Source organism: Myiozetetes cayanensis, unplaced genomic scaffold (genome assembly GCF_022539395.1).
Source record: "Myiozetetes cayanensis isolate MyiCay16 unplaced genomic scaffold, myiCay2020 scf21, whole genome shotgun sequence".
NCBI classification, from domain to species: Eukaryota; Metazoa; Chordata; class Aves; order Passeriformes; family Tyrannidae; genus Myiozetetes; species Myiozetetes cayanensis.
The window spans coordinates 5,456,206-5,738,441 of NW_026087423.1; the positions used below are offsets into that span (position 1 = coordinate 5,456,206).

The 282,236-nt window shown below is 47.1% G+C and overlaps 11 protein-coding genes across 17 annotated transcripts; 2 read left to right on the top strand and 9 right to left on the bottom strand.

Annotated features, from left to right (window-relative positions):
- Positions 1-8,626: 8,626 nt before the first annotated feature.
- LOC126641734 (carbonic anhydrase 15-like) lies at positions 8,627-15,659 on the bottom strand. The gene is made up of 8 exons (XM_050318747.1): positions 15,419-15,659; positions 13,827-13,862; positions 11,641-11,811; positions 11,273-11,433; positions 10,507-10,599; positions 10,133-10,199; positions 9,766-9,932; positions 8,627-9,120 (listed from the first exon to the last, which is right to left on the bottom strand). Exons 1-8 carry the CDS (start codon positions 15,483-15,485, stop codon positions 8,902-8,904), a joined length of 981 nt encoding a protein of 326 aa, XP_050174704.1. The 5' UTR covers positions 15,486-15,659; the 3' UTR covers positions 8,627-8,901.
- Positions 15,660-19,366: 3,707 nt separating this feature from the next.
- Positions 19,367-66,492, bottom strand: DGCR2 (DiGeorge syndrome critical region gene 2). 2 transcript variants are annotated; one of them, XM_050318145.1, is made up of 10 exons: positions 66,244-66,492; positions 45,796-45,918; positions 37,344-37,471; positions 35,569-35,786; positions 34,545-34,621; positions 32,489-32,665; positions 30,942-31,145; positions 25,887-26,039; positions 25,197-25,433; positions 19,367-24,404 (listed from the first exon to the last, which is right to left on the bottom strand). In XM_050318145.1, the coding sequence occupies exons 1-10, from the start codon at positions 66,320-66,322 to the stop codon at positions 24,163-24,165; spliced, it is 1,638 nt and encodes a 545-aa protein (XP_050174102.1). In that variant the 5' UTR covers positions 66,323-66,492; the 3' UTR covers positions 19,367-24,162. The 2 variants fall into 2 exon arrangements, with proteins under 2 accessions (XP_050174102.1, XP_050174103.1); XM_050318146.1 differs by having other exon boundaries at positions 35,569-35,779; positions 37,346-37,471; positions 66,244-66,486.
- A 2,944-nt stretch (positions 66,493-69,436) lies between these two features.
- Positions 69,437-79,402, bottom strand: ESS2 (ess-2 splicing factor homolog). The gene is made up of 10 exons (XM_050318147.1): positions 79,221-79,402; positions 78,793-78,961; positions 78,112-78,207; positions 77,364-77,530; positions 75,980-76,097; positions 75,168-75,301; positions 74,919-75,021; positions 73,481-73,590; positions 72,467-72,582; positions 69,437-71,893 (listed from the first exon to the last, which is right to left on the bottom strand). The coding sequence occupies exons 1-10, from the start codon at positions 79,365-79,367 to the stop codon at positions 71,608-71,610; spliced, it is 1,446 nt and encodes a 481-aa protein (XP_050174104.1). The 5' UTR covers positions 79,368-79,402; the 3' UTR covers positions 69,437-71,607.
- Positions 79,403-80,391: 989 nt separating this feature from the next.
- Positions 80,392-85,806, bottom strand: GSC2 (goosecoid homeobox 2). The gene is made up of 4 exons (XM_050318149.1): positions 85,239-85,806; positions 82,099-82,647; positions 81,154-81,401; positions 80,392-80,605 (listed from the first exon to the last, which is right to left on the bottom strand). The coding sequence occupies exons 2-4, from the start codon at positions 82,403-82,405 to the stop codon at positions 80,501-80,503; spliced, it is 660 nt and encodes a 219-aa protein (XP_050174106.1). The 5' UTR covers positions 82,406-82,647; positions 85,239-85,806; the 3' UTR covers positions 80,392-80,500.
- A 533-nt stretch (positions 85,807-86,339) lies between these two features.
- On the top strand, positions 86,340-100,799 carry LOC126641620 (thyroid adenoma-associated protein homolog). The gene is given in 32 exon segments (XM_050318525.1): positions 86,340-86,456; positions 87,049-87,226; positions 87,430-87,516; positions 87,798-87,825; positions 88,162-88,310; positions 88,503-88,625; positions 88,862-88,988; positions 89,170-89,211; positions 89,214-89,320; positions 89,839-89,923; positions 90,219-90,355; positions 90,764-90,961; positions 91,336-92,032; positions 92,129-92,281; positions 92,376-92,485; positions 92,619-92,779; positions 92,974-93,140; positions 93,414-93,599; positions 94,082-94,233; positions 94,621-94,764; positions 95,051-95,155; positions 95,349-95,549; positions 95,816-95,966; positions 96,085-96,319; positions 96,462-96,701; positions 96,819-97,044; positions 97,165-97,371; positions 97,556-97,794; positions 98,002-98,184; positions 98,645-98,911; positions 98,995-99,200; positions 99,317-100,799. Coding segments are annotated over 32 exon segments (5,667 nt in total). The 5' UTR covers positions 86,340-86,352; the 3' UTR covers positions 99,589-100,799.
- Positions 100,800-100,863: 64 nt separating this feature from the next.
- LOC126641621 (somatomedin-B and thrombospondin type-1 domain-containing protein-like) lies at positions 100,864-103,713 on the bottom strand. The gene is given in 7 exon segments (XM_050318526.1): positions 100,864-100,965; positions 101,054-101,174; positions 101,526-101,699; positions 102,126-102,216; positions 102,335-102,358; positions 102,361-102,516; positions 103,232-103,713. Coding segments are annotated over 6 exon segments (759 nt in total). The 5' UTR covers positions 103,440-103,713; the 3' UTR covers positions 100,864-100,965; positions 101,054-101,068.
- Positions 103,714-103,847: 134 nt separating this feature from the next.
- On the bottom strand, positions 103,848-118,242 carry SLC25A1 (solute carrier family 25 member 1). Of its 2 annotated transcripts, XM_050318522.1 has the most exons (9): positions 118,089-118,242; positions 107,630-107,737; positions 107,395-107,494; positions 107,026-107,164; positions 106,457-106,541; positions 106,194-106,298; positions 105,680-105,795; positions 105,297-105,370; positions 103,848-105,203 (listed from the first exon to the last, which is right to left on the bottom strand). In XM_050318522.1, exons 1-9 carry the CDS (start codon positions 118,177-118,179, stop codon positions 105,089-105,091), a joined length of 933 nt encoding a protein of 310 aa, XP_050174479.1. In that variant the 5' UTR covers positions 118,180-118,242; the 3' UTR covers positions 103,848-105,088. The 2 variants fall into 2 exon arrangements, with proteins under 2 accessions (XP_050174479.1, XP_050174480.1); XM_050318523.1 differs by lacking the exons at positions 107,395-107,494; positions 118,089-118,242.
- Positions 118,243-124,563: 6,321 nt separating this feature from the next.
- CLTCL1 (clathrin heavy chain like 1) lies at positions 124,564-159,123 on the bottom strand. 4 transcript variants are annotated; one of them, XM_050318427.1, is made up of 34 exons: positions 158,944-159,123; positions 150,902-151,109; positions 146,565-146,833; positions 146,133-146,294; positions 145,147-145,260; positions 143,799-143,972; positions 143,368-143,565; positions 142,826-143,026; positions 142,550-142,702; positions 141,815-141,937; positions 140,962-141,099; positions 140,597-140,761; positions 140,045-140,225; positions 139,516-139,679; positions 138,631-138,756; positions 138,180-138,322; positions 137,371-137,605; positions 136,244-136,366; positions 135,684-135,829; positions 135,112-135,295; positions 134,739-134,931; positions 134,098-134,255; positions 133,838-134,002; positions 133,370-133,477; positions 132,885-133,052; positions 132,652-132,801; positions 131,647-131,778; positions 131,203-131,313; positions 130,479-130,649; positions 129,506-129,727; positions 128,794-128,814; positions 126,928-127,007; positions 126,429-126,517; positions 124,564-125,910 (listed from the first exon to the last, which is right to left on the bottom strand). In XM_050318427.1, exons 1-34 carry the CDS (start codon positions 158,983-158,985, stop codon positions 125,795-125,797), a joined length of 5,133 nt encoding a protein of 1,710 aa, XP_050174384.1. In that variant the 5' UTR covers positions 158,986-159,123; the 3' UTR covers positions 124,564-125,794. The 4 variants fall into 4 exon arrangements, with proteins under 4 accessions (XP_050174384.1, XP_050174380.1, XP_050174381.1 ...); XM_050318423.1 differs by lacking the exon at positions 126,429-126,517 and having other exon boundaries at positions 126,932-127,007; positions 158,944-159,119; XM_050318424.1 differs by lacking the exons at positions 126,429-126,517; positions 128,794-128,814 and having other exon boundaries at positions 126,932-127,007; positions 158,944-159,116.
- Positions 159,124-171,457: 12,334 nt separating this feature from the next.
- On the bottom strand, positions 171,458-180,664 carry SNAP29 (synaptosome associated protein 29). Its single transcript, XM_050318656.1, has 5 exons — positions 180,359-180,664; positions 178,731-178,927; positions 177,914-177,999; positions 176,745-176,852; positions 171,458-175,620 (listed from the first exon to the last, which is right to left on the bottom strand). Exons 1-5 carry the CDS (start codon positions 180,569-180,571, stop codon positions 175,463-175,465), a joined length of 762 nt encoding a protein of 253 aa, XP_050174613.1. The 5' UTR covers positions 180,572-180,664; the 3' UTR covers positions 171,458-175,462.
- A 308-nt stretch (positions 180,665-180,972) lies between these two features.
- Positions 180,973-235,910, top strand: PI4KA (phosphatidylinositol 4-kinase alpha). 2 transcript variants are annotated; one of them, XM_050318584.1, is made up of 55 exons: positions 180,973-181,191; positions 183,320-183,436; positions 184,659-184,752; positions 185,418-185,506; positions 185,973-186,045; positions 186,362-186,621; positions 187,309-187,375; positions 189,308-189,456; positions 190,012-190,077; positions 191,067-191,163; positions 191,552-191,743; positions 192,459-192,559; positions 193,280-193,409; positions 194,143-194,275; positions 194,593-194,688; positions 195,077-195,260; positions 195,918-196,021; positions 196,647-196,815; positions 198,997-199,047; positions 211,445-211,553; positions 212,081-212,217; positions 212,705-212,838; positions 213,559-213,641; positions 213,915-213,985; positions 214,103-214,227; positions 214,654-214,735; positions 215,356-215,439; positions 215,796-215,885; positions 216,634-216,753; positions 217,935-218,027; positions 218,389-218,545; positions 218,817-218,944; positions 220,157-220,315; positions 220,565-220,716; positions 221,265-221,372; positions 222,090-222,217; positions 222,298-222,417; positions 223,061-223,140; positions 223,282-223,475; positions 224,196-224,286; positions 224,474-224,641; positions 225,181-225,234; positions 225,994-226,114; positions 226,411-226,540; positions 227,977-228,047; positions 228,809-228,881; positions 229,045-229,115; positions 229,669-229,778; positions 230,380-230,484; positions 230,948-231,073; positions 231,350-231,470; positions 232,138-232,297; positions 233,249-233,338; positions 234,196-234,279; positions 235,213-235,910. In XM_050318584.1, the coding sequence occupies exons 1-55, from the start codon at positions 180,973-180,975 to the stop codon at positions 235,262-235,264; spliced, it is 6,372 nt and encodes a 2,123-aa protein (XP_050174541.1). In that variant the 3' UTR covers positions 235,265-235,910. The 2 variants fall into 2 exon arrangements, with proteins under 2 accessions (XP_050174541.1, XP_050174542.1); XM_050318585.1 differs by having other exon boundaries at positions 181,062-181,191; positions 194,146-194,275.
- SERPIND1 (serpin family D member 1) lies at positions 201,299-210,121 on the bottom strand. Its single transcript, XM_050318592.1, has 5 exons — positions 209,972-210,121; positions 207,226-208,097; positions 203,288-203,561; positions 202,192-202,336; positions 201,299-201,801 (listed from the first exon to the last, which is right to left on the bottom strand). Exons 2-5 carry the CDS (start codon positions 208,079-208,081, stop codon positions 201,610-201,612), a joined length of 1,467 nt encoding a protein of 488 aa, XP_050174549.1. The 5' UTR covers positions 208,082-208,097; positions 209,972-210,121; the 3' UTR covers positions 201,299-201,609.
- Positions 235,911-282,236: the final 46,326 nt, after the last annotated feature.

Below are 282,236 nucleotides of genomic sequence, written 5' to 3' on the forward strand. Positions count from 1 at the left end.
AACAGTCTGTCCCTTGCACCCTATGCCACAGTAACATGGGTTCCTGCATGCCATGCACCCTTTCCCCAGCCCAGCCCTGGGGAAGTTTTCCTGTGGTCCTGCAGCACATTGAGGGGTTGACGGCCATGCTAACGCTGAGAGTGCCGGTGCTCTGCTGCTGTCACCCCATCAGAGCAGCTAGGAGATACCCCAGGGACAGCTGGTGGGAGTGCCCAGCCACGTTGTGTGCAATTGTCACCAGCCTCTTCGGAAAGAGGGGATGGCCCCACCACATCCTCCTCCCCAAGCTGTGCCAGTGCCATACCTCACCCCACCAGGTTTTGGGTGGGCACATGCCCCTGCAGGTGCCTTCTGAGGACACAAAATCATAGAACAGTAAAATAGTTTGAGTTGGAAGGGACCTTAAAAAATCATCCAGTCCAACCCCCTGGAATGAGCAGGGACATCCTCAACCAGATCAGGTTGCTCAGGGACCCCTTCCATCCTGACTTTGAACGTTTCCAGGGATGGGACATCCATAGGTTCCTTGGACAATCTGTGACAGCACCTTACCCCTCTCACAATAATTCATCTGGCCTAAATCAATCCTTCTTTAATAAGAAACATTACCCCTTGTCCTATTGTATCAGAGCCTGATAAAAAGTCTGTTCCCATCTTTCTTATAAGTTCCCTTCAACTACTACTGGAAAGCTGCTAAAAAGTCTTCCTGGAGCCTTCTCTCTCCAGGCTGAACAGTTCCAACTCTCTCAGCCTTTCCTCACAGCAGAAGTGTTCCAGTACTCTTGAGGTCTTTGTGGTCTCCTCTGGATCAGCCCAAGCAGGTCCATGTCCTTTTTATGCAGGGGTCTCCAGAGCTGGATGAAGTACTCCAGGTGGGGTCTCACCAAAGCGATGTACAGGGACAGAATGCCCCTCCTTGACCTGCTGCCCACACTGCTTTTGGTGCAACCCAGGGCACAGTTGGCTTTCTGAGCTACAGGTGCACATTACCAGGTCATGTCCAGCTTTTTATCCACCAAGACCCCCAAATTAATGAGGCTTTATCCTGACTTTATCCTCCTCCCCAGACAGGCAAGGGAGAGTTTGTCATGGCACAGTCCCTTATGTATGGTAAAACCCCCTCCCCATCACCCTGCACAGGGGACTGGGCTGATGGAGGCAGTCACAGTGTCCCTTCCCATGTGTAGGGTGACAGGTTCAGGGTTCTACCAGGAATTCTTATCACTACAGAGCAAACCAATGCTCAGGCCTCATGACAGACCCCTGGCTCCAAGGAAGGAGTCAGCAGCAGGATGCTCAGCCTGCATCAGAGCCAGGGAAAGGAAGGAAGGGTGGATGATGGAGGGATCTGTCCCACTGTGTTTCAAGATAAGTTTCTTTAAGATAGTTTCCTGAGCAGGCAGAGCTCACAGGGGCAGACAGCTGGCAGCCTTGCTCCTGAGGGCTGATGGGCTGTGGCAGCAGGTCCTGGAGGTGAGGGTGGCCATCCACATCCAACCATCCCAACTTGCTGCAGGGGAATGTGGACCCAGAGATGGCAGCAGCTCCTCAACCCTGCTGCTCAGCCCCTTCCCACTCTCAAGCTGGATTATTCCCTAGCAACCCCTTGACTGCAGCATCTCATCCCCAGCCTTGTGGTGCTGCCAGGGCTTTCACCTAGGAGAGTGACTGCCTGGGGTTCTGCCCGCCAGAAATGCCCCAAGGACCAAGACCTATAAGGAAGTACACTCGCTTCTTTTCCACTGGAAGGTTCAAGCCTCAGTAATTATGATCCCAGCAGTTGGTAAATCAGACCCTTAGCTGTGGCTGAGGTTGGAGTGAATGGCAGGCAACACAGGAGCCTCCATCTCAGCCATGCTGCCAGGTTTTATCCTGAGAAATGCCACAATTTTTGAGGCGGGGGGACTCTGGAAGGAGAGGGTGGCCAGGCAATGCATTCCACAGGGCTTGAAATACATCTTGACATTCCATGGGTAAAGCCCATTCCTTGATCGCAGGACACGGGCCCCAGTTTTCTGTGGGCTCAGTTTGGAGCAGGTCCCTCTGGACCATGAGCCAGGCTCTAGCTTTGGCTCAGGTCTGGGCAGGCAGAGCACAGGCACGTCTCTGATTCCAGGGGCAGGAAACCTCACTAATTATTGATTAAAAGATTTTGCTAAATCTTTTCCGTAAGCAACAACTGGTAAGGAAAAACCTGATGAATTATAGATCAGTGGCCCTGGCCCCCCCTGGGCTCCCATCCTCCCCCGCTGCCCACAGCTTGGCAGATTCACAGACACAGTTTTACCCATAACAAGCCTTCAACAGGGCTGGAGAGCCTCTACTGGGAATCAGAGATGGATGTGGGTCCTGATCCATCTTCTGGACGGGAGGGAAGCAATGCCTGGGAAGAACAATCTGGCCCCACTCTCACAGCCACCCTCATTGGGGTTTCCTTGTCAGCAAATGTGCTGAGCAGAACCAAAACCTCCCTCCTCTCCCCAGTTGCAGCTCCTGCTCTCACTCTGCCAGCTCCTACACTGAAATTTCAACAGTCATTTATTTTCTTGTTTTCCCAGCTTGCCAGTAATTTTAAAATGAGGGAAACCTAATTTAGTAAATGAGATGTTTGGGGAAGGTTTTAATTAGCTGCAGAGAGAGGCAGGGGGTCCTGCACTTGGTGAGAGCTGTGCTCCCAGGCTGAGGCTCCCTGGTGAGGGCTTAGCAAGGATTTCCAGGGGGGGTGTTTAATAAACCCTGGGAGTTTAAACACCTTGGACTTGGAGGTGTCCCACAGCCAAGACCAGAGGCAGGGATGCAGAGATGAAGGCAAAAGAGTGTGAGACCACAGGAGTTCTTGCAACCCTCACTCCAAACCACTGCCCCCAGCCTTGAGGGTAAAGCTCTGCTTTGGTCCCCAGATGGTCCCTCTCCATGGGACGACCTCTGGCCAGCTTTGTTGCCCCAAAACCAAATCTGGTTTGCTTTTTTCATTGCACATCGCTGGGTGATTTCCCCAGGCCAGGCAAGCCCCGTTGTCTCGTGCCAGGGGGAGGTGGTGTCCCTGTGAGGACGTGGCAGGATCAGAGTGAGTGCATCTGGAGCTGATGAAACACCTCGCCTGGAGAGACCTGGGCGACGTGGCAGAGCCAGAGGGGACAGGTTCCTGCCCCCCCTGCAGCTGCGGCCCCACAAACAGCCAAGATCCTGAAGGCAGCAGGGCTGAAACTCAAAAGCAAGAGCAGGGGCCAAGAATAGCTATAGCCCAGCCAAGAATAGCTCCTGGGGGGAGCAGGGCAGAGCCAAACCTGCTGGGGGGGCCGTGGGAGGACAGCACAGTCCCCTCACTTTGGTCCTGCAGTTGTGCCAAGCTCCATGGCCTCTGCCCTGCCTGAGCTGGGGGTGCAGCCCCCAAGTACCTGAAGGGGCAGCTGGTGGTTCCTGCACCCATCCTGACATTTCCCCCACTCACGTAGCTGCCTTCTCTGAAAGACTTGGGGAAAAGCTGTTCAGAGCCCAGGCTGTGCCACGCCAGCACTGCCCCCCCTGCTATTTCCCCCAAAGCCAGCCCCAGCATGCAGCTGTGTGGCTGTGGGGCATCCCCTGGCTAAATTTACCCCTCACCCACTGCAGTCCCCAATCAGAAATTTGAAAGGGTGCCCAAAAAAGGGAAGTAAAACTGTCTCCAGTGGGTGCTGACGTGTGAAGACAAGTGAGCACCACACCCTGAGTTGGCTCAGACTAAGATGGTGACCAGCTCTTGCCTCTGCCTTGCCAGGCTGTCACTTTGCAAAGCCATCACCTTGTGGGGCCATCAGTCCCTGAGGTGGGGGAGAGATCTTGGGCTGGCCTGATGCTGCCCAAAATGGGCAGGGTGGGTGGTGGTGGTGGTGAAGCAGTTGGATCGTGGATCCACTGAGGGCCACTACCAAGGCTAGTGGGACTCTGCCATGGCAGGGTGTGTGTCCCCAGCCTGGATGACCTGTCCTGTCCCATGAAGGGTCTCTGGCAGAGCCCCCAGTGGGATCTTGCCTGACGAGGTGGCCCCTGTCCCAGTGCTGCACAATGTCCCAGCTGCTGCACATGCTCACACATATATGTGCACACACACCCACCCACATACACCCTCCAGTGATCCCAGTACATCCAGGCCCACCAGGCTGGGCACCACTGACCCCTCACCTGTGGGGTTTGGGGCCAGGGGAGACACTGACACTGCTCAGATCATACCCTAGTCACCCTGGGCCACCACCACAGGGGGACCAACCTAAGGCTTCCTACTGCTACTCTGCTGCCAGGTCACCCTGAATCCTCTCTCATTAACGGAATTAAACTAATTAGTCCCTGCCTGCTGCCAGGCAGCCCTTTCACTGGGCTCATCCCTCAGTCCAACCTTCTGAAGGGTACAGGGGCAGCCTGCGGGCTCACAAAATATGGGGCACATTTCCTCAAGTCTGAGAAACATAATACAGGTTACAAATTAATAAAACATAGATTATACATTAAATAAAATACAATAGATAAATGGCAAAATATTAGTTATGAAAAAATACTATCAAACACCTCTGGGCAACCCCAAGTCAAACATCCAGCTGGAGACAGCCAGAGAGCCCAAGGCCAAGTTTTATCACCCTGCAATTGAAAGAGAATTAAAAGAAATAAATAAATGTTTGAGGCTGGTGTGGTCGAAAACACGACCTGAGCATTCAAGCCCATTTGTGAAAACAAGAGCAACCATTTGCATAGCTGTGTCAAAACAGCAACTGACACCACATGCAGCTGGCAGGAAGACACCTTGCTGGGGGTTATTTAACAGTGTATGAAACCCTGCCACAGCCTGGGATAGAGCCCAGTAAACAGCCCTGAAGATAAATGCCCAGGCTTGTAAACAGGTTGTAAACAAGCTGAACTAACTCAAAGATAAACACCTGTCTGCTACTTCAAAATATTTATCATCTCAGGATTATTGCGGTAATAAAATACAACTTCCAGCAGAGCCTCAGTCTGGTCTGGGGACCCAGCAAACCCTTTTTTTCTCTCATATTTAGAGTAAACAGCTGCTGATCCCCCAGACAGGTGTGCTAATGGAGAAAGATTTGATCGCAGGGCTGGTGCTGCCTGTCTGGAGAAATGTGGTCATTGAATTGTAGCCCTTGTTAGGACTCCCAGGGCAGATTTTTTAGCTTAATGTTAAGAAATTTCTAGGCTAGGGGATGTTGATGGTATGGTGACAGCAAGGTTGTGGCAGTGGTGGCTGAGGGGTGTGGTAGGGGTGGCCACCGTGGTCTTGCTAGGCCCTCAGGAGGGAGCACAAGGGTTTGACTCACCCAGTTATAGGGAGGATTTTAAGCCAAATTTGCTTTCTCCCCCCTTCACATCCAGGGTGGGCAGTACCTGCTTTTGCAGGCAGCGTGGGGGGGACTGGAGGGGAATGTAGGGTGCACCCTGAGGCTGGACCTTGCACCCTACAGATATGGTGCTTAGGGACACGACTTAGTGGTGGATCTGGCAGTGCTAGCTGAAGGTTGGAGTCGATGATCTTTGAGGGCTTTTCCAACCATAACAATCTTATGATTCTACCCTGGCAGTGACCCCCTCACCAGCAGCTCCTCACCCCGCACACACACCACCAGAGCCACAGCCCTTTCCCCTTCCTCTGCAGCCACTGCAGGGAAGAAGAACATCGGGTTTAGAAATTTCTGCCATGTTTTGGGCTGGCTGTGGGTGGGCAGGGGGTGCTGATATGCATCATGGCCCCTCAGCTGAAGTGGCGCGCTCCCGGGCAGCTGTTCTGACCGCAGCCCCAAAGCGCGGGAACGGGCTGTGCTAAAATTACAGCCCGCCAAAACCAAGAGCCCGCTTCGGCCAAACACCAGCTGGGAGCCAGGAATAGCCCTGGCCTCTCCACGCTCTGCTGCCTCGGCACAAACTTTCCAGCACGTGGCACCTCGAGGGTCGCTGCCTGGGCCGTGAGGCTGGCAGGGCGGGAGCGGGGAAAAGCCATTTTTCAGCCCCATTTAGCAATGGCTGCATTTGCACATTCCTCTCCCAGGTAGCCAGGGAAGCCCAGCATTCCCAGTAGAGGCACAGCACTCCCCAGATTTGGGGTCCCAGCAGGGCTGCCCAGTGTGTGCTGAGACTCTGGTGTCGAACCACACAGACGGTCTCTGCTGCCAGATCCTACCTGGTGCCTCTGCAGTCCTCTGCTGGGGACACCACAGGATAGGTCCCCCAGGGAATGTGGATGGGATGTCTGTTCCTAGGGCTGTCAGTGCCTGTGGAGAACCACAGCCTGGACCCTCCATGGTCCCCCTTGGCAGGCAGCTGGTCCCACCATCTGGGTGCCCCTCACACCCTGGTCTGGTACTGGAGTGGGCTGGGGGTCTGTAGCCATGTGGGGCTCACTGGGGCAAACTGGGCCCCTTCTTTCACCAGCTGGGGCTGGGATCACCCTGGGCTGGGGTGCATGGTTCATGGGGTTCATGGGGCAGCTGCCCTGTGGGCTGTGAGTGCACGGGGCTGGGACTGGGCCGTGCACTAGGGAATAGTGGGAATGGACAGACATGAGAGCACAGACAGAATGGAGGACACAGGAACCAGGGGGGACAAGGGCCACAGGGGGACATGATGGGACATAGGGGAAACAGAGGGCACAGTGGAGGGGATGGGAGGGCACAGGGAATGTGGGCACAGTGAGAACAGAGGCGTGAGGACAGAAACACAGTGGCATGGGGACATGGGGGACAGTGGCATAAGGCCATGGGGGCCAGTGGCACAGGGGACATGAGGGTCAGGTGCATGGAGACACAAGGAATAGTGATACAAGGACACAAGGAACAGTAGCAAGGGAATGTGAGGCACAAGGGTATGAGGTGACATGAGACATGGGTGACAGAGACAGGGAGGCAGTGACACGAGGACATGAGGACATGAGCAACAGGGGCATGGGGGACAGGAGTATGAGGACACGAGGGGACAATGCCATGAGGATAATGGCACAAGGACACAGGCATCGGGACACAGGACACGGGCAGAGGGACACAAGGACATGGGCACAGGGACACAGGACACGGGCACAGGGACACAGAACACGGGCAGAGGGACACAGAACACGGGCAGAGGGACACAAGGACATGGGCACGGACACAGGACATGGGCAGAGGGACACAGGAAAAGGGCACGGGGACACAGGACACGGGCACAGGGACACAAGGACATGGGCACAGGGACACAGGACACGGGCAGAGGGACACAGGACACAGGACACAGGCACAGGGACACAAGGACATGGGCACAGGGACACAGGACACGGGCAGAGGGACACAGGACACAGGACACGGGCACAGGGACACAGGACACGGGCACAGGGACACAAGACAAGGGCACAGGGACACAGGACACAGGACTCGGGCACAGGGACACAGGACAAGGGCACAGGGACACAGGACTCGGGCACAGGACAAGGGCACAGGGACACAGGACACAGGCACAGGGACACAGGACACAGGACACAGGACTCGGGCACAGGGACACAGGACAAGGGCACAGGGACACAGGACTCGGGCACAGGACTCGGGCACAGGGACACAGGGACACAGGACACGGGCACAGGGACACAGGACTCGGGCACAGGGACACATCGGTGGCAGTGGCGGGGACGCGGCCGGGAGCCGAGCGCCCCCTGGCGGCTGCCGCGGCGCATCAGGTGTCTCTCCGTGCGCGTTCTCGCGGCGCCCCCGCGTGTCTTGCATGTCCGTGTGTCCTGCATGTCCGTGTGTCCTGCATGTCCGTGTGTCCCGCGTGTCCTGCATGTCCCCTGTGTCCTGCATGTCCCCTGTGTCCCGCGTGTCCTGCACGTCCCGTGTATTCCTTGTGTTCCATGTGTCCCATGAGCCCCGTATGTCCTGTGTGTCCTGTGTGTCCCGTGGCACGGCGTACACGGAGCTCCAGCCCTGAGCTCTGAGGGATCACAGAGCCCCAGAACCCCGGAGTGGGGATCAGGGGGTCTAAGATTGGCCCCCTTCACCCACGAAGAGCCTCCTCCATCACAGGCTTCACCTCTGAAGCCTCACAGGGAGATTCTCAGGACCCCTGTGCCCACGGGTGCTGCAGTGGTTCCCTCCAGAAATGATGAAAAACTTCAGCCTGCCCCTCTCTGCTCCCAGATAACGGCCTGTGCTCTTCACCCATAATTCACGAGGAGACGGGAACATGCCTGGAGCTCCAGCACATTAATTATGAACCACCCCACTCACCCAGCTCTGCCCCAGTAGCACCAGCAACTGCAGCTATTCCTGCCAGCACAAAATGAGCTCTGTGGAAAGATCCCTGCTCCCTGCACTAGGGCACTGCAGGTGCTGTGTTCCCAGTGACAACCCCATCCCTCCAGCAGCCAGCCCCAACCCTAGGGATAGTGACAGGGCAGTGTCTGCAGCACAGGGACTGCACGGACCCTGAGCCAGGATTTGGCCCTGAGGATTTATTGCACAGGAAGGAGGGGGAGGATGGGGAATTTCATGCCCACCATGCAGGGGATGGCATCCCTGAGTGCCACCCGGACACAGTTCCCCGACTCCCTCCCCACTGACCCTACAACCCCGTGCCAAGCACCTGCCCCAGCAATACCGAAGGAACACAGAGCCAAAGATGCAGCAACTGGCAAGGACCTTGGCTTTATTCCAGCCCCTACAGTGTCACCCTCCCAGCTGTTCCCACCATCCAGCTACAGAGTGGTTCCACACTTGCAGAGATCCACCTCTGCAGAGACCCAAGTTCACAAAATCTTTACGCAGTCAAGGTCTCGACATGCTTTTTGTTGTTTTTTTTTTTTCACATTTTCCCTGAACCAGATACATCACCTCCTCATTTCCACTGCAGCAGGGTGATGCTCTTGTGGAGATTGGTGACAGGCTGGACCAGACCCTACGGGACTGGTGAGAAAAGGCTGAGCAGGGCCAGGAGGAGCAGAGATGAAAGGAGCTCGTGGTGGCCCCCATGCAGGGACCCACCACTGGCCGTGGCCCCCCGGGAAGCAAAGACCTTCCGGCTGCGGAGGGGTTGTGGTGGGCGGAAGTTGTTGATCATTTTTAGGAGCCTGGATCCGTCAGGTGGGAAGTGGAGGGTGCTGACAAATGCCTGCAGCTGCACAAGGGGAGAGGCAGGGTGGGCAGCTGCTTCACAAGGCACCCCAACCCCCTGCCCACTCTCAGCCCCCTTCATACTGCTCTGCTGCTGATGGCACAGGACCCACGGCATGTCCCTCACCTGTGGACATCCTCCCATCACCCCCCACTGCTCTCCTAAAGCCAGACTTGTAGGTCCTTACAAAGATCAGGTCTTGAGTTTTAAAGGATCTAATTGTGTTTTGGTGCCAGTACCAAACACTTAAACAGTGGCTGGCCCATGACTCCCTCAAGGACAGACACCTATTAAGATTCTTGGGCAGCAGAGGAGAACTTCATCCATCCATCCATTCATCCATGCATGAATGCATCCATCCATCCACCCACCCACCTCCTTGGAGCCTCTACTGAGCTTCAGTAGATTCTCTTTCTGAATACCAAGGCTGGGCAGGAGAGCACTAGGAATGGGATTTCTTCCCACTGGTTGGTGGCCACATCTCCATTACTTAACCCTCATAAAACTAATTAATTGCCGAGTCACCAGGAGTATTATTATAGAGGTGACTCTGTGCTCTTGCTCAAGGGTCAGGAAGTGGAAGGAGAGGGGCCACGCAGGGGGCTCGGCCTTTCAGGTGCTGGAGCGTGGAGCTGTGCATGCCAATACCTGCTCCCGGCCGATCTCCACCGGCTCCTCAAAGACAGTCCAGACGACGACCTCGCTGCAGTCGGGGGTGGTGAGGGAGCCCTGGTAGCGGTAGTACCCGGAGAGCCGGCCGGCACGCGGCAGCAGTGTGCTCAGGCGGAAGGTGGAGGCCAAATCCACCGAGTCCCCTGTGGGGCAAGACATGGGCACTCAGCCTGTCCCGTGCCAGGGATGTGGTGGGGACAGTGGGACCACCTCCATTAGTTTCCCTTCAGCCAGACGGACCCACAGACTGGCAGGCCCCCCCACCCAACCTGTTGGGCTGCAACCCTGCTCTCCCACACCAGGGTCTCTCCTTTCTGCCCTACCCCATCAGGATGTGACTCACCAGCACGGGAGACGTTCCTCAGCCCCACCACGATGGTGTTGTAGTTGGTGTTAGGGGTTTCAGAGACCTGTAGATGGGGAGAATAAGCATCTAAGGCAGGCAGGGCAGAGTTGTGTCATCCAGAGTTGTGTCTTGCTGAGCACCCGCAGGCAGAGCTTCACCCCACATTGTTGCAGAACAGTAGGAAAGGGTTCCCAGCCTGGGCGTGCCCCCGGCACCTTTCCCCACTGAGGTTCCCCAGCACCTCCTGGCTGAGATTCAGCCTTCCTGCCCCTTCTTGCTCCCACAGGGCACCTGCACAATGCTCCCCCAGCTGCACCACCAATACCCTGTTTCTGGGGGGTCCCTGTTGCCAGCAGCCCCTGCAAACCCACCTGGTAGAAGAAGCCGAGGACAGCCAGCCCGTTGGGATGCCCCTTGGCCTCTGCCAGCGTCCGGTATTTGACATTCATGTGGACGACGTGTAGCTGAGGAAAGCACAGAGGAGCCAATCGTGGACAACTGCCCCTGCCCAACACCCAGGCAGCAAGACCCTCTCTTATTGATCCTTTCTGGCCAGCCTGGGGTGACCAGACACTGAGTCAACTACTCCCCGAAAAGCCCTCCTGGTCCCGCTGGCGCATTTGTGGGATGGCTGCTTGGAGGATCAAAGCACCCCAGTGAAGCAATCATCCTTTGAAGGGTGTGCAAAACGGGGCCAGCAGTCCCAGGGTGCTCACCAGCCACAAAACATAAATTCTACTTTCCTCTGGCAGATAATGAATATTTTAGAGGTGCAGAGCCTCTTTCACCCTGAAGGATCCCAATGTGCTTGGCACAGCACGCTCCCACATGCTCCCGCTTGCATTCACTAACTCAGTGTGTGGTCCTGGCAGGGCACTGAGCCCCCTAAACGCTGCTGAGTGCCTTGGATGAGGCAGCTCGGCCCACGCATGGTAAAGAAACACCTCGAGTCTCACATCAACTGCTTTTTCACCACCCAGGTGCCTCTGTAGGAGCACAGCTGAACCCACCAGCGCAGCGTCACAAGAGCCCTGTCACCGGCTGCATGGCAGCCTTGGGATGCCCCAGCACCACCCCTTCCCACCACACCAAGGACTTGGGCCACCCCAAGCGTGATGGGGACTTTTTCTCACCTACCTCCATGGGGAGCTGGCGCCCGTCGAGGGTGTGCTCAGAGCCATTCCCAGCGGGACTGCCCCAGTGGAAGTGGAGCTGGAGTGCACGGTATGTGCCGGGGAGGCCCCCGCCGCTGATGGTGATGTGCTCAGAGGCCGACTCGCTCGCCAGGCTCAGCATCACTGCAAGGGCAGTAGCACAGGGTGAGGAGGGGGCTTTGAATGGGGGACATCTGGTACGTCTGGGCTCTTCCTCCAGCACTAACACAAACGGGGCAGGAGCCACAACACAAGAGCAGGAGCACCCGGGAGTGGCAGCAGAGCCAAGCCCAGGGTGGGATGGTGACGAGGGAGGCAGGACAGGGGAAGGTGCCCAGCTTCAGCACGCACCTGTGTGCCCGTTGTTTGTCAGCCTCCACTTGCCGGGGGGAGCCTGGTCGTAGCCCTCAAAGAGGATGTCCCCGAGGCCACTGTCCCGCTGGAGCCGGCGCCTGTCGATGTTCACAGGGGACTGCTTGTTGCCGCCGCATGTGGCTTTCAGCTCCTTCCAGTGGCTGGGCCCTGCAGAGGAGGAGCAGGGACACCACGGGCAGCCACAGAGCCACTGCCACCGCCAGGGGGGACACAAGGCCACGTGTGGCTGTGTCCCCAGCCAGCCCTGCTGTCCCTGCCAGCCCAGTAGTTCTCGCTTGCATCCCGTGGGAGCTGCTCTCTTGCCCAGCAAAGCTTCCTCCCTGTTGATGAGCAGGGGTTTATTGCAGCCTCATCCATAATTCAGCAGGATTTCCTCGAGGGGCCGGGGATTATATTTAGCAGCGTCCCTCCCTCCACACTGCCGCCAGTGAAGGGCGGGCTTTTCTCCCAAACCCCTTCTGCCCGTCCCTGAGTTTTAGCACACCTTAGCCTACCCATGCTTGTTCTCTCCAGCTGTGACAGGTGACAGCGCACCCTGGCCACATAACTCATCCTGGGGTGAATCCTACACAGGGTCCTGTGTGACCACACGATATCCATCAGCAGCTCCTGGGGTAGGGGGTCACAATGGCAGGAGCTGTGTGAGGACATGGCAGCACTGGCAGCCAGCTGGACCCATGGCAAACCTACAGTGCTGCCTGGGGGGCTGTGAGCTGACATCCCTGCAACTGTCACCATGGCCAGACCACACACTTCATATATGTAGCTTGTCCCCATCGCCCCAGCATCACCTCTTCTTGCAACACTTGTTGCATCCACAGCTGTGGGATGTAGTCAACCACCCTACTGGTCACTGCTCCAGTGTGGCTGCCGTGACACCTCACTCCTTCTTCACCTGGTGCAGCCCAGGCTGCAGATGCTCTGGGTAGAGGTGTCAGCACTGGGCACTGCCGGTACCTGGGCTCAGTCCTGGCCAGGTAACAGGAGCTCCCTCAGCATCATCAGCCCTGTCCACTCAGAGTACCTCCAGTCCCAGGGGAGCTCAGTGCATCCCTCTGCAGACACTGCTGGCTCTGCTCTGGCACACATTATGGCTGGGTAACCTTTGGCTGCAGGCAGGGTTTGGGGAACTGTTCCCCCAGCAGTGCCCCATGGTTCAGCTCTGACGTTTACCTTCCTCTTCAGCAGACAAAACCACAGATACTTGTGGACTGAATCCACCTCCTACCCCCTTGGGCTCAGCCCTGTCCCTTTGTGTTCTCCTCTGATTACTCCAGGCAACTTTTTGCCTGGAAGCCCTGGCAGCCACAGCCTGGCTGTGCCAGCGTCCCACCAACTTTTTGGCATGGAGGGTTGCTGAGTGGCCCCACCAACTACCTGGTGTGTTCATTAAGGAGTCATTCCACTTGGGCACACAGCCGGCTGCAGGCACACAGCCGGCTCCACGCTGCCCAAGCCGCTTCCCACCGGTCCCTCTCCCCTGCCAAAACCTGCCCTCGCCACCCTGACAACATTAAACTGGGAAAGACCAATCCTTGGTCCAGTAGGGATGAGTGGAGCCCAGCGATCCATACTCATGAGCCACGGGGCATGTAAACCCAAGAGCTATAAAACAGTTGGGCCGTAACAGCTGATTAAATGCTTGATGATCTTTAATTAACCTCTTACAAGCTATTTGCATGTTTTGAGACAAAGTGCCCCAAGGCATACTTCTCTCCCCAGCCAGACAGGTAGGCCTGCTGCCTCCCCAAAGGGAGCTGTCCCTTCTCCAGTTGGGCCCCTGAGCCTGCCAAGACCCTTGCTGCCTGTGTTGCGCTGGGGTTTTTAATGGCATATTTTAAATCCAGGATTTAATTTGTTTCAGGTGAAGGGGGGAAAGCTGGTGCTGCCAGAGGAGCACCCAGACCTGGTTGGGGTCAAGGGTGGGGCCAAGTCACTCCGAGGGGCTCAGGTGTTTGTCAAGTCTCTACACCAGCATCCTCCAAAGTGAAGCTTCTCTAACCATTCCCACTTTGGAGGGATATGGGGGGATTTGCCCTTTTCCATGCCATGCTTCCCTCTGCAACCTCACTGATGCTGCCCAGGGTGCCCTTGGCCAGGCACTGTGGGGTCCAAGCCCTGCACAACCCCAACACCCCCCTCCCACATTTGGCACCACTTACCGCACTGGGGGTCCTGTGAGTCGTAACACCACTGCCCTGCAGGCGAAAGGAGAGCTCAGGGCAGGTGATGGAGACAGGCACCCCTTCCCAAACCCACACACGGCTGTGCCCAGCCCCCCAACAGTGAGGACATCCCTCACTGCAGCCTGGGGTCCCGCCGACACTTGTGTTCATCCCAGTTATTTTTGGCTGGTGTTTTCACACCCTCCCTGCCTCCCCCAGCCGCTCCACAGGGAAACCTCCCTCAGAATCACTGCTCCAAGGCAGCCAAGCCTCGCTGCTCGCTGTGCTCCTTCCCCAGCTCCTGTGGAGCCGTCCCCCCCTACCCATCCTAGCAAGGCAGCCCCTCACCCCACAGCAGATGCCTTGCAGCCCTCCCGCAGCCGTGGGTGAGCGGGAGCCGAGGGGGCTGTGGCAGCCCTCCCTGGTGCTCCCCGTGGCTCCCGCGGGGGGGCTGGCAGCAGCAGGCAGTTGCTGGGGGCTGCAGCAGGCAGGCAGTGGGCAGGCCTGTGCCCACGCTGTGGGGGTGACGGTTTGTCCCATCACTCAGGGGCCCCTCAACCAGAGCTGCCGAACTCACACCAGCTGCCCATGCTCGGGGGGCTGTGGGACCACCCATGTGCTGGCAAGTGCTGGCACGGTAGACGCAGGGATACCAAGGGGATGCTGAGAAAGCTGGAGCCCTGTTCCTGCTCTGCTGCCTGCACATCTGCTCAGGACCATCAGCTCTGCAATGGGAGCTGGGGACTGCACCCCTTCCCTCCTCAGCTCCCCATCCTGCTTCTGGCAACCAGGACCAACCTGGGGCTGCCCAGGGCCAGCCTACACAAACAGTCCCGCTGATGGCCGAGGGGCCATGCCAGCGGGCCGGCTGCAGGGGAGCCGAGCCATGCTCCTGTGCCAGCCACTGCCGCTTGAACCAGCAGGACAAAGGCAGCCCTGCCTGCCTCCACCTGTGCTGCTCATGGCCCCAGCCGGTAGCACTGCATCCAAATTCTCACTACAGTGATACAAGAGACACCAGCCCCAGAGGAGAACTGGGAGCAGGACAGGGCAGGAATCTCAGGGTCCAGGGGGAAGCCGAACTCCTGGAAAATCCTCATACCTGCACGCACCAGCCCTCGAGCATCCTCTGGCAGGAGCCAAGGTAGTGCTGGCCACCCCCAGCCTGGCCCGGATGCAGGTGAGCACCCAGAGCCTCGGCCCGGGATGTCAGTGCCCATTCACTCGCAGCTTTCGTCCTCATTGGTGTTTCCCCAAAGTGCAGGTCTATGGGGTGGGTGGGCTGAGCCCAAGACCCCAGTGGCCCAAGAGGACCCTGGCCCGGCCAGCACAGAACCCAGGGCGGGCTGAGACCTCCCGAGCCCAGCGGTGCACAGGGACATCCAGCAGCGGGGAGGAGGGTGGTGGGAGCGCTGGAGAGGGATCCTGGGCCAGACCAGGTCCCCCAGTCCCTGTATCCAACCGCCCCAGCCCGCATCATCCCACAGCGTGTGGGAAGGGAATGGAATAAGCGGTGCCCCTGCGGGCCCCCCAGCCCCACGCCTCCCGCCGCGGGACCCCCGGCCCCGCTGCCCCGGGGCGCAGCTCACCTCCCGCGGCCGCTCGCACGACGAGGGGCAGAGTCAGGAAAGTTATGCCGAGCCCGGTGGGGCCCATGGCGGCGGGGGGCAGCGGGGGGATCCCCGCACTGCCCTGTCCCGTCCCTCCGCAGTGCGCCCGGCGGGGCCGGTGCTGGGCTGTGCGGGCGGCAGCGCTGGCAGCGCCCGCAGCCCGGGAGATGCTCGGCTCCAGCCTGGGCTCTGCTCTTACATATTCATCACCCGGGCTGAGTTTTTAACTCCTCGGCTGCTAGGAGGGAGCGGGGATAGCCCGGCCCCCGGCCAGCCCCTCGCGCCCGCCGGGTCCCTGCCCGCGGTGACAGGGACAGGGACAGGCGGGGAGCAGGGGCTGGCGGATCCCACTGATGCAGGGCTGGCCGCCTCTCTCCCTGCTGAGGGGGTGCCCCGCTGTACCATCCCGCTCTGTATCCCCAAAGCTGGAGTTCAGCAGCATCCCCGCTGCGCCCCATCCCACCCCCGCAGTATGTAGGACTAGAGATGAGTTTCAGGGGACTGCCAGTAGGCAGAAGGGGCTGGGGGCACCAGCTCTGCCCCACCCCCTGCCCAATTCTTGCAGACACATGCTGTGGGACATACCCTCGCCCCCAGCTTTGGCAACTCCCCAGCAAGCAGCGGGTCCTGCATTTCCCACGCCTGAGCTTGGTGGCTCCCACCTGATGAGGGGCAGGTGGTGCCATGGGGACCCACAGATCAAACCCAGCTCAGCCCTGCAGACAGAGGCTCCTGCCTGGGCAAAGCCCGGTGAGCAAAGCCCAGCGAGCACCTCCTCGGTGCCCAGGCGGCCTCCACAGCCACACTACAGGGGACCCTCAGCCCCTGGGCTCACCAAGGAGCCGCACTCTGGTGGGGAAGGATTCAGCCCTTTCCTCTCAGTGGGCACAGCTGCAGTGACTCAGGCTCTCACAGCCAAGGCTGGCCAGGGCAGGGGGGCAGCACTGGGGCACAATCCTTATGTACCCAGTGCAGGCCTCCTGTGCTGGTGGAGGCAGCTGTTCAGCTCCTCATCACGGAGTGAGCACATGCCGTTCCCATTGCACCTGTCCATGCAGGTCCCACGGGAGCCAGGATCTCACCTAGGGCGCTGTGCTCTCTCAGCAGGCAGGTAGGAAGGGGGTGAGAACACAGGAGCATGGTGTTGTCACATTCTCCTAAAATATCTGTGCCATCCTCAGGCAGCAGTGGAAAGGAGGCCACGGGACCCAGGCTGCAGCGCCCCTCACCGGCACTTGGCCCTGGCCGGGAGCTCTGTCGAGCCAGTGCCAGGATGAACAAACCCAGCAGCAGCGCGAGGGCAGCAGGAACAGCCTCCTGCTGCCGGCTTGGCCGGGGATGGGCTCCGGCTCAGCAGAACTGCCTGGCTGCCATGTGCTACAAGGGGCTCATCCTCAGTAAGGGTTCTTAGGGGCGCTCCTGTGACCCCAGGCACTTCCAGCCCCAGGCAGGTGCCTGGGCAGCACCAAGCTGCATCTGGTCCCCAGTGTGGGGTGCAGAGGAGGGCAGCAGCACAGCTCTCCCCCGAGCTCTGGATCTGTGCCACAGCTGACACTTGGCCCCCGCTCCGGGGATGAGGTATTCTGCACCAGGTCTGCAGCCTGCTGCCCATTACTGCCAGGAAAGAGAGGAGCTGCTCTGGCACCTGTGAGACCGAAACCTCCATTGGAGACCTAAGCCTGCCAAGTGGCACCTCTTCCTCCCACCCACAATAGGACAGGCTGTATTGCCAGGCAGTGAAGGAGAAGCCCAAGACCCTTAGGGTCGGGAGCTGATGAGACTCCCCCACACCCCATAGCTATTGCTCCCCAGGACACTCTTTTAGGATTTCAGGCCTCTCTGGCGGTGATTTCTAGCAAAAAGGGTAGGAGCAGAGTGGGGCTCAGCACAGCCCCGACGAGAGGCAGGAGTGGAGCGAGGGAGCAAAGGAGTCTGCAAGGCATGTGCAAAGGCGGTGGCAGCACGGAGGTGCTGAGCCACACCCCGCTCCCGCCCATCCCCTCTGCCCTGCTCCTCAGAGTGCACCGCTGGCTGCCGGCACCCGTGCTAGGCAGGAGCAACCTCCAGTTTCTATAGGAACCAGATCAAACCTGGAAATTGCCGACCTTGCTGATGTGTTGGTGGTCGTGCTGAGCTCGCGGCTGATCCTGCAGCTCTGTGTTGTCCTCACAGGGAGACACCACGTCCATCAGACTGCCACCACGGAGCCAGGCGAGATCCCTGCAGACACGCGTAGTCACAGCACCAAGGGCAAGAGCCACGGCAGGGGAAAAAATACCACTAAGATACAAAAATAGTTCCTTAAGCTGCAGCCATCGATCAGTCATGGGCACGGTGCCACTGTGCTGGGAACCCCCACCACGTGCACCGTCAGCAGCCCTGCGCCAGCACACAGCGGAGGTGCCAAGAACAGCTCCGGGAGGTAAATCCTACACATCCGCCTGGGAGCCTGGCCGGGGACCCGGGCTGACAGGGACAGTGGCAAGACAAAGACTTGAGCTGCCAGAGCGGGGTTCACATCGCCCACCAATGGACGCACAAAAGGTTGTGGGTATTCAGAGAGGCAAGCAGGTAAAGTTCATGGGAAATAAATACTCCAGCCACTTTGATTTTCCGTAAGGATCTTTGATCCCCATAACAAGCTGCTGCTAGCCCAGGCAGCAAGCCGGGAGCAGGGCAGGGAGCGCAGCAGCAGCAGGCACAAAGGAGGCACTGTGGCCGGCAGATGCGCGCTGGCCACACGCCGCTGCACAGCCCCTTCATTCATCCCACGCTCCCACCGCCGCCGGGGTCAGCGACATCTCCCACCCCACGGCCTGGCACCCCCGGGGGCACTGCCAGCACACGGCCCCTCGCGTGTCTGACACGCTCCCCAGGCCCTGGCGCTCTCCCAGGGGCTGAGGGCCCCGGACACGCCGTGCTGAGCACAGCTGCTCATCACCCTCCCAGGAAAACGCATTTTAAGCTGCCAGGAGTTTACAGCAGGAGGCTGCCCAGCAGTGCCCTACCACAGCAGCCGAGGGTCAACACTGACAGGGCAGCCCCCCCCGCCACGTGTGTCCCCAGGGAGTGGTGGGGAGCCCCGAGAGCCGTGGCCATGCTCCAGGCTGCTCCCTGTGGGAGCTGTCCTATCCTCAGGCAACGAGGGGCAAGAGGGAAGGGCAAGTTGTATCTGCACAGGATCTTCCAGCAAAGGCAGAGCCCCACGGGGTCCCTGCCAGACTGAGCCCCTTCCAAGCGCTCGTGACATCAGGCAGCTGCTGTGGAGAGATGTTTGTTGCCCCCAGACCAGCAGCGAAGGAAGGGATGCATCCCATCGCCTTCAGCTAACCCAGCATCCCGTGGGGATGGAGCTCTGGAGCTGTTCAGGTCCAGCAGCGACGGCTGCGGTGGCAGCTGCCCTCTGCAGGCACAGGAAAGGGGGAGCGGAGCCCTGCCCGGCCCCCGCAGCGACGATGACACTGCCCTGGATGGCTTTCAGCACTGAACGCATCCTGCGGCCCCGAGAGGAGCAGGAGACGGCCCCGCAGGCTGCGGGGACTTGTTCCACAGCGGTCACAGCAATCACTGCGTGCCCAGCAGCTCGTGGAAAACAGGGAGCTGGGGGTCCGGACCACCCCCTCCATCCAGCACAACCACCTGCCCCGGGACTCAGAACCTTCCCCCGGGTTTCAGGAGGGCAGCAGGAATATACTGCACTTCACCTTTTTGGGTACAACCCCAAGACTTTCCCAAAATTACACTAATACAGGTAAATCCCATTGGAATTCCTGTAACAGGGACTTTGGCAGACTCCCTGCTCCAATGTTAAATGCATCTATCGATCTTCTGCAAGATCACAGCTCAGAACGTGATTTAACAAAACCTTCCTTCGCAACTCTGGGGAACCACATCGATGCAGAAATCAGGAGACATGGGAACAGGGCATTTCTCTTACAGAACACAATTTATTTGGCATTTGGATGAAATGTTTCTCACAGCATCTTGAAGAAAAAAAAAAAAAAGAAAAAAAATAGATTAGTGCCAACCCCAAAGAAGTTAAAACAAAAAAAAAGTGTCACAGGGACTCAATTATTATAGTATCAAATTTAAATTCTACATGGTATTTCACAGAATATCAAAATCTTTTATACACTGCCACAGTTAAGTCCAGTCACAAACCAACTACACAGGAGAAGCCTGCAAGTGCAGCGCTGGCTAAAACGATTTTCCAGAGGAAGGTAAAAAGCAGTGTCTCGTCCTCTCGCAGCCTCCCAGGCACCCTCAGCCCAACACGCAGGGTGTGGCACAGCGAGGCCCCTCTGCTGGCATCGACTCCGACCCACTCAGCACTCAAGGTGCACATACCGGAAAATTAAAGCTATGTGGTACCGCAGCAGGCAGGTAACGCTGACTGTTGTCAGGGGAAGCGCCTATTCCAAAGAAACACTTATTTCATTTGGGACTGGGGAACACTGGAAGCAAATGCATCTACCTTGATTCACCTCTTACACTCAACTGCTGTAATTTCAGGGTTCAGCTCCCAACTTAAAAGGGAAATTTAAAAGAAATTTCTGTGCACGTTCCTTAGCTAGGGAGAAAAAAAGGCATTTCAGCAACTGAAGAGATGCAGGTTAGGGATTGTACGAGGCAACATTAAAACATCAGTGCTTTGCCATTGAGAAGTCACATCCGAAAGATAAAAACATCTTCAAAAATAGCTTCAAATTTGTTTAACATGAGATGGGAAAAGAATGGTAATAATTACTGGCCACAAAACCCCACTTTCTTCCCAAGTGAAACTTGGGAGACACATGAACAGGCCATCACTCCACAACACCTGTGGAGGCAGGCAAAGCATTGCCCCACTACAAGATTCAGACTTCAGGAAAAAATATCCACCTACTTCATTCTTCTTCTAGATCAGCATCCTGCTGTGCATGGATAAAGGAACAGTCTGAGGCTCAAACTAAACAGGACTGAACATCACACAGATAAATTTTTTTGCACACTGGAATGACAGTGTTGATCTAGCACAGAACAGGACCCTCCACCCCTCTAACATTTAAACCCTACAACTCACCTAGTACAGAATCAGGGGCTGCTGTGTCAGTGTATGGGGCATCGATGACAAACCAGAGTGTCTGGGGTTGCTCTTAAGGAACAGTAGAGACCTCATATGGCACCGCAGTACATCAAAAGGAGGGGGGAATCTGAGGAGCAGCTTTGTCCGAGGCCACAATGGGAGGTGTGAGCCCTGCACGGAGCCGAGTGCTGGGACTCCACAACCACTGCGGTCAAGGACATCCCGAGATAAACACAATCCTGGCCCACACACTCTGCTGGGAACCATGTGGCAATGCCATCTCCCTGCTGCGTCTGGAGGGATGTTTAGGATGCATCAGCAGTTTAGAAAAACATCCAGAGATATGAACAGGGGCGGGAGGGAAAAAAAAAAAAATCAATGCACAAAGTAACTCCAAAGATCTCATCAATCTAATGGCAATCAAAACAGAAAGGTTTTCCTCGGGCAAGCATCAATCCTCTGTAACTGGTGCTCAGGACAAACTGCCTCCCAGTCACCTTGCCAAGGGCAAGGAAGGTTTGCTGAGGAGTCCACTGCTGTTACGGAAACTTAACTCTTCCCCAGTTGGTCCAGAAGTCTGAGTAGTTGGGACGTTTTCTGCTACAAAGGCTCTTACTCCAAGAGAAAGTACTCAATGTGAAAAAGCTACATAAAAAAGGAAAAAAATGACAATTTTATTGCCAAATTAGAAGCTCACCGAGAGGTAAACGAGTTGTTATTTAGTGAGCTGCTCCATTCAAGGCAGAATTTCCTTTGTTTACAGTTAAGATGAAGAAGGATGGGGGAAAATAGAGAAAATAGCAGTCTACTGCCAATATACAAGTGGGAAAGGCTCAGAAGCAATGGGGAAAATATCACAATGAGGCTTCTACAAAGAAGCCTCCATTTGGAATAGCTACAACCAGGAGACACCATGAAGTTGCCAGTTGTAACAGAGCTTATTTGCAAATAAAATTCACCACAGAACCAAAAGTAAAATAAAAAAAAAATGTTGAACAGATTCCTGCAGTGTTAGAAGTGTGAGGTAAGGTTATCTGTTCACCTCAGCCACGAAACACAGCTTCAGAGACCAAGCCCAAAGGCCTTTTGTTATTGCGCTAGGATACTACAAAGAACAAATATTCCACCTGGCTTCAAAAGAAATCGGAAACTTTCTATTTTGCACTGCTAACAAAATACTTTTCGGGAACAGATTGTAGTAGCATAGACTTTGCATCCTACTTAAGTGTACACTATCCCAACCTGCCCTACAACAGAGTGTAGCCAGCTTGAGAGAAGTATTAACCCTAGAGCCTAGTTTCTATCTCAGTGCTCAGCTTCACCCAGCGGGACGCAGCACAAAGGTTACTGTCTACAGTATGTATAGAGAGAGATATATATATATATATCACCACCCAGAAACACACACACCCACACACGCATTCGTACCTATAAAACTAAAGGAAAATCAGTACATACAATGTATAAAACGTATGAATGTGCTCAAAAACGCACAAAACCCGCTTTATTTTCATACTTCAGAAATGCTCGATAATTTGTACGCATGGTTCTGACTACTGCTACCCATCCACTTCATTAGACCAGGGCTTGGAACTCAGAGGAGGAGGGGACGGCAGGAGATCCCACGGGGTGGAGAAGTGCTCCTCTCGTTTCGTACCAGTGCTGCTGGAGCCAGTCAAACCGGAGCGCGGGACGCGGGCGTGGAGCGGCTTCCTGGCAGTGCTTCCTCCCACCCGTGTGCCAGCAGCGCACCCAGGGCTGTGATTCACGCTCTCCGACGGAGCCGGGGTTGTTAGCGAGTGTCTGAGTGTCAAAGACACCAGACACCATCTCAGTAATGAAACCCACAGTTTTCTGTGCAAAAGGAGTTGAATTGTCAAGACCAATCCCCAAGTACAGTATAAGCCTATAGGCAAGACAGGGAATAGAAAGTAGCAGCATATTCCATGGGGAAAGAGTCAGCTGCACTGGGAAACCGCAACAGTGGGTTAGGATTTGTCATACAAGTATGACTTCTCATCATTACTAGAAAAATAGATCACATACACACCCCCATGCAGTGTTTTGTTCCTGTCCCTCTAGGCTTGTACCCTTCATAAGGTAACAGGAGACCATTTACAGGGGGAATTCTTTACAAATTCCTTAAAATTCATCTCAACTGCTGACTGTTACAGTAAGTCAAGGAGAAGCAGAGGCAAGGGGAGGATGGGAGAAAAGGGTAAATTATTTGTACACTGAAATCCAAACTTAAATTTAAAATCACCTGTAAAGATTATTTTGCACTCGTTATCAAAACCAACAGTGCTTGACTTTGGGTTTCGTGAGGGAGTGAATGAATCTTTGCTATCCGTAAATTAACTTAGTTTAGAGAGTTCAATACAAGGGGGAAATTTAAGATGACATATCAGACTGAAGCAAACTGCTTTATTGATTTAAGTACACTAACCTCATTATAAACCCTCGTGGGACCTGGATAAATGGTTTGGGGGGCACGGGGGAAATCTCTAGAACAGGGTTGGCAATTTATGGGTCTCAGATAAGGAATAAATGTCCAATTAGAATTAAACATCATGTATAGTACATGTTGATCACCATTTTTCAGTGGTAGTTGTAGAACTGCAAAGAAGTGAAATGGAGAGGAGGGAACACACATGCTAAAAATATAGCATGCACTAAGAAAAGCAAGAACAATGATCTTTTATCCAGGCCAGCCTTGTGCACTTGTTCACTGTAAAGGAATTAACCTAGAAAGAAGAATACCTCAATCTTCCTTATGGGATTATAACAAACAGGGGCTTCATACAGTGAACTCAGGCTGCATCAAAGTTAATTGCTCCCCATCCCTTCCCTAAAGTACTACCCAGCACATGTGAGGGACATCTAACACACCAAAGGGATATCACACAGACCCAGTTTGCTTCATGGGCCAGAAGTTTACCCAACAATGAGATTTTGCAGGTACCAGCAACAAATAATTGTAATTGCAAATCCCAATTTTCTTAGTACCCACTCATCACATATTGCGTAGACCGTTCACCCTCCCGTCCCTACGGTGTTCTGAAACAGCAATGCAGGTGAAAACCCATGTGTGTTTTACACACTGCAACTCTTGGTGCCCTGTGTTTTAGTTGCTCAGGGCGCCCACTCTGCAAAACAGGACCCCAGCCCCTTCCCCTGCAGTTCTGTCCTCTCTTGAGCAGTCGCTTGAACAGTGACTGCCCCCACCCTCCTTTTCCATTGTCTGTTCCCTGGATCCTGTGGTATCCAGCCAAATCCAAGCAGTTTTCTTCTGATGTAGATTTTGATTCCTCTCAGGTTAAGAAAAAAGAAAAAAAAAAATCAACAAAAAAAAACCAAAAACCAAACTACCCATACTTTTCACCTCCTTAGAAGTCAAAGGAATTTTCTGCTCTCTTTTCCATAGCCAATGGAAAAAAAAAAAGAGCAGTTATACAATCCATATTTACAGGACCAATTGATTAGTGAATGAATAACGACAGCCAAAAAAACCGAGAGGCACGATCCTAAACTAGAACATAAAAGTAGTGTCTGAAAAACAAAGTGGAGATTCCTTCTGAAGTTCAAACCACGGATTAGTGTTTGTCTGTGCAAACAGTTGCTAAAACTCTCTCTGACCAGTGACGGGCGTTTCGCTCCTCTATACAATGGTGTTGAGGGAACAGTGGCTGTGACGGCTGCCCGTAAGAGTTTCTGCCGCTGTGTTCTCATTTAGTGGGGTGTCAGGAGGGACAAGAAAGGTGCTGCTGTCAGCAGAGTCTTCCAGCTCCACTGGAGAAGGACCAACTGAGGGAGGAAGCGACCCCTCTGTAAGCTGTGGGGATACATCACAGTTTCCTAGTGATGGAGGACTGCTTTGCACAGTCTGAGAGAGAACTCCATCTGCAAAGGACAGAAAACAAGCAGAATCAGAACGTGAAGTACAACATTTCACACTCCCAAATAGATTTACGATCTGTATTTCTGGAAGCTCTGAGTTTTTCCTGGTTTTGCGCTAATGCACAACAAGATGAGACTGCAAAAGAGGAAGACTGTGTAGCAAAAATAAAACTTCAACATATAAATAAGATGCTTGCACTAATCAGGCTCACTTATCTTGTGAAATATGCCGCTATAAAATCCCAAATTGGAATGATTTCTACAGTATGTGAATATCACAGCTGCAAAACTGAAGAGCACTGGGTGAATCATTAGAAAGTGGTATTTTTGGTCAATTTTTGGGGGATGTGGGTGGGGGAAGCAGGGAGGAGAGAAGACGTTGGATATATTTTGTTCAAAATCTCTTGTGCTTGACATTTGTTCTAGTTCTTAATACTAATCTCTACAGACCCATCTTCAAAACACCACAAATTGTATCAGCATGGTGGAAAAAAGAAAACTAACCAGGTTACCCATCCAGGGTAAGGCCTGAAAATGGGTAAGGTCTAAGAGGTAAACTGCTTGCAGATTGGATTCCTCTTTTAATTTAGGTGATCCAAAGAACCTTTGTGAAGAACCAAACTTAATGATACATTTTAACAGAGGACTTTTCCATCGCAAAAATCGGAGACTTTATCTCAAGTGTATTTTCCCATTACAATTGCTGAAACACATGATTATAGCTTAAAAAAGAAAAACCTATCCTCTAACCAAAATGAAGGAGTGGAAGAAAAGAGAAATGGATTGCCTGCATACCTGGAGTGGAACAGAGAATGCTGTCTGGATTGACAGAAGCCTCATAAGGAGGAGGTGGGTCATCTGGATGTTGAATATCTGGATACTTGTAAGCCGTGTAGGGTGGAGGTGGGTCGTGGAAATGAAATGCTCCACCTTCCCCGTCGTCTGAAAGATGCAGTGGAGTAAGGCCAGTTCCAAAACCATCGGGACCGTAATCGAAGCCAGGCATCCTGCGGCCCAAGTTAAAATGGTGCACTGTTTCAAGAGAAGGAAAAGGAGTCAGTGACTTTATCTCGTGCTTTCCTCTTCAGTTTAAGTCAGATCTCAACACCTTTTTCCACTTTTCACACCCGAGGAACTCATATCTCTCGAAGACCTAAAAAAGTCTACATAACCCATACAAGTCAACTTGCTGCAGTTAACAACCATACCAGGCCCACCTGCTCCCAGCCTGTTTGTCCTGCATCACCTCTAAATCTGACTGTAACCTCTTCAAACTACGGACACCACTCACACAGAAGATATTTCAGACTTGGACCACACACAAATAAAAAAAATATTTTTCCATTATCCACTAAAAAAGTTCAAGTTTGAAGACCCTACCAAGACACACACACAGAGGCACAGCCAAGCAAGACCAGGACATCTCTCACCTTTACATACACCAAGCTGTCAGTAATGAGCACGAGGCACAAGGCTGGTACTCACAGTTTGCCCCAATCAAGGACTCTATGCGCTCTCTCCGCCTCTGGCGCAGCCGGTGCACCATGAAAAGCAGCAGAGAGAGGATGAGGAAGGAGGAGATGCAGCTCACGATCAGACGCATTCCCCCGGCCATGGAGTCAAACAAACTGTTGCCATCTGTTATATAAAACATATGAAAGCAGTCTGTTATTTTTGTTCAAGACTCATTTTCCTTGATGATCTTCTGTCAGTAGTGGAGAGATAAATGTAGAGTGGGGATTCATTAGCCTGGTTTAACACTTCTCCGTATTTCAAATATATAAGAAAATCATGAATCATCAGGTAATTTATCTTTTTACTGCAAGAAGATATAAAAGTTTCTAAGAATATCTTCCTCAGCAAAAGGGACAGAATGTTGAAGGTTTCAGGTCTCTGAAAATGGGAAAAAGGAGAGGTTAATGGCATTTTGCACATCTATTTTGTTGCCCTGGCATGGCTGATGAAGTTATACTGAAGAGGAAAGCAAGCCTGAAAGCTTTGGGAAAGGTTTGAGAACTGGTAGATAGACACATTACATGACTTCTGGACACGTTAACATTTCCAACAACAAAATCTCTAAACATTGCCATTATCACCAAGATGTGCTCACCTAAGTACCACATGTTATTGGTACATTGTTTAGCACCACGAAGGGATAGAAACTATAAATACCTTCCAAAAGTGAATCATTGTGATAATCATCTTTCAGAAACTGAAGAGATGAGGGTGAATGGGAATTAAATCTTTTCCTAAAGTCATACTGAAAGCAAGCGGAAAAACAAGAAACAGACCCAAGAGCTTAGAACCTGGAGAGCTCTATCCCACTGCTAAGCAGATTCACACTTGGAAGGCTGTTGTGAGCAAATTACCACTGTTCTCCCAGTACCAGGCACGAGAGGAATGAATTTTTCACAGTTCAACTAATCACACTTGGCTGTGCTTAAGTAGCACATGCACACACAGTCTACACAAAGAAGAATGAGCTAAAGAGGACTATGCTGTGTTCTTCGCTCCAACTTATCATTCAAGGTTCTCAATGAGAAATGCACCCAGGTTTGGTGTGGGTAAGAAACAGATGAGGTGGCTGCACTACCTGGTCATCTACTGCTGCAGGGGACACAAGCACTGCAGGTATGACCCCTCCTCCCAGTCACTGCAGTGTCACCACACTTCCCAGAGGAACCAGCCAGATCCAGACCCAGACCACCTCTCCTTGCCCGCACCCACTCCAGCTGCAAGAGCTCCCTCCGTACTTCCCATTTCACTAAGAGCAGGTAAGTTTTATCAAAGATTCCTTAAAAAAGAAGGCTAAAAGCCTCACAGAAGTTCTAAGTGCTGGCGTGCTAGTAACAGAAAAATCCACCTAATGCACCATAGATGCAGTACAAGGCTACCAGGTTGTTATTATGTTATGCATTCTTGGCAACAGGAAATTAATATAATAGTGCACTACACATAGAACTCGAACATTGCACCCTCTCAAATCCGGCTGTGCAGTACAAAAGCCTGTGTGCTGTCAAACCTTTTAGCAGCTATGGCTGTTAGAGCTTCAGCCGAGGCAGTCACACATCTACCAACCAAGACACCCTCCTGAACACCAGACCTGCCCTTGTTCCTCCTCCATCTTACAGCAATGCTGGCTTTGTGATCCTCATTAATTATTTAAGGCTGTTAATAGCACTGAAGTGACTTCAGTAAGATATACTCATAGGTGTAGAGGCCAGAGAAGCTGGCTTTGGTCACAGGATGGACTGTAGTGGTGCATCCCCCACTCCCAGGCTGTGATCTGAGAAATGCTCATCAGGCCTCAGCCTTGACAAATTGCACTTAGACTAAGCCACTCTTGAGCTTATCAGAAACACTGCCTGTTCCCAGGAACTAACAGGTGTCTAACAACACCTGTTTTTTAATGAACAGCCTCAGAAACTTGTTTGTCTTGCCAGAACAACAACCCAAATGGAATAATATTTTTGTTACTGAACCTTCAAAGAAAGTTTCCAACTCAGACTGTGGCCAGGATGGAAAACTACTCTGACTAAAGCCCACCCTCTAAAGACCCTATAAAGAGTGGTACAAAGTGAGATCCTTTAGAGCTCTCGATTCCCATACGATAAGGGGCTAATGTGTATGTCTCAGACAACGATAACTGGATGGCTGTGGAGCCAACCAAGGACTGTTAGTAATAACAGACAGGAATTGTTGGTAATCACCAAGGACTATTGCTATTAACATGCTGTGAGAAAGAACAGGATTTGGCTGGAGAAGAGGGGAAGATGGAAATAGGGCAGCACTTCTCTGAGAAAAAGAGCCACAACACAGCACAGTGCTGGATTGATGTTGAAACCAGGATCAACATCCCCTCAGCTGGATCAACGCTGGAACCAGGCCTGGTGATCTTTTTCTCTCTCTTTTCTTTCTTTAGTTTCTCTTTTTCCTCTCTTTCTTTTTCTTTCTTTCTTCGATTCATCTCTCCCTCTTTAATTCCTCTCTTCCCTTTCACCCTACTCCTTTATCCAAACCCTCCTGCTGGGTGTTTATAAAGTAGGACAGGGACTAACACACCAACTTCCCTGCCAAGTGTAGTTTACTAATCAAACTTTCTGACTGTTTGTGGACCCTCTGACTTTTATCATTCCTTTTGATCAAATGCTCAGCATTTACAAGTCTTAGGTGCTCCCTTCCCCTCAGGGGTGGGTTGTAACACTTAGGCAAGCCTGACTTCCATATTTCTTTAGACCAGCTACGACTGCAATTCTTGGATCTTCTAGCACATCATGGGCCTCCATCACACTGCTCCTAATGTTCAACAACAACAAAAAGACAAAGACCCACCTTGTACAAAACAAGATCCAGATCATCACAGAGATTTCCAACCCAAAAAAAATGCAAGTAGATTATTTCAGAAAAGCTGTTTCTACACTCAGTATAGTATTAGTACCCTCTAACTGTACCAGTTGAGTCACTAGAATAGCTTCTGCACACCAGCTCTTTCCAAATATTTTATTTCTTCTATTACCTTTTCACAAATAAGAGTTGCAGGTCTGTCTAAACAAGAACCACAAAAGAAAAATTATTTTCCACCACATCCGTGGAGCATCAATAGACAGACAACCTCAGTTTCAGCATTAGTATATAAAAGATATTCCTCTGCTATTTATCTTCCACTAAATGAAGAGAAGCATCTTTCAGGAGAGTATAGCTGTGATTGCTCAGCTTACTCCTACCACTGGAAAAAAACTCCCCTACTACCAAGTCCTTGAGTAATATTCGTTATCCAATTGTAATCGTTGCTCACCCACTCACACTGCGAGAGCTGATTACCTGCCAACCCAACAGCAGGATTTATTTCCCCCTGGTCTCTCCTTCGGTGATTAATTTACTTAACGTTGATCAGTAAACTGTTTCTTTCCTTTGCAACAGAGCTTAGGGAAGATATATGAAAGAACTGGATGGAGATAAATAGATTCTGATTAAAGAAAGTAATTCATTAATTTTTGTTATCTGGAATAGTCATTTATAAACACCCAGAAGGAAAACTGAAGTGTTCCCTTTAAAAATTTCAGTCTTTATCAGTAGCTGAAGTAACTTCATTATGAAGGAAGTTGGAAGACTGCTTGATAATTCTTCTCTCAAAAACTAAGTTACTAAAAAAACCACCAGAACACTTCAAGCAAGAGTATAATGAAATAGTCTCATTTAGCATCAGTACAGAAGGAAGAGCTTAAGGATGAGAAAGGATGTGGTAAAACACACTCTTCAAATCAGTATTCATCAATAGTTAAGACCCACTGGAATAAGCAAGGATTAAAGAACACGGCACGAGGTTATCCCAGGTCATCTTATCCTGTGTGCTGGATGATGCTTTGCTGACACTGTTCCTGAAGATATAAAAAGTGAAGCCTAAGTCTTTAGCTCAGCTGATAGGAGTGGGAGGAAGATTCCTGCTTTTTCCCCCACTCTTTCACCGACCGACCTGCAACACAAGCTATGAACATCTGCTAAGCTTAACCCTCAGAACAAACATGAATGACACAAGGAGGAGCCAGTGGCCTTTAATGATTAACTGTTCTAGTTAAGACCAAGCAGAGAGACCGCAAATGTGGAAGTCAATAAGCAAATCTGGAATTTGTAACGGACTGAAACAGAAGTTCCTGACGGGAACAGTTGACCTTCTGTGATTTCCACAGGAATTCAGAACAATGGTTTCTTAGCACACTCAGATAAGATTATATTCTTTTAAACTACCAAAAAATAACGGTATCACAGAACAACTGAAGTTGAAAGGAACATCCTGAGATCAATTAGAGTAGCATCAGCTAGAGCAGGTTGCCCAGGACAGAGTTCAGTCAGGCACTGAATACCCCACAGATGGAGATTCCACAAGCAATCTGCTCCAGTATTTGACCACCCCCACAGCAAATTCCAAGGAAGCCATGTTTCTTTTTTCAAGTCTCTTCACAGAAAAATAACCCCTCAAAAACCCACACCACTAAATGGTGACTGACAAACAACTCAAAGTCAACTGAAGACTTTACTGATCCAAAACAAGAAGCTGCACTGATATGCCAAATCCAATAAGCAGGGCTGTACGTCCTGATGATTGTTCAAACTTACACAGTTTAAAAACTCTGCTTCTCCCATGATCCCTGCATGCAAACTTCCACACACATAAATGCTCACAATCAGAAAAAGTTGTTTAATTAGTGCTCAAGAGAAAAGTGCTTCCTTTGCATGACAACTAAGCATGACAAAGGAATTGTGTAAGATGCTGTACTAATAACCCACAGTACTATCAATCTCCATACTGAAAATAAGCTACTGTTTTTCCTTTCTAAGTAGCATCAAGGATAAATTTTTACCAGCCACAGCCTGAAGCAATTCCCTTCCTGTGATTTGAGATCTTCCCCCACGAGGCAGCTGTACCCAACATTATCAAGGCACTGCAAGGATGCATCATTTCAAACAAAGTTATACCCAAACATAACCAAGTTGAGCACTCAACTGTTTTCTCTTGACAACACTGCAGCAGTCAACTCTTACCTGGGTCTAGACAGGTGAATTTGCAGCACTCCTTCGGGTCCTTGCGGTACTGCTGACACCCCTGGGGCCGCTCACACAAAGCGGCCACGCACATCTCAGGCTCACCGTTGTGACACGTGCAGCTCAAACAGGGATCGTTCCCTTTTGGAGTGAAATAGTATCCTTCATCGACAATGTTATCTTTGATATCAACACAAGTCTGGCCTAGAACAGAAAGGCACATCAATACCGATGGAATCCAGTTTATTCTGTTGCATTAAGTGGTTTGTAAGCATAAGCAGACCACCAGTTACAATCCATGCCTTCAACTTGCAGCAACTTTGAAAAGGGATCTCCAAGGAGCGAGGAAGATAATGGATAGTCTGAAGGCACACAGGGATGATTTACTGCTCAAAATTGAGAAGGTGAGTTTCAGGTATTTAATGGAGTTGACACACTTTCAGGCATCCTCTCCAAGAAAAAGGAAAGTAGGTGGACTGAGGCAGCTTCACTGCCAAAGCCTCCTGCAGCTCCCTTCCTCTCTCCTGGTACTTAGGAAAAGATGGATCTTCTCTGGGCCAAACCTGAAGGACACTTAAAACAGGCCAGGCCTAAAGCAGGGAAGCCAGGCAGTAGTACTACCCCTGTCCTAGCAGCACCTTGATCCCTGCCCAGCTGCCTTCTGCCCACTGTCCTAAAGGCAGGTACCAAAATCAGTGAGGGAACAAACAGTGCTGGGACGTGTCAGCTAGAGCAGCTGCTCAGGGAGGATGGCCTGTCCCCTCCACCCAATGCACAGGTCAGCTGGGAAGTTCAGGTTGGAAGGGACCTGAAAAGGCCTCAAGCTCAATCTGCTGATCCAAGCAGGGTCAGCTATGACATCCCAATGGGTTGCTCAGGGTTTTATCTAACCTGGTCATAAAAACCTCTGGAGACAGAGGCTGCACAATCATCCCAGGAGTCAGCCACACTCCTGACGACCCTCACAATTAATCAGCTTCTCTCCTTCCTGCAAAGAAGCACCATCTAGATAAGGTAATGGTTGACTACAAGACTAGCTGGTAATCCTGCCAATACTTCTGTTGGTGTCGAGGCTTTTGGAGTACAGAAATTCAAGATAAAGTGAAAAAAAAAAAAAAAGGCTTTTCTTCTCTAAGTCAGTAAGCTCCACTTGTCTTTTCTCCTCTAGTCTTAGTAACCGTCTGGAAAGAATTAATAGAATCTTCTAAATTCAAAATAAACCAGAAACAAGTGTTTCATTTTAATGTGAAATTAATAATTCAAGAGTGATGCTTATTAATAAGGTGCTTTTCTAAAAAATATTTTTTTTTGCCCCAAGGGTACTTTATTTTAGGGCTGATACTGTAGCTTAACAATTTTTTAGTGAAACTCTGTACTGTGTGACAGCCACACATTACAGTGCTCTTATTTATTAAAACCAAGCAGAAACGTAACTCCACCCTTTTCTTTTTTAATTCACTGGGAAAAGGTCAGAAAAGATAAAGAAACAATTTCCATTTATTTTTTATATGCATATAACAGTTAACACTGAACTGAAACCAACTTACTCCTTTTGCAGAGGAATGAAGATTTCTCATAGCAGTTTTCAGCATACCAGCTGTGTAAGCCATGGTGCCGGAGGTTGGGAATATGGAAACACTGAAGCTGAGCACAAAGAACGTTTTCCTTTTCAGACATAGCCGGAGCAAAGATGGGGTCAGGGGGTAAAAACACTTCTGAAGAGCCTGGAACAAGATACGTTGGCATAAGCAGCCTGTGGGTATCCAAAGCTTTAGAAAGGCTCTGTAATGTCACTCATTCCATGCACACCAAGGCTGCTGCCCTCCAGCTCCAGCTTCCATCAGCAACACTGCTCCAGGGAAGGGGTGACTCACAGAGAAAAGAGGCTGCTGTTTTCAAAGGACTGGGTAATTCTGTCACTCTGAACCAAGAAAAGTGATATTCTGGTATCTTCACAAGTGCTGCTTTCCAGAGTCCCACGGGGTTTGCCTGACAACAGCTACACATCTCTTCAAACCACGCCGAGTCTGACCACGCTTGTTACAAGTGGAGCAAGAACCCACACACCAATCTTGTGCCTGGCACTCCAAGCACCCACTGATGCCTGTGCATCCACCTGTGCTCCCCACATCTGTCACTCATTCCAAGTGCTGAGAGCAAGGCTCCAGCACTGCTGCTGCAGCTGCACTTGGGGCATCCACTGTTTGCTCCTTCCAACTCACGTCAGCAAACAGCATTGTTTGGTTCCAAACAGTGCAAAGGTTGCTGATTAGTTCTTTGAGGACACGTTTCACATGTCCCAATAATAAGTGAAAATTTTCAAGCTATAGAACCCTAAATCACTTTTCAAACAGGCGTTAGGAATTCAGAGCCTGCTTCAATATAAGTCAATGAAGCCTAAGAAAAGTTTTTCAGAAACTACTATTATGGACTTTATTTCATAGAGGTATCTCCTTAATAAATACTACACTTGAAAACAAAAGAATATATCGTACTGAGAAAGTTTAAATTTATATAATGCATCAAATTAAATAAAACTTACAATAAAGTTACCATTTTTCTGTAATTTATGCCCCCTCGTTTATAAACACTGTCAGCAGATGGCAGTGCAGTCAGCTTTCCAAAGAGCAAAGAAAGGTCCTTTTAAGGAGAACGTTTGTATTCATGCCAAAGGAAGTATTTTTCAAGACCCAACTGTTTAGCAAAATTCTGTTCATAATTATTATCTGTCACTAAGGGACAGCTTTCCTTCTGCATTTTCCATGGATACCAACAATTGTGTATAAGAAAGAAACCTATTCAGTTTGGTTTTCAAAGGCTACACCGTACTGCACAGTGCTGGTGCTTAAAAGAAACCTCACCTTTGCTTTAAATTTTCCATTACCTAAACCAGTACAGCAATTAGACATGCAACTGTACACATAAGAGTTCATATAATGACTTTAACTAATCCCTCAGCTGAATTCGTTAAAAATAAGGGGTGTAGAAACACCGCATTGTCAGCAGAGGGAGCTGCTTGTTTTGCAATTGAAAGAGTTCAGCCAGCAAAGCCCAACAGATTAATGTTCACTTTTCCGTGTAAGTTGGGAGATATTTTTGGAATTATGCAAATTTTGATTTGGCTTAATTAAACTACCTGAAGTACTTTAATAGAAAAAAATAAGAGCAATTCTGAAAAAATTCTAGTGGGGTTTTTTTAAGTATATAAAATTCTTCCAATTTTTAAAAAGCTAAAACCCCCCAACATGCTACACTAGTCTGTGCAAATACTAAAATCAGGACTAAAATCTAGATATTCACAAAGAACAAGAAACTACAGTAGTTTCCTTTTTCTCAGCTTAATCAAGTGGGAAGCCCAAATAAACAAACAACATGTTCTCTGCACAAGACATCAATGTGAAAAACCACGAAACTTCCTCAACTTTAAAATAAGACATGTACGAAGTATTAAACTCTTTCATTTCCACATTGTAAAGCAAAGCAGTTCCCCTATGGCATTCAACACTATCACTAAAAAAAGCTGTGTTGTTCCTGCAAATTATATTCATGTTTTAAGACAGTTTCCATGGGCCACTGAACTAAGCAGTAATTTGAAAGGCTTACCTTTATAAGCTACTTCCCAGTGACCTTCCAGGGAGTGATTTCGATTGGTGATCACATACTGATATCCAACCCAGAACCTACCAAAAAATTAAGTTACATTCTGAGGATACAGGGCAAAAACATACTAACAAATTAAATTACACAGAACTTTCCAGTGTCTTTATATATACAAGTTAATTTTTATCACAACATTCCAATGGCTTTTTTCCTTATCATTTCAGCCCATATGTTGGCAATGTAGAGACTACACTTGAGGAACAGAGGAAAATACTCAATAAAACACTTGATACTTTTCTATATTTACAAATTATAACTGACTGTGTCTTTTATTTCTACTCACAATAAGCACCTTATTCTGTTGTTATGGTAGCAGTTAAGTATCAAAAACTCAAAAATCACTCAACAGCATTCAGAAGTCAAGTATTTCTAAATATATGCGAGTTATGTCAGACTGTTCTGGATCAAACCATCTCCAGAGACAGAGATACATCATTACTGACCCACTCCTGGTGACCTGCCACAGCAGCCCATGAGTCTTACAAGAAACCCACAGGCAGAAAAAAACCGAAATGTTTGTTGTGAACTAATAGAATGAAATACCTAAAGTCACCAGAACACAGTTATTTCAACTCCAAATGGCTTTTTACTTCATTCCTATTTCCAAGTTGCAAGTTTTTTAGAGCTACTGGTTGGAAATCAAATCCTGATGAGAAATTTAGGTAATTATTTCTATACGAGGTAGTGCAGCAGTTAAGTCACTGTGAAATCCACCTTCCTGTTGCAGTTCAAGAATAACTGTGCATTGCTGAGACAACCTGAAGATAAAGAGACTCTGCTGAATTTAGCTGCCTGTTAATGTTAATTAAAACATGGAACACAGATGGTCACTGCCAAATGGCCAAGCAGCACATTCATAGTGGGTTATTCACCTGATGTCAATTTTACCGTTAGATTTGCGACCCAAACTGAACAGCCAGTATTTGTATCACACAGAAACCATTCTCATCCCTTCCTTCCTACTCACCGATGCTGGTCCTTCCTCACAAATGTTTTCTCTTCCAAGTCCCACTCCTGAGCCAGGATGAACCTCAGCTCCTGGTCTGCGGTGAAGGTGGCGAGGGATCCGTTCACCCTCTGACATGTCTGCACAGCGTCCCAGTAGTTCTCCCCATTTAAATACATCCTGTAACAGCTGGTTGTGCCCTCATAGTGGTGCCATCCTGTTGGGCACTTTCCTAGGAAACATGAAGAATAGAAGGGAAACCATTCCCCCCAAATTAGGATCTTTAAAATAATGCATCCTAATCACTTTATGACAATGCAGTGAATACCCACTTGGATGTGTACACACAACACACTGTGTACACTTCACCTCTGCAGGAGGTAGTGTACACATTACAGATCACTGAAGGCTTCCTTTACTACAGCTTCTGACAAATGTTGACTTTTTTTAAATGGTTTTTTTTAAAAGATCCAACTCCTAGTAAAGTTTCATCACACTGTGACAGCCTTTAAAGTTTTTAATTAAGACTGACAATCTACCGTGGAAGATATTCCCCTACGCATCGTTATAAAACCAATCAACTCGATCAATCCAAGTAAAAAGAAGCGGCAAGAAGCAGGAAATAAAAACCAGAGGTGGCCAATTTAATGACTGTGTCTCTCTGTGAGGTGGTGAGCAGTACATCCAACTTGCTGTGAAGTTTTCAACCTACTCTTACAAACAGTCTCAGCGGTATTCACATAATCCTGCTCCCAGAGTCAACCATTGAAGACGATGGGCGTTCTGGGGAAATTCTTGGTTGCTTTGGAAAAACATCACTGTAAAGTAGATCTTTAGGAAGAAAGAAGGTGATGATGTGAACTGCTGTCTCGGCTTTCTCTCAATTAACTCAGCTGAGGGAACCTGAAACAAAAGCCTGGAGGCATTTCTGGATGAAACAGGCCCATGGGCTTTGGACTGACATTCATGGAGGTGATGGGTGACTAACACAGAGAATCATGGAGACAGGTGGATGAAATTTAAAAATATGGTTTTAGCACCTGCACCTGAAGTATTGATTTTGCACACATAAGAGAGAAACCTCATATTCAGAAACCGGTTTATGTTCATTCCATGCAATTCACAGTTCTGTTCTCAAGCCTCTTTATTCCCTTCAGAAACAGTGACCTTTACCATCAAAAAATGATACACAAACTTATGTTGGAAGCCCATTAAATACCTTTCCTCATTCTCCATTTATAGGGGATCTTTTAATATGTACTGTTTACATCACTAAGGAGGGGCAGAATACAGTAGCAATCAGACTGCAGAGCATATTAGAAATTGCTGTATTGATTTCTAAATTGCTTTATTGTCCTCTATAAATTTTAATAACGTAATTTAGCTACCAGAATCCAGGATAAATCAAAACACCAATCACTTGTCTTTCTCAGAAGATCACCAGAGTTCAAACAATCATTCCCATGTTCCAGATGTTCCCATGTCTTCCTAACCTGTCCCATCCCAGTCTCCACTGCTAATCAGCGCAGTGTCTCATTCCCAAATCACTGGATGATCCCTGGAGTAAAGAGGAAACCAAGCTAAGAGGGAGAAGGCAGGGGAGATTCAGATGTTTTGGGCCTGAAGAGATGGGAAGGACACTTGCAGGGCATTCCTAATGCTTTAGGTAAGGCTGGGACTGGGATGCCAACAGTGGTACAAGCAGTGCTGCAGGTCACAGGGCTGGATTTGAAAAATAGCCTAAATTTCTAAATTAATTAGCAGAAAGATGGCCCAGATTTCCCAGTCTGCAACTTACTGCTAAATCGGACAGGCTGTGCCACGTTGACAGTGTGAAAGCGGGTTGTCTCTCCTCCTCTCCCTCGGCTGTGCCTCGAGTCCACATTCTCCTTCCCATGGTAAGTTCGCTGGTCCCCTGTCAAGCCTGGGGACCAGAAGGAACAGTCAGTACTGGGCAAAGATGCAAGTCAAGGCAGATTTCATTTTATTAAACTTTCTCTGAGTTTGAATTCAAGACATATGTGGCACATGACACACTCAGGTAAACAAAGATAGCACAAGACTTGATGCTCATCATTTCAACTGCTGCAGCAAATGCATCATCCCTGGTGCATTTTATCTGTTCCTGCTGACAGAACTGCCCACTCCCCAGATGCTTCATTCCTCAGCTGTGTGTTCAAGGACATCAGACAATGTCTCCAATATATTTTCCAACACATTCTCTGAGATCTAGGACAGAATTAAAACCAGGAAAGGGAAACCCATCTTCAGGTAGAAGAACGAGTTTTTTTGTTCACTTTCAGGCTTCTATAGGAAACATTAGTTCATTAATTCTGACACAAAACCACCACACGCCCCCCTGCCCTCAGTGGCAGGTCTAACAGGTGTACATGACAACTGGGTTTAGTAACTGAGGAAGAACAAGGTCCAAGATGTTACACAAGGAAAGGGTGGAGACACTGCAGGTGGGCCACAGCCAGCAAAACTAGCAGGATCCTAAGCAGGAAGGCTGGCACAGTGGTGGGGAGAAACCTTTGAGAAAGATGGAGATGAGCACCGAGAAAGATTAATCTGGAAACAAGGGATTAACCTTAAAAAGCAAAAATTGAAGAACCCAAGAATGTAAGCAATAGAAAAATCTACTACTGTGTTACTACTACTGGATGTTACTGAAGGTAATAGAATTTAACCAGCAGGAAGAGATGTGCAGATATTCATTTCTACATAAAAAAATCAGCTTATTTTCCTTTAAAGCTGATTAGCTCTATTTAGCCTCACTAAACCAAATAAACCAGCCATGATCCTAAATAAAGAGAAGTTACACAGTCATCTTCAACAAGTTTAACTACATCTATTTGAAGTACATATGAAATCATGTCATTAAAACTTTCTCTATTCAGACTGTATTTAGAAAGCAAGAGGTTTGCAGCAATTTCATGACAATTTAAACCTCGAGTTGGAGGTTGTTCAGTGCATTACCTGGGAGAAAGACTCCCACAAGACCCAACATCAGACTGCACTCCTTAGAACAAATGTTAGCACTGATGAGCAAAAAAATCCCCAGCTGTAGCCCAGGAACAGCAGAGTCACTTTGCATTCATCTGGCTCTAGCATACTGAGTTTGCCCTGGGTTAATGGGATAAGCAAGGGATATTTAATTATCACGTTATCCCAGGAATTACATGTCTACAGAGATCACCCATTAAGGAACGGCCGTGCATGACACACTCACACAGCCTTACAGGAATAAAGTAGTAATTGTAGTGTTCAATATTAGAAGACACTATCTATCACAGGCAAAGTCAGGGCCACGAAATTCAGTCAGCACACATTTCAAAGGACACTAAATGGGAAAATAATTTGACAGTGAAGATTAACGATTTTTTTTATTACTTTAAAGGCCAATTTATTTTTGGTTTTAGAATTTGTTTTTAATCCTTGTGGTTCCGTAGCAGTATTTACAATACGATTTTCAGAGCAAAACTGAGACACTAAAAAAGGAAATCTTCAGTTATGGCAACACTTTAAAATAACACCACTGAGTTCAACATGGGAAGCTCTGTTTTCCCATGGCATTAAATGGTAACAGCTAAACCCAGAGAACCAGTAAGAACCAAACACATGAAGAATTAGTTCCCTTTCAGAAGTGAGAGCAGATGCAGCACCATATGGCTGACCCTCCACGGCTAAACAGAACGCCCACGAGGACTTAACAATTTATCTCCCCCAGGAATAAAACAGAAGTTCACAGGTTTTGACACGCAAGGTTAAGAAAGGGTTACTTGGGCTAACATCTTAAACTGACAGAATTTATGCCAGGTGCTTTGAAAAATAGCTGCCCAGATTCCACACGAAGTGAGTTCAGTCAGTCTGCACCCAGGAAGCAGGACTCTCATTCCTTCCTCAGCATCTGCCCGTGTCAGCAGACTCACTGCTGACACCAGGACTCAAGTGGCAGAAAGCAGCCACCACAAGTCACTGCTAAAGCCCAGTGCTGTCAGCTGCTTAATAAACTGGTGCTCTTCAAATATTAGAGTGCTTCTATTTGACCTGAATTTCTGTCTCCAAGAAAAGCAACTACGACAACTTTTTTCCAGGGCAATAAAGAGATGCTAACAAGCCTCTAAGTCATCTGACTGCGGTGAAAAGCTGTTGCAGATTCTGGTGGTAAAGGTGTAATTGGACTGGTTTGCTATTGTACTTTTACAATACTCTGCAGAAGAATTTCCCACGTACTTTGCTGTTCCTGTTTCCTCTATACAAATACTTTTATCTTTACAAATACTTTCATCTTCAAAAATAAATTAAGAGTGCCATGGACTAAGCTTTACGGTAACAACCTGAGTCAGAAGATCACAGCCTAACCATGTTTGAGTGTTTCAGAAAGAAAAAGCCATAATTTTTAGTGCTTATGTGCATACTTAATATTCTGAAAGCTATCAAATTATTATATCAGTTATTTCCCAAGATATTTATTCTTTCAGATAGTACAACCACCAGCAATAGCAGGAACAGTAGTATTTTTATTAGCCAAGACAGAGAGAAATCCATTCCCTTTGACTTCATATAATTACTTCAGAAATGTAATTTGCTTTTTACTTGGTGAGGAAAAGGAAAAAATGGTTTCAAAGGAAACTTCATGGGGTGCTATTTTTTTCTCCCCTCAAATACTACAGCATGCTGGACATGAGCATCTTCCAATCTGTTTCCCAGTGGATTAAGTCATGATTAGTATTCACCGAGCTCCTTCCAATTTACACTTGCTATCTCATTCACTCTAGCACAATTATAGTCTAAGTATAGGGTCATACATCAAGAAAGTTGCCCAACAGTGCTGATTTCGTGGCTATTTTCAGTTGTTTAAAACTTGAAGCTACCAATTCAGAATAGAAGTTTGCCATGCTGATGGCTCCTACTGCCTTTTATATTGATACACCTCTTCAGTTCTGAAGCAAAAGGGTGCAACAATCACTCAGGAGAAAAATTAATATATTGGAAATTTTGCTTACTTCTCTAACTACCCTTTTAGCTAAACATGCGGTGTCACAGCCCTGATAACTCCTAGGAAAAGATCTGTGCCATGTATACAGGTTTTGCTATTAAGAAGGGACAAATGAAGCCAAGTTTCAGTCTGAAAGAACTATGAGTTTGCCCATCAAAGGCTGTAAAGAATTCAGTTACATTGTCCACACTCTTCAATGTACATCCATGGAGATTACTCTGCAGAATTTATCCACAGGATCTCAGCAACACTTGCTTTGCACATGGGTGTCTCATTAGGGGAAGCCAAGCACGGAGGCAGAGCAGAAAGCTCTTTCTTCTTCCCCCTCAGTGTGTCCTTCAGTTGGATCAAGTAAAAGGAAGCAAAAAGCCAAGCAGTGCAAATGGCAGGAGAGCTGAGACAACACAAAAGTGAGAGCTGGCACCAGCTGAGATGGGGACAGGCCAGAACGTACGTGTGCTGAGCAGCTCTGCATGGGGGGACAAACGTGACACCAAATGGAAAATTGTGTTCAGAGGAGCAAAAAGAGAAACCACAATCTGCCACACACACCAAGGTCTGCCGTGCACCACAAAAAGGGCAGGCAGAGATGACACTGCCTGTAACACAGAGAGGTTCTGTACGGTCAGGACTCATAAAGGAGTGAATACTGGATTTTGGGGAGCTGAACTCGTTTACATCGTGTCACAGATGTCAAGTCGCTCAAGTCTTTACAAGGGTAAAAGCTTCTAATTCCATTTGGTAATTTGAGAGGTGAGAGAACTTCAAGATTAAGTCCAGCTTTGTGCCTCAGTATTTGGAAATACAGTTTAGAACTTCCCAGAGAGGAGTGATTCTTCTCAGATCAAGCAGCTCCCCACCGTGTGCTATCAATTGTATTATGCCAGGACATCAATGCCGACAAAGAACAGCACCCTGCTGTGATGAGCACTATTCAAGGCAATAGGCTGACTGCAAAGAGCTTATAATTTAAACACAGGAGGTAAGGTAAAGAAATAGTTCAGCAAGGGCTCAGAGAAAGTGTGGAAATGCTCAGAGGTTTTTATCATTATTATCTAGCTTTAAAAGAGGACATGTACTAAAAAGCACACAAATGTCAACAGTCACTTCAACCAAATACGATATCCTTGGTGAAATAAAACAAAGAGCTGTTTTTGATCACTTCACTCAGGCTCGAGGAGGCAGAGGGGGAACAACACAACCCCTAGGAATTCAGCTCACTGAAACCTTCCAGTGTTCTTATTTCTGACCAAGCAGGTCCAGAGAACAATACTGAGAAACACTTTTTAAAGGAAGAATGTGACATTGGGCAAGGGTGTGCACTACAGGGTGAGCTGAAGGCTTTCAAACTCAGATGCTGAGGAAAACCCAAAGACATCTGACAGCACAATCTGATCATTTATTTATGGAAAGAATTCTGGTTTTTAAATATAAACAAATGAAGGAAGGAAATTAAATGATCACCAATATAACTGCAAGCTGAAAAATTGATATGGATAAGATTTATGAAAGGCACTGGAGTTTAAGACATCCACTCTAATTCCTAAGCAACAGAAACAAACATCAAGCCTGTAGCAAGAAAACAAAGGCAAACAGACAGAGTTATACTAAACCCTGCTCTGCTTGTCCTCCTGAAAATGAGTTAGACCAGAAGGCCTGCAAAGAAGGCAGGGTGTCTGCAGAAGCTGATCTGATATTCTGGTAGGAGCAAAGCTGGAAATCCAATAAGCAGTAGAAGGCGAACTGCAGATCCCCTCCCTCCTATGGATTTAAATACAGGTCAAAAAACCACGTTGCTACTTTGATTACTTATAGAGAGACATAAGGGAAAGTGAGTAGAAATAATAAATTCCCATTAGTAAAAGTCCTGGTTTCAGATACTAATGCCTCTTTCTGCCATTTCACAGAACAGTCTTCTCTAGGATAAACTATTTTTAGGATCAAGTACTGTTGACACGGAACAGTACACAAATTTCATGAAGCTCCACTGCTTAAGCAGAAGAGAGTCACAGGCACATGCCACATAAACCCTCCCAGCAACTTTTAGTATGCTCACAAGAGCAAGCAGCCACTGGTTTTAGTCTACCAGAGAGATGAATTGAGGGTAATCACTGCTGCAGATTCCACTGACACGTGTGTGCCTACTGGGAAGGGCAGGGGGAACAGTATTTTGCACATAGTAAGTTTGGGACTGAAAGGAATTTCATGTTTTAAAGGAAAACAGTCATTCTGATGAGAGAGAGCAAAAAAACAGCTATAACTACAATCTTCAGAGAAATAGATATGGTCTAGTAAAAAATAGGCATCTCATACACTTATTCAGATTGCCAATGAATTAGTGTCTTGTGTTCTGAAAAAAAAAATGCCAGAAGAAATTATTCTGACAAAACAGTCTTAGAATATGGAGCGTTTCTTGTACTTCTGACAACATATGAATACAAAACTAATTTATTAATTACAGATCCTCTTCTTTTAATACCTTTGTTAGTAACATAAATGAAATCAGGCCTAAAAAAGGTAAATTAAACCAACAGTGACAAATAACTTCCAATGGCTTTGTATTAAACCTTTCAAAATGCCCACATGACTAAGCAGTCATTAAAACACACCTTCAACACCACCACAAAACCCTAATTCACTGGCATTGATCAGTTCCAAGCTGCTCATGTTGGAGTGTGCCATTAGTAGCTCAAAGGCTGAAGATTAACAAGCTTCCCGACCAGATTCAAGGCTTTCTTGCAAGGCTTCCTTTCATGCTTCAGAGAGTTTCCATGCTTTTTAATTTACAGATATTTTAATTTTCCAAGTTTCACAAGTCCAGGTGGCTTTACTAACTAGTTCTTTCAGTGTTCAGCCTGGCTTTATTGAAATTAGGAACTTTAATTAAAAAGTATTTACATTTAGCTGAATCATCTCACGATTGCTCATCTAAATCCAAAGGTATTTTCTAAATTTAAAGCTGCATCATTTCTTGTAAATTCAGAGGCCAAAGAAGAAAGTTGCCACTCCTGAGTATGACTATGTGCTACTATTATTAGCAGCATTAGCTCCCCAATCCATGTCCCAAGACAGTCTCTCCTTTGACTGGTCCCATCCATACTGCTCTTCCCAACGTAAGAAAACCACATTCTTCCAAACTGATTCAGGTCTCAGGTTTACTCTCACTGATGTTATTCCTTTTTATTCTCCAGCACACCACTCACATGCACACCAACCTCTCCTGATTCTTGACAGCTCCAAATAACACATGCCCTCCAACACCCATTTCAGGTCACGATGCAATCCCACCAATTTTTTTGTTACAGGTATAATAGTTTTTACATCCCACACCAGTAGTTCTTGTTCCTCTGGTTTGCTGGCTGCACTCCTCGCATTACTGTGCAAATATCTGGGTTCTTTCACAAACACCACACCTGCTTTCTGCCTGTTTTACTGAGCACAGCCTTTTCACCAATTACTTATCTAAGTACTCCTCTCATCAACTGCAATACTTTCCTTCTCTGTGCTGTCCATCATTTTCCCCTCTAGTATCCTTTATGTATATTCTCCTCTCCTGCATACAGACATGCTGGCAAACCAAGTCTCTCCCATAGTTCATTTCTTTACAGTTCTTCTCATCTTGTCAGGCCAGGCAGTGCAGCAAGACCTACATCCCAAACACAAAACCAGAGCCAGTGTACTGACAAACTTGCTCCCGTGAAATCCTCTTCATAGACCAAATATTCTCTGGAACACCATCCTGATGCATACTCCATGCAACAACTTAAATTGCTGACTAATACACCAGGCAACAAGAGAGGATAAAAACAGACTACTAATATGGATGTTCAAATGTTCCCACAAGTGAAGTCTTTAGTGCTTTTTAAGTAAATCCAAACACTAACATGACTCTGCCTTCCCCTAGCCACGGAATTCCATTAGACTCCAGGATCTTCTCTGGTCCCTAGTTTTTCACACTTGGCCAAAGTTGGCTAAAAGGAAGAAGAATAACAGCATAACTATAAAAGCATCTTTCTTCAGGACATCCACGTTGTAAAGAATATCCTTAAAAAACTATAAATGGTACAGTTTAATTTTCAATGTCAGAAGAAGTTAACAATTTTTTTCCCCTTTGCTGCCAATATACATACACACAAACCAGCCAAAAGCTTTCTAAAGAGAGCACTAACATTCCTTTAATTATTTGTGTACAGCACACACTGGGGAGATAGCTAATTATGGCAGAGTTTCACAGTCTGAGAGTTAGATTTACTTTTCTAATCCCTCTAGAAAATATAAATATTTAGAGAAGTTTTTTGCTGTAAAACACAAATGTTACTATTTTGTAGCATCTCTTTAAAACAGCTCAAAACTCAGAATGAGGACAGACTGAATGCTGTGATGACAGTGCCACCAAGTTCATGTGATTCCCTCCAAAAAATTAAGTAGTTCACTGAAGAAGAACTTCTTAAAACAATTTTTGAATGTAATTTAGTCACACTGTAGAGGTAAACGTTCTGAATTATGCCACAGTGGAATCCATACTGTCAGATACCTGTTCCACTGTTCTTAATGAAAAAAATATTACAGGTCCCTTCACTTTTAAGATACACAAGAAAGAGCTGCACTGGCCTGTTTGTCAAGAACAAATGAAAATGATCAAAATGTTCATTGTACAGTCACAGTTTTTCTTTGCTTGTTTTTAAGCACAGCTCAGCATCCAGTAACTTTAGTTTAGAGAACCACTGCTAATAACAGGCTCTGAAAGCATAAGGTCACAGGAGTTTATGAGGAGCAAATATACCAGCTTGTCTGGCAGAACAAAGTTCTCCACTTAAACACAAAAAGCATAATCAGAAGAGAGAGCAATAAAACAAGCTCTCTACCCAAGTCCAACACATGTCACTCAGCACCATCTGAGTGATATAAAACCAAATCAGTAATTCCAAATTTAACCACGGGCTTATGTGTCATTTCAGCTTAATTGCAACACGATTTTATCCTTGTCATGAAAGTCTCTTATTTAGACTACAAACTCTCCTCATCTCCAGGATACATCCTCACACAGGATAATTCAGACAAGCAAAAAACTGTGGCACTGGCTGTTCAAAATGAAGAGAAGCCAACTCGAACTTTGTTAATAATGGGTACAGGTCTATCAAAAAAATCTCCAATTTCAAATAAAAACAAGCAAGCGATCTGAAAGCCAAAATGCTGCTGCAGAACAAGCTGGTAGTGGGATAAGCATTCTGCTCAGATTTCCTTACCTGGACAGTCAACTTCATCACTCTCGTCCTCGCAGGTGGGCCATCCATCACACTGCCAGTTGGAAGGGATGCACTGAATGGTACCACTCTGACACGCAAACTGCCCTGGGGCGCAGCGGAGCTCTAGGAAAGGAGAAGGAATTTGTGCTTTGTTTGAAGTGTTATTTATTCTTGCAAATCTGTCCATATATTAATTGTCTGCCATGTCAGGTATCACTGAAGCGTAACGGACAAAGTCTCCGAATAACCCAGCACATTAAAAACTGCCTCACTTCATCACTTCATGTTTGAAACGGCATGTTTGTGGGTTTAACAGACAGGAAGGCTTGGGAAATAATTCTCTAGAGACATCTGTGGTAAAAACTTCCTGATAAAGACGCCATGTGAGCAGCTACCACCACAGCATTACCCATTTACTTCTTGTAGGGCACCGAGGACTACTTGTTCACTTTTCTCAGAACCAAAGTTCAACAGAAACGCGCTCCAGTCGTTAAGTGCTACACTGCACAACAAACTCAGAATCCTATTTCCATTCTAACCACTACGTATGCCAGGACCCACTGGACTTGCACAAATGTCCTGCCTGAATCAGAGACGTTTCACAGAACTACTTGTAGAGCAATTTCTGTATCCATGAACCTGTTTTTACTTTCTGGGTTAAGCTGTTTTGCAGAGTTTCTCCATGTGAGCATATCCTTTACAAGCAGCTGTCGATATCTGCAAACATGTGAGCGCACTGCCTACCTGCCATCACTGCACTGTCACACCTCATTAGCATTAGAAAAAGTGCAACTTTTTTCAAAGCTTTTTAATATCAATTCCATCTATCAAATGCCAGAACTTAATAATTCAGGTTCGTTTTGTATCCCTCAAAGCATTTCGCAGGGGGGAGAAAAGTCTGTCTACACAAGCGAACAGTTCTAAGCTGGTTCACAGCTGGCAGGTTTGCCATTCCCATCCACAGGCTCACTTTTGCACCAGACCATCACTCTCCATCTTTCTTCTGGGTAGTTGCTGTCAATTTTCCATTGTTTTTGAACAATTTAGCTCATTCTCCTCTCAGCAGCTACACTAATCTCAGGTAATTTAGTCTAGAGAGGGAGGACCCTTTCAAATGGAAAAAAGTCTGATTTTGAAAGGACCAAGGACTCAACTGTTTTGAAAAAGAAATCTTTAAGAGAAAACTTAAAATACAGGTATGCATTCTCTCATCCACAGTTTACAACCTAAGAGCAGAGCTGTAATTGCAGTTGTTACTTCTTAAAACATGCCTAAGCGAAATCAAGACAGAGGTCACATTTAAGTGTTCAAACAACATGACTGGGCGCAATAAAACCAGTCATCATGCACTCCCAATAAAAGCTGTACACATACACCTAGTAATTGGTATAAGGTATTGACAACCGGCTTCTAATTCGATGTTAGACTAAAATCCAGTCCTACTACTGGTTTCCCTATAAAGCACAGACCTGCTCTTCTAGAAGAATAAAAGCAGGCACATCCTCTTAGCAACCACCTACTCAGAGCAAACATTCAGGTCACAAGATGCTTAGAACTCTCAGGGACCTGCCAGACTACTGACGGCAACAACAGACCTGACAGCACGACAAGAGTGTTCTCACCCTTTTAGAGCTTTACTCAGCCCAAACACCCGACAGAGAATGAGCACAGGGGAAATGGGGGGAGGGAAAGAGAGAATTACCAGCTCAGGTCATAATGATTTCCCCCTCAGAACAAAATCTGAAGTAATTTATTTAGCCTGAAGAGGAAAAGGGGGAATAAAACAGGGGGAAATAAAAAATGGAGGGAAAAGCTTCTCTTGCCCAATGTACCAAGAGAGAAAATTTAAAATCTATCTTTAAGTTAGATAATTTCAAATCTAATCTTATAGTTAAATCTCTCTTTAAGTTAGGGATAAAAAAGCAACAACACACAAACCACCAAACCAAACAAACAGAAAACCTCAAGCTGAAATTAAAAGTATTCAAATTTCAAGTTCACAGAAAAGTCCCAACTCTTTGGTAAACCATTACAGCTTCTTTCACTGCTTTTGTGCAAGATCAGCACACAGTGGAAGGTTTCTTAGAAAGTCCTGCTACTGCAGTTTCAAGTACAGAATTTACAGTGGGGCCTGTGGTAGATCTTTTAACACATGAAAGACTATCCTCAGCCCAGCTCCAGGTTTCCATTGCATTCCCCTGTAGTTATGGTAAAATTCAATTCAAAGCTCAATACTTCAAAATAAGTTTGATTTTTTTTTTTTTACTGCTTAATTTCAACAGAAGTCACACACACACCCTGTGAAGAAAGTTATTCTGCAGCCTTCTGGTTTCACAGGCAGCATCCCCCAGGAATGCCAACGTGCACATGGGAAAAATAATCAGGAATACCTTTGTCTGTCTGCCATTTCATACGTGCTATTAGTATTTTACATCCAATTACATATGACTGGTTCAGATAAAAGCATGACTCCATCCCAATATTATGGGCATTAAAAAAATGCCAGCTACATGCCGCAATTGCTTCCTGTGTTACAGACACTCCTCTCCGAAGAATGTGGATCCATGGAAGAGTACAAAACATTTCTACTAAAACACCTCTCAAACCAGCTGTACCATGGCTCCCAACAGGAGATCATGCCATGCCAGATGCACTCATTATTTCAGAGCATGGGATGTGAACTGCTACGCAGTTCTGTTGGGGGGGACGGGACATAACACAAAGAAATACTATGAAATTAAAATCTCCATGTTCTGCAAATGCTGTCAACAACCCTTCCTGAGCCATCCCAACCCAGAGCCATCAGGGGCAAGATACAGACACAAAAACAGATGGAAGTTTATAATGAACCTTTCCGATATCTGGTCACGGAATACAGAAATTTGGGACAGGCAAGGGTGCACAGGGTATGTGCTGGTCTCCACAAGCCTGTCAAGCATTTTATTTCAGTAGCCTGTTTTTAAGTCAAAACAGTACAAAAATGAAAATATTTCAAGCTGGTCTCTACCACAGAAAAAGCCAGCAGCAGAACAGGAATCATGAAGATGTATGAGCAGCAGTGAACGGTACAATATTACGTGACCATCCATCTCTCCTGGAATACAAGTCATCACTTAGCACATGGTCAGACGCTGTACCTTCCAGGAGGGTGCTAAATAAAAACCGTTTCTTTGCCTATATAAGATTTCCAGTTCTTTTGAAGAATAGCAATAATTTCAAAAATAGCAGTGGCACTTTTGTCCTTAAAGCCAGACACCCTTCACAGTTCGTAGCTACGGATGGTAACACAGAGTAAGGAAGGATGAAGAAGAAAGTATCTTAAATTATCACCTTCTCACAGCACTAAAACCACACATTTTCCAACAGCTGTTAAATGCAAAAACATTGTGTTATCACAATCATTAGTAAATATATAATGGCACAAGTTCAGCTAAGAGCAAGCAGCTGTTGGAGCAGAGGCACAGATATAACACTAAGCTAAGGGCATGAACAGCTGCCTAGAAGTGAAAATGTGGAAATGCAACCTCCTTTGGTGTTCATGTAGGATGTGAAGAGTTACATCAGCAGTATTATGATTCACATACGCAATTCTAACATAAAAGGCTCCTTTTTCTTTTAAGGATCACATGCAGTCCTTGCTATGCTACAGCAAAAAATTTAGTACACTGAAATCTCATTTTAGAGCAATTAAATTCATCTGGCACTTGCTGGGAAGAAGAGAGGCAAGAAAAACACTGGAAATAGCAGCCATTGTAGTTTTTGCACTATACATAGTATATACTTACAAAACATCACAAAGTTCAAGTAGTGTGAGAAGGTGAGAACACTTCAAGCAGCGAGGTGTCATTATAGTCTCTTCACCATCTCAAAGCTCTTCTGCAATGTTAACCCTCAACAACCTCACCAATCACTGCAGTACAGAAAAATCATACAGTTTGCCAAAGGTTACGGATAAGATGAACCTCTGAGAAGTCAGTTGTCCTGACTTCTGATTCCATGCCTCCATGATGACATTGTTTCTTCCCTAAAATCCAAGCAACCTGCTGGTTCACCAGCACATCCCTGCCTGAACAAATGTCTGTCAGAAATATCAACAACTAACAACAGTGTGTTCTCTGGTAACACCTCACCTGTTCTACTATAAATTGGCTACAGGAAGCAAGAAACCCCTTAACTTTTTATACAAAGAGAAGAAGAATTGACATCAGATTCAGACCATCAGTTCTACAAGATTAATATATAATCAAAGATAAAACTTACAGTCAAGCGAAGGCCAAAAAAAATCCAACACCAATTTTCTGGGACACATGATTAGATAACATAACCTGTCCACAAGTCACTCACCTGAAAGAAGTCTTGCCAAAGCTAGTAGTGCACTTGTAATTTGGAATTTAAAAGAAAGTTTCCAATTGTTTTGTAAGTTTATCTATTCAAATACCAGAAATAACAAACAAGATTATAAACAAATTTAAACATTGCCAGATAAACATGAAGTCTTCACCTTCCTCAGCTGCCAAATATTTTTCTAAGTTAGTCAGTGACAAAACCAATAAGATTTTTGACTAACAGAAAAATCTAGGTTTCAGACAGGAAAAACCTAATTTTTCAGGGTGGTTGCTTACACTCTCACAGAAAGCTTTTGTTCTAAAGATTTTCCGAACTGCATGTTGAATGCCAGGTGTTTCACAGTACTCATCATGTATTTCAACATAAGGCTACACCAGCTTTTCAAATTTTCTTTAGAGTACCCTGATCTCCAGATTTTCTGCTAAGTACTCAAAATAGACATTTACAAGAAGCATTATCTACAGGAAGGACTTCATGATAGATAAACAAATACACACTGATTTAATTTCCAGACAGCTTCATGTGTTTCATAACACAAACAGATTTTGGCCATTATACAACGATCCAGGAAGGCCTTTCAGGTTTAATAATCTCCTGTAGTCTTTCTGTGTAGTTGAGAACTTTTTCCTTCCAGAGCCCAAGCTCTGGGAAGCCCCAGTGCATCCTTTCCTGCAGCAGCTGCACACTGCTCAGTGTGCTGCCCTGGCCATTACACTGTTTGAAACCTGTATTTTCTGCCTCATTTTTAAGACCTTCAGACGTGCATTTGGACTAAGACACCCCCTGTTCACTTTTAAATTGCAACTTATTTTTTACTCATCTTCCCCTTTTTAATGCAAAATATAAGGGATAATTACTTATTTGAAACAATTAATTTATTTGAAAAGAAAGGCAGGGAGGATCTGTATATGCAGTATTTTTCAATGCAGTAAATCTCATTTTAGAACTTCCAATACCAAAGCAAGGTGCTAAAGGGGGATCAGGGGACAAAGTGTTGATTCAACACAAGTTCACCCTGCTGGTTCAGTTTCCTGAATGAATGTGATCAGTTGGCTTTGAAACAGCAAGCTTCAGATCAAATTAGCTGCTGTCTGTCCACATTAGGTCAGATCAGCTCTGGTTTGTCCCCCTGCAATCAGAAAGACTGCACGCTGCAGCTAATTCAGCAGAGATACCGTGGTACCAATCCAGCATCCAGTAATGTGGAATTGGGGTTTCATAATAGTTGTCTGCCAACAAAGCCAGAACATCTATCCACGTGTTTATTTTTTAAAATATTAGCTCTAACAGAAGAAATGTTTTCTGTGCCTCTTCAGAGGCCAGGTCACACCACACTGGGGTGTGAGAAGGAGCAGGGGGGGGAAACAGCTCTCAGGAACGGGCAAAACCCATCAGCTGTAAACGTTTCTGCCAAGTGACAGAAGACAAAAAGGATCCTTCTGGTCTATAAGCACTATTTAGCCATCAAAATACTCCTGCAAAGATAAGCTAGTAGGTGAATGAGAAGACTTTGGTACTGTCTTCAGAGGATTATTTCTCCTCCTTCAACTGAAGACAAGAGATATAAAAGAGATTCAGATGGAAGAAATGCTACATCCCATAAAAATGCCAGAGGCCCTGTCTCAGGCACAGACAACACACATCTCCTGTAGAGCATTAAGGTGAACACATCAAAGTTTTCAAAATCTAAATTTCAACCTTATATTTTCAAGACACTGAAGATTATCATTATAAGAACCAATGGAAAAAGGAGCACTAGAAAGACAAATCTCTCCTAAGGCAGAAATGTATCCCTGACAGAAGACTCAGCTCACTCACAAACCATGTGTTCCTAACTCTAACACATAAGTCACTGGCAGTACAAAAACCTTGATGTCATGGCAATCCACAAAGTCAGGGGTAGAGAAGAGGAGCCAGAGGCTGAAACTAAAGCCTCCAAAATATGAGTCTCAATTCAGGAAAGGGCTTTGATACAGAAATTAAACTCAGTGACTATAATCACTGATTACAAAAGTTTTCTGCTTGCATTACTTAACTTCTTATCCTTTATTAAAGGATTCACCAGTCAGTAAAGTCTGGCACATTAAGATATTCTTTTAGTAGCAAAGACTACAGATGCACATTAGATTTTAGCGTTTACACCACAAGTATAGATTTGAATCTATTTCAGTTTTTAATACAAAGAAATGCCATTTTTCATTTCCCATGCTAATTGTTCTTGTCTGCTGAGCTTCATTTGTATGGAAATTGAAATTTGATTAAATGTACGAACCCAGTACTTAATGCTGTTTCCATTATAAGCTATTACTCTGAAATGCATGTATTGGAAAGGATAAGCTGGAAGTACATGATTTGGTTTTGTACATAAGCTTTTAATGAACAATGGCAGTTCTGTGTGCACCTCGCACGTACTTCACTTATTTTGGTCACCTTTCTCAAGGTTGGATCTGGTAGATCCTCTGGTATCATTTTTATCACAGACCAAAGAAAAACAAAAGACAAAACTACTTCTTGTTTTCTCAGTGTAAGTCACTCATTGTCCCAAACCAGGTGAACCAACCTGTAAGAGAATATTCTGCTCAGATTTCAAGAGGCAATTACAGCCATCAAAAGCTGATTAAGCATTAACAAAAACTCTAACTACAAGTGCTTAGACCAGTAACTCTCCTTATTCAGATTTTAACTTGCCTAACAGGTCTTTCTTATGTTTTATAATACTCAACCTACGTACTTAACTTTAGACCTGTACCTACATGTTGCACTATTGTTTCATATTTTAACATTTTAACATTTAAGAATAAGTTTGCTATAACTGAAAACTGATTTTTTTGTTAAATCACTGTTTCTATATAACTTGAACCATGCTTCAGTGCACAAGTAGGATCAGATCCCATGTCCCTCAGCAAGAAGCCCAACCCCCTAAGACCTTTGCTCCTGGAGATTCCGCTCAGCACCAATGCTCACCAAATGCCTGCAAACAACCATCAGAAACAAAACAACAACAAAAGGAACACCACACCCATCACCATCACAGAAACACACACAGCTCCATATCTAATGTTTATGCTCAAGAGGGAGCATAACACAAACAATATTTCTCTAAACTGGCATTTACTGCAGTAACACAAACTTTAAAATATTGTTAATATTCCCAACACATCAATAACAGTGGTTATCGTAATGTAATCCTCAGAAGAGGTGGAAAAAACCGTCCTTAAGGTAGTCCTCTGCACTTGAAAAGTAGTGTTCCTAACTGGACATCTCCCAAGTCCACAGTTGAAGTTCACTGGCACAGGTACCGTGTATCTCTCACAGAATTCCTGAAAATCTGCCAGCCTGGAAAGAACAGGGCCATCCTGCCCCACCTCTGCTCGTGGTGGCCAAAAGTCAGCTGCTGAACAGTTTTCGGTGACAGAGATACCGACTACAAACAGCACTTGAGGATGCTCTGACAGACTTTGAACAGGTTTTCTTGTTTTTAACTTGTCTGTGAGGTATCCCTGCTCCCACACTAAGGCTCTGCTCTCAGGGAAGCAGAGCCATACCCAAATGGTATTTCCCTCAGCGCCAGATCTAGAGAAGTTTTCACAAACCATTCATTTCCCAGCAGGTCTCCATGTCACTTGGTGAATCTGACTTTCATTATATGTTTTTGAATTTACCATTATACCACCCACTGCTGCATTCAGCGTAGCAGAGTAAGTACATCCAGTACTTTATAACAAAGCCACGGTAGGAGAAAAGCAGACTATGATAACACCAGCTTATTTCCAGAGAACAAAACTATCTGTGAAGTTCATGTGTCACCATCAGACAATTATCCATTTCATAGATAAAGTTTACTAAAGTTCCTCAATATAACTGGTTCTATTTCCTATTCTTCCAGTTAAATGCCTATAAAATAATTAAACTTAAAAACCTTCCAAAGAATTAAAAAGCTAGGAAAGAACAGAGCATTCCATCTTCATGTTCCACTACACAGGAGATAAAATGACTGGTCATTCACCTGTGATGCTGAAAACGTGCCCAGGAACTACCCTTACGTCATGTAGCTCTGGTTCATCACAGCCTGAGTATGTGCAGGAGTATGAAAGCACAACAGAGCCTGGGGAGAAGAAAAGGGTCCCATGATATGCTCATTGCCAAAACACAACCCACACCTATTCTCAAACTTAATTCCAGCTCCTGAAAATTAGAGATTCCTAAATCATAATCCCATTTAATAGGAATGCATCCATTCCAAAAATAAATAAATAACACATGTCAGAGGCACTGGTATTTTCTGCATGACCTCAGCGTGCTGTTTCATGAAGTAATTAAAATTGTGACAGCAGTCCAGCTGAAAACTGTAAATCACTAATGAATAACTCTAATGAACATTCAGTATTACTCAGTGTTCTGTCACAGTAAGTCACACTACATCACCCCAACATCCACCAAAAGCCTTTACAGCACAGCAAGGAATGGAAGCAGTCTCCTTCCCCTCACCCCCTCGGTTTTGGTCTTCAGGTACCCAGCCCCCTGAGGTGGAAGACAGGGGCAGGGAGCAGAATGAAGCCTCCATAATCCAAGGAGAAACGATAAGCAACCTGCTATGCCACTGACACACACAAGTCTATGGAGTTGGATGGGATCCACCCAAGGATACTGAGGAAGCTGGTGGAAATGCTCACTGAGCCACTTTCCACCTTTTATCAGAAGTTCTGGCTCACCAGGGAGGCCCCAGTTGCCTGGAATTTAGCAAATATGATGCACATCTACGAGAAAGGTCATAAGGAGGATCCAGGGAACCACAGGCCTGTTGGTCTGATCTCAGTGCCAGGAAAGGTTATGGAGGAGCCCATCCTTCGTGCCATCACATGCCATGTGCTGGACAACCAGGTGACCAGGCCCAGCCAGCAGGGGTTTATGAAAGGCAGGTCCTGCTTGATGAACCTGATCTCCTCCTATAAAAAGGTGACCCACTTAGCTGACCAGGGAAAGGCTGGGGATGTCATCTACCTAGACTTCAGTAAAGCTTTGACAACATTTCCCACAGCATTGTCCTGGAGAAACTGGCTGCTCATGGCTCTCATGGGTGCACTGTTCACTGGGTAAACGAGTGCCTGGACGGCTGGAGGTAGTGAAGGTGCTACATCCAGCTGGGGCCAGTCACTAGTGCTGTTCCCCAGGGTTGAGTATTGGAACCAGTCCTGTTTAATGTCTTAACTGATTACCTGGATGAGGGGATCCAAGAGCATCCTCAGTAAGTCGACAGATGACACCTAGTTGGGCAGGAGCATTGATCTGCAAGGCTCTGCAGAGGCACCTGGACAGTCTGGATCAGTGGGCTGAGGCCAACAGTGGGGGTCAATAAGACCAAGTGCCAGGCCCTGCACTTGGGTCACAACAACCCCAAGCAGTGCTTCAGGCTTTGGGAAGAGGCTTCAGGCTGGGAAAATGCTTGGTGGAAAAGGCCCATGGCATCCTGGCCTGTATCAGCAGTAGTGTGGCAGTAAGATCAGGGCAGTGACACTCTGTGCTGGGCACTGGTGAGGCCACACCTCAAATCCTGTGCTCAGTTTTGGGTATCTTACTACAAGAAGGATATTGAGGTGCTGGAGCGAGTCTAGAGAAGGGAATGGAGCTGGGGAAGAGTCTGGAGCACAGGTCTGATAAGGAGCAGCTGAGGGAGCTGGGGTTGTTTAGCCTGGACAAAAGGAAGGTCAGGGGAGACCTATCAGTCTACAACTACCTGAAAGGAGGTTGTAGGGAGGTGGGGGTCAGCCTCTTCTCCCAAGTAACAACCAATAGGTCAAAAAGAAATGGCCTTAAGTTGCTCCAGAGGAAGTTTAGATTGAATATAAGGAAAAATTTCTTCACCAAGAGGGTTGCCAAGCACTGGAACACACTGTCCAGGAAACAGTGGAGTCACCATCCTTGGAGCTACGTAAAAGACAAGTAGATGTGGCACTTGGGGACACAGTTTAGTGGTGGACTTGGCAATGCTGAGTTAATGGTTGGACTCAATAGTATCAAAGGTCTTTTCCAACCAAAACATGGCTATGATTCTATATTTATTACACCTACACCCTGCACGAGCTTGGAACTGACCCAGTTTTTCCTTGCTCACAAGTGTCATTCACTGCAATTCATTGTCTGCTCTTTGTCTGGAGGGCAAACTCAGTGCCAGCAAGGATGGGGGAAAAAAAAAGAGGAATCAAAACAACAAAGAAAAAAGCACAGGCAGAGCAAGAGATTCAGCATTCAGTCAAAGCAACGACACCAGAGCATCTTGAATGGGAACCCTGGCTATAATTTCTTAAGACTTACAGAACACAGACTTTGTGCTTTATGAATGTGGACACATTCCTAAGACTGAAATAGAAAAAAATGTATTCCCCAATTCTCCAATACTGCTAAAACCAAAGAGAAAACAAAACTTGCTACTTGAACTAAACTGAAAGAATACTGTGAATTAGGCAATGCAGCGTTCCAGACTGAAAAACAGTTTATTTTCATAGCAGTGAAAATACCAGGCTAAGCAACAGGCTCACGCTTTTTTTCCCCCCTTAGAAACTGTTATATTATGATAATAAGTAAATAGGCAGAAGAGAAAAGCAAAATACAGCACAGGCTCAAAGAGCACTCAGTGCAAACAAAACTGAAGCCATGGGTACTTGAGGAGCCCTCAATATGGCTCAGGATTAAAGCCTACAGCTCCTCCACACTAACACCCTTGTTCAAGACTTCAGATGTTTTGTACAGATGGGACATCAGTGTTCCAGCACAACAATGGTAAGTGACTTAAACCTGTGAAGCACCAAATTTTCTAGCCTTTACCTAAAGAAAGCTGATCACTGGATCAGTGAAAGTGCCAATGACGCTTTACAAATTCACTAAACAATTTCAAGCAAGCTTGAGAAAAGTCAAGACTAGGAAAATACAACACATAGTGTGGTTCTAAGCTTTCCAAAGCTTGCCCAAGGGAAGGAAACCATGACCTTCTTGAGCTTCAGAGGGCAGGAAACCCTGGCATGGCTCACACTGCTCGGCAGGTGCCGGCACACCTGCTGTCCCACTGTCACCACAGGGGGGTGGCTCCCAGCTGGCAGCGGAGGGAAGTGGTGAGCTGGGGTAACTGAACCTTGCACCAGACCCTGCAGGACTCCCAGGGCCAGAGGACACAGGGGACATGGGGAAAACATGGCCTTATTAAATGAAGGCAAGGGTACTACAGCAGAGGAAGCACAGGGACACAGGAGACAAGTTCAGGAGTTCAGGTTTCATCAAATCCCACTACTTATGAAACATGCTCATGGGTGTGAAGAAAATTTTAAACAGAGTCACACACACAACATACTAATTCTCCCAACAAAGGCAGCAACAGAGAGAAAGTCCTTTAAGAAAGGTAACAACAGTGTCATACTCAGCAAGTCATCAACTGTGTCCAGAAAAGATCACCATCCCCAAAAGTGCTTTCCCCCTACAATCCATACACCCAGGTCAGGGCAGATGGATTATCCCCCAGGCACCACAAATACCTGAAATACCTGGGTACCTCAGCTCAGCTGTTTGTTAAAAAGCTTTTAAAACGTCCTAGAGAAACTACCAATAAAAGTAACCTAGAAAGTACTTCTATATGTAAAGCTATTACCTGGTAGCTGCCTACCCAAAACTGCTCCCAAAACATCTAGGCATGTGACATGGTTCCTCTTCTCTTCCTGTATTCTCAGGATTAAAACCTATCCAGTCAAGTCAGTTTGGATCAATATTTGTTCATGTGCAAAACAGTTTTCACTTAGGAAGAATCACCAGGAAAAGAAGCTGTATTCCCTTTGACCAAATAAACTGCAGGTGTCTAAAAAAAAACCCAATAAAATCTCCCCAAACAACCAAACTAAAACCCAACAAATACACTATAAAGATCGGTTTTCCTCAGAGGAAAAATTTAAATACAAAATTTTACATGAACTGTATTAGTGTTTTCTTTAGATCAGGTTTCAACAAGAAGAGTACTCAGATGAAACACGATAATAGCAATTCAAGAACTGTCAGAGCAATCAAGGCTAATTTGTAGCCACCATTAAATTGCAAGGAGGAATTGCCAGATTTCAGCAGTATTACTTAGCGTGCCCATTTACTTTCAGCAAGACAACACATGTTCCCACTTCACAGGAAAACAAAAAAAGTTCCTATCTTTTTTTTTTTTTTAAATGCAGGATTCAGCAGTATTTAGGCATATCCTTAAATTTTCAGCACATGAGCAATTCTAAAGAGCTAATGAAAATACACCACTTAAAGCTAAGTACGTATTTAGAATACTTTGCTGAATTAAAACATGAGGAATCGCAATAGTCTTTAAAGCCAAATAGGTGACAAAATTCTACTTATGAAATCAGGTATTTTTTAACCACTCCCCTCTCCAAAAACTAACGCCATTTCTTCATTTCAAAACCAAATGAAGGTGGAAGGAGTTCTCTACAGGGCCCTAAGAAAGGTCAAGGTCTTTAACACGAATCCAACAATTCAGGGAGACAGGAAAGCTGCGCCTGAGCACTGTTCAAATGCAGGTCACGCTAAAAAAAGCTTTTGCTCCTGATTCTTTCTTTTTGCCTCCACATCTCGTACGAGACTTGATGAGCAAGCAGCTCTAGAACACTTAAGAGCAAAAATCTGACACACAGAAGTATTATGACCTCAAATACAGAGACTGTGTTTTATGCTTTGCCCAGGAGCTGGTGCAGGGGCTGTCCTGTGCTGGAGAAACAGCTCATGCTTTGAACAAACAGCATTCCCCCCTTCCACGGAATGGGAACACAGCAGGAATGTGGCCACGGTCAGCCACCACTGCATGAGATCCCCTGCTTTCCTCTTCCTGAAGAGAAATTCCACGTATCAAACTCCTCAGTTTAACAGTTCTATCAGAAGCAGCAAATAAAGGTCCAAAGCATTTATAAAAAGCCACTCAACCCTCTGAGAGTAGTTCTCTCATCCCCCACGCCTTCTAACGACTCAAGTACTGCAGCACTCTTCAACCAGCATCTCTCATGCACGTGTCAGGTATTACACGACAAAATTTTGCCATTTTTTAGCTGCCACATTAATAGAAAAATACATTCAACTCTATTATTGCTCAGAAAGAAAGACACAGCTGAGCACTACAGCATCCTTGAATCATTTCTCTCCAATCTGATCACTGCCAGAATTGAAAGGGTATGATACTTCTAATTAACTCTTGGATCTCACTCCTACGAGATTCCTGATATTTCGTAAAGATTTTCCAAGATCTCACTAATAGAGTACACTTATGTTACTGATTTTAATTGGTAAAGAGTAATTTAGGAGTATTAAATAATTTCACAGATTCACCAGAGAGAAAACACAAATGCAGTTTTGACCATCCCTTGATAAAAACAAGCTGTAACAAGTTTTAGAAGTTTAAGTGTACACAAGGCAAAACGCTGCTTGGGCACAAACTCCAACCAAGCAGGTGTGAGAAGCAGGATTGTTTGTTTTCTTTTAAAGTGTATAAAAGAACACAAGTCAGAATAAATCTTTTTATTTACATAGCTAAAGAAAATATTAGCACAGACAAAACATAGAGATACTGTGAAAGAAAAGATAATGTAGGAAAAAAAGAGTGACACAAATGAATATAAGATGAAATAATTAAGTTAAAGGATGAAAGAGCAGGGAATGCCCCAAAAGCAGCCACCAAAAGCTACCTCTACATTTCCACCCACCAAGCTGGCTGACAATTCTCAAGCATGATAAATCAATAAACAGAAGAGAAACTTAATGCAATTGTTAGATCAACCAATTTTAATTTGAATTAAGTAGGAAGTTGAATGTCATTTTGTTTAGCTATAGTTAATGAAGCAACCATCAATTGCCATTAAACTTAAAACTGTAATTCTAAATTATCTGAATGACAGGCAAACACTAATAATAACTTCCTTAAGAGTTCCACATAACAAATACCATTAAAGCAATGTTCAACAATCCTAGAATTAGAAGGGTGACCCTTTAAAACAAAGAAAAATTTAAAGTTTCACAGAAACCACAAGATGCCAGAGGATTTCACAGTTCAGGGAATGTGGATTAAAGGTTAATCCCAAACTCACGTTTTTAAGCAACTCAGTTACTTGAGTTCTGCTACAGCTGATCAATGAGTTCACCAACCCACCCGTGACTTCTCCTCAGCTCAGGGGGTCCCCTACAAACCCACCACTGAAGTGTGACACACGAACCTGCCATGCAAGGATCCTGCATGGAACAGAAACCTTTCAGAGAGGCAAAAGCCAAGAAGGAACAGGCACTACCAGGCACCCACTGCATCTACCACTGGGGAGAAACTGGTGGGTCCTGGCACCTGAGAGGTCTTGGGAAACTCAATCTGCTCTTTAAAGCTGTAGCTTAAGACGGACATGTGCATTAGGCTGCATTTAGACACAAATAATCTCTAATTGCAGAACAACAGACTGGCAACTGGACTTACCAAAAGATCTGGTGTTTGGAGTCTCTATCACAGGAAATCATTAGCAATGGGCTAGACAAATATCCCTCAGGAATTGCCTGCATTTGCCAGATTTTGTTTTAGGACAGAAAGATGGACTACCCAATCTCTCAGTACTCCTTCTAGCCACAACTTTCTATCAGTCTGTGTAGAATAAAAGATTAGCAAGGCTCTTCCCATCACAGGTTAACTCTTGGGATCACACAAGGCAAAGATCTGCAGAGCCTCTTGCTATCAATGCAAGAGTCCAAGGCACATGTCCTCCATTTCAAAACACAAAACAAACCTGAGCAGCCTCATTAACCCCTGAAGGGCAGGAGCACAGATGCCACGGAATTGCTTCCAGGTTCTGCTCTGGCCAGGCTTCAGGTACCACAAGTTCCACTCAGGGTGGAAGTTATTAACATGCATCCCACAGCATCAAACAAGAACTTCTAAAAGGTGCAAGAAACCACCACGTAAAAACCCAGAGACCCAGGCTTTACTCAGAGATGGACCACAGAGGTAGCTACTATTCTTGCATTACAATTCAACATCAAAACCAGCCCTAACAAAGCTAATTCCAAAGGAAGGAATGATTCATTGAAGTCTTGGCAGAAATTTTTGACATTCACTGGGGGATTTTACATCTTTCATACTTAGGATCTGAAATTCCTCTCTCTTCAAGCTAGCTGGGCCTTTCCCCCCAACTACCAAGAAAGAAGCACAGCTGCCTCCTCCTGATGCAGTGCTCTCTTTTCCATCCCTTCTGCTGTTCTGGACCTACCTTCCTCTTCCCCTAAACCTACCATAGGGACATAAAAGTCACATGTTTGCAAAACCCCACGGTGCCCTTCTGGTTTATTCCTTCTCAGAATCAGAGCAGTGCATGCAAACAGCCCTCTGCCTACTGACTCCTTTCTTCTCCTTTACTTTGTAGCCACAGCTAGCAGCAAACCCACTTGCACCTCAAAAATTTTGCTTTATAATTAACATCAGGAATTACCAGTCTTAAAGGATCAGACCTGCTAATAAGGTCTGGTACCTTCTGCTTTGTCTCCCCGCTACACTGAGAGCAGCCACAAGAAACGCTTTTCACATCCATCAGCCTCGCTCTGCAGCTGCAACAACAGCAAACAGCAGAGCGAGGAACGCCAGGACAAGAGCTCACTAACAGGTAACAGTAGGAAGAAAGAGAAAACCTAAAACCAGTAGATAGAGAAGTAAGAGGATACGAGGGAAAACACCAGACTGGAAGACAGGCCAAGCCCCACTTTCAGCAAAACTAACTGAGGAGGTGTGATAAAAACCCTTCTGCCCCTCACACCTAGAACCTTTCACTTGGGAATTCAGCTGAATACAGAGACTGCAGTCAGAGACAACACAAACCCCAACAAATTCACCACAGCTCTCACTAAGGTAGAGACAGCGAACAAGGAGCAAAGTAAGGGCTTTTATTTGCCTACCAACAAACTCCTTTTAGAGCAAAGGAACGCTGGGCCAGAGCACATTTTATAAACAATATATGTGGGTCTCCAATTGAATTAACCAATACACTTCCTCTGCACAAAACCAGACACGTCCAGTCACAGCACACAAGTGGAGCACACTGACACTATGCTGCTTGTGAGTTTGTTTAGGCCCCTACTCCAGTGAGCTCTGCCTTGCATTCAAGACCTACAACTTTCAACCAAAAGACAAGAAAGAGCAATTTAAACACACTTGTCAGTTGTACCGTGTCAAAACACCAACACCCCACCTGTGAGAGCATAACCACAGCTGTGAGTGAGCTGTGAACGGGAAGTCCAAACTGTGAGCTGGAGTGCAGGGTTTTAACCAGACCACTTGCACTGGCAAGTCTTTCTAAGCACTGCAGATTAGGTACACTGTGCAATATTTTTTAAAACAGACCTTGGGTAATAAAATTATTTCCTTTAGCTGGCTTTGAAGTGGAGAAAAAACGCTGCAAGAACAAGAACTCAATTGGCTTTTAGCTGCCTGGCAAATGCTCTAATAAGAAAGACCGATGACCTACATTCACAAGGCTCTGTACTAAACCACTATTACAAAATCCAATATAAAGCCTGACCATGTTTAAGTGTTTTCCATTAGCACGCAGCAGTATCTTGTTAGAGAAATATGAAAACATGTTATTGTCTTTAGCAATGATGATCTTAATTAATCCTCTAAACACTTCTGAAACACGTTGTGTTGATCGTTCCAGACTGCTTAAGTTCCCAGTGCTACACAAAGACACCAAACCCCCTGCTTCTCTGTGGTGTAATGGGATGGTAACAGAAAGAGGAACTTCTTAAATATTCCCCCACTGTGAAAAACTGCATTTGTAACAATTTACATCTCTGATGCTCTTCTGATAACCGACAGAAATGCACTGGTTCAGAAACTCAGTCCAAATCCACCAGAACAGCTTACTGTGACTCAGTTAACACACCACCAATGTATTTCTTTACGTAAAGACACCAGCTGTTGGCCAGACAGATAACCTGAAGCAGATGTTTTGAGCTGTCCTGGAAAAGGTATTATTAAACCAAACTCCACTGTGGTAAATATCCCTAAAAAGCAAGTGTCTGAATGCCAGGTAGAGTAAATTCACTAAGTGTTTGGAGGAAATATTAAGTTAATCCTTCACTCTACACCCATATACTTGGAAAAGTACAATACATTCAGCTCCAATTCCCATCAGCAGATTCCAAACACATAATGAGCCCAATTTTTTAAAAAAGAACTAATTCAAAAGTGCATTATAAAGCAGGCAACTAATCAAAACAAGCAGGTTATGGTCCAAACAGAAAAGGAAAGACTGGGACAAAAAAAAGTCAAAGTAAAGATTCTCAAAGGCACAAAATTATCATTAAAAATCCACAGGCTCAGAAAATTCTGAGCACCTTCAGGAACCCAAGTCTCCACAGCTGGGGCCAATGTCATGGTATGTTGAAAGTAGCCCACCCTGTTAGTGATGACAGTAGTGTAAAACACTCATGTAACCAAGGCAGGAAAACGAGGGTAAAAAGAAGACATTTTAATTAATTTCTCTCTTTATTTACTAAAACCCATCTCATCCTAAATGCAGGAAAAAATAAGTCCACGTAAAATCACTGCCTTTCAGATTGCATGAAAAGATACTACAGTTGAGGAGGCTTAAAAGAAGGTTTTATTTATCTGAAGGGCACAGCAAGAACACACATACAAAGCCAGTGTCAAATTAACATGGAAATACAAAGAGATGCCTGATCCGCCGGGACTGAATTGTGAAGGGACTACACATTCATCTTGGAGTACATAAAACCTCCCATCACTCTGCAGCACTCATCTCACAGCTCCAAGTACAGATTTAAGCTCAGCAAGCTGCAGGTGTCCTTTCTAAACCAGACAGACAGTTGCTACAACACACAGGTTTAAAGAAGCAAAAGGTAGAGCAAATACCACCAGGGAAATAAATCCTAAGTCCAGATATTCTTCTCTTTCTGAGAAAATTCATGTCTCTCCCCCCAAAAAAGACTACAGAGACTCCTTTATCGTTGATTAAAATGGTAAATTTGGTTCTGTACATCCTCTGAACTTGCAAGAACCAGGTTTTCCCTATTTGCACCTTGTGTTTCAGGATCAAACCATACACTATTTAATCTACTGAACAGGTAGATTTGAGACAGCATGTTTGAGATATTAAATGAAGCAAATCAAAAAGAGCAAACAACACTGGCAAAAAGCTGTGAGCCCACCTAGAAGCGATGGAGTCTCTCCTGAGGAGGAAGAAGAGGCATCACCATGGACAGCTCAGCCACCGCGCTCATCCGGAGCCACCAAGTAAACAGGATGGATGAGTGTATTCCAAATGGAACTCAGAAACTCCTCACACAGCAAGGAACTCCAGCTGCAGCACTATATCCAGCTGTGTTACTTCACATTAGGTTGAGGAATACACATGGTTTGGGCAAAATTCATGGAATGCACGTGGAGCCGCCACAGGGGAATCCTAATGCTGCAGGTTTCAAAGGCAGTGGTTAGAACATGAGCAGATGAGTTAAGGTTTGCTCACAAGACACTTCTGCCAGTGAGGCTACAGCAGCACAAAACTCTAAAGGTACATTAGAGAGCCACTGGGAAAAAATCATTTGTCTTAAAGAAGCAAACCTCAGTGAAAAACTTGTCTTCATCCATCAAGCATCAGCTGCTGACAGAGGTTCGATACCAAACTGGAACAACAAATGTGCTGACACAATATGAAAAATGCCATTTGCTAATTTCTAGGAGGCTACAACGCTCAAAACCGAGTTCAGGGTCAACTCTACCCACCTGTAAAAGCACACAGACAGCTATGAATCTGAACCTTTCCAGCCAGCAATCCAGCCGCCTGTAGCACTTAGGGACAGCTACAGAGGAGGTGCCTGAAATCAGTTTTACACAGAACCTTCTCAGCCATAAAAGCCTCTAGCTGTAATAATGCTAGGCTAGCAACACCACGCACTTTGCTTTTTTGGCTATTTAAGTGCATATCATAAGCCCTGTACATACACCGCACTGCCAAAAAAACAAGCTAAAACAAAACAAGGCAAACACAGAGCAGTTTCAACACCTAAGTTAGTTATTTCAGTAACTCTGCCTACACTGACCCAATTGTGTTCCAGCTCTGCTGGGAACTCGCTCACACGCAGCTCACGTTTTATTAGTCTGGGTCATAAAAGTTATTTTGACGAGAAAGAACAAGGGGGTTTCAAAGTACACCACGGTTCTCATTCTCCTATTTACAAAGAGCAAGTGCCACCCAGGAGCAGTCGCTCGGTGTGATGGGAGGACGGTTCTCAAACCTGCAAAGCCACTCCAGGCAGCCTCACACTTTGGCTGATGCTCCTTGGCAGGAGCAGCCCGAGACACCTGAGGGCTCTGCCGAGCTCCAAGGGAGTTCAACACTCAAAAAGAAACCCCAGCTGAGCAGCGTACCAAGAAAAGCTGCAAACACCATTTCTCCAAAGTTAATCACCTTAAGATTTTAAGCCCCGTGCCCAGCAGCTAGCACACAGAACTCCATCACTGAATTATTTCCCTAAAAGAAGCACAAACAGAACTAGACAGATGACACAGGAACCAGGTGCAGCAGCATTTTTTTCTCCTTCTGGCGGGCTCGAATGGCACTTTGAAAGCGAGTGTTTTGTCTGGCTGTGATGGTACCCGAGGCCGACAGCATAAAAGCAGGTAAAGTAAGAAGCACCCGAAAACTTAAGTCACGGCCGGCACCACATTTCCAGCGCTCGTTGCCCGTAGGGTTATGTAGATTTCTCCCCAAGCTTTCACACTTTAACAGGTGCGTTTTTCCCTGACTCACAGAGTAAGTCCCGGCTCTCTCGGCTCCAGGCAGCCGGCACAGGGCACCGATGCTCGGCCGGGTCCCGGCTCTGTGTAAGCGCACAAAGCGGTGGCAGAGCACAAACCGGGCCGGGACCGGCTCCTGGACACGCGCCCCTCGATCCCCGGGGCTCCCCCCGCCTCCCGCTCCCCCGCCACGGAGCAGCCCCGGCGCCCCCGAGCCCGGGACCCGCCCGCGGGCTGAGCCGGAGGAGGAGGGTGGCCCGGCACCCCCGGCCCCGCCGCGGCCCCGCCGCCCCTACCTGGCCGCAGCGGCTCGGTGATGCTCAGCACCAGGAGGAAGAGGAGGAGGAAGGTGCCGCTGTCCGCCTTGGGCACCATTTATCCTCCGTTCATCCTCCCCCGGCACAGCGCCACAAACCCGCGGGCAGGGACGCGAGGAGCGGCGGGGAGGAGGGGCCGCCGCCGGGCCCGCGGGGGGGCTGCGGGGGGCCCGTCCGCACTGAGCTGTTCCCCTCCCTCCGCCGTCCGCCGCCGCCCCGGGGCGGGGAGCGGGCGGCCCTGGGTGCGGCGGGAGCGGCAGGAGCGGCGGGTCGGGCGGCCGCGCTGGGGCCGCTCGTAGGCTCCGCCGGTGCACAAGATGGCGGCCGCGCCTCCCCGCTCCGCCGTGCCCGCGCCGGCACGCCCCCGCCCGCCGCGCGCCACCCGACCAATCGGCTGCGAGGGGGCGGGGCCGGACGCCCCGGCCCGAGTGTGCCCCGCCCACTTACGGCGGTGGGCGGGGCCGGACGGCAGAGTGGGGCGGGGCCGCCGGCAGGGGGCGGTGGCGGGGTTGGGCTCGTGCGCAGCGGCCCCTCAGGGCGCGAGGCGTCTCCGTGCCCCCCGGCACAGCTCATGCTTTGTGTCCCCGCACCGTTCCCTCTGTGCTCCACGGAACAGTCTTCACTTCCATCTGCGTCCCACGGAATGGACATTGCCAGCTATCCCCGTCCCCCCGGGATGGCCTCTACCAGTCCCCTCAGTCCTCACCAGCACTGCAATCCCAGTCTCTCCATCCCCCCGGGATGGCCTTGCTCAGTTCTCTTCAGCTCCTACCACTCCCCTCTCCCTCCAGGACAGCGTTTCCCTGTCCCCAGCTGGAGTGTCCTTTCCTGCTCAACTCCATCACCACCAGAAAGCCTGATGGTGCCTGTCCCCAGCCCCAACCACGCTCCTCCTCTGTCTCCCAGGATGGCCTTTCCAGGTCCCCTCCAGCCCTGCTGCAATGACCTTCACCTGCCACTGCAGACACTTCCAGTGGCACCACCCTCCCTAACCCAGCGGGCTCCCAGGTTGACCATCATTTGCCTCTTCATTGCTCTGCTCCCACTACCATGGGCAGGGCGGGACAGTCTCTGCACCTGGGACATCCCCACAGCCAGTGCTGGAGATGGCTGGTGTTTCCACACCTCCTGGCAAAACCACGTTCCCAGCTCCCAGGCCCAGACAGAGAGGAAGTGCATAAAGAAAGCTAATTGTGCGGCTCAGGTCATTGTTAGTGGCCCTGCAAGTGACAGGTGCCTGTAGGAATTTGACCCTGGGTGTTGCCGCTGGGGAGGAGGCAGCAGACCAGTGCCACAACTGGTACTGGATGGAGGTCAGCCCAGGTGGCAAAGTCACAGTCTGGAAAGGTGCCTGGGACATTTTTATATTTTTTTAGTTTTTGTTTACAACAAGGTGTTTGCCACTCTTATGCTACAATTTGAAGTTCTCAAAACACTAAAACCATTTTGACCCAATTTTACACACTCCTCGTTTCCCCATTAATATCAGTTACTCACTATACCAAGTGACAAACTTCCCTCAGGGGTATTCCCGATGGATGTACAGATATTTCTGCTGCCCCTCAGCCACTGCCCAGGCCAGCTGCTGACCTGTAGGCAGGGAATGAGGGCTTCTGTGGGATTTCTGGAGCATCATCTCCTCTGGCCCCACAGGAGCTGTTGCCGTGCTCAGGTCATCAACACCAGGGAGGTGCTTTTTCCAAACCTAAATGTCAAGTTTAACGTGGCAGTGGAAATTGGTGCCTGCCAAGAAGTCCCTGGAGCTGGAGGAGCAGCAAGCTTGAGCTTGGAGCTGTGAGCCCTGGGGGCTCCAGGAGCACTGCGTGGCTGGGGACATGTGCTTAGGGACCCTCTGGAGTGCGTCACAAGCAGCAGGACACTGCCTGAAGATTTAGGCCAAAACCACTTTGCCAACTCGTGTGTACTGCCAAATACTGTCATGATCCTGTGTCTGTGGGGACCCAAAGCATGACAGCATAGTCCAGTACAAAGCGTAAGCATCAAACTCCCAGCCTTGCTCCTCCCATGGGATGCTGTGGGGACAGGCTGTTCCTGGCTTCCTGCGGCACAGCCTCACAGGCCAACCCTAGGCTGATCCAGGGCACTCCTTATCCACCCCAAACCCATGGCACTCAGGGCCTGGCCATTGCACCATACACCACGATGCATAAATAAATATCCTACGATGCCTCCACCATGAGAACAGGGCACAGGCTGCTTGTCCCTGGCTCTGTTCAGGGTGTGTGGGAGCTGGCATGTTCCAGGCACTCCGATTCCTACTGGGAACAAGTATTTCTCCAACCAGCATGTGCAGAGCACCTGTGCTGCTGTAGCCGAGGGAAGGGGCTAATGGGGGTGGTGGCTGAACCCAGCTCTGGTCCTGGCCTGACTCTGAGCTGGGGTTTGTAGCCAGCTGCTGTTAGGCCAGCAGCTGGGACTGAGGCATGAAATGCAAATATGAGGAAGTGGGAATTGCTTCATTTCCCACTCTCCTGAGTGAGCAGATCTATTTCCTCTATTTTTACAGAGAAATAGCCCAATCCCCCAAAACAACAAAGTATCTCCAACCACAGCTTCCCTTCTCAGCTAAGTACTACTTCTACTCAGAGACGTAGCAAGCAGCAGAACCCCAGCCCTTACAGGAACCTGTTTTCAGGTAGGTGAAAAGCTGCAGCCCCTGCACCATGGCAGGATTGGTTACCCCTGGCCCAGGGAAAGGCTCCTGGTCCTGAAGGGGATGGGCTCAGAGAACCATCTCAGGGCTCAGTGATAAGACTTATCAGAACACGAATCTCTTGTGGTCTCTCATCTTCTATCCTGCACAGAGCAAACAGCCAAGGCCCAGGCTGCACGTGCAGGCACCCAAGACTCTGGATGTGGTGTTACAGCCCCAGGTCACACCACACGGCCCCAGGTCCAGTGAGGCTCCTGCAATTTCCAAGCAGCCCATAACCCACAGCAGCCAGCCCTGTGAGAGCTACCAGGAGAGCCCCACGGCCACCACTGCTCACCACCAACCACCCCTGCAGCCTTAGGAGAGCTCTGGGTGCTATTCTGGCTGAGGGAGGAAGTGTGCTTGGACCTTGGACACAGGAAAATGCAGATATACTGGAACAGCAAGAGAAAAATAACCTGCTGAAAAATGGGAGGGGAAAAAAAAAATCACAAATCATCAAGAACCAAGATGGTTTTTCCCACTGGATCTGGCCCTGTAAGGCAGATTATCTGCCACTGCTACAGCAGCAAAAATATCTGGCAATATTTACTGATTCCCTAATTACAGATATCAGGGGCTGAGCTGCTGCAGGAAGCAGAGACCAGACATTACAGCAGGCGTTACAGGAACAGCCAATCTGAAGAGCACTACAGCCCCTTCAAGAGATCCAGTTTTATAGCATTCAACTGAAAATAAATTACATTTCCAGAAACCATGTGAAGGCCCTTCAGTGTGGCAGAATCAAGACTGTGATTTTAGTACAGCTGCCTAGGTTAATTCACTTGAGGGCGAACACAAAACCAACACCATCCACAGGATATTTAATGCAATCTGCTTTTAGGCACGAATTGCACAACACGGAACTAACCACTCTCAGACATCGTATTTCCCTTTCTATTATCCCAGCTACACCTTGGTACAAGCACAACCAGTTTAAAATGCCGTGGCAGACACGTCACATCCCGCTCCTGACCCATGTGTACTCCTCATCCACGGTCCCTGAAACACTGCCCAGTCTTCACGTGCACCCCACACTCAGAGGAGAGAACTGCCACACCCACAAACGGGTTGGAATCTCACATCTACTCCTTGCTCCCGGTCCCCTTAGTGACTCAAACTCCAGGCCAGGGCCTGACCATCTGCCTGTGTACTCCAGCAGAGAGCTCCTGTGTTTAATGGAGATAAGCATTTCACTATGAGATAAATAATTAGTATTTGAAATTACCTAAGAACTTGATTGGTATTTAGCCAGTTCTGTTCTTAAAGGACATCTCCAAAAGCACAGAAACTTTAGTAAGTGGATTCCTTTCATGTTCATTCAGTGGTCCCTGAGAATAAATTTTTCTGCTTAAAGAAAAAACTTAGCCTTCAATTATTTCTGGACTAAAAAGGCAAAAATTATTAATTTCTTGAGTCATGATTCCTGGAAATGCCATGTTGATCAATTTATTTTTACAAGGTGCACTATAAAACTCAAGTCCCTTGGAAGGGTTTTTCGGAGTCAGGGACACAAGTTTTGGAAGTGGCAGGGGAAACCACAGAAGGGGAAGTTCTCCACCAAGACAAACACAACATCCAACACCCCAGACCTTAGAGAAGGCTGCAGACACTCCTCAGAGCTGCATAAGACTTTCCATGGATGTTCCTCCAGTAAAACATCACGTGATTACAGCAAATGTCAACACTGCCAAGCATTACACAGGCTGTCTTGTACTCAGGTGTGGTGCAAGAAGTGCACACATCTGGCCACTTCTGCTTCCTTCTAAACGGTGAACGGTGCTTCTCCGGGCTGGATCACACCACACAAGGGCTCATCCCACACACAAAGGCCAGCTCACACTGGAGCAACCGCAGCTCTGAGTGCAGGCTACGAATGGTTAAAATTGCTTCGCTTTTTTTCTTTTTTTTTTTTTTCCTAGTTCTAAAAATTAGCCAAAAGTTTCAAAGAATGTGAGGAAAACACCAAACAAAAGCCCCAGTGTGGCTATCAGAAGTACCACTTCTGTTCTCCAGAATGGCACTGTCACCCTGGTGGATGACCCAGGAATGTCCCCAGCCCTTGTGTTGTGATCCTCAATATCATCAAGTCTTTTGAGTCACAGACAGAGCAGCTATAAAAACAAATCTGGTCCCTTCCCCTCTGCCAGCTGCAGAACAGGGCGAGCCCAAAACCCGTGGAAAGAAAAGCCTGAGCAAAGGCAGCAAGGCAAATCCCATTCTGCACAAGTGTAAGGAGTGGAGGAGGAACAGGGATCCTCTTAAGGATTGCTGGTTTTAACAAGATCACAAAGTTGGTCTAACTTGTGAACTGCAGCAGTTTAAATTCAAATTCAAGAGAACCTCTCCAAAATTCTGTCATGTCTCAGTATACACAGCTGTGTCCCCTCTTCTGCAAAGTACAAACTCAAAGTAGTTTGACAAGCTGGAACAAAGTCCAGTTCAGCCTTTTAGGAAGGTTTAGCCCATTTTAGAAATAGGTGTATCTGTACAGAAACGAATTCAAATGCGTGGCCAGCTTAAACAGACAAACAGAGAAAATTATCTTCATTTTCCCTTCAGTTTCCAACAACCAGTCTGCAGTCCTGAGCCCAGCCAGGTCACCACCACCTTCCTGGTGACTGGAATATTCAGAGGAAATCAGATGCTTTTCTTCTTTTAGGAAGCTGCAGTAAATTGTCCGTGATCGATGTGGTATCCTGAGATACCGGTGTCTGAGACACTGTCCTAGACTGTGGGGTGCCCTGGGGTGTTTGGGGCCCACTGGCCGGGGTCTTGTAACCAGGAGTTCCTGTGTGGGCCGGGGAGGGGGTGTAGCTGGCTCGCAGGGCTTTGTCAGTGTATTTACTTGCAGTCCTGTTTACCAGTCTTTGCAAAGCTGGTGACATTGCTGGGCTTAGTCCTTTTGGAGTGAGGCTGAAATAGAATAAACAGTTTTAAAAGATTTTACAGTAAAAAAATCTGCCTCTATCACAAAAAGCATTATTGCCTCCACAGGTGAGCTCAGTATCCACTCCCCCCACAAACCAGACCTACTGCCTGCAGAAATCATCCTGCCTGCAGGTAAACACAGCCTGTATCTCTAGAGACAAGTGGCAGAGAAACCTCCTACATCCCTCCCAAACCTGAGTGGCACTGCCTGACATTTCCTTTGAGCCTGTTCTGTCCTTCCCATGACCCAGCCACACAAGTCTTACCGTGTCTCCTCTTTGCAATGAGGCAAGACACTGACCCACTGTTGGGTGGCTGTAGGGCAGAACAGCAATGCTGACAAGAGGGAGTATCAGGGACAGTCACCAGCCACTTTCCCTCAGGAATTAAGTTTTTTAATATCTAAATTTTTAATTTCTAAAAACTTTCAGTCCAAATGTACCTCTTCCTGCTTCCAGCATCCTTCCCTTCCACCATTCCTCCCTTTCTACACCTGCGGATTTAAATCTCATCAGATAACACCCCTCCCCAGTTCTGCTGTCAAAACACAAGTCTCACCTGGCCAAGTTTTCTGTCACTTTTCGAAGTGCCTCCTGCTTCTTTGCTCGGTTTTTAGCTGCCACCTCATTGGCCATCTTGAGTCCCAACCTCTCCCGACGCCCAGGCTCCAGGATCTGTAAAGGCATCGCACAGTTCACTCGTGAGTGCTGCAAAAACGAGTCAAAGCCCCTCCACAGCTGGACTCCAGTGTACAGGGATCTAAACCAGGGAGAGCCTGGGTCAGCCTGCACCTCTCTGCTGCTATAAAAAAGCCAGAGAGGACACAGAGACCTTCAACCTGCCTTAGCAAGTAACAGAAATGGTAAAACCAGTCCAGTCAAGGAAGCAGCCATTACCTCTGGCATTTCCTCCTGCTGTCTCTCCTAGACAAACAATGTCACCTGTGTCTTGCCTGGCCTGTAGCCAGCCAGCTCTCAGGCAAATACAGACATTGCTAAACAGCAGGAGAACCAGTCAAAGGCTTTGGAGTCTGACAAAACAAGAGGCACATACAGCAAATTACACCTTTCTCAAACTCAAGAGTCTCAGCTCGCATTCAATGACACCAGCAGGGGACAGGTAGCATGCAGGGTTAGGTGCCATTAGCGAAGCCAGCGTGTCTTTTCTACTCTCAGTTGATACATCTGCCTCAGGCTGTGACAGCCAGAAGATCCAGACAGAGGAAAATCCTACAATTTCACCCGTTCATACATTAAAATCAGAGAAATCGAGTGTCTCTTCAGCTTCCTCTGAAAGCCCCTCTGTCTGGGCCCACCATCAAATACAGAATGTCATTTTCCTGCCAGCAGTGTATATTCCACCTCAGGTACCAAGTGTCTTTCATGTGGATCCATGCCCACCTCCACCCTCCAGCACAAACTAGATTATTAGTCTCAAGGACTGGGAACACCACCCAGAGATGTGTCACACTCCACAACAATGTTAATCTATCACTTACTCACTTGCCTTTCCCTTCTTAGTCCTCCCCAAAAAAAAAAGAGAACAGGTTGTTGACTCCCTGACATGAGATACCTTGAAGGCTGGTCCAGGTGTTCTGTCCACATAGGGTGTTTCTGACCCTTCCAGACGCAAAGGGGTGCTCTCGATTTCACCCCATGTCATAAAAGGAGACTCATTCACACCTAGAAACAAATTTAAAAAGTCATGCCCATGCAAGACATTTGACTGTCCATTCACCACAAAAAAAAAAAAAAAAAAAAGAGAAGCACATTAGGAAATGCACCAAATTCATCAACACACCAAGGAGCCCCCCCACTGCAGAGGAAATCACAGCCAATGTGAACACTAACGTGTGGTTCCCATTACAGGGGAACCTTAAACTCCCAGGATTGCCTGTAGCTGTGTCACCCTCTCGGTTACAACAGCCAAGCACTGTCCTTTCCATGTGTTTATTTTTCCATTTGGTGAGCTTTTGCTTAGTGACACTTTCACTTTTCCTTCTACTTCTTCCCCTCTGCACTACTCTTCCCCTCTGCCACTGTATGAAAACTCCTTCAACACAGGGAACTCTGTAAAAGCAGGAACAGGGGCGGAGGACTTAGGAAACGTTACAGCCAAGTGTACCCTCCAGTCACCTTCTGGCCACCCTGTGCCAGACAGTGACTGTGCCTTGGTCAACAGCCGCAGAACGGATTCTAAGAGCCCAATCAAATCTCTGGCTAGAAAATCCAACTGTCCAGCGCTTGGAAAAGGCACTGAATGGATAAGAGAGGTGCGCTCCAAACGCCACCTGCAGGCTGTCCGGAGGGAAAGCCCCAGTACGGTCACTCTTCGGCATAAAGGACAAAGAAACAGAAACAGCATGGCTGGTGAAGAACAGCTGTACATTCAGGTACCAGGTTTCAACTGGAAGAAAAATAAACAGTCTGTTCTAACTGAAAGTATCCCGCAGCTACTACATCTGTAACACACAAGTGCATCCAGGCAAAGGAAGAACCTAAAAAGACCTGGATGAAAACAGCGGGTTAGACTGTGAATGAAGTGGGATTTGCCACATCCCTCTGAGCCAGGCTGAACCATCACTGAGTCAGGACACACTGACACAAATACTCCTCATTTTGAATAAGCACCTGAGCTTGTTGGAAGGTGAATGTTTGTGAAGTGTTTGAATTCTTATCTTTAAGCGCTAGAAAGGCGTCACCCAGGGACAAAACAAGCAGCTGCAGCACTGCAGTTGCCAAGGGAGGCTCACCATGCTCCAGGTGATTCCTGAGCACTGAATGGTACAGCAGCTGGCTCAGAGCCTGCAGGACAGTGTGACTTCCAGCAGTGAATTGGACTGAGATTTAAGCCCTGCATCGAGCTGCCATACACGGCACACAAAATGTCACCAGCTCATGAGGTACACAGAGAGAGAAGGTTTTACCTCCTTGTCTAACGCAGTAATGACACCCTGGTGTTGAACAAAATAAGTGCATCTCAAAACTGAGAAAAAAGAAAACCCTCTTACCTGGGGCAGGAGAGGGGGTAGCCACAAATCCATATCCGTTCACTTTTGGAGACTCCTGGGGTATCAGTTCTTTCCCATCTGGTCCCACTTTGCCCTGTTTGTACTGAAACAAAAAAGACAAGGCCAGTCACGAGGAGAAAGGTGTGAGTCAGCTGTGCCCAGCACACACACAGCTCTCCTGGAGGATGAACCACACCAGAGGGCAGAGCAGTAACTAGGTTTTAATCAGAAGAAGTAAGATTATCCAACCTGAGCATTGAGGGCTGCAGCTTGTTGGAGCTGTGATTTGCTCACAGCTTGGCTAAAAGGGTCCTTCACAAAGCGGGTGTTTCGATGGACAACTTCCCTGGGCTTCTTAAAGACGTCACTCTCATCAGGTACACCTTGAAAAGCAAAATGGCTTTTAAGAAAGGGCTCAGGTAACACCAGGCAGTTGCTCTAAAGCTCATGATCAACATGGCACTTGCCACACATTCCTACACAACACAAAACATCAGCAATTTCAGTGTGTATCTCTAGCAATTTAAAACAAAATTTGCACTAGATGCATGCTTTGTACCACCTGAAATAGAATTTTTTCTTTAAAGAAAAAAGTAAACAAGACTTTCTTTTCTCTACTTCACTGGTTCACAGAAATTATCAGTTGTACGTTTTATAGCCAAGAAAGAAAACTGCATTTGCAAAATTACGTATTTTCCTATATAAGCCCAAGTAGCACTCTTTGAGCAGAAGCAAAAAATGAATAAAGATGGTAACAAAGTGCTCATAAAGAAGACAGACTTGGCTCACAAAAACAAGTGCTTCTATAATAGCTAATGAGCTTTTCAATGACAAATAGGACACGATCAAACTTTGGAATCAGAGGCAAAGGACCGAGAAAGTAAGAAAGAGAAGGAAAAAAAGAAAATGTACTTTTTAGAACCAACCTTACATATCTGAGCTTCACAGAAGAAAAATTGCAGTATTATGTGTAAGAGCTGCTCAGTCATGCATAAAAATGCTGTAAGCACTGTTTGGAGTCAACCCACCAGTGCCTTTCCCACAAGACCTGTGTGCCTCACCTGTTGGGTAATACATGAGGGTGTTCCGAGCCGTGTATTCCCAGGTATCCAGTCCAGCTTTCACATTCTCCAGAGCTTGCTGCTCTGCTGAAGGAAGTGCCAGGTTTTCATTTTGTCGCTGAAAAGGCAATGGAAAAATATTTTAAAAGGTAAAAAAAAAAAAAAAGGTCTGAAACAGCCTCCTGCAATCTTTATTGAGGCAGACACAGGTTTATTGAGGTCCATCACAAGCCTGTCAGCCATCTATCCAGGCACACTTTGCATTAGGCACAGCACAGGCACTCTCTCTTTGGCAACTGGCATTTGAGAAACCATCCTGATCCCAGGTGACCTTCCAAACAACCACTCCCTATGGAGCACACTATGCAAGGAAATGCAAGGTCTGACCGGAGTGCTGGCTGACAGCAAGACACAACTCCAGCACAAGATCAGCTCCAGTAGCTTCACCTTGACCTGAAACAATCCCTGTGCTTTGCAAGAGCTCTCCTGTTGCCTGCCTTTTAATTCTGGATGAAAGCATTCAAGATGTATAATGAGCCACTGAGGGCATTTTTACTGTAACAGACTCTGAGGGTTTACATTAGCTGGGATAAAAAAATAACACTCCCTCACAACAGCAGTAAACACTCATGTGTCAGTGCCAAACTTCATTAAAGGCACTGCAGCCCTCATCCATCACTGACACATCTGGCAGCAGTGCCAGCTGCTCACTGCTGATGGCTAAGGATTGACAAGGCAGCCCCTGAACAGCTCTGGACCTGCCCCAGAGGGAGCTGAGGAAGGCAGCACAGCCAGCCATGCTCACACAGCACTGTGCCTGGGCAGCTGAAGGGGTTAGTTCTGGTAACAGAAACAAGAAGCTGGACTGAGACACACAGTCTAATGCAAACAATAAAGGGCTGATGGACAAACACCAGGAACTGTTCTCAGCTGCTCTCCCTGGTGTTGCTGCTCACGGAGGAGACTGCCAAGGACAGCAATACTTGCACTCAGTGCAGTGCTTTCAGTCTCAAAGCTCTAAGAGACAAATCCTCAGCAACTAAGTCAACACCGTTCTTACAGATGGGGAAAAAACAGGACTGCACAAAGAAGCAAAGAGCAGTCACAGGACTCAGGCCTAGCTCAGACTTAGTCATGATCAACCTATGCACCCACTATGCAAAGTTGAGATCTTTCTACTCTTATTCAATAATATGAGTAATTGAACAGCCGAATGCAACAGCCCCTTTCTCAGAGCCAACAATTCTCATCAGCATTTATAGTAAGATTTGAAAACAGAAGGCAAGACAATACTCTGTTTACCAAGCAAGTAAGAAACAGAGTGCAATGGCATTTCCCTGCTGTGCCCCTCTGGAAGGGCAGACACAGCTGAGGCAGCTCCTACCCGAGTGTACTCCTCCTCTGCACTGTACAGCCACGCGTGCTTGACCTTCTCCTTCTCCTTGGCCACCTCCATGATCTGCTCAAACGAAGCATTGTCTTCACTCGTGTGCTTGGCCAGGAAGGTGTCCAGGCTGGGAAGGGCATCTTTATCATCTTTTTCTGCATCTCCTAACAAGAGGAAGGAAGAAGCCTGAGAAAGGTTAATGCCTCCCTTTCTATGAGAGCACTACACAGAACTGCTAATCCTCCTGGCAGCGAGCCTTCCACGGACACACTGACAATTAACACAGAACTTGGGGAAACAAATACATTCATACAGTAATAAATCTTTTTTGGAACACATACAACCAACTTTTACATGAAACCTTTCATGGCATTTATAGCTATTTGTTCTAAAGGTAAAGCACATAAGTGGCCAGCTGCTAGCAGACATTTGTAACGTGCCCTACAGACAGCTCTGCCCCTACAGTCTCTGCTTACTGACAGAATTTATTTCAGGTGACACAGGAAAAATTTGAAGAGATCAAGTTAGTTAAGAATTTACCCAGTCACAAAGAGAATTCACACAGATGACATAAAACATCATTACATCAAGTTCAACTTCAGAGGGATCATCTTCACCTACCAGAAGGTTAAAGGAAAACTGCTTAAACATTTGCTAAGTACCCAAAACCCTCAGAGCAGACAGAGCTCACAAGAATATTTTCCAGCTGCTGAAGAATTCACCCAGAGAAACAACATTCTCCTACCTTCTTCTGAAGATTTGATGCCGCCTTTGGATTTACTTCCCAGTGGAAGGCCGCCTGGATGCACTTCTGGGGTTTCAAACGTGGCTGGGGTAACATCTGTCACAGAAAATAAAGGTTCATTTGGTTACCAGAGCACAGAACAGGACTCTTGCTCTGAGGGTCATGTGCCAAACAAGTCACAGAAGGCACAAGAGAACAACAATTTAATTAAAAAGTTGTTCTCCTGCTGAGGGAACCTCTGATAACCATGAGATTCCAACACCTTCTGTCGCTAATACATGAAAACCTTACACCTTACACATCTGTAGGTACAACAAGAACACCTAAAACTGCAGTAAGGATTCAAAACACAGCTTAGGATTTCTGATAGCATTAATACTGCATATTAGAGCATGTGCTCCCTGTTCTCCAAGGAGCAGGAACTTGGCAAAAGATGCCTGTAAGGAATGGCTATTCAAAAGCTGCTTCGTCCAAAACCCCTCCTTCAATAAGGAGTTATCAGACACCATCAAAGAGAGATTCAGCATCAGCCACCAGTGGCTACTGCCCAATCTGGAGCAGTAACTCTCCTGCAATGTCAATCTTTAACCTTTCAGATAAGCACTGTCTGCACCCAGTTAAATAAAGCAGAGCAACAGTATCAGATACAAACTCCTGATGCCTCAGAGAGACACTTCTTACAGGGTGCAGGTGTGTCCCTCGACGATTTGTTCAAGGAGGAGCCAAACTTGATGGCAATTTGCCTCATCTTCTCCAAGTCGCCGTTCTCCTCAGCCTCCAGATACTCCTTCTGCGCCCGCAGCTTCTCCACGTCGGGGAAGAAATCCCGCTGAATGATCTTCTCCAAGCTCTGCAAACACAGGCAGCTGCTAAGGCACGGCGGGACACCCGGGAGCGGGGGCTGAGCTCGGGGCCGGCACAGCCCCGGGCAGGACGGGCAGCCCGCGGGCCCCGCACGGGTGGCGGAGCGCTCTCGGCCCGGGGGGCGGCCACAGCGCCGTCCCGGCCCGCAGCCGCGGTTACAGCGGGCAGCGGCCGCGGGCGGACCCGGCCGGGCCGACCCGAAGCGCTCGGCCCGGGCACCGGCGCAGCAGGGCCCGCCGCCTCACCTCGATGTAGGCCTCCTCATCCAGGATCTTCTTCGTCTGCCTCGGCGCCGCCGGCGTCGTCCCCTTGGCCGTCACGGCGGCGGGGCCCGCGGCGGGCAGCAGGGCGGCGGGGGAGCCCGCGGGCAGCGGCGCCGGCAGCGCCTCCATCGCGGCGGGCCCGGGGCGGCCGCGGCCTCTTCCTCCTCCGCCCCGGCACGGCACAGCTGCGACACACCGCGCCGCCCGCGAGCGCCCCCTGCCGGGCGGGAGGACCCGCCCGGTCCCGCTCTGGGACGGCGGGGCGGGATGGGAGCTGGGATGGGAACTGAGGTGGGAACAGCATGGAGCTGGGATGGGAACTGGGATGGGAACAGCATGGAGCTGGGATGGGAACTGCGATGGGAACAGCATGGAGCTGGGATGGGAGCTGGGATGGGAACTGCGATGGGAGCTAGGATGAGAACTGGGATGGGAACTGGGATGGGAGCAGAGGGCGAACTGGATTTGGAGCTGGGATGGGAACCGGGATAGGAGTTGGGATGGGAGCTGGGCGCGTCCCCCAGTACCCCCCACGGCCGCCTCAGGCCTTTTCAGAAAAACCCCGGGATCCCCAGGGTTGGGAATGGGGAAGGTGTCCCTGGGGAGCGGGACCCCTGCCCAGCCTCTCGGGCAGAGGTGACAGGACAGTTTTACGGATCTCGGTGCTCTACAGGACATGGGTTCTCTTTGTCCCTGCCAGGAACACAGACATGGCTCTCTCTGACAGGACCTGGATGCTACAAAGAGAGCTGTGCCAGCCCTCCCATCACAACCCATGGATCATTTCTGCCTCGGGCTGTGGGGATAAATCCCAGTTTCTTTATTACGGAATGAATCGCCTGTTCAGCAAGTGCCACCCCCAAATCAACTCCAGATGCCACTGAGGTGCTGCAAATAGGAAACATTCATTCGAAGGATGTTTTGCAAATTACAGCAGTAAAACAAGCACAAATACTACATGTACAGGGCACAGACAAGAAGGGGACTCTCTCCTCTTGAAGCACAGACATTTCACACTGGTACAGCTCTGTCCCCTGCACCCCATGCCTGCCGAGTTATTTACCACGTGAAATAGGTTTGCAAGAGGGCTGTGAAAGTGCCGTGCCTGCTTTTACCTGTCCTCTTCCTCTGTGAATCACAGAGATTCCCTCTTGCTTCATTAGTGCCCCTCGGGTCACCCCCCTGCAGAGCCTGTCAGCCACGGGCAGTGGGTGCTCTTGGTGTGTCTCTGCTGAGCTGCAGCACCCACAGCACCCACAGCACTAACAGCTCTCCTCGGGAGGCTGCTTGGTGCCCTGCAGGATCAGTGCTGAGGCACTCGCCCTCTTCTGGTGCCGCCACTTCGCCCGACGATTTTTAAACCAAACCTAGAAAAGTGCAAAACAAGAAAAGGGCGTTTGCGTTTCGTGTGTTACTGGGAGGGGGGGAGGCAGCTGAGCTGCTGAACTGTGCCATGGGAGCTGTAGGCCACTGTAATACATTTCCTGATATGAAAGTTTGATACAAAATTTAATCAGTCCCTCCTCTGCAATCCTGCAATACAGGTAAGGGGCACAGGGGAGTCGGGACAATCCCATGGCAAGTTCAGAAGTCACACAGAGCACGTGAGTAAGGAACATACACTTGGGTACAGGGGATGGGCAGAGTTGGACATGTCTGTGTGTTTATACAGGCAGTTCTGGGAGAGAGGCATCGTGTCAGTGGGACTGGATACCAGAACAAATCAGCCCAGCAGAAACTGGTTTATATCCTTCCATTGTTTGCCATTCCCAAGTCCTGTTTTGTCAAGTACACAAGAATAGACTTTTAAAACGAGGCCCTGGGTCTGCAGCTCCCGAAAAGGACAGTGCAATGCCCTGGTCTGTGTTCCTGGGGGACTGCAGGAAGCAGCACCCACCAAGTGGCAGGACCTCACCTCTACCCTCTCCTCCTTCAGGTGGATGCGGCTTGCCAGGTGCTCGCGGGTGACGACGTCCGGGTACTGGTTCTGGTGGAAAAGCGTCTCCAGGGCCTGCAGCTGCTCCTCGGTGAAGATGGTGCGGTGCCGGCGCGTCCGGCGCTGGATCTGGTGGAAAGTCTGCAGCTCGCTGGAGTTCTCCTGGGGTCTCTTGCAGACCCTGACTGCCGAGTGGAAGAGCCTCATGGGCCAGGGGAGCTGGGTGTCTGCAAGGGGACAGGGAGAGGGACAGTGCTGGGGTCGGGGGCTGGAACACCCGTCTTGCTCGAGGCAGCTCAGGCACAAGTTTCACCCATGCATGTTGCAGTCACCTGGAGCAGTGACAGGGCTGAGTGGTCCCCACACAAGCGAGAGAAGAGCTTAGGGCATCATTTGGGAGAAGGGTGCAAGTCTTTGGGTTTTCCTTGGTCACGTACCATTTGCACTAAGGCTGCAGAAAATGGCTGGAAACTCACAGCCTGGTGAGGAGCTGTTTCAGTCCCGACATGGGGGATTTCTGAACTTTCAGGATGCTCTTGAACTGCACTTTTAAGGGTTTACTACTTTTTTTTTTTACCCTAGATGCAGTAATTTTGTGAGATGTAGCCAAAACTCTTTTCTTTAAGGAACAAGTGAGGTTCTCCATGGCTGGTGTTGTCAGGAAGTGCAGGCACAGCTCTGCACTTGGGCAGCATGGCCATGGGGCCCCACACTCCACAGAGGACTTGTGTCCCTAGAAATATCACCGTCTCAAGAGTTTCACACTAAACCTCTGAGAGCAGAGCTCGGCTCGCTGGAGCTGGGGCCTGAGAACAGCATGGCCAGATGCCACAGATGCCACTCAACATCCTGGTTTTCCCCCACTCAGCACTATCACCAGCCCCCCTGTGAGCCCCACACCATGAATCAAACCCAAACACTCACCCAGCCAACCTGGCGAGTCCTGCAGAGACCGGGCACTTGTGTGGGAACAGCAGCAGCAGCCACAGCCTGCCCCTTCCAGCTCTTCCTCCTCCTCCTCCTCCTCCTCCTGCAGGGAGCTGGCCGGGATGGTCTCCAGCTCACACAGCCCTTTGGGTGCGCAGTCCAAGATGCCCCGCAGGCACAGCGGGACCAAGACCTGGGGGCTCTTCTCCACAGGGCTGGAGAGAATGTCCTCGATGCTGAACGGACACGGCTTCTTCAGGGCTCTCCTGCCGGGGTCCCCATCTGGTGCTGGTTCTGAAGTCATCCTGTGCTGAGCCCAGGCAGCCTGGGCTGAGGGGGTTTGGTCTGCCTGCGCTAGCTCTGTAGTGGAGTCTCGCAAGGGAAAGGACAGCTTATATGGCTTTTAAAATGGACTGGCAAAACCATCAGAACCACTACTTTGTCTTGGCATTTCAAGTGACTGGCATTCTCGCAGCTGAGGTTTTATTTCATACGCACGGATACTTTTCCTCCTTCTGACCCAGCTGCTTTATGACTGAAGCCACCCTAAATATATATAGAGAGAGATATAATCCCCTTGGAAAGAAAACCGTAAACCCCCCTGTGAATAAAATAAATTCTAACTAATCTTGGCAGCTTTGTGAAGGGTTAGTGTGGATCTAAGATTTAGCTAATCCCACAAAAATGACTGGAGAAGGAAATCTGATTTCTCCATCTCGGGTGTAGATTTGAGGTGGTTATGATCTCCATTGTGCTGCAGCCTCCTATCCAAGGAAGGGGGAGGATAGCTGTTCCCAGCCCGGAAATGGACCAGAGGATTAACTCCTTAAAAGAAGCAAATTATCCCTTTCTCTGGCCAAATGAAAGCTTTCCCATCAAAAGAGAGCTGTCATATCATACAATATGAGAGAGGAGAGTTCAGCTTAATAAAAAATCATTTTTTAATGACAGCACAGCCTTTGGCTGTGCCAGAACTCTCTGTGAAAGTTGATTTATTTTCTGCTGAAGGCAGAGAAATTGTATTTTCCCTCCTTCCCTTTTCCCCCACCTCTGCTGCACTAATCACTCTGATAATGCAGATGCTTTGCATGTATCCAACATACTCTTTGTAAGGATTCAAAGCCCTTAATAAATTAGATTACTGGCAGCTCACAGCAGCTCTGCACCATAGCTTAGTGGCATGTAACCACCTCCTGCATGGCTGTGCCGTGCTCCGTGTCGGGAAGGGAAGGGGAGGACTGAAGCTGCTGCCTCCATGTGCTCTCAGGCAGGCATTCAGGTCCCATGGTTCAGTGAGCCCAGAGCAGCCAGGACAGCTGCCTGGAGCAGCCAGGCTTCCCCAAAGCCAGTTCAATTCCCAACTCCTGTCCAGCCAGAGAAACTGGGCTGAGGCTACAGCCAGGAACAGTGACTCAGGACTGGAGGGGATGTCTGGCTCCAACCCTCACAAGGGCAAACAGCAAGGCCTGGAGGAAACGAGGAGCTGGGAATAAAATGAGGAAGGTGTGACTGAGCTCAGGTTGCTTAGGAAAGTTTAAACCAAGTTCTCTTACCTTCAGTGTGGTTTAAGCCAAGCTGAGTAGCCAGGCCTCAGGAGCTCATATTGGGAGCGCTCTCCCACTCGGTGTTTCCTCACAGGGAAGAGAAGTTACCAGTCTCTCTCATGGCACACCGATGACACAAACAGGTGGGTGCTGTGAAACCACTGCACATCAAACCACAGCCCAGCAATGGCTCTGGCATCATGCAAAGCTGACAGCCAGTTTCCAGGAGAGCCCCCTCTCAATCCCCCTTCTTTTCTCCTTGGCCCTGCTCACTGCCTGCCCTTCCTCACCTTCGAGGTATTCCAGTGCTGGGAAGAGATGCCCCATGGCTGTTCTACCTGTGACTCACTTAAAACCAAACCATTATCTGTAATTCCATTCCTATATTTGCCTCCCCTTCAGCTGTTCCGGTGACATAACCTGGATTATAACCATGATCTGCAAATCTTAACTTGTTTGCTGCAGGTTTGAGAGGAAGACGCCTTTGTAGCTGCCCAGTCTGGATACGTTCACTGCTGCCCTGCCGAGGTGTCAGCACTCCAGAGAAGCACTGGGAATGCCCTAACACCAGAGATCATTACAAACTGCTCCCAGCTTTCATTCATGTCCAAACACTAGCACAGAACTTGGATATGGGGCCAGGTCCTGCTCCCCACAGTGTGCCAGTCCAGAAGGACTGTAGGGCTGCTGAGCTGAGACATGCCATGGCAGGTGAAGGATCCCACCATTTCTGCTCTTGGCTGTAATAATCATAAGCCTGAAGCGGATTAATTCTCCTTCCCCATCCAACAAAGGACCCTTTTCCCTGGGCTCCCTGGGCTGGCCCTGCCTTCCCACAGCACACGCACTTAGCCTATTAGGATCTCTGCTGATTGCTTTCTTTCATTCCTCTCGTACCTTTCACTTCAGAAAATGGACTGGTAATACTTCTTTTATCAAAGAATTATGGGATTTAGGATCCAGATCTTACAAAGAGACTTTTGATAGCTGCTGGTAATCAAATCCCAATCGGCAGACACTTCTCTGCACCCTGTTACGGGAGAGGAATAAAGGAAAGGGATTTTTGATGTTCTGTTTACTGAGCCTCTGGGAGATAGGATCGCTGGGCTATTTCATATTAGAAAAGGAAAGGAAAATAAAACAAGCAAGGAAAAAAATGCAGACAAGAGAGGACAATATAGATATAGATAAAAAGAAAAGAAACAGGCTCTTATCATTTTCTTATTGGTTAAGGAGATTCCAAAGCCATTATAGAGGATTAGCAAAAAGGTTAATCTGCTTTAGCTGTTCACTTGTCAAAAGTGAATTTATAGGGTTTGAAAATCCTTCCTATGATGAAACAAGAAAAAAATCCCCTTTTCCCTCCCTTGCCTCTCCTTTCTGCAGGCAGCACAAGGGGATGGGAACAGGATCATTGGTAACCCTACAACATGGGAGCACCTTCCTCTGCCTTGCCCCTGCCTGGGTGCTGGCACCTGTGGGAGCTCTGGTTTGGCAGTGCTACTCCCCATTCCCTTCTCATCTCTGTGGGGTAGCCATGGTGCTCAGGGAACAGAGAATCAGGTCTGAGGGATGTGACCTCCTCTGACTTACCTGGGACAAATCCTGGGCTGTTTCACAGCAGAACAGAGATGGATGTTGCTGACAAATGCTGCCAAAAACTACAGGCTGGATGCTCTCCATCCCCAAGTGCAGTTCTCACCCAGGGAGCCACATCTCAGCATCCTCCTGGCCACCCAGTGCAGCCACGTGGGCATCCCAGCCAGTTTTCCTGGGCTGCCTGTGACACTGGTTCATCCAGTGGCATCAGCAGCTGATGGCCATCACTCACCTCAGTGCCACTGTGAGAAACAACACAGGATAAAAACAAGCCTTCAAAGTCAAAACCAAGAAGCACCCTCTGGATAGCTGAGATTCAGTGGGATGCATTAGTCAGGTGCTAAAACTATGTTTAACAAAAACACAGAAATAATGGAGTCATGGAATGGTTTGGTTTGCAAGGTACCTTAAAATCGTGCCTATTAAAATAGTTCAACCCTCTGCCAACTGACAAAAAGAATGCAAATAAAATAATTTGGATTTTACGGTAATTAACATCTAGTTCTATAATAAATCTGTGTCTCTCTCTCCAAAGGCCATTTCATCCTACAGGAAGAAATGAAGTCTCTTCACTGGGTATTGGTGTTATTAGTGATGCTACTACTAGGGATGCAGGCTAGTAGGGATGCTGGCTACCAGAGAGGACACCCATGGTGCAGCAGGAGGACTGTGGGGTACCAAACCTCCTCTTCTGCAATGAACCGCGGTGGAATGAGACAACTGTTTCACCCTGACGCATTCCAGGTGGCATTTCAGAGATCTCACACCACCTCCCACTGACCAAACAAACCCCTCTGTGCTCGGCAGGCAGCACCACCTCCCTGGTTTTCAGCCATTCTGGGGTCTCTCCCTTTTAACTGGCTGTGGAAACAGTTTGGGATGATGATGATGATGCTTCTCAACCCCTGGCATGTCGCCGGCGGTGGGCCCAGCGTCGGGATGAAGGATTCGGCTTGGCGCGCATCCCTCCTCCGGAGCGGCGCTGCCGGGAGCCCGGCGGTGCCCGGCGGTGCCCGGCGGGCCGGGGGGCAGCGCTAGGGGGGGCCGCTGAGCCCGGCGGAGCCCGCCCGAGCTCCGGAGAGCTCTATGGTCTGTGGCGCTCCCGGCCATGGGAGCGGAGCGGGAGGCGCGGGCCTGCGCCGCCTTCTACGGGACGCTGGGCATCGCCCCGCCGGTGCTGTCCTGCCTGCGCTGCCTGCGCCAGTTCGCGGGGTAAGACCGCGGGCCCCGGGGGAGGGAGCTCCCGGTATCCCCCCGGTTGCGGGTCCGTCGGGGAACCTCCGGTGTGGAGCCCCCGTGCATCGCCCGGCGCGGATCTCGGCATCCCCCCGAGCATCCCCCCGGCGCGGGTCGGCAGGGAGGGAGTGTGAGAGGGTCGGTACCCAACAAGGAGTTCGATCCACCCCCACGTGTCCCTAATCCCTTTCAGCCTGCTTTGTAGCAGCAGGGCAGCAGTCTTTAGGATTTTTCGTGTCCTTCCGCACCACCCGCCCCACCCCACAAAGGGTTTGCAGGCTCTAACCTTTGAGGAGTTCGTGTCGCTTCCCCCACCCGATCCCCGCTTCCCCCAGTGCAATGCTGAGTGCAGTTGGAAGAGGGGAGCCTCACAAGATGGGGCTCTGCAACCCTGACACCTACCAAGCTGGGGCACCCCCACCCAATCCTAATCAAGTTGGGGCACCCCCACCCCAATCCTCATTGAGCTGGGACACTCCCACCCCAGACCCCACCGAGCCAGGGTATCCCTCCCACTACAACCTCCACCGTGCCATGGTATCCTCACCCCATCCCTGTGCTGTTCCAGGAGTACTGCCAAGAGATGCAAAGAGAAGCACCTGGAGGAGGCTCTGCTGCTGACACGGGTGCTGAGCGAGGGTCTGCAGGCACTGGATGAGGCAGAGGCACGACCCCTGCTCCGCTGCATCCTGGCTTTCCAGATGGAGGCAACCAGCAGCTCCAGCTCCTTCCAGAAACTAGAACAGGTCTGTAACACAACCAGCTGGGCTGCGACTTCAGAGCAATTACTGGCCATAAGCGCAGGTCTCGCCCCGCTCTGCCTGCCCCTGGCACAGCTCTGGAGCAGAGCATCCTTGCTGGAGATGCTGCAGGCTCTCTGGTAGCACTCTAAAGCTGGTGTCTCCTGGGGGTCCGGGCACAGTGGCTGACTCAGGGTGTCTCCCAGCAGATGGTGACCCAGCTGGCGGTGGGAAAGGAAGCCCTCCTGGCCCAGGAGGTGGGCACGCTGCTGGCCGGCCTGGCACTGCAGGGAGAGGTGAGAGAACCCCAGCTGTGCGGTGGAACTGACTTTCACGGGGGCTTGGGTGGAGACCAGTGACAGGGACCTCCTGGTTGGGATTGCTTGGGGTCCTTCCTTTCACTTCCCACCATTCTGTGGATTTGCCCTGGGTTGCAGCTGGCAACATGTGGCTGCCCATCACACCAGCCCTTTGCTCATCCCTGGGGCAGCTTCTGGCGCAGGCAGGACCCTCCTGTCCAAGGCACCGAGCCTCAGCATGGCATCAGGTGGGACAAGCTGTCCTTCTGCCCCTACAGGTGCTGTCTCCTGGGGACCTTCAGTCAGGTCAGTCTCTGTTCCTTCCCCTCTGGGGGCCTCTCCAGCCCATACCACCAGTGCACGGGACATCCCCTGCCCACCCAGGCTGGGTCCTCTGCACTCATGGGAGAGGGAGAGGGGATCAGCCACATCTGTGGGATCTCTGCAGAGGTCCCAACAGCACCGAATTCTCTGCCCACCCATCTGGGACAGCTGAAAACCAGACAAGCCAAAGCATCCCCGTCATCCCAGTCCCGCTCCCACCTCACTTACCAGCACCACAGCCCTTGGCTGAGCTGGGGGAGCAGGGCTGGCTGTGAGGACAGTGCTGGGAGGGCACTGATGCTGTCCCCTTGCCCGCAGTGTGCATGTTCCTGGAGGAGAGCAGCCTGGGCCGGCAGTACTGGCAGGAGAACCTGGCCCTGCTGCTGCAGCGCCTGGCCAGCACCCTGCACTGGGTGCTGCAGAGCCAGCCCGCACCCGGCAGCACCTGGGGCTACCTGGGCATCAAGGTAAGAGCTGGATTTCAGAGCAGGAGAAGGATCAGTACCTGCAAGGATTGGCTGGGCACTGGCAGCAGTGTCCAGGAGGGGTGTAACACATCGAGCCGCTTTGAATGGCCATTCCTGGGACGTCACTGCTTTTTCGGAGGTGAGGGATACTGATGGCCATCCCTGTGGCACCCGTCCCTCCTGCTGCTCCAGGCCTGCCTCCAGCTCTTCCAGACGCTGCCAAAGGACGTGGCCCCCCTGGTGTGGAGCGCAGAGGGGAAGAGTGAGACCCTGCAGAGCCTCTTGGGACTGCTGCTGGAGGTGGCCTGGGGAAAGGTACGTAAGGCTCTGAGAGGGATAGAGCTGCCTGTCCCAAGGAGCAGAGCAATGCCATCCTTCCTAGGTGCTTTCCCCATTCCCCTCCCCAAGGGAAGCCTGAAGAGGCAGCCCAGTGTCTGGCATGTCTGAGGCATCCTTTGTAGCTGCCTGCAGCGGAATGCAGGAGGCAGTTAAATGGGGTTTGGTTCTAAAGGGTGGTTTGAGTTGTGCCTTTGCCTCCCCTGCAAGTCCAGGCCCCGAACAAGGACACGAGGCTGCTGGCAGGCACAGCCCTGAGCATGCTGGTGAACACGGCCCCACAGCCCCAGCGTGGGGCCAGCGCCATGCTGACCCTGTTCCAGCTCCCCAGCCAAGGTGGGTGTGAGGGGACAGAGGCTGGTGCTAAGCCAGACTCTACTGTGTCTGTCTCTCGGGGTCTGGGAGTCCCAGCTGCCTCCAGCCATCTCCCATGGCCACTCTGGGATGAGCCAGGGTAGTTGCCCTCAGAGCAGCATTTGGCTTTGCCACCTTCCTGCCATCCAGTGCAGCTGTTTTCCACCAGGCAGTGGGGAGCTGAAGTTTGGGGAGCTGGCAGTGGAGGTCCCCCTGTCCTGGAACCAGATGGGCTGGAGAAGCTGGTGCTCACCAGAGGTTTGCTGACATGCTGCAAGACGGACATCCTCAGCTGCCAGCTGGAGGGCTTCCCTCACAAGGTAGGAGAGCTCAAACCCAGCAGCCAGGGCTTGAGAGAGCCCTTGAGAGAGCTGACAGCCTCTGATGGGGTCTGTGGATCCCTGGGGGACACAGCCAGACTGCACTGCTCCACACCAGCAGCTCTGTGCATCCCACTGAGCACAGTGAATTAGCCAGGAATTTGCTTTTTCCAAAGACATCTGAGCAGGGATTTCCTTCTCCCGGAGGACTGAGAAACCAAGCAGTGCCAAAAGTAGCCCCTGCACAAGCAAAGCAGTATTTCACCCCATGGTCCCATGGGATAAACCCAGAGCTGCCCCTGCAGAGCACAGGGGCATCCAGCTCTGCCCACCTCCAGCCTTTCCCAAGTCCTCAGAAGCTGAGGACTTTCAGGCAGGGAGTGAAAGTGAGCAATAAGCTGCTGAAAGAGCAGGAGAACCAGGCAGCACTCTCCTTGCCTGTCTCACAGCAGGGCTCTCTCACCCTGGAAAGCCTGTCCCTGCACCTGCCTATTCCCTGAGCCACTGTGCTCCCACAGGCCTGTCTGCTGCTGGATGTGGTCTTTCCTGCTGTGTGTGCCCTCACCAAGGAGCAGAAGGATTGCCACTACTACTGCTTCCAAGGTAGGAGGTGAACCTCCCTGCCACAGTGGGGAGGTCTGAAAGGTTCACTGTGCTCGTGGTGCATAGAGCTCCCATGTGCTTCGTCTTCTCCCTGGGAAGATGCTTTTCTGGATCTTGGTAGCTGACTTGGACGCTGCTAATAATTTCTGCTCCAGCCCTGTGGACACCCTCTGGGGCTCTCATTACCTAATGGGGGAGCTGCTGCCCCTGCACAAGGGGTCCCTCAGCCCGTTGCCAGCTGTGCTGCAGGCGAGTCTGGGGGCAAGGGCTGCAGCAGAGCTCTCTGCTTTGGCAGCCTGTGCCCTGTGGCTGCAGCGCCTGCGGGAGAGCCTTCCTGCCATCTGGCACCTGACGGGGACCCGCGTCCTGGCCCAGGACACCAAGCTGCTCCAGCAGGTCACCCAGCTGCTGTGGGACAATGCTGAGACCCCGGTAAGGCCAGGGTGCCAAAGGGCCATACCATGACAGCCAGGAACAGCCCTTCCTTCAGCCGGCACAGCCGCTGTCCCCAGCCCATAGCACACCCCTGCCTGTTTCAGCTGAATGCACCCCCTGGCCTGTGGCTGCCGGGGCAGGGGCACCCACTCTGCTGAGGGTGTGGCACTTGTCACACACAGGCTCTGCAGGTCCCATGTCCCACTGTTTCACCTGCCCTAGGGCAGCACCCACCAGCACAGTCCCAGCCTGTCCACACTGCTGGCTCACTGCCTGCCATCCCCAGTATCCCCAGCTCCTAACCCCAGGGTTACCAGCCAAGACTGAAAGTCCACAGCCATGGAAAATCAAGATAGGAGAGGGAGCCCACCTTAACCTCTTGTGTTTGCCGTCCTTCTCCTGCAGGTGGAAGGGGTGTCTGAGTTCATCCACAGCTCCTTCCGACTGCTCCTGGAGATCTACCACCTTGAGTGCCAGCACTTCCAGGACCAGGAGAGATCCCTCTACCGACAGATCCTGCAGAGGGTGATTTCAATGCCATGGCAGATTAAAGCAAGATATGTGCCCCTGTGTGCCATCGTCCCCTACATGGGCAGCCAGCAGGTAGGGAAGGCAGGGGAACAGGGAGGCTTGGTCCCAGCTGGCACTGCTGCCAGGGAGGCTCAGCCTCTGTCCACTGCCTGTCACCTTCTACCCAGCTCCACCATGTGGGCAGGCAGCCTTTCCACCCAGGGGGGCTGTTTTAGCATCACCCCAGGAACATTATCCCTCAGGTAGTGAGCTACAGCAGTGCATGCCTAGGCAGTGCCAGTGGGAGGGAAAGCTTTGCCTGTTGGTGCCCACCTAAAGCTGGCCAAGAGCAGCTTGAGGTGGTCAGTGGCAGGGGTGACCACAGTGCGGTCTGTACCCAGATCTGTCCCTGCCATATGCAGCTCTAAGACTGACAGGGAGATGAGGGTCACCTGCCTTTCTCCCAGGTGCTGGATGCCTACCCGGACCTCCCGCAGCACCTCCTGAGCTGCCTCTCCACCAACCACTTGTGTCCTGCTGCTGCCGAGGTCTACAAGGTGCTGGTGCGGCAGCAGTGCAGCGAGTGGCAGGACGGGCAGCGGGGCACAGAGGCGGCTCTGGTGGAGCGCTGGGCACTGTGCTGGCTACCCCTGCTCTCCCAGGCCCTGCGCTCCCCCCTGCCCATCCTGCAGAGTAACGCTGCCAACCACCTCCTCGCCTGGACCCTCCGGCAGCTCCCGGCCACCCAGGAGCCGCTGGCCGTCCAGTTTGGTGGCCAGGACACGGCGTCACTCCGGGCTTGGGTCTCGCTGCTGAAGGCACAGAAGAGCGTGGCGGGGGCTCTGCCGCTGCAGGACGAGGCTCTGGAGCGGCTCTCCTGCTGCCTGGGTGCCCGCGAGGAGGGTGTTCGGCTGGCAGCACTGGGCCTCCTCTGCTGCAGCCCCAGCACCAACCAGCCCCTGTCAAGCACCGAGATGCAGCTGCTGAGGGAGTTCCTGCCCCTCAACCTCAACTGCGACTCCTCCTCGTTCCGGCAGCTGCTGCAGGCAGCGGTGAGGAAGGCGCTGGTGCGGCTGCGGGACAGCTCACTGGCACAGCTGCGGGGGAAGGTGCCACGAGGCACCGAGCCGGGACAGGGAGCTGGGCAGCTCAACCAGGCAGTAGGTGAGACGGCCACCCAGCACCTCCATCACAGCCCCAGGGGATCCACACGTGGGTGCCCAGCCCAGCATCCCTCACTGCCCTGCTCTCTGCCTGCAGGCTTCGTGGAGTGGCTGCTGCAGCTCAGCGTCGCCTCTCTCAGCCCAGGCTCCAACTACCAGAGGAAGAAGACGGCTCTGCTCCTCCTGGCTGCTGTTCTGGAGACCTGCACAGACACCTGGAGCCCCGACAGGAAGAAAGGCCAGCCCCCACGTGAGTATGGGAGACCTGCCTGGAGCATCACCCTGGGTTGTGGGGAGGATGATCCCTGACGATGCCATTCCACTGCCACATGTCCCCACCACAGGGACCATGGCCACACTGCTGAGCTACGCCAAGCAGAGAGGCTGCTGGGACTTCTTCTCCCAGCCCAATTTGTTGGCACTGCTGAGCTGCTTGCAAGACAGCACTAATGAGGTGAGCCTCCTAAAGACAAGGGGAGGTCATAAAGATGCCTACCTTGGCCTCGAGCATGCTCAGAGGGGAAGCCAACCATGCTTTCCCTCCTCCTATGTCCCACTTTCCCCCCACCTCTTCTCTGTCCTGGCAGATCAGAGACTTGGCCTCAGAGCTGCTTGTCCGCTACTTCCCTGCTACATTCCCCGAGCCCATCGCCCTGGAACTCTTCCAGCTGGCCCAGGACACCTTGAGCAGCCCCCGAGTGCAGGAGGCTGAAGCTGGAGCCGTGCTGATGAAGACCATCCTGCAGAAGTACGAGCTCCTGGCCACTCCCCGCCTCTCCCTGTGGTGGCACAGAACCCCCGAGAGTGCACAGGCAACACTGGTGCCTTGCAGTGGGGAGCGTTGGGGCACAGGAGCCTGCACCAGGGGAGGAAGGAACATCATGGCACAAAATGAGCAGGAAACTCCCTGGTCCTCACAGCAGTGTCTGCCTCTTGCCCCAGGTCAGACAGTGGCACCATGAAGAGCCTGGCCCTGGAGGCCGAAGCAGCCCTGACGCTGCCCAGCCGAGGGCTGTGCTTCACCCAGCACCTTCTCCACGTGCTGCAAGCCCAGTACACGGTGGCACGTCAGGACCTGCTGCGGGCAGCGGCCACCGCACCCATGCACGGTACGGCCCCAGCCTGGCAGGGCAGGGAGCAGCTCCTGCAGCATATCCCTGGGAATCAGAGCAGGCAGGAACTCTACAGGCAGGACTGAGGCCACGTGTGCTGGTGCCACATCCTTGCCTCAGTTTCCCTGTATTGCCATTCCCCCTGCCCGACACGCCCCTCATGCAGGGCCCTGTTCTCTCCCCTGCCCATGAGCCACATCAGCCACGGGCCCAGGCAGGAGAGCCAGGGCTGTGCTGGCACCACAGTGACCAGAGCTGGGTGTCCTGCAGGAGCCATCGCAGCCCTGCGGAGGTGCCTGCTCCAGGTGCCGGAGGTGGCTGTCTCCATGCAGGCAGCAGAGTTGGCTCAGAGCTGGCAGGAGCTCCTCACCCGCCTCGTGACCACGGTGAGAGACATCACCTCCTTCCTCCTGGGTGCTCTGCAGAGCCAGCAAGGCCCTGGTGCCAACGAGCAAGGTGAGCATGTCCCCATGGGGGGAACCAGCCCTGGGAACCACTGACACCTCCATCACAGCCATTCCTGACCCAGCAGCCCTCCAACCTGGGTGGATGCAGTTGCTTTGGGCTCAGTGTCTCTAGCAGGGGACAGTGCTGGGGCTGGGCACAGAAGGTTGGCCAGGGAGTGAAGGCCAAAGCAGGACACCTGGGCAAGGATGCTCCAGGTGTTGGGCAGAGGATCCCGGAAGCTGCAGGAGCAGAATGGCTAATGCCTGGCTTTGGGTCCCTTTCTTAACTGCATGTAGAGGCAAAAGCCTTCCAGAAGCAGCAAGGCACCTGCAAGATGGAAGCAGCTGGAAGAGTAGTGGGCAAAGTGCAGCTGCAGCCCTGAGTGGGGCACATGGCAGAGCAGGAGCCACTGGGGTTCCTCCTGAATCCCAGCAGGACCCCCTCCTGCTGACCCACACCACCCTGCTCAGACAAGGCTTTCCCTTTTGCAGCTGCTGCCCCATCATTTGCAGAGATGGGGAATGCCATCGGCTCCCTCATCATGCTGGGGAAGGACCGGGGGCAGGAGGAAGAGGAGGGGGACTCAGTCCTCCTGTCAGAGGAGCACAGCCTGATCCTGACATGCTGCTGGGTGTCAGTGAAGGTAGGTACCCCTCCCCATGGTAGTGGGAGAGGGGCAGCCTGGCATGGTGCTCACCATCCCGCCCACCCCAGCTGCTCTTCACCTCCCCTTGGGGCATTCAGCCTTGCTGGGGATGAACACGGGGGAATCTGTCCTTACCTCAGAGCTCTCACACATATCCTCACCCCTTCTAGGGAAGATGCTACCACCAACTTTCCCAAAAGCACCTCCCCTCCCTGCTTATGCTTATGAAGTCCAGCTGGTTCCCAGACACTGACAGCCCCCAGCTGTGGCACAGCTGGGCTACCCAGGCTGCAGCCCTGCAGCTGCTCATCCCAGCTCCTTTCTGACAGCCTCACAGCCTACCCTCCTCTATGCCAATCTTGCTGACCTTCCTCTTCTTCCCAGGAGATCGGGCTGCTCCTGGGGGGCCTGGCTGAGCTGCTGCTGGCCCCAGCACTGCCTGCCGATTTGGGCCCCCTGCTGCAGCTCCCGACCCTGCAGATGGCCAGCAGGGTGTTCCAGGAAATCCTGCTGCGGTGCCGGCACTGGGTAAGAGCATGTCCTGACCTCTTGCCTGCCCCTTCAGCCCTGTCCCTGCTCTGGCCTCACTGGGATGGAGGGAGGGCGAGTGGAGCAGGGCAGGGTCTGCTCCAGGGTAGGACGTGGGGACAGCTGGAAGCCCCTGGCTGGGATCCCGGTGCCAAACCCTGTCATATCTCCACACAATCATGTCTTCTTGCTTTCTTCTTCCCCTTTGCAAAGAGGTTTCTGGGGCTGTGGGGGGCTGGCAAGTGCAGCCTTTGAGGTGCAGGGCCCTGACACTGCTCTGCCGCAGGGAGCAGTGGAGGGCTGCAGCATGGGCTTCACCAAGTTCTGTGCTGCTCTGCTGAACCACCCGGATGCAGAGCTGCAGGCCATCCCACAGGCCATGCTGGAGCAGGTACTGTGCTCGTTGTGCCCCTTGATTCCCTCATGCCCCAGGGAGCCCCAGGGTTGTTTCCCTGTGTCCTCACTCCCTGGGGCAAGCACCCTTGTGGCAGCCAAGATGCTGGTGCAGGGCACTGCGGGGCAGCTGCAGGGTCCATGCAGCAGGTTTCCAGCCATATCTCAGGTGGGTTTTGTTTCTCTGGCAGGGCTTGGAGGCGCTGAGCGGACCCCGCAGCAGCTCGATCACGCGCCGTGCCGCCGGCTTCCCCATGCTCTTCCTCTGCATCGTCAGCGGGGAGGCCCCGGCGCAGGCACGGCCGCTGCTGACCCGCTGCATCCACACACTGCTGGCCTTGGCCACCACGGCACTGCCACAGGACTGGGACCAGACCCTCGACCTCCCACAGGTGAGCCTGGGGCTTCTGGCTGCTGGAACATGTTGGGGACAGGGTGATCTGCACAAGGTCCCTTGAAGGGAGCCGCACTAGGTACCCAGTGCTGGCATGGAGACCTCAGAGTGAGCAAAAACCCACACCCTCACCGTGCTGCCCAGCCCAGCAGCCTGAGAGCTGCTGGCCCCTTGGCTCCCCTGTCTTTTCCCACCATCTTTCCTTCCCGTGGAAGCACAAATGCCCTCCCTGCCCAGTGATGCTGATCCCTGCGCTCTCCCCAGGTGTGTGCCCTCCACGTGCTGCAGACGCTGGTGCGGGGCGCGGGGCTGGGCGGGGCGGTGCTGTGCCACGCCACACCCATGATGGCCCTGGCGCTGCGGGGCCTGGGCTCGCCGTGCTGGGCCATGAGGAATGCGGCCATCCAGCTCTTCAGTGAGTACTGACAGGGAGAGATCCCACACCCCTCAGGGTTCAGAGCCCGGCTGGGGTGAGGTGCAGGGGGTCAGGCAGGGTTGGATGGGACCTGACGCTGCATTCCCTGTCCCTGCAGGCGCCCTCGCGTCCCGGCTGCTGGGGCAGCCCCGGAGCCACGGGGAGGGCTGCCCGGCAGAGGGGGTGAGCCTGCCCGCCTTCCTCGGGCAGCACCCAAAGCTGGGCACTGTGCTGCTGGATGAGCTCAGGGTGGCCACAACGCCCATGCCAGGGGAGCCCCGCCTGCACCCCGCGCTCCACGCCATCCTCACCCTCCTGGCCCAGCTGCATCCTGGCGCTGATGGTTCCAGCAGGTAGGGTGGCAGTGAAGATGCTCTGCCTCAGCCAAGGGCTCCTACAGTGGGAGGGGATCCTGTGGTGGTGGGGGTGGCCCTGGCTGTCAGGGGGTTTTGCTCTGACTGGAGCATCACCACACGGTGCCTTTTTGCTCCACAGCCTCTCTGCTCCCTTCCTGGGGCCGCTGCTGGGACTGGCAGAGAGCCCCATCTACGCCGTGCGAGCGATGGCTGCCAAGGTCCTGGTGCCTGTTGTCCCACCACCCCAGCGCCATGGGCTCCTCCTGCAGCTTGCCCAGCAGCTCCCCACGGCACCTGGACGGATCCGCTCACACAACGCTGTCCATGGGCACCTGCTGCAGATGCAGGCACTGCTGGCCTCTGCCACGGGCACCGGGGGGTGAGTGGTGCCAGGCTGTCCCCCCACCTGCAGCCCCTGTGGTCACACAGCTTTTTGGCCACAGAAGGGACTGCCAGCCCGGCACTTTGCCTGTGGTAAGGCTGTGTCTCCCCACAGGCTGTCGGCCGAGGTGCTGCGCCCTGTGGCTCTGCAGCTGGAGGCGCGGGGCTGGCTGCTCACCCCTGCCCAGCGCTGCCCGCTCGTCCGCGCTGCCTTCCTCCAGGTCCTCGCCCTCCTCCCTGCATCCTTCAGTCCTGGTTTTGCCCAGCACATCCGTGACTCCATCAGCACCGAGCTGGGCAGCCCCCTGCGGGGGGGAAAGCCAGGCTGTGCCGAGCCGCAGGTACTGCTGCCTGCCGGGAAAATCACGGCCATGGCCGGACTGGCAGTGAGCCTGGGCGGGGAGCAAGGACCGCTCGCTCGAGGCTGAGCACTGATAGGGGAATCCTGGTTTTTATTGCAGGTTGGCTTGGCTGTTCTCCACCAAACCATGGCCCACTTCATGTGCAGCGAGGCAGCTCGGCTGGCAGGCAGCGAGCAGATTGCTGCTGTCTGCTCCCTTCTCCAGCAGCCCAATCCCGATGTCCAGCTTGCCATCCTGAGCTGGGTGGTCGCCAGGGAGGGAGGAACATGCAAGGAGCTGGAGAAGGCTCTTGGGCTGACATTGCTGGTATGACAAGGCTCAAAAAGTCACCACATAAAGCAGAGGGTCCCCAGTGCACCACACAGATGGGATCCCTGAGAAGCACAGTGTTCCCCAGGCTGAGGGTGTGTGGGTGTGGGGCACTTGCCTGGCTGACACCCCGCAGTGCTGGGACCACTAACCATGTACCTTCTTTCCTGTTGTCAACTAGGAGAGCTTGCAGTCGGTGCTGCGAGACAGAAGGGACGAGGAGTTCCTGAGATTGTACCTTGAGGCTTTGCTGCATCTTTACAGAGATCCGTCTTCATGGTCTCAGGAAGATTCCCACAAGCTCCAGGGCTCCTGGGCAGCATGCCTGGAGATGCTGCTGCACATGGTGGAGGCTGAGTGTCCTGGCCCCGACCTCCTCTTCCAGGCGCTGTGTGCTGCCAGCCTGCTGCTCGCCCACTGGTAGGTCCCTGCTGCTGCCTGACTCACCCAGCAGATTCTTAGTCCTGGGTGGACTTAGTCCATGGCTGTGGAAACAGAGCCATGACTTGTATAAATCACAGCTTTGCACCTGAGTCCTGTGATCTCAGCGCCGCTGGTGGACTCTGATCCCCCGGCTGGAGCGGGAAGGTGTGTCTGAATTCCCTCTCCTTCCCTGGCCTCTGGCAGGTTCGGGGACGAGGACGGCCGGCTGGTGGAGCGCTGGTGCGCGGCGCTGGAGGAGTGCAGCCGCTCTGCTTCGTGCGAGGTGCTGCGGTTGGCGGCCGCCCGCTCCCTGCAGACGGCGGGGGCCGCTGTGGTGCGGCGATCCCTGCGAGCTGCTCGGCCCTCGCTCGTCCCCGTGGCTCTGCGGTAGGTCCTGAGCCCATCCCCGGGGACGGCTGCACTTAACAGGAGCGGTGCTGCCCCATGGCTGCAGCCCCGTTCCCAGCAGCACTGCTCCCTGCAGCCCCAGCGTGCTGCAGGTTAATTGACTCTGGAAAAGGTGTCCCCTGCAAAAAACTCATTGAAGAAAACCCCACTCATTCAAAAATCACTGGCACCCAAAAGCTTGCAGCCTACAAAAAAATGCGTGGTTGGCATTTTAATAGAAGCAGCCCTTCCCTTATGAGCAGCAGATGACACTGCTGGGTCCCTCAATCCCTGGCACCGTCCCTGCCATCCCAAGCTGCAAGTTCTTGAGTGCTGGTTGTGCCTTTCACAGTCCAGGAGAAAAGTCCCTAAGGGACTCACAGAGACTATGAGTGCTTTCCTCCCCTCCAGGCAGGCTGGGATACTTTGTGTGCAGTGTCCTTCTCTTCCCTTTCCCCAGGCTGATAAACATGGCCATTCACCTCCTGCAAGATGAGGAGCGGGAGGTCCGGCACCAGGCCTCAGGTTTCGCCAGCCTCCTGCGGCAGAACCCCAGGGAGCCACTCCGAGATGGCTGCACCTTTGTGCAGGACAACGTGGGGCTCCAGAGCCTCCTGCAGCTCCTTCTGGGAGAATTCGGGGAGCACCCTGAGACCTTCAACTCACTGCTGCAGCACCTCCCCATCTTAGATCTCAGGAGCATTGTGGAGGAGCTGGAGGCCAACAAGTGAGCTGTGGGCTGGTATGGAGGAGTGCGTGGTACCTCGGAGCTGGCCCTTGGCTTCACTCATGCCTTGGCTTTCCCCCCAGAGCTGCCAGCCTGTACAAGGAGGACGAACCCAACGTTTTTGCAGAGCCAGCCATCCTGGCACAGCAGCTGCTCCCTGTCCTGATGCAGCTCTTAGAGAAGGTGCCTGCTGGCAGCCCACTCCGTGCCTCGGCTCTGCACTGGCTGGAAGCCACAGGCCCCGGTGTGCTGCAGGAACTGCGGTACTGCAAGCACTGCTGGAGCCGAGGTATGGCGAGTGTGGAGCCCCCAGGACAAGCGAGCTGGTGTCCTCATCCCCAGGCCAGCTCTTCCCTGAGAGACCCCACCATGCTCACGGCTCCTTCACCCTCTCTCTCTCCACAGGGACTGCTGCCAGCTGGGGGATGAAGGCGCTGGGCTGTGCCAAACTCCACACCGCCGTGGCCGTCCTGCTGGTGAGGGCCCGGCTGGTGGTACGGGTGCTGCAGGTACTGGAGGAAGGTGCCACCACTGTGCCAGGGCTGGACTGCAGCACCCAGGAGCTGGAGCAGGAACTGGAGCTGGTGCAGGGGCTGCTGGTGCAGCACGGGCTGGCCCCCGTGCCCAGTCAGGGCAATGCACCAGGAGAGCTGGGACCACCATCTGGGACTGCCTGACACCTCCTGGCGTGCAGCGGTGTGACACGAAACACTGCAGTCACACCCCTCTCTGCTGGATGCTCTCTCTGGCCACCAGGCAGGCCTGCGGGTTCGGAGGTTTAACTCAGGGGAATCACACGCACTCACTTTGTTCCCAGTGTTTTCTAACTGTTCACCTGAGGACTCCAGTGCAACATCACCTTGGCCTGTGCCCGTGGCATCCCTGCCCTTGGCTCTGGCTGGCAGGGGGGCCCTGCATGCCAGAGCCTTCACATCCCCTCGTGCTCCTCAGCTCCCACCACCTGTTTTTTTAACCAGTGTTTTCGTCCACGGCCAACCTGGGATTTCATCCCAAATAAAGAGGCCAAGAACATTCCCGGTGTTGAAGCCTTTTAGTTTCCCTGCCCAGGAGGGTGGTGTGAGAGAGAGCTGCGACAGGCAGCAGGAGCCAAACACATCCTGAGGCAGCAAATGGGTAACAGCCATTGGCTGCAGTGAGGAACCCCAAATCCTAAGCCCTGCCCCAAGCCCCCAGCCCCATGGGGCCACCCTGCCTCATGGCCATAGGCAGCTGATGGGGAGGTGACAACCCAATGCCTGGCTGAACCCCCCTCATTACATTCCACAGAGAGCTGGGCAGCTGACAGTCCTCTGCAGGCACTGGGGCTGCCCAGGGGATGGGTGCTGGTTGCCATCCTGCAGCCAGAGTCCCATTGCATGAGGCTGGGGCAGCTGTTCCATGAGCTGCCCTCTCCTTCCCACATCCAGACCTGGGGCTGTCCCCACCCTGGGCTCCCTCCTCCCTCGGCCAGCCTGGCAGGAGCCAGCCCTGGCACAGCACATCCTCCCACCACAGGCTGTGGTACTGCAGGCCAAGGCTGGAGCAGGGACCCCACCAGCGAGGTCGGTTCATGCTGGGTGAGGAGGGGCACCAGCACCACCCAGTTCAGCCTCGCTCCCTCCAGTGGGAGCTGCTGAGCCCCACAGCTGGAACTGGATGCCCTGTGGCACCATCACCCACATGCAGGTTTTGGGTGTCTCTGTTTCATTCCTGTCTGCAAACCACAGCACAAAGCTGAGTCGCCCTGCCCAGCTCACCCGACATTCACTCCAGGGAGTGATCTCAGACACACAGGAAGGACGCTCCATCCTCATGTTGCTTGCCAATGGCAGCTGATTGCATGGCATGATGTCATGGCTGAGCATGACATCATGTCACTGCTGTATCATCTTCTCACCCACATTTAACCTCTTTGTGATGTTCTTCTACCATTAATCACCACACTTCAGCAATTCCCTTATTTTTAATCTTTATAAGAAGGATTTTCTTCCCATTCTTCAACAAAATATTTAATGGTAAACACAGGGAGTCGGATCCAAGGGTGAGCAGCAAACCTGCAGAAGTATAAAACTGTAAAACACACCACATTTTTATTTCATTCCCCCGACCTCCCCAGCATGGAGTGGTGCCATAGCAGCTCACCTTCCCAGGGAGATCCTACACGAAGATGAGAGCGGGTGGGGAGCAGACACAATCCTCCTGCAGCCCCTCCTGCACCCACGAGCCCTGACACCCCACCACAGAGGCAGCCACCCAAAATGTCCTGGAAGGGAAAATTGTTAAGAACTGGGATGTGCCACAAATAATTAAATATAATTTAAAAATTATATGTAGTTTTATATTGCATATAAGAATACTTATTGGCAGTTGTTCTAGATTATCATTGTAGGTCCCTTCCAACTGAAATATTCTATTTACAGTATATTTATTTTTATACTCTATATTACCAATTTAAAGTCTACATTATTGATTTATCTTATAATATTATGGTATATTATGGCATATTATAGTAGTTTTATATATGAATATATTAAGAATGTAAAAGGTAGGTGCTTGAGGGATATGGAAAGATGTTCTTCCATTTGGGCGTGTCGCCCCCCAAATTACCACCTACCTGGCTCCTTGCAGCCCATGTCCAGTGCAGTGGGGATGGTGGTGGGACAGGCCCCCCCAGCATTCCACGCACACCCGCTTGTCCCGGTGCAGCCGGCGGCTCCAGCCTTGCCCACGGCAGGGGGGTCCTACCTGCGTCAGGCGGAAATAGCCGCAGTAGCTGGGGAGGGGGGAGCTGGGGAGCGGGGAAAACAGGGGAAAAAAAGAGGGGAAATGGTGGGAAAAACAGGAGAAATGGTGGTTGGAAGGTAGGGCAGAGGTTGGGGGTTTTTGATGGATGGGGGGTGTAAAGGGGATGTGGGTTTGGCAGGGAAAAGGGGCCATGGTTGGGGAGGTGAGAAGGGTAATTGGCCCTGAGGGGGTGTAGAGAGGCCATGAGTTTAGGAGGTACAAAGGGGTCATGGTTTGGGGCAGCAGGATAATGGCTCTTTGAGGGTGGAGGGTGCAAAGGGCCATGGATTTGTATGGGGGTGCAATGGGGCCATAGTTTAGGGTGGGGAAAAGAGTAATGGCTGGGGGGCACAAAAAGGTCCGGGGTCTGAGGACTGCAAAGGGGCCACGGCTGCAGGGGGGCACAGAGGGATCCCAACCCCACACATACCCAGAGGGCTCCTCCGGCAGTGGCAGCCCAGCTCTTCGCCAGGGATCCCTGAAGTCCCAGCTGAAGGACTTGGGGAGTATCTTGGCTACCTCTGGCAGAAGAGCAGCCGTGAGGGGCATGTGGATGATTAAAGACACCCCAGGACAGGCAGCGGGGACGGCGGCACATGGGGTCGGCCACGGGCGAGGGCATCAGGCGTCCCACGTTACCTTTGGCCGTCCCGCAGGTCGGGTGCTCCCCAGGCAGCCGCGGCGCTGCTTGAGGTCAGGACAGGGCTCCCCTCCGTGCCGGGGCGGGACGGTGACCTGGCGGCTGCGGGCCCTGCTGCCGACCCCACACGGGGAGCTGCACCCGCTCCATGGCCCCCAGGGCCCCACCGAGCAGCCCACGGCTGCCGGGGGAGCAGGAGGGATGGAGGAGAGGGAAAAGAGAGAGCTTCAGCGTCACGAACAGGGGAAAGAGGAGCGCAGGGGAGGGGGAGAGGGGAGGAAGGACAAGGGCCAGGGTGACCCCAGCAGCCCCTCTCCCCTGACCCCCGCCAGCACAGGGACATTGTGCGTCGCTTCCGCAGGATTTTATCCCTGTGCTGCATCGCGCTGAGCTGGGACCCCGCTAATCTCCCCGGAGATTAGGAAGGGCTGACTGTTGCAGTTGTCGAGGGGGCCACAGCCAACCGCCTGCCCGGGTTTGGGTGCCCAGGGCGGGCTGGCTCCGCACCCTCAAGCCCACGATCCCTGTTTGGCACCCCCAGCACAGCCCCCGGTTCCCGTGTCGCTAGTGCAAGGCACTGCCCGTGACAGCGGCAGCGGTGTTGCCAGGGTTTGTCCTGCTGGGCCCCACACTGACCACTCTGAGGCTTGCAATGACAGCGCCACTGTCAGCTGCAGACCGGAGGCCACCCCTGCGGGCTCTCTCATTGCACTGGGACCAGCCGGACATCCAGTGTGGAGAAAAGGGGAAAATTCGGATATTGTTACAAATCCAGCCCAGCCGGCACGCCCAGATGCATCCTGTTACCGCTCAAAGCAGGGGCCAACAGGTACCAGCAAACACCACCACCCAGAGCAGCAGCCCAGGCGGGTGTCCCCAGCCCCTGTGCCACTCACCGGCGCGGCGGCAAGTGGCGTGGTAGTCCTGGCAGCAGTCCCCCGTCCTCTGGCAGTACGAGTCGCAGTAGCAGCGAGCCCGGCGGGCTCCGGGGGCCCAGCACGCGTTGTTCCTGCCCGGGCAGCAGCGGTGCCGGCAGCTGCCCGTGGCACCCACCAGGCAGCTGGTGGCCAGCAGCCAGCCCCCCCAGAGCAGCAGGCCCCGCATGGCACCGGGAGCCTGCGAGCGCCGAGGGACGGCTCTGCCCCGCACCCCCTGGATGCTGGATGAGGAGCGAGGGCTGCGCTGGTGGCAGCGTTGGGATCTCCGGCCGTGCCGCACCGCCCCCGGGCTGGGCGGGGGGACAAAGCCCGTTCCCTTCTGCTCCACCGCCCCTCGCCATCCCGGCAGGGCAAGGGCTTCGCACAAGTAGCCAGGATTACTAATGAAGCACAGTGCACGGGACAACACAGCCCTGGAGCTGCCTGGGAGCACCTGTGAATGGCGCACTGCTGGCTTGGAGCTGACGCTCCCCCGGGAGAACCACCTTGGCACGATGGGGAGCACCGTCCCCCACCTGCAGGGCAGGAGCTGCTCGCTGCTCACTCAGCACCGCCCAGACACCAACGCAGCTGCTAAAGCCAGACTGATTTTATTCAAATTGCGAATGTAAAACAGAATAATAATAAAAAAAAAAAACAACAATGCAACCCTCACTGGCTTCAGAGCCGAAAGCCGCAGGTAAACCGTGCCCGGGCTTTCCTCCTTCACCCTCCTGTGTTAAGGCTGAGCTCATCGCTGGCAACAAGAGGGAGCAGGGATGGGTGGAGCCCTGGCTCCTGCATCCCCCACTCCCTCGGGAGAAGTTTGGCACAAATCGTGTGGGGCCAGCCTGGTGTGGGCAGAGCAGGGCTCCGGCCCCACGGCCACAGGTGTTAGTGGGTCAGCGTGAAGCTCCAAAAGCTACAGGATTTACCTACGGGGCCACGGCGAGGCAGCGGGAGGGCAGATGGGGGGAATGTGGCAGAAGACAGGGGTTTGCACCCCCGGCCGAGGGGCCGAGTCTGCGGGGCGGGGCTGCCCCTCCTCACCCCGGCTCGAACAGCGCCTCGACTGTAAACGGCAAGTGATGGGGGCACCCAGCTCACCCCAACCCTGGCCTGCCACGAGCACAACTAAAGGCCTGGCTGTATGTGCAAATTTGGGCAGCCCCTGCTCAGCAGCCCAGGGCTGAGCGGGACCCCAGGGATGGGATGCTGCACGCCGGTGGTCCTGGTGCTGGCAGGGAGGGAGAAAGAAGCCTGGGGCCACACCAGCAGGTCACTGCCCTCCCGGCCTGGGAGGTGCAGGGCTGTTGGGCTCCCTCCGAGCTGCTGTGACCCAGTGCATCTCTCCCAGCCGGCGGTGTCAGTCCCAGCATCAGCTTGCGACGCCCCATCCACAGCTTGGCATTACACCATGGCTCTGGGCGGCTCTCAGCATCCCCAAAAAGAGCTGCTCCCCAGGCAGTCAGCAGCTCCTGGCTGTCAGGAGCCCTGGGGCCACTATCCCAGGGGACACCTCACCCTGGATAACCAGCACTCACGCCTGATGTAGCACCAGGGGGAAGTGTCAACAGGGGATTGAAGTGGGCATAACGGGGATGCTTGGGGTCTGGATGGTGGGATGCTGCTCCCTCCCTGCTCCTTTTAGCACATAACTAGTAATTTAACCTGCTCCAGAGCCTGTTCCTAAAGATAAAGGTGGCCAGGTTTGGGGGGAGGGCATGGGGGGCAGAGCTGGTCCTGGCAGCACCTGCAGGCGGGTGTGGGCTTGGTCTCTGCTCTCCAGCTGCAGCCCTGCGGGGCCCAGGAGGTGGGGCCCCTTGGCCCGGCCCCTCAGTCCGTTTTCCACACCTTGTTGAGGAATTTGACCACCTCATCGTAGATGATGAAGACGATGGCCACGTCGAGACAGACGCGGCCCAAGCGAGGCACCGTGCCCTTGTAAAACCTGCCGGGGATAAAGGGGGCCGTGGGGCTGGGTGCCCTCGCAGCCCCCTCCCTGCCCATCCTGCCCCCCAGCCACCCCCACTGCAGAGCTTACGCCAGGGGCCCTTCGTGTTTCATGATCTGGTAGGCACAGTCCCAGGTGTTCTTGTACTTGTGCGCCTCCAGCCCCTGTGGGAAGGGGAAAGCAGGATCAGAGGCCAGAGCCAGGGGTGCATCTGGGGGGTTTTGTGGGGGAGGCAGATAGCTGGGGGTGTGCCATGAGGAACTGATCCCTCTTCGCTGCTGCGAATCAAACTCGAGAGGGACATCCCCATCCCTGTGCAAACACTTCCCAGCACCAACCCCACGTATCTCCCAAGCCAAATCCCACCACCATCCAGTGCCTGCCCCAGGGACTGTGTGAAACAGCTCCCAGGCAGCGGGTGGCCCCAGCCTGCTGCAGGCAGAGTGGTCTCACACCGTGTCCTGGCACTGTACCTGCATCCTGGTCTTCACCACGTCCAAGGGGGTGTTGCCAAAGACACTCGCAGCTCCAGCAATGGCTCCAAACACCCCTGTGATGAAGGGGTTGATAACCTTGTTGGGATTGTCCCCTGGAAAGAAAGACAGTTTGAGGACAGAGTAGTGGTGGGATGAAGCACTCATTCCTGAGGGAGCCCACAAGAAGATCCCAGGTCTGGCTGCTTGTGGTCATGGTGCTGAGCTGGGGGCTGGAGCGTTTGAAGGGGACTGTCCAGCAGCAGCAGCCCCACAGAGCCCATACAGTGCCCAGGGACTCAGGGTGGGTGTGAAAGTGATGCTCCAGCACCAGGACCCTTCGGCCCCATGAGCTGGGGCCACCCCACCCTGGTTTTCATCTTCCTGCATCCTGAGTGGCGGAGCCATGAGAAGTAGGGGGTGTGCTGATGGAAAGTCCATCCCAGCTCCCAAGGGTGGGCTGGAGGAGCCAGAGGCATAGCCAGGGTGGCCTGGGGGGATGAGGGCACCGTACCTTTGTACCAGTTCTTGAGGGAGGTCATGACGAAGAAGCGGATGGCTTGGTTTGATCCTTGCTTGAGGACGGTCGCAGTTAAGCCCTGGTAGGTCCCCTTCAGTCCTGCAAGAAGAGGGTGTTGGAGGAGAGACCAGCCTCAACTGGCAGAGAAAAACCTCCTCAGGCCACACATCCCAGCCTGTGCCCATCGGCCACCTCCCAGCCCGTCCCCACAGCACGGGAGTACCCAGGGGGTCAGGGTGCCGCTTCCCCGGACTCACCCTGTTCCCGAACAATCTCCCGGACGCCATGGAAGAAACCACGGTATTTGGGGTTGGGAGAGGTCTGGTCATGGATAAACTTCACCTACAAGGAGATGATGTGCTCGTCCTGGCTGAGGTAAGGGCAGGTGTGATGGCCCCAAAGGGCTGTTGGCCACCTCTTGCCTTGTGCCAGGGACAGTCCCAAGACCAGAGCCAACCCATGCAGCCAGGCAACACTGCAGAGACCACAGGGGAAGCCTGTGCCCATGGCCAGCAGCGCATTTTGCAGAGCAAAACCTGAGAAACTGCCACTGCAAGCAGCCACGTGGGGTTTACAGTCCAAAAATGGGTGACAAGATGGCTCCTGAGTGTGGGGCTCCTCCCCAGAGTGGGAGAAGGGCCAGGACCACCTGACCTGACCTCCGAGGGCTTTCCACCATCAGATCCTGCCCTACAAAACTGGCCTGAGCAAACTCATGTGGCCTTCAGGTCCCCAAAAGTCAGGCACCTCTGGCTCTTGCACCCTCCCCACCAAGCCCAGTGAGGAGTGCCAAGGCAGGGGACACTGGCAGCTGCCTCCCACCCACCTTTATGGTCTCCATGGGGCAGACCACTGCCACAGCCTCGGCCACGCCAGCCCCCAGCCCGCAGATGAGGCCCCGCGTGCTGTCCAGCCGTCCCTGCTCGTCTCTCATCTGGTTGCTGAGGAACTCGAACATCCCGAACCTGCAAAGGAGCCACTGTGCCAACCCCTGGGCACCCGGACAGGGGGCTGCACCCCCCTGCTCTGGGTCTGCCTCCAGGAGCAGCCACGCACCCTGCAAGAGGATCCTCCCGTCTGGGAGAGCGCCTGGCCTTGGTGAAGCACCAGTGGAGACACCGAGGGCAAGACCACCCCCCGTCTGCTGCTGTCGGGGGTCCCCCCCACTCACCCCAGGCCCTGGGGACACACCTACCTGACGGCAGCCTTGGGGATGGAGCCGTACAGCAGCGAGCTGAGCCCCCGGTACAGCCCCCGGATGCCATGGTCACGGACAGTCTGCTTCACACAGTCCCCTGTGGCAGAGCACAGCAGTGCCACTGTCACCCGCCACGCTGAGGACCACCCACCACCGCCCCAGCTCCAGCCAGGCTTCCCAGGAGCCCCCAAACCCAGCGAGGGGCTGGGGCCCGCGCTGGGCAGGTGCTCACCGATGCCCTTGTAGCGGGGAGGGTTTGCCTTCTCGTCCAGCTGCAGCTGCGTCTTCACATATTCGGTGGGGAATGTGATGCAGATCTCGATCCCTCCGGCCAGGCCACCTGCACGGGAGAGGAGGGGCCACTGGGGCAGGAGCAGCACCAGGCCAGGGCAGTGGCTGCTGCCGCTCCAGGATGGCTGAGCCAAGGGCTGCTGGCAGCCAGGTCTGGGCTGGGACACCATGTGCCTGTCCTCACCAAAACCCTGGGCACTCCATACAGCAGCAGGGCCCTGTGCCAACCTAGTGTCCTGCACGGGCATCAGTGCCCAGCCATGGCAAGAGACGTTGAGGAGACTGGCCAAAGTGGCTGGAAAACCAGGCAAAACACCACACCCACAGCCGCCTATTTGGCAAGTTACCCCCCAAGGGCACCTGTTCCTCTCCAGAGCCCCACACCCCCAGGTGAGCTGCCAGCACTGGGATTTATAAACCCAGCGGTGCTGCAGCAGGCCCAGCACCACTCCCCACATGGTGGGAGCCCATCTGCAGACCAGCCATGCCAGCAGGAAACACAATTATCATCAAGCCTGTCCGGCTGCCCCGGGCTCCTGCAGCGGCGGCTGCTGGGGGCTGATTACAGCGGCTGCAGCCTCTCCTGGTAGCCCAGGCAGCAAGGGGTGCCGGCTCTCAGCCACGGGGCTCCCCACAGCGTGGCTGCAGCCCTTGCAGCTGGGCTGGGGGAGCTGGGCTCAGCCCATCCGGCCACGACGGATCCCAGGACATTTCCTCGCATCAAAGCACGGGCAGGTCCCGCCGAGCAGCGGGAGCCCTTTGTGCCGCAACAAGGAGGAAGTGCAAAGCCAAGCCCGCTCCCTCAGGATCACAGGGCAAACCCTGCTCAGGGCAGAGGGCGCTGCCACTGGGGTCAGCACCCACCAGAGCATTCCTGAGGGTGTCCCTGCTCCTTGCCCAGGGAAGGTGAACCATGCCCTGGCCCTCAGGATGGGGAATGGCGTGGGGTCAGGGGGGCTGTCAGCTCCCAGTCTCACACACGGCCTCCAATGGCCCCTCCAGCCTGGCCACGTCCTCGGTGTGACTCAGCAGCACTGCAGCTCCCACCACAGCCACGGTGGGGAGCCATGGGGGGAACACACTGCCATTGTGGGAAGGGCTGGGGCTGGATGCTGTGGTGGTTATCCTGCTCTGCACCCAAGTGCAGCACGGCACGGCACAGCTCTGCTTATCAGCACCCCACAAACCACCCCTGTGAGAGGATGCTGATAGGGGGCACCACGGCTGTGGCTGCTCCCCGTGACAGCAGCAGGAGGCCCCAGCTCCTCGGACCAGTGGAGTTTCTCACAAATTTCATTTGTACAGCCTCCAAATTTACAAGAGAGACACTGGATCTCTGGTGCTACATCCAGCTCCCCCGGGCCAGTGCCACTGGCAACTGGCATCCCCTGGAGCACTGCTGCCTACTCTCAGCCCAGTCTTTCTGAAGGGAAGGGAAAGCAGCCTTGCTGCACTCCTTCCAGCACCCACCTTAAAACAGCCTTATCCTGTTTTTTTCCCCCAGGCAAAAGAAGCATCAGGCTGCGTTGTCCTCCCAGGGGAGTCAAGAAGCCAGGCCAGCACTCAGTACAGCAGGGATGGGGACACCGTGACACGGAGTGCCCAAGGCAGGACCCGCCAGCCCAGCCTGGCAACATCCCGGCCCCGTGGGGTGCTGGGGATGGGGCCTGAGGCCAGCCCAGCTCCTCCAGAGCAGACAAAGGCCCCTTGTTTCCCACTGTGTTCCCAGGGGGGCTGGAGCTGCCCAGCCCAGGCCAGGCAGGCGGCTCCTGGGAGGTGGGAACGGGTGACCACTGCCAGCCATGACTCCTCCACGGCACCCTGTGCTTTGGGGGCGTGGGAGGAAACCACAGAAGCCACAGCCAGGCCAGCTCATGCCACTGCAGCCAGCCAGTCACCCTCTCTGCTGGGGCACCACAAGACAGCCACCATCCCCAGGGTCCTCACTGTGCTCCTGCTGCCCCTCAACTCTCTCCCATCGTTGGTGTGTCTGTCAGCGGTGGCAGACACTGCTGTTCCCATGGCACAGGGGCTGCCAAGCACTGTAATTTCTCCTGCAAAGACAAACAGTTCCCAAGGAAGAGCTGGCAGGCCCCCAGCAAGCAGCAGGATGAGGAGCAGCAGCATCCTCCAGCTGAGTGCAACAGTCCCCAAAAAGCCGAGCACTGGCTGGCACCTCTCCACACCACAGCCACATGAACACCCCAGCTGCTGCCAAGGCCACTTCCCTCCCTCCTACACTGCAGAACTGAAGTGCTGGACATTTGAAGTGCCATAAATATTTGCTCCCTCCCGGTCACCCAGCACCAGCTGCTGCCCCAGCACCTCCGGGAGCCAGACAGGAGGGAAGCACCTGGGACAAGCACCAATCCAGGGGCAACCAGCACCTGGGCTCATGGCAGCCACACCAGATGGCACAGGGAGGGATGCTGCACCTCCCACAACCTGCCCACAGCCTTGGCTGCCACTGGGATTGAGGACATTTGTCCATGCAGGGGAGGCAGAGAAGTTCTGCCCAGAATCCCACAGGTAAAGCCACACCCACGGAAGTCTGTGAAGTGCCCCAGCAAAGGGACAGAGTGCTGTTCCTGGGAACTGGCAGCCTCTGGGGCGCTGAGGTTGCCCTGGCCAAGGACGGAGGAACAAGGCATCCACACTGCCAGGTCCCCTCCCTGCCCCCTGCTGTCGCTCTGGGCTCAATGGGAAGGTGCACAGAGCAGGGACTTGGGACACGCTCCGTGACTGGTAGCAATTTTAACCCATTTTCATCTGCCTGCAGAGAGACAGGGTGGCACAGACCACCCACCCTGCAAACCCTAACCCCCCTGGAAGCGGGACCCATCAGAGGTCCTGCTCTGCTGTCATCTCCTCTCCCGACACAGTACTGTTCCAGCAGAAACCTTATTCCATGCAAATAAATCACCCCACTGCCCACGAGCAGCATCTCCGTCCAACCTCCTCCCTCGCCAGGGCTGCGGGGGCTTTGCAACCTGTTTACCCGGACTTTCACCGGCAGCTTCAGCTCTTGCAACACCGCGGAGTCAGCAGGAACAGCTGGCAGCGCTCAGGAGGGGAAAGAGCAAGCGGGGCAGCTGAGGTGCCAGGCCAAGGCTCTCCACTGTTAGCTGGATGCAGCACAGCCAGAGAGACGGGACGTCCTTCAGGGAAGGTCACTACGCCCGGCCCCAGGGAAGGTGTCTGGTGGGGAGATCCCGCTCCCAGCACCAGGAATGGCTCCCTGCCTGCAGCATCCCCTGTATGTGCTTCAGCTGCCAGTGATCCCGACACGGCAGGCCCAGCAGGAAGGGGAAGATGGGAAAAATACCTGTTTGTCAGCCACTTGGCATGGTTTTCCCAGAAAAAGTTTAGCTCTCCCTTGCGGAAGAGCCAAAGAAAGCCGTCCTTGGGCACAGCTGGGGAGAGTTGGCAGGAGGAAGAAGAGGGTTTTTGGGGACAGTGGGAGGGTGCTGCCCCTGCAACGCTCATGCAACACGTGATGGCATCAGCAAACAGAGGTCCAGCTTCACACCCTGTCAGTGAACAGCTTCTGGGGACACCACCGGCCACTGCATCCCAGGATCGCCAGGTCCTGCCCAGGACAGGGTGGATGCTGAGGGCAGGAGGATGCAGCTCCAATGGGGAAGACAAGGAGAGTCCCAGGACTTACACAAACCAAGACTGCACAGCCAGGGCTGGCACTGCCACCCACTGCAAACCTCTACCCTGAGGCAAGTGCCCCAGTGAGCACCCACTGCCCTGTCTGGGAGCCACAGAGGGCCAGGAGGTGGCACTGGCCCCTCTGCCTCTCCTGCAAGTGACTGTGCCTGCAAAAACATCCTGCTCCTGCAGAGAGACAGAGCAGCAGGTCTCTATGCAGCTCTGATGAGAAGTGAGCACCTGGAGAGCAATTTCAGCCTCTCCATTTTTAAGAGTGATTTCACATGCTGACACACAAGCACCTGATTTCCACACAAAAAGCTCCTTTTAAGTTCAGATTAAGCAGGATCCTTTCAGGTCAGAGGAAATTATTCCTAAGGGTCTGGGAGCAAAGCAGCAGAGCTCTCCCAGGGCCCATGCCTGAAGCTTCCCCATTCTGCCAGCCGGGTGGTTCAGGATGGTGGAAAGGCACAAACAAGCTCTCAGCTCCTCTCCAGAGCAGAAGCAGAGCCCTGAGTTCCCCCTGTTTGGGGGGCACCCAGCCCACGTGCAGAAGGTGCAGGTGTAGGAGGTGAGCTGAGCACACGACACGGGTGACACGGACCACACGCCGCAGGCACAGCGGGCCATCCTGCCCACCTCCTGGATGCCAGGCTTACAGCTCCCACTCTCACGAGGGGACTTGGTTGGTGCCCTTTTCCATTAGCCAAGGCAGCTGTTAGAGCTGGGAAAATCAGAAACCTCCCCAAAAAACCAAAACAATCCAAAAAACAAACAACAACAATAAAAACCCCAAACAAACAAACAAAACCCACAAAACACCCCAAAAGCACCCCATCAGGGTGCTACAAATCAGGGAGGCAGGAACACCCACTGCCAGCTCCCGACAGGTCCCTGCTCCCCGCTGCCAAGGGAACAACCCCTCCTGGCAGCCACCCAGGCTGCCCTTCACCCATCCACTGCCATCCCCCAGCTGAAGGCAGTGGTGGAGCAATCAATCCTGCCCTGCCTGCAGCGGTGAAACGGGTTTAACGGCCCCACCCCCCAACACGTCCCACCACGGGCCATCTTGTGAAAGTCGGGGCTCAGGAGCCGGCAGGCACCTCCTCCTGCCACGGACAGCCCTTCAGCACCCATCCGCAGCCACATCCTCGGGGAAAACCACCACGGGGGCAGCTCTGCGGCCAAAGGTCTCATACAGTGCTGAGACAGGGAAGCAGCTTCCCCCAAACCAGACTGCTGGAAAATTACCTGTGTTTTGGTTAGAAGGGAAAAAAAAAAGTGTCCTGCGACAGGTCAGCAGGCTCAGAGGGTGTCCATGCCTTGGAGGTCTCCTGTCTGACAGGGGCAAGGCTGGTGGGGAGCACAGGGGTTCAGCAGGTCCATCGGTAAACACACACACACGGCTGGTTTGGTCACAGAGAGTGCCACAGGCAGGCTGGATGAAGTCTGATCCCCAGTGGGGACACACAGAAAGGCAAACAGGAGAGATGCCTCTCAGTACCCTGTGCCATCGGTGGGTAAACAGCCCTGACCGTGCAAACAGCGCTGCAGATAACGCTCTGGATGGGATGGAATAATTTGTCCTGAATCTGACTGGAACTGTCCTGTTTGAACAGGCTGTCCTTTCACAACCCACTCACTCATCGCCTCTTTGCATTCACTTCTCAACATTACAACTAACCATTACTACATTTTAAACTTCTTGGCTGTGAGCAGGATACAGAAATCACTTCCCTGTGCTCGCAGTCACAGCATCCTCTGCCTTTGGCGCTCACCCCACCTTTGGGGACTGCCAAGTGCCCCGTCCTGCTCAAGTCACCTTCCCTGTGTTGTCCTGTGCACCCCAGCCAACCCACCACTCCACTCTGGACACCAACTTTTCAAGCATCAAAAAACCCTCTGAACTCTCCGAGTCGACGTCAGAGCCCAGGGCTGTTGGACACCTCCCCCAGCACAGCCCCACAGCTGGATGAAGGAGCCACTGCCAGGACTGAGCCTTCCCCAGGGACAGCCTCCGGTCTCCTCGCCACCAGCACAGGGGAGTGATTGCTGTGCCACGCACTGGAGCACAGGGAGAGAGAAGAGATGGCAAAAAAAATCAACTCCTGCTGTCAGGAGGTGACCCGAGACCTGAGGGCACAAACAGGGCAGGGAGGCTGCATTGGCATGCACCACACAGGGCCATCAGAGACAAGAGAGACGCTGCAACATCCCCGAGCTGTCAGCCCATGGTGCTCATCGCCTCAGGAAGACGGATGGCTCCTTCCGATCATTTACATCAACCCACAGAAAATGGTTGCCTGCAGAATGTCAAGCAGAGCATCAGCCATGTGAAAATCTCAGAAACTCACATTTCAAAGCCCAGGGTTAACCCCAGCTCACACAGAATCCATTCAGACCCAGTGGACAGCCCGATGTGGTTTCCTGGCCCTGGGGCTGACATCCTCCTCCCACCAGGAGCCTTGGGGCTGCTCTGAGGTTCTGCTGCAGTCCACGAGGGCTCCCGGGCAGCCAAGGACACACTCAGGGCCACCACACTCCCTGTGCCCCACTCCCCAAACAGACAACAGCCAGAGGAGGCAACTGCAGGGGAAACCACAACCAGGCAGGAAGCACTGAGGGCAGCAGACCTGGCAGGGCTGGTTCCTCCACGGTCACCAGTCCTTCCTCCTGGCTGTGCTCATCCCACCACCTGGCTCCTTTGGCTCAGCATCAAGGGGGAAACATCCCCCAATCTGCTGTGAGCACCGGGCATCCATCTCAAAGCCAGGGAGTGTGCCAGACCACAGCCACTCCCAGCAGCACAACCTCCCTCACAACCTCCCAGGAGAGCAATGGCCCTGGAAACCCAGGTGGACTTGGGACTTTTGGGAAAGGAGTCCTGCTCTGCAAGAAGCAAGTCTCAGCTTTCACACCCAGTGCCTGAACTCCTCTCCTCTGCAGGTACAGCATTTCCTAAGAAAGATCATATCAGGGATTAACAAAGAAGAGGAAACTGAAGCTCTAATTACTGCTTTGTTTCTCAGGAGCCTGAGCTCCCTGCTGAACCTTCCCTGCTCCATTCTCTACCCTGCAGGTCCTTTTCTCTCCCTGCAGAGTCCTTCTCCCCTGTCCATGCTCCTCCTGAGCCCCTGGTGCACATCACTGCTATTTCCCAGTGGTACCCAACACCAGAACAGCAGCCACAACAACTGCGAGTTCTTTCCAAATCCAGCACCATGCAGGACAGTGTCCAGGCATCCTGCCCCCCTGAGCAGGCAGGATTAGGTGTAGGCAGGAACAACAACTGTGCAGCAGCCCCCAGATGAGCAGAGGTACCATGCAGAGAGCAAGGCAGCTGGGAGCTTCTCCGTGGGAGGGAGCAGACCCCAGGCTTCAAAGCTGGCTAAAAACAGAGCAAGGCTGTACTTAACTCTGGAGAGGGAAGGCAAAGCCTTTCATCACGTGGGCTCTGCTAGCCACGAGCAAAGTTCTCAAGAGGAGGGCAGGAGTGTGGGGGTTTGCCTGCAAGTGGTAAAGACCATTTGTGCTGGGCTCTAAACAGCCCACCTCAAGCTGATCCAACAGCACCGTGGTGTCCAAAAACCCAGCAAGGAGCGCTCTGGGGAATGGCAGGGGTGACTGTCTCACCAGCTCTGCCACCAGCATTCCTGTCTCACCACCTGCTGCCTTCGTTTCGAGCTCCCCATCCACTCACTGTGGAGTGGCCCCGTGCTGGGAGCTGCACAGTGGACCAGCCCTCGTAGGATGCTGGTGGGAGGGACAGGAGGCCAGTGGGCTCGAGGATTTGCTTGGAAACCACGGCACAAAACTGGGAAGCTGGCTGTGGGGAGGCTGGAGGCACAGCTGGGCTCCCGGCCTGCCTGCTAACAGGTTGGTTGTTACCCAGCAGAAGAGTTACAAGCTGGCCCTCAAACCAGCTCGTGAGTTCACAGAAAAATTGTACCAGTCTGCAACTGGTAGCAGAGCCAGCAGGAGAGTTGGGAAGACACAGTTTTAATATCCATTTCAGCATAAAGCCTGCATGTTTACCAGTCTTTTAAACAGGTCTAAGCTAAGCCATGTTATACCTAACTGCTGTACCTTAAGCCATGTCACTTCTCACCAGCACCATGTTCTCCAAACCGACTCTGTACCATCAGTTCAGAGCCTGGGGGCTTGTCCCTTTGCAAAGGGGGTGTTGGGATGGAACAGGGGCAGAGACCCACTCAGCTCTGTCCTCTGAAAGCCCAGTCAGCGCAGAGCACTTCCCATTCCAAGCCCTGGCAACAACACCCACCCAGCCAGCCAGTACAGCCCAGCTGCCTTCGTGTGCTCAGGCCACACGTGGCCGCAGCGCCGGCACCGCCTGCGTGGTCACCGCAAGGTGAAGTGCTGCCCTGGCACACAACAGCTGCCCCGACAAATGAGAGCCCATTAGCAAATTAATTTTTAACCTTGCGTTTGTCTGTTGCAACAACTAAAGGAGAAGAGCTCTTGGCAGCCAGAGCTTCACTTGTGTCTCTTCAGAAAAGAGCCAGCCCCAGCCTGTGGAGGTCTGGGCAGCCGAGGTTGCTGTGCCTCCCTGGCAGAGGATCCCAATTATAGAGGGGGTCTGTGAGCAGAGAGGCACCCAGGGGGGGATGATGGATGCTTATTTAACTCCACCAGTACAGGCTGATGAGGCGCAGCCAAGAATGGTTCATCTTAACACTTCCAGCTCTCCAGAAAGTTGAGCTCTGAAGCACACACCCCTGTTGTGCAGACAAATGTCAGATGAGAAACCCTGAGAGCATCAGCAAACCCTTTAAAGTCAGCAGACACAGCCACAAACAGCACTGCATCCTCCTGCAAGGGGCTGGAGGGCTGAGCAGACCAGGGTGCAGGGAGTTAACAGCAGCTTTCTCCCGTTTCTGTGGTTCTCTAATACAATTAGATGCCACAGAGGCTTGGCTGGACTTCTGCCCATTAACCAATTACTCTGATTACAGCCTGTGAGGAGAAGACCAGCATCTCAATAGGGTCCTTCTTCCACCTCTGCAGCCTCATATGGACCCAGAAGGACCCCCTCCAAGCAGGGGCATATGCAACTTCGTGCTACATTGCCCAACCCGGCACCTGGCGAAGTCCACAAGAACCTTTACACCAGAACAGCTTCCAGGCATACCCACGGCAACTTTTATGGCAGGGGACAGAAGGGCAAGTCTGCTGCAACCTCTCTCAGAGGAGGCTGATACCAATAATCCATCTACAGCTGATGATCCTGATTAGAGACCGAAACAAGGGTTATGAAAGTCTCCTGGTACACTGGTACCTGATGCACTGCACAAGGGCAGCAAGATGGGAAAGACTGAGAAGGGTAGACGAGAAGAAAATAGCCTGTTCTTTCCCATCTTAATCTTGGATTAAATCCCATTTTAAAAAATGTTACATGAAGAGGCCTGAAAAAACAACCCATTTTGAGGCGGGGCAGCACAAGCCTTGAGCCCCCTGAGCTCTGGAGGAGCGTGGACTCACCCAAGGGTTCACCTGAATGAGAAGGCACTCTCTGGTCTGGCCACAGCTGCCTTCTCCTTGTGCCACAGCCCCGTGGCCAGGCAGCCCCAGGGATGGCGCAGGCACAGTCCCTTCCAGGAGATGTGACCCTGGGAGGCCCCGGCACCCTTTGCACGCTCCAGTGCTCCAAGCATCCACCTCCGGCAGTTCTCCAGGTCTGTGTGAGGGGAGACCCACCCGGCACGGGTGGAAGGGCAGAGATGGAGCAGCAAGTGTTCAGCTGCCCGTGCCCAGCCAGGGTGGGCAGAGCCTTCTGCTCCCGGGTCCTGCTACTGGAGGCTGGAGCTCTGCCCTTGGAGGGGAGCGGGGAGTTGGAGAGACAAAGGCACAATCGTAGGAGGGGGAATTGGCTGGAAAACACAAAAGCCCTAAACATGCCAATCATGTCGAGGCTGCGAAGGCTCATTTCAAAACAAAGACGCTAATCTCCACTCTGGGAATTGTCCTGCGACTGGCAGGAGAAACCAGGGAGCTAATGAACAGCTACAAAGGAGTTTAACAAGCCTGCGACTGTCTTGGACTCCAGTCAGCTCAGAGCTCGAACCAGCCACAAGCAGGAGGCAGAGCGTTAACTCTGCAATTACTGCTGCACCCGGAGCCTATTTAGATCCCATGGAAGTGGTCAGAACTGGACGGGAAAACACGCCCTGATCCACAGGGACCGATGCTGAGGCACAAAGGAGGGACCAAGCAGCCCTCAGAGGAACTGCATCAACGCAGCGTGTGGGACACAGCTGGGGCAGGGACAACTGACTGCTGCCGCCTCAGCCTTGTCCCTTAAGCCCTTTGGGGGTGCGTGCGGGAGTCCCTGCTGCCATCAGCCTCTCCCATCAGTGCCGCTCCCTCCGCTGGCATGGAAACCTGCCCCGCTGAACCTCGCGAGTGCCGCTCGACCCGATCTACGACCGAGGCCACCGGCCCCTCCGCGGCCAGACCTCCGGGAGCACAAACAGCCTGGCTGGACGCTGCGACCCCCGGAGCGGGGGTCCGGGTTCGGGATGCTGCCGCGGCCGAAGGGAAACCCCGGTCTACCGGGGCCGCCTCCGGGGCAGCGGGAGAGGGGCGGCAGTGCCGGGATGGAGTAGCAGCACCTGCGGGAGCGCCGCCGCCCCGGGGCGGGTCCGGCAGCACCGCCCAGGCGGATGCCCACGCTGGCAGCGGCGGGGCGAGCCCCGCTCCCCGGGAGAGCCCCGGGGGACCCTTACCTGCCAGGATGGCCTTGCCGGGGTGGGTGAGCTTAGCCTTGCCGGCGGGGGCGGCGGCCGCCAGGCTGCGGGGCGCGGCGGGGGCGGGCATGGCCGCGCTGCTCCGCGGCTCGGGCTGCCCGGGAGCGGCGGCCGAGCCCTATTTCAGAGCCGCGCCCGCGAGGGGCGGCCCCGGCGGCGTCACATCCTCGCAGGGCGGGGCGGGGGCGGCCCGTTGGGGCTCGTTGGGCGGCTCTGCGGGGACGGGGACGGGCGGGCAGCGGCAACCGACGGGCAACGTGGCCCGGCCCGGGACCCACCCGGTGGCTGCGGGGTAGGGGGGCTTAGCCCGCTCCGAGGAACTCACGGGAAAAGGCGCCGCGTGGGTACCGAGGGATGCCGGCCCGGGCCGAGGGACGTGGCCAGCACCGCCTCCGCCCCTCGGAGCAGCATCGGCACCCCCGGGCACGCTTAGGCCAGGACTAGCTCTGTAACACCCCCAAACCCAGCCGGTCAGGGAGGCTGGCACAGCAGCGCCTTCCTGCGCGGGGATGACGGTCCGAAGGGATGGAGGGTTTGATGCTCTCAGGCCCCTGGCTTGAATCCTTTCTGGTTCAGGCGGTGAGGAAGAGAGAGCAGGAACCTCCCGGGGTAGTGATGACCTATGACCGTCCAGTGCAGAAGGAAGTGAAACCAAAACATGCTCAAATTAAAAGGCCACGCTGGGCTTAGTGAGTTTGTGTTTGTTTGCTTGGGAGGCAGGGGGGGATTTATTATCTATTGCTCCTCAATAAGTGGGTTGTGCAAATTGCATCACAACTTTTGTTTTATCTGCAGGCATAGGAAGACAGAGCCGTGCACTCGTTCATGTCTAAAGGCTGTGTTTACAGGGATGCAGGGGGAGAAACCAACACTCTTCCTTTCCATCTGGGATTTCAAAGAAACCAGGGAACACTGGAGCTGGACTGCAGAGCTGTGCTCTCCCTTACACCTGGAGCAGCCACCCTATTCCAAAGAGGGAACATTTTGTGTAAGAAGTCGCCCCCAGCCATGCACAGAACATGCTCCTGTCCAGACTTGCTCTCTGTGACATGATTTTTGCTTAACAAGACTCAGCAATTGGGCAGCTGCCAGCCCTGTACAAAAGCTGGCTCTGCAGCTACACAGCCCTGGCTCCGTGGCTAAACCACCGGCACAAAGACCCTTTGGGAAACTGAAGCACCTTTATTCTGCCAGGGTTAAAAGCAAACGTACTTGGATTGCAGAACTCGTCCCCAGGTGAGGCCAGAACTGTGCACCATTTCACAACAGAGTTAAAACAGTCACAGAGGCAAGTCTGTTGAGGTGGTCTCAGGCCAAGTCTAAGGCCTCCCACCTTCAGCACATGGAAGTAAAGGAGGAGGGAATTAACATGTAAAAGGTACATGGAAAGCAGAAACAGTCATAGGCCCAGCCACAGATGCAGAGCAGCTGCTCAGTGCTTGGGTTAGCAGCATTAGAATGGCAAAGATAAGATAAATCCTTTCAAAGATGGCAAACAAACAAATGCATTTGGATTTCTGATTAACCTCTGCCACTCCTCATACCTTTCCATCAAATTAGCATGGCATTCATTAGCAGGCATCTGCCTGGAAACACGTCCACCCACTGCTGGGAGGCCACACAACGAACACTGGCTCTTACAGACTCCCAGATCATCAAGCCAGCAAGGCCTGAGCACAACCTCATCCTGCTCAAGAAAATACCACACCACGTGCTTAATTGACATCAGGCTCAATGGGATTCACAGCAGTGCTTACTTCGCTGAACAGGGAAAGGATTATTCATATTTAAGCACATGCAGATTGCAAGTCATCTTAACTTGACCTCTGAGAAGCTGCTAACACCACTTGTCAGCAGAAAGCCTGAAGGAGAAGCATCGAAGGAAGATAAACAACCCCTGAAATACCAGGGGTGTTTTAAACCCCATGACTTAGGTGAAAGTAAATACTTCACCAGACTTGCACAGTCAAGAGCATCTCCTAAGAAATGGGTGGTCAAAGCATAGAAGAGCAACTACTGTTACACAGAGGACATCAAATCGGTATCTTACTGCTCTCACTTCAGGAATTTTCATGGAAACAACCCTCTGATAATCTGAACCTATTTCACTTGCTGGTGGCTGGTGCTTGTTTCTGCTGGCACACAAAGACACAAGAATTGTGAAATCCATAGTCAGGTGCTCCTGCAGCCAATGTGCCTCACGGCATCTCTCCAGACCCTAATCATCAGAATTAGGAAGAACTACTGAAAGTGAAAGCAACTTTCACTTTTTTTTTTTTTTAAACACAAACCCCAGTTGCAGACAGAGCATTCTGGATTCTAAGAAGCTCATAAACAGTGACAACACTTGAGCTGTTCCAACTTATTCCTCCCTTGCCCCTCCCTGAAATTGCTATTATTACTTTTATTTAATTAGCACCAGGCAGCACACCATGGTTTCAGAGACCACGAGTGGTCAGTGTGGGGTAGATAACTTCCTGTTTCATGTCCTCAGACCAGGGAGTCTCTTCGTTTCACCAGATAAACAGCTGTATTATCACAATTGTTACAACTCATCAACTACTACAGGCCTTTCCATGCATTATTTAATCCCCATCATGTAGGGGCTTATGGTAAAATAAGAAAACTCATTTCCTCTCAGGTTCTCTGTCAAGACTAAAGAGCTCCTTTATGCAAACAGATCCTGCACATAACTGGCTCCAAGAAGTGATCACATTGCAGACTTGAGTCAATGTTTCCCCAGCTTTCAGCAGCAGGAGCTCCTGTGACTGTAAGAAAGATGATGCTGTTCCTAACAACTACCACGATTCCACTTGAACACACATCCAAGAAGAGCTCCTGTTGCTATTCGAGATTATTTCCTGAGATTACCAGGACTGAGCCTCTCAAGAGCCTCACAGTAGTCCCTGTTACGTTCACATTTGCGTGGGCCTGACTCATCTCAGAAGAGTGAAACACATGTACAGCATTTACAGGTTATCACTCTGCTACCACACCAGGGTTGTGAATCCCTCACGGCAGGATATATTACTCAACAAAGCTACTGTTAGCAGTTTATCCTAGATGAGGCCATGTCGGCACCTCCTAACTGGCAAAAACAAAGTACCTTCCAAAAGGAGAGCAATTAGAGATTTATTAACCATCTCCTCCCACCCAAACCCACTCCTCGTTTCCCAGCTGGATAAGCAGTACTTGGGGAATTTGTGCTCTGCATAAGATTGGAGACCTCACTGCTGTGGAAAACAACATACCAGAAGACTTTGTAATTCCTTCCTTTCGTAACCACTGGGGGGAAAAGGAGAAACAGAGATTTTTAGACAAATTTTGAAGTCTTGATTAAAACCACAGCAGACCAAAAAAAAAAACAAAAAAAAAAAATCTCCTTGAGTCACTGAACCATGCAGGAAAATGCATGACAAACTCAGAACATGACTCAGGATTTTTAAGTTCTGACACATAAAAACAAGAAGGACTTCACTGACTATATTTCAAATTCATCTTAAGCTTAAAAGCTGGCAATTTTATAGTCTGTTTTAGCTTGGATGAAAACAGATGGATTTTGCTTCCCTCCTGAAGGATTGCAAAGGCTCCAGACTGAAGGATGTAGACCGAAACATATACCTATGCTAACAATTTTGCAGTGCTTTGTTAGTAAAAACATGAGTCAGGATCTGTCATTACCTTTGGAGAGGTGCCCACAGAAAACGCACAGTGTTGAAAAATGAGAAAGCCAGAGTGGTGACAAACCCTCTGGAGGCTGGAAGCCTGCTGGAGCAAGAGATGGAGCAGAATAAAGACTCCAGATCCATTAAGCTGGACTGGTGCACCTGCAGGTTGCTATAGCGAGTGCTCATTCACCGGCAAACCACAACCCAATTACACCCTGGGGTCACAAAGCACTCCGGTGTCGTTGAGCATTTTCCAGCCTTATGTCCTTATGTGGAAACGAATGAGACCGAAGCAGTCTTGGGGTACTCTGTAAAGCAGAAAAGGAAATACAGTCAGTGCAGAGCCAAACCATTTACAGCAGAACAGGAAGGGCCCAGGAAGACTGAAAGAAGTTCTGCACGTGAGAAACACACTGTCACAAGGTAATGCACGCACTTGCTGAGCAGCTTGTTATGAGAACCTGGTACGTGCACTGCTACTCATTTCCAAGTTCTGCAGGAGTTCTGGCCTCAGGTTTTTTCAGTACAGGCTGGATGCACCGTCATGCTGGATCAGCCACACCAGGAGTTTCTCAGAGGCCTGCAATTAAGATGTCACACATCCAAGCATAAACATTAACTACACAGCAGTCAACAGTCAGCTTTGCCCAAGTTCTAAAGTTACTCACACTCATCTGAGTGGGCATCAGACAAGGAAGGGTTTGTTTGTCAGTTTTAGAGTTCAAAGAACAGAGGGAATCTCTTGTCCTTATGAGTAACTGTTGCTGGATTTGCTAGGGGAAAAAAAGAAAAGTCATTCCTTGTTTCATGCAGCCTGATGAAGGATCCATGTTTTGCTATAAAGTGGCAGTGCTTAGCACTGCAGCTGCTAAAAAAAGAACTGAATCAGAATTAAGTTTTGGGCCTTACAGTTACTACTGTCTTTGCTGTATCATGTCCATCATTTGCACAAACTTGAATAGACTTCAGCTGCCTATGATTTTTATTTTTTTAAGGAGCAAAATGACTTCAGAGCATTTCCTTCTGCTACACTGCCATTTAATTAGAGAGCCCTAAAAAGGAGGGGAGGGAAATATAAGTCTTGTAAAATATCACACCATTATGTAGCCAGTAAGAAACGGGACTTACCCCAGAGATGCATTTGTTTTGAGTTGCTTGTCTTCTCTGATGCCAGATGTGGAGTTGCCCAGAGTTTGCCAGGCTGGGGAAGATTCCCCTGAGGTCTGACAAATAGCAAGAGCCATTACACATGAGATCCATACTGGGTTTCCCAGAGGGAAAGCATGAGGCAGCAAAAGCCTGCATGTAGTTTCAAGCAAGTCACTCTCTGACATAGAGCTGGAAGGGTTGGTCTCCATATGCTGCACCCTGCAGCACATTCTGCATGAAGGGATCATTCCACAGGGCAGCCCTGCCCCATCTCACTGAAACGGTGTGGGAATTAGCAAAAAGCTTAGTTTTAAAGCAAACTTTCTGCAGAACAATCTTATCCAAGTTTTCAAAAACTTGGACGCTGCAAATTGATAAACTGAATTAAATCCTCCACTTAACCCTCTAAAAGAGAGGTTATTTCCTGCTGAGAACAACTTCACTGTTAAAGAAATAGTGAAGTGCTCCGTTATGCCAGAGTTTGTTCCACACTGTAGGTATGTTTGCATTGCAGTGGCAGGGAGGGGACAGTTTTGAGTGCATTTTAGAGTGCAAGATCACAGAATTTAAGACAGCCATTATAACTTAGCAAGATCTTAGATACCAGGAGAGCAACTAAAGCAAGACTGTTCATCAGAGCTGGCAGCTTTGCTTTCCTTGAGAACTCAGTCACTCCTGTAATTAGATTTCTAGACTGAAGCTATTAAGGATCCCCAGGCTAGCTCAGTTCTCCACAGGGCAGGAGCTGTTCCAGTATTTGATCAGCACTTCACTGTGTTCCATCATCAGCTTACAGTTGTTGCTATAAAGCCACAGCACATTTTTAAGTTGAGATGAAGGGAAGTCCTACAATCATACTAAGCTGGTCATCAGTTCCTTTCCATCCACAAGGAACTGGTTACAAGACAAAAGTACCGTTTTCCTTGAAAACAGCAAGCTACCTGGCCAGTTGCTGCTATGAGTAAGTCTGGGCAGAGTGGCATTTCCCTGATCTCATTAGCTGCCCACATTTAAAGCTGACCCGAGTGCTGATAAGTACAAAGCTGAGCTTACTATGTTACAGCAACGCTTGAAGCACTCTGGCATCACCAGAAGGGTGGAACCACGTCCCTGTGCCATTGCCATCACAGTGTGGTGACCAAGAGAGACAACACACTAGTTAGAACTGTGCCAAAGCACAGTCTGCTGTTCCAGATTCCATAACTCTGGCAAATCTCTACTGGTTTGCACTTAGAAGATGTTTTGCCCTGTTCCAGTAGGATTCAGTATGAGCAGGTGTAGCTTCCCACTACTGCTGCTGTGTTCATGTATCACAGAGAACACACTTATTGCAGCACCTCCCTCAACACAGGCCTGGAGCTTTCCCAGTCCCGTGAATGAAATCATGGCAGCATGTGACAGCCTCCTGCAGCAGGCCCTCCCCACGTGACGGAGCATGCTGATGTGTCTGGTGAAGAGATCACAACTCCCTTTAAGTTCCTTGCTAGGCCTTCCCTGTTACGTGCTTTGGCACAGCTCTCCCTTTTCCTGCCTGGCATCCTTAGCTGTCAGAAACAGAAACCTGATGCTATGAGTGGTAGTGTAGTACTACCAACCAGTCCCCACCCCCAAGATATTAAGACTAGAACCACACAGTGGATACTGCAGTTTTACATTTATAGTTGGACTTTTATAATATTCAAGATTAGCACAAGATTCATAACCATAAATTATACATTGTTATCTAAGTACATAAAACGTTAATGATACATGTATTTGAAGTGGCACAAAGTAATCATACATCCCTGTTGGCATTCTCAAAGGAAGAGGTGGGTGATGGACGCGCTGTTGATCCCACTGCAGCACAGCAGAACTGAGTCAGTGCCCCCTGTTTGTTCAGGTGGTGCTGACTCTGCCCACCAGACAGGGGCAGAACACGGTGTGGCAGGAAGCCAATGCCAGAACCAGTTAAAGGTGCAAATAAAAAGTCAGGATTAAGGCCCTCCCTACTGCCTCAGTATTTAGCAGTGTCCCCCTCCCCAACCCTGACGCTGTGCTCTTGCATCTCTAGTACTTTGGCAGCCCATGCACACTCCTGTGTTCTCTCGCCACACGTAGCTGAGGTGTCTTTTAGTACCATTTAACGTCAATGAGTAACATGCTCTCTTCTTGTTAAACAAAAAGGATCTGGGAAGTGTTTGCTCTCTGGCATGAGAAGATTTATTTTCTTCAAGTCTCAGATCTACTCCAGAAAATATAGAACAGACTCCAACAGCATTGAACCCCAACAGCATTGAACTCCAACAGCATTATTGTCCAGAAAAAGAAACTTTCCCAATATTCCTCTAAGCATTCAGAGCGCAAATATTAGAAAAGCCCATTTTCTTTTGCTCATAAGAATGCAAATAAAATGGGGTAGTTCAGATGTACCCAACCTTTCAACAATCCATTATTAACGAGATGCTTCACTGAATCGTTAACAACCCTGCTACTTCAGTAGCTTCAACTAGAGCTTTAACAACTTGGTGCCAGGCAATTTCCCAGCTGCCTTCAATGGGCTTTGCAAAAGAAAGAAAAATATGCTCTCTTCCCCCTGGCCTCAAGCAGTTATTGCTATATGAGTTAGTGAAATAGTGCCTTAACTTCAGACAAGAGTCTCACAATGTCATCAACAAAAGCTGCCTTTCAGAGGTTGAAATGTAACCGGACAATAATCAATAAATAACAGTAACAGGCATCCTGCTGAAGTCTCCTCACTGAGCCGGGCAGCAAGTGTGTTCAGCCAACAGAAGGTCATCTGTGCCTTTAGGACCATTGTACTTCTTGGAGAAGTTAAAAAGGGACGGGAAGGAAGAGAACAGAGACAGTGAAGGTCTGTCAGAGAGCTAGTTACATATTGAAACCATAAACAGGCGGCTGGGTGAATCCTGGTGCTGTGTATCCATATGGGAAGTTTGCCTGGGGAGGTACTGCACTGGGGCCTGCTGTTAACATCAACTGCTGGCCTAGAAAGCATGAGAAAAAGAGAAAGTTAGTTCAAGATCCCAAGCTTCCCTACTGCTGGCTGTACTGTGGGACAGGATTACGTGGCTTTAGCTAAAAATCAGCCCCTGTGCAAGCAGACACTCTCAAGTCACGCTATCACCCAACATGCACCACAGAGTGGGCACCCAGGCCATCTGCTCTTGCCACCAGAAAGCTACGAAAGCAAGGCAGGACTCAGAGGGAAGATATTATCAACTGATTTTGAGGGCTTGATCAGTGTGGCTTGTTTTGAAGAGACCATACTGAAAGCCAAACAAACTGATATTATTTAACCCATGCATGGTCAGATCGGAAGAGTAAAGCAATTCAAGCAAATAGTTAGGTCGGTTAGGTCTCACAGTCTGGAGAGCGCTGCAAAAGGCCTGAACATACCTTGACAGATTTGTTTTCATCACTAGGACCACACGTGCCTCATGCATATGTTAAATTCAGGTTAACATTTATACCAGACAGGGAACCAGTCACATCCTTCCCTTACCAGCCACTTCTGGGTGCTTGTTAGCAGAATGACTCTTCAGAAGGGCTTCTAGAATAGCAGCACACTTGAGGACAGCCATGGTGTTTTGGCTGCACATGTCTTAAAATGGGTGAGCTAGAAAGCCAGTCTGCCTTTCTACTTGGAAGAGCAGAAAGCAGACACATTCCTCAGACAAGAGTAAGAGGAGGAATTTGCATGCTCTGTAAGTTAGTCCTGGGTTTGGCAACACCCTGATATCCCCCTGTCCTGTTCCCATACTGAAAGAGTATTCCTAAAGTAGAGTTCTGAGCCATGGAAGAGGAGCAGTACTTTAGCTGAGGAGCAGAAGTACTGTGAGATGTCACTTGGACAACTTATGCAGTTCATCTAGCAGAGACAACCATTTCAATCACCCTCCAGTTGAAACCACTTTACTTTGACTGAACACAGTCATGTAAATTGCCTCCACAAAAAGAGATCAGAGTGACAACAGGTAATCAATTAAAACTAAGTCTTTCACCTACCAAATACTATTGGAGTGGGTTCAGTTACTTGTTCCTCTTCTTTTCTTAGGCTTTCAGAAGCATCAAGTTTATCCACCTACATTGAAGTGAACAGGAGATTTATGAAGGCCTTGTCTAGAAATTGCACCATTGTGTGAAGCTTTTCATTCCTGGTACCTCAGCTATCAAGTGCTCCTTTTTAGTCCAAGTTGGGGACTATAAAGTCTGCCTGTTCCCAGCAAGCTATGCTGTCAAGCTGACTTGCCAGCTGCTTTAGGTATATTGCAATAACCAACAGCTCTCAAATGCAGATGAGAACTCATTACCTCCAAACAAAGCACTTTTTGGGGCCCTATTCTAGTCACTGTTAACTCAGAACCATTGAGAGTGAAGACTGCAAGGCATAAAAATCACACAGATTCACATCTAGGTACAGGCAGTGCTGACAACCAGGACAAACCTACATTTAGCCCAATGCTGTATTTCAGCTCCTTCTCATCCTCCTTTCCCACTGCAAGAATCGTATCTGGTCTGAGAACTGCTGTGAGAGGGGTCTCTATTACACTTCGGAGATGTTATCTAGATGTGGTGTTCAACAGTTTCCTGAACCTTTTCAAGTTTGCAATTCAAATTAGTAACTTGAGTGGCAGTAGGTCTCTTGCTGCTTTTTTATAGCTGTCAGCCTAACAGCTCTTCAGCATAACACTAAAATTGGTGTTACAAATGCTATCCAAATCCCTACGGAAAGTACCTGACAGTTACCCGTTTGGAACTACCTGTCCTGTCCTATTTACCCTGGCACTCCTGCTCTTTCAGGATCGCCTTTCCCCGGCACTGCCCTGCAGAGACTGGGCCAGCAGCGCAGTCCTGCCCTCAGCTGGACAAACAGCGGGAATGCCGAGAGCAGCCATCCCAACCACGGGGCAAGAGCAGCTTTGGGAAAGCCGAAACACGGGTGCTCTGCTGCCTAAAAGTGGCTCAAAAGCTTTCCAGGTGAGTGTTATTATATCCTGTGTGCCTGGCCCCTTCTGGGACACGGGCTGTCCTGTGCTTTAACAGCTTTTTATGCAGAAAAGACAGGTAAGTCCTGGAAGATGTACACACCCCACTGAAACTAGTCTACTTGTTTGTGCTTTTGAAGTTAGTTACATGACAATTTTAGACATACATTTATAAAGCCCATTCTCCAATTCCACGTTTTGCAGTTAATTCAACAGACTAAATTAGTTTCACTGTAAACCATTTTCACCATGCAGATTTTCCTTCTGGCGAGTTATCCCGTATTTAGTACAGGTGATTACTTGTAAATCCAACCAGCAGTTTAAAATACATCATTTTAGACCTAAACCTCACATGGAAGGGTTCAGGTAAACTTGTGTGGCAAGTTTCTCCTGAGGGGAATACCAGGAGTAGGAGGCATTTAAGATCTGTGCAAGCAATTTCATCACAGCAAAGCCAAGAACTTTACAGAAGCTTTATGGCACTACTCAAACTCGCCACACCTGAATTATTGCACACTGCAGGAACTGACAGTGTAACAAGCCATTTGTCCTTAGAACACATCCTGTCCACGGCAACTGCTTTTGGTTGCTTATGAACAGCATCCTCCCTGCCACAGGGTATCTGTAACACAGTGAACAGGAACCCAAACACTGAAGTACTCTTCAGTTGTTTCTGTTTCCCATGAAGAGGAGCAGAGTCTGGTTGGATTTTCAAGTTGCTTGTGAATAGTTATCCTTTTAGCATTAGAAAGTGAACAGGAAATGAGTTAGAGCTAAATTACACTGCTCTTCTGGCAGAAGCTACAGCTAGATTCCTGTAAAAGAAACCTAGGATATTGAGGGACACAAATGAACACAAAGAGTTTGAAATCAGAGTGTCACCTTATAGAACAGCCCATCAACCTGCAAGAAAATTCAGAGGGGAATACTTAACATGACTTATTAGAAGCAACCTGAAGCAGTCACTTTTAAATTGCTCATTTTAATGAAGTTCTTTACTATGATGTCCTGAGCAACCCTAGAGCCTTCTAAGGCAGAGCCTTAGCTTAGTATCTTAGAGCTGTTTGAGACAAGATTTCAGGACCACACGTGATCAGAATCTCTCTTCTCTCAGTAGGGCATCAGCTATTGGTATAAGTATTGTACAGCCAGATTACACATCTAAAGTTCTGTTTTCCATTAAAAAAAACCCCAAAACATCTTTAGCAGTCTATTCCTATGGCCAATGCAAGAATAATGTGCACTATTAGTTACTCAAAAGCTCTATTCTCTGTATCAAGAAAACAGTACTTTACTTTCACAGTTACCAAAAACAGAGTGATGTATGTGTTGCCCTCACCAAGCTTTCAGTTTCGTCAACTATGGAGCTGCTCTGAGCCCAGTTGTTTACGTTTAACTAGACCTCTTCAAGTCCCAAGGCATCTATTTATAAACTTTGCTAGCTAGCCTGAAGTGATGAACCCCACAGAACTCCAAGAGGAGTTCGTCTATGAGGAACAGTAACATTCCAAATATATGCAAAGAGCTCTGGTTTGCATAATGCTAATAACACAGCAGACTGAAGCCTTAGCTTTTTAGCCCACGCAATACTCACTTTGGTAAGGTACTCTCTCATCACTTGGATGAAATAAGGCATTGCAAAGTCCATGATGTTATGTCTCCATGCCAGCTCAAGGACTACATCTGGGTGCAGCAAGTCATAGCATGTGAAAAGGCAGGCTGCAAAGCACTCCTGCTTGCCTTCTTCCAAGAACCACTGGAGCAGCTTCTCAGCCAGCTCTGCGTCTTTGGACTCTGCAGCATACTGCATAGCATCCTGCACAAAACAGCAACAGTTAACTTGGCCCTTGCCAGCATCCTGCTCTACACCTTGTGTACAGGTTATTGCTAGCTAGGTAAGCCAGGTATTTGGCATACCATGAAGTTAGCCTTGAACACCAGGCATGTTCTGTAGGAGGCAAGATACAGCACAACCAGCTTTGAGGTGAGCCACACACTTTATTAACATTAGCCAAGAGCTTTTCCTTAAGTACTTGAAGTGACCTGATGAGATTTTGCCTCGTTTTCTAGCAGAGAATATAAACAATTTGCTGTTATCCCACCTACCTCACCATTAGATATTAGGGACTACCCAGAGCAGAAGAGATTATTTCATCAACTGCTTGCCATGTGGCATGACAGAAGATATTTCCATGGAATAGGCACAAACTGGCCCATGTGAGCTCACTACAGCCTTGAATATTATACCACCATAGTCATGTTCCATCTGTACCCTTACAAGGGCATAAGTCTTCAGTTCTATGGAAAATGTTCCATACTGATACAGATAACTGCAGAGATGCCACTGTTTGATACAGACAGATCCCCAAGTACAGGACAACATTATGAAACTAGATTTAAGACAGGCATTTGAAATTGCAAACACTTCTGCTCTAGGAGTCTTTCCTTAAACTTCAAGTGAAGGGCTAAGGACTAATTAGAACTCCAGATCTGAAGCTCAGGAAACACGTTCAGTGTCCAGGAGGTCTGTGCTCCACAGCTCAGACTCCTCAGTCTCACTAACTCACCTTATACAGACGGTCCTTCTTGCAGAGCTCCACGCTCTGTTTCCAGCGGTTGTTGCCCTTGTACAAATACGCTGCAATGCGCCTGAACTCGATGAGTTCGTGCTTCTCCAGACGCTGAGCCAACGTTATGTTATCAAAGTTGTCGTAGGCATCGATGGAAGCTCTCAAACCCTGTTGGAGAGAGCTGTTACACGTGCTGCCAGATGGCAGCAAGCAAGAACTACAGTAGAGAAACGTCTAGTTATGGTACACAAGTGTTTGGGTTCTGCCAGCTGGATGTTGATACTATGGCTACATCTTCTCTACCTACATTTCATGCACCTCTCCAGAAGATATTTTTTAACAAAGCAAGATGCTAACTTGGTCACGCTGACTTCAGACACAAAAGAGCTAGTTACCTCTAAAAGACAAAGCATGTCTTCAAACAGCAGCCAATGGGGCCAGAAACAAATTTGTTTGCAGAAGTGCTGCCCAGTAGAGTATGCACACCTGATACTGACCTTTGTGAGGTCCATCCTTAGAAAAACATCTGTGGTATCTGCTTTTTTGCAAATCATTGATGTCTCAAGACTCCTGCTCCAAAAGGGCCTGACTGCACCTCCCCTCTCTGTTGCATTGCAGAGGTGTTATCTTCTACTCAAGGGAATTACTGTGTCAGCAGCTTTTTTTTGTTGGAGAAAGATGAGCATCCCTCAGGCTAAGCAATCTGTGTTTTGGGGCTTACCTGGAAATCTTCCTCTTCTGTTAAAAGGTTGTTAAGAGCTTCATTAACTCCTTTGTTGTTGTGGTTCTGGACTGAACGCAGATAAGGCTTTACTAAAAGTAGCTGATTAACCTGGAAGGAAGAGGTTTCCAATACAAGATTAAGTATATCGGTCCTGACACTGCACACTCCTGAAACAGGTTCCCCCTTGTTATTACAAGATGTCAGGACCCTTCAAACAAAGCTCCTTGTATAGCCAGAAGCAAAATAAAACAGCCTCCTAGGCCAGTTATGCTCACTTTTCCAGCGCTTCCCATATCAAGCCAGGACTGAGCTGCTTCTCAGTCCTTTATACCGGAGGCAAAGACACCCAATAGATGTCAACCCTGTTTTCCAGCCAGAGCCTGGAGGATCCTACACTTGAGCAAGAGGATTTCTTGTTCACCTCCCATCTCCTAAACTCACCTTTGAGAAAAAATTGACTGTCCTGGTGTGATCCAGTCGTGGAGATAACACGAGCAGGAGATCGTTGATCAGCAGAGGTTTGTAGTCCAAGTAGAACTGCAAGGCTTTGTAGTACAGCTCCACATTGGCCACCTGCATGGTTAGACACTAGTTAGTACTTAAAACACAAGTAAGCCTAAGACTGACACAAGTCAGACTTTGTGCTGAGTTAAGTAGTCCAAACTAGTAGTTTGAGATAGTTCAGACTACTTAACTCAGCACAAAGTCTGACTCCTAAACAAAAGCTTAAGTTTTGTCCTAGAGGCTAGAAATTTAATGCTTATGCAGAATTCTTGTTCAGTCTTACAACTGCTTCTTGTGCCATCTGCTTCCAGACAGTGAAGTCACAGGCTACCAGGGGTAGTACAAACCAGTTCTAACCCATCCACAGTAAGAGATCCTGGCACAGGTAGCCCATTACAATTAATGACCATTTGTCAGCTCCCAAAGCCAGTAAAGGCTGTAGCCTTGAATGGTCTTTAAGTTGTTTCCTTGAAACCCATAAGACCAGTATGAGTATACGCAGTCTTAAATCTTGTCTAAACTGTTCCTCAATTCACCATGCTCTGCTGTACTCACTGGACTGCCCAGCCTGTTTCTCACACTGAAACAGCTGGAAACATTGGCAGAAATCTTCCAAAAACAGTTACAGCCTCCGAGTAAGACAGCAGTCAGCTCAAAGGTATTAAGGAGGTCAGGCCTCTTGCTTGTGACCTATGATCCTGAGCAGCCTCAGAAAACACTCTGTGCTGGCTGCTACCACTCAACACCAAGTGCTGTACAGCAGAAAAGAAGCAGTGTAAGATTAGATGGATTCTTTAAACTAATTGCAAGTTGCTTTAAGTACAGCAGGAAAACTGAGTAGCTTGAGCAAACTTAATTTCTAAACAGCAATTCTGTTGTGCATTTTTGCCTCTGTCCTGAAAGAAGCTTTCAGTATTTTGCTTCAGTTAAGTAGTTACTTACCTTGGCAATTATGTCTTTAAATTGCCCTTCTTTCCAGGCATCAGTGGGATGATTCATCATAGTAATTATTGCATTGTCATACTCCTCGTACTTGTCATAGAGGAATACAAGTTCTGCCCAGAGATGAGCCTGTTCTGCAGCTCTGAGCACCTATTAAAACAAACAAAATCCATCAGTTTGATTCACTGACAGCTTCCCCCCTTCACTTGCAGCAGAGCTATTTTACTGCATACCTTTGGAATATTAACTCTAGACCAGAAGAGCTCCAGATGTTCCCTCATTTTCTGAGGCTTGAATTTGGAGTATAAGATGGCAAGTTCAGTAAACATTCCCATGTGGGCACGTTCTAGGCCCAAAGCAGCTTCCAAAAGGGCAATCAATTCCTCAAAGTAGCCACGATCCTGGATTTTAGGAAAATAAGGATTAACTGCAAATTCATGACCAACTTGTTAATGCACATTTACCTAAATTCAATATAGTTTGATTTTTTCTCCCAATGAAAGTGCTTATATTTGTAAGACGTGATTCCAATGAGGCAACAGAATTATAAAAGAAGGGACAGTGAAAACTGTCACCACTCTGTTTACTACAGAGAAAATGCAGGTAGCCATGAAGAAATGGAGATAGAAGGAAAATGAATTTAACCATCAGCCCCCCAGGGTATCAGGTTTTTTCAGTATGCTTTTGTAAGTCTTCTAGGACATTAACAGTGACTGACCTGATAGTAACTGATCAGCTCTTCAAGTTCATCAGCATGGATGACTATGTGTAAGCCACAGATCTGTGCCAAGCGGAATTCTTTTCCATCCACACAAGCGAAGCACACCTGTAATGACAGTCAGCAGTCAGTCAGTTAACAGGACGATACTGCAATGCTTGATCTCCTTACATTAAAGGGAACATTATTTTGAAAAGATTTACCAAATTCAAGGTTTACCAGCACTTCCAAATAGGTATTTCCATAATTCTTCTACTAGAATTAAAATCTGTCACTTATTCTACACTGAGCTTTAAGTCTTGAAATTAAGCTTTAATACCTTGGGCAAGAGAACAAGTTATAAAGCTACAGACATACTCTGTACCTGGAACAGTTCACAAGCTGCTACCAGAGCTAAAGCAACATGCTTAGAACAAACCACTGAGCACATTCTGGATGCAAGTAAAACCCACGAGTTGTTTAAGTTACCTCCTTCCAAGTCCTTGTGCTGTTGGCTTTGCGGCCGCTGTCCACGGCCGCCTGATACTCGCCGAGGTGCACCAAGGTGGACGCCAGGCGAGCGAAGTTCGAGACGTTGTTGTAGAGCAGTTTTGCTGCTTCGTACATCCCCTCTTCATAACAGCGATCACCCACCTGCAGCGAGAGCCCGAGGTAAACACGGGTAACAGCAGCTCTCAGGGGTCAGCTAAGCAGCAGGTCATACATGGGAACCGTGCTCCAACACATACCTGCTGTATATGGGCATTGTTAGGGCCACTAATAAACTCCTCCAGTTCTGACAGACGATTGGTTTTTGCCAAAGCAAAAATAAGCTCTGTCTCCACGTAAGATTCTCTAGCCTTCTTCCTGGCCATCTGTAAGAACTTCACTAGGTCCTCCCAGTTATCTGGAAGAGAGAAGAGAAAATTCTGTGTTCAGTCATTCCGTATTGCTCACCCTGCCCATCTTAGGAACAGTTTTCACTAGCAGGCTCAAGGATCTCCTCTACCACGTAAGCCATTTATATTTGAGTTACAGAATTCCCTGCTAAACACCAAGTCACCTTCATGTAAGGCTGAACTTCTTGATACTGTTCTGCAATCCGGTTAGCAAGCAAGTTTGCCACGTACAGCTACATAAATACATTATATTTGGCTATATTTTAGATAACAGTCCAAATTATCTCCACAGGAAAGTCTGTCTTTAGAGTAGCAACACAGACAAGCTTGTTGATAGGAATCTCACTAAACATTGACTCATCCATTCCATGTCCTGACTGCTCCCATTTCCTCTGAAACAGAATTCCTAAGTCTTGAGAACCCCTGCTGCTCAATGTAAATGCACTAGCTCATACCCAAACAACCTGAAGTTCAAGGATGCTTTGCCTTACCATTTCTATTGGCTGCCTGAACAACTTCCATGTAGGCAGATGGATCATCTGCCTTTATATAGGAGTCAATGGCTTCTTTCACCAAGTCCTTCTGGAGCTGTGCTCTGGCTAGCTGGCTCCACACTGCTGGTTCGTTACATCTCTCTGCAAATTCATAAGCACGGTCTAAGTTGCCAATGTGCTCAATCAGCACCTGTTTGAAATTGAAGTTGCAAGTTAAAAATCAAAGCTTTGTAACACTGCCCCTTCTAACAGAACTCTTCCTTCAAGTGTGTATACCACTCTGTGTAAGCAGTATGAAGCTAACTGCTCTTAAACGGCCATTCCTGTCCAATGAAGCATTCTATCCTGTCATGCAGGAACCACTCCTCACCTGAATTGCTGAAGTATTAACATCGAATTTTCTGAATATAGCAAAGGCTTCTTCATACAGCTCATTACTGATGGCAATGTTGGCAATATCTGGGGCATCGTAGTTATCCAGGCGATTGATGTACTCCATCACTCGGGTGCGGTCAGCCTTGATGGCCGTCAGGATCAGCAGGTTCTGGAGGTTCCTTTGGTTAACAGAAGGCAGAGGCTATAAGTGCACGGCAACACCTGCTCAAGTGACATGGATTGTACATGTGAAAATGCACACCCACTTGCTGTCACTAGCAACAACCTTTCAACCCCAGACTGAGAACCACCAGCATTTGCCTTCAGAAAGAAGCTGGTTACCAGTATCAGTGTTGTCTTTTCTCAACACATCACTGCAAACTGTACAGTGTGAACAAGCGCTGTTCTTAAAGCACAAAGCACTCTAAATTCTGTTTTTCTCCTGATTATACACATTGAAGAGTGCTTAGGTACAGCATCCAAGAGACTCCCAATGACCTGGGTCACTCCACCACCTAAACAAAGGCACTGAATAGTCTAAACCTGAGGACAAAGCTCTCCTCTTACCTGTGCTCACTGAATACAGAATTATCCAAGACAATCTTTTCCAATAACTCAATCAATTCATTAGGCAGATCAGCAGTCATGAAAGCTTTCACAGTTACAGAAACCTCCTCTGGATCCTGCGTCTCTGATAAAGCCGTTTGGACAACCTAGATTTAAAGGGAGGCATGTATGAAGTGTTTTCCCAAAATGAAATATTTGCTAACATATTCCAATTCCAGTGAACTGCAAATTCAGTGTCAGAACTTAGAGGGTATTTTGACACAGAAAGCAAGGACAAGCTAATAGCTGTATCTCAAACAGAAGTGAAGTCACACCCTGGGTCTGTACAGGAATCTTTTTCACTAGAGGCAGGTCACTCCATAGGACAGGAAAAATACCTTACTGGTACTAAATCTTCTGACCACGAAGGTCAGAATTAATACCTGCCACTCAAACTCTTATAAACTTCTGTATGGTTGAGATGGGGCCTTGAGGGACCTAGTGGGGGAGAAGTGCTACTTCAGTGTTTCTGAGATGTCCCAAGGTCTCCACATACTCAAAGTGTAGCCTTTCTGCTGTACCTGGTCAATCAGCTGCCGCCTGAAGGGGTTGTTTTCTTCCAGTACATTTGCCCAGAGCTCGGGGTCCTTCCTGCGCACCAGATAACGAGCCTCGCTCTTGAACAGAGAGTTCTCATTGCAGACCTGAGGGGGAAGTCACACAGATTGGCAATGATGCTTCAAGGAAGAAACTGGTATGGACAGGTTTTTATGGTTAACCAGAATGTTAAAGCTAATCGTAGTAGTTTCCTAGCAAAACAACTTGGAGCCACCTTCATATCCTGAAATAAAGGAGCCAAATGCAGCCAACACTTTTTTAACACTGTAGAGTGGAGTTATTACTTAAATAACTGCTTCAGGCTGGAAAGTCATCTGCTTTCAGCAGCAAGCCTAGATTATACTACTATTCTAACACTCACAGCTGATGTTCTCACCATATACGAAATTGGAAGTGCAGGTAGGAGAAGAATGTTGTTTTTCTCAGCAGCCACAAGCGCTACAATCTGGCATTAAGCTGTGGTGTTTGTGTTGAGACAAGGAAGTGTTTGAGAACCTTGAGAATTTCACTTGCCCTTGAATTTCTGAGGGAGGTTCTAGGAATAACAAGCTTAAGATAGGAGAGGAATGCTATTGGAAGAAGTCCTTGCAGTTTGTCTGTCAGTATTTATTTTCCTCATTTCTAGTTAAGTATTAGATCAACTCTAAGGGTCAGTCACAATAAAGGAGAATTATAAGCCCTGTTCTAGTTTCAGGGGAAATTTTTTTCTCACTGTAGAGTCAGGTTAGATGACAGTCTGCTGATCAAGTGCTCAAGGCTCAAAGCAATCAAAATAACAAAGATTTAATGGTAGGCATATGCATTATCTGAGCCCAATAAAAAAAAATTAATTTTGAGCAGAATCAGTGGATGAAAGACGTGGATGGCACTTCTCAGTTGCAGAGTTACACAACTTTAGTTTGGACACACAGCGCAAGTTCTTCTCATCAGCATAGAAATTACTGTCTCCATGTAGAAGAATCCTGCCTGCCTCAACTTCTGATGAGACTGCAAGACAGGACTCTGGGAGTGTGAGACTAACAGGCACCTAGGCTTCCACTTCAGGCAGCAAGTAGTTCTTCAACGTGTTTACAAATGCAGTTTTTCTAACCTTTATGAGTTCCAGATCGCACTGCCCCCTCTCATAAGCAACGCAGGCCAGATGAGGGTCCCTCTTTTCGCAATATTTGCCGACCACACGGCTGTCATAGTAAGGATTCTCACGCAGGAAGCGCTCTGGGTTATTATTACTGTCGATGTAGATTTTGGCCAGAGCATTATGAGTCGCAGGTTCTTCAGAGCCTTCGTGAATCCTTGATTCAAGCCACGGCAACAGCAACTTAAGCCTTTGAAGAAACAAACATTCCAGGTTTACCAGTCAGACAGAGCTATGCTCGACAGCTACCCTTCAATACCCGACCTTCCCTTCAAGCAAGTCTGCTGGTCAAACTTGAAAGCAAATGCAGACCAGCCAGTTATTTTTAATGACTCTTGAATGAGTGGAGTTTAACATCAGGGAAGGCTGCAGGTACCACGAGTTTTACAGTCTTTCGACTCCTGTTCTATTAGCTGGCAGTTCACGCTTAAAGCCATTTGTTCATTTTACAGGTAACTAGAAACTAATTAACAAACTGCTGTGTGTCTAGAAGACTGTCAAGACAGTTTGATCCAGGTTTACTCCAAAGGCACATCCTATGGTTGGCTGTACAGGAATGTTCAAAAGCCATCACTCAGTGCTGTCAGGCATTCCTGTATGGCCCAAATAATCAAGAGACCGACCAGCAAATCTAAACTGTTTTTCTATAAAGAAGCAAACCAATATTAGCGTTTTATCATTTAACAAAACTGCATCCAGCTCAGTTTGTGTATAGCAGGGTCAGCAAAGCCCAACACTGGTGTCTACAGATGCATTTTTATTACCTATTTCTTTTCTCCACTTCTGCCACCAGCTCGTCTGTTGAGAACTGCCCTCTAACCACCATGATCAAGTTCTTGATGACATCTTCAGAACAATCTACATCAAGAAGCCCTCCAACCACTGCTGGTATACGGCTAGGATTCACCTAGAATAAGCCACCATCATTAAAATAAGTTATTAACATTACTAATAACCCACCATCAGCCTTCCACATGGGGAAGTTCTTGTTAACAATTTCAGTTATGCTTTAGAGCAGTGAATTTTAAGTAACTATTGCATTTGTATATGAATTCCAGGAAAAATTATGTTTGTGATAGGAAAAAGGCTTATTGAACAGCCTATGCAGCAAAAGAGTGAGCAGAAAAGAGACAAACATTATGCTGAAGTCCACTAAAAGGTTAAGTTCCTTCTAGGGAAGGAAAGAACAGGAGCCTAACACGGAATTCTCCTTACCTTCTGTACGTAGATCTCTATGTACTTCTGCAGGTTATTGCGATATAAATAGAGCACCAGGTCGTGAACAAAGTCAAATCGATCACAGACAATGATCAGAGGAAGCTGATCTGTGAGTTTTGCCTCCTGTATTTTCAGGGGAGGAGGAAAAAGAAAGTGATCAGTAAACAACCAAGTTCAAGTGCCTTCAAAGCAGAAAAGACTGACCAAGTTCCCTTGGCTCTAGGAGTCACAATACATTCCCATTTAAGGCTGCCAAGCAGACAGCTGAGTTCAGAAGTGAGTTATCCATTATGAATATCCTGTGGCTGGTCTATCAGTCAAGTTTTTAAGTTTAAGCTCTTCATGAAGTGCCACATTAGGCCTACATCTCTAGCTTCAAAATTACTACCAATTCACGTATCAATTCAGAAGACAGTTGCTGGGCCAAGAACTTGACAATGCAAAATGAAGAGACATTAAAATCCCATTTTACCAGTCACAAAGCCTGCAGTGTTGTAGTACAGGTTGATTCCAGTTTTAATAAGCTTTGTCTAGCCAGTACCCCTGATAAGGCACCTGCTGGATACTTCAATATAATCTTTCCTTCTGCCAGCCTGGATTCACCTATTGTTATGTGACAACATATTCACAACTTTGGTAAAAGTTATGTCATACAAGCTAGTTTTAAAAGAATGTGAATTTGGGCTTGTTTTCCCAGAGGTAGCCTAGAAGGATCTATTTTATGTCTGGAATAGGATCAAATTCCTATTTCAGCCCCACAGAAGACTACTCAGAGCCATGCCTGCTAAACATCATTGATGTTTCCCTCCCTTAGAAAGCTGTAGTTCTGCTGCTTAGCAAAACATATGTAAAACTCTTCAATCCACTGGGCAGAGTATTTACCTTCAGAAAGTTCTTCACTCGTTCGGGGTTATAGCAGTTACTTTCACGGCAGATTCTTTCCACTTCCTTTATCTGACCAGTCTTGCAAGCTGCCTGGATGTACTTGAAGTGAACATCTGGATCCTGGCTAAAGTTGACAATGGAACCCAAGAAATAGAACAGTCCTAGAAAGAATCACATGTTTTTAACATTGTTAGAAGGACAAGTGAAGCAAGTGCAGACTGTACAGTCTTCAGCTTGTGACTTAGTTCAACCCTGCTGAGAGAGAAGCTTTCATTCAACTGCAGGAAATACCAGGATTCTTTTCCTCTCTTTCAGGTTTCATCTTTCTGATCTTGACTCAAGAGGTTTAAGAAACTCTCTGGAACAAAGCTACCCATAGAACTCCCTGTGATGAGCTCACTTTGATAAATGCATCCTGAGGCCCAGCCATGTGACAAGTACCTCTCCCATAAAAGCTCCACAATCCTTCCCATTAGCTTCAGTCAAGCAGTGCTTCCAAGTAAGCTGCTTCCCTCTAATACTGTACCTTCATAGCTTTTGAAAGACTCAAAAAGTTCCACGAGGGACTGGGTACCAAGCTGCTCATGGTATTTAGAAGCAACTTGCACACACAGCTGTAGGTTTTGCCTAATGTTGGCTGACAGCATGGCACGCAAACACTCCACAGAGTCTTCAACTGACAGTGAGCCAAAGAAGTTCACAAGCCACTGCAAAGAGACAGAAATTTTACTCAGTAACTTACACAGGATTTCACCAACAGAATTCTAAGATGTGCCAAGTAGACAGTTTCTATTTCAGCTACTAGAGAGAACTCTTCCATGCACTAAGATCAAAGACTTAAAAAGAAACACACTCACCATCTTTACAACTACAAAAGTGCAGTTTGGAAATAATATTTGAAGTGCCCACCACTGAAAGTATAGATTACACTTTAATCAGTAACTGGACAAATGTTCTTGAACCACAGCTACCTGTGCTACTTCAGTACTTACAGACCATCTCGCAGCAGATGCAGAAGTGATACAGATTGAAAGCTCAAGCGAAGTGAACACTTCCTTACTGTGCACAACAGACTTACCTCAGGATTCAAGAGGTGAGTATGAACAACTGCACGTTTGATATCATACAGATCCGTGTAGTGTTCCAGAGCTCGCTGGAGCAAGCCTGCCTTTTCACACAGCTGGGCAATGTGAGCACGGTCATAGTGCGTAAACATTTGGTTTCCGAGAATGGCATCTGCAACCTAGGAGGTTACATTTCATATTCAGACTGTCAGAGAATCACAGCAGCTCAGCCTAGAAGTTGTTGAAAAGTCACAGCAGTGACTTAGTAGTCTTTCATGTTACTAAACTAGTAATGGATATCAGTATTAGGCATCATACTCTTGTGCAAGTCTACTGCTGTCTCTCCCCCTTCTGGAGGAACTGTGCTGAGAGGTCTCACCTGCGGGGCATGAATCAAATTCATTTCCAGGAGCCGAGTCTGAAGGTGTCCTTCTGCAGGGCGGTTGTTTTTCAAGGCATCCAACAAAAAGGACGTGCACTGCTGAAGGAGACTGTGCTCCATGAACACATCCACAATCTGTTGAGAGTGGTCAAGTTAGAGAAGGGGTTTTGTGTACACACATGCACATTTTTCTATGTATACCAACAGCCTGGCTAGAAAGGCAGCTCATCACAGCACTACTATGCTGCATTCCTTTATTTTCATAGGATTACTACCATGGCAGCAGAGAGGCAAGTTTTGCACTGTTTTTCTCCAGAATGGAAGCAGTGCATTACTCTGAGCTATTATGCCAGCTTTTGCCACCCACTCTATTTAGTTCTAACATAGCATGCAAATCCCAACCCTTCTCTCTTGCTGGGATAGTTGCTACAAGAAAAGCCAAGAAGTAGATTCAGTTATTTATTTAATAATGCAAAAATGCTGCCCCATTTCTCTGTCTATTTAACAAGTGGTCACTGGCAGCCAGTACTCAACCTATTTGTTCATCTTTCTGTAAGTTCTCTGCATGGCAAGAGTTAATGTTCCACTAAAGCCCACAGCAGGACAGTAACACTATTGCTTAGACCAAGCCTGTAGCAGATTTGTTATCAATAAACCAGAGAGCTTCCACAAGAACTTGAAAACACACTTGCCTCTAAAGACTTAATGGTAACCAAACCGGACTAGATTAGTTTAGTCAATTCTCTAACCAGACAACCAGAGATGTGAACTAGCCTTACCAGTCCCCAGAATGGTACTATGCTATTACCTCGGGCTAGAAAGAGATCAGTACTGTTGTTGTAGGCATCACCTGGTTAATGTTAGCCAGTGGCTCCTCATCCTGTACCAGCATCTGAGAGAACTGCAGGCCTTGCTCTGGACTGACTCTCATCACACTTCTCAGCAGAAAGATCCAGTCTGGGGTATAGCCAACCTGGAGATTTCAGAAACAGTCACACATGTTTTGGAAGCTCGGCCTTCAGATTCTTTAGCACAGGGACTATGAACTGCTGTGAGCTTGCTGTGCCCATCCCCCATCTCCCAGGAATTCTCAAACAAAAGCACTGCTTGTCTTGTTGACACAGAAATTCCGTATTCACCTGCTTAGTAAATGAACTTGTGCCAAGGCATTTCTCTTGCTAGGTAAGAAAATTGCTTGGGACAAGTCTTTCAACACTCTTAAGGCACCATTTATCAAGTAAAGTCCTAGACTTGCAAGTGGACATTAGGCAATTTTTTTTTAACAGTCCACAAACCAAAAGTCTTATGAATTTAGGAAGAATCTTATCTTTATTCTCCAGAATAAGCTTGAGCCAGTTCATTAATTTGATAGTTCATAAAATTCTGGATGTTTTGAATTTTATTTTTTGCAGACTGCTCAGACTGTAGTAATACGCTATGATTTGCACTATGACAAAAACAGTTTCTCAATCTTACCTACTTATCAGTTTTAAGTGACAAGAATCAAACTTCTCATGGAAGATAGCTTGAAAATGCACACACACAATATAAGATAGAGCCTGCAGTTTGTGATAAACAACTTTACCTTCTTAGCATACAGCACTATTTTCTGGAATTGACCGGTTTCAGCAAAGCACTGGATCACTTTGTTGGGCACGTTAGCGCGAAGGTAGACGCTGAGCGCGAGGGTGGGGTCAGCCGTCTTCACCAAATCTCCCAGCTCCTCTGAGCACTCCAGCTGAAGTCAAAGGGGTATTTTCGTCAAGCAGAAGAATTCAGAGATGCAGGATCAACAAAAGTATTGTTCACACTCAGCTGTTACAAGGCAACACGAGTAGGCCAGTATCATGACCGAGCCTACCTTGTCTTCCTTCAGCCACTTCTCCAGGAGCTGTTTGCGGCCCTGCTGCAGGACAGGGCGACACAGCTCCAGAGACTCAAACTTGTTCAGCTGTCCCTGGTCAAGCAATATTCCAAAGTACTGGAGCAGGGGAGAGGCCTGCCCAGGCTGAGCTGGTACGCTCTGGAACTTCCTAATTGTATCACTGGTACGTAGAATTCCCTGAAGAGGCACAAGAGAGAAGCAATGTTTAATCAGTGAAGACTGAATATTAGTCAAAAAAACAGGTGCTAAGGCAGACACTGAAGCATCTCCAGTGATTGAGGCCATCAAACCAGTGACATCCTAGCAAGAAGTCAGTGGCCACAGCAAGTCCAGTCTGGTTGGAAAAGTAAGGCAGATGTTCCTTTATTGGATTCAGGAAAATACATTAGTCAGAACCACTACAAGGCTGCAGAGAACAAAGGCTGATATTGCAGTACTTTATGTTTTGAATGTCAAGTACTGACTAAACTAAAGGCAAATCGCCTTGACTTCTAAGCTTTACCTTTGGAGCTTTTTACCTTTGGTGCAGATGCAGCTACTTTAGCAGCATCTGCATAGTTTCCTTGAGCAAACAGCGTGTTAAACTTCCTGGCAAACAACTCCTCTGCGCCAGCCAGGTTACTCCGTATGGCCATACGCAGTCCCAGGTCAGGATTCTGGAGAACATTTGTAGCATAGTTCACAATGTTGTCTTCCTCAACACATACAGAAAGCACCTGGAAAGGACAAGGGGAATATTGAGGAGCACTGTCCTTTCCACAACTACTATGAATTATTAAAAAAACAAGTTCCCCTCCAATTAGTTCTGTACGAGGAGAGATTAAAAAACGATTAATCAAATAGTCTCTTGCTCCCTTCCAGGACATTTATGGCATCGAGTCACTCGTTAGGTTTGTTACTTTCCATCTCAACTTTAGCGGGCTCAGAAACAGAACGGTGGATTTGTTACCTGTCCTTTTTTGTTCACACCGATAATGCCTGAGGTAGGTTCATGAGGAGCTGTGACAAAGATGGTGTCGGCGCTAATACGGTTCATGTAGATGCACACTCCAGACTCCAAGTCATACATGTGGATGTAGCCATACTTGGTGATCAGATAGATAACACCATGCTTGATTCCAATCTGCCAAAAGATGGGGGTTTATTAGTCAAAACCACTCCTGTAACAGCTAAGACAGCTGCCTTTAGCCTAGTCACAAGAAAGTACTGCAGTGACATGCCTTTGTAGTGACACTAAGAACAAATATAGCTTCGGGCTTCTTCTTACAGATTCAAAAGCTTTGCTGGCCATTTGCAGGCATAGCTCCAGTGAACAGAGAGGTTGAAGGGAAATTAAAATTCATCTGCAGCAAAGGACATACTCCTCATCCTAATGAGCTGGGCTGAGGGAGAAAGTTGGGGCATAATTAGAATTCTACTCTAGATATGTCAGTACAAGTTCCTCTTCAGAAATACTAATGAGATGAACCCACTCTCTTCCAACAAAGCCTACCCAAAGCACCAGCAGAACCTGAGCCAAACTCATCTATTGAGTACTCCAGTTTACCTGTGAAGTCACTGAAACTGGAGAGGTTTTCAAGCCAAAACAGTCTTCAGACAAAGAAGAACCTTCCCTTTGGAACAAGTCTTTGGATATTCTGTTAATTAAGCCTCAAGCTGAAGTACAGAGCCACATGAATCCTGCCATGCACAGGATTTAAACACCTTTCTTTAAGGCATCTCTTGGTCCATTTATGAAGCTGGTCTATGAGACTCCTCAGCAGTTGCATGCCCTGAGATAGTCTGCTTTTATTACACAATTTCTACAACCGCAGACATTCTAAGTGAAGTCTGGTCTGTGAAAACAACCAGCTGTGTTCTCTCCTGAAGAACCTCCCACTAATGTCCCAAATTGCCTTTTCCATGCAGCTACTACAAGAGGTATGCTAGAACTCTGAACATCAGTAGGAAGCTCAATACCTGAAGACACTGTTGAGGGGGTTTTTTGGGTCTGTTTTGTTGCTTTCATGGTTTGGAGGGTTTTAGTAGGGATTTTGTTGGGGCTTTTTCTTTGTTTTATTATTTTTAAATACAACCTTAAGTTGACACCTAGACAAATACAAGAACAGTCTATATATATATATATATATATGAGTTACTGTTTTAAAGTCCTAGGCTACCTTCCACAAACCTATTAACACCCCTCCCAGAACCAGGAAGAATTGACAGCAAAGCATTAGTGAAAAGCATTCTTTACATAGAGATGGCAGCTGCTTGCCAGGCTATAAAGTTCATTTTTTGGGGGGTCATGTATTTACCTGCATTGCCACAGGAAAGTCTGTTTGTGCCTCGGGTGGGAAAAACACATCAACAGCTTTCTTAACAAATGGCTGATTTCCAGTAGCTGGCTGACCTACTTCAATTATGTGTAGCTAGGAAGAAGAGAGTTCATGTCACAAGATTGCCTGCAAATACAGCCACATGAAAGAAGTTCCTCTCCTCTGATATGCTGCTGAAGTCATCTGCCACATTTGGCCAACACAGTCTGGGGAGCTGTGCTCCACATATTCAGAGTGGTAAGTTTTCTGGAACTTGACAAATTAAAAACTGGGAAAAGATTTTTAAAAACACCCAAACAATAACATTTTCTTTGAAAAGAGACTATTCCTATACAAGACATCCTGTTCAAGATGTTTTGAGCCAGTGTGCTGGTTTTAGCTGGGGTACAATTAACTTTCTTCAAAGAGGCTGGTATGGGGCTGAGAAGGAAGTTAACCCTATCCCAGCCAAGACCAGCACACTCAGACTTGTCAATTCATCAGTTTTGCATGACAAGACTACAAAGGCCCAGACGTTTATTTTGGTGTTATCTCAGCTCTTTATACACTGCTCAGCAGCTGTAGTACATTCAACTGCTACTGAATTCCACATTCAGTTTGATGCAAACAAAACACCTACAGCACTACAACTTATCTGGTCTCTTCCTGTACTGAACTCAAGACATATGAGACTGCTTAAATACCTCATACACACAGAAACTCCACATGGACATAAACTGATGTTTTAACATCCTGGGCTCAGTTCTCATTGTGTCTACATTTGTTCTTAGGCTTAAGTTTCACCCAAGGAACTCGACTTTTTGCAGTTTTTATGCTGTTGAAAGGCAGTGTTTCGATGCTGACCGAACATGCTGCCCACAGGGTTCTCTCTTGTTCAGAGAGCACGCACTGAGTGTGTGAGCACTGAAGTTCTGTTAGCACAGAGTTCTGCTCCACCACAACAGGAACACATCTGCAGGCTTTACCTTGCCTCCAGCAGGACTCCTCACAGCAAAACAGAAGAGGGTAGAAGGTTTGGCATTTCCCTCTATTTTGAATTCTGCAAAAGCTGCTGCGTGGCCTTCTATAGGTTGGGAGACTTTTCTATCAACCGAGTACAGCTGCATTGCACCAACCACACGATTTTGCTGGAAAAAAGAAAGGTCAGTTTGTACAGGTAAGATTTCAAATGTTTGTAGCAAGACCTTAGGGACAGTACACTAAAAAGCAGCAAATGTCTCTCATCCCCTCCTCCAACACTTCAGCTGTATTGAAAGTCAAGTGATTCCCCCCCAAAGATATTTGTCGAATTTTTGATCTATAGAAGCCAAAGTTAAGAAACTATAGCAGCCATTAAGTGAAGTGGGGCCAGGGTTCTCCCAACTGTCTTCATAACAAGCCATTTCCAGGGAACTTACCTGTGCTGAAATTCCTATCAGCAGCAGCCATTTTTGGTGTTCATCTGTTCTGTAATTGATGATTTGGCAGCCTGCAAGACTGGCATGTCTGTCAAACATCTTCTGGGGTTGCGATTCTCCCTCCATGCTCCAGTGGTAGACTGCTGTCTCTGTCACCAAGGCAACTGTATTCACAGATATCCACTTCCAGAAGATCACTTCTTCTGCCATTGTGTGGGCTTTCATTTTACTTTTCATCTCAATATTAAAGATCTGAAGTGTTTTCCCAGCTAGGATGACAAAAATCCAAGAACATCAGAGATCAGTGGCCATCCTAGTCTGTCTATTTACAAGTACCCAGTTTAACCCACTGGGTTAAACACCAGTGGTGTTACAGACAGGGTTTGTGTCCTGTCACATCTGAGTCTCCTTTGATACTTGATTTTTAAACAGAATCCCCTCTCCACCCCCAACACCTCTACTATCCTGAAAACAAAACACATCCCTCTTACAGACACTTACACAGACATTCCAACAACTGACAAGCAGAGACAATTAACTATAAGCTATAGTTAAAAGACAGTCTAAGCTACAGAGCTTGTGTAAACTCTTGTTTAGGTGCCAGCACTGGTATGCCAAGTTACAGGTGTCTAGCAGATGTCATTCATTACAGAGAATGGCTCCAGTTTGTGTCCATTTAGTAGCTGCTGTAGATGAGCTGGACTGAGTCCAACAGCATGAGACAACAGCTCGAGACAGCCAAAGATCCCAGCTCCCATTTCATTCTTCTGTCGGATGAACTGCACACTGAACTAGATGGATGGACTCTGTACAACAAGTGCCTACTGAAGAGGCCATTCAAAAGTTCAGAAAGACTATAGAAAGGTTTGGAGCTTTAGTTCCAGTTAAGATTACTGCTTCTTGATTTTGGAAACTGTACTGCAAGTTTGGGCTTGATTTTAGTATTCCTTTTAACTACCAGAAGCCCTACCCTAGTAAGTGCAGGCCTAAAACCAGTGTTAGTTGAACCAACCTGTAAAGAATAAGGGAATCTATTCCTTTCAGGAAGTCAAAGCAATGTTTTATTTCACTACAGATGAGAGAACTCAGCTCCAGGAATATTGTTTTCTGTTCACAAGACACCCACTCAGACTGCCAGAGTATTGCCTTGTAATGCCATTATTTCTATCCACGTTTCAGAAGTGTTTCCTGTTAGTAACACTTATGACTGCCAAGTGGGAGATGTTCGTTGATAGATAAAGGCTGCTGGCCACAGAGGAATCATTTTCAAGAGATACTAATCCCAAGCTAATAAGTATCTCCAAGTGCCCTATAACGGTTTAGCATAATTTATACAGTGAATTGATCATATTAGTTTAATGCAGTGCCAGGAGACAACACAACACCTCAGAGCTTCCACACACAGCATTTGCTGCCTGGTTTAACTGCATAAAGAAAGAACTGTCAACCTGATCAGCCAATTCCCAGGACAGCTTGCTAACTTTCCTGGGACCAAAAGCAGCCTGTTCATCCCACACCTTGCTCTGCACATGCAGGTGCTGTATTAGACAGATGCACTAAGCCCAGGTCTGTGAATTAATAGCTGGAAACAGCATATTTACTGTACTGGACAACAATTTGTCCAGCAGTGCCCTGGTGCTATTGAGGGATGGATTTTGAACTCCCACAGCATGCAGCCTCACGTGCAGTAGTTCTGGAAGGGCTCTGATCACCATCTAAACAGCAATACCGGCATGTGCATACAGACACTGCTCCTAAGGACAGTCTTCCTGAAAAGGAAGCAGGATGTCCTTCCTAGTTTCAAGAACATAAAAGAAATGAACAAGCTACTGAAGGGAACTAAAAGCTCATGCTTGTCTATTTTCTAGACTTAATTTGACTGCTGTGTTAGAGTTGGAAATGGTTTTAGAAGCTTCATTAAGCAGTTTAGCTCTGGATGCTGGGAGCTGCAGGAGCCATAGGTATACAATTCCTTAAGTGTGGCAACATAAATTTGAACTTCACAACCCTAAACTGTAATTAAACTACAAATAAGATCCCTTATTTGGATTCAGAGAGAGCAGGATCTGCTATGAAGTCATAGTGAGGGCAGGTGTGCATTTGAGTCTCATGTCTTCTTAAGCACTTTATTAGGCCAAGATCCAAGACAAAAAGCCAGACTCTTACATGTAAGTGTTTCTGATGAAACTACCAAACTGATGAGTCTATTTAGACTGCACAGGTGTAGTCAAGTAAGCAGATTTGTTTTCTGAACACTAGAACAAGAATTTACATTTCAGTTCACTGGAGCATGAAGTTTCTCCATTCCACAAAGAATGGAAGCACCCCCGAGTGCTGCATTCTCCACTGACACCAACCACTGGTACTCTCAGTACAGAGCAAAGCAAGAGAATCATGAACACAAGGACAACGAATAAACCTTGGTACACCAGGAGAATGCCACATGCAACCCAGAAATGAAATTGTGCATACTGTATTTCAGTTTAAATCAAAAACCATTTCATTTCTTTTTCTGAGGGTGGGTTTGTACATTTATTGCTCAATAATCCTGGGATTATGAGCAATCCCAATCATGGCACACTGAGTCACAATATGCAACCATTTTGACCACTGAAGCCTCACTCAATCAGCAGGGAAAAGTCTGGAGTGCCAGACTGACTTAAACCATGCCTTTACATTATCATGGGTAACATACTGGTTAGGTAGCTCTATTTTTATGAAGCTCCTCTTCTCTACCCAACCCTCTGATCATTACATTATTTACAGAAGAGATCATTAAGTTTGCAACATTTGACAACACAACTTTGTATCTCATCATTAACTCAACCTTATCTGTTCAGAGGACAGATTTATTCACTCTGAATGGACAGAGCAATACTCCTTTTGAGCAAGTCTTAACTGGCAAGAATAAAGCTACATTCTTTGAAGCTCATGATAATTCATTTAATATGTTAGTTCATTAGTATGTTCGTTTTAAACCCAGATTATACAGTTTCCTTTTAAGTGGTAGATGAGCTCTGCTAGTGTAGAGAAGGCACTTTCCTTGCCAATACAGTTTGATTAAAGGGGTCCAAGATTAAGGACAGTGAACTCTTAACAGATGAGAACTTTTTTTCATTGTTACCTTTGCCCATACCCCAGGTAAGGCAGAGCTTTGCAAGATGTGTAACTACCTCAGCTCAATCACAGATTCAGCTGAAGTTAAACATTCACACTTCAGTTTTCACCTGATGTCAGTACAAGCCTGAGACCAAAGACAAGAAGGTACAGGTTTTGTGCCAGTTCTGAGGAAGTTATTTCTTGGACCCCTAAGTAATTTCACCATGATTTTTCACAATAAAAAACACACTTAGGCAAAAATGAATAGCACACAGGACATGCTAGCAGAGGTCTCTCATAAAAATATTGCAACTTCATTTTGTCTATCAACTGTACTTCCATCATATACACACACAAACACACAGACACTGAGAGCACACTCTTTCTTCACTCGGTACAGTCAATAGTCAAAGCAGCCAAATGGTGGGAAACGAGCCAATGGAAACATTGTCACTGTAATGCCAGTTGAGGATTAAGATTTCCCCACCTGGCTATGAAGTGAACTGTCAAATGGCCACCTCAAAGTTCAGTACTTTTTATGAGATTAGACCATTCTGAACTACTGAACACAAAATGTCAGGACAAAGTTCACTCACCATCTGTTTAGATAAGATGCAGGAAGAAAAGTACATAGTCAGTAATAGTTATTGAGATTAATTACCAGATGTTGGTCATTTGAGAAAAGAACCAGAGATGAATTAAAAATTACTTGAGCTCAGAGTGCTACCTAAAGGTAGTAACAGCACCACAGGTACTGGTAAGCAGAGGTCTTTTAGCTCCAAGACCTCATGATTGTCAAACTTAACATGCTTGTACATTCAGACTTTCACAGCTACTGGTCATCCTTACAACATTTTTATTGCTATCTAGTGAACCCTACAGAGCTACAGGAAAGGGCCAGGACAGTACAGAAAATAAGAATGGCTCTACATCTATACAAGTGTCCATTAAGTTTACAATACCTGGTTAAAGGGAAAGCATACCAGATGCTGACCTGGTCCTCAGCAAGGATAGGAGGCTGCAGTGCCAGGTCCAAGCATCTCACACCCACTTGGAGGCAAATCATCCAAAGATTACTGAAAGATCTACTGCCAAAAATACAGCATGCAAGTTGAGGCAAGAATTCTTATCCTCATACACATTCTTCTTAGAAAATTTACATAAAGCTGAAGAGCTTTCATAAGCAGTAATGCAGCTAAACAGCAGTTTCCACACTGCAGCGACCAAGGGTTACTCACCTTTCAGGGCTATTACTTTGGAGGCTGGATTCATGATGGCACTTTCTGCAGAAATTGGGCGTCTGATGGGTGTTGTGGGATCGCTCATGTCAATTATCACTACTTGTGCCTGCTCTCCCACCTTCTCCCTGATGCAGATGAACTTGTCAGATTCCATTGTGAGGGTGCTGAATCCAATGTTTGCTGGGTTAATGCCCAGATTTTGGAGCTAGAGAGACAGAAGAGAGTGCTTTATTATCCTTTCCATGTTGAAGGTCTAACTCAAGCCTCTATGTCTAAATGTCCTCCAGAAGGAAATGCAAGACTGACAGATTTCTCTGACCAGAATGTGTACTATTGAACTATGACTTATCTTACGATTCACTTTGTTCCATAGGTAAAGAACTACACAATTGTCAGTATTTAGGTCCCAAACACATTCCAAACTTGTGTTATTGATGCAAACTAAAAGGAGATTTAACTTCCCCTTAATCTGGTTCTAGTAACGTGACAGACTGAATAACAGCAGTAGCATCATTATTCCAGTTTTAACAAGGTTGGTAAATTTGATATTCAAAATTTAAGTGGCAGAACTACAACATTCAGGATCAGTAGGTCATACAGAAAGAACCAATTACCCTTATGCACCCCATTCCTAGCAGCAGTATGGAATGAAGTCTACCTAGCAGGTCTCAAATGGCCGATTTTTACAAGTAGACTTATTCATCTTCTTAGAATCTTATTTTTACCAGTAAAAGCTAAGAAAGATGTGTTAAAATAATCAGTCATTCCATCTCTCCTTGCCCAAGAGGTCGTGCTATTTGGTTCAACACAAAGGCTGGGATTGCAATGCAGGCCCCTCCAGCCTTATGTCCAACTCTGAAAACATAACTTCTGCTCAACCACACAACAGCAGGAACAAAGGAGTTACTACTCTCAATGCAACTTGAAGTCATTTTGTGCTGCTGAATAGGCTGCCCTAGAAGTTGGCTGTTCCTCATTTTCATCCTTTCGTGTTACGCTTTGTTTCCATTCACTCTCAATCTCGGGCTAACAGGAGGAGGTGGCAGCACCACTGTTCCATCGGTCTGCAGTAAATCAGGTTTACCTGCCCAGCACACCCCAGCTTGGTATGCAACCCACATTTTATATAACAGTAACTGTGACAAGCCTGAGCACCTGCTTTATGCCCCAGAGCGATGCTTTTCAAGCACAGGAACTGTATCAGCTTCACTGAAGCCTCTCAAGGGATTAACCTACACTGCTTTTCAGTGCACTGCAAGTGAAAAATTACTGCCCTCAAGGAGAAAGGACAGAGTCCACCACCAGCATCACTGAGTCATTAGGCTCCTTTGATACACAGCACCAGGACCTGCCTACAATAGACTACAAACCCCTTGGGCAAGAAGACCTGTGATGGCATCACAAATACTGTTTTCATGTGTTTGAAGTGGCTGATCATGGTTTGTTACAGCTTCTGTAAAGCTACTCACTTAAACTGTAAATTGGATATGTAACAGATACCTACAAGTGTGGTGTGCCAGGACTGTGCCCAAGAACGCCTCAGGAATTGTTTGTTTTCTGTTGAGCTGACTAATGAAGAGCCACTCAGCTCAGTAACTGCAAATCTCAACAGACTCAGGTTTCAGTAACGCAACACAAGCCCAGTGCACGCATGCGGAGGATGGTTACTCATTCCTGCGAGAGTCTCTCAGCAGCACTGAGAGCCATCCAGCTACACCTCCCTTCAGAGGCAAATGCTTCAATACACGCTACTCAACTTCAGCAGGTGCCCTTCATTCCAAAAGAGAATCAACGTTTAGGCACAAGGTCCTCAGAACGTGCTGGCACCTGGAGCTCTGAAAACAGATCTGCCGGGCTTGTCTGTCAGGAAGGGAAGAAGTTCCCATACTAAGACAACTCCTGTACCTCTCACGTGTAACACAGAACATTTTAGTACCCAATAAACATGCAAGTTGTAGTTCCACCAACTTCTGTGACCTTGAACAACAGAGGAATAAATGACGGGCTCTAAATTCCATTGTTCTTGCCCTCATGCTCTAAGTCAGACAATGTCCACATATTGTGGGACATTGTTCACAGCAGACACTTGAGCATTTTAATGCTGAGCACAATCCGAGTCCATCTGCCAACAGAGCACAGCCCATTCTAAGAGACCAGTTAAGCTTCACTAGAGCGGTCAAGAGATTTAAAAGCAGCACAGCCAAGTTCCTAACTTGATTTAACGAATCCAAATCCAGATGTATTTCCAGAGCACTGGAGCTTCCTCCAGGTCTCTTCTCAATTAGTGTGCTTCAGTCTGACCTACTCTTCAAGAGACAGCCCCCGGCCACCCGCTCTGCATAGTGAGAACCTTGAGGCATTTCCTACTTGAGTTCAGCTTTAAGCCCACGATTATTCACTCCAAAGTTTGGTCCACGTTGAAGAATAACATTTTGGGTATCTTCAGTATGACAAGTGATATTTTGCATCAATTTCCCATTTTAACTATTATAAAATCTAGCAAAACTCTCAGAAAATGCAATGCTGAATTCTGCATGATAATCACTGCCATCTGTATTATTAGGGAAGCCGACCACATCTTTTAAAGGCAAGATGGCAGTACTTCCTAAAGGATGGTCAGGAGAATGCTGCAAGCCTTAGGGAATGATGACAACACTTCACAGTTTAGCAGTCTGAAACACTGAAGACTGTTCCTGCCAGCAGGGGAGCAGTAAGTATCCTTGTGAGATGGTGAGGCAGTGTAAGAGGCATATTCATAAGCTCTACCACCAAATAAAGGGACATCAGCCAGCATCATTTCTATCCTGGATGGGACAAACGTGTCGAGATGATCTGGACTAGGTTGTTCTAAAGCACCTTCTCCCCTTCCTCAAGCACACAATTAATAAAACTTTATTACAGCAAGCACTTCTCTATGTATCTTAAAAGGTCTCAGGTGAAGGTGCTACAGCTCCATTAGTGAAGTCTGTATATATTAATTAGTGATCCTGTAGTTTATTTTCATAAAGGAGTGAACATCAGGCCTCTGAACTGCTGCTAAATTTTCATTTTTTATTATGCTTCTTAGGCAAGCAGTATTCTCTCTCAAACTAAGGGTGCCTTCTTTTGAAAAGAAAGATCCAATGTTACAAAGTGCTTCCAAAGACATTTACTACGATTTCCATGATTCCATTTACCATCATTTCCATGATTTCACTACACTTTACTTTTGGGTAATACAACTAAGCCCCAGCAAGCACCCCAGGTAGGTTACAGTGAGCCCTGGAAAGGAAAGAGTAACATTCTGTTCTACAAGTAACAGCCTAATGCTTCTCCTGGCCCTTATCTACACACACAGCCCAGAACCAGCTTCACCATCAGGCTGAACCAAGCAGATAACAAAGATCTTTGCTTCACAGATAGCTGGTACTACTGCAGGCTGCCTTAGATACCAAACTTACTATTAAGGATCTTAGAGATACTGACAACTTACTGACATGGTAAAGATTAACCTGAGATGTACTGCTTGATTCTCAACATGAATGAAGATACAAACATTCTTAGGATGAAATGCAATTATTAATCCGATATTTAGTCTTTCCCTGTTCTTTTTTACCAGCATTGTACCATTTGCTAAGAAATGGAGTCAAAATGTTTGTGGGGTTTTTTTTGTTGTTTGTTTTTTTAAACAAGAATTCCAGACTGAGCCAGTACAGACCAACTCAGACACTAATACTACTAGTCTACAAACCAAGTCCATTTGTCTAATGGGAATATTTAAGTCTAACATACTGTCTAATACTGTCACTCCAATAATTAGGATCTACAATCAGTTAAATGCAGGAGTCAGAAGGACTCTCCGAATTTAATATCTCTCTGGAGTTCATTAAATATCCCATTTCAGCTTTATGCCACACAGCTCTAGCAGAAATGCTTGTTAGAGGTGATCAACAATTGTTTAAGGCCATTAGAAAAGACTAGGGCTTGGTCAGAGGCTATACATATCCCAATAAAAACTGCCTGCTAAAAGCTCCGTAAGCACTTTTTAAACATAACACAAACCAAGAATGCACTGTTCCTGTATGTCTGTCAATGAGTCTCCCTACCATGTGCAAGGCACTTTTGAATCCAGTGCACAAATAAGCTGAATCAAGTCAGGATAGTGAGCCCTACCTTTTCAGTACAAGTCTAAAGAGTCACTTACAGCTTGCAAACATCCTGAGTGCTTTTCAAGTCCACATGTCTATCTAAAGCAAATTCATAAAAGCCATTCAGCTTTCTCATGCCCATTGCACAACAGTGAGTAATTCTTAATAAGACAAGCCAGACTATCCAAACAGAAACCGGTTTTGCCTTGAAAATGATGGGAGTAAATCTACATCCTCTATGTTTAAAACCACAATACTTCAGCCTCTCAGTGCTTCACCAAGATGCACAACACTTAGGTATGGAGAGCATGTCATGCACACAAGTTTTTTCACAGTAGTTGGCTGTGCTCAAGAGCCTGGATCAGTTATTGAACAGACAGCAGAACTGTGTGTCTCTGCATCTAAGGGATGAAGGCTCCAACCTTGGAACCTGAGACTGCACAAACAACAGTCTTCTCTGTAGACAAGCAGATATTTTGACTAGTAAGAACTGAAAAAAGCTTAGGGCACAAAGAGACGCTTTTAAGAGAAAACCAATGACTAAGTAAAGGAAAAGTTTTAATTTTAGATCAGGAACACTTTGTACACTGAATTCCAGTAGTATTGCTCCCAGCCTATGTCCCAGCATATTTGGTCTTTTACAGCACTTCCATTGTAAATTACAATCCCCTCGCAAGAGTTCAATCTGGTAAATAATTTATAATTCACTGCTCCAATAGAAGCACTGGAGTTAAGAACCTGATTTAATCACATTAGTTTAAGTAGTGTGCGCTAGTAATTCACTGTAGCGGGGCTTGGCAGAGGCTGCACCGCTGCAGCTGGGCAGCCACCAGACAGATAAGAACTAAAGCCTTGTCTTATTCCCCTCCCGTGTTATGGGACTGAACTTCAATATCCTTGGGGGGAAGAATGAGCAAGGTGCAAGTACTTTATGAATTTCTGAAGACATAGTGAGAGTTCACCTCTAGAAACTACTGTTCAACTGTATTAAATGTAGCTAAACAGTCTCAAGTTCCTTCTACCCCAACAAGACCTGGGTATCTTTTCTTCCACTGTCACTGTTCTCCAACCTTCAGCTCACACGGGACTCGAACGTACAGGCTGTAACAGCTCCAAATTTAATGTGCTCTGTGACTGGCAGTCACTCCTCCTGCACAGCCTTGGAGCTACTGTTCAGTCAGAAGGATGCTGAACACAAGGCAAAATGAGCTGCACAAGGAATGTAAACAGCCTGCTGATCCCCAGCACTCCTCCAATTCTACGTGGACCAAGATCTCTGTTTCACTTCACACTACCATTTATCCACTTCCAGCGAGAGAGAGTGGGAGAGAAGAGTTCAGTATTTAGCACTGCAACTTATGTTTAGCTTCTCTGGAGAGCACTGCATGGTTCAGTTCTTCTTTTAGTAAAGTACATACAACTACCTCGGGAAGACTCTGAACTTGAGGGAAATCACATTTCACCAGCAACAGGCTGAATTTGGAATTAATTATATCACTAACTAAACTTCTAATCACTTAAAGCCATATTAATTAATTAAAAAGGTTACAGGTACCAACAGTACACAGATTGACTTAAGGTACAGAAAGATTCAACTCAGGGTCACTGAAACACAGCACAATTACAAGGAATTATAACTTTATTGGATTTATCATAAAGCAGCATAGGATATTTGCTACACTAATATTAAATATGATAATTTAACTGTAGTCAAGCCAATTGCTTGGAATTAGTGGGGGAGGGGGGGGAAGAGATTAAGCTGATAAAGCTACATATGGGTGATAGTGTAGAATTATGAAGGGAAGGCCTAATGTTTTCACAAGTTCCCTACCAGTCAATAATAAGCAGCACGTATAATTTATTCATGACTCTAGATGTTTACAACACTTAATATCAAGTTAGAGCTGATAAAACTGTACTGCAGATATCCAGCCAGATCAAACACTCTGAGTTCCCACATTCCTTTCATTTTCCCTCCCTATTTATCCCACCATGTAGGGACAACTGCAGAAGCAGCACTGAGGAGGCTGACTGCATTCCTACTGCCAGCTACTCCTGCTCTCAGTTCCTCCTTAGCACAGCATTGCTCTAGAGCTCAGCCTGGGGGGAGAGCGAATGCTGATGAAATTTGGTCCTACGTGTTAACAATGGGCATCCCAAGGTTTTCCCTGCTCCTCCACGCAGCTTTCACGCTGGGGAATAGTCACTCAAGCACAGAATCAGCCCTTTAAATAAGATCAAATTATTTAAGAGCAAAAGCAGGTGGTAGCAAAAAATAGAATATGACTTCAGTACAGATCCCTCGAGAAGCAGGTGTGGAGCCCCCCACCCAAAACTGAGGTCCCACAATGCTGATATTGGCAGTGTGGCAAGACACACACCACCAGTAATCACAGAAACAGTCATTTAACATGCAAAGCAGCACAGTACACCTCCTGCATATTAAGTGTGATGCCCTCTCAGCATTGTTGTACAGATCAAACACAATCAGCACAATTGGTTAACATTTGCTAGTTTGAAACTGTAAGAATATGCTTCCCTCTGACATCAGAAACACTTTGATCCCAAAATTCTTATGTGGGACAACAGTACTGCAGCTCTTAGGAACCTATCTGAGATTATTGCAATCACTGCTATAGTGGACACAGGCAGGGAGGGGGTGGAGTGACAGCAGAATTCTTCACCCTGTAAACTCTCCTAACCCACGAAAACTCAGAGGACACAGGTGTGTCTGTTCCCTTGGGCACAGAGATTAGATATTTCTGGAATTCACTAGCTCTAATTACTGTTTTTCAGACTAGAGCTCCTTCTAGGGTCAATGGGACAGTTCTCCCAGTTCAGCAAAAAACCACTTCCCAAAGGGAGCTGGAAGTGGCCGAAACCATTTCCCAGGCTGAAATGCCTGAAGAGGCACCAAGTCCTCAATGGGGGACGATGCCCCGTTTGTATTTTGAAATGGATGCCTGATTTGACAGAAAGGGGCGGTACAGCGACAGAAGGATGACTTGCCAAGTCCACTTCCTGTTCTCTCATTCATTTAGCAAATTCCTTTAATTCCTGCCTCAAACTGCATGTTCAGAGACCGCTGTTCTCTCACTCCATTTACAACCCTCCCTCACCACCAGGTCACAAGGAAACAGATAAACCGGTTTCTCTGTGCTGCATCCATTAGTCATGGATCTTTTCCAAGGCTGGCATCAGAGTTTTCACAGACTATTAAGACAACCATGTTATTCTGGGGGAGGATTTTTTTAAATATTGTTATGTTTGGAAGAAGGGACAGAAGCTGTTCGGCTTCCAAGTCCAAATGCTTTCTTGCACCTCATCTCACCGATTTCCTCGCAGCTGCCCAGAAAGAGGTTCCCTGGAACCTCCGCGATCCTGAGGGTGACGGTAAAAGAGAAAAACCGCGATGCCTCTGCAAGACTGCGGCGTCCCCCCGAGCCGGGAGGGGGAAAGCCCGCGGTCCCCGGGGCGAGCGGCGCGGCCCCGGCGCGGCGCCTCCCCCTCCCCGGAGCGGGAGGTCCCTCAGGCGGCGAGTGACTCTGCACAAATCGCGGCCGCTCCGCACGGCGCGGAGAGGCAGCCCCGGGGATGGATGGAGGGATGGACGGGCGGACGGACAGACAGACGAGGCAGCCCGGAGCCCGCACCGGGGGCGGGCTCGGCCCCGCGCGCCTTCCCGCGGCGCCCAGCGGGACGGCGGCCGCGATCCGCAGGGAGGGAAAGCAAGCACGGAGGGGGTCCGAGGGGACGGAGGGGGTTCCCCCTGCGGCCTGGCCCCCTCTCCCCGCCCCTCAGCGCGCCCCCGGCCCGCCTAGGCCGCGGCCCCCCCACCCTGGGAGGGACGGGGTGAAGCAGAGGAGGGGGAGCCCCTTCCCCTCGCCTCCGCCGCCGCCCCGCCGCGCTCACCTGGAAATGCTCCTGGAAGCGAATGGGCAGTATCTGGGCCATGGCTGTGGGCGAGCTGCTGGGGGCGAGCTGCCCGGGGCAGGGGCGCGGGGCAGGGGCGGGCGGTGGAGCGGAGCGGAGCGGAGCGGGGGCCGGTGCTCCCCTCACGGCGGCGGGAGCGGCGCAGGCGCGGAGCCCTCGCTGGGATGGCGCCCGGCGCGCCCGCCGCCCTCCTCGGCCTCAGAGCGGGGCCGCTCACTCGCCGCCGGGATCACTCCGCATCTCGCCAGCCTGCCAGGGTCTCCTCAAATAGTCCCTCCCGACGTGCTTCTTTACCCCGCCCATCGCCACCGCCTTTCGCCCGCCCTCAACCCCCAGCCCTTTTTCTGCCCCGCTGTCCCTGCACTCCCGCTAAGGGGATGGGTTGGGGACGGCGCTGCCAGGAGAGGGGGGGTCCCCTCCCCGGCTATGGCAAGCGGAGAGGGGCGGGAGGGTTTTCAGAGTGCAGGTATCCTTCCGCTGCTGCCACACGCGCTCACGTGACCCGGACCCCTCCCCAGCTCCCCCCGGCGCTGTCCCGAGCTCCTCTCACACCGACCCCGGGGCTGTCCCCGAGCTCCCCTCGCACCGACCCCGGGGCTGTCCCCGAGCTCCCCTCACACCGACCCCCGCGACTCCTTCCGTCCCACCCTCACACCGACGCCGGAGTTCCCCCACAGCAGCTTGGCGGTGCCGGGGCGATGGTCCCTGCCCTCGGCGCCCCGGGGCTCTCGCCGGGGTGAGGAGGGAGGCAGGGGACACCCATGTGCTGCCCCCCCGGCGGTGGCCCTTGATGGGCACTGGGGAACGGGAGCCGCCTGCCCGGCACCTGCCGCCGTGGCTGGCAGTGCCAAAGCGCGGCTCTCCTCCTTCTCCTTCTCCTCCTTCTCCTCCTCGGGAGCCCCCGGGACCCCCAGGGGGCTCGGCCGGCGCTGGGATCAGGCGGCACAGCTGCCCTTGGCCCACCTTCACTTGCCCTGGCGCCATGTGGGCTTTGCTGCCCGCAGCCGCGCCCGGAGGTGTGTGAGGGGTTTTATGGCCACATGTTTGGAAAACCATGCCGCTGTTTTGCCCTTCGCGATTTCTAAATAGGAATAGGGCTCCTTCCCCCAAGAGTTGACATTGTGAATTGGAAGTTACTGAATAACCAAGAAGTGAAGGGTCCAACATGCAAGAGGTACATCAGCACCTTTTTCTTTCACCCTCACTCCTAGTCAGCCCATTAGCATCAGATGAGGGAGGTGAAGGTAACTCTAAAGCTATTATATTTCTCCTAAATTACAGTAATCCTTTGAGATGGAAATGGTGCAGTGTTGCTAGCTCCAGCACTTTTATTCAGAGCATTGTGTTGTTCACATTTTCCCAGAGAGCTCAGCTCTGGGAAACACAGGATTACGGGAGAATCTCTAATTTAATTTTTTGTAGATTAGTTTCTTATCCTGAGCGTTGTGAAGCAAAGCTGAACAAGGGACCCCTGAAGACTCAAAACCAGAAGGCAGATTAAAACAATTTCAAATATATTACAATTTAAAACCTCATTACTTTAACGTAACCTCATTCATTTTTAATACATGGAGATGGGAATTGCCAAAACTGGGTTAGGTTTCCAAAGGAATCATAGGCATGGCTCTGCTGAGACATCTTGGGTTCTACTGGCATGCACAAGCACAGGCTGCAGCCATGGGGACCCCTTTGCCATATTTGGGAGACCTGAAGGTCTCCATCTGGACAGAGGAAACCCTGAACAGCCCAATGAACAGGTGGCTGGGATGAGGTGCTGCTAAAGCCCCATCCCTGAGGAAATCTGGGATCTGTATCTGTCCCCAGAAGACTCCTGATTGGGGTTAGGTGCCAAGGTCTGGTCTCTCAAAAGAGCAAAGCAAAAACTGGAGCTGAAGTGGAGACAACTTTTCTTTACGTGGTCAGAAGGGGTTTGAGTAGCATCTGCCCTGCAGGTTTGTTAGCAGCAGTTTAATTAAGGTGGGTTATGAGTTTCCACTTGAGGGCAAGTCATCAGTGCTGCAGAGACAGACCATCAGTGGGACATCAGGACATCATCTGTCACCAGCCCATGTTGGTATAGTGAGCTTGTTCTGTGTTTTCTTCTGTCAGCTGTCCTCCCTCACAGTCACTTTATGGATGCCAATTATTTATATCCAGAGCTCCTATTTTTGCTCTTTAGTTTATAGCTAACTATGTCTTAAAAAAAAAAACAAGGCACAGATTTTCATCATTTATTTCACAAATAAAGTAGGACCTCTTAAGTAATGTACATAGTTTTAGGATATACATGTCTATATCGTTTATGTTTTGAAGAAAATTGTGACACAGGAAAGAGGCAACAGATTTGTCTCTGAGACTTATTTTTATCATTAAGAATTACCAATGCACAAAAGTCACTGTGTATTGTGTGCAATCCCTCTTAGTAGTCTGGCACCAAACTGCTAACACGAATTAGAGAGATCACTGGCGAGGAAATCGAGGCTCTTTTAAAGTATAATTAAAATTAAAGGTCTGTTATATTTCTTCACTACAGTTTTAATAATATAATCCTTCATGCCCAATCCCAGCTGGCCAAATCCTAATTACAACATCCCATAATATCCATAGTAAAAAAAGCCTCTCCCTTTATGTAAGAGTGCTTTGCCACACTTGTGGCTGCTGCTGTCTTTCTCATTTGTACCTTCTTTACACCTCTCTGTGTTTAAATATCTGTCCTTTATAAGACCTGGCTTTGCTGAACCCAAGGGTTACATTCTTTGCAAGCTCTGAAGAGTGAGCTGAAAGTGTTGGACACTGTGGCACAAATCAAAAAAAAAAAAGGGAAAAGTATTTTGCCGTCTTTTGTCCACTTTGCAGCCTGCTGAGCTTCCGCTGCAAGAGGAACTGCCCTCTGCACAGTCAGCTGTGTGCATGGATGTTTGAACGGAGCATTTTAACCTTGTTTTCTATATTTAGTTTGGGATCTCTCAATGGGAAGGCACTACTGGCCTTATTTAAGGAATTTCTCCTACAGTCTATTAAAAGGAAATGTAAAGGGTCTCTAATGGTGCGTTGTGTTAGTGCCCCTCTGATTAGCTGACTGCTACTCTCCTGCTCCTTTATACAAGGCAGAGCCACAGCACCCAGCAGCTGAGAAGAGTGTAATCCCTAGAAATCCTTCAACAAAGCAAATGGAAAAGCTCCTGGTAAATGTTTCTCTGTTTTTTTTCAGAGGTTCCTTTCGTCCAAATATTTGGTTTTCTGTCTCATCCTATGGATGGCAGCCTGATGCTCTTTTTCCAGTGGTTGAAAACAGCCCTGAGAAGAGCTGCATTTTTGTCTTGGAGGGGCTGTTATTTACATGGAAAACTCTTGTATGTATTGTGCACGTTCTTAGTCTTCTTCCCACAGCATCATCCAAGGAAGTTCCTGCTCAACAACACCCGTGCAAATCACCACTTAACTGCACGAGTACCCATTTTGCAAACTTTTGGCCACTTGACTGTTCTGATACAAAGAAGTCAAATGGCACTGGCACATCTTCTGGCCTGTATGAGAGAGTGTCCACTGCAGACCTGCCCATGTGGGATCACGTGCAGCTCCAAGGGATGCAGACTCTGCATGCTGGACTTGCTCGTCCTCGTGCCTGACCGTTGAAACTGCTGGAGAGCTGCTGCCTGTGAGCACTGAAGGCAGGGTGTTGATCCACATCTGTTCCAGCTGAACGCTGCCTGGCGCCGCCGGAGTGTCAATGTTTTGCTTAACAGATAAATGCAAACCTCGGGAAAGCTGTATCAGCACTCACACGAGATGTTGTGGTGCAGCAACGACAGAGTGCCACAACAGCTCCTGAAGTTGTGATTTGGTGTCTCAGGGAGAAAATTGGTCTTTCATGGATCTCGAGGCCCTCGCTGACTGTTTGCTTCAGAATCCAGTTTGAAATTGTACTCCTTGTTTTTCAAACCACACCCTCGCTCCTTGGACTTCTTTCCAGCTTGTCTCCTGGAGACGGTGGAGCCCTCCCCTTTCCTCCCCTCTGTCTCTTCTCCCTCCTTCCAACAGGCTCCTCACTGCTGAGTCTCCTCTCACCATCTCCCACCCAGAGCTGTGCATGTCCCGCAGTCATTCTCCATTTTAGTGCAAAGTTCCATTCAAATAATGCTCTTTTCACCTGGAATTCAATTCTCCTTTTCCATCTGTTCTTGCTGAATGCATAACTCTGGGTCATACAGAGCACTCTCAGGCTCTGGATGAGTTTCTTCTGTGGTTTGTGTAAGTCATTGTGCGAGCTCCTGGGAGCAGACTGGTAAAAATGGTAATGTTTTTGAAGAAATTATTTGAAATGTAAAGATTATGTTGCAGAGTTGTTTCATATGTAATTGTTTAATGTTTAAATTCCCTCTAGTTCATTCTTTGAAAGGAGAATGGCATTGTACATGCTTAGAATTTAAAGGCAGTCCCCTGTTCAGGTGGATTTAACTCCTGACATGTTCTTGATAAAGGTCACTTTATGAATTTAGTTCAGTATGTGAAGCCCCATCCTGTAGTCCCTGTACATGAAAGCTCTGCTGGGGATGATCATTCCCATCATCTCCATCAGCAGATTCTGATGGCATTTAATGTCAAAATGAGCACAAGTGCCTAGAGGTAGTAGCAGTGCAGGCTGGAGGTCTTTAGGTTCCCCACAGAGAATGCCATGATGATACATGATTTACTTGTAGCTTGCAAACAACATGCCTGTCTGGCCTCCCAGAAGCAGTTCCATTGGAAGGAGCCATTTCTGTCCGTGAGCAGTACCTGGACACCGATGCTCTCTGTGCATTCCTGGAGTCCTTTGCTCTTCCCTGGACACTGCTGCTCTCCAGGCTTTGCAGCAGGTGCTGAGTTCCTTACACGGCAGTTTCTCAGCTGAAATTGCAACTCCTCCAACCAGCCTTGTAAAAACAGAGATCTGCTGGTGAGTGACGCAGAGCCGGATAAAGGGCACGGGAGTCAACGCGTGCCTTCACAATCCTGACAGATGGAGCAGGGCCGTGTGCTGCAACAACCTTTGAGAAGCTGAATTCCTCCAGGGTGTTTCCTCTGGCAGCTCATTCATCAAGCGGATAGAGGGGGAACGTGCTCTTTGAAAATGTAACCAGTGGCAAGGGATGAGGTAGCTGATATCAATCCTGGGTGCATCTCTCACGGATTTCACCAGGTCTGGAATGGCAGAAACCAAGCTATGCTTCTAAATAGACCAAGTGAAACCTTAGCCTAGATGGTGCGAGTTGTTGAACAGCCCTGAGGAACATAACCAGTCAAGTGTGCACAAAACGGGCATGAGAAGGGGCTGGGAAGGACCTGGAGGGGTCTGCTGGTTGTCACCTCTGTCCTACAGCAAGGCTTAATGAGCCAGTGTTGGCCACTTGCACATTAACAGGGTGATTTGGAAAATGCTGAATATATTGACTGCTAGGGCCTTTTAGCTATTTCCTTTGAAATAGACCCTCGACAGGGAAAACCTCAATGTTCATTTTCTTAACATTATTACATTATCCAGGAAAGAGAATGAAGCCAAGAAAAGCAGAAACCCTGTTACATTTTCAAGTATAGTGGTAAACCATGCAGATTGTAAACAGACCTTTTCTTTTCTGTAGGGCATTTACAATATATTTCCCCTTCTCTTAATCCTGGCAAGAAGCACTCCCTAAACTCATAAGCTATGAATTCCCCCAGCTCCAGAAGGAAACAACTCTTTATGACTGTTCTCGTTTGCCTTGCTTCCTTTTCCCCACCACAGTAAGTTTTGAGACCAGTGGCCAAAATCAGCCATATGTGATGGAGAGGAATAAGCTCCAGGATACTGAATTCCAGCAACTCCCATGAAAATAGGCAGCCAGAGAGGGAAGAGACTTTTATTTAGAAGGAGTGGCTGAAGTGGGAGTTCAGCCCTTACTGGAAAGTCTATGAAGCAGTCAGTGCAAATTGTGGGGAAAAAAAAGTCTTTGACCGAAGTCTGCACCTTCTTGAATTAGTTTTATTGTTCATGAAATATTTTTGTTCCATTCCTTTATGTCCAAATTCCTGGTTTTGTATGAATCTGTACCTTTATCTGTGTTATCTTTAAAGATAGGTTCAGAAATCCTGTCCTGAAAACACCATTATTTCCTGAACTGTGTTGTCCCCTTCAAAACCAGGTTTTTGTTAGACCATGTAATGCTGTTTTATGTAACACAAAGGCCCTGGCTTGCAGGATTTCAGGAAGCTGAAGATAAAAGTCACCCTGATTTTCTTATTCACTCTTGGCTTTCTCTGTCTTTGAATTATTTGTGGAGCAGGTTTAATGGATGTTCTCTGCATTTCTTGGTTCTTAATGACATACACAACCTGAATGTAACAGACTGGCTTTTCTTGAACTTCAGTCTTAACTAGAATTTTCAACACACAAACACAACACAAAGATGTTTCCCAGAGAAGTTCAACAATCACAAATTTGCTACCTTTTAGATTTTTGACAACACAAACCAGATGGCTGAGCTGGAATAAAATGTAGGCAAGCACAGGCTCACATGCTCAAAGTCCTCATAATGAAATGACTAAGTTACCTTAAAAAAAATTCCTGCTAAGTGCTGGCAGAAGCAATCCATAAACACTTTGCTACCCTGTCACTAGAATGAGTTTAGATGACACAAGAGGAAGACAGCCATGGCCCTTTATGCCAGGACTTTCAGTCTAAGAGATGCTCCTTAGGTAAGGGGTGTCGAATAAAGGGAGAAAACCTCCTGTGCAGAGACCTTAACAAGCACCAGAGGGAATTTACAATCCTTTCTGTTTAGAAAAATCTTCCCCAGTTTAAAGAATATTTGGTACTTTGTACTTTTCTAAAGGCCTGAGGGGTGCCCTGAAACATAAAAAAATTACATCAATTTTTTGGCAAACTGTGCTGTTCCAGATATGCAGAGTATCTTTAGCAAACACAAAAAGGAAAGGGGAAGCAGACAAAGTGTTAGCTAAACCATTTATTTAGCATGTTGTCGTCATGTTGCTTTGCAGATTTTTGGTCCCCATCGGGGGAAAATGTGATCTAATAAAGTACTAATTTCAAAAAGAATATATGGAGGTTATCATGCAGTAGCTTTTAATTGTCTCCTTCCTGCACTGAGCCATTCTGCATCCAAAGGGGTGAGTTTCTAGCCCTGGTGTTGGAATTTTCCCTCTTCCATCTTAGCTCTCTACAAGTCATTTGCTCCAACTCAACCAGAGTCTAGTGCTTAAAATTCTGGATGGAGCAGGGCTCTGGCTGCAGCACATCAGAAGTGACTCATCTTTGCGTGTTCTATCCATTTCATGAAGATTGAAACATGCTCATAATAAGCAGCTCTTCTTTTGTTTCTTCTGTTACGCTGGAAGAGGAGAACTAAAGAACTGAAAGAAACAAGTTTAGTGTTAAGAAATAAGCACTGGCATGGGCCCTGCCAAAGATCCTTAAACATCTGCGTATTTCTCTTGTAGCCCAGAATGTGGCTGAGACAGCACATGATGTGTTGCCTGATGCAAGAACTATGTTCAGTTAATGCATATTGCCAAGTTTGTGTCTGCAAACAGGAGCTTGATTTGCTGTGTCTGGGCTGTGTCTGACTTTACTCATTCACAAAGCCAGTGAAATAGCTGGAAAAATGGTAGAATACAGGAAACTGTTGAGCTTTTTGATCAGTTATTCCAAAACAAGAACGGTCAAATACAGGCCATAGGATTAAAACCCAGCTGGAACCCATCCTCATTTGTAATATCGAGTTAAACATTTTGGAATGGTCTGTCCCTTCCCAGTCCACCCACTCATGTCAAAAGATGATGCAGTTGGATTTGCTGGTGGTACCAAGATCCTGGTAAGCTACAGACATGGTCCCTCTGGACAGTCAGATGTGTTCACTGTGTGTCACCCCCTGGGTTACAAAGCAACAAGATACCATTTATTACACTGCTGATCTCAGATGTCACTTCCTCTGTCATCTCCATTCATAGTTACATATGACATGCAGAATTATTTTCAGCGCTGTTTGCCTTGTGTGCAATCCAACTTTGCAGCTCCCCTCTAGATTCTGTAAATACAACAGCAGGGAGAAGCCACCCTTTGTCCCCTTGTGCCAGGAGGACCTGGCAGACATCAACATGGACATGTTCCTGAAGACCAAACTGCTTTCTGTAAGTCTGCTCACAGATTTCATAATCCATCTGTTTTCTGTAAAATGCAGTTATTTACAGCAAAGTTCCCTCCACTGTACAGTAAGTGGCTGTTTATGTTGCTATTTCTGATGAGGCTCAATATTGTCTATTTTTCATTCTATCTCAGCACTGCCTTTAATTGCCTCTTTCCACCAGATTTACGTATTATCCCTCCCGGCTGTTCACACGCAGACTTCCCTTGACTTGGCAATCTTCCAGTCACTCCGTACTCCAGGCAGAGGTACTAAAACAGCAGAGCAGTTGATGAGAGTTAAAATAAATCTACATTATGTTATACTGTGTGGCCCACAGATGACTGAGCAGTGGAACAACAGAGCAGGGAGACTCGTCAGAGGTTCTCTCCCTGACTGCTCATTTTGTGTACTTTCGGGCAGGTACGTAACAAGGTTGTAGAGGCTTAACAAATGTCTCTTCAAATGTTTTCAAATGCCATTATTTAGCAAGGAAGAGTAAGTCAGAATTAATGATTCTCTCAAATACCAAGAGAAAATTGTTCTTACAGGAATCGGCTTCATAGCCCTGACACTTGAGACACCTGGAAAAGCAGAGACATTCCCTGGAGATCTGCTGAGATCATTAACACAGCCAGGCTGACTCAGCAATGCATCTACATGTGCCCAAGTGCAAATATATAAGGGAGCTTAATGGTTTTAATGTGCTGCTCAACACAAATATGCACCTATTTCGTAAGTACATTCTTGAATTAAGGCTCCAGCTTCTTACCTTCTAATGCACCCAGACCCCACTGCTCAGTCATTGCCAGTAGCTGCTGGTGTCCAGTGATACCTGGGAGCCAGCAATGCGCTGCTGTGTCCCACAGAGGAGCTGCTCTGGTTGTGCTCTTTGTCTCACCTCTCCTGGGCACAGGTGAAGCCCTCAGGCTCCTGGCAGGCTGCCATGGCAAACCCAGCACGCTGCACAGTTGGCTCGAGTGGGGAGTAAAGGCCTCAATATTGCATCTCAAACACTGATTAGTAAAGCAGGCCATTGAAAAGAGTGTTTGTTTAGCTTATGGAGATTGTGGAAAAGAAAACAGCTCCAGAAATTCAAAGCTAGAAATGCTAGAGCAGGTACATCAGACTCCTAAGAATGAGCTTCCACGCCTCCACCTTCAGCTGCAAGGACGAAGGTCTGTCTCAGGCAAGTAGTTGAAATGCAGTTCAACAAAAAGCCACTCAAAAGGGTCAAGAGCAAGGATTCAGGTGGTAAAATAAACACCTGGAGCTGGAAAAATCCTTCTCCATTTTTCCTCCCACATGTTTTGGAATTATTGTGCCAGGAAATTATTAAATCACACAAGTTTCAATAATGAATGTATTGCTTGGATGGCATGGGAAATTTCTGAGGGATATGGCTAAGGAAATTAAAAACTTTGAGAAGTCAGTGATGAAAAGTCAAATAGATGAGCAGGACTAAACCATTATATGGACTTCTGGAAACAGTGCTGTAATGGGAGGATATTCCTCTGACTGATGCAAGTGAGCATTCAGAGGAGGTGTGTGCATAAAATGCAGAGGGACCTTTGTTTTGTATTTTCTGCTGCAATTCAGCACAAAGGTTCCCTATGATATTTTTGCTCAACTTGGAAGACTCTTCCCTCTAATTAGGAGAGTGACAAATCAGACCTGCTAAAGCACTTCTGTATCCAGAAGGCCATTTTTATGTCTTGAGAACCAGGCTGCTTTTGCTGTGTCACAGCTGTCAGTTTGTGGCACACGAGCATCATTCTGTAGCTTAACAAGGTTGGTGCCTCAGAAAGAGGCCCCTCACGAGCTTGTTTCCTCACCTGCATTTTGCTTAATGCTGCAGTTCAGTTTTAGGTCATCAGATCTTGCTAAACACACACCAACAAAAATTAACCCATCACTGGATTATTGCAACTGTGTCACTGAGGAAAGAACACCCCTCTCCCTATCACAGTACAGGGTGTACTGATCAGTGTTTCCCACCTGTGCCACTCACACCTGCACGGGGGGCAGTGACAGACCGGCCACAGCAGAACAGGCTCTGCATCCTCACTGACTGTGCCTGCCTTGCATTCTGAGCACCCGTGGGGAGGATCCCAAAGGCACCCACAAACACTGCTGGTTCCTCTCCATGCTGTGTTACTGCAGCTTGAGGAGCAAAAATAAATGCCAGAAATGTCACCAGCCTAGAACACAACAATGCACGATGAAGCAGATAAAATGACTCACAGGTCTCCTCTGCAGTGCTGTTTGCAGCCTAAATATTTTCAGGGCAGGCAGAAGGAGGCTGCAGAACTTTGAATCGGGAATTATCTCAGTCTCCAGCAAAATCCTGCCTTTTAACAGTTCTTGGCTTTTCACAAAAGTCAAATTACTAGTAACAAGTCCTGGGAATTCAGTCCTGGTCATCCTGCATGCATTATTCCAGGAGGAAAAACAGAGGCTGACACTGTCCTTCCCTTGCAAAGCTTTGTCTGTGGGCAGGTGGATGCAATCGGGTTTTAACCTTTGCTTTCTTACACGACAATTTTGTAACCTATTTATATCGGACTGCCGGATTTCTTGGCTGCCTCTCTGCCTAGACATCACTCAGAGAGGGAAGGAACATCCTGTATCATTCTCCAAGAGGCTCAGTGGGCACAGATGTAAACAGATTGGCCAATGCAGGCACAAGGCAATGGTGAAAATAGGGTAATAAAGCTTAGACTATCAAGACCTGCCTTAGTGCATCACCGTGGACCTTACTGGAAGCCAAGAGCAGACTGCACCACCAGCCTTTGCAGTTGCTTCACACAAGGCAATATTCCCATAGGAATTTTCCTTCAAAGGCATGCAGACAGCACCATCTAGTCAACAAACATTGCATGCAAACAAACACTGGGGTTGCACAGAAATTCTCAGAGAAATCTGGGGCTCAGATCTTAGGGCAAACAGGTCAGATTTTAGTACCTACATAACTCGAACTCAGAACTGGTGAAATGAATGCACTGATGAGGGTGTCCTGAAGAAAAGCTGTGGAGTAAAAATGAAGGAAGATAACTAAACTGTGGCATTCTTTCCAACTGCAATTACATGTTTGATCTGAAATGATAAACTCTTCTGGGCAGTGGCTCCCACTCCAGGGCTGCCAGCACCTGATGTACACATCCCAAACTGTATTTTCTTCCTCCACTGCAGGGTTAATGCCCTGGTGGCACACTCCCTACATACCCCTGCTGCCCTCCCTGACCCTGGGAGGCTGAGACACACAGGGCTGGGACAAGGCTTCTTCTTCCAAGTGACAGAAATCCAGCAGCTCTTCAGAGCCTTGACTGGTGGGCAGAGCTCCCTGCGGGCACAGGAGTGCTGGCCATCAACAGAGAGCAGACTGACAGATAATGGGAGGGGAAAGGAGGGTCATGGAGAATGAAGATGCCAAGGAAGCCCATTGTTTTTCACAAAATATCCACAGCTAAAGCTGGAAGCCCATTTTCTAGAAGGTTCTGCCTCACCCACAGCAGTCACAGTCCATGTAGACTCTGCAGTGGAGGCAGGGCTCCACAGTCACTGTATTTAGAAAACCCTGCCTGGCATTCCTGCTTTGGCAGCCCGTTTATTCTGGGGGCACCTCCCTGCTTGCTTCCAACTGAGCCTTCCCAAGCCTTCAGTTCTGGTCCCAGTGGAGCTGTTCTTCATATTTTTCTGTTTCAGGAATATGTAATAAATTTATTTGGAAGCAAACAAACCCTCCTACTAAAACGAAATGAGAATCACAGAACTGCCTCCTAAAGCCAAACCTGTTTTCAGGAGCAGGGAGAGGGACAAGTAGAAACGTGGGGTCCTTCATTCCAACCTGCTCTGCCTGGTTTTACCTCCTCGATGAGCCTCCTTTACCCCCCTTCCCTCCCTCATTCCCCGGGAAGGCAGGGACTGCACTGAAGTCCTTGAGAAAACACAAGAAGGGTTGAAATGCCTGACCAGCCATAAACAAACAGCTGTGTGTGAAATACTCTTAAGACTCAGAAACTGATTCTCCATGCAGGCAGAGCAGGGAAGCAATTAATATTCCTAGCAGAGATCCAGAATCCACCACACTGCTCCGTCCTCTACCATCTCCCACTGTGCTCTTTGCATTATTTTGATTTTTCTATATGCAACACTCAAGTGCAGAGATGGAAGAGCTCTCAATTCCCATTTGTTGAAGAACTCAGCATAACTGCAGCAAACCAAAGTTACCTGAATTTAAAAAAAACCAAACCACACAGTCTTTCTACTGATTTTCCCTTTTCAGAGTGACAATGAAGTTGTAATAAAAAAATTTTGGGAAATAAATGCAAAAACTCTTTGTTAACAATAAGCACCTTTTATTGACCATCTTACCATTCAACACTTACTTCACTCAATCTCCTAAACTGCTGAACTACAGTCCAGTTTAGCATTTAAATAAAAGATAATGCAATTTGACTTGTACAAAAAGTGTTATACCTGGGTGGCACAGAATTAAAGCTCTTTTTTAAAAAGCTATAGACACAAACAATCACTACCTATGATCTGAAAATTAAGTCCTACATATTTCAAAGTAAAAATCAACACATATTCTCCATATGACGTTATGCTTGTAAAAATGCCTACAAAAATCTGTTGGTTCAGAAGGCAGAGTGGGTGGAAAGTATTTCCTATTTCACCATTTAACAAACGATATCACGAAAGCTACTGGGCAGCAAAATACTTCAGATGGATCTCACACACTAAAAGAGCCCCCGACACCCTCGTGTCCCGAGGATTTCCGTGGGTCAATCCAGCTCAGCACAGCAACAGACCCTTGGAGTACAGACTCAGAGTCACATCATTTGTTACAATAATTAATTCAATGCTCAGGAAATTTAATAATCGAATACACCTGGAAATCGAGTCCTCAGATATTGGTTATTCCCACTGCTTCTCCTTGCTGCTTTTAGTCTTGTCTGTGTTATGAAGTTATGTTGGTTCCAAGTGTTTACAATCTCTTCAAAATTGAGCAGCAAAGTTTCTGAGAAGCAAGAAAATTGCCTTTTGTAAAGAATACTTAAAATACTTTTTTGCCATTTTCTTCTGACCTTATAAAACTTCTCCTCGAGCCAATAAAAATAACCAGAACTATTTTGCTGCAAGAACACCAGTTTACATGCCAACAGGAATATGCAGGCAAAATCATTTATTTTATCAAGTTAGCATGTGAGTGCAAATTAAATCTCTTCTGAAATTCCTAGACCCCACACAGTTTAAGTTTTTCAGCAGTATCCAAGAAGAAATAAAACTCCATCTCAGGAAACAGAAAGAAAAGCTACTGAAGTAAATCCTTCATTACACATGCAAAGTGGCATTTCCTGGAAAGGCAAAATCCATGTGGTTATTTTCCTCTAAATTTCCTTTTCCTGCAGGATGGAAAGTTATTCCAAGAGAAAAAAAAAATCATCACTATTACAAAAGTGTTGTCTCCTCAGGTCAGCTCCACTGAAGTTCATTTCCAGCATAAAGCACCTACATGGAAGCAGAGGAAGGGAACTGGGTTTGTAGCAGACATTCATTTATAACCATGCACAGTCTTTCCCCCCCTGCAATTATTTCCCCAATGTAGGAAATAATCCTTTAAAACGAGGCCATTAAACAAGGCAAAAAGGAAAACCTAAGCAAAGGCAGGAGTAGTTACTGAGGCAGTGATGGCATTGTTAGAAGAGATGAGGGGTTAGATCTCTGTAACTTCCACAGGGCTGAGATCCTGGCATTCCAGTCTGCTGGGATCACCCCATTCTCAAAGCAGAAATTGGGATTTATTTTCTATTCCCCTTCCCTACCTGGGTTTTTAAAGGCATCAAAGATATCCGGGCTGAAGTGAACATTCCGTAAGGCCAACACAACAAAACATCTGAGCAGAAACTTGAGTTCACTCTGGGGAATTACAGAGACTAAATGTGGAGTAGCTCACATCAGAAAGGCAGGAAGGTCTTTGCTTGGATTCAAGCTCCCCATTTCTTACCACCCATAACACAATTAAATCCTCCAGCAATAATTTTTCTTCCATTTGCCACAACTTAGTCAAGAAAGTCTCAGTGTCCACCCTCGTTGCCAGAGTCTTGGTTCAGCAGACACTGGGTTGTGACAGTTTCTTACAGGTAATGGCAGATTTCACACTAAAAGGAGTGTTATTAATTGCTATGCAATTTTTTATACTCTCTGTTCTGCAGAGAATTCATATACTTCTCTAAGACACAAGAGTTTCTGTAACCAGCACTGGGATAAGAAAAAATACATGTCTTTTCACCCTTTTTATTGAAAGGAGAAAGTCAAATAAACTAAACCAGGTATAATCAAAATTTCAATCTTCCTTCACTGAGGTACTTAACATTTTGAATACTAACAACTGTATAATTTACTAAATAAATATATCAACTAAATAAATGTATCAATAAATGTATGTCTCTCTTGATACATCAAATCATTTAATTAATAAATATTCTAACAGAGTAAGATAATGAATCATGGTATACACCCAAAAAGATGATATATTAATAAGGTATTTAATGGCTCTAAATGAACATAAATGATACAAATCAAAAATTAAAAAGCAATTAAAAGTATTCAATAGCTCTTGAAGTTTTATGTCCCTGCAAATCAGATTTTTATTTAGGGACTGAAATCAATGACATGAGTAACAAATGGAAACAGAAGCTCATCTTAAAATCTAATTCACAACTCAACCCTGCTAGGAATGCCAGGAGTAGTATTTTTCCCATAATACAATGTTAATAAAAGTGTAGCTTTTTTAGTGATTTATTTTTCTGCAAGTGAACTTCCAGAAGACACAGTAAAACAAGAAAAGCCTCGAGTTCTCTTTTACCTCCTGAACAACTGGGTGCACTTTGCAGCCAGTGAGCTCAAGGTAACAAATCCCTTGAGAAAGGAAAGAGCAGGGTGGGAATGCCACGCCCGTGAAGGACACGAGTTTGATAGCTTGAAACACCAAGGTCTTCCTTGAGTTCATAACATAATGTGGCACTGGCTCAGAAAAAATGAACTTATCTCTTTGTAGCCACACATTGTCATGGTGATCGTGAGTGTTCCAACACTGACACCGGTCCCTGGGCCTCCCCACACCACCACAACTCACACATTTTCAAGACAGGCAGCAAGATCTTGTTATGTCTTCAGGCTGGAGCTGAATTGTGATTCTTGTGCTCTACAGTGATACTTATAAAGGAACAAAATAAAGTGAAAGGCTCAACTTCTACCTGGAAGACTCAAAAATGTTTCTGAGCTTTTCCTCATTTGCAGGAATTGTTCCTACCTGCTAAGCCAAGGCAGGTGGACGTGAACCCACATGGAGTTTCTTAACAGTCACCCAGCAAAACTGAGCATCTGCTCCATCCTTAATAACATTTGAAATCAATGTTAAACAACCTTCTGTGGTCTGTTTGGGCAGTATCAGACCAACTCTCCATTCCTAAAGTGGAAGCTATTTTTTCAAATAACCACCTAAATGAATAAGCTGAGAAAGAGCAGAAAACAAAAAAGCAGATGGTGACAATGTCTGCAAAAGAATCTTTAAAAACATATACATTTAAGTCCTGATTTTGTTACCCAAACTCTTTGGGTCACTGTCAGTCAACATTTCTTGCAGATCATGATATCCTTAAAGATCTTTACTGGAAAGACTGTAAAGGCAATTAGAATTTAGTGACCAAACATAAAAAACACAGTTCCTGGATTCACCATTTGGCAAAAGTCATCTTAGGAAGGGGAACACACACAGGATATTATCATTACTGCATGACACCCTTGATATCTTACAACTTCCACTGAACAGTTCATTCCTTAAGCCCCAGAAATGCCACAACAGTCACTTTAAATTATCTTTACAGCTGGAAATCAGCATTTTTTCAGAATTTAACATAGCTGTAGGTAAACAGAATTAGCAACATGTGTTCTGAACAAAGCAGCACATTCTGTTCCCCCTGCCCAAAACAGAGGCAAAAAATGCAGTTCCTTTTCTCCCCACAGCTCCCAGGCCAAGGACACTGAAGCTCTGTGGAGTGCAAATTCCTCCACGCACACGACACAGTTACACAACTGAGCAGGGCATCCTGACCCAGTGCTGAGAGACTTCACTCCACATGCACTATTCCCATGGACACTGAGGAGGAATTTCATGTATTGTGCTGAATTAAGCCTATGGAATTTTATGGAAAACAAAACGAATAACGTATCAGAAAAAAGGAGAAACAGACACCATCCAAGATTTTTTAAGAGATGGGTTGAAATGAGACATCCAGGATGAACTGACGCTGGACAAAAGAAATTCTAAAAATCCTTTAAAGTTGTCGGACTCTTTTATCAGTGTTTTTAATATTGATGTCCAGTGTCTCTACTTTCCTTGTGAGCCGATCCAGCATATCATCCTGCTCCTCGATTTCCGTCTGCAGACCAAGGGCCAGGTTCTTCAGACGGCTCAGTCCGGAAGACATCTCATCTGTCAGGGGACAGAGGGACCATGGGGAACCACCGTGCTGTGACACATCCTGCTCTCATGGCCACTGCCAGCATTCCCCCTTCTCCTGGGTGAGAAACTCTCAGTTACAGCTTCCCAGCTCTGAGTGCTCCTCTGCAGCAGCGGCAGCACTGGTTTGTCCACAGTTGTACTGCATCACTACCAGAAGGGATCACTTCCTTCTTTCTGCTATTACAAGTTAACTTCAAATGCTTAACACCAAACTGGATCTTTATCAAATGACATACCCTGTAATGTCACTTTTGTTTTTTAAATGTATTTTACAGAAAATCAGGTACATCTTTTCTCAGCTCAGCATCCACAATCTGCTCACTACCTCAATTGTTTTTCCTTAAACTTCATGCAGAAGTATCGTCAATACTTCTTAAATCTTCAGTGTTATTCATCATAGATGAAAACCTCCCATCTCCAGATTTTCTAATTTGGCTACAAGGTGCCTATTTTATTGCATGATTGATTGGTATAAATGCTTCTGAAGCAAGGAAGTTTTCCACAGCTTGTGAGTAGAACAAATGTGCTTCCACTAAACTCTTCTGCCTATTTCTCTGATCCATTCCTTCCCGATTTCTTTCCAATCTCTTTTTTCTAGGTCAGCTACACAGTGACACGTGTAAGCAAAGAGGCACTTTGTCCATGTGTTACAGAACAAAGGAAGGCAAAGTCAGCTGAACAGCTTCGGGAAGCAATAAAAGGAATGCGGCAAATTCACCAATTAAATATTTAGTGCCTTTCGATTCTTCTATTTTTAGCAAAACATGTTTATTTCAAAAGCTGTGCAGAGTTCTAAATTATTTGGGTCCAAGCTGATGTACAGTTTAATATCTGAGTTTAACTGTCAGCTCAGTAAGTTGAATGCACCTCTCCATGTGAGAGGTAAGCTCTAGAAAAAGCAGCAGTGAGGATCCCCACTGGTATAATTGGGATGCCAACCTGAAGCAGTGTTTTCTTGTTGATACTACTAAAACCTGCTTTATAAGATTTTTCAGACTGGATGGATGAGCCTGCCTTTTTTTTTTTTTTATCTGGTTTAGGAATAAAGAATTGACAATTGTATTACATCAAACAGCTTCGGTTTTCTCACTCACCTAAGTTGGTATCAATTTTCTGGTGGTAAGCTCGCAGCTGTTGGTTCTTAGGGTAGGAATCATCCCTTTGCACTGAGGAAACTAAATCTGCTTTGCTGAAATCATTGTCTGTTAAGGGTATAGAATACAGAATGTTATATAATAAAAAAGCTAGTGAGAAGAGGCTTTAAAGTTTTAGGGAGGATGTTAAAAATTAGCCTGAACACAGCTGTCAGGTAATCCCATCACAGGGCTATCAGCAGCAGTCCAACACCACTGTCTCTAGGGCACCTCTCAGGATGCACAAATAAAGCTACAATTCTTCTTTTCAGCTGCCTGTTTTTAGTTCTAGCAGGTAATTGAGAGAAAAAAAAAGGAAATTCCAGGCTCCCAGCTCGCATCCAGGCGGGATAAAGAGGTGGGACGGTCCCTGTACCCGCAGGGAGCCGCCCCAGGCGAGGCCCCCGAAGCTGCTCTGCCCTCCCGTGGACAGACTCGGCATTACACGGAGGGGAGCGGAGCCCCACGGCCCAAAAGCGCTTCTCTCGTTACTCACCTACAACTGTGGATACCCTGCTGCCTTCCCGCTCCCACTGCGCTAATTAACCGACCACCCCTCGAGAAAGGAACAGTTACTTGGCACATAAAAGCCACCACAGAAGTCAAGGCACTGTGGGAAGGGGAATGAGGCCAAACCCCAAGCGCTGCCTTGTGAGAATCAGGTGATGACTCGAGTAGGAAGGGTTACAGTCCACGTTTGAGACACCGAGGAAAATGCATCTGACAACTGTGACAAATGATGGTGAAGAGGAGACCCTCAACATTAAGTTGACATTTTGGCAAACCTGGGGCAAGGCTGCCTGCACATTGTGTGTCTCCCCTACGAGAATATAAGCACTGGCTGCTTTTAAAGTCTATACAGGCTATAGAATAAATTCCCCAGTGGAAGGGCTAAATAAAATCTGTATCCAAATTTAAAAAAAAAAATCACATCTGCAGCATGGGTGTAAAGGGCTTTAGGGAAACAATTCCCTAGGATTCAAAGCCATGAAGGCTGGGATACAAATCTCCAGATGCTGGGTAGCAATGTAAGTCAGCAGCTGGGCAGGCTGAAGGTCTCTGCCCTCATCACTCTGCAAGTTTGCTCCCAAGGGATGACAGGCAATCAGTGTAAAATAAAGTTAACAAACCTGAATTATCCAGCTTCCTTAAATTTGGATGGCTTTCCTGGTATTTTGACTCTTGTTCTTTACTAGACATCATTGCTTCTTTTAACCTAGTGAAAAAGAGAAGAAAAAGAAAATACTGGTATGGACCACAGGCCTCATTCTGAGTCTGTTAATCAAGAAAAGATATCACATTTACACAAGAAGAGCAAGTTTGTTAGACCTGATCCAAAATGTTCCTTTTACATGAACTATTACCCATCAGCATTTGTGTTCACTGAAAGCAGAACTGGTTGCTTTTGTGCTCAAAATAGCAAATGGAAACATTGCTATCAAAACCAAAACTGCATCTTCTGTCTTGGAGGCAACACATTCCCTTCCTTTAGTGGAGGATGGAGGAAATCAAGCTATGCAGCATTATTGGGCTTTACAGAAGTTTCTCAGTTGAAGAGAAACAAATACTGCAAGACACAGTCATTTCACAGGAATTCTTTTTTTACTTACAGCTTTGAGGGAAACACACTCAGTATTTAACTGGTAGCACATCAAGATTTCCTGGTAAGACTGAAGCAAGCCTGATAATTCAGAAGGCTCTGATGAACTACTCGTGTAATTTTGTGTAATTGGATTGACTTCCCACAAATGCAAAGTTATTCTTACCCCTACAAATACAAATGGAAGTATGACTATTTTTTCTAGGTGTTACAGGAAACAGGGAGCTAGAAACCATCTCAGGAGTTTGCCTGACACAATCAACAGATCTTTTAAGTTCTGATATCCTGGTGACATTTCAGAGACGCTGTGGGAGACAAGGCCCAAGAAAAACGTTTATTTTACTTACCTGCTGTTAGCATAATAGTCAGGGGCTCCATTCTGCTCTGGCTTGCTCTCTGGAGGTTTGGCTTTGAAGTAGTTCACCAAGCCCCCCCAAACACTCTTAATGCTGTTGATGTGCCTCTGACTCGTCTTCAGGTCCTGGTCCATTTTATCCACCATCTGCTCCGTGCGCTTCAGAGCCTCTCCCTGCCGGACCAGCTCCTGCCAGGCACCCACAGGGAAAGAGCAGCTCGTGAAGCCAAGATGAACTGACACATCAAACATTTTAACAGACGTGATAAAAAAAAGTAACAAGGGTTTCTTCATCTGTGTGGATCATTTCTAAAGGCAAAGGCTTTTTCACTCGCTCCTCTTCCCCCAGGGCATTTCAATCAAGAGTTGCTGCTCAGCCATGGCATTAACCAGCTGTAAAATCCTCCTTCCTGTGCCACGCCAGATCCCTGACTCCTGCTACAAACAGCATCCAGGAGTTTGCTGTGCTGCCCTTTCGGGGGGTTGACATTTGCATCTCTTGCTGAGGGAACAAGCTCAGCACCACAAGGGTGATGTGGTGCAAACCCGAAGGTTTTATGGCAGGGAGATGAGTGAGCACAACAATTTGTAGCTGTGAATGGCACCTTCACTGGGAAGGGATTCTATTTTCACCTTAGTGGGATGTTCCTGATAATTTAGGAACAGAATAACGAAAGGAAATAAACACAAATAGAACTTCTTCAGACTGCAGGAGTATTTTAGTTCATATTAACAGTGCAGAATTTAGGAATTTTTATATATGGAAGTACATTATTTTCTAATTCAGCGGCACAAACATTATTCCGAAGTAACACAAAGATTTATTCTGGCAGGAAAATTGCCTGCAGCTACCACTAATGCAAAACAAAGAACTTGTGTTCATATTCTTGCTAAACTGTGGGAAATTCTAGTTGAATGCTCTTTTTTTCCTCCCTCAATAAAGCAGCAAACACACAGAACTCAAGTTTTACCACAGGCCCTGTGTCAAGCCTGAGCTCTTGATTCATCCCTTCTGCTTTTCTGGACAAACAAGTCTGAAAGTTCACAGCAGTCCCACTGAGAACCCCCTGAGCACAAGCACCTCGTGCAGCTCGGGGCTGCTCTGGGGTTAACCTGGGCAACAACACCCAAGGCAGCCCATTAGCAGGTGACACAATGGACAGGAGCTTCATGAGCCACGTCCCCAGCACAAAGTGCTCTGAAACAGGGCCCGAGGAATGAAGGAAATGATTAATCGGGGTGAAGCCAAGCACATCACAAACAGCTGACAGGGCAGGCCCTGCACCCGACCGAGAGAACTGCTGGAAACCTTTCAGTCAGACAACACCAGGCTTAAACGCCACTCGTAAGGCTCAGTAAGAATTGTTAAAAGCAGCTGAAGGAACGGCCCAGTCCCATTCTCAGCGTTACACAGATAGGGTGCGACTGGGATTTTTCGTTCAGAACCCAAACCATCACCCAGGAGACCAGCCGGCACTAACACAGGGAGGCTGCGGAACACTGGCTGCCCCTGCAGAGGGACTGTCGGGGGGAAAAGGGACAACAAGACCCCTCGTTCCGGAGGGCCGAGGGAGCCCCGGGGCCCTGCGGGCGGAGGCTCCGCTCCCGTCCCTGACCCACCTCGGAGGCGGCCACGCCGATGCGCTCGGACTCGTAGAGCAGCGAGAGGGAGCGGGCGGTGCTGTCGGCCGAGGCGGCGGAGCGGCGCAACACCTCCTGCTGCAGGTACCGCTGCCGGTCCGCCTCGCCCGCCCCGCCGGCACCCACCGCGGCCGCCGCGTCCTCCTCATCGTCCTCCGCGAACGGGTTGTAGCTCCTCGGGACGGCTGACATGGCGCTGCCGCCCGCGGGGAGCGCTCGGGGAGCCGCTGACCCTCACGGAGCCCCGACCCTCACGGAGCCGCCGCCTCGGGCCGCTCCGCTCCTTCCGCCTGCGCGCGCCGGGCGGAACCACCGCGTGCCCCCCCCCGTGGGCGGGGCGATGGCTCCGCAGCGCCGCTGGGGACGGGCGGTGCTGGGCGGGACCATTGCGGCCGCGGGGGGGTGCTGGGAGGGCTGGGCTGGGCGCGCCCCTTTGCAGAGCGGGGCTGGGGGCGGTGCGGGCACCGGGCAATGGTGAAGCCGCTGCGGGGGCCGCCATGTTGGCGGCGTGATTGGTTCTTCGCGATCCCGCGGAGGGCGGCGCTCTCGCGGGAGGGGGCGGGGCGCGCGGGCCGGCGGCGCTCCCGCACAACATGGCGGCCGCGGCGGTGGCGGCGGCAGCGGCGGCTGCGGCCACGGCGGCCACGGCGGCGGCGGCCGGGACCGGCACCGCGACCGCCACGGCCAGGGCCGCCGCGGCGCCCTCCGCGGGTCGCGGGGGCGGCGCGGCCACCGCGCGCGGCTTCTACTTCAACACGGTGCTGTCGCTGGCGCGCTCGCTGGCGGTGCAGAACCCGGCGCCGCTGGAGAAGGTGAGGGGCGTCGTGAGGGGAGTGTCGTGTGTGTGTGGGCGGGGGGCTGCGGCTGTGAGGGTGGCGGGGTTGTCACTGTGTGTCGAGGGCTGCGGGAGTGCCGTGTGGGAGTATCGCGTGTGGGACTGCGGGGCTGTCACGCGTGGAAGCCGCGTGTGTGGGGGGGGGTCGGAGGGTCGTCGTGCCAGAGGGGGGCCGTGTTTGTGTGTTTGCACGTCATGGGAGGGGCCGCCGGGGAAGGGTCGGCCCCTTGCGGGGCCCTTCTGTGCCGAGTGTTGGTGCGGGGCGGGCTGTGCGGGGCCCCTCGGCGCTGTCACGCGTGGGGACCCGCGCGGCCCGTGGGCAGCGGGTCGGAGTGGGGGCGGGTGATGCCCCGGGGTGATGCCGCTCCCCTCGGGCGGGGCTCTCTGTGGTTGTGGGAGTGGGATCTGCCCCACCGGCGGTGTCCGTGGGTGCTCCTGTGGGCCATCCTGACCCAAAAACGCCGTCAGCGCAGCCCCCCCGTGTCCCCCGCAAGGAACGCGGATCCTCAGCGGCTGCGCCTCCCCCCAGTCTGTGGAACAGGGTCTTGTGGGCGTAATTAGTCTCAGCCTAATTAGGACTGGTTGCTTTGCTCCGGGTGTCCCGTCGAATCCAGGCCACGGGTGAAACGTGCCTGGGTGGATACAGCCCGGCTGGAGGTAAAGCCGGCCCGGGGTCTGTGTGTGCGGCGATGCCCGGGCCGGTGTGTGCTGGGCTGTGCTGGGCTATGCTGGGCTGTGCTGGGCTGTGGAGCAGGGATGGACACGCGGGTGTTGGGGGAGCTTTGCTGCCCCGAGCCAGAAGTGACAGAACGTCTGAATGGCCTCACGCAATAATCATGACTAAATAGCTGAAAAGCATTGCTCGGTGCTGATGAAAACTCTGGTGCTTGTTCCTGGCCGGCTGTTACCGCCTTCATTTCTTACTTCGTGTTCTGGCAGCGTGCCATTGCTATGACAGCCAACAGTGAATAATTTCTGTAAGCCTTGCTGTCGGTTCACTAAATATCCAGGGATTCCTTTCTTTATTTATTTATTAGTTTAGACAGATTACAGTAGGAGTTAAATGATATTAACAGTTCATATCTAGCTAAAATTACTCACTCATGTTATTGCAAGTATAACCTGACGTGGAACACTCAGAGCATCAGTCATTTTCCAAAGTTCACATGTCCTGTCCTCTCCAGCGTTTTATGTTGAGCAAGAGGCTTATTTGTGTTGTTGTCTTACAAGTCTTGTAATTATGAGATCTGGCGTTTGAAGGACCAGAATCCTAAATTCCACTGAGCATCCAGTAGCTTCTTGTAATCCTCTAGGGAAATTTTGTCTTGGTTCAGAAATGTCGAGGTGGGGTATTCAAAGAGTTATCTAAATAGGAAGTGACTTGACATTCAAACATAGGTGAGTCAAGCATTTATTATGACAGTCCTCTTTAGATAGTAATCATTAACATCAAGGAGATTCATGAAAAGACAATATGCTTGCTGCATTTTCCATTTATTAACAGTTCCACAGAAAAAACAAAGTGTTTGGGGGATTTGATGTATTCTTTAGGGGGGTGTGTGCTGAGTATGGAGTTAAGTATTAGATAAGTAATGAGAAAATAATAGTTCTGAGAACTTCATCTGTAATCTGAAAGATTGGAGCCAAAGTCATGCTCATCTTGGTAACAGTTAATGGTTCAGTGCTGTGCATGAGCAGTGCATTGGTGCAACTGTAACCAAAGCTCCATCCACCTGGTTTTTTATTTATGGGAATTGCGTAAATGGGATACATTTGCCTGCTGTGCGTTTCTTGCACATCCAAAATACCCAGTGAAGGAAGGCTTTGCTGTACTTCAGCACTTTGATCAAGTCTTGAAGAAAGCCTTTAAATCAACACATGTTGTGGTAGAAATGTTTGACTTCTACTTGAGCTTTTCCTGTCTTTCTCTGGTTTCTGTCATTCCTTTCCCAACCCTTGAATGCTCTCGTTAAGGCTGATGACTAAAGGAGGATACTGTGCCCATCTGTCTTCCAGAAGATGGAGAGACCACTGTGCACTTCAAACTTCAGTTTATTTTGACACTTTGTCTTGTTCCACTGTTCTCTCCCTCCGCTGTTTTTCAGGTGCAGAAGCTGCTCTGTATGTGTCCAGTGGATTTCCATGGGATTTTCCAGCTGGATGAACGTCGCAGGGATGCTGTTATTGCTTTAGGAATCTTCCTAATTGAATCTGACCTGCAGGTATTTTCCCCACCTGGGCTAACTGTTTGTCTTGGAAGATTAATTGTTGAAGGAATTGTTGAAGTTCAGTTGTTGAATGAATGAAAAGTTGGTATTTTTCTTCATAAAAATAATTTAAAATCTCAGAGGTAAGAGATGGATGCAGGCAGGAGAGCACAAGGAAGCAAGGACAGCACTGAGGAGTGAGATAGAAGAATAAAGAAAGTAGTCATGGCACTGCCACAGCCAGACTGCTGTCGTGTGTTCTGGTCATCACACCTTGAGGAGAGAAAGGAAAGACTCCTGTTCAGGAGGATTTAGTTAAACCATGTGTGTCATTGTGTGTTCTTCCCCACGTGCTCCTGAATGACAGGGATGTTCCAGTGCACTCCTGAGGGTCAGGTTTGCAGCAGGCCCTTTCCTGCCTGGCACTGGCCAGGATAAACAGACAGGCAGAGCACACAGACTGCATTGTACATTGGCATCCCTTCTGTGTCTGCCAGCCTGGGCAGGACAAGCTGGTTCTCTTCCCTGGAGCACTGGGCATCATATTGTTCCATGCAGGGGAGAGGGAGGATATACCCAGTCCCAGGTCTAGAGTCATTAGACCTCACTTTAAAGTCTTCCATGTAGCTGGAATTTGCTTCAGGCCTGAATTGAGGGTCCATGTGCTGTGGTACAGCTTGCCTGGGTGTTATTGGAGTTGTTCTTGCGTTTTTTATAAGGCAATATTTGTATTTCATAGCATTTTTATGATGTTTCCAAAGCCAGCAGTCAGTATTAGTTAATCCAAGCCCATGGGGAAGGGAGGTGCTGTCCTTTGATTTGCAGGTGAGGGAGCTGGAGCGTCACACAGGTGTGTGAAGGGACTGCCATGGGGTGGATCACATGAGGTGGGACTGGCACTCTGAATTTCTAGCTGCCTTCAAATTATTTTGGGACCTTGCTGTCAGTTAATAAATTGGGAGTAGATGCATTGAGGTTCTGGAACATTTTTCTGCAACTTTTTACAGAGAATGAACTGTTGCCTGGAATGAAAGCCTTGGATTTAAGGCACTGAATTGGGTCACTTTTCATTTGCCTGTTTTGAAATCAGTTTTGCAAGATTCAAGAAGCCTGTGGAGTGATCATGGGAAGCAAGTTCTGAGTGTGTTAATGGATTCTTTCCATATATCTAAACCATCTGGAGATTACATGGGTCAGCTTTTCTTCTCCATTTCAAATAGAACCTTTTCTTCTTCAGCACAAGGACAATGTGGTTCCGTACCTGCTCCGGCTCCTGAAGGGTCTTCCCAAAGTCCAGTGGATAGAGGAAAGCAATGCCCGGAAAGGCAGAGGTGATGTTTGGATTTTCTGATCTTCCTTATGAAATGCCAGCCAGGAGATAGAAATAGCAAAGGTTGTTCAGGCCACAGTACCTGGGAGGGGAGAGGTCCTGCTGGGTTCTTAGCTCCTGGCTCGACAGCCTTTAATACTCATTTTCTGTAGAAGCAAAGAGGAAGTTGAATAGCTCCCTGTTTTCCTGCTTCACCACTTTTTGGTAGATGGAACTTTCCAAATAGTTCTGTGTTCAATATATTTTGTATTAAGTTAGAGAAGATTGTGTAGTGGTTAGAGGAGAGTGGAATCTGAGATCTATACACTCTGCTTTTAGCTTTGATGCTTAGCTGCTATTTCAGGCACTTCATTTCTTGCTCCCTTAATGTCTCTTAGAATTAATATAAGAACGCATATATAGTATTATATCATTCAAATTTTTTTTAAGTTACTTGAGAGCTTGGGAAAGTTTAATTATTATGATTTTTTTCCCAATGTTTCAGGCTGAAATTATGGTGGTCAGAGTGCTTTTAGATTTTGTGTGCAACACTGTATTTTTCTACAGTCTTATCTCAGAACTGTGTGAGATGGCAGTCACATATATCTTCTTGTTTTGATATAATTTGCTCTTTCTGTGTTGGTTCTCTCTAAGGAGTGGCTGATTTTTCTCTCTGTCACTTTGCAGGTTTGCTTCCAGTGGCAGAAAACTTCAGCTTCTGCTTGGTGACGTTGTTGTCGGACGTTGCTTACAGGGACGCCTCTCTGCGAGAGCAGGTGCAGTTTGTCTGTGCTGTTGTCTGACCCAGTTCTCCAAGGCTGCAGTCCTGACAAATGTCAGGAGGAGAGTGCAGCAGCTGCTTCCTGCCCTGCAGAGGGGCTGGTTGCTGTAGCATCTGTGCCGGTGCATTAATTTGCTTGTGTTAATTGTCAAGCATCTGGAAGATATTGCTAAGTCTGCTGTTACTTTTGGGTGTCGGTTGCTGAGCCCGGTTAGAATTCCAGCTTTGGTGCTGGATTAGGGCTGCTGCAGTTTGATTGTGCTGGTGCTCACAGCTCACTGCAGGCTTTGCAAGAGCAGCTCTGGGAGCTGAGTGAGGGCAATGTGCTCTTTTAGTCACACAGTGTTGAGAAACTCCTTACATTAATATGTGCAAGTTTGATTTGTTGGAGTGATCTGGTGTAAGAGAATGACACCTCTTTACCAAAAGATATTTTTGTATGTCTGTCTTGATGACTTTAGATTTTGGATGCAATCCTGCAAGTAATGCAGTTCCTGTTGGGAATGTGCCAGACACCACAAATGCATGATAAAGGTACCAATAAAATTGTTACTGTTTTTGTAACTCCTGTCCTCTGAACTTCTCTTGGGTTTGCTGGTTATCCTGAAAAGTGAGCAGCTTTTTGTTTCCATTTCCCTTCCCACGTATCTGTTGTGTTTGTTGCTGGCTGGCAAATACAGAAGCAGAAGCTCATTAATTTGTGATACCTTCATGGTTTTTCCTCTACTTGTACAAGTCAGTCTTTGTAAAGCACTTTAGGCTGAAACAGTTTAGTGAAATGATAGCAAAAAGTGAAGAAGAAGTTCTAAGTTACTGTTAATGTGCTGTTAAATGTGTTTTTCTTTTCCAGAATATTTATGCAAGTATGCAGTGCCCTGCCTGATGGGGATTTCTCGAGCCTTTGGTCGCTACAGCAATTCAGAGGAGGCTCTCCTTTCAAAGCTTTTTCCTAAAATTCCCCCACATTCCCTGAGAGTTCCGGAAGAGCTTGAAGGAATTCGCCGACGATCCTTCAATGACTTCAGATCAATTCTTCCCAGTTCCCTGCTCACTGTTTGCCAGGAAGGAACACTAAAGAGGAAGGCTAGCAGTGTATCCAGCATCTCACAGGTCTGTATGGCTTGCTCTGTGCTGGAGTCAGTGCTGAGATTGTTTCTTGATCTGAGTGGAGTTAAGACAGCATCTGGATATGCAGAGAGTCCCTTAACACATTGCTTGACCAGATAGAAAACTCTTTATTTTGGTTCCACAACTGAATTTCAAAATGACTTCATAGTTTCTTACAGAACTATCAGTGACAGTTAAATTAACAACTGTCCTAGTAAGTCTTCACGTGCAGCAATTGGCAAATCTGTTTCCTTGTGCTATTCCCATTAAAAAGCATTGTAATGTATATCTGTAAATTTGGGAAGCTGGCACTTAATGGCTAGAGTTCTCAGAAGTGCTGAGGGTACAGGAACTCTCACTGGTGTTCACCAGGAGCTGTGGCTGTTCGTTGTCTTGGGGAAAAATGCATTCAGATGCTGGTTTTGAAACCACAGATTGTTACTAACAAAGTTTCATACAGAACAGGAGTCATTGTTCTGATCTCTTCCCTTTAGTGAAAAGCACTGAACTAGCATTTTTTAACTTCCTATTTTTGACTGGAATGGAGCTGATAGGCCCACCAATATCTAGTTCCTGTTATTTTTGCTTGAAGCTGTGTTTCATTATAAAGTGTACAAACCGTTCCTTGAAAGATTTATCAATGTCTTTTTAAATATTTTTTTTTAATACAGCTTTTGTGTGATATTTCAGGTTAGTCCTGAACGGGGAATTCCCCCTCCCAGCTCTCCTGGAGGAACTGCAATTCAATACTTTGAAGGTAAATTATTTCTCAGAAGAACAAGGGTTTTGTTGCAATTTAGAGAAAATTGAAAACCAAAAACTTTTTGACCTCTTACTCCACCCTCTAGAATTCTTACAGTAATTCTGTGGCACATGCCTGGTAGGATTGGGAAAAGAGAATTGTGGTTTAAAGACAGTAGGAAGTTCTTATTAACACCAGCAGTTTGCAGGCTCAGTTGTTTCTGGAGGGTTTTGAGCCACGATTTCCTTCCTGCCAGGCAGTGCCTGGTACTGAAGAGCTTAATTCATCTAGACCAAAAATATTTTGGGAGATTAGGCTGAGAAACTTTGAGGAATAAGGGTTAATATTGTGCTTCACTGGGCAACCAGATTGTTGGATTAGGATCTGGAATTTTGAAGCCTTTGTGGCACATTGTATAAATCCAGACCCGCTGCTCCATGGGATGTGAGCGGGATGGGGGTCGCTGTGTAAGAGCCAGCACAGCAGAGGGGTCACTGATGGGGATTGGTTACTGTGTCACAAAAGGCACAACAGGAACAAGGTTCATGAATTACTGCACAGACCCTGAACCACTGAGTTTGGGTAGAGCTGGAGCTGTGAGTTCTGAGTCAAAGCAGGGCTTGAAAATAAACTGTCCTTCCTGAGTCAAGAGGAGGACTGGCTCTGCGTCTTTGGGGTGCTTTGCTGTCTCTGGTTTTGTCTGGCCCTTTGAGGTTTTTAACAGCTTGGACTTGATCTGTTTTCTGGGCCGTTCTCTCTCTCAAGCCCTGGTTTAAATAATTTCTTCCACATTGCTTTACTTTTTCCTTCACGTTGCTATTTCTAGAGGCATCTGTTTTCCTCACTCATAATGGGATTGCAAGGTAATTCAAATATCATCCTTAAATTGCCAAGCAGACCTTCTGTCTGCCCTGCTGAACCAACCTATTCTTCTTCAATCTTATGGTCTTTGTGGTTTGAATTAAAAAGCAAACCAACAAAAAAAAGGCTGCAGGTTAGAGAGAGGATATAATAGTAGAACAGAAATAATTAAACCTATAGGTGAACAGTGAACAACTTTGCACAAATTTAGGAATCAGTTTCATTGTCTCTCTAGCAGTGTTATGATTATTCTAATTAGGATTTTGTTTTCAGTACTAACCTCTACCAGGTATTTCAGATACAGGCAGCCCTTGTATTATTTCTGATGATATAGTTTGTGATAGTCTTGCTTTCTGAAGAAGATGAGCTGTGACCTTGGTTTTATTCTGGCCAAGGCTAATGGTTTAGAGAAGAAATGACTGAAGACTTTGTTGTTGTCAATCAATAGTCTTGCTTGAAAGCCTGTTAATCACAAGAACATTACTCCAGCATGGCCAGCTGAGCACTTCAGAAAGGCAGAGATATAATTTCTCAAGTGGAAACAGAGCTGAGAGCAGTTTGCTGAGCAAGTTGTTTGTTTAATAGAGTACTTGAATCCAAAAAATAATTTGATTCTCTTTGCCTTCAAATTGCAGCAGTGAGTTGGTGTCTATTCTAAGATGAAAGCTGTGCTTTGTGTTCATTTGACCTAATAAAGGGGGAAACCTCACAAGGCAGTTTTGACTTAACCTGTTCTTTGCATTTCTGTGCTTTTGACGTAAAGGGCATTCACAAATGTTTTCAGGTAAATGCATGGCAGTAGCATGGGAAGGCTTCTTGTCTAAGTGTCTCTGACAACAAGTCATTCTGAAATAAATTCTTCCATTGTGGTGGTAAACTTCTAATGAACAAATGTGTTTCTTCATCATAGTTTTGTGTCTTGATTCACCCCTAGATGAGCTGAAATGCACCTCTGAAGAGCTTGCAAGTTAAAGACTGTACCTCTGTTGGAAGTAACTCTTTAGTAGTGACCAAATGTTGCCATTAAACAAAGTTAATGTCCTTTCCCTCCTCAAACTTGTATTTCTGTTATTTATTTCTGATCAGGTTCATATCTTCCTGATGGGAGTGCACTGGATCCTGATTATTACTTCTCTACCATCAGCTCCAGCTTTTCAGTTTCTCCCCTCTTCAATGGTATTAACAATAAAGAGTTTAACATCCCACTGGAGATGCTCCGACAGCTGCTGAACATGGTACGTGGTGGGGCCCTGGGAAGGCTGCAGTGAGGTTGCATTCCAGATATCTGTGCTAGAAAGAGATTCAGGTTAAATTTAAGCTTTTAGAGTTGCAAATGAAATGAAAGTCTTTGTCTCTCTCGAGCTTTGTGTAATGTTGTTTTTATGGCATTTGGTGTCACGCTTCAATAGCATTCCTAAAAATGTTCATAGAAACTGTGAAGAATTTGGAAAATCAGATAAGTTTATGTCAGCTGCTTCCTGCTTGAGTCTTGCACAGCCCTTGTTCTGAGGTAGCTTACAGAGCTGGTTTTTACTGTGAGAATGAGACCCTTTGCTGGAAGGGTTCAGTTGCTGGGAGTCCATGCAAGGGGCTGTTTGCAGCCTGCAGGCCCTGTCTGCTTCCTGCACCAGCTGTTGTGGAACAGCACAGAGAGGCTCAAATCTTCTTGTTGCAGCCTTAATTTCACCTGACACTTCGCAGTGAAGTGACTTGTGTTCTCTGCATGGACAAAATTGTGTTCTCTAGAGTCACCAACAGGAAACATCCTTCTTTGGTTTTTTCCTCTGTAGGTAAAACAGATTGTTGGGGATTCTCTTCTGAAGACCTTGGATGCAGTTATAGCTGAAGTTGCAGAGGTATGCTTTTAAATTCCTTTTTGAATTACCTGAAGGCTTCATTCTTTTGGCCATAATTCTTGGAAAATTAGTCTTCTACCTGTGTAAGATATGCTTTCTCTTTGCAAAATTGTACTAATTTCATTTTTGGACAGTTTGTTCTCTGGTTTAAATCTGGCCTTGGACAGTGTAAAAATGGAGGGAGGGGTGAAGGAGTAATGTTTTTCACTAACATAGGAGGAAATAGTTATTCTTCTTACTTCAGTTCTCTTGTCCTGACAAATTTTACATCATTGGGTGCCCAAAACTGCTTTCCTGCAGACTGAGGTCTTTAGTTTGTATGGCAGTAACACTGTCTTTTTTCCACGTAGATAAAATGTATTGGTTGTTTCCTTTCTCTGGCTTGGAAGTCACTACTGCTCTTTCAGGTGTCATCTCTAACATGTTGATAAGTGTTCCAGTGTGCAGAGCTTTGCTTGCAGAGGTGCCCTGCTGGGTTCTGTAGGTCTGCCTGTCCTTGCTCTCCCCTTCCCTGGGTGCAGTTCTGTCACAGCCTCCACGCATTTTCTGGGGTTCACTGCACCCCTGAGGGCAGAGCTGTGTCGGGAGGGGTGTGAGCTCAGCTGTGTGTGCAGAATGACTGCTCTGCTCCCCAGCCTTCCTTTGGGCACTGCCTACGTGGGGACAACTGCACTTTCTCTCTTTGCTGTCTCAGCAAGATGAGAGGTTTGAATCCCCCCCTTTTTTAAACCTCTTTCCTACACTGTTGGAGAGAACAGACGTGTGCTCTTCAAAAGAGTGCCTGAATCTTATTTAATGCACAGGATGGCTGTACTTTTTCTTTTGTTAAAGGTAGAGGGGCAAAAGTCAAGAGGTTACTTCATGTACCTGTTTTACATGCTTGTTTACATTGTGGAGGAGAGATGATGTGAGTGGAATGAGATTTATATGTCTCTGTAATGGAAAATACTTCTTTTTGAATCTCGGAGGTCTCTTCTCCTCTCTTTCAGACGGGTGCTAGTACAGATCTCTACTACAAAGCATTCAGTGACCCCCTTTATCTTGCTCAGTTCAAAATGCTGAGAGACACATTATACTATATGAAAGGTATAGTATTTGTATTTTTTTTTTATTTATCCTTCATTATGTTTAAGGTGCCAAGCATTATCTGCTTTGTATTGAGTGCTGGAACATTGGAGGTTTTCATTTCCTGGGAACTCTGCATATGGTATTGAATGTGTGATATTTTTCCATATAAAAAAGGTGCTATGGAAATAGAAAAGAATATTTTGAGCACCACTGAAAAGCTTAGTAGATGGCATTTGAGTTGTCTGCTCACTGGTGGACTTTGCTATGAAATTTATCTTTTAGACAGGACATAAACTTGATGAAATCATTAAATTTATGATGCAGCAGTGGATTTTACATACACTGTGATTCTGACACTCTCCCTTCCATCCTTCCAGTATGACATTGCTTCCTTTTCTCTCTTCAGACCTTCCCAACTCGTTTGTGAAGGAGGTGCATGACTTTGTGCTGGAGCAGTTCAACAGCAGCCAGGCAGAGCTGCAGAAGATCCTGCACGACGTGGATCGGCTGCACAACGAGCTGAGCCCTCTGAAGCTGCGCTGCCAGGCCAACGCCGCCTGCGTGGACCTCATGGTGTGGGCTGTGAAGGATGAGCAAAGTAAAAAACGCTCCTCACTCTCTGGCAATGTCTGTCTGTTGTGTTCTGAGTTGTAGAAATACTTATAGAGGAGCTGGTGCTCAGAAAAACATGAAATGAAGGGAATGCTCTTTGTTGTTAGAACACAGGAGTAAAAGTTACACCAAAAGGTTGAGAGATTTGTTGTTGGTAGTTCAACATCTCATGGAAATGGAAACAGAAACTTCCTATTGGCTTATCTAGAGGAGATGGTACAATTGCTGAATTACATGCAGCTGCTTGTTTTCTAGTTTCTGTTTTATTTGTTGCTTTTAATGTCTTAAGTATATCTCAGTGATTCTTTTAAAGGAAATGGTTTTTTTTAGAGCTTCCCAGTCCTGCTAGCATCGTTCTCATTTTTCCTCTATTTTATTTCTTATCCATCCCCTGAATGTAAAGGATTTTTTTCTTTCAGACTTAGTGATACTTGATTTCTGTCCAGTGTAAACTCAGAATCATCTTTAAGTACTGTCATTCTTCCAGTCACAGTGTCTGACAGAGCTTTTGGTACATATACTGTTTCCAAAGCTGTTTTTGCAGAAGCAGCACTAAATCTGTTTGAGGAGTTGTAGTATAAGGAGAGTGAAGTTTATAAATTTTTTGAAGTATTTTAGAAACATTCCAGTAAGCATTGGGTGGTGTGTGGCTAATAACAAATCTGGTGAGATAAATTTTCCTGTTGGATTTTTCCTTTGAGGTGCTGAAAACCTGTGCATCAAGTTATCAGAGAAACTGCAGTCAAAGACCTCAAGCAAAGTCATCATTGCACACTTGCCACTGCTCATTTGCTGTTTGCAGGTCTGTCTTCACAGTGTCTGACATTACTGTAGCAGTGAGTGAGAGTTTGGGGAGTTTTATAGGTTGCTACAACACTTTTCATCTGCTATTTGTATTTCCATTTATGTTCTGCATTTGGTTTTTAGAGGTCTTGTATGGAAATTAGAAACTGCTTGTAGAATTTTCTCAGCTCAACTACTTCTCGAAGAATAATTTTCATGAGGGTTTTTTAACCAGTATTTAATTTCTGAAATATTTCGTTCCTTAGCCCATTATATAAACACTTAAAATCCTGGGACTGGCAGGTCACTGAGGTTTTAGACTAAGACGTGGTTGTTCTAATTTTTACGTCTTCCTATTGGACACTTATTCATAGTGTTACAAATGTGGTGTTTTCCACCACATAGTAAGTTGTCAGGATTCTCTGAAGTACTGGAACTTGTCCAGTAACTTTTGGGTTTTTTTGAGATTGGAGTTCATTTCACATAATTCCTGTAAAACACAGAGGAAGGGAGCAGCAAAGCTTGACTGGCATCTGACACACTCCAGAATAACCTGAAAGAGTTAGAGGCTTCAAATGTCTAAATCTTTCATTAAAAATTGAATCCCTCAGAACTAGATGGAGTTTGTTGTGTTTGGGTTTTTGTATTGAGCTGAAGCTGCAAGCTTACAGTTGAAATAAAAGAAAAACTGTTGTTTTATTCTAAAGCTGTTTTGTTGGTTTTTATTTTTCCTTTCTAGGGTCTAGGTCGTTTGTGTGAGAGGTTCCCTGTTGTGGTTCATTCTGTCAACCCATCCTTGAGAGACTTTCTTGTGATACCTTCCCCAGTGCTTGTGAAACTCTACAAATACCACAGCCAGTATCACACAGGTAAAGGAAAAAAGGCTGTGCTCCAAAGGGATTGTTTTCCAACTTTTTGATGCTTTTGGATATGTTGTGGTGATGCAGCTGTAGATGGAAATGGGGATGTATTTGTGGGGGTTTTTTTGGAGGTGGAGAGGAGGAATGCAAATAGCAATCTGGTGGAAGGGTATTTAGGGGCAAACAGTATAGGTAGAAGTCCATTTATCCCAGCAGCAATATTACTGTGTCTCTTGTGCTGAAACCAGACACTTGTGTCCTGAGTGAGATGGTGCAGCTGGAGCCAATGCATCGTTATCCTCATGGGGAAAAAAATCACAAATCCAGTTGGAGCCTCCCTTGTTTCAAGTTGTGGCTGTTGTTCTATCCTCCCACAAAGCCTGTTTCTGTCTGCTCAGTAACCTACTTTGTAATCTGGGAGGGAGCCATTGGGTCAGTCCAAAGCTGAACAGGGTCACGTTCCTCAGACTCCCCATGCACGTTCTGTGCTCCAACCACATGATCATCTTGGCACTTGGCAAGTTTTTGTTGTAGTTTTTCAATTTGAATATCAAGGTATGATTTCCAAAACAAAAATGTTCAGTTTGAATCGCTGATGCAGGAGCAGTATCGTAGTGCTGAAGCAGAGCAGCTAAGGTAGTGACTGACTAAATTTAGGAATAATTATTTAGGAATAGTTAAATACAGTAATGTCTTGCACATCTCATCAAATTGTGTTGATTTCCACACTCCCTGTTCCCAGTAGGTGGTAATGACATCAAGATCAGTGTCACCAACGAGCACTCAGAGTCCACCCTGAATGTGATGCCTGGCAAGAAAAGTCAACCGTCCATGTACGAGCAGCTGCGTGACATTGCCATCGACAACATCTGCAGGTGAGAGAGGGCCTGGCACCCTGCTGGGGCACATGTGCTGTTTCCCTGGCAGAAAAGTGTTGTGCCTGCTTGGGAGGCAGTGCTCTGTGCTGCTGTCAAGCCTTTGTGATTTGAGTGTGACTTCATTTTTTTTTCAGACGTCTCTTGATTCTTTCTGTGTCCTAATTGTAAAATAATAATTCGGTCTTACTGTTCAGGCAATCAGTTCTTACACTTCAGTATAAGCTTTCTGCCCTTACACCTGGCATGCACTTGCAGTCAGTGAAAACTGCTGTATTTAACTGCTGCATTCCTTTTTTCTGTCCATTATTGCTCAGGTGTTTGAAAGCTGGCTTGACCATCGATTCTGTGATTGTGGAGGCCTTTCTGGCCAGTTTGTCCAACCGTCTGTACATCTCTCAGGAGAGTGATAAGTAAGTTGTCATCATCAAACCCAGTTTTCCTTCATTCAGTGAACCTGGAGCTTATTCTGGAGCTGCAAGTACTGGCAGCATTATTTTAGAGTTAAGTGTCTCAGATCAATGAGCTTTTATGAGGGTCAAGATCGTCCCATGCCAAGTCTTGGCAGAGCTGAGCCCCTGTTTTCATACTGAGAGGTGTGGATCCATTTTCACCTGATGGAATCAGCAAATCTTTGGTGAACAGTAGCCAATTTTGAGTCCTCAGTTGAATGATACTCTCTCTACATTTAGTATATGAGCTGTTTCTTACATGAAATGTAACCGTGCTCAGAGGTATTTTAACTGTTCAACAGTTAATGTATCATGGTGGGGTTTTTGTTTGTCTGTCTTTCTGTAAAAGGGAAGCTCATTTGATTCCTGACCACACCATTCGTGCTCTGGGGCACATTGCAGTGGCACTGAGGGACACCCCAAAAATGATGGAACCCATCCTGCAGATCTTGCAGCAGAAGTTTTGCCAGCCACCTTCTCATCTCGATGTTCTCATCATTGATCAGCTTGGCTGCTTGGTCATCACTGGAAACGTAAGGAAAGAACTGGCCAAGACAGTGCCAGTTCATGATCCCTTTCCATTAGTTAAAAGGAAATATATTTTAGAAACTGCATTTGCAAAATTGTTTAAGGTTTTTCTTTTCTTCACCGCAGATAGGCACTTGTACAGTCTTTATGACATCAGAAAATAAGAGCTATAATGTGTAAAATGCTGTTCCTGTAAAGAAGATGAGTCCCCATAGAAAATAATACAAGTTCTTTTGAAAAAGCAGACCATAAAAACCAAATTCAGTGTTTTCAAAAGTGCACAGTATCTTTTTTCATATAACTAATAATTTTCAAAGTCTTGTAAGTCCATACATCTGAAAGTACAGAAGACTGTCTTCTTCAGTCATACAAAGATTAACTGACATTTTCCAAATGTTATTTGTGCCTCTGAACAAGCAATTAATTGCCAGAGCTCAGAAGCCTGAAAAGAACTCGCTCAAATTTTACAAAATTTATTAATTAAAAACATTTACAAAAGCACTTGCAGTGTTTGCTGTATGGGAGCTGAACCCATTGCTCAGACTGTGGCCACACACCTGTCTGAAGAACCTGGTAACACTTAATGTATTTTACAGGGTTGTTCTTTAGAGAGATTGTGCTCAATAAGCCTTACTTAGTGATTTGGTTTTGGTTTTTTACAGCAATACATTTACCAGGAGGTGTGGAATCTGTTTCAGCAAATCAGTGTTAAAGCAAGCTCAGTTGTTTACTCTGCCACAAAAGACTACAAGGATCATGGATACAGGTAACACTCACCTGTGGCCCTTAAATGGATAAATACCTTATCAGATATCCTTTGTGCTCCATCAGGCATCTCAACTTCCTTCAAGTTTTATGACAGGGTTGTAAATAGTATTGTTCTTTCTTCTTTGATGTTAAAAAGAAACATACTGGCTTAGAAATAGTGGCACTTCAGAAGGTAGAGATTCCTGAAAATGCTTTTCACTACAGGTAGTGTTCATTACTTCTTCCTCTGTAAGGGGTCAGTGTTTGTAACTGATAAATTACATTGATGATAACTGATACATGTTCTGATTCTTCAGCTCAAGAGCTTTCCCAAACCAGAGACACAGCCCTTGGCTGCTTTTTGTCTGCTACAGGAAAGTACTTTCCTTTTGGCCCTGGTGGCATCATGAATGAAATGTCCTCCAGAGGCACAGCTTACAAAGTTTTTCACTTAAATACCAATTCAATTCCAATTATCAGTGAAGTGCTGTGCTGTCCATAAAAACATAAAACAACCCCTGAAAAAAACCTGAGTGAAAACACGTCAGCAGCCTTATTCCAAGAGTTTCTGTCAGTGTTATGAATAAAGCACTGAGGATATTAAACTGAGGGATTGCTTGTTCCTGGCTGTCCTTTGTCCTCAGGCACTGCTCCTTGGCCGTCATCAACGCCCTGGCCAACATCGCCGCCAACATCCAGGGAGAGCACCTTGTGGATGAGCTGCTGATGAACTTGCTGGAGCTGTTTGTTCAGCTGGGGCTGGAAGGAAAGAGAGCCAGTGAGAGGGCAAGTGAAAAAGGACCAGCACTGAAGGTCAGAAATGCACTGGTTTTCGGTTGTGTGCAGCTGTGCAGGACTTACAAAAATTCAGTGTTTGATAGTGATTTTATATAGAAAAAAAGAGACTATTTTAATAATTCAAATGTGTGCATGTGGAGAGTTGAGGCTGTCTCAGAGGTGCAATTTGAGAGCTGTTCCTTCCTTTTTAGGGCAGAGAGGTCACACTTCCTTTTGAAATAGCCATGCTTTCCTAGCAGTGAGGGGAACTTTGTGGGTTTTTTCTTTTCAACCTTTTTTTTTTTCCCCATCTCCTGTGCATGCTGCATTTAAATAGTATTAAATGTTTTATGGATGGTAAATCCCTCTGAAATGAGTCTGTTTGCCTTGAAGACAGACTGCATTTAATCAGGGATGCCAACCCTTCTCTTAAAAGGGAGCTGGGACATGTCTAGAATCAGCTTTTCATGAAGTCTGTGGTAGAAAATTCCTCTCTGCGGGTTTCATGGATTCTTTTAACCACAGATGAGCTGAAATTGTGAAAAACATACTGCAAACATTGCTCTAAAATGACACTTATAGATTAGTTTCCACTCTCCTCCTTTCTGGGATGTTTTTCCACTGTTTTCAGTGTTGGAGGCAAAGTGCTGCACCAGCTGAGAGCTGCCTGCAAAGGGAGCAGTGTGGGATGGATGTGAGATGGAGTGAGCTAGGAGGCAGTGTTTGCTCATGTCAGCTCAGCAACTCTCACTGGAGAACACTCCACTCAGAGCAGAGTTAAACTTACCAAAGGCATTCTGGAGCCTGGGATGCTTCATTTTCAGGAAGAGATGAAGTGGGCAAGCACTGCCCATGCTGCTCCCCAGCCAAAGCAGTTTTGCCTTTGGCACTTTGCCTGTGTCTCTGCTTCTCAGCAGACTTCAGTTTGCTCCATAACTGTTAAAATGCTCCAGTGACTTATTTGTTCTGTCTTCAAACCTGCAGAAGTGGCTTCTGTGAGGGGAAGAAAAATAGCATTTTTTTTCTTTTGCTGATAGTTGTCACTAATGTCCCCTGAGTATGCCCAGGGATGGAAGTCATTGCATCTTCTTCATCCTCAGTGCCATATATTATCATAAAGAGGCTGACATTCCATTTTTTGTAACAAAAGTGCTAATAAGTGACTTTTCCTGGCTGTTATTACCCCTTAGAGTGTCTTGAGTGCTGTTATTTCATTTCCTTCAAAAATATTTTCGGACCCATCTCTTGCTTTGCTTTTTCTTGACTCTCCAGGAAAGATAATTAAAGTGTGTTTTAGTTGGGTTGTGTCATTATTGTTTCATCTGAAGAAAATTTGGCTTTGCTTCTCCCTCTCCTCTTTTCTTCTTTTTTAATTTTTTTTTCATTTATTGTTTCCTTTTGGTTTGTTCCACTTCATGCAAAGCTGTGCCCTGTGCCCCATCTCCTTCCCCCTCCCCCTGGGGCCAGCAGTCTCTGCACCTCATCTCTCCTCATAGGGAGGAAGCTGGAGGGTTCCCTCCTTCCTAAATCCAGTGTTGAGGGCTGTGGGAGGTCAGGAAAGAGTTTAGAGAGATGTGATGTCTGTTTGCCTGGTCAGAGAAGGTGGGAGATGATGTGCTGTGTGCACTGTGTGAGTGTTTTCAGTCCTTAAACACCGGCCAGGAGCAAACACACCTGTGTAGTGTGCAATTTAAAAAGTCCTTAAAAGTCAAAGGAAATACATATTTCCCTCATGCTTCTTATATTTCAATGGAAGAAGCTGCTCCTTCTGCCTAAATAAATTCTTGAAAATGGTGTCTTTTTACAGACTTTTTATTTTTGGCTACGTTTTGATAGTAAAATGAGACTTTTAGTAAACATTTGACACTTGTTTGTGGCCACTCCTTTAATGTGAACGTTCTAGCAGTTACTGGGTGTGAGGGCAGACATGGCATCAGTAAAAACTTCTGTCTTTAGTTCAAACCACAATATCTGAACTTCCAAACACTGACAACCCTTCAAGAGCCCATGAGGAACCACCTGCAAAGCTTTGTTAAAACATGCAGGGTGTGCTCAGTCCTGAGGATTTTGTGGGGTCTCTCTTGGCCCCCTCGTGCCCAGCCCTTTGCAGGGTGCAGAGCTGGAACTGGCAGTGTTTGATGCTGGGAATACATCTGATAGCAAGTATTTCAGAAATGCTTTTGTAGATGTTTGGATAATTTCCTTTTTCTTTTCCAGGCCTCCAGCAGTGCAGGCAATCTGGGTGTGCTTATTCCTGTCATTGCTGTGGTGAGTAGCCAATGGTTGTTGCAAACAGGATGATTTTCCTCACATTTATCTCTTAAAAATAATTAAGCTTTTGTGATTCTGGGTTAGGTTGTTTCAAGCTATCATAGCTTCAAGAGATTCATGAGCTAAATAATTCCACAGGGAATGTTACTTTGAAGAGTGTTTGGCCTGCAGTTTAATGAGCAGCACATATCTGTGCTCTGAGGAGAAGTGAAAAACGAAAGTTGATAGAAACAGAGTTAAAAGTAAAGTAAATCTTAGTTTGGCAGCAGTTTTTCTGGAGGAAAAGCTCTTTTAAACAAAGTGTAACAACTTACTGAGGGAAGAAAATTGCTGTCCAACCATGCTAGATCTCCAACAGAAAATTTGATACACCCAATGTGTGTTTCCAGGTCAGTAGGACTGTTTGCCTCACTGCTGTAGCTTTTACCAAAAAATCACGTCTGAAAGATCCACAGACAAACCTAAACCTGATGGAGGACAAAAGGCATCGTGCTGCCTTTTCCCCTCCTGAAACTGAATTATTCTGTGGAACTTTCCCTGCACAGGTGGGGGGACTAAAGGGGAAGATGTGTTCCATATTTGCAGTAGGAATGCCTGCTTGGAACTTGCTCACGCTGCACATCCATTAACAAGCAGATTAAAAATAATTCATTTCATACCCTGCCTTCAAACCTCTTGACTGAATCTTGTCAGAGAGAAGGGCCTAAAATTGGCACGTGGTTAAAGATCAAAGGACTGTTCCTTTCCTTCCCCTGTCTCTTCTCACCGGTTTCCAGCAGAAGCTCCTCCCAAGGTCAGCAGTGATCACAAGTTCCTTTGTGATCAGGAATTTGATTTACAGAAATGTGGTTATAAATGCCTTGGGTCACTGTTGGTGCAATAGCTGCTCAGTTCTGAGCTGGCCCTGTGTTCAGACATGTTCTGGTGGGTGGCATTTACCAGCTGTCAGTGATGCAGATTTGAATGAAAACAGGACCATTCCTCACATCTTGAGAAAACATTAATGCTTGTTAGAGACTTCATGTAACAGTTATGGAGGTACTTTTCTGTTTCAGATTTTTATTGATGATATATTTGTTCTGAATAGCTGGTGATAACTGCATTTTTCTTAACCAATGTGACCTTTAAATGGAGTCAGGTAGTGCCAGAACCTGAAGCAAGAGTTAATGGTTACATTATGGTTGTTGAAGCAAATATTTGACTTTCTTGCACAATGTATGAAGATCATGAGTTTTGAGCAGTAGCTGATTTGCTTTTCTGCTTGACCTCTTTGCCTTGAATAATTCCTGTTACTTAGGTCCCCGAAATACTTGTATTTCAGATGCTTCAGCTCATTCAATCATTGATAAACAAATTCAGCCTAAGGCATGAATATTTAATCTTTTAAATATGCTTTTCTATTTTTTAATATACTTTCCTTTTTGAATACAGATAAAACAGTAAAATGTGCCTATGAATGTTAATGATTTGTGTTGTGCACCTTCAATACTGAAAATTATCCCCCACATGGTGGACTTAAAACACAGGAAGGAAGGAAGGAAGGAAGGGAAAGATTTGAACTTCCTATTCAGTATCAGCTCTTCATTATCCAACACCAGTGTTTTACTGGCTGACATCCTAAAAAACTTCCTGTATGGAGCAAGGGATTGTAGTAGATGCAATGATTCCCAAAGTTTGCAGTGACTGGAAAAGTTTTGCTCATTGAATCCACAATGGAGAGTGCATCTGAATCCTTAGCAAATGTGAGTGCTGTAAATGGTTCTTTTTTGCAGAGAGGGTAGGTGATGCTGAGCCAGTGAGAAGAGCATTTTGCTGAACTGCTTCTCCTATACAGGGTGTTCTGAGGATGTTTGTATCACTTACCTGGCTGGCCTAATTCCAATACCACTCGTGCCAGTGAAGATGAGAGAATGCATTGAAACCATGCAGGTTGGGGGAAAGTAGTGGATCCATTAGTGTTTCACTCCTCCAGGGCATTTCTGTCTCCTCTTATTTGGTACCCTGGTCCTTCAGGTTCATTGTGTGTCAGCCTGGATGTTGATATACATTGGGTGTATTCACTGGATGTTAAATGATGCAAGGGAAAGAAAGAGTAGACACATCTGGTCTTTTGTAAGTTAGATTGTGTAAAATGCCCAGGAGAGACTTATGATCCTAGGACTGGTCATGTATTCAGGATTTCCTTAATCCTGCTTATTATAAACAGACATCCTGGCACAGATTTAGAGCTAAATTTCAAGAATCCAGATAGTCTAAATATTTTATTGATTACATTTTATACACTGATGTAGAACACAAAGTGTAAGTTACTTTGTGATATTTTTTTTTCCTATTAATACACTTGTATCAGTACACAGCACTAACCACTTGAAATTGCAGTCAAATTACCTACTGCTCTGAGTCCCTTCACGTGAAACTACCTGCAGATAATATATTTTCTTTTGATACCAGTGGTTTTGTATGAGCTAATGCGACAATAAATTTTCCTTTATGATACTGGTATATTGAGGTGGGACCATCCAGCCCGTGGATAAGAGGGTGTTGGAGGCCTTCTCTGCTTTAAGACTGGGCTGGGTTGGCAACTCTGCCCATGAACAGAAGGCAACTGGTCCGGTGCTCGTAGATGAGGAACAAGAAGGGGCGGTCGACAACGAAACGGGTCTGGGTGGAGAGAGGCATGAACCCCACGGTGGTCACAGCTGCAGCCTCTGTGCCCTCCTCGTTCACTGTGATTGTGCCTTGGTGACTGAACTGTTCCAACAACAAACAAACAAACAAACAGAAGCTGAGGCTCTCCTGAGTACACTCAAATGATGTTCTCACAGCCCCCCATCCATGTCCCACACGTGGCTCCCACTCCTACTGGTACCACCTACACAGCAGCAATCCTTGGGGGGTTGTCTTGTGGATAAGCCCATTCCTGGCTGACCACAACAATCTACTGCCTTTGAGATCTGATCAAACGTGCTCCTCATTGCATGAATAGACAAGGACATTCAGATACCCACGTCCCTCCTGTGTCCTCCGGGAAAGGTGGTAAAAAATACTGGTTTAGCTTATTGTGCAATGATTGTTATGATGTTGCCATGTTACCAGGTGATACAGTTTAGTCAGAAAGGAAATGAGAAGAGCAGTAAATACCCTGTCAATGATGATCTTCTCATCTGATATACCAGAGTAGTCGCCTTTCCCATTGAACAGTTCTTCTATTCCCATGGATCGCAGGTAACCAATCAGGCCATAACTCCTCTCCAGCTTAAATTTAGGCAGAACCACTTCTCTTGTTCTAGTAACAATAAATGCAGAAAGGAAAAATCATTGACAGATACATATTTGCACGACTCTTTTTGCTTTACACATCTGCCATCCTTTGGGTTTTTGCTGTCTTCAGTAAGCAGGACACAAATATACAGGAGTGTTTACTCTACTTTTGCTTTCAAAACTTGAGCATCGTGACTTAAACTGCTTAAAACAATTAATTCCCCTCCCAAAACTGTCAGTTTATCAATCTGATATTTCACTTATGATGATTTGCATTATTAATGGGTGTCAGAGATGTGGCTTGTTCAGTGCATGGGTGGATGTGCTCGTAATGAATGTGGAGCTGTCAGATTTTCTGCAGTACTAAACTGGAGATTTGTCACTTATTGTGTACAATGTAAACAGGTTGAATTCCTGAATAAGATGTCAAATCATCTCTTTTTATCAAGTCTGAAGGCAGATACACCTAATCTGTCATCTTGCACAAGGGAGGCTGTATGATTTTTCCTGTCATAGTTTGATATCTGTTTTTGGTGATGGAATGTGTGCCTTTACACCCAGCTCTGTTGGAATGTCAGTGCTGAACTGCACGTGGGCTGCTTTCTCTGGGAGCCAGATTATTCTGCACCAGTAACCTGTTATCTTCATACTCCTATTTTTCCTCCTAATTGTAAACTTCGTCAGTAAAAAGTTTTTCTTTAAACCCTCATCATTAAATACTCAATAGAAAGAATTTTGAAACTGCCATTAGGATTTTCCACCTCGATAATCCTTGATTTTGTGACGGCATTTAAATTTTGAGAGCTCACTGATCCTGATTTTTAATTCAGTAAATCCATTTGGGGGAGGGATTGTTTAATATTTTTAATGAAAATATATATTATATTACCTTCTAAGTGCTTTACTTACCCTTTGTCAGTCTCATCAAGGAAACACATTAAGACTTTTAACAAAAGATGTGCTTTTCAGCAGGTACCTGTTTGTCATGCTCTTCTGCCATTTCTCTACCACCTGGGGTGTAATCTGCTTCTCCAGGGCTTTCATGCCGGACAGTTTGTGAGGCAGCACGATGAGCATGCTGATGTTCCCCACGAAGGGCAGCTGGATCACCCCACAGTCCAGCTCGGGGTCTGCAGCAGCCAGGAAGTTGCCCTTGGTCTGCATCATGGGCACCTTTATTGTCTGCTTCTCGTTCAGGCGGAAGCTCCTCTTCATAGTCATTTCCACGGGGAATTTATTCTCCCAAGTTCCTGTCAGGACAATGCGGAACACAAATAAAACCCCAAGGTCCTTGTGTGATAAAATATTCCCAGAGTAACAGTTCACATTCAGCTTTAAGTCCCGGGAGTTGGAAATTAAGGTAGGAGATTGTTGGTTTCAGTTAAGCCTGAATTAGAAGATGAGTTTTAAAGGGACTTCAGAACTCCTGGCTTCCAAAGTTAACATTGGTCTGATTGAGTGCTCTGAATTATAAAAGCAGGTAAACACCAACTGGAGAACTGAAGGAGGTGGGTGTGGATTATTTCTCTCTACGAGGAATCCAGAAATTAAAACACTTAAACAGGTGCAAAATTGTTGGATCTTGCCAGGGTCTGCCCCTGCAGAACAGCTGACCCAGGTGTGTGTTCTGAGATCTGGTGCTTGGATCCAGTACTGAAGGCACCTGTTTGGAGCACGTTACCAGTGGATCAAGCTAAGCAGTGGTTGCTTTAGTTGTGCATAATGTTTGAAAAGATACTGTGCTGAAGGCATTACCTTCACTTAGTCCAGTCAAGCCAGTTTGTTTTGTTTTCTCTCTTAACAGAACCTGCAGAGCTGGGGTGTTGAGTGCTCAGTTCTGTGACCCAGTTTGATGTGATAACACACTCCTGTAGATGTGCTGCAGTCTGACAGGTGGATGCCCAGATAATGCAATTCAACACCTTTTGCAGCCCAGAAAGCTTTGCCATCGTGGTTTGAGTCTTTTTATGTAAAGGTGCTTTGGATACTCCAAATATTTACTGACTTTGAAATAAGGTGGTTTTTTTAAAGCAGTGTTCTCCTGTCCTCTTTTTAGAACCGTGGCTCTGGAATAAACGTTATTTCTTTCTTAATAGGCAGACAAAGCTAGAAGATGGTAGTGGAAATAGATTTACTGGTATTTCCTGTTAAAACTCTGGATTTTAGGTCACTGTAGACAAGCAAGTATGTGGAGAATGTGGCTGGATCTGTGTGGAGAGCCTACAAATTTAACCTTAATCAGTGCAAGTCATTCTGAACCCCTTAATCTGACTTTACCAAATTGACTGTGAAGTAAAATTTAAAAAAAAAAAAAAAAGCCTTAAGTTCAATTTCATTCTAATGGTTTTTTGATATGTCAGGCTGATGGGGCCCAGTTTGAGAAGTGAGGAGACTGTGGTTGATATTCTGAAGGGAATGTGGTATAAAATGTATTAAGCCATTCCCAAACAAATTTTCCCACTTCTCAGGAAAACCCAAGATCCGGTTGTTCTTCAGGGAGCAGAACTGCCAGGCCCAGGGCTCTGCTGGAATACCATGGAGCTGCTGTGGCCCAGGGGAGCTCCTGCAGCACTGTCAGCACCTCAGGGCTGGGAGACATAATCAGTTCCTCCTAGGAAAAGAGAGGGGCTGGGGAATGTTCTTCCTGGATTCAGTTTTGCAGAAGTGTCAAACCCCGATCCCCAGCAGGAGGGATTTGGTCACCTGAGACCACCTGGCATGTCCTGACTTCCTGTTTTGAGCCTTCCACCAAGATGTCTTTTGGATCCACCTGTGGTGGCAAATGTTTTCTCCCTGATTGTTTCCTCTCTTGCATTCATGACTACAATCTCAGAAAAAATCAGAAAATTTCGGACCTGCCGAAATTTGTCAGTCACCAAAACTGCTGAGGCTGAAATAATCAGCTCCTACTTGAGAGGAAACTCATAAATGGTCGTTCAGAGCTCTGAGCAATGGGGGTGGATCTCGACTGGAGGGAGATTGGACACCTAGACAAGACAAAATGTGCTTCTTACCAGTGTGAATTGTTTCCAGTAGGTTCTTGATCGTATTTAATATAAAAAGAGCTTGAGACCTCGCTATGTTTGGCAAGGTGTATCCCTTTACTCAGCATCACTTGTACTGAGCATCTCTGTGTGTCTGAGAACACTCACAGGTTTCTCAGCTCTGAGGGCTTAACAGAGCTTGTCTGCAATGGTACAAACAGTGTGAATGCTGTGAGTGGAAAGATGTGGGCAAAACTGGCATGTCTAGCAGGAATAGTGGGGAAACTGGGAAACCCTGGAGTGGAACTTGCTTCAGTTCCCCTCAGAACAGAAATCCCAGGAGACTGGGAGACAGGGGTGGAAATTACAGCCTTCAGCAGCTGGCACCGAAGCAATTTGAATTAACCTGAGCCCATGGGCAGAAGAAAAAGCCCAAAATCTTTTTGATCTTGATGACTCAAGAGTTCCAGTACTACAGCTATTTATTTTTGGGTGGTGTTTTTGTTACTTTGGGGTAGCACAAGTGTTTAATAATTTCAGCGTGAGACAAAAAGGTATTTCAAATCTGACCAAATTATGGGGGAAAAAATGTGTCTGGTTCCCTTTGCATAATCCTTTTCTTAGGATGGTCTAATGGACAGTAAAGCCATGTCTTTAGTCTGGTATGATCATCAGAGATGTAGTTAAGGATACAAGTTAAGTGCCTTTTGGATGGCACCTGAGAACAGGAGATTATTTGGATCTTATGCTAATGATGGCTTCAGATCTCCTAAGGAGATAAGTGGCATTATTGAAGGAAGTAGTGCCTTGCAAGTGAGGGGGAAAAGGTACATTTCATAAACTTGCTGCTCCTTGAACCTGCTGAGATGGCAGGTGTAAGACAGCCCCTGAGCATTTGCTTCCTGGAATCAGGAACATAGTGGGGGAAAATACACTCCTTTATGAGTTATGGAAATGAGGTGTTTGCAAATGTTGTTATGCTTTCAGGCTACTCTGTCTTTCTTTGCCTGTGTTTTAAGCCAGCTGCTTTTCATCCTAAACAGTCAGTAACAGGTTTCTTTTTTATCCTCAGTTCCTCTTTCATTGGCACCTCCCAACTCTTCCTCATTTAATGTAATGTTAAAGGTTTGTTGAAAAATTAACAAACTTTCAACCTGAGACAGATAACTAACATTGCAAATCTCACCACAGGCTCTTACTTTAAATGTAAAGAAATTGAAAATAGGAATTTATAATAAGAATACATTGTACAGTCTTTACTCCAGCCTCTTTAACTGCTCAACCTATAGTGATACATGTAGGACCCATAGCAGACACTTCTTGCTGAATTAACTGAAATATTCCCAGTAGTGAATGTGTTTGGTTTTAGTTGTAGAAGAATACTGTTTTAATTATTCTCTTCAGTCCCTTCTTCACAAGGATAATTCTCTGATCATATATTAAAAAAATAAAATACATACTTTGAGCTGAAATTCTTTATAGCCATCCCCATTAATCCTGAAAACCTCAGAAATGTGAAGTGCTTTGACTGAAATCAACCTGTACCATTTCAATGAAGCCAGGACTGAATGGCACAAGTACCTTGCACATGCATTGATCCCTTCCCATCTGAGACTCCTACAGAGCTGATCCTTCCTGGGGCTGGTTTGAATCCATGTGTTGTTTTTTTAGTCTTGCTGTGAGTGTCGAAGGTTTTGTATGGAATAAGCATTTGCTCTGTGTGTGCAGTACCCACTAACTCCAGAGCATGACTAGAAGAGCAGTGTGCTGCAGAAACATGCAGAAATGGGCTAATAATAGAGATTCTTCTTAATGAGGGAGTCAGTAGGGTTTTGATGGTGTAGGCTAGACTTCAGTCTGGGATTTCTGATGACATATGCAGAGAATACTGAGAAAATCCATCACTAAGATTGAAAAAACAGATTCTTACCTTTAAAGTAAATACAGTTGAGGATCATCATCAGTGTTGCAGGGCTTACGCTCACGAGAGCTTCCTTTATTAATCCTTTGGTCAGCTTCAGGATGCGCTCGTTGGTTTTGGTGATGAAGTTGGGGTCTGAGAAATCAGCTGGTTGGGCATCAGCAAAGTAGTAAGTTTTCATATTGTTTCTGAAGTCATTCAGAATAGAAAAGTCCTTCTGAATGTAAATGTCACTGACAGACCTCAGCGTGTAACCGAAGTTGCGTCTGAAGAGCCGGTGGGTGAGTTTGCGGAACAGATTGTGGACAGTCATGAGCTCGTATTTGGTGCTGGCGTTAATGAACTCCTGAAAGCCGAGGACAGATAACACCTCCTGCTGAGTCTGACCCTTCAGACCCAGGGAGATCATAGCCATGGCAGTGGAAATGCCCACGGGAGCCATGATAATGTTGTCTGAAGCGTTGGCCTTGTCTGCCACGCTGCGGTAAAGGTTGAAGCCGAAGTTTGCGTTGAGGATATTGAGGCGCTGGATTCTGGTTTTGCCTTGGAATAACTCCAGAATATTTCCCTGCTGAACTTCAGAAACCATGTATGGACCAGCATCAATAATATCACTGTAGTCATCTTCACTCAGGATCTTGTCGAGGTCTATGTAGTCGTCTTCCTCCTCCTCCTCGGGAATCAGGTCATTGGTGATGGTGTTCTCTCTGTGGAACTCCAGGGGGAGGTCTGGCATATCGTAAGTCCCATTTTCAAGTGGCTGTGCACCTTTAAGGCTTTCAAAATGCTCAGCAAAGTTCTTGATCCCACCAAATGTGGAGGTTGTGAGGAGAGCAAGCACAAGCAGTTGAAGTAGGAACTTCATTCTGACGGGTGAAAACCTGGAAAACAACACAGTTGAGAGAGCAGAGGGTGGTTGAATTTTAGTTCTTGTAGTTATCTATTCCCTAATTTTAGGTCCATGCTGAATTCTGTCACAGCAGAAGGGCTGTAGTTACCTTATTCAACAGCATTTTTTTTAATTGGGACAGATCTTAATTAGATGGATAAATCTGTTTTGCTGGTAATTGGTTTTGCTTACATAATGCCTCCAGCCTGCCAAAGAATTGGTGACCTCCTCCCATACAAGTTGTCGTTCCTGGCGTATTTCAGCAGTGACAATCTCATTACTTAAAATATATGGGAAACTTTATTTATAAACCTATTGCACTTAAAATGTGCACTAACTGTGTTATGTGTGTGCTGAAAATATGATAGAAAGGTAAATTTGAAGGTTTGAGCTTGGTAGGAGGAGGAGGAACTGCTGTCCCAGTCCCCCACAGGAGCATACCAGAAGGCTGAGATGTACTGAAAAATGTGAAAAACAGATACCCTGTAGCTACAACAAAAATGGGAGTTTTGTGGGAGTGTTTTGGAAGAGCAAGGCTGAAATCTGACGGAATAAAGGAGATTTAGGGATGTAGAAAGATGGGTATTTGCACTAAATACCATCAGTGGGACTGCACTGTGCTGGGCATGAATGTGTGTCCTGGCCTGCTCAGGGTCTCACTGGGCTGTGTTATTCAATGTGTGCCCCCTTCCTGCAGCTCAGTGTGCTCATCTGCTGCTTTCCTCACCCACTGGCTTGATTCTGCTTTTTGCTTAGTTCTGTTTTGTTTCACTTTGGGTTTGTGTAGCACTGCAGAACTTGAGGTGCTCTTTGTTTATGTGAGCTCCTGTTCAGAACTTTGGATCTCTTGGCTTAAGTGTTATCCCTGTTCTAGATTTCTAACCCTACCTGCTTTGTTTGAGAATACTTTTAAATAGAACTTGCATTTTCCTAAGGCAAAAAGTTAATCAGCCTGCTTATCTACTGAATATTGGACAGTTACATTTTTAAATTGCCCTTAAAATCAGGATTTATCTTAGGTATGTATTGTTTGAAGAGAATCCATCAGTCCTACTCAGCTGTAAAACACTGTACTAAGAAGTGGGTATAAGACACTTTTCACCACAATATTGGGTGCAGTAATTACAGTGATCTTAAAAAGATGAAAAAGTGTAATTCTATTGTAAGTCAAATTCTATTGGTAGTACTTTTTTGCGTAAAAAGACAATTATTTACAAAACAACACAGGACAAAACAATACAGTTAAACCAAAAATCTTACTAAGGTGTTGATTAAAATGCTTTTTAAATGAGCAAATAGTCCAAAGAGCTGTGCTGTAGAAGTAAAGTATGTAGGTGTACATACCTGTACCTGGTCACTGAGCTGCACATCAGTGAATAAAAACAGTGCTTGAAGGAAAATATTTTCAAACATGTTGTAGCAGGACTGACATAACTGAGCTGACAGTTTGACTTTTTGAAACTCTCCCCCCAAACTAATTGGCCTGAAATCCTAAAACCATTCAAGGTGATTGTTTTGCAGAACTGAAGGATCCAAGGAAGAAGCTTCTGCAGTTGTTTCAGACTCTGGCTGAGCGTCTCAAGTCTTTTTCTTATTGATTCTTCATAAATCCATTACTCTTTCCCCGCCCCCAGAAGTCAGGCCCTGAGGGCTGAGATAGATCCTCTGGCCAGTGAGCACTGATAATTTTCTGCTCTTGGCACAGCAGAATTTGCCGTGTGCATTCCCAGCTTTGCATTCTCGTCCTCCCCGAAGCTCAGTCACTGCTCAGCTGCATTTACACAGGCAAAACCTTCCCCCTGTCTGCAGCGTAAATGCCGTCGGTCAGAGCCACCCAGAATACCAGAAGAGGTAAATGGAGCTTACCTTCAAGCCACTGGATGGGAAGGATGTGTTGAAAAGCCCAAGCAAGGGGAACAGCAGGGTTTAAATCTGAACTTTGACGCTGCTTTTTTGTGTGTCTCCCAAAGTAAACATTCCCTAAACCAAACACTGCTAAAGTTACTTCGTCAGCCAAAATCCCTCCCTTGCCTGGTGATCTCTGCTGAGTTCTCTGCTGTTTGTTGAGTTACTTTTATGGCTTTGCAGGTACTTGTTCACGTTTGAGGAAGGTCTTTGAGCAAAAACTGGTGTGTGTGTGTAAGGTTTCAAAGTCAAGCACACACATAAACTTGACTGTTAATGACTGTAAAAGCCTCACTGCTGTTTTGTGCTGAAATGGAGTGGGGGAGCATCTCACTGCAGATATGTTTGAGGGCTCTGTGATGGTTGGGATTCTTCAGCCAGTGTTACATTGGTGTAAACATTTCCATCGCACAAGCAACTTTTTCACCAGCCTAAATTCAGATTAATTTGACTGTAATAGAGGAATTTTTTCATGTGTTTTTTTTTTTTTTTTAAATGAACAGTCTCCCTCATGATTTATAAATACATCCAAAGTTGGCTTTATGTGAGATTTCAGAGAAATACTGCTGGATTTCATCCCTCGAGGGAATTGTTGGGAGTTAGAGAATGTTTCTTCGAGCTAGGTTAGAATGTAACATTTTCAGTTTGGAGTAATAATATACAGTCATATTGAATGAAGCTTGTGGTTTAATGGACAGTTTCTTTCACTTTTTATACACTTGCCTGTGCCTCTAACTCTTTTCAGGATAACACACTGTGATCTTTTATATATAAATTTATCTAAAACTGCATATCATGTTGCCTGGGAGGATAAACTGCTCCTCTGATGGTAGCAGCTGTTCGTGCAGAAAGTATTGGAGAATTTTAATAAATGTGTTGAAAATAATGCTCTTTTCCTTGCTTGTTTAGATAGTAAATTCTTCAGAACTGATGTCATTCTGTGCGTGGGTGCAAACAATGAAAGGTCCCCAATTGGTGCCTCAATGTATTTCCACAAGGCTCATAAACAATAGCAACCAGAAGTGTGTTTGACTCGTATTTATTTGGTTTGGAGTTCCTTTACAATGAGGCAAAGCTGCATGGCATTGTCTTCAGCACAGTTTGAAGGCCCAGGTGGTCTCTCCTCCCTGCAGTTGACAGTGTACCAATGTTCTGTGTTCTCTGCAGAGGTTACTGGATCAGCATGGTGTTATTCCTGTGTAGGACAAAGGAAATTCTTATTTCAGGCATCTCAGAAGTTGCCCTTTCAGACCTCTAACAAGAATTATTTTCTTCAGCATAACAACAGCTATATAATACTAGTTTTCAGGGGTGACAAAGAATGTTACCTTTGTAAATCACAGTAAAGAAGGTGCATGAATTGATTCCTGAGCGTGGAATGAAGTTACTGTAACTCCCACCATTCTCTGAGGTTGACTTTCATTTCTTTGGTAGCTCACCAGGCGTTTGCCACCCATCAAGGAGGCCAAGCCCAGGTTGCAGAAGCTGTTCCGTGACTTCTGGCTGTATTCAGTGCTGATGGGATTTGCTGTGGAAGGATCAGGTACTGTGATTTTTAAGAGAACAACATTGTTGCTCACGTTTAAACTCCTGATGGATGTAAATACCCCTATATGCAAACCATTCATAGTAGATGGAAGAAAAAACACAGGCTTAAAGACACCTCAAGGCAAACAGCTTCTGGGACAGTTCTCTGGTAGGATTTCTTTACATCCTTGCTGGTTTGCCATGAGATTCAGCACAGTACAACTTGTCTTAGTTTTATTGCTAAGTTAATAACCTTAGTTAAGTAAGACTTTTGATAGCTAAGTTCCTGAAATGGAAGATCAGACCACGTGGGTTTCAGTGGTACTCAATAGAAACTTCTTTTCCAGTGAGAAACTTCACTTGGAATAACCTAAACATGCTTGTTATGTTTGGAACATGGATCACATGTGTCGACTGTTTCATGCTCAAGTGCATGAAAAATTAGCCCTAGGAAGTAGTGCCAAGCTCAGTAACATGGGGAACTTTGTGAAACTTCCTTTTTTCCTCCTTCACCCCACCTTCCTCTTTCTCCTTCTGCTCCAGGTCTTTGGCCAGAGGAATGGTATGAAGGTGTATGTGAAATTGCCACCAAGTCTCCATTGCTGACATTTCCCAGCAAAGAACCACTGCGGTCTGTCCTTCAGTACAACTCTGCCATGAAGAATGACACTGTGACCCCTGTAGGAACTGATTTCTGCTATTTCCTCCTTCCATAGTGTCTGCCAGTGTTAACTGACATGGTATCTGTGATATATTGAAATAGCACAATACCCCTTCAACCTGCCTCCTATTAGTGAAAAGCAGCTTTTTTACACTACTCTCTGACAGCAGAGTACAAAAGTGGCTCGGGGTTAATGCACGTGTTTCGGGTGGTGTAGCTACACCATCTTGGTTAGGTGTAGAAACCAAGACTTTGTGGAGATGGAAGCCTGTTGGTGCTTTTTCATCCATTTTGTATCAGACAAAACTCGCACTGTTTAAGAAAATAATCAACTAAGTTTAAAAGCAAACAACACAGGGCAGCTTGTTCTGAATCTGCAGACAGCGGGTTCGGCCCTGCTGTCTGCAGAGGTTAAGGAGTGAACAGAGCAGTAGCTGAATGTGTGTGCTTGGGAACAGACGAAAGCAGGGCTCCCACCTGAGACAACTCCGTGTGTTCATCTCTAGGCTGAGTTAAATGAATTACGGAGCACCATCATCAATCTCTTGGATCCTCCTCCGGAGGTGTCAGCGCTGATCAATAAGCTGGACTTTGCCATGTCCACTTATCTCCTTTCCGTTTACCGCCTGGAGTACATGAGGTAAACATGGACATAAACTTCTTTCCACTGATGGGTTAAAAAAAATTAAAAGCCGTGTATGTTCAAGTCAGAATTGCCAGACACTCAGTGTTTTGAGCCACATGAGCTCTCCTGAAGATTCTGAGCCTGGGAATTGCAGAATTGCCAAATGGAATAAAACAGCAAGGCCCGAAAAATAGGATCTCCTCTATGTAAGAGCTAATAGGAGATGGACAGAAGGGTCCTGTGAGTGTGATGTATCCTCTGCACAGTCCTGTGCTGCACCCCTGAATGACAGTGCCTATTTTAGGAGATTAATGTAATGTAGGAGCTGAGAAACTTTTTGTGATGCCCTTTTTCCTCCTCAGTAGTGCATGTTGGGTGGACTGATCAAAGATATTGAATTCACAAACTCTGTGTTTTCCCTTCAAAAATCTATTTATTGTTGCTGCTCAAAGGAGTGCATAGCTGAAAGCTGAGCTGGAGGTCTAGCAGCAAGGAAAGTGGTGGTTTATGATCTGAGCCCTGTTAGTCAAATATAGAAACAAATAGGAATATCAGCCTTGCTGGAGACTGAAAATTATCATGACATGAACAATGATTGTAGGTGTGAGGTGTAGCACTAAAGTACATAGATTCATGTTGAAAATGTTGAAAAGGAAAAGGCAAAAAAACCCTCAAACAAAACATAAACCAAACAAACCCCAAACCCCTCAACTCACCCAGCTCTTCCTTGCCCAGGGTGTTGCGTTCCACTGACCAGGATCGCTTCCAAGTCATGTTTTGCTACTTTGAAGACAAAGCAATTCAGAAAGACAAATCTGGTAAGATTTACCTGTCCAGGTTTTCTTGCAACTTAAGATACAAGGAATTTATCTCCAGGCCTGTAAGACAGAAACAAATCAAGCAGCTTTATAACAAAGTGAATCATGTTGAGTAAATTGCTGTTGCATTATCCTTGCCAAGAACACGGGTTTTGTTTGGAAACTGGTTCAGTGTTGGCTGAGTAAACATAAACACTTTTTAACTGCTAAGCATGGTTTATAAAACAAATGTAATTTGGATAATCAAACCTGTCACTTCTCTCAATTCCTCAGGCATGATGCAGTGTGTGATAGCTGTTGCTGATAAGGTGTTTGAAGCTTTCCTGTCAATGATGGCTGATAAAGTAGGTTGCATGGAAACTAAAATTTTGAATTTGTATAAATGTTCTCATTTCAGTTTATGAAAGCGTGTTTTTCTTTTCCCTTAAGAGCTTCATACTTCTCTTTGGCATGTCTTTTAGCCTAAAACTAAGGAGAATGAAGAAGAGCTGGAGAGACATGCTCAGTTCTTGCTGGTGAATTTTAACCACATTCACAAGAGGATCAGGAGAGTTGCAGATAAATACTTATCTGGACTGGTGGACAAGTAGGTGTAGATTTAATTTTCCTGTTCTCTTTTCACAATGGCTCCTTAGTGATTCCTTAGGCTGTTGGTGACCACAGGCAGGTGGGTTTCTTGGCTGGTACTTCTGCTGAAACATCTCCTTGAAAAATAATATTCAACAGTATTTTTAGGCTGAACTCTGAAACTCCTGCTTAAAATGGGTGCCTGCTGAGTATTCCCATGGGTGGAGCAAAGTGCCCGTGATATAAATTCCATCTCAACTCCTATGAAGGAGCTCTGCTCAGCTTTTGACCACTGGGAGCCGTGGCAGCTTCGTGGCTTCTCTCAACTCTGAGTGGACCCAGGGATGGATAAATCTGCCTCTTTGAGCAGCTCCATTTCTTGATAAAACAATTTCCCTCCTCAGCTCTCATGGTTATTGTGTTTCTCAATTCTGCCTTGCTCTAGGTTCCCTCACTTGCTGTGGAGTGGAACTGTGCTGAAGACTATGCTGGATATCCTGCAGACATTGTCACTGTCTCTTAGTGCAGTAAGTCCTTTTTCTTTAATAGAACTGATTTTTTTTGCTTTGTTTTGCATTTGTTTTATATTTACTTGAGTTCTTAATTTGGTTTTCCTTTTATCACTAAGATCGATAAAATCTTAATTTTAAATCCTGTAAGGTAAGAAGTGTCTTTGCAACCCTATTTCATAGGTAGTAAAACTAGTGCTGAAAAGTTGTTGTCAGATATGGTTTATAATTGTTGAAATGTCTCATTTGAAACAAAAATCTGGTGGTGTTTTTCTGCTTTCTGGGTTTTGGTTTTTTTATTAATTATTGCTTTCAGATTGTGTTCTCTCCATTCCGTGTATGTGTATCCATATTCCTTGAATCTATTACATCTGGTCTTTTTGAAGATGGAAATGCTTCATAGAGATTTATTTTTGTAGCAAATGTTGAGGAGAAAGCTTTAGATTTTTTAAAATTATTTATGCTAAAAACCAAAGTGGAATACAAACAGTTTCTTTTAGAGCTGTTCAAAATTACTTTGAGAGCAAATATTAGCAAAAAAGGTTTGGTAGTCATTCTTTTTCTTTGCTACCTGTAGTGTTCAAGTCAAGTGATAATGAATTTTACCTTACTGAGAGTTGATAATTGTTTCTCTTTAGGACATTCACAAGGACCAACCATACTATGACATTCCTGATGCTCCATACAGGATCACAGTCCCTGACACACATGAAGCCAGAGAGGTAAATGGCCCTCCTTGATTATCAAAGAATAAAATAATGCCTCGTGGGTCTTTTCATGTCTTGCAGATAAATTACTGAGCTACTCTGAATGGTCATTTTAAAAAAAATACTTACCTAGATAAGATAGATATTTCTGCACTGGGTATTTATGTTTTTCCTAATCTTACTAGTTGACATGACTTGAAGTCTGACAGTTCTTTGCTTATCAAGGGTCCATTTAACTGTTACAGAAAATTTTAGCTGTGTCGTGTTGCTGCAACCTGTTGTGCTCCTTATATTACTCATTCCAGCATTAAAACCAGTGCCTCTTGAATGTCCTGTATTTTACTGATTGCAGTGATGCTTTTTAATTCCAGAGTATAGTCAAGGACTTCGCTGCACGCTGTGGGATGATCCTGCAGGAGGCAATGAAATGGGCTCCCTCTGTTACAAAATCCCATCTGCAGGTAATGAGCCTGCTGCTGGGAAAGTTCCATTTTTGCAGATCTTCAAAATTAGAATTAGGTGGTGGGGTTTATTTTTTATTTTTATTTTTTAGGCTATCTAAGCATAATTTAAAATACTCTCTTGCTCTAAGATTTCCTTCATAGCACTGGCAGAGGACAATTAGAAGTTTTGATTTGATGTGACTTTTGATGTGGTCCAAACATCATTGTCTTGGAAAATAAGTTTGTAAACAGTTGAAGGAACTGTGTAGTCCATCTTAGATTAGTATTCTGTCTAGAGGTGCTGAACTTAGTGCTGATAACAGAATTCCTGAGGTCTCAAGATCTTGGACACTGTAAATCTACCTGAAGTTTTTATTTCCTTCCCCCAAAAAAATTGCCTCAAGAAATTCTATCATTACCTGACAGGACACCTGACTTGTATTTCCTTCTTCCCTAGAGTCCAAAACACTTCCTTTTGCCAGGTTCTTTTTGTCAGAAGTGATTCTTTTAAGATAAGATCTCAGCCTTCAAACATCTACCTTGATAGCTTTATTTTTTAGAATACAGCAGGAGTCTTACTCTTTGTGTATTTAGGAGGACATTCAGAGTTTTTTATTGCCAGGAGAACCTGAAAGGGATGAGTAGAGACACTCTGTTGTCATACATGTGTAGAAATACGTTTCCCATAATTTGCAGTGATGCAACACTTATCTATGAGCTGCCTTGTTTTGAAAGTAGTTAATTATTTTGGATTTTTTTTTTCCAGGAGTACCTAAACAAACATCAGAACTGGGTGTCAGGGCTGTCCCAGCACACAGGACTGGCTATGGCCACAGAAAGTGTGTTGCACTTCGCAGGCTACAACAGGCAGAACACCACTCTGGGCGTGAGTATTGTCTGTTCATTTGTGTACCTGCAGATCTCTTGGGCCAATTTTACAACCTTCAGTGTGGCCACAGAACACAGATTTTCATCTTTGTCACAGCAGTTGGATGTTGCTTGGACAGATATCTTATTTCTTTCCATCTCTAATCCAGGAATCTGCCAGTTATGTTGTTCCATAAAAGACTAGATTTTCTGTCTGTGATGTCATGTTTCTGGATAAATGTGGATTACTAGTGCATGTTTAAAGACAGGAAAAAATATTCTCTGTGACTGTCAGTTCAGCCTATTGTTGCATGGAGAGGGCAGGACCGAGATCACATCTCCTCTTCTGTCCTCTTCCTTACCTATTCATGAAAAGGGACCAGCAGGCCCAGAGCTCCACTCTTTATATGCCTTGGTTTTGGTCTTTCAAAAGTATATCCAAATATCTGTGTATTCCAAACTTCAACTTGCTGGATGTAAACTGGGAATACCACACAGCTGGCACAAACAGGACTAGATCCCTAAAAAGCCCTGGATGATAACTTCATGGTGCAGGTACTAAGGGAGATGACAAAGAAAGATGCCCTCCTTGATTTGTTGCTTGTTCTCAGAGAGGGTCTCAGGAGTGAAGGGGTGATTGGTGGCCACCATGGCCACAGTGACCATGAAACAATCATAGACAAGCAAACATGGACAAGGCAGAGACGTTCTAATGCTCTGTGCCTTTGTCTTCAACGCTGATGATGGGCTAAGGGGGTCCCAGTGCCCTGAACTGGAGAACCATGGCTGTGAGAATGATGAACTCCCAGCTGACCCCAAGCTAGTGCTTCTCTGCTGATCCAGCTGGGTCCCTCTAAGCCTGGGGGTCCTGATGGGATTCATCCAAAGGTACTCATGGAGCTGGATGATGTCATCACAAGGCCCCTCACAATGATTTTTGAAAGGTCTTGAGAATCTGGAGAGGTCCCAGTCACAGCAGAGGTCACAGCACCAAGCCTGACAGAGTTCAAGAAGTGTTTGGACAAGGCTGTCAGGCACATGGTGTGGCTCTTGGTGTGGTCCTGTGCAGGGCCAGGAGTTGATTCGATGATCCTTGTGGGTCCCTTGCAGCTCAGGATATTCTGTTATTCTGTATCCATGGAGTAAATGCACATGTTCCTTATTGAATTTTTATCAGTCCTTCATGTGGTCTGGTCACAGGCAACCCAGCTCACTGAAAGACCAACTTGTGTGAAGAGGGACTACTCCAACTTCATGGCTTCTCTTAACTTGCGCAATCGCTACGCCGGAGAGGTGAGGAGGGATTTCTTGTGAATACAAAGTGTCCACGGGCTCTGGTGTGGCTTTTTTAGGGGTGATTCCCTTCCCACTTACACTGGTGGATGGATTTATGTTATATGAAGCACAGTCTCTAAATGCCTTGAAGATAAAGAATATAATTTTCCTGGGTTATTAAACAGATCATTTTACTGTTGGTCTTGCAGATAAAGCTAAAGATTACATAAAGTTAAAGATTGGATTGCAGATAAAGATTTAGTGAAGTCATAACAAAAGCTGCCTCTGTTTGTGGAGCTCCCAAATCAGCACATGACCAGTACCAAACAAGATTCCTGAAAATACTGTTCTCTGTTGAAAAACCCATTATATTTTACAGGTTTCTGGGATGATTCAGTTCTCAAATGCTACAGGACAAACATCTGACCTGAATAAACTGATGGTCAAAGACCTGAATGCTGCTCTTGAATCAGGCAATACCGAAAGCTACACCCAGGCCATGTTTAAGTTGACTGCACTGCTAATAAGCAGCAAAGGTAATGAAAACCAAATGGAGTTCTGCTTTCTGGCAGTGAATGCCAAGAGTAATAAACTACAGAAACTATCCATACACCAACCCAGTACACATCAACTTGAAGCAAAACTGTGTTTTGAGTTTTTCCAGTTAGGCTTATACTGGGGAAAAGCCTTCTTAAAGTAGAAGCTATTTATTAGGAACTGATTATTACATACTGTGCACGCCAGTTTCATGCTGATGTGAAAAGCAGTTACTCTGTTGGATAAACCTGAGTGAATGTTTGTTTTCAGACTGTGATCCTCAGCTCCTTCATCATCTGTGCTGGGGACCCCTGCGAATGTTCAATGAACATGGCATGGAAGCAGCGATTGCTTGCTGGGAGTGGCTGCTCGCTGCCAAGAACGGGATAGAAGTGCCGGTAGGAAGCAATTTAACGACTCCTTCTCTGCCCCTGCAAGGGGGAAGAGGGAAAATTTTGAGAGATTGACAGATACTGTGAGTCTGTGTCAAGTAAGGATGGTAAACGCATTGTTAATCACTTTAACCTGCCAGGAAATCTCTGTTCATGTATTGTTGGAAGCCTGAGCACCCTCATGAAGTGGACTGTGGGTAACAGATCTTTCTCAGCAGCATGAGTGGTACAGCAGAAGAAACCTGTTAGGATGTCTGCTGTAGAACTTACTTTGCAGATGAGATGCCTGAGCTGTTCATGAGTCAGGTCTAGACTCTCACAGTCTATAGAATGGTGTTTTTAATCAAGGAAAAATCAGTGTCCCTGCTCATTATTCAGAATGTTCAGTATCTGGCATTGCACCCTTGCATAAAAAAATAGGCTTGCATGTGTCCTAATCCTGTAACAGGCCAGACCAGTTGTATTTTGGGAGAGGGGGATTAGTGTAATAGTAATAAAGTTGCTCAGCATGGTGTAGTGACAGTCCCCACACAGCTGAGAGAGCTGCCTCTGGTAATTGCTTTGCCTGGTGACTGCTAAGTGTTCCACTTGCTGGAGATAATCACCCATCTGAATTTGCTTAGGTGAGTTTACACACACATTTCAGTGGTTAACTTCGTAAGCATCAGTTTCATTTCTTCTCTTCAGCTTCTGGGAAATGTCCTTGTGTCTTGTTTAGGAGAACACAGAAGCACCCCTGGTTGCTGAGTCTCCCTACTGCCAGAGGATGCTCCCGAGAGCAGGATCAGCAAAACTGAATTGTGTGCCATCGATGTGCTGGGCACTTCATCAGCTCATGGGCCAGACTGTGTCCTGCAGTGCGTGGGAACCTGGCTTGGGCTTGTCTGCTGGCTTGGTGTGGGAGGCAACAACCTGTAGTAGAGCTGGAGGATGAACAGCACTGGCTTCTCTACCAGTTCAGTCTCCTTAGCTAAACACAGTTCCCTCAGTCTCCCTCTTACAAGCTGAAATTCTGGGGGAGCCCCTCTTGTAAGTTAGGATGTGAAGGAAACGTTTCTTTCAGGTGGGATGTACAGACCTGTCTCTGCCCCTCCATTAACACTGCAGTGAGTTTTAATTGATGTGGTAGGTTCTTGTGTGTGCTGTGGAGAAAGGTTGTACTTTTCATGTAAGAAAATGCTCTTGAAGCAAGAGACACCGTTCCCTTCCTTTCTGCAGTTCATGCGGGAAATGGCAGGAGCCTGGCAAATGACAGTGGAGCAGAAAGTTGGCCTGTTTTCTGCAGAGCAGAAAGAAGCAGATCCATTGGCAGCCTCAGAGGAGAGCCAACCAAGGCCCTGCCCGCCAGAGGTGACCCCACATTACATCTGGATAGAGGTGTGTATTTCTTCTGCAGTGGCCCAGCTGTGGCAGTGCTGCAGTGACTGTTACAGCTGCTCTGCACTGCCTGCTCTCATGACTGGGGAAAGGACTGGAGTCAGGGTTCTAGTCCTGCCTCAAAGGAGACGTGGAGATGGGCACGATAACTGAGGGGGAGAAAGGTGTTTGAAACAGAAAAGACTGGGGGTGGGGTTCAAGGTGAGAAAAGGTCAGAGGAGGCATGGTATGTCTGTCTCTCTTTCTCAGTTTTTGGTGCAGAGGTTTGAAATAGCCAAATACTGCAGTTCTGACCAAATCGAGATCTTCTCCAGCCTCCTCCAGCGCTCGCTGTCGCTCAACATCGGAGGGGCCAAGGGCAGCTTGAACCGGCACGTGGCAGCCATCGGACCCCGCTTTAAGTGAGTCCTTCGGGGTTCTGCCTTGGTGGAATCACCAAAATAAGATCATAGGGAGAAGAAATGAAGTTACAAATAAGTTTACAGGGAGGTGGGAGAAAAGAACTAAATACTAAACGTGCAACACATCCTTGACTTCAAGTGATGGAAATTGCTTTGAAAGCCTGCAGTGATGCAGGGTCTTAAGCTCCGTTTCCAAAGCAGAGTTAGCTACCTTTAGCTTGAAAGTAATTTTTTGATGGCTCAGAAAACTTCATGGGATAATTTCATATAGTGAATTGCCCACATCATGGATCTAGTCAGTGTTATCAGTTGTAGAGGATTTTGCTCCATCAGTTATTTTCACTTTCAGTGACTTGACGGCTTTCACTTTCTATGGTTGAGTAGTCACAGTTTCAGGAACAGCCTGATGACAATGTGAACAGTTTGCCAAGAGCTCTGAAACAGACACTTCTCAGGCTACAGTGACAGTTGTAGCCATGGTTTGCATGGTGTTGCATTGGTCACCATTCTGGGAATGCCACAGTTTTCACTCTCTGTTTGCCTGTTAGGTTGCTGACTCTGGGTTTGTCTTTGCTCCATGCTGATGTGGTTCCAAACGCAACCATTCGAAACGTTTTGAGGGAAAAGATTTATTCAACTGCCTTTGATTATTTCAGGTACTTTTTTATTTACAACTGCTCACTGAAAATGTGTGTGTGCTTTTCCTGAACCTTCAGCAATACCTCAAAGCAGCAGCTTTCTTTCTCTTCTTGTGATTTAACTTCTTCCTTTCCTTTGTTCACCCGTTTTAACAGAAACTTTTCTCATGCTTTTTTATCGTTCATAAACTATCTTAAAGAGGCTTAGGTATTAGCTTCAGGTTTTATGTGAAATTTAAAAAGCAGTATCTTCAGGAATGTTTCTGTTCTTTTTTTTTTTCTTTATTTTGGAGTTTATTCAATGCTCAAAACTGTATCTAGATTTATAAGATTTAAAGAATTGCAGTTACACTGTGTGTGGCTGAAATACAGTTTCACTGTTTTGAAAATACACCCACACTGAATCTGATGATTTTGACATTTGACACCAGCACAACAGAAGATAATTTAATTGATAGGAATGTCTGAATGAGAGGAGGTCAGTCAGTCCTAACATAAGCTTTCAAAGGAATCCAGGATACTGTCAGACTGCTGCTTAATTTTCAGTTATAATTGGAAGTTTGTACTCTTTAGTCAGACATAATAAAGCCATGAGGATAAAACGTAGTGATGTGTGGTCTCATCCTTGTAGATTATGGTCAGAATAAAAATATTACTTGATTAGGTTTGTGAGGATTTTTGTTTGCTTGTTTTCCCAATCACTCAACATCACATTATTTGTGTAATTTCTTCAAGTTGTCCTTCAAAGTTCCCTACACAAGGGGAGAAGAGGCTTCGTGAGGACATCAGCATATTGATCAAGTTTTGGACAGCGATGTTCTCAGACAAGAAGTATCTGACTGCCAGCCAGCTTGTGCCACCTGGTGAGTTCCTTGGCGTGCTGTTTGAAAAGCCTCTTGTTCCTTTGATTGGATTCTACATCAGATCTGTGCTCTGTTCTTAGATAATCAAGACACCAGGAGCAACCTGGATATCAATGTTGGATCTCGGCAACAGGCTACGCAAGGATGGATAAACACTTACCCTTTGTCCAGTGGCATGTCAACCATATCTAAAAAATCAGGTACCCTTTTTATTGTAACCAGCTCATTGCAGCCCATTTTACACCATAGTTTATAGTCAGATGTTGCTTAAAGTCAGTGTTTACCTTTAACATCAGGCTCATGTTTTTCTGGCAGCATATTTAATTACTAGTGCCAAACTGGGAAAGGGGCTGGAAGAAGTCTCACTGGTAGCAAGCAGCTACATTCTGAAATGAGTTTTGTGATAGAATGTTCAATTGTGTAGAGCAGAATAAATAAGATTGGAGAGCAAGATGCATTGAAATCCTGTAAGGAAATTTCTTGCTTTGTGGAAACGTACCCCTAGTGCTTTTTGAAGACAACAGAGTGACATTAGACTGTGGGCTGTGTTTTTGTAGAGATGTAAAACTATGTGGTGTCTCCTTTTATTAGACTGTCATGTTTCTAAAGTGAATGCACTACTGGCTAAATTGATGCCCCTGTAGCCTTTGGTACTCTGTATATTGAGAGAACAACTGTCCAGTGAGTAGCTGCAGTGCTGACTTCTCTGCAGCCACTGTCGTTTAATTACAGGTCCTATTGTTATTCAGTTCTTCTGTGTTAATATTGCCAGGTGTGAATGGTGGAAGCAGCATTTAACACACTGAACAAAGCCACTGAAACCTTTTTTATCCTTTTCTCAAGGAATGTCTAAGAAGACAAACAGGGGTACACAGCTGCACAAGTACTACATGAAGCGGAGAACGTTACTGCTCTCACTGCTGGTGAGAATCAGAAGGATGGGGAAACTGCATGGGTCTCTAAGACCCTGTTATTGATGCAGGACACATGAACTAAAGTATGAAAGTGAGAGTGTTTTTCTTCTTCCAGGAAACACATTTTAACTTTTTTTCTGTTTCCCTCAGGCTACCGAGATTGAACGTTTGATCACGTGGTACAATCCACTGTCCTCGCCTGAGCTGGAGTTGGATCAAACTGGAGAGAGCAGCGTAGCAAACTGGAGATCTAAATATATCAGCCTTAGTGAGAAGCAGTGGAAGGATAATGTAAATCTGGCTTGGAGCATTTCTCCTCACCTTGCTGTGCAGCTGCCTACCAGGTGAGATATTTCAAAAGAAACAACTGATGCAGTTACTTCTGCCTTAGAAGTTGAGAGAGTAAATACAGTAAGAACTGATGGCACTTCCTTCTGTTTACAGCCCCTTGTTTGTATACTGTCACAGATGGCTGAGACCTCTGAAAGGGCCAGATTACTTAAGAGACTCATTTGGCTCAGTCACTAATGGAGTCCAGCTCCCTTTCCTACCACCCTCTCTTTGCCAAGACTTAGGCAGTGTTTGGTTGAGAAGAAATCAAGTTTGGTTTTTAATAGCATTCAACCCATTAGCAAGCATAGCATTTAAACAGTGCTAAAAGTATCTTGGAATGCAGTGTTCTAGCTATATGTTGGCTTTCACTTTAAGAAGTATTATAGGAGAACTAGCATAGTTGGCTTTGGAAGGGAAAGGAAATTCTTTCCCCCTTACAACAGTGATAGTTTTGCCAAGTAGAGTTCTGCCCACTGTTTTTTGTAGAATCCAAGACAGAATATTTGAGCCAAGAATCCAGTAGTGAAGTGGGCTGAAATACTACTGGTTTATACAAAATATTTCAGAATCCTCTTTCAACAGCATATTGGTGCCTCAATGTGCATTATTTCCTAGTTGGATGTTTGTTTGTTAAGCATATAATTTTCTACCTTTGCTGTCCTCATCTTCACATAAATAGAAGAGGCCATCAGAAGTTTCTAATACTGTTGTGCATTCCTGGTTATGCTCAGGTTTAAGAACACCGAAGCGATTGGAACAGAAGTGACCCGGCTGGTTCGGTTGGACCCGGGAGCTGTCAGTGACGTCCCTGAAGCAATAAAGGTACTTGTGGATATTTATACTGTGAGAAAGTGCTTTAGATAAAATAGCTGTGTTTTTTAAAAAGAAAATGTATCATGTTTCACTTGCCCTGCTAGAGGAAGGTGTGTGGTACGTGTCTGTCTGATGTGCACTACCCACACATCAGTGAGTGCTTTAAACTCCTGTCATGTCTGACCTGCTTTTTCAGTACCTGGTAACCTGGCACACGATTGATGCTGATGCACCTGAGCTCAGCCATGTTCTGTGCTGGGCACCAACAGATCCACCAACTGGCCTTTCCTACTTTTCAAGCATGTACCCACCTCATCCTCTGACAGCTCAGTACGGGGTGAAAGTCCTGCGATCATTTCCTCCGGTGAGTTCCAAGAAAGCCCTTAACACTGCAGGGCAAGTCCTGGCCTGGGTCACTCTGGGCAGGCTTGCTTTTAATGCCATGGAGAGACGTGTGCTGAATGGGCACAGCCCCCTGCAGAGCAGGCACAGAGTGGGATGAGAAGTTGAGGTTGATTGTCCCACGTGATACTGACTCATGTACTTGCAACTTTTTTGTCATAAATCACACTAAGCTGAATTGCTCAGGCTGCCCTTCTCAGATTCCTATTGAATCTTCTCTCAGTGAAAAGGTGTTTTTTCTACAGCAGCAGAAGGCTGTTTTTTTAACACTTGTCAGACTTGTATTAGGACTGTGAGTACATGATTATTAATGATACTTCTGAGGAGAGTAGCAGGACAGAATAATACCTTGGTTGGAGGAGATGGCATATATTTAGTTTAAAATAAAGAGGCAGTGGTATTTTGTTTATCACCTAACTGAAGGGAGCGTTTTCTCTGTGCATCTGATCCATCTTCCCTTCTATTTACTGAGACAAAACCCTACCATCTCTTGTCTTTCAGGATGCCATTTTATTCTACATTCCACAGATCGTGCAGGCACTTCGGTATGACAAGGTGAGAACATGAAACAGCTGCATGTGAACAAAACAGATTTTTAAGGCAGCTTTTAGACTTAAAGCAGCAAATAAGACAAAAATTAAGCTTAAACTAATGCTGTTTATTATTGTCCTATATCTAATACGTAGAAGAAAAATTACTGTCTCTAGAGGCTGGCTTGCTTTGGATACAACTCTTTTATAAACAGGTAAACTTGAGAAAACAGAGGTTATGTAGCTCATCTGTCAGGAAAGAGATTTTATTAAGGGAAGCCCCAGATTAGGACTGTCTGAATAAAGCCTCTGAAGGTCTGCATGAGACAACCACTTAATAATTTGGCTGTGGAGTTAAACCAGAGAAGATGTGTAGATCTGTGGTATTAGAGGAGCACGCAGTGATACCAGGCAGGACCAGTGTCTGTGTTACACTGTGCTTTGTGCTGTGCTTTGTGCTGTGCTTTGCACACACACTGGAAGATGCTCTAAGCTCAGAGGTTTGAAATCCAAATAGAACAGATGGAAAATGGCACAAAGGTGGGAAAGGGGTTGGTTAGAATGACAGTATAGGTCAGTAATAAAACTGAAAGCAGTTTAGTTCAGTTCCCTGCCTTTAAAAATACACTGTCTTTCTTCAAAGGTCTTGAATGAGAGTGCAAAGGCCTTTTTTCCATCCATTTAATACTTTCTGGGTTTGAAGGAAACCTGTTAAAAGCAGTAATATTTAGTGTGCTAGAGCTGTGATGACCTCTGATCCTTACTGAGCTGGGTGTGGTTGCAGATGGGTTACGTTAGAGAATACATCCTGTGGGCAGCTGCCAAATCCCAGCTCCTGGCTCACCAGTTCATCTGGAACATGAAGACTAATATCTACCTGGATGAAGAAGGACATCAAAAAGATCGTGAGTGCCTGAAAATATAACCTGACTTGACTCCTTTCCTTGTCTTAGTTCAGACTAAATCTCCTTCTTGCTTCTTTCTTGGCAGGAAAAATGCCTTTAGCTGGAAGTTCTCTTTCATTCCTAGAGGTAGGGCCCGTTCTGCATCAGTGCCTGACAGAGTGTCAGTGGAGACTCGGTGCTATTGGCGTCAGTGCCTGTTTGTGAACACTGACCAAGGGTGGTTATTTCCATTACCTGTAACGTTTGGCTTTCAGAAATGAGCTTCTGACACAGATGCTCCCTTTTCTCACATGCAGCTGACATTGGGGAACTTCTGGAGCAGCTGGTGGAGGAGATCACTGGCTCGTTGTCTGGCCCAGCCAAGGAGTTCTACCAGCGGGAATTTGATTTCTTCAATAAAATCACCAATGTTTCAGCCATTATCAAGTAAGTCTTGTACTTCAGAAATCGTGCTCTTTTGGGGCTCACTGTTCTGTTCATTACCAGTTCCTAATTAAGAGGCTTTTAAGAGTATTGAGGTAGTGTTTTCACTACTATGATAATAGATTTTTTGGGGGGCTTAAATGTAACTTAAGAGTTGTAGTAGGATGCAAAGGCTCGTTTTAGCTTGACTTGCAGGGATAATTTACCTGCTGTGATCTCAGTGCTCATGCCTTGACCAGCAGTCTGTCTGAAACAGCTACAACTCCATGAAATTGTAATTTTCTCTTCTCAAAGAGATTTCATTGTGCAGTGTAATACCACAATGATTGTTCTTCTTGTATATGCAAGTCTTTTTTTCTTCATTTCTAAATTGTGGCTATGGAGAAAGATTTGATGTCATAAACGTTGGACTGTTGATCTCTTAGAATTCAAAGTCCTGCTCACAGAGAAATTCCCACTCTTGACTGTAAATTTTGCAACAAGATACGTAATTTAACTTTGATAAAGTTTGTCAGTGGGGGCAGCAGCTCAGCACACGAGCTCCATGTCTGTAAGTGGGGTTTCATTGCATATTTTTAAAACACTCTCTGGCATATGAAAGTATTTGAGAGTCGTATAAAATGTATTTTCTGGAACACAGAACACACCTCTCTTAAAATGAAGCTTTGCAAATCACCAGTATAAAGGCATCAGCTTAAAGGACACAGGACAGAAACAACCCAATGTTAGGGACTGTCTCTGTGCATGTGAACAAGTTTTCACCCAGTGGGATGAGTTTAAAGGAGGGGTTTGGGAGCTGTGAATGCCTTAATATTTGGAATTAAATCAAGTGTTCTAAGTGTGAAGTCATGTTTGAGCAACTGATGATAATTGTGCATTTTGCACCCCAGCCTTAGAATGAGTTTTATTTTTGTGCATCTCTAGTGTAAAGACAACACAGAGAAGATGCTGTTTGCTTTGTAGATGAAAGAAATTAATAATCTGTGATGATTTAATTAAGTGTTATGTTGCTGCTTTAGTAATCTGCTGTACTACTTAAAACTAGAGCATAACTAATACTCGTCAGCTGCCTTATCCTGGAGTGGGTTCCACAAGGGAAAGTTTTGTTGGCATAACTACAGTGGTGCTTACAAAGGTATAATAATTCTGCTCAAATATCTGTGTCAGGAAGAGCCTTCATGTATTTCACTCACCTCTGTTATGCTGCTTGGGTTTGGCAACAACTTGTGTGCCAGATCAGTGTTAAATCTACAAAGCAAAGACTGTATCATTGGTTAAGATCGAAAATGTTCTGGTCAGGTACTGAGCCTGCAAGTTCTTTAGAAATGGGGCAGGAAGGAACCTTTTGAGTGAAGTTTGTGTAAGTTTGGAACAAATTTGAGGCTGGTACATAGTAATATATAGTATGCAGATAAATAAAAGATCATTCATCTTTCTAGGCCATTCCCTAAAGGAGATGAAAGAAAAAAAGCTTGTTTGAGTGCTCTGTCCGAGGTGAAAGTGCAGCCTGGTAAGAAGTGATTTAATCATATAAAATTGTGGGCTTTTGCTTTCAGCATGAGTTGAAAACTGTATTTTCTGCAAGCAAATCTTGAAATCTCTGCAAATGGCAGCTCTCAGTTTTGGTGCTGGTGGCTGTTCTTCTGTTGTAGTTTGGTTGTTTCTCTGTAGAAAAAAAGTGAAATATTTTTACCCATCCAGCAATTTCTATATGGTGCATCAAACCTTGCCCAAAGGCAAGTTAGATAATGCACATCACGGATAAAAGTAGAAATGTATGTCTGAAGAGGAAGGATAAATAAACTTTTTCTTTGTACCACCTTCTTTTTTAAGAAGAGGAGGCGTTTTGGAGAAGTTTTGCCGTCCGGTTCCTTTCATCTCCTCTTTCTCCCATCACACATTCCCATGACATGTCATTATCTGAAGGTCCTTTCAAATCTTGAACATACATTACCCCAGTCTGAATCTTCTCTTTAAAATGGAGTTTGATGAAAGCTTTTCCTGATCTCTGTGTGAGAGGCCTTACAGTGCTGGTGGCTGAGAGCACTCCCCAGGGCACTGGGAGGTGCTGCCACATCTTGTGAGGGGCTGTTGTGCAAAGGATCCTGTGTCCTTCGTGGCTCACAGACTGTAATGGCCAGTTTTTCTCTACCATTTTATTTAATTCACAACTATGTACTGAAGTTATAGACACTGACATCAGTTACTGCCCAACTTGCACTGTCTCACCAGCCAGTGGATTTGTTCTCAGCTGTCTGCTCCATTTTGCAGGCTGTTACTTGCCCAGCAATCCTGAAGCCATTGTTCTGGACATTGACTACAAATCAGGAACTCCTATGCAGAGGTACCACATGCTCTTGTCAATTCTTTATTTATGTGTGTGTGTATATAAGTATAAAAATTTATAAAGTTACCACCTAAAGTTACCATGATATTCAGGTATTTTTTCTATATAAATTCTTGTTTGGCTTATACTCATCATCATCTTTGTTTTTGTTACAATGTAGTGCAGCAAAAGCACCCTATCTGGCCAAATTTAAAGTGAAACGATGCGGAGTCAGTGAGCTTGAAAAAGAAGGTTAGTAACTGCATCTTAATCACTGACACTCTAATTAATTAGAGTCAGCAATTCCTTTAATGTTGCCTGCTTTTATTGACCTGTACTGCTGCAGTAAAATTATTTCCATGTTGATCTTTGTCTGCAGTGGTTGAGCTGAGAAATGGAACTGTATCAGTGAGAGATGAACATTCTGAAAATTTAAATCCTTTTTTAAGTTCCAGGAAGCAAGCCACAAAGGGATCTTGAAGTTTCACAGTTATTTCAGACTAAAATGAAAAGTGATGGCCTTTTCCTGGTTTTTAAACTGTAAGAAATGCCAGGTTTTGGCAGTTTTTTCTCATAATATGTTTTGTGGGATGCTGCAGCTGACCGGCTGAATGCAGTGCAGGCATTTCTCAGGTGTATCATAAGCACTAATTTGAGATGTTCCAGTTGACAAAGGATCTTACGGTACCCAGCTTGCGAGGCAGAAATATCTGAAATGTTGTGGGTTAGAGTGCAGAAGGCTTGTCATGATAGGAAGTTACTAATGAGAGGCCACTCTGGGTTTTGCTTCGTGCCCTTGTCACAGGTCTGCGCTGCCGTTCCGATTCCATCGACGAAAGCGCAGAAGAGAAGGTGGACAGCAAGAAGATCTGCTGGCAGGCAGCCATCTTCAAAGTGGGCGACGACTGCAGACAGGTACAGAGCTGTTGGCACTTAGAGAAGACGGATTTGGAGGTGACAATATGCGAGAAGAAAATTATTTTAGTGTAGAGATATTTTTCGTTGGAACTTTGAGAATCACCGCTAGTTAAGGACTGAGAGAGAGAGCTGTGTTGTACCCCTGGAGAAATAATGGTTCAGTAGGAAAGGCCGTTCTTTCAAGACAGTTTACAATGTCTTACAATTCCTTTTCAATTTTTCAATATTTACTATTGGTAACGTAGCAATAGTTCCCAAGGTGGGATCTTGTACCTTGAAGCTTGATGGGTTTTGATTAAGATGGAATGTTGGTTATTATCTCTGGAGTTGTCAGTAGCCGTCTTATCAAAGGGTGAGGGAAAGTTTGTTCTTCTTTAGCCAGCAGTTAAATCATCAGTGTTGTTTGCTGCCCACCTAAACAGCATTTATCACTTCCCTTTCTGATTTCCCCCAGAGCCACAGTGCACACACGAGCACACATGTGCAGACCTGCTGGGGCAGCTTGATGTGCCCTTCAGAGTTCTTTAGAGCATTTTGTAATCTCATTTATGACCCACAGCCCCTGTAATGCTTGTGCAATTTTTCTCTTGTATAACAGGACATGTTGGCTTTACAAATCATTGATCTCTTCAAGAACATCTTTCAGCTGGTAGGCCTGGATCTTTTTGTGTTTCCATACAGAGTGGTGGCCACAGCTCCTGGGGTAAGTGGGCAATTAAGTGTAGTGCTGTAGAAAATAGTCCCTAATTAAAAAAGACCTTTTCTTCCAGCACATGTAAAAATTCCATACTGCAAGGAAGTACTGCCCACATCATTTATGCCAAATATTTGAAGTACCAGCAGTAAAAAAAGCTTTGCTTTCCTGCTTCCTGCTTTTCTAAAGCTTTTGACTCTGAAATTTTGCTGCTTGTGGTTATTCACGTTTGCTGTTTGATTTTCGGGACTACATTGTGCAAGTCAGTGGAAAGTCACAGAGCTCATCTTAAATTGCATGGAAATCCTAAAATAATGGATATTCTTCTTTTATAACAAACTAAACATTTTGTATTTAGTGATCTATGGGCTTCCCCACATTTCCCAGAGGACCTGCATGACTGCCAGGAGCCATGAACAAAATATATTTTGGGCCTGTGCTTTACAGAGCTGTTTCTCCTCTTGCCCTGCAGTGTGGTGTTATTGAGTGCATTCCCGACTGCACATCCCGGGACCAGCTGGGCAGGCAGACAGACTTTGGGATGTACGATTACTTTACGAGGCAATATGGAGATGAGTCTACCCTGGCATTCCAGAAGGTAAAATACCAGTTGGCAAGCACAGCAAAATCTCAACTCAGAAACATTCTAGCTATAAGAAATAGGGACAGATAAGGGGATAACGACTGCCATAATGCTGTGTCTGGTTTCTGATGCCGATAATCCGTTTTTAGCTATGAGCGAGTTAGCTAAAGAAGTTACTGCAGCTGTAGATGGATGGAGAATATCATTGAGCATTGCTTCAAACTAAAAACTTTATTCATCTGTATCATCTCCTGATGGAGAGTTATTAAATTCCCTCTGTTGTTTGTACAGGCTCGCTACAACTTCATCCGCAGTATGGCTGCCTACAGTCTGCTGCTGTTCCTGCTGCAGATTAAGGACAGGCATAATGGCAACATCATGCTGGACAAAAAGGGACACATCATTCATATTGGTCAGTCATATGCACATCTGAATTTCAATCTTTACCTTTCCCTTCTGCTGTTATCAGCTTATTGCTGATAAAAGACAATAAGGCAATAAGCCATTTCCCTTTGGAGATCCATCTGTTTACTGATTTCACAGTTGGGAAAAGTACGTGGATATTTCCGTGCCTGTTCAGTGTTGTGTATTTGTGTTGGCTGCTTCTGTTTCAATTTAGCTTTGCAAGGTTTAATCAGCTTCAGGACAGTGTATCCACACACACGTGTGGATTACACATGTATAACATTCTCATGCATGCATACACATGGATGTGTGTGTGTGTAATTACAGAAATGTGTCTTTGGGTTCCTTTCATCGCTGTATGGGTGTGAATTAAACCTGACAAGTAAATTTATTTAATTTTGTGAGGCTGTAACCTCTGCTTTATCTTTGCTTTTCTGGAGCTGCACAGATATTTCATCAAGGAGTTTGTTTGATATCACCATTCTTACATCTAGTCTAATGTCACGGTGATGATGCTTTTGTTGGTGTTGCTACACTTCACCAAAGCTTTTATACACTTGGAGTTAAAACGTTTGTATTAATACATGAAATCCACCTCTCCTTTCTTCTGTCAACTTTAACAGCACACACAATTCACCAACAAAGTTATGAGGCAGTTTATCTTTTGTGCACAGATTTTGGATTCATGTTTGAAAGCTCACCTGGTGGAAACCTGGGCTGGGAGCCCGACATTAAGCTGACAGATGAGATGGTGATGATAATGGGAGGAAAAATGGAGGCAACTCCATTCAAATGGTTTATGGAGATGTGTGTCAGAGGCTATCTGGCAGTCAGGTAAGGTGCTCTTAACTGCTCAAAAGTGAAAGTGCTTGCATGCCCAAAACCAGATGAGAAGATGAATAGTAATAAATCTTTATCTGTAGGGGGTCTGAGCCTGTTGGACTGTCCTCTTTACATCTTGCAAACTTTGAAACACCATAATAATCCTATTGTTTTACAGTTTATCTTTGTGGTATTTTTTCTGTCCGTACTTTGTTTGAAAATTTTATATATTCAATTCAAAAATGTGATGTTACACACATTTCCTCACACGATTTAGTGTACTTCTGCACATGGGTGGGAGAAGGACAGTACAGTCTAAATAAAAGCTCTTTCTATCATGAGTTTAAAGAATTATTGATATTATCTTACAGAATTGAAGTTTCTTCAGCTAGGAGCCCCAGAGGGGCTGGCTTGGAGTCAAGATCAGTTTGGTTCCCTGAGGGGGAAGCTGTCCCTGAGTCTGGACAGTTTTGTGCCAAGGCAAATGTGTCACCCAAGTAGTAGAGTAATAGCTTGGTAGATAATAAATGTTCTGAGTAGGAAGACAAGAAGGAGACAGAAGCTGGGCCGATGTAGCAAAGAATTACACAGACTAATTAGGAATTAAAAGATATTATGTTCCTGTTGCTTTCAGCCTTCTGTACTGTTTTGGTGCACTGGTTCACCTTTTTGATACCAAAGAAATGTTGTTTGCTAAAGCACTGCTTTGTATAATCCTCGAGATTTCATCTTGCAGCATTCTGAGCGTTTGGTAGTCCAGCAATAAAGGAGTGAAATTTAATTAAGGTGACAGATTGCAAACAATGGTGTAGCTTCACCAGCAAACGTAAGAGGATTAATTGTGTTGATTTAATTACAGGAAAAGGTGTGATCCAGCTCGTTGAACTCCTCAGCTTGCCTGCTTTACCTGCTAAGGCTGCAGAAGTTTGAGCACTGTCACCTTTCTGTCCCCTTTTCCTCTAGGCCTTACATGGACGCTGTGGTCTCTCTGGTCACACTGATGTTGGATACAGGGCTGCCCTGTTTCCGAGGGCAGACAATCAAGCTGTTGAAGTAAGTCAGCCTGTCTGAACTGGAAAATGTGTCCATAGGTTCTTCACAGAATTTAGACTGCCACAGCTTGTGCAGCGAGTATAGGTGTTGTGCTGCTCAAATATCTTAAATGTCCTGTAGTTGTAAAAATAGGAACTCGTTTATAGAATATCTTAGAAAGGAAGAATTCCAGAGAGGCCATTCTGTAGAATTAAGTTCAAGCTGTTCAGTGACTGTGCAAGTACATGGGTTATCCTTAAGTCTGTAGGACTAGCAAAATAAAACTGTAAAGATTTGCTTTAATTGAGAGATGATGTGTGGCAGAGTCTGATGTCCTCTGAAATGGTGTCAGTCTGAATAACGGCATCTTAAAATTTGTTCTACAGATAATGCAGTACTGGAATGGAACTATGAGATAACATGCAACAGCTTAGGCAAATACAGTTTCTGATGTGACACTTCAAACAGCGCTTCAGGTTTATGCCTCCACAGTCAACTCTGGAGTGAGCAGAGTTAGCTCAGCATTTCTTGTTTTTAACTTTCTGCAGTTTCCTGAGGATAAGCACAGGTTCATGAAGTGTGATGGGCTGGAGCTCAAGGGCAGGACTAGGTACAATCATAATTTAAAACAGCAGCTGCCTCAAAAGAGGGATTGGCTGTTCCTGGAGTCACCACTAGACTGATGAAAAGTTCACAGCTTCTGTCTCCACTCTTAGACTAACAGTAAGCGCTTGTTAAGATGTATGTAATTTGTACCAGGTGGTATCACAAGAAGTAGGGACTTGCAGAAGCTGAGCTTGTGCAAAGACACGTTTGTATCATGTCCAAAGGAAACTTCAGTAATTTTCTCTTGCTTTTTGTGATTTTTCTGCATACAGACACAGGTTCAGCCCCAACATGACTGAACGGGAGGCTGCAACTTTCATCATCAAGATCATCCAGAATTGTTTCCTCAGCAACAGGTTTGGCATCTATGCATGTCTTCTCCCTGTGGCTAAAGGAAGGTCATCAGGATTTGAGCAGAGCTGAAAAATAGAGTTTTATCAGTCAGATATCAAACATTTGAGTTGTTGATATTTAGATAGTGCAGGAGAGCAGCTTTACTTCTGAACATGCTGCATCTCCTCACTTTTACTGGGAAGGAAGACTTAAGCTAAGGCTGGTTAGCCTAAAGAGTAAATGTAATAGTTAAACATCTTAAGTGCCTGTTTATTATCCCAGATAATACAGACTTTGTGGAGAGTCTAATACAAACTTGTGTAGTTCCATATGTGGTCAGCTCGAGACCAGTACCACTCACTGGCTCAGATACAGCCCCACTAGAACTGAATTGGATGTTCCAGTGCTTGCTGGTGCACCTGCTCAAACTCAGATAAATACTGGGGAGTTTGAAGGCAGTGAATGCCCAGGGCCAGCTTAGTTCTGACAAGCCTGAGCCTCTTTACCTGTGGCATGGTTAGTCTGTGACCTGAATAAGCTCTGCCCATGGAGAATTGAGTTATGTGTAACAAGCTGAGATTTGTTTGCTCAATCACTCATCAGAGATGCTGCTATTAATGCTGTTATTTCCTCTACACTTTTATTTTCAATATTAGCATTCTCCTTAATTAAGATGACTTTTATTTCCACATAATCACGTCTCCATGCGGCCCTGATGATCTTGCTTCATTCATTATACATTTCCTAGTTTAAACAAGAGCAGGATGTTTTGTGCTGTCATAACAGTAACTGGGCCTTCACAATGCCTTCAAAGCGTGGAGGGCTAGTTCTGATCTGCAGCTGATTTCCTTCAGTCATGTTGTGCTTCTGTGGCATCCTGATTAATGTTTCTGTGACAATGGGTGGAGTGTTTTTTTAAACTTTGACTTACTTCTGGCTTTGCTTTTCTTCTTTAGGAGTAGGACATACGACATGATCCAGTACTACCAGAACGACATCCCATACTGAGAAACGCTAGAGATTCACTGCCGAAGCGAAACGTGCAACCCCGTGCCCTCACTCCAAACTTGTGATAAATAGCAGATGTTCTGTCACACCTCGCTATCTTCCATCTTCTCTGTGTGTGTGTCTACATGTGGGTACAAGTTTCCTGGACAATGCAACAATCAGTCTGATTCATTCCTTTCTGTATACCAGGTTATATATATTTCTGTTTTTCCCTGGATTTTTGGAGTTGGGTTGCAATCAGAATAAAAATTGTACTATGATTATGAATGTGTGAAAGAGGCAAAGCTTGAGGAGTTTGATAATTTTTCATGCAATGCAAGGATTTTATAATACCTTTAAAACATAAATAAAACTCTTTCCTGCACAATCCCACAAAATGCCATGGAAGGGAAGGGTATGGATTTCTCTTTGGAAACAGAAATGTTAACCTGTTCCAGTTTTACTGTAGAAAAAGCCTGATAATCATCCAAGGTGGTGATGTCTGTGTAGCTGTGTTCATACTTTGCACTGTACATGGTCCCTGCTACGTGGTCAGTATTTCATATGTACATGAAGAATGTATTTTTTCCTTTTGTGTGTTTTAAAAGAGAGACTCTACTGAAGATATATTTAATCTATAAAATGTAATAAAAGATCTTAGACTTTGTGTCTGTTGCAAATCTTTTGCCCTGCGCTGTTTTTAGTTTATAGACATGACTATGCCCATTTTTGTACAGTTCATTATTATTATGACCTTTCTTTCTAATGGAGAAATCTGATTTCTTCTTCAGCTGCTTGTCCATCTTAAATGACATTTTTTTGTTCATCAAATAAATGTTTTGGGCGAGGGCTGAAACACAGGACCAAGGGTAAAACTTCCCGGTGTTGCTGACAAAGGAACCCTGCCCTGGGCTGGGACACAGGTCTTTGGGGGCCTTTTTTCCTTTTCTACATGCTTGTCATTCGAGAATGGGCTCTTCAAAACACGAGCTGTCCCCTCTTTAGGGTTTTTTTTTTCCCCTCTTTATGTTTTTGTCCCCTCTTTAGGGTTGTTTCCCCACATGTCCAGCCCGTGCCCCTCAGGGACGGGGCTGCGGGGCCCTGGGGCGCCCCCTGGCGGCTGCGGCGAGCGCGGGCACCGGGCCGAGGGCTCGGGGCCCCTGCGGGGGCGGGGGGGGTTCAGCGCGCGACGAGGGGGCTCAGCCGTGAGGGGGAGCGAGCCCTGAGGGGCGGCGGCGACACGGGACACGGGACACAGCCCCGAGGAGCGCTCGGCGGGGCCGGGGCACAGCCCCGAGCGCTGCGGGGCAGAGGTGTCATGAGGGAGACCCAGCCCTGACGCGTGAGGAGAACACGGTAGACAGCCCCGAGGAGCGCTCGGCGAGGAGGGGGCACAGCCCTGAGCGCTGAGGGGCGGAGGTGCCATGAGGGAGACCCAGCCCTGACGCGTGAGGAGAACACCGAACAGCGCTCCAAGGAGCGCTCAGCGCTGAGACGTGAGAAACATCCAGGCCCAAAGAGCGCTCAGTGCCGGGGGTGGAGGTGCCGTGAGGGAGACCCAACCCTGAGGCGGGGCCGTGCCGTGAGGTGGGTCCAGCCCTGAGGGTGGGGCTCTGCCGCGCCCAGTTGAAGGAGCACGGTGTTGGTGTTCATGTGAGGGTTTCCCTTTCTGAGGGGTTTCTGTGGCCCCCGTGGGCAGGGCTGGGGCTGTAGCTTCCCCGGCCTGGTTCCCGGGGCTCCTGGGGAGCTGAGTTGGGGCGGAGAGCAGTGCAGGGTGGTCTGTGTGTGTGGGGATGGTGAGCCAATGATACGGCTGCCCCTTGGGAGTGTGCCTTTTGAGCACCTCTGAGTCAGTTCTTAAGTCTCCCAGGGTGAGTTTCTGCTTTGCTGAGGGAATTCCCAGCGTGTCCCAGGGAAGCTGGAGCTGCTCAAGGGGGACTCCCTTATCCCGCCGCTCAGGCTGGCTGAGGAGGGAGCTGCTCTGCTGTGCTCGCAGCTCAGGGAGCCGGAGAGGGGGCAGAGGGGGCAGCGTGGTTTGACTCTGTCTTTGGGGTGTGTCTTGTGCGTGGTGCAGAGAAGGGCCTGGCCCTTTCCCACTGTGGAAGGGCTGCAGCCCGCCTGTTTCATTAAAAAATTACGCCTACTTTTGCCATGGGTGTTAAAACGGGTCTTGTCTGCTGCCTGTGCAGTGGGTGGCTCACAGCGAGGTGGGCTCTGAACCGCTTTTCTCATTAGCGAAGTAGGGAGGTGCCATTGGCTTTCTAAAGAGGTTGGAGGACCACCAGGGAGAAGTAGTGTGCAAGAACTGCTTTAATTATTGATTTAATTTAGATTTATTATATAAGCAACTGGGACATGGAGTAATTTTGGTGCTCTGTGCCTGCGGCCAGTTGTACCTATTTAGGCTCCATAGGAAAGGAGCTGATTTGACACTACAAATGTGGTAAACTTCCTCACACGTTTCCTGTAATGAGAAGCAGGTGGAGTGATGAAAGGTGAAGGTTTCTACTCTTCTCAGGGGAGGTGACGAGGAGTTCTAATATATTGTTAATTCAGGTTAATGCTTATGTGCATGTATTTTTTTTCCTGCACCTCAGTATAAATGCACTGTGTAAAATGAAAACTCAAATGAAGTTCAAGACCCAGAGAAATGAAAGCAGCTGGTGTCAATTGCCTATGGTGGTCAGCAGGAGTTTCTGCAAGAACAGGCTTGTTTGCAGTACTGTCTCAAAAACTCTAGGATGACTGCATTTGAGATAACTTGGTTCTATCACTCCTTCTGCTCTGAAGCTCGCAGAAATGTTGTGAACGTATTAAAACTCCATGTTAGTAGGAATTACAAGCTCCTGTGACTTCTTTTCCTGCTGCGGTGTCAGGGGAGCTTTGGTTTTACGAGTTGACTGTGCCTTCTTCCCCTTTCCTCAGGGTTCCTTCTCACAGAACAGAGGTGGGAGAAGACTCCCCTGTTTGAGCATCCATGGAGGGGATTAGGCTGTTTACATTCAATCATGCAAGGCAGTACCCTAAAGATGATTCTTCCTAAATGGGATGTGTACTGTTTCTTCCCCCAGGGAGACTCAGGAGGCAAGAGCACTAAGACGCTTCACAATATTGCAGATGCTGTGGTGATACTGAATCAATGCACTTGGACACAGTATAGACTTACTTCACCTTCATCCTTCCACCAGGGAAGACGTCCTTGGCACAAGGAGGCTGGCAGGACTTTCAGAAGTTACTCAGGTAATTAAGAACAGATGGAATTAAGACCTACATGAAGGTATTGTGAAGGTTTTTGTCTCTGAACCTCATGCCAGAATACGTCCTGATGCCTGCACAGTCCTGGGAGAAAAGAGGCATCAAAAAGAGGGGGAAACCTGCTCTTGAAAAAAAAAAAAAAATTATCTAAGGATGAGTGGTTTCTCCACTCTCAGAAATTCCTGGTCATGGTGAGAGACAAACTGCCCAGGCTAATACCCACTGCAGTTCTTTCTGTGTTGGCCATGCATATAAAGAGCCCTTAAGAAAGGAGCAAAATTTATAGTGATTCATTTGCATCTGATGGACCCAGGGTTCAGAGCTACTGGTAACTTGATCAGCACTATTCAAATGCTAATCTCATTATGTGTGTTAGAGACTGAAGCCAAGCAATCCACCTCCATTAGCACAACGTGCCTGGGTGATGTTCTGGCTGGTACCAGGGTCGTGGTAACCCCTGCAGACACCCAGCACATGCTGCATAGCATCAGGCTTGATGTGGGCAGGGAATGGGAGCTTGGGGAGAAGCCAATGAAATGAGCAAACACGGGAAGAAGAGCTAGAGTTCTCTGTGGAAAAATGCTGGAGAGGGGGGAAGGGATTGTGGCCAATAAGGAATGGTTTAGATTAGACTTTTTTTTTCTATTTCATCATCCTTCCCCCTTGCCTGCATGTGAACCAGAGTGTTCACATGGAAGCAAGGGGAAATCTAAAAAAGAGCAATAAAAAAAAGATTTTTTCCTGAATGTAGATACAGCTTAAAAGCATAATTAATTGTGTGACCTTATGAAAAATATTGTGGCTGTGCTGTATGGTGTTAAGTCACGGTGTTTGTTAAGTGTCCCATGTAACAAGGATGAAATCTGCTGGGCAGCATGTGGCACGCTCAAAGACAGCATGCACAGGGATCATTTCTCTACCAAGGCTCTCTGACAGAACCTTGTTACTGAGAGCACCTTGAAATGATGTTTGGCGGTGCTGCTGCAGTTTCCAGGCCTGGCACAAAGGACCCTTCCCCACACTGTTACCTACGGTGTGGGGTTTGAGTTTTTGGCGACTCATTTGCTTCTGTGAGGATTCTGCATTTGGGAGGTCACAGGAGTTATAATCCTGAAGAAGCGAGATTTGTAAGGTGACATAGTGTATTTATTAGATAAGCTACTTAGCTGGCAAAAGCAGATGAGCTCTGATAACGTGCAGTCCTGGCTCACTAACTAGCACAGCCTCCCCAAAAGAAGTGGTTTTCTGCTGGGCCCTTGCCACTGCAGCAGCCCTGTGACCAGAGCTTTGTCATTGTAGGCAATGCTGTTGTGTTTATTTCTGGTACAGTATCAGTTGCCCAACAGCAGTGATAGTGTTGCTGTGAGTTGTGTTGTTCTAGCACATCTCTCTCCAGGGTCAGCAGAGCCATCGGTAGCCTCAGTGCTTACTGTGGCAGCAAGAAACTGTGACCAGGCTTGTGTTATGGGTTTATGAATGTTACTCGTGGCTCTGCTGCCTGTCAGGGAGAGCACACTGGGATGGTGACACAGTGACACAGATGAGCAATCACAGTCATCAGGAAGGCAGATAACAATGGCTGGCAATTCACTGAAGGGAAAGGTTACTTCTTTGATTGCATTCAGGTATCCCTTCCCAAGAAAAGCATGACAGCCAAAAGTGGAAGGAAATTGGGAGTTATTATTGGGAGTATGAGTGTAAAAGTGCCCACACAAAGGCTGCTACGTACCCTGACACCCCCACATACCTTTTGGAATTAAAAATCCCTCACTGGCAACAGACACAGAGCTAGAAATGTGTCTGTCTGTTCTTAAGCAAATAGTCTCAGCTTTGCAGTGACAAGCCTGATGAAACCAATTGTGTTTTGCTATGAGAGAGGAAAAAAGTGCCTGAATTGTAGTAAATCTAAGAGACAGTACCAGCTGCATGTATTGATTAGGAGCAAACATGGTGTGGTAGCTTCGATCCAGATGTAAGAAGTGTCGAGTCATGGAATTCCATATTTGTAGAGGTATAGGATACCTCACAGAGGAATATTCCTCTGGATAACAAAAATATAAGAGGTATAAAATCTTATATTGCTTTCATGTAGTTCTCCTGCCCAGTGCAAGTTACATTTTGACTGCCACATCTAAGCTGTCGGCACACAGGTGAAGACTGTATGTGTGTGCGCATCTTGGTGTGCACACATGCAACCCTTTCCTTGCTGAGAACTTCACATGACTGGAGCAAACAGAGCTTTGCAGTACCTGCCCTCACTGCACAGAGAATCCTGTACATATTGCTAAGCTATTTCTTATGCAGGACAGTGCTGTGCCTGTGTGGGAGCTGAGTGGACATGAGTGAGTGCTCTAATAAAGATACTTACGGCTGTTGTGCTTAAAAGAACTGTGTTAAAAGAACTGTATTAACCCAAGTAAGTAACAAACTGCAGGAACACGTTATGTTCTGGTACTGAGAGTCACAAACTTCAGTCTTGGTGTAAGCTGCCTGCACCAGCTTGAACAGAAGGAGTATTGGTAAGGCCCCCGAGACCCCTAAAGGCATTCCTGCTTCCATATCTTGGACTAGGGCAGGACAGAAGTCAGTTTTCCCATTTTGCTTTGGAGACAGAAGTTACTCATCAGTCAGATGATGTGGGCTGGGTGAAAGTGAAGAATAAAGCTGCTTCCCATTGCTGCAAATGAAGAATCCCAGCAGTGCTGGTGGAAGGGGCATCTGCTGCCTTTTCTACCTCAGATCTCAGATGAGAACAACTGGGCAAGAGCTTTTTGAGATATGAGAGGTGAGCTGAGGTAGAGTTGCCCCAGAAAACAGACCTAAAAATCAATTGTGTCTGCAGCCCTGGTCGGAGGCAGTGCTTTCCAAACGTTAGAGTTTAGGTAAGGCAGACCCAGATGCTGAGCTCGGCTCTAGCGCGGGGCCGCTGACCTGCACGTGAGGCTGAACGGTGCTCACTGCTGTCCGTCGGTAACCGGGATCGCGCTCCTATTCCCGGCTTCGTTCCCTGCAGGCTCGCAGGTCTGTGGGCTGGGCGGCAGAGGGCACTCCGAAACAAGCCATGGGGCCTGGGACAGCGGGCAGAGCAACCGAGCAGGAGCAAATCTGCCTTTCCTGTAAGGCGAGCGAGTCTGGCAGGGGAAACCTTGCCGTGACCTTTAGTTGTGACATATCTGTCACGGCAGGCACTGAGTGGTAGAGCTAGTGAGTACCTGAATATCAGATATGAAATTGCTCAAGAGCCTGGCTGTTTGTATTCCAGCATATTCTGCTGGGGAGGTTTTTGACCTTCCAAAGGACATAAAGGAAATGCATTTTGCTGGCTCTGCATTGTTGTCTCAGGTGAAGCCTTTAAATATATGGGTGTCCTCTGGTATAGCAAGTGTGCAGAAATCCATAGTGCATTTACCAAAAACCCAGAGGTTTACTGTGGAGATTGCAGGAGCTCTCCTTGTTATTGTCACGCTGTGTTGGATGAGCAGCAGCTGTATTCAGCTCCAGAGCAGCTACATTTCTGGGGTGAAAGGTACACTATATGCAGCCTTTGATGTAAGCTGTCCACTATTTTAATATTTGTGTACTTACTAAAAATTAAAAACCTCCCCACATAACAGTAGTTTAACATTCTCCCTTTCCTTTGAACAGTCTGCCTTGGGCTTCACCTTCTCACTAGACTTAGTGGTAGCACCGTGAAGTCTTTAAGCTTCATAGAATAAGCAGAACACAGGCGGTAGGATGGGGGAAGAAAACACATCCAAAAGAAGAAAACACTTTGGTGCAGCTATTTGAGCTCATTAGAGCTCATTGATTTTGACTAATTCCTGTGGTCATTTTGAGTCCAGGCAAGTAATATTTAAAAGTCTTCCCCTGCTGTCTGTCACCAAGGTGGAATGAGGTGTTTGGAATCCTCTGCCATGAAGATAGCCATGGTCTGTGCTGTTACCAGGCTTAACAATCATGTCTTGGGAGGTATCCCATCAGAAGCCTGGGTTCTGAGAAGTGCTTTCTCCATCTTACCCCACATGTAAACTGGGATTTGAGTTTCATTGGTTTTAGCATCAAGCCTGGCCTTTAGGGTGCAACCCGGACAATAAGGAAAGAAGCAAGTCCAGCTCTAGCTGTGGTTGTGTCACACATCAGAGCTCAGAGGGCCACACAAATATGCAGTAATTTCGAGCTCATTAGCTTGCAGATGGGATGTCTAGATCAGAGGGAAGGATTAAGCTCTAGGTCAGAAGACAAACCTGCCAAGGAAACATCTGAGCTGGATCTGGGAAGAAACCTCAGACAGACCTCAGGAACCTGAAAACCCACTTGGTGCTGAAATTAACATTTTTTTCCCTGCCTTTCTGCTGACGCTGTGATACTTCTTCCATTTTGAAGAGAGTTTTCTTTCCTTTGAGATGCAGCTCTTATCAGCTTGTGGGACAAGTGACTCAGTGCAGTGCCTGAGGCTACAGGAACAGGGCTGGTGGTTACTCTGTTCCTGCCCATCAGCTGAGCCTGGAAAACCAATCATATTTGTGTTTCTGCTTCGTCTCAGCTGAAAGGTAAAACTCCTAAGCTTAAATTTCATTGAAGGTTTCTTAAAACCAGGGTAGGCTGAACAGCAGGTACATCAGTTCCCAGTGTCACCAAGGAGAAGGAATTCGTATTGCCAGGACTCTCATGTGCTTGATGTGGTGGGCCAAATCCCTTTAGAAATGCTGGAAGTGAGATGTAAGGCACTTAATTTCTTGCAAAAGATGTGCTATGACTTTGGGAGCTGCTTTGGCTGCTTGATTCTTGAACTTGAATCCAATAGGATAAAAATTGGGAATGCAAAAATCAACCGCTGTTTCTTGAGAACTGGGCACATGTGCCTGTACAAGGGAACTCTCAAAGTACAAATTGAAATTGGAGTCCTTTCCTCTAATATCTATTACTGTGATTTTTGAGCATTATTCCAGTATAGGTAAAAGGGGCATTTCAGCAGATGCAACTTTTATGCTGAGAGTGACTCTTGCATTTAAGACTTAGTTACAGCTGAGCCTGTTGCTGATTGCTGTTCCTCAAAGTTCCTGTGTTTGCCCTTTCCCAGGAGATTGTGTCTACTAGCTCTGTAGGAGTGATAGGAGAAGCAAAGCTTGCCCTTCACTTTGGGAGCCTTTGCTAAAAAGCTCTCCTCGAGGTGTGAATAACTTCTGCTGAAATGGTGGAGCTGTTCTGCCTCTCACAAAGTTGATGTACTTTGGAAGAAGGGTATTGACCAGACCTGCAATTGCACTACACTCTGAGGGGGTGTTTGGGAAGCGGAGGTGGGTACTGAGTGTGTGCCCATACAAGCTGTCACCACTAGATGACACCATGAGTCTGGCAACAAGGTCCAGATGAACCCTAAAACCGAGGGCATTTTTCTTGTTTCGGAGGGTCTGTTACAAACCAAGAACACGGGTTGGATTTTCAAACCTTTCACTGAACCAGTGTCAGGTTTTCCCCAAATGCAGGCTGAGGTTTGAGCAGAATGGGCTCTCTTCCAGGTGACAGGGTGGGATTTAGGATTTGGGGTGGAAACCATCTGAACACTGGACTTGCAAGCAGGCTGATCTTGGCTGTGGTTATGCTGTGTGCATCTGAAACAAGATCTCAGACCGAGGTTCAGGCAATACAAGTCTCTTTGAGCAAAAACCAGAAGGGGTTTGCATGACCCTGCTGAGAACTGCTGTGACTTCACTGCTCACCCAAAGTGGGTCCAAGCATGAACTCAAGAGCAGTATCCAGACCTGGTCAGCAGCAGCCCTGCTTCCCTTTTAACCCATTTTCTCTGTGGCTGGCAGGGAACTGAGCAGCCTTGCCATGCTGCCACCACACCTGGCTCGACAGTCACCACAGTGTAATGGGGGCTCAGCCACTGCTGGGGCAGCCTTGTCTTCAAGAGCACCTTGCTTTCTGATCAACTGACTGACTCTTTACCCACTAGCAAAAGGTCCTTCTTTCTCCTGGAACATCTTTCTGGGCTCTCACCCTAAATTACACAGCGTCCAGCAGGTACATTTCTGCAGCTGGTCATCAAACTGTGGCTCTTGCTGCTTTATTCTCTTTCGGCAGAGGAAACACTTAGTAATTCCCCAACCTGAAAAAACTTCTTTCTGTTGTACTTTCAATGTACACCTACTCAAGTCATCCTTCTGCTTTTTTCATCCCTTTCAATGAGACTCAGAGGCTATTCACATGAAGCATGTTAATAAACCAACCTGCTTGTCTTCTACTCTTGCAAGGGGATATTTCTGCATACTGAAATTTGGCAACTATCCTGTAATTACGAGGCTCCAAGGATAGATGCAGGGAATTGATAATCTAAGAGATGTTTGTACAATGCTTTGTCATCTCCTTTGGAATTCATGTCTCTCCACTACCACCTCAACTCAGTGACAATCTTCACATGCAAACATGTTAAATATCTTGTAGCAAGGAGTCAACACAGAGCCAGAGCATTCACCTAATGAGCACACTGTGTGTAAGCTACCCCTAAATCTACTCCTAAATACCTGTTGTCGTTTTGCCCCTCACTAGTCCTGGCCTAGAGGGATCCCAGCAGTGTGAGAGATGGGTGGTTTTGTTAACATTGTGACTCCCAACAGTGCTTGCAGAGTTGGATTTTATTTTAGTAAACTCATGCATAGGAGTTTCCTGGCTTATTAACACTGTGCTATGATTTTCTCCTGGGATGCTCAGATAGCTAGTTAAACAAGCTATCTGTGTTAACAAGGTTGTCTTATGCTAATTTGTTATTATGTGTGTAGAAAACCCTTTCAAAATAGATTTTGTTAAAGCTTCATCATAAGTGTAAGGTTAAGCATCACAGAAAACTCCACTACAAATGTTTTGGCTGACTGTTTGTTTTTGTAGACAGAATAGTGGAGTATTTGCCTTGAATCTTCCCAAAGCTTTGCTTTGGATATATTTTTTGTGGATGTCAGTTTTTATGTAAGGCTGGAATTATTTTTTCTGTGTATGATGATACCATCTTTGGCTATATTCACTGGTGCAGTTAGAGAACTCTAAAGGCTTAATTTTACTAAAAGTTTATTCATAGCCCACCATGGAACAGCAGTATCGCTATTCCTGTATTTAATTAACATCTAAATTAATTTGCCATTTTACAACATTTTAGTCTCTGGCTCCCAGAAAACCCAAGAGCCTTTTTGAAATACAGGTACACCTGTTACCTTGCAGGGCTGCAGCACTGTATCTGAATTCAATGAGATGACATTTTTTTATTCCTTTATGCATTTTTATTTAGACTCTTCGTTCTTATGACCCTTCATGGGATTAGGCATTGTTTGGTGGGAGTGGCAGGACTCCAGGCAGGAGAAATAAGAGGCAAACTTTCATTTTTACACTGTGATAGTTCTGCCACAAGTGTTGTGTAAAACTGACACCAGGACAGGTCAGGGGAGGCAACAGATATGGGCAGGTAAAACAAATGGTCACTCGTGGCCCAGAATGCCAGTTGCACTGTGGATGTGTTTCTGTACCAGGTTGTTCCTGTCCAAGTCAGAAACTGCAGGACTGATGTTCAGGTGTGTTCACTGAATCGTCATAAGGGGAGGAAAGCAGGATCTCAGTCAGTCTCATGTTGTACTTTTCCTGACACAGTGTCAGGTAACTTTCATCCCTGATAAGCCTTCCAAAATTCATTGCAATTTCTTTTTTTTTTTTTTTTTGCACTGGAATTCTTTGTTGCTTAAAGAAAATGACTGCCTTCCAAGCAGTGTGTTGTACTGCAGGGATGTCTCACTGTGTCCAGACATCCAAGATACAGCTGTATCCAGCACTCAGCACTCTGATGTCTAAACTTATCTTCATGCTTTCCTGAAGTCCTCTTTGAGCTCCTCTTGTTCCAAAGGGCCACTCTACTGCAGGCACAACTTCTTTCCTTTGCCTGGGAAGTATCTCTGGAGTAGATATGTGAGGGAGCTGAACAGAGCATCCCCGAGCACCCCCTGGGGCTCTGTGCAGCTCTGACTGCTCCAGAATTAATGGTCTCAGTGGATGTTGAAACCATTCCATAGTGTTCCTTCTAACCCTTAATTTTTTTTCCTCCACTGCCATATACTGAGTATGGATGGGGAAGAGAATAATTCCTTTATCTCTTAGCCTGCACCTGCCCCTGATCTGCCAGGCTTACAGTGTTAAGGCAGCTTTTCCCAGTGGTGAAGGATTGACAGCCTCCAGCAGAGACACTGGAGGGAGCAAACTCCAAAGCCTCTGGGCTGGGAGCACTGTATGCCTCGAACTCTGAAGAACCTTATGCCTTGCAAGAAACAGCAGTGTTACCAGAGCATCATCAGTGCTTGGAGGTGTGGATTTCTCATTTGTTCTGACTGACTTTTACTTATGGACCTGGACCTTCTGAAAAGGCACCTCTCCTGCAGAATGTCTGGGAGGCAAATGGGACTGTTTAACAGGATGAAATGTCCCTGCAGCAGAGCCTCTCTGGTGCAGATTCCTGTAATGTTTGTAGCTTTCTGTTTGGCTGGGGGTAGGGAGTCTCCTACATGAGAACTGATACTGTGCAAGTTGGTGCTTGCTGGCTCCTCACTTTCTGCATGCTGGTGCAATAGAAAAGCAACCCAGGAAACTGATGGAGACTCAGAGAACTGTTGTGGTTTGGAAAAAGGGGAGATACATGTGAGAATCGTCATGGTCTTTCTTCTCTTGTGCTGCCCATATCTACACACAGTGTAGCAAAGTGGGTAACAGCTTGGCCTTTAACTGTGTCCTCCAGCTAAAATCAGAAGTTAGTGTCTCCTTTGCTTGCCAAATTTCACTGGTGCTGCTTTAACACCATGATGTATCCACTCTCCAACCAGCTTCTGTAAAGTCAGCATCCTGCACGGGTGCAAGAGTCCCACAAGTGGCTCATGCAGATAACCTAAATGATGTCACTGGTACACAGAGCTGCCAAAATGAGAACCTTTTCTCACCGTGTCATTTGATGAGCTGCATCGTGTTGGGAAGGTCAGCAAAACATCCTGAGTCTGTTTGCCTCTCAGTAACAGAGGGTGATGTGAAGAGCCTCATGTTGAAAGTGCTCTGTTAGCCCTGGACTGGAAGTGCCAAGCCTTGGCATGTCATCTGAAGAGCTGTCAGGCTCCTGGCATTGCTCCTATTTGTTGGGCCTGCCGGGACCCCAGCGGGGAAGGATTTTCATCTCTTCTACAGTTGGGAAAACAGAGGCCTAAACAGACTTGAGTCAACGATGCAGACTCCCACGTGCCCAGCTCTAACCCAAGAGCTGCTGGTGCCCATCACAGAGAGATTTCAAAGCTGAAGAGTGTAAGCAAGGCACCGAAACTCCCTCTAAACGTGAATCAAAAGGCTGGGTAGCCATCCAGTGGGGCCCCCCCAGTGCGTTGTCAGTAGGTCATGGCAGTGTCAGACACACAGACTCCCTGCTTCTTTACAGGATGAGAGTGTAACCACAGGGGACGAAGAAGTAGGCACAGCTTGAAGTCCTGCCTGGAGAAAAGGAGCTTCAGCAAAAGCTGTCACTCTCCCATTTGGTTTTTCTTTCTGTCTCTCATTCTTCCATCTCCCTGTCTGGCCATTTGTGCTGCCTGCCTGTTTGTTTGTTGGCTGAGTGCCTGCTGAATTATTTACCAGCCTGACTGAATTAAGCAGCAGCAAAAGCAGGCGAGTGAATCCCACCTGAGACTCTTCCAGAGAGAGGGGGATGGAGAAGTGGGGTGTGCGGATGTGGGTGTTGATACATAGTGCTTAATTAAATGTACCAGGAAAAACCCTGGGGGAGGAGAAACTCCTCTATTGCCCTGAGACAGGGCTGAAGAAGACTGAGCACGTGGCTAACACACCAGCTCAGGTGGCAGCATGCCACATCTCCAAGCTGGGTGGGGGTCCTGCCCCTGGGAGTTGCCTTCAGCCCTTGCCAGTGTCATGTCATCGTGCCGGGCTGTGGCAGGGCTGTCAAGCGGCCGTTCCCTTCCGCTGCATCGCTTGTGTTGTTTGTGATGGTTGTTGTGCTGTGTGGGGTTAATTGGGTTAATGAGTGCATTGTACATTATTAGAGGCTGAATTGACAATTATGCTAATTATTGTGTCTCCCAAAGTGCCACAGTTACTGAGGATGTCTAAAAGGACAGGGGTTCTTGTGCCACACATGCTAAATCAGACGTGGGTATCTGGACTCCAAAGGACCTCACTTTAACATATCATGGTGTACTGGGTATTTAATGTAGGGAAATGTCTCCTGGTTGGCATATCCCTCCCAGCAAGAATGTTCAAGCTCAGCACACAGTCCTTAGCTCATGCAGTTCCTCACCTGTCTGTCTCTCAGCAATGTAGTCCTACCTTTCTCAGGTGTGGTTACTCTCTGAAGCATGCATGCTCTGGTATGGTTGCTTGCTCCAAGCCAGTGCTCCTTACCCCTTGGTGGACACAACCTTTTGACTCTGGAACATGCCCTTATCACAGTTCTTCAGACCATAGCACTTGGTTCAAATACCAGAGGTCTTCCCAAGGCTCTGTTCTTCCCATTGAGCTTTGTGCTGAAGAGCAGCAGTCTTCCCATAGGTCACTATTTGCAAAGGTGCAGGAGCAGATTCCAATTTGCAGATATGACAGTTTGGGCTGTTCTCTAGGTTGCATCACTTTGTCATGCAGCTGTTTGTTACTGTCATGTCACTGGAGTAATGCCATTCTGGCTCTTCCTACTATGTAGGTATCTCAATAAAAATAACCCAAGGATGCCTTTGTACCCTTAAACCAGCTTTGGAACATTGTTTCTGGATACTGAGCAATTGCAAACTGTAAAGCAATATGGGCTTTGAGAAGGATTATCTTCCCTGACTCCATGGGCTCCCATGTGATGTTCACCAAGATTCCTGCAGGCTTCAGTGAGAGCAGAGCTGAGGCCGACAGTGGGGGATGCCCCGATGTGCTCCGAGTTATCCTTGTGTTGATGTGACAGTGCCTGTTGGGAGCAGTACAGAACCAGTACGTGGGCTGGGCACCCTTTCCAAAAGGCTGGTCAGGGATCTGGTGGTCCATCTGTGCAGGGCTCCACGCTGGCTACAGTGTCTCCAGTGATACCTCAGGCACAGCCGTGCTTGTGCAGGATAGCTGTAAAGTGGGGATGAGTGCAGACTGATGAACTTATGACATCTGAGGCTTAAACAAGGAACTGATACACTTTTTAAATTGCACTTTTAAAAGGTGAGACTGCTTCTCTCATCTTTTTCTTGGAAGAGTTTTCATCTTGCTCAGTTTAGCAGGAAAAGTCATCTGTCCACTAAGCTCCTTGAGAAGCTGGGAGTGCTTTTGGCATGTACAGTACAGAGCATCTTTGTCTTAAGCCAGCTGATTGAAAACTAGTCCATGTCAGCTCGCTCTTTCTCATATGGGATATACATGCTTGAGTATATCGGGAGAGACTTAACCCCTCCAAGCACCCTGCCTGCACTTCTAGCTCCCTGACTTCTGGCTTCTTAAAGTATCTCTTCCTTCCAGAATGTGGCATGTCAGAAGAGGCAACCAATGGAGACTTGTCCTTATTGTCCATAGCACCAGTTTACCCTACGAGGTAGAACAGTGTCTCTGGAAGGTCGATAAAGAGGGAGCTGGAAATGGCAAGACATAAGAAGAGCACTGCACGATCAAAAGCACATGCCTCATGAATTTATCATGAACTAACTCTGTGGGACTCTTGCTACATAAATCAACTGATAACTCACCATGTAAAAGATCATATACAACAATTCACCACTCTCTCCCATTTCTGCTATATCCCCCTTTCTGAAACTCACTGTGTGAATGTGCTCACACACGCTGCTCTGTTGCAGGGATATGTATGTGGCACATCAAGGTAATGGATTTTTCTTGAATACCCTATGCAAGTACCATCATGTTGTACATCAACAAAAAGTGATTTCATATTGCATAAAGCAAGCAGTTTAAAAGACCTGATGACCCTTTTTGACTTTATTCCAGATGGAGGTCATGTGTCTGGGTTACTGCCCAACCTTTTCCAGTAAGTTAATTCCCACTCTTAGAATTGTAGTGGCTGCATTGAGTTGTGCTCTCCTCCATAATGATTGCTTACAGAAAGGAAAAAGTGCTTTTTCACTGAACTCCAGCATTCCTCCTCATGCCTTGCCAGCATTTTGTGTAGGTGCCTACACTTTGTACTTGCTGTTAAAACTAAGGCATCAGGTCCAAAACTGCTGCTGCAATGAGCATACAGGTCATTTTCTAAGGCTCTGCAGCAACATTCGAGTCCACATTTCTATAACTGCCCTTGTGTCTATAACTAATTTAATGTATTTCTCTGATAAGAAAGCTTAACTGTCTTGAATCATCAGCAGACATCACTTAGCTAGATTTCAGCAAAGCACTTTATAAGGTATCTCATGAGAATATTGTACTCAGAGAAGACAGGGATGAGCACGTGGCTTGTATAGTAGAAGAGAGGCTGGGGATGGGAGACTGCACAGGAAGGAAAGTCACAAGTGGAATACTTTCAGTACAAGATTGATGAATTTATGAATTTTAATTCCACTACTGAAGTACAGATTCACTGCACAACCTGAGGATTGTGCAGATCCTTTGTACACACAGACGTGCCGAGGGCCCGTCCGCCTTTATACCCATTGAACGGTGCTTGCCCCGCTCTGGTCTCTGCAAGAGGAAATGACCCTTTCTGGTGCTGCCATCCCCTGCTGTGTTTCACAGGATTTACTGCTCTCTGCTCACTGACTGTACTCAGGAGCTGGTATAAAAGCAAATACCTAAGGGATGCGACGTCAGCAAAACTTGTTCTTCCTGATTACTCAAGTTAGGCCATGGATGGCCTGTGTGTCAAAGGAAGGTTTGTAAGTCTGGATCTGCTTCCTCAGATGAGGTCAGAATTCCCTCCTAAGTCTGTTCCTTTTCACGCGTCTGAGCATGGAAGGAGAAAGGGACAGTCCTTCCCAGCATGTCAAAGGAAGGACAACGTTCCTGACTGATAGCAATGTGGAATGGAAAGCTGCTTTCTCTGGCGTGTATAACCGAGCAGATTGCTGTATGGGAGCATCAGGGCCAGCCTGCCTCACACTCACAACGCTCAGTGCAGCTGCTACTGCTGGACAATGGCAGAGTTAACCATTTCCTTGTTTGGCAAACTTGGCAGGGGGATGATGGAAGAGATGCAGCTGGGGGAGCAGGTACTTGGGCAGAATGACTGATGGAGTCCCAGGTAATATAATTCAGAGCTGACAAGGAAGAAAATATCATATGGGACTGGAAGAGAAGAAGGAACATAGAATAAATTAAAACAAAGGGTGGAATATTGTCAGAGGATACAGAAAGGGTCTTGCCTTGGCAGTAGTCTGAAGAGGATGGTTTTCTTCCCTTTGTCAACCTCTACCTTTTCTCATCTTTCCCACAGATATCTTAACCAGCTTCTCCATGGCAAGTCCAGTATTGCTCAGCTCTCTAAGACTGGTTGATCTGTGCTGGCTGTTTTTGTTGAGATGCTCTTCTCCATCTTCCATGTTCCTATGAGGGAATTTGATACCAAGAACAAACTTTTGGATCTGTCCCGCTGACAGGAGGTGATATGTTAACAGTGAGAAGTGAAGGGAGCCATCCATGCCTGTCACTTCAGAGCCTTTCCTGTCCAACTTATGGATGTTTGCTGAAGAGGTGTTTTGGTTTAACTGTAGCTTATTGGATTATGTGATTATGGCATTTGAATTCTTTATTAGATCTTTTCTGTCTTGGTCCCTGGGGTTCAGAGGGACTTGTTTTCTGGCCTTTGATGTGTTTGAAAAAGTCAGGCTATTTGTATCACTGCTCCTTTGCTTTGATTCTTTGACTCCTTCTCTGGGGAGATTCTGATGTGCAGAGCTCAGCTTTGTGCGTCTGCTGCATGGGATGTCTTTGTGGTTTGTTTTGTACCGGGCACAAATCACCCCTCCTGCTCCCTTCTTTGCAAGTTCTGATGAAAGCAGGCTATTGCTGACCAGTTCTTTTGGAAAACTTGTGTTTGCTGACAGCTGTGCAAAATTCAGTGTTTTAATGAGAGACACACTATCTTTGGTTGGAGGGAATAGGTGGCATTGCAGCAATTGTCCATTTCCCCCTCAGGCCCTTTCTCCTGTGTCTGAAAAAAATCTTATCATTATAATTCACTAATGGAAAGAATATTCTTCATGTTCTGCTGCATCTCTTCTTCCCTGTTGGCTTTGACTGGAGTGCTGGGAGAGGACTCCTCCGAACCCCACAGTGAAAAGGGAGAAGCTTCTGCTCCTGTTCTTTGCCACAAAGTAGCACCCTGTGAGCAGAATTTCAGAGGAGGGAGATTTGCTTAGGCTGCAAGAAAAGGTCAGGCCCAGGCGGGTAAACCCTGCCAAGAGGGGTCAGTGTGGTGAACCAACTTGTGCTCCATTTGTCACCTGTCAGTGCTGAGCACGATACACTTAATAACACAGTAGTGGAAAGGACAAAGGGGATTTCTGAGGGGAGAAGTGAGGTAAGCCATAATTAACTACAACACTGAAGGAGAAACTCCATCTTGGAGCTGCTGAGTTTCTCTTGTGAGCTCAGATGTTTTCACACACACTCCTAACACACAGCACAGCCCCTCCTGTGTGTCCTAACACCTGTCCACGGTTGTGTTCTCTGCAGTGTGTCATACTGGGAAATGGGACCAAAGGAAAGGAGGACTGAACCTTTGTGGACCCAGGCAATGAATGCAGTACAAAGATCTGCATTACGGTGCAGAGTTCAGGCTCAGTCTGAGGTGTTGACCAAGGGAGGACTCTCCCATGTTTATGTTAATTCCAGAATTAATCTCCCAACCCACCACAGGTGACCCCGAGGAGAACAGTGTCATTAATGGCCACCCCAGCAACAGGAACCAAAGGGTTTCCCTTCACTCCTTCTTTTCCTATAAGAAAGGGCATTTGCATTTCCCTGCAAATGCCTGTACCTGGTTTGTGTATCACCAATCCTGACTGAGAAGTTACTGCTGCATTCTTGTTTTTCCCAGCTGAGAACATGCATGTTTTCTCCTTTTGTTCCTGAGTAGTTTCCAGCTACTGCCATGTCCCTGTAGAACGTACCTTCATGTACCCCATGGCACAGGCTGCTTCGACGTTGAAGCAGAAGCCAGTTGGAAACAAGCAATTTGGTGACCTCTTTTTCTCCCCAGGCATAGTTTGGAAATAGCTTTGCAAGGGCTGCCAGTGCCCAGGCAGAGATTTGGTTCCCACATCCTGCCATGTGAGAGCTGCTCGTTTTGTGTGGGGACAACGGGCAGAGCAGGCTGCGAGTGCTGAGCCTGCCTTCCACCTCCCCCTCAGTACTTGGAGCCTAAGTGGGGCTGAACTATTTTTAAAGGAAACCATTCAAGTGTTGTTAACAACAAAGTCGCAATGGTAGCCTCTGACACAGCTGGAAAACATCTGCAAACACTTGGAACAGGTAACAGTTTGATGAGGGCAAAGTTGTATCAGACTGCACAGGGCTCATGAGGATTAAAAGCCTTAGCTAGTGGGGTCAGCATGACCTCTGGTTTGGCTTGGAAGCCCTTTGTGTTCAGGAAATATTGGTAAATCATGGCAGCTCCTTGCTTCTGGAGAGCGTCAGGGTGTAGGATACCAAACAAAAAGATAATTTACCTGACAAATGTAGCCCTACTCTATGGAATTTTCCTCTTGAATTTGCTCATTGTTCAGAAGTTGTTGGATTGCTGTGCCATTTTGAAGGGTGGGGAATGAGTTTTTTGTTTTGTCATAGGTTGTCTTTTAAACAGCTGCCTGCAATTCATAACTGTGGTCACTGTTTGTGGTTGAATGACTAATGTTTTACATTCCCTAACACTGAAAATTGTTGTGGTGCAGATTTTGCTGGGATTAGTTTTGTTGTTCTGTTTCTGTAAAGATTTAGGCAAGTGGCTTTCTGCTGATCCAGACAATCATAGAAAGCCTCAAGCTTCATTATTCACACAAATCATGGCAAGAGCACAGCGATGACCAAAAGAGTGATTCCCACTGCCAAATAAAGATTCATGAGGTTTCTTCTGCTGCATTTGCTCTGAGCAGTGCATGTATGGTCGGCATGTCATGATTTTTATGTGTCTGCTATTTTGGCTTGAGGTCTGTGTGGTGATAGACTCTAAGAAGTGAGGAGCACACTTGTGAATACAGGAAAAGGACAAGTAGAAAGACACAGTATTCTGTGTCCTCTCCAGCTACCACCTCAGGATTACCATTCAACAACTTTTATTTTTAAATCATTTTATTTGAAATGCCACGTGAAGCAGATTTGGAAATCTAGGTAGTTTTCTGATCATTATGGAGCCATTAACCAACACTGCAGTTGTCCCATACATGATGCTGCTATTTTTGATCTTGGGACCACCACAGATAATCTTTTTTCCTGTCTTCTCACTTGAAGGAGGAACACTCAGAGCACGGAGCAGCTCCTAAACACAAACAAAGTAGAGCTCCAGTGCTCCAGCTGTCACTCACAGTGTCCTCTGGACCTGTGTGGTGCTGTTTGGCAGAGCACTCCAAACTGTTGCTAGGTGAGATGTCCACTAGAAAGACTCGGGGTTTATGGGCCTCTCATTTTAATTTTCTCAGAAACTCTCTGTGCAGAGTAAATAATGTCAAAAGACCTTGTTGGAAAGACCTGTGGCAGAAGATCTATATCTGCACAGTAACCTCTGTACTGGAGACACTCACTGTACTGAGTCAGGACTTTGCAGGGTTTACAGAGATGGGGAGAGGGTTTGGGTTTTTAAAGCTTACTAAATTCAGTTCAAGCATTTTCTTCCAGTTCCAAATATGATAAGTAACTGCTTTGTGTCTCACTATATCAATCATCATGGACTAATCCTTGAGAAGGCTTGTTTGTGGGATGTCCACTGACCTCAGTTCAAGATTCTTTGGGAGCTGAGCAAAGAGGTATTTGTCTACCAGCAAAACAGGGGAATGCCAGGATTCAAAACTTGGTCTATATGCCACTTGGGATCGGCATAAATGGTATCAGTAAGGAGTAGGGTTCTTTGTCACTAGCACCAAGATAGCCTGCAGGCTATAGAAAATGATGCAGATATGAGGGCATGTTAACAAATGCAGGTGTTAATTCATTAACATTATTCTCTTCCCCTGAAGAAAACACTTTCATCACAGTTAGATCAGAGGCAAACATTGTCTTCCAGATTTAGCTGTAAAAGATGTTACCTCACCAACTGATGTTACTCCACACTGGTCACTGGAAGAGCCCCAGGCAAAGCTGAGTGTCTGTTGAAGCAGGTTCAGTTGTCGGCCACAGCAAATTTGTTGGCTCTGAAGAAAATTAGAGAGTGGTCATAAGAAGTGTTCCTTTTGCAAATGGGTGGAAACACCCTCTGTTAGGACAGAAGAAGTGGGAGGAGTAACCAAGCAGCTGGGGGAGGTGAGCGCTGGTTGTGACCGACTGTGCCCTCAAACACCTTTGTACCACTGCAGTGACAGCAGAAAACTGTCTGCATGCAGACACATCTTTTGTGTCTACATGCAAATAGAGATCTCTCATAAAGAAGCAAAGTTGGGTAGGTACCACTTTTATATAACTTTCAAGGTACCTGCTCAAGGTTATGGGAAGTCAGTGACAGACCTAGAAACAGAGCACAGAAGTCCTGGGGTTTTAGCTGTCTTCACGAACCACTAGATGATACTTCCTCCAGATGTTTCAATAAGGGGTGCTATAAAAAGTTCTTGATGTTTCTGTTGCAATTCCTCATTTCCAAAGGGCTGCCTGCCTTTATGTTTTTAATATCATTGCTTTGAAGCACCATAGCTAGAAGTGACAGTGCCAGAAATAATAATAACAATAATAATCTGCATAGCACAACGGGCATTTTACCAGCATGTCGGAAGACAAAGGTCTCTGTGTGTTTTGTATTAGCACACTAAAAAAGTCATATTGAGTCTATCTGCAATGTATAGGTGGGAACCTTAACCCCTCATATGCTGAGAAGAAAATTGTATGCAGACCTGAGAGCTGAAGGAAATGAATAAAAGGGCACGAGCTTCATTCCTTTGGCAGTGGGAGGTCTTTCTGGACCATATGCCTTGACAGCTTTGTTCAACCTTAAGTATTTAACATCCATGTGACACCAGAGTAGTTATTTACAAGTTATTTTTCTATTTTCTTCAGTTGAATATAATCGTTCTTTACCATAGAGCAGACAGGCAAAAGCTAATCCAAATCTTTTTTTCCCCCCCTGCAAATTCCATTCTTATTTCTACCATGGCCCATGTTCAAAACCCAAACCATAAAACATACAGCTGTGACATAGGGGAATTGTCCAAAAAGGACGATGTCTGAAGGTTTATGATTAGGTTTTATATTCCCTCTGTCTACAGAGCAGCACTTCCTGAATGTTTCTGTGGTGGGAAAAGCATCCCAGCCATTTCCCCTTGTGGATGATGGTGTAATTAGAGCTGTAAAGAAAGAACCCATGACACTAAAAGGCTATAAGTGCTGCAGATTTAGGACAACAGGTTTCTATGGAAACTGAAGTGAAAATAGGATCTTAAATGGGTGAATAACAATAACACAGAGTTCTCAGTTTGGATCGGTCTGTAAGTTGCAGCAAAATACAGCCTGCCTTTCTGGCAGTTATTTGCATAACCTTTTCCATGGTGCTCTCCATGAAACTTTGCCTCTCCAGCTCTTAATTTTTATACAGAAACATTCGTTCCTTAAAAAAGAAAGATGAGGATTTCCCAGTGGATGGCAGGCACCCATGTATAGATGTTATCAAAATAATTTGAGCTTAATATAGGCAAATAAGCAACACAATAAGTTATGTCATCCATGCTCATCAATAGTACTACGCATTGGAGTCCTTGGGAGTAGCTGAATATTTTCCTGCAGCTGATGGAATATGAAGTCTTCCTGTACTCTGGTTCAGTGATGCTGCACTGGAGAGATGAGGCAATGCCAGTGGTACCTTTGCACATGATACCCGTGCCATTCACTGCGTGCCCAAGTTGCCAGTTCCCCATAGCCAATGTCTCCTAAAATTCTCCAGAGTGTTTTTCAGTCTGAGACTTGGTCTCATGTTTGCAGTGGAAGATCCTTTCCCTCAGCTTTCCAGCTTCTGAGGAAATGAGGAACAGCCTCTTACTGGCAGGAAACCTTTCCAGGATTTTCAGTAGAATTTGCTTGAAGCAACATCTGAAAATGCCACACTTAGAAATGCTCCAGGAAAGAACAAAAGGGGACTTGGCCTTCTTTGCATTGTTATTTTTTTCTTGTTGAGCATTTAACCACAGTGGAAGAACTAAAACTGCAGTGAGGGAAGGACTGAACTGCTAATGACAGAAATACCCATATGGTCCCGTTTGTTTCTGTAGAAACAGCCATGCAAACTTTGTAGTAATAAATACACAAACTCGGGGATATTTGGGTTGTAGATTACAGCTTTCTCTGCAACTGATGTGTATAAGCTAAATATATAGAAATATATATGTAGCATTAGTACTAAAATCAGTGGCAACCAAACAGGGGCACATCTGTGCAGTAATTGACCCTAAGAGCTTATCATCCCCCTGGCACTCTGAATGGTTCATGGTTCCCTACAGCCTGAAACATGAATTAATTTTGCAAGCAGTGGCTAAAAGTCACATAAGCTGCAGTTTAACTCTTTGCAAACCATCCCAGAAGAAAAGCCAGCTTCATAATGTGCTGTCTTTTTCCCTGTCCTCATTGGTGCAAAACCACTGTTCCAAATGGGAACCACTGAAACCAGTCTGTCACCAGTCACAGTCTGAGCCAGGATCCTGGTTTGTGGGGACAGAACTTGCAGCAACACAGTGTGTCCAAATGCCAGTGATTTCTGGCCTGAAACTGTGTCTTACCATTTGGATTTTAGTGAAATAGTACAGACTTCCCTGACTCTGCAGCTTTATGCTGCCATAAATGAGAGACAAACCATCTCTCTGTGCACGTGTCCAGAGAGTCTCTCCTGGCAAGCCAGGCCGATCCACGATTCTGGCTGCTCTGCTTGTGCAAGCTCAGGGCATCATCCAGATGCTGATGTGCTGGCTCCAGACAGGCTCCCCACTGAATAAATGGTGTTAAATTCTTGATCTGATTGGCAGCCCTGGGAATTCAATTCAAGTCCCTGGGGAGAGGCAAGAGAGCATTTCTTTTCTTTATGGCTATTGTCATGAAAATGAATAAATCCTCCCTCCCCCCCCCCATCCTCAGGTTGTCACTGGCCTGGATTAATTTTGTGTATGGTTTTCATATTCCTTCCCGAGCTGCTTTCTCGAGGAGGGGGTTGCCTAATCCTGTGTATAAGTTTAAAGCAAAGCCAAGCAGCCTGGTAGGTGTTAATCCAGGAAGACAAGACGAGCAACCTGGCTGAAGCCTCTCCAGCCTGACGGTCCGTGGATGCCCCAGTAAAGAGAGGGGCTCATCGGGGCCGATGGGAGCGAGGCCGATCACACTCTGGCGCGGTGTTTCCTTTAACACATCTCTCTTACCACGGTTCTCTCGTTAAGATAATCTTCTGGCAAATGTCGGTTACCTGGGCTGGGCTGGGGTCTGTGTGCCCCCTCGTGCGGCCCCGCCTGCTCTGGGTGACACGGGGGATTTGCTCCCGGGACACACCCGTGGAAGAAGCCGGCCCCGCGCCGCAGCGTGGGCTGGGTCTGGCACAGATAAATCGGGAGCAGCAGCTGGGACCCGGCGCAGGGGCCGGGCTGCGGCTCAGCCATCAGCGAGCGCCTTGGGGATGCTGCGCTGCAGAGCCAGCCCGGTCAGAGCAATGACCACAGGGAGCAACCCTAACGTGCCGGTCTGAGGAACCCACCCAGCCTTTGTTTCAGCAGAGCCTTTGAGCACAGTTAAACTTCTCGCTTTCAGCAGAGCTTGCAGGGGAAACGTGGAAAATAAGAGAATTCTGTGCTGAATTTTTATTCACTGAAACTTACTGCTCTATCTCTTCCTTTTTGAAGAGAAAAATGATAAAAGAAATTTATATTTTGGGGAGGAAATTTTTCAGTTTTGAACATGCTCTGTTAAGACATCTGATTTATAATTAAAATTTAATTCTAAAATGAAATGAAGTCTTTGAATGGAAATTAAAATCTCACTCAGGACCTCTTTTAGAAAAGGAACCAGTATTTCTCAAACAGCTTTATTTATATGTTTAAAATTACTTACATGTATAAGTGTCTTGCTGAATCAGAACTTTAAAAGACAAACCCCTTCTTATCTGAGCTACAATGCCCATTTTAACTTATGTAGTACATTAACTATAATAGTTACATGCTCCCTCTTTTATCTTGTAATTATAGGTCTTTAAAACCCTTTTTTAAAAAGTAATTATTCTATGGAGCAGGGTTTTTACCTTTAAATGTAATGTATTTGCATAAAAATTTACATATATTAATGCCAATAAGTGCCATCGGAAGAGAAACAGAATTTCACTGAACTGCTCTGAATTAGGACTCCGGTGTCAGAGGTCGGGCTGACAAACACAGACGGTGGCACCAGCTGTGTTCCCCAAATCCCTGCACAACAACGGCAACACTCTCTGTTGGTCACCCTTCTGTCCGGCTGGGCGGGAGTGCTGACGCCTGTGTCGCTGTCACTGTAGTGTTAACACCTTGCTGAGCTGAATGGGAAACTTGCACCTCTTTTTAAGGCAATTGATTTACTGATTTATAATCTGCACTCTGGAGGCTCCCAGAGGTTCTTCTGAGGGCACTGAAGGAACGTGAGCCTGTGGTCAGCGTGCTTAGATTTGCCATTCAAAGCCTAGGACGGCCACCGGGACATTTTTAGGATCTGCAACCTGCAAAAGTTTGATAAGTGTTGATTTAGACTGTCAGCAGCTGCAGCAGCCAGAGCTGCTCCTGGTTAAGATCTGGACATTTCCACTCCAGCTTTCACGTGGTGTTCTGGGTCCATTCTCAGCCATTCTGTGTTCACAGAAGCATAAAAAGAGAAAGTGTTCAGGGAGAAGTGATTATTCTTAGAAACACGAGGCAGATTGCACAGTAAAAGAGAGGTTATTTAAGTTGTAGAGGGAGGTAATAATGGAGAGTGATTTCAGTTCCAGAACATTTTTAAAAAGTCAGTAAAATAACAAAAACAATTCCAGAAGCATGTGAAATGAGGATTAGTATGATGATGCATTTTTACAATAGAAGAGGAGGGAGACACTGGATAACAAATGTTGCTTTGAGAGGCAACATTTTTAAAACAGCTAAAGCAAAAGTTCTAGAGTCACATGCAGAACATCACTTGGCAGCACTTGGCCAGGAGTTCAGCAGGATCCAAAAAAGAAAAGAGGAGAATTTTCCAAGGCAGAAAAAACAAGGTATCAAACTCCCTGTGGAAATTATTTGAATGTTGAAGCTGCATTCATGGTCTTGAGTCCTGCTTATTGTATCTAAAGGTTGAGAACATCAGCAGTTGAATTAAAAAGGATAAAGTGAAATAAAACGGTAAAGCTACAAGAACCCTGCATGTCAAGGCATAAACCTCTGACTTGTGCCCTCTAGAAAGGAGCTTTCCCTCTGGGCAGACTGGTCTGTAATTTGCCCACTGTGAAGCTCCCCACATCTACATCTTTGCAAATACTTGTTTAACAAAAAGGAAAACGAGAAAAAAAATAATCTAGTTTATGAAGCACTGAGATCCCGAGTGCAGCAAATCCTGACCGCTGAGCAGCCTCAGTGGCCGGGCAGCGGGGAAGGCTCTTCACGTGGGTGGAGCTGCAGCGCCTGCGGCCCTCCCACCCGACACCGCCCCACTCGGGTTTGGAATGCGGGGGAAAGCTGAGCGAGCTTGAAGGGGAAATTATTTTTCTGAACTTATTTGACGTTAATTTACCATGTTTTGTGAGAAATGCTTGCGTGTCTGGAAGCCTTTCTTCTCCAAGTTAGTGCAACAAATCTGCACTGACCCAGAGCAGCCTTCCCAGCACTTCAATCTCTTAGACAAGGATTTCTTTCAAAGCACAAGCCTCTCACATACAAGCTAAATTAATATATTTCCATTTAGGAAGTAATTAATTTATGATGAGTAAGGGCTGAAAAGGACACAGTTACAATGCAGGCACTGTAGCCAAGTAGTATCATCATTTAGGTGCAGCATTTGTATCTGCAGATAAATGGGAAGGCTGTAATTGTGTTGTTCAGTCCGCCTGTGTAACAGGAGAATGGCACATACACAGGTGACTCTAGGGAAGGAAATGGTGCTATTTTCTTTGAGATCTGCCTTTGTGCTATTTTAAGATGGCATCATTTTTGAATAGCAATAGTGGTAACTTGCTGTGGTTTATAAACCTTTAACTCAGCAGAGGCCCAGGATGAGAAAAGAGCCCACCTACCTGCATAAAAGTCATCCCCCTGCATCTTACTTGCAGTTTGAATACTAGAAAAGCAGGGCTTTTTCAGCCAAATTAATATGTAAAAGCTAAGCTATATCCAGTTGTGAGACATTTGAGGCAATTTTAGTGTCAGTCTTTGGGATTATGATTTACACCATGTATGCCTTTTGACCACGGCATAGAATAGCTTTAAAGTATGTTCTGATTGAACATGTGCTGCTGCCATCTTTGTACTGGTATGGGCACAGTCAGAAGCCACAGGCATCTAGAGCAGAGCTTAGTGTCTTTATGAGAATGTACTTTTTTTTCCCTTATGGCTTTGATTTACAATTTTTTTCTCCTTGAGTCACACTGAAAAAAAAGACCGGAATTTAATTTTTTTTTTTGGTGGAAAAAGGCGAGAAAGTGTTATCTTTCAAAATCTACAATAACTGCAAAAATAAATTCTGGTGCAGATGAAACCTGTGTATATTCAAGGAACATTGCAGAAAGTTTGGTACATGACATTACTGGAAAGGGGCACAAAAGGTAGATGAATGCATTTCACAATTTCCATTCATATGCACAATTCAGTGGTCAGGGGTACCAGTGTATTCCAGAACCATCCTGACTGTCCAGGTGGGGAGAAGTGAGCACAGCATCCTGCCCATCCCTCAGGTCAGAGAGGCAGAATCAGCCCCAATGAATGCTGAGAGGCAGAATAAAGCTGGTGGTACTGCAGGGATGGGATCTGGAGTTTGATGCTTCTGTTGACAAGTACAGCTGGTTTGTGCAATGCACTGCAGAGGTTCTGTGCGTGTTTTATTGCTGCAGAGGACAGTGCATGCCTTGGCTATCAGCACTAATAGTTGTTACTGCTCAGTGTTGGGTCATTATACTCATTTGTTAGATGCAGAGCAGTTGCTGCAGATTACATTGATGGCATCTGAACAGATTAGTGGGAGCTGCAGTTTGCTGCAGGGCAGCAACCCATGTGAGAGAGATTAAGGGTCAAATTCTGCTCCCCAGTATACCATTGTAAATATCAATAATCCAATTGATTTTATCAAAGTAACTCTGGATTTAAACTGGTGTGATTAAGGGCATCTGACCTCGTTGTTGTGTTTGTTAACACACCAGCACTGTACAGCAGCAGTCTCTGTCGTGGGTTTGAGGGGAATCTGTAGAAGACGTTCCAATACATTGCTAAGATTTTTGAAGGAGTCTAAATAATTAACACGAGCCTTTCATTCACTGCAATGGTCCCATGTTTAAGTGTCTGAACAGCTCAGCCATACAGTGTAAAATGGAAATTATTTCTAATGCAGTTTTATCCAGCAGCTGAACGAGAATGCCCCTATTTCTGGCTGAGCTGTGCCCAGGCTGCAGGGTGGTGCAGAGACAGCAGGATGCACGAGGTACAGAACGCTGATCATATGAGATGAACAGGCTGTGAATGCGAGTAACGAGTGGTTACTCATGGATTTAGTACTTGGATTTAGTACTTGATCTTATTACCACCAAAGCCTATAACAAAACTTCCCCCAGCTCTAGCGGGAGGAGAATCAGACCTGCTCAGGCGCTGTGTGTGCTGCAGAGAGAGCAGTGCATCGAAATGCAGATTGCCCTGGTTTGCTGCAGCGTCAGGGAATCTCCCGGTGCTGTGTGCTCTGTAATAGAAATGTCACTCAGCCTGCCTGCCTTTATAAATAAGCAAGGTTATTTTAGTAGTACTCTTGTTAAATTCGCAGCTGCTAAAGCAGCTCTGAGTGGCAGGGGTAAGGCAGCTTCACCCACAGCCACCCTGGATGGCTGCAGGGTTTTGATTCGTGTTCCTCCAAGGAAGAACAGCAATTTTCTTCTCACACCTTCCACCTGACCTTGCAGTTCTCTTGCAAAGCAAATGTTGCAGGGAGGGTCATGGTAGGGGTGTGGGACAGACAGATTTATCCTCGCAAAGGGATGTAACCTTTGCCCCCTGTTGCCCTGTAGCTCTGCTATGAGCTTTGCCTCCCGGAGTAGAAGGAACCAGGAACAAGTGCCTCTCTTGGCACTGACTGGCAGTGTGGGTGGCTCTGTGGGAGGCTGAGGCTCACAGAGGAACAAGCAAAGTCCCCTGCTAAACCTGGGTCCAGAGTCTTGTCACCTGCCCAGAACCACTTCTGCACGTGGCTGTGTGTGTCTGGCTGCATCGTGCTGTGGGGTGGGCCAGAGCGGCCAGCAGCCACTGACTGACTGATATTTCCATAAATAATGAGCGTGCCTGAGTTTAATGGGATGGCTACAGGGCCCTTATCCAACCCCTTTAGGACAGGGCCTTTCTTTGAGCCTTGTGATCTTTTGATGTTTGGATTTCGGGATTGCATCAACTGCTGATTCTTCCTGGGAACTTGGTCCTCCCACAGGTAACCAGCTATCGAAACGACAGTCACAACCTCTCTGGCCTGAGTCCCAGTGAGAGTGATGGGGTCACAGCCTTGTGGTAACTTAGACTGAAGGATCTTTTATTGTGGCTGAGTTTGCCTGACTGCTCATCTTCTTGGTCTGAAAACTGATTGTGCTTGCACCCTGGTTCTAGGAGACAGCTATGTGGAGTCCTGTACTGTTGATTTTAATTAACTGAGTGAGAGGAGCCTCCCATGGAAGTGTTGAAGCTTTAACTTTCTAGAGAAGAAAGCTGTTGTGTTGTGCAATGGCAGCAATGAGTGTGCCAAGGCTGACTGAGCTTGCAGGTCTGAGGAGTTTCTGTTACCAGTTACTCCATTCATGAAAGGAAAATCCCATTCATCTTTCTCTGCTCAATTCTACCCTCTGTAGGCTACAGGGATTTAACCCACAGCGTTCAGAGTAGGCATTTTGAATCACTCATTCGCTTCCTTGACTGACCCATTGTATTACGCTGACTAGAAGCTGTGTACTAGGAGTGCTAACCTTCAGTGCATTAGTTTATCTCCCAATTTTCTGCTCTCAAGAGCTGGGCTCTGTAATAGGCCAGGGAGGTTAGAATATCTGTGTGAGCGTTAAATGGATTTATGCAGCTTTGACACAGGCAGAATCCCTGCTTCTCAGCTCTGTCATTGTTACTATAACAACTTAATTATTTGATTTCCAGTTGCTACTGTATTGTTGTTGTAGGCACTGTATAAACATACAAAAAATGATGGCCTCTGCCCTGGAGCTCTTGCAGCCTTGCCTACACAATGAGACAGCAGACTGGTGCAATGAATGGGTATTGCCAGACAATTAGAAGTGTAAAGCAGCAGTTGGGTTTTAGCCTCGGGTCCTCATAGCTGGCAGGTGCCAGTCTTGTGGTTATGTTCAGGTTTGCCTTCTACTGGGTGCAGTTGGGCAGACCTGCTTGTGTGTCATTTCTGCAAGTGTATGTGCTTCGTTTTGTGTTTAAGTGTTGTAAAACGTGGTTTTAGTGCACAGCTTGAATGAGACAAAAGCCCGAGAGAACTGGTGGGGCACCGTCCTGTGCCAGACAGAGCCCGAACGGCTGCTGACAGAAGCCACTGATGGATAGTCGATGGTTTTCACTGCCCTGACCCAGTTTCATTACACAATCTGATATGAGTTATCACAGTATCATCCCCATGATATCCCTGACTTCCTGTTGGCTTCCTCTGGTTACTCTGAACAACATATTTTAGTTCATAGAGATGTTGGGAAAAGGAGGCTCTTGTAGATTCTTCCCCTGACTATGGACACGTGCAGTAGCTACTCTGAAAGCTGATTTTGATTCTAGGAGGTGTTTACTCAAGCAGTAAATCCAGGAACGTGTTCTACACAATTAGTCACACTGGGCAGATAATGAACTCAACAAAAAACACTGAAAGTCAACAGTTGTGGCAAGTTGTTGGCAAATATTCCAGATAAGTAAGGTATTCCAGGAAGTACTGCAAGTATTCTGGTGTGTAGTATGTTTGCATAAACCATCAGATAAGGCTCTATTACACTGTTAAAATGATGATTGAAAGTATCTGTTTCTGGTTGGTTTATTTTTTGTTGTGCATTTTTTTTCTTAATAGTTTTGACTTGAAAGTCTTGAAATTTTAATAATTTAACAAACTGTGGTTAAGCAATATGACTTTTTGTCAGTACTGTTGCAGTGCTAAGCAGTCACAGTACAAAGGCAGATACAGTGCTATTGGCTATCAGTGGGCTGTATTCCAAGCCAGGCAGGAGGAGGTGAGGACACTGCCTGAGCTCAGGAAGAGCCAGGAAGGATTGCCTTGAGGGAAAGCAAGATTCTGCCATCAGCTGGTTCCAGCGAGCAGCTGCTTCTCTCCTGCCTCTGGGCTCTGACTTCCTGCAGCTGATGGGTGGTGTTTTGCTTCTGTGTGAAACAGCAGCCCCTGCAAGGTCCTTCCAGGCATTTCGTGTGCAGCTGTTTGACTGGAAAAGGGGAGGGGTGGCAGAGCTGCGTTGCAAAGGAGGAAAGAGCAAGGGGAACGTGCCCCTGCATATCACTGTGCTTTAGGCTGCAAGAGGTGACTGTCCCATTTTCCCTAAAGGAATAGTGAAATCTGCATAGAATGCCTTTAAGAAAAGGCCTGCCTGGCTGGGGAGGTTTGTAGGTATCTTGGTATAACAAAGAGGTGAATCTTTGCAGCACAGACTGAGCCCCAGGCAAAGCTGCAGACAGGAGCTCCCCTTTGACATTGTGGGACTTGCTGGTAGAGCTGTGGGGAACCACAAGCTGCACGGGCATTTGCTTCCTTCATAAACCCTCACATGCTCTGCGTGACACCAGTGAACAGGGTTAATCATTTCTGTGTATGTCAGTACCTCGGGCACTAAAAGCTGATGAGCAGCTGCTCTGATACTTGTCTGTTAGTGCTGGAGTCTGATGTGTCACAGTTTTATAAAAGTGGCCTCTTATTTTCGCATCTTCTTGAAAAATCAGTTTTTCTTCCCTTTCTCGCTTTGTTTCCTTGCTGGGCAAAGCATGGTCTCTTCAAATGCATCATCCTGCACTGGCATCCAGGTTTTTTGGCTGTTCTTGATTTCAACAGACTTTGCAGAAGACGTTATTTATATCACTGAACTTTGCAGGATCTGACTTGTCTTCATCCATATGTAACTAGTAACTCTTTGATAAATGAAACTTCTACCCAAGTAAGCATGTAGAATCCCATCATCTTTGGAGTATGTGTTCTTGCTCCCTAGTTTTGAGATACCAACAAGAAACAGGTTTCTTTTGGTACTTTATTTAGCAGACAAAAGAAACAAGCCATATCACCAATCTCTGATTTAATTCAGCCATAAAAGAGAGTGTTTGTGCTTTTTGTGTTTGTTGTGTGGAGTTGGAAACAGTCACCAAAGTATTTTTTTCCAACATTAGAGATCTTTCCTGGCACACCAGTCTTTTTGTCTTAACAGACTTTTTTTGTGGTCAGGCTTCTTTCATGTTATTTTCGTAAGCCCTCTTTGCTGACCCTAAACTTTTTGATATATTCAGCTTTTGAAGTACTAGTTGTTATTGCCCATTTTGTTCTGGCTTCTCCGCTGTTGTTTTCTTATTGATGGCCTTGCAGACTTCTATCCACTGGCTTTTAATGAACCTTCTCTCTTTCTGAAGCTCCTCCAGAAATGATGCATTATACGTGAGATTACATGTAATGAGGAATCTTTGCCTGTCCAGAGATTTCTATCTGCATGGGACAGGTTTGTGTCTGGACTTTGCAGGAATGCCATGGATAAGGAGATGGTCAAAAATCTTGGATTTCTGTGCTGCAGTTGCAGGCTTTGGTGGGGAAAACATGAAAGGTAAGTACCACAGCAAAGGAATGTGTGTAAAAGCAGTCAGTAAGCATTTTCTTGTCTTGAGCTGGACATAACAGTATTTTTAGTTGAAATCAGTGCAGCAGCAATTGTACTTATACATGGCATGGGAAAGCTGGCAGAATTGGGACCGTAATTTTTACAGCAATGGCTTGAGAAAAACAGCACTGAGCTGAACAACCCCTTCACAAATGGCCATTTCAGGTGAGCCTGTGCAGGACAGACCAGGCTTCTCAGCAAACCTAATTAGTGCAGGCAGAATGCCATATTAACACAGCTGCAATGCTTCTAGTCCCTCACTAGTGCTGAGCAAGCTTAGCTGGAGTTATCTGCTTGGCTCTATGTGGCAGACATTCATCCTCCTCCTTTCCCACTGCTTTGGTTACTTCTCCTTTCGGGAAGGAGATGAAGTGAGTGTGGCTTTGTGCCAGCACAGGTTGCTGGGACATCTGTACTGCTGGGCCAGCCCCCTTTGTGAGCCTGGCGAGAATGACGGGTGTCAGCAGAGCCTTGGGCTGGCTGTCCTTGGGAATGCTGCTGCTGACACCGGGCACACACCTCTCCGTTTGCTAGGAGGGTGAGACTTGCGGTCTGAAAACTTGGGTGGGGTCTCAAGAAACACCCTAGCAAATAAATGGTTAACCAATAAGGCAGAGCATAGAAATAGGATGGAGGAGTGTAATTACCATGGGATAAGCAAATGATTAGAGTGTTATGATGCTCAAAGTATAGCCCTAGAGTCAGGTGCTTAATTATTAATATTATTATTCATGGATGGGTCTTTATGATGTGGGAAATGAATATTTCTGGCACTGGAAGGAGATGTAAGACACCAGTTTAATATGCCAAGCAGGGCTTACGAGAGAGTGGTGTGCCTCATATAAATTAAATCTACCCGTTAGCCACGTGTTCTCCACTGGGGATGGATCCTTCATCTTTTTGCTTCCTAAAGCCACTCATAAAATATGAAATTAAAAAATACCTCTCCTTTCAATATTTTTGCAGGTAAATCAAAATGTTCAAAATGGAGGAGAAGGATAGGTTCAGGAAGACATGGGTGTGGGCCCAGGGGAGGCAGGGCTGAGCGCCTGGTCTTGGTGACAAGCTCAGGACTGTTTTTCAGGTAGCACTGGCTGTATTCTCCTTTCATTCAGGTGCCTCATAACCTCACAAATCCATAGAATGCGTGTGGTTAGCAGCACACATCGGAGCAGACACTAAACAGCACTGATGCAGCTTTTGTGCTGACATGAGCGTCAGCTGCAGCATCTCCAAGGCCAGGCACGCTGATCTTTGCTTGGGAACTGTTGTCAAATCGGACGTTTTGGTGTCTGTTTGTTGCATTCTTGTGCTGAACTCCTTCATAGCAAAGGCTTGTTTGTCTGGGACACAGCTGTCCATGGTGGTGATCTGGCTGATGTATCTGTGGGCCACTTTGGAGGCCACTGTGTAAAGGTCTGGATTAGGACTTACGTGCACAACCTTATAGACTGGATTCCAATGGGCATCCCAAACACATCCAGGAAAAACAGCAGATGACATGGCTGTAGTCAAGTAAAAGGAAAAGGTTGTTTTGCTTGGCCTCCAATCACTGAGGGCCAATGTCAGCCTTTGCAAACTCTAGGCTGGGGCATCAGCTGTCCTTGGAGCAAAGGAGTTGTGTCTCTGTGTGGATAAGGGGGTGGTAGGTAAAGCCTTGTTCTCCAGGCACACAGCACAGAATGGAGCAGAGGGAGAACAAGTGGTATATAAAGTGTTGTAGGGAATGGAGGCTGTGTGCATGCTGAGCATGCTGCCACACTCCTAGGTGAGGTTTCTTCCCTGTGGGTATATCTGGATTTTGGCAATGGGGCTGTTGAAACTGTGTTCATCTTTCACTCCAGTCCTAAAATGATGTGCTCTTGCAAAGTGCCTCTGTGTGTGATAGGGCAGAAAAGGAGTGGGAAAGATACTTCTCCTTCTTCTTTCCCTCTCTCCCTCTTTTTTTTTCCTTTTTTTTCTTTTCTGTATTACAATCACAATCCTGTTTTTTTGATCTTGCTTCCTGCAATATTATGAGGACTGCAATGGATTGCTATGGCAACTGGCCAACCAGGCCTGCATACTAAATGAAGACACCTCCATGAGGGCTCACAGGGGAAAGAGATAAAAGTGTAAATGTTACAAACAAACAGAAGAAACTCTGAACAACAGCGGTAGCATCACGTGGATGGGTTATACCGTGACATAGGATGGAGGAACACAAGGATTAAAGCCAGTATTGATGGCCAGCCTGGGGGCCAGAACTTTCTGTCATGCAGCAGCAGGATAGGAAACTCACATTCTGCTGCTCCCCCTGTCTCCGCAGCCCTCACCACAAGCAGATATCCAACACACGTGTGTCTGTAAATATAGGTGGACTGCTAATTTGCAGGGAGTTGGGGGGATGGCTGTGTGAAATCAGGGATGCAAATGTTCAATTATTGCAGCTTGACAGTGATGAATGGAGAGGGGAAGAGGGGCTGCATGGCTGGGTTCCTCCTTTGGGTACTTCTGTTCTGGTTGGTCTGAGCTGCATCCCTGTCCCTGTGCCGGTGGCTCTGGGGAGTCCTGGGCAGGAGCAGGGAACATAACAGAAGCAAAATGCCTGTCTGGCATGGGGCAGGGACAGCTGGCAATAGGATAGGTCTTTTCTGTTTAACAAAACAGGGTAGAGATGTTGGTTCCTAAATCTCTGGCAGAGGAGGCGGGGAGGGTATGTTTTCCCCCAGCATACTTGTCTTTATCTCCACCTTCATCTCTCTGCTGTATTGGATGTCCCTCCAGTCTCCCACCTACAAGCCCATATGGCATTTCCCCCTCCCCACAACTGGAAGGAGCCAGCCTTTTTGCCAGAGAAGGAGGTGTGGGGGAGTGTGTGGTGGGAGGGAGGGGGAGGTTGGTGCCATCTGGCCCTAAAGGGCTCACTCTGGCTCAGACCTTCTCAGCTCCTTTATCTCTGCTTTTCTCCTTCCAGCAAAATGGGCAACTGAACCTGGCACTGCCATTAAAAACTCCTGGGTACTTTCATCCTGCTGGGTTGTGGGATGAACGGGGTGAGCCCAGCAGAAATGCTGTGTGTGGAGGAGTCCAGCAGGTGTGTGTACCCAGCTATAGTCCCAGGCTGAGGCCTCTTGGAGCTTGGCACGGAGTGTGACAGCCAGTGTCCTCTGAAGAGCTCCAGGAGCCTTTCCCAATTTCCCTGTCTTTACTGTCTGTGCTTTATTGAGCAGAGACTCCCATTTGTCTTCCATGGGGTTGCATTGGGGCACAAGGGATGACAATTTTGCCCTTCACCCAGAAGGAAAACCACTGAGTGTTAAACCAACACATTTTTATAGGCAGGGCAAAGCACTTATTCAGTCACCAGGCAGCCTCTTGAAATGAGGTGCAGAGACACAAACCTCATAAAGGAGCAAATTTCCAGAGTGGAACAGGTGAAAGTGAATGCTGGAGAAAGGCAGACCTGTGTATAAATGGATGAACCCTGCTGAAAGACAGTGTGCAATGAACAAAGGGTGTATTTAGCAGTACTTTCACCCAGTTTTAATGACTTGGAATCCCACACAGAAAATCAAGCAGTGTTTTTGTTCTGGGGCTCTGCTTTTGGCAGTGCTGTTTGCAGATACCAAACCGACAGCCAGCAGTGGGGCTGTGCTGCAGAGCAGTGCTGGGACAGTGGCAGGGCCAGCACATTTATGGCATGATTCTGCATACAGTGCTCCATACACACCAGCTCTCCTTCACAGTGTGTCTTTGCTGCAGAATTAATGGCTTTTTTTTTTTTTTGGAATTAGCTTCCTCCTTGGCCTGTTCTAGACAGCCACACTGCAGAACTACAGCTGAGTTGACTGTGCTGTTTTATTCTGCACCAGCTGCACTGTGAAGCTGTCTGGGTTCACATCCTGTAGATCTCTGAGCTGTGGTGAAATGAACCACTCTTGAATACATTTCTCATTGTGTTTGTTCTGTCATATACCAAAGAGTTGGAGACCTATTGGAACTTAAGCAATTCAGTGGATTTAAGTTACCAAAATGAGAACCCCTGTGGTGTTACAAACCTTCCTGGGCACCACAGTAGCGTGTTGCTAAAGTTGTTGTGGGGCTGCTCATGGCAGGTTTATGTGTAGCAAGGAAATCTCATCCCACTGATATGTGCACATTAATGGAGTTGTTAAATCTGAGATGCTGAGCAAAAGGTTTGCACCACTGATTCCTTCTTCCACTCCCTGCAGCTGGGGCATAGCTCACACTTCTGCATGTGTCACTGTGGCCTCCCTCCCTCTCTGTGTCTGTGCCCCAAATGGGTGTCACCATAGTCCTCCCTCGTGTAACCAGGTACTCTTTCACTTGGGAATGGAGACACTTCAAAGATTTGCAGAAATGGTCCCTAATGCATCGGAGAGTGGCATGGAGGGGCTAAAGTAGGCAGTGGGCTCAGCCTCCTGTCTGGTGGTATTGGCAATACTAAGAGAGCAGGAAGCATCTCCAGTACCAGGACTAGTAAAAACTACATAAATTTATAACTAGAGTTCCTGTTTATAACGTGTGTTGAGGAGGGCAGACCTGTAACAAGTGTTCTGAATTAACCTTCCTGCTGCACACAAGCCCCTTTCAGTGTGGTAGCTTTGTAAAACACTGGATTAAACTCTGAACCTCTGCAGAGGCTGGGGAATGCTGATCCCAAGACATCAGTCTGAGGAGCTCTGCAGGAGTCAGGCTTTGATTGCCAATGCTGTGTTCCCACAAAATTCTGCATCCCTCCAGAAGTGGGCTTCAACCTGTGGCCCTTCTGCAAAATATCTGCAGCTGATTTTTCTTTGCCATTTTTGATAAGTTGTTTCTTTGCCAGTTTCAATGTGTTGTTATTCCATTGGTGGGGCTGTACCAGGCTCCCTGTGGTTGGTAATTAAACACACTGGAAATTCTTGTGCTTTCATTCTTGACCAAAGACCCTGGGCTGGCTGGCACAAAGGGATAAGGTTTGCTGACTTTGGTGCAGGAGGCCCTGAGTTCAGATTCACTTCCCTTTCTCAGCACTTTTCTCTTTCTAATGAAAACAATAAAAAGAAGAGCGATGTGATCAGAAAGCACTTGACAAGTACAAAAATACTGGAACTGGGATGTTTGCTGCAAAAACTGGGATGAAGTTAGAACAGGCTGAGCCTTGAAATGGGCCAAGTTAAATAAGCAGCAAGTCCTGATAACTTGGCCCTTTTTTTCCAAGGTTCGTACACCCACATATGGGATCTCAAAAGGGTGAGCCAATGTAACCCTAATTGTGTCTTATTTATCTTGGCTGCTTAAACAGCTCACCATGCTGTAACTTGGCCCCTTGCACAGTGATTGCATCTTTATACAGTTGACCTTTTCTTCCCCCTCCAGTTTTCTGTATGTGCTACAAGTTTTCATGTCAGATATAATTATCTGAACCCCCGTAGGCTGTAAGGATAAGGTTTCAGCCATTTTTGGCAATGGGGTTCTTTCCCAGGGCTGCAGATGGGTTAGGTGAACCAGATGTACTCAGATAAGTTTGTTGCAATTTCTTTCTGGTTTTTGGGTTGTGCTTCAAAGGACGGCCTCTGCGCTTAGGGGTTAGCTGCCTTATAAATTGTAACTTACATTTTTGCCTTTGTGATGAGGGTATTTTTCATTTCATTCAAACCTGGCTTAAACTATCGTGTTCTTGTAGATTCTTTTTTAGAACTTGGGAAGTGGCAGTTGCCTGTGTTTGCTGGTATGTAAGTGCTTGGACTAAGGCGGAAAAATAAAATATTGAAATATTTTGGAAATCAGAGGCAGCTCTGTTGCTGCTGTGCTGTATCACCTGCAGCACGCTCTGTGTAAGGGGCTGCTCTGGAACAGGACCAGATTTACTTGAGACATAAAGACACTGCCTGGGTGTCAGAGCTGTGTGTGTGCAACTGCACAACCAGCCTTCTGCCTTCCCCTGGGCCCCCACAGCCACCCAGCCACTCCTGCAGATGCATCTTAGTCTGATTCTTACAGATTACTGGTGGGCTGGGAAGTAGACAGACTGGTGAGCTGGTTAAGTAATTCTGGTTTAATATTATTATTTATACTGAGAGACTACAAAGAGCTGTCGCAGGTCACACTGCCCCTTTCACTGGCACTAGAAAAGCACATGGGCAGGGCTTTGGTTTCTGTCTCAGTACCCCTATCTCAGTTGTGACCCTGATTTTGCAAAGAGGGAATGAGGGAGATGGAAAGTAAGGAGTTTGGCCAAGGCTGAGCAGAGACTCTGGCTGAGCCAAGAAGTAATATCAGCTTCCCCCACCCCTGTGCAGGGCATTCATTGAAATTTTCTCTTGTAAAATGTCTCCATTTTAGTAATTCCATGCTGAGTTACAACCTCTTTTCTCCACCCACACCCTCACCTGTCCCATCTCTTGCTCTCTCACCCCGTCCCCTCAGACTCAGAGGCACGATACAGTGTTTGGTAGGAACAGCATCATTTTGGAAACAGCACAAAATGCGTTTCAAGGGACAGCTCTGTTCAGCTGCGCCACGTGGAAGGGAAGTGTAAAGAGCTCTTCTTTGTGTCAGTGAGTTGGTGGGGTTGTTTCTCCTCACTGCAGATGCCATGCAGGAGCACCTCCTGACTCCTGTTCGAGCCCCGTTCCCTGACAGGGCCACACACTGAACTGGGCTGAGCCCCAGCTGCACTGACTAAAGGCCGTCAGAGCCCACAGTGCTCAGACCCCTCAGGAATTGGCTCCAATTTTTTTTTTCAATTTCATGTTTTTGTCTGTTTGGGAGGTGACCAGTGGCACTTAATGTGGGTCAAGCCTGGCAAACTGATCTCCATGGCAACCCTTAATGAATGCCATTGGCTCAGTGGTTCCATCCCTGCATCTCATTAAATTTCAATGACTTTCATGGGGCTCGGACATGTAATTAATATCAAACACATGGTATTCAGCAGGATAAGGTTTAACAGCAGGCAACTTGTGCAGGAGCAGGAGAGTGACGTGGGGGGGAATGTTTGGGCTCTGTCCCCAAACATGACAGGAACAGACAGCCCGTGAAAAAGAAGCGGGAGGCAGAGCCTGGCGGTTGCTGCTCATGGCCCAGCAGAGCCACTGACGGGCTCTTTAGCCCCGTCTGCTCTGGTGGAGAGCGGGAGCCAGTTCTGTGGTCGGGGCCATGCCATGTTCAGTGGTTCTCAGCTGCTTTGTGACCAGTGGCCAAATTGCCGAAGGCAACACAGAACCACTGTAGGAAATGGGGTCACATGTGCTCAGTAAACTCCTCAAAGGCCAGTGAGATCAGAGCAAACTGCTCAAGGCAGGAAAACAAACGCAGTTGCATTTCTTGGGTTTCTTTTCATTGTGTGCAGGTACAACCTCGGTGGCACATTGCAAACCCTCCCTGTCCCCAGCACAGCTGCGTCACAGAGTAGTTTCCAAAGCCCTCACAAGAAACCACCATGGACTGGGAAAAATCTTGTGCTTATCATTGGAGTTGAGTGAATCATAAGACTCTTCAAAGCAAGGAAGTGAAATTCAGGCTGGAGGTGCAGCTGTAGGAGCAGCAACCACAGTGTTTGCACAGAAACCACCTGAGCTTCTCCCCATCCAGCTGCACAGTAGGGCCAGGGGAGCCTTGTTCTCTAGGGGAAGGGACAGATGCCAAAATACATGGGGGAGTGGTGATTTTTGTCATTTGCCAAAATGAATTTGAATTTCTTAGGGTTTGCCTTCCTCTAGTGAACATCTCAGTCATTTCAGCTGTATTAAAATCTCCCAGCATATTATCTCACATGGATTAATGATATCAGACATGAAATGAAACAAAAAGGTGGGGGGAATGGAGGAAATAACCTCTGCTAATTACTAATATGCAAAGTGAGTAACAAGATGAAGAAATAATGTGCTATCAGATACAATCCTGGGGTTTTTAAAACGAATTATTTCATCTTCAACTGCATTGCTGCTATTCCCCGGGGAATAATATACAATTCCCACAAGGATATGAGGGTATAATTCAGTGGCAGCTCTGGTGAAGTTATATTCAGTTTAATGAACGTCGGTGGGAAGCTAAGATTGAATTATTGCCTGAGTGCTCTGTCAGGTTGCCTCATGTTGTTATGCAGGATATAAAGAAAATTATTATTGACAATACTAAGGAGATTCATTTTGTCTGAGTGAAGAAGGTAAAGGAGGTGTATTGAATATGTGACGTAGTGGGAGAAGGTTAATCATGACTTTAATGTGGGATGGGGAGATCGATCATGCGTGGATCACAGGGATGGGTATTTAATGTGTGTGTGACACGGCAGGGGAACTTTTACTGGCCAGGATGTGCGGAAGGGACAGCGCTGGAGGCAATAACAATGACTTACCGTGTGACTCGTAAATAACAGTGTGGGGAGGATGGTATTCAAAGATCCTTGTACCCACCAGAAGGTGCAGCAGTGAGGGGAGAGCGCACGGGATTTCCGGCAGGGTTGGGGTAAATTCAAGGCATCTCTCTACGTGTGCGAAGAGAAACCCTGGAGAGCCTCTGCCAGCTTGCAAATGGCAGAGCGATTTACGCTCGTCCTCTCTGGCCATTGGGTGGCAGCATCTTGATGTGCAAAACGAGCATCTCCAGCGCCCTCATTGCGAGCATCCCAAAGGCACCCTCGGAGGGCTGGGAGTTCGGACTCACGGCCTCAACACACCAGGAAACACCGTGCCCAGGCTCCCGGTTACAACGTGGTTATGGCCTTCAGTTGTGTCTGGGGAGATTTCAGTTGGATTTTAGGAACAATTTCTTCACTGAAAGGGTTGTCAAGCTTTGGACCAGGCTGCCCAGGGCACTCGTGGTGTCTCCATCCCTGGACGTATTTGAAAGACTTGTAGATGTGGCATCTGGGGACATAGTTCAGTGGTGGAGTTGGCAGTGCTGAGGGCATGGTTGGACTCAATGATCTTACAGGTCTTTACCAACCTAAATAACTCTGTGCATCTGAGATGCTGCAAGTGAGGTGTGGCAGAACTGTAACCTCAACTGAGTTCCTGTAGGTCCCACTGTGTTTATTTCTCCACGTGGTACAGCTGGAGGCTCCAGTCACACACTCTGCTGGGTTTGCTCCCAGCTCTCTGGGACACCAGCTCAGAGCCTGGGGAGGGTGACATTGGAACACATTGCCATGTGCCAGATGAAGGATGGCAGAGATTCTCAGGGTATCCCTGTACTGGATAGGCAGATGGACCTTGGAAGCCTGGATAGTTTTCTGGCCTGGCCTTGCACATGCTCAGGGCTCCATATCCTGCAGTGGAACAGGCTCACTGGCCTGCCCCGGTGGTTGCACGTGGCACAAGGGGTGCTCTTGTACAGTTGTTTCTCCAGCAGTGAGCAGATGATCTTTTAGACTTATTTAATGTATCTTATTTTCTAGTCTTCTGCCTGCTTCTCCTTCTCTAAATACCTTTACTATTCCATTTCTTTGTCTTCCCTTTCTTCCCTTTTCTCAGCCCACTCTACTGCTTACAGCACAGGCAAACTGAGCTGGAAGGGATCTCAAAACAGAAGCAAAGTTTTCCTTCCGACTCAGGGCAGGTTCAGCTTTCCCAGGGCCACTCCTGGGAGATGTCCAGCCTGTTCTTAGAGCTCCCCAGGGACAGAGCTTCTGCAGCCTCCCAGACAGTCCAGCCCTACTGATTCATTATTCCTTACTGTAAGAAGTGGCTTCTTGGTGTCCTGCCTGGGCTGTCATTGATTGGTTCACTCTGCATCATTTTTTATTACTTCCACCCACCTCGGCCTGGGAGAATAGATTGCTTCCTGCCACTGCCACATCCTTTCCTGTGTTTGAGGACTCTCTCATATTTCTCTATGGGGTTTTCTTATTCCTCAAGAGTATAAACAGAACAACCTCGATTCCTGTAATTTGCATAAGACCTTAGCTGGCCTCCCTGGCTCAACAGAGCAGGAGACTGACAGACCCATCAGTTCTAGGTATTCCATGGACATTCTGGACTTGAATCAGAAAAGAGAGAGGTATGAAAATTACAAAGTAATAATGTGCAAAACTAGGCAGAATTGGCAAAACTAGTTTTTGCTAAAACCAGATTTGAGTATCTTTGAGGTCTCCATATCTGTCGAATTTAGTTGACACTGATCAATGAGTTATAAGTAATAAATAAAATTTAGTGGATTGTATCGTAATAAATATTTAAAATTCACACAATTATTAATTGAGAGACACGAACAAACATGTAGTTACACATACAGCAAGGTTGTGTAAGATTTGTTTTCTCAGAAACCAGCTGATAAGTGATGGATGGTTTGGAAAAAAGGATCTGAACATTTTCAAACTTCCAAGAAATGTTTGCTTAAAACCAGACATTAGAAATGCTCTGTTTAACAAAAACTAATAAAATTCAATCTCTTTCTTATCTTGCCCTTCATACACAGGAAATTTATGAGTGACTTTTCAGGATTCCAAGTCACATAATTCTAATCAAGATTTCACTACACCCACTCAGAAGGCATTTGAGGGATTGTTTGATTCATCAAACTTTCCATACTGAAAAACGGAACTTCCAGTTCTGGGTACCATGAGGGTAAAGGGGTGTTTGCATCTGGAGCACTGGCCAGGGCCCATCATCAGTATGGATTAGTGTCAGCACCTATTAGAAGGAAATGAATATATTGAAATCCAGTGCAAACCATTATAAGCAAGGCAGCTGGTGGTCTTGTTTCAGCAAATTCCATTATCTCGCAAAATAGAAGGAGATCTGCCCAAAAATCCTTTTCCCATTTTTTCTTGTTATCCGCAAACAACTTCAAAAGCAGATTAAATTCAGTCTCCTTGGACCTGTCCACCACATTTCACTTTCGTATTTTCTTAGGGAAAAATCCTACAACAAAATATGGAGATGATTGTTCCGTTTTCTCAACCTGTCACTCAGAGCGTTTGATCTGCCTGTTCAAAGGGCAGCACTTGCACTCAGCATGTTCCCATTACAGACAGAGCGCCCCGTCCACACCACCTACAGCTTCTCCAGTGGTGGGACTCAGACAACGTGGAACATTTCACTGGTCTCCATCTGCTGAGATGCCAAGAGTGAAAGGCACAGGAATACATAAATAGGCAAAACCAGATTCTCTAATGGCCAAACCAGAAGATATTCTCATAAACCACAGAACACGTCGAGTGAGAAGAAACCACCGAAGGCAATCTTGTCCAGTCTTCTGCTCAAATTCCTCATCAAACATATTTGAGTTTTGATATCCTAGACCTCACTGCCACATTCCTACACTGTTTGTTTTTTCCTAGAGATTTATCAGAGTCCCATGGGTATCTTTCTTCTTTTCTTCTTTTCTTTTCTAAGTGCAGTTCTGCTTAGAGCATCTCACATTCCTGACACTTCTCTTTATTGCAAATAGCAAGAGAGTCTTCAGATGCAAAATTTGAATCGACATTCAGAATCATAATTACAGGACAGGGCTGTGCTAAAATGGAGCTCAAGTTCAGACTGTGTGTCAGTAATTTAACAGTAAAACACTACGATATGTGTCATCCCAGAAGTGTGCATTAACATACCCAGGGAATTCAGACTTGAGATAAAACTTTAAAGGAATCCAAATAATGGAAGGAACAAAAAACCACTGAAAAAATACCAAACTCTACCTTGTAGAGATACAGCTTTGTTACTATCATGGAGATGTCATAGTGCTTGTGGGCAAAATTAGGCAGATATTAAGACACACTAGATTTTGCATATTAGATTTTTTTTTACTAGGATTATTCTGAACATACTACTGATACATTAAAGCACCTCAATCTTATTTTTATTCTGTGAGCCAAATAGCAAAATATATTTGTGAATTCACCAGGAATTCCTGCTGTAAAATCTGAATTCTCAGGTTTTATTCTGAGGATTTACTAAGCCTTTCCTTGTGAAACAAAGAAGTTTGAGTTTTAGGAAAGTCCATTTAATGACAGTTCTGCTCTGAACTTGTGTACCTGGCACGTGACTGGGGTGGATGTAGATTGATGAATGGAAAGAAAAGTGAAATCTGTAATGAGATTTGGTGTTCTGCAAGTGTAGTGATCACAGACCTGAGGAGAACCTGCCAGTCCCATACTCAAAACTGAGAACAGGCACAGAGTGATCACACTTTTATGTTTTGAGGGGTTTAATTTCTTTTTTTTAATGGCAAAATGTGGGAGCAACAGGCAGGACACGCCCTTGGTGTTGAGATACTGAATTGGCTGAAGAGTTTCTTGCCCCATCCCTGACTCCAATCCGAGTCTCGCAGCTCTGTTTACATTCTGGCAAAGTCCATAGGAAGGAAAGTTTTCCCTGGAAGCAGGCTCTTGCCTTTTCCTTTGTTTTAGGGGATGGGGGAACAGGAGATCTGCAGAGGTGCAATTTCCAAGCTTTCTGGCATAGAAAGCAGTTGCTGCATCGCACCAGACACCACTTTGACTGCTGCAAGGGAAAAAGGTGCTTGTTGAAATCTGCTGCTGCCTGCTTGGAGATCAAATAAATGCCAGTAAAGACAGATAAATTAGAAATGGGACAGCTGCATTCCCTGGCAAAAGGCCACTGTAGTTAAATGTGCAGAAAGCAGAGGGCTTGGGGACTGGCAAGGGGAACCATAATGGGAAGATGTAACCTGTGAAGGGCCACTGCCCTTCCTTCCAGCCTCGGGCTGGCAGTGAAGGAGATGCCCGTTCTCCCCTGGCTGCTGCAGGGCTCCTGTTCTTCAGCCATGTCAGCACATCGTTGTGCCTGGCACAAAGCTGCTTCCTGACAGAGATGCAGCACTAGTTCCCAGTTTCCCAGAATACTGATGGAGCCAAGCTCTGTATCTCAAACCCACCTGTCCTCAATCTCATCTTTGGCACCAGGCCTTTGTGGTTTTTAATTTTTGTTATTGTTGAGAGGAAAGTACCTGCTTTTTCCTGGTAGAAAATCAAGCAGATTATCACAGCTTTGTCTTAGGGACTGAAGAACAGAGAGAGAACCAGCAAGTGTGAAGCTGAGGGAGGAGAATTCCTGCAGCCAGAGCCCTCTGGGCACTAGGCACGAGTCTGGCATTGGCACCATCTGATCCAAGCTTGCAGCAGGGAGCTGGTGTAGAGCCCTGAGTCAAGTGTCTGTCATTGCCTTGGGCATGGCACTTCCCTTGTTTCCCCTTCAGGGGCTCAAAATTGCCACAGGCTTGGCATGGATGGGAGTTGTGGTCATTGAAACAGCTCAGGAGGTCTGGTTCCCAGCTTCTGCTTCCAGCTCCCTGCCAGGGACTCCAGCTGAGCCACTGGTGGTGTGGAATGAAAAGCTGGAAGCCCAAGGTTTCCCAAGGCTCCTGCCCAGTAAGAGTTCTGGCAAATGTAGCCTTGTCACTGAAATCCAGTCCCAGCCTTGTCTCTGGAAAGATGGCAAGGCCCTTTTGCTGTGTGTGAATCTCTCTCCTATTATCCAGTCAGCGGGTTTGGGGGATCTATGCATTAAATAGATTTATGTGTTTAATAATTATTAGTTTCAAAGATTTACAGTGCCCTGCTGCTGCTTCTGTGACTCTGCCTCCCTGGGGGGATAAGAAAGTGAAAATCCTTCATCAAGGGAAAGGAAAAAATTAGAAACTTTAAATCTTCCACCATTTGGAAAATAGGCTGTGGAGAGAATAAACACTCTCTGAACGTTGCTGGTTAGGTGAGTGCATGTGTGTGTCTTGGGGTTGCACGTTACACACGTGTTTAGGGAAGGTGTAAAGAGCTGCATATGTTTATCTCCTTCCTCTTTGCTTTAAAAAAGATATTTAGACAAGGTAGGGGCATAACCAGAGGAAGCTTCACAGCTGTTCTGCCACTGTTTTGTTGTGCAGTGACAATTTGATAGAAAGAAGCAGCCTTCATTCAGCAAGCAAAAAGGAATGGGATTTACCAATAAGAAGATACAGCTACTTCTGATACAGCCTTGCTTTTTTATGTCATCTTCAAAGCTGTCTCTCGGTCTGTGCTCGTATCATCTCCAAAGCTGGCTCATGCCACAGCAAGTCCCATTGTGTGAACCGGCCTTTTAGTCTCCTTTTCATGTAGAGTGATTATAGTCACTATAAAAGCAAAAGGGAACACAAAGGGGAATTTAAGAACTGAAATGCTTGTAGGTGAGCATATTCCTATCTGGGTTTGGTGCAAAACCGGTGCAGTTTCATTAGATAACAACAGCAGAGGCATGAGGAAGTTGGAATGCACCTTACAGAAATTGAATTTGAATGACTCATTTTCAAATGAGAGTTAGATTTGGAAAGGAAAAGAAAACCATTCTGGATTACATATGTATAACAGTGAAAGTGTTAATGAATTTCATGCTAATCCTGATTACCTACAAAAACTAGAGGTTCACAACAGAACTTAAGGAGAAGTAGCATGAAACTTGAAAGTGTGAGTTGATCCTGGGAAGAAAAAATTTAGGGAAAATGTATATCATGAAAGATGAGAACCATACAGTAAAGAATTGTGTTTCTGGAGTTTCCCTGAGGCCTGGGCATTTCCAGGGTCCCAGAAGGATGACAGATGTGTAGAAAATACCATAATTCCTG

What these genes read in the sequence shown, in the direction of transcription:
- ESS2 (XM_050318147.1), bottom strand. Translation starts at nt 79,367, where the DNA reads ATGGAGGCGCTGCCGGCGCCGCTGCCCGCGGGCTCCCCCGCCGCCCTG. An exon ending in CTGCAGCCCTCAATGCTCAG is followed by an intron (nt 75,022 to 75,167) that starts GTTGGATAATCT and finishes TTTTTGTTTCAG; the next exon opens with TACAAACAGGGCAAAGTGGG. An exon ending in TACCCCCTCTCCTGCCCCAG is followed by an intron (nt 73,591 to 74,918) that starts GTAAGAGGGTTT and finishes ATTTGTTTCTAG; the next exon opens with GTGTGAATGAGTCTCCTTTT.
- SNAP29 (XM_050318656.1), bottom strand. Translation starts at nt 180,571, where the DNA reads ATGTCAGCCGTCCCGAGGAGCTACAACCCGTTCGCGGAGGACGATGAG. An exon ending in GACTATTATGCTAACAGCAG is followed by an intron (nt 178,000 to 178,730) that starts GTAAGTAAAATA and finishes CTTTTTCACTAG; the next exon opens with GTTAAAAGAAGCAATGATGT. An exon ending in AAGGAAGCTGGATAATTCAG is followed by an intron (nt 176,853 to 177,913) that starts GTTTGTTAACTT and finishes TACCCTTAACAG; the next exon opens with ACAATGATTTCAGCAAAGCA.
- DGCR2 (XM_050318145.1), bottom strand. Translation starts at nt 66,322, where the DNA reads ATGGTGCCCAAGGCGGACAGCGGCACCTTCCTCCTCCTCTTCCTCCTG. An exon ending in GTGAGGAAGGACCAGCATCG is followed by an intron (nt 34,622 to 35,568) that starts GTGAGTAGGAAG and finishes ATTTTTTGGTAG; the next exon opens with GTTCTGGGTTGGATATCAGT. An exon ending in ATTCACCTGTCTAGACCCAG is followed by an intron (nt 26,040 to 30,941) that starts GTAAGAGTTGAC and finishes TTTATATAACAG; the next exon opens with ATGGCAACAGTTTGTTTGAC.
- CLTCL1 (XM_050318427.1), bottom strand. Translation starts at nt 158,985, where the DNA reads ATGGCCCAGATACTGCCCATTCGCTTCCAGGAGCATTTCCAG. An exon ending in ACTTTCCTGTGGCAATGCAG is followed by an intron (nt 143,973 to 145,146) that starts GTAAATACATGA and finishes ATCTTTTGGCAG; the next exon opens with ATTGGAATCAAGCATGGTGT. An exon ending in TCTGTATTCAGTGAGCACAG is followed by an intron (nt 135,296 to 135,683) that starts GTAAGAGGAGAG and finishes TGTTAACCAAAG; the next exon opens with GAACCTCCAGAACCTGCTGA.
- PI4KA (XM_050318584.1), top strand. Translation starts at nt 180,973, where the DNA reads ATGGCGGCCGCGGCGGTGGCGGCGGCAGCGGCGGCTGCGGCCACGGCG. An exon ending in AACCATATCTAAAAAATCAG is followed by an intron (nt 222,418 to 223,060) that starts GTACCCTTTTTA and finishes CCTTTTCTCAAG; the next exon opens with GAATGTCTAAGAAGACAAAC. An exon ending in TGGGCGACGACTGCAGACAG is followed by an intron (nt 229,779 to 230,379) that starts GTACAGAGCTGT and finishes CTTGTATAACAG; the next exon opens with GACATGTTGGCTTTACAAAT.
- LOC126641734 (XM_050318747.1), bottom strand. Translation starts at nt 15,485, where the DNA reads ATGGGCCCCACCGGGCTCGGCATAACTTTCCTGACTCTGCCCCTCGTC. An exon ending in GGCGCCAGCTCCCCATGGAG is followed by an intron (nt 10,600 to 11,272) that starts GTAGGTGAGAAA and finishes TGCTTTCCTCAG; the next exon opens with CTACACGTCGTCCACATGAA. An exon ending in GAGGAACGTCTCCCGTGCTG is followed by an intron (nt 9,933 to 10,132) that starts GTGAGTCACATC and finishes CTTGCCCCACAG; the next exon opens with GGGACTCGGTGGATTTGGCC.
- SERPIND1 (XM_050318592.1), bottom strand. Translation starts at nt 208,081, where the DNA reads ATGAAGTTCCTACTTCAACTGCTTGTGCTTGCTCTCCTCACAACCTCC. An exon ending in CAGAAGAGCATGACAAACAG is followed by an intron (nt 202,337 to 203,287) that starts GTACCTGCTGAA and finishes TATTGTTACTAG; the next exon opens with AACAAGAGAAGTGGTTCTGC. An exon ending in AGAAGATCATCATTGACAGG is followed by an intron (nt 201,802 to 202,191) that starts GTATTTACTGCT and finishes TTGTTGGAACAG; the next exon opens with TTCAGTCACCAAGGCACAAT.
- GSC2 (XM_050318149.1), bottom strand. Translation starts at nt 82,405, where the DNA reads ATGACTTCAGAACCAGCACCAGATGGGGACCCCGGCAGGAGAGCCCTG. An exon ending in GGACTCGCCAGGTTGGCTGG is followed by an intron (nt 81,402 to 82,098) that starts GTGAGTGTTTGG and finishes GTCCCCTTGCAG; the next exon opens with ACACCCAGCTCCCCTGGCCC. An exon ending in TGAAGGAGGAGAGGGTAGAG is followed by an intron (nt 80,606 to 81,153) that starts GTGAGGTCCTGC and finishes GCACTTTTCTAG; the next exon opens with GTTTGGTTTAAAAATCGTCG.
- SLC25A1 (XM_050318522.1), bottom strand. Translation starts at nt 118,179, where the DNA reads ATGCCCGCCCCCGCCGCGCCCCGCAGCCTGGCGGCCGCCGCCCCCGCC. An exon ending in TCCCCGCTACAAGGGCATCG is followed by an intron (nt 107,495 to 107,629) that starts GTGAGCACCTGC and finishes GCTCTGCCACAG; the next exon opens with GGGACTGTGTGAAGCAGACT. An exon ending in TGGTGAAGACCAGGATGCAG is followed by an intron (nt 105,371 to 105,679) that starts GTACAGTGCCAG and finishes CCCTTCCCACAG; the next exon opens with GGGCTGGAGGCGCACAAGTA.